Source organism: Geotrypetes seraphini, chromosome 6, assembly GCF_902459505.1.
Source record: "Geotrypetes seraphini chromosome 6, aGeoSer1.1, whole genome shotgun sequence".
NCBI classification, from domain to species: Eukaryota; Metazoa; Chordata; class Amphibia; order Gymnophiona; family Dermophiidae; genus Geotrypetes; species Geotrypetes seraphini.
The window spans coordinates 184,601,721-184,833,109 of record NC_047089.1 but is presented as its reverse complement, the minus strand read 5'-3'; the positions used below and the strand labels follow the sequence as shown (position 1 = coordinate 184,833,109).

The 231,389-nt window shown below is 43.1% G+C and overlaps 4 protein-coding genes and 1 long non-coding RNA gene across 12 annotated transcripts; 1 reads left to right on the top strand and 4 right to left on the bottom strand.

The window, feature by feature from the left end:
• Window positions 1-3,638: 3,638 nt before the first annotated feature.
• Window positions 3,639-61,140, bottom strand: CKAP2L (cytoskeleton associated protein 2 like). Of its 2 annotated transcripts, XM_033948143.1 has the most exons (10): window positions 61,002-61,140; window positions 53,393-53,468; window positions 53,199-53,265; window positions 49,874-51,063; window positions 40,419-40,617; window positions 31,907-32,062; window positions 21,563-21,626; window positions 14,003-14,041; window positions 13,584-13,782; window positions 3,639-5,129 (listed from the first exon to the last, which is right to left on the bottom strand). In XM_033948143.1, the coding sequence occupies exons 1-10, from the start codon at window positions 61,036-61,038 to the stop codon at window positions 4,904-4,906; spliced, it is 2,253 nt and encodes a 750-aa protein (XP_033804034.1). In that variant the 5' UTR covers window positions 61,039-61,140; the 3' UTR covers window positions 3,639-4,903. The 2 variants fall into 2 exon arrangements, with proteins under 2 accessions (XP_033804034.1, XP_033804036.1); XM_033948145.1 differs by lacking the exon at window positions 14,003-14,041.
• A 49-nt stretch (window positions 61,141-61,189) lies between these two features.
• LOC117362185 lies at window positions 61,190-117,922 on the top strand. Of its 6 annotated transcripts, none has more exons than XR_004539821.1 (8): window positions 61,191-61,329; window positions 68,856-69,037; window positions 79,721-79,824; window positions 110,429-110,583; window positions 111,487-111,656; window positions 113,905-114,037; window positions 114,561-114,689; window positions 117,586-117,922. It is a non-coding gene; the product is annotated as an uncharacterized LOC117362185 (long non-coding RNA). The 6 variants fall into 6 exon arrangements; XR_004539820.1 differs by lacking the exon at window positions 111,487-111,656 and adding an exon at window positions 98,155-98,583; XR_004539819.1 differs by lacking the exon at window positions 111,487-111,656 and adding an exon at window positions 98,151-98,583.
• Window positions 68,185-80,130, bottom strand: LOC117362183 (interleukin-1 beta-like). 2 transcript variants are annotated; one of them, XM_033948147.1, is made up of 7 exons: window positions 80,081-80,130; window positions 79,690-79,741; window positions 78,847-78,895; window positions 76,281-76,497; window positions 71,610-71,789; window positions 69,319-69,458; window positions 68,185-69,018 (listed from the first exon to the last, which is right to left on the bottom strand). In XM_033948147.1, exons 2-7 carry the CDS (start codon window positions 79,731-79,733, stop codon window positions 68,785-68,787), a joined length of 864 nt encoding a protein of 287 aa, XP_033804038.1. In that variant the 5' UTR covers window positions 79,734-79,741; window positions 80,081-80,130; the 3' UTR covers window positions 68,185-68,784. The 2 variants fall into 2 exon arrangements, with proteins under 2 accessions (XP_033804038.1, XP_033804037.1); XM_033948146.1 differs by lacking the exon at window positions 80,081-80,130 and having other exon boundaries at window positions 79,690-79,840.
• Window positions 108,768-118,281, bottom strand: LOC117362184 (interleukin-1 beta-like). Its single transcript, XM_033948148.1, has 7 exons — window positions 118,234-118,281; window positions 117,829-117,880; window positions 116,990-117,038; window positions 114,775-114,988; window positions 113,972-114,151; window positions 111,481-111,620; window positions 108,768-110,565 (listed from the first exon to the last, which is right to left on the bottom strand). The coding sequence occupies exons 2-7, from the start codon at window positions 117,870-117,872 to the stop codon at window positions 110,332-110,334; spliced, it is 861 nt and encodes a 286-aa protein (XP_033804039.1). The 5' UTR covers window positions 117,873-117,880; window positions 118,234-118,281; the 3' UTR covers window positions 108,768-110,331.
• A 24,948-nt stretch (window positions 118,282-143,229) lies between these two features.
• On the bottom strand, window positions 143,230-221,312 carry LOC117362929 (interleukin-1 beta-like). Its single transcript, XM_033950020.1, has 8 exons — window positions 221,093-221,312; window positions 216,640-216,765; window positions 156,236-156,284; window positions 152,508-152,553; window positions 151,246-151,462; window positions 147,440-147,619; window positions 146,095-146,234; window positions 143,230-143,939 (listed from the first exon to the last, which is right to left on the bottom strand). Exons 1-8 carry the CDS (start codon window positions 221,310-221,312, stop codon window positions 143,712-143,714), a joined length of 1,206 nt encoding a protein of 401 aa, XP_033805911.1. The 3' UTR covers window positions 143,230-143,711.
• Window positions 221,313-231,389: the final 10,077 nt, after the last annotated feature.

Here is a 231,389-nt window from a genome sequence, read left to right as displayed (position 1 = left end):
AGAGAAAAAGACCCACAGCTACAGTGTTGCCAAGAAACCTCAGTGAAAACACCAAACCCTGGATTATTCCTATACAGCAGGGGTGTCAAAGTCCCTTCTCGAGGGCCGCAATCCAGTTGGGTTTTCAGGATTTCCCCAATGAATATGCATGAGATCTATTTGCATGCACAGCTTTCATTGTATGCTAATAGATCTCATGAAATTTTTCCCCGTCCCCGCAGAAACTCAATTTCCCCCTCCCAGCGAGTTTTGTCACTGTCCCATTACTGTAAGCTCTGTCTTAGTTGCACAAGCCTCAAACAGTAATGATGTTAAAGTGTTTGAGGTTTGTACAAATGAGAACAGAGCTTTCAGGAACCAGACAGGGAAAGAACTCTCCAGGATGGGAAAATTAGTTCCTATGGGACAAGGAAAAATTTGTCCCCATGTCGAGAACTTTGTTCCTCAAATAAGCTGTTTATACCCTTTATCCATACCCTTTTCTTCCACTGCTAATTCCAAATTTCATTCCTTTCATCTAGCTGCCCCATATGCCTGGAATAAACTATCAGAGTTCAGCCAGCACACCCCTTTTCTTACATTGTTTAAAAGCGGACTGAAAACCCATCTTTTTGATAGGTCATCTCCACTGCTCACCAACCTAGCATCCTGTATCCCCCACCCTGGCATCCTGTTTGTCTGCTTAGATCAGTGTTTCTCAACCCAGTCCTGGAGTACCCCCTTGCCAGCAAAAAAATGAGTGGAATTGTCCAATCAGAAAGGTGCACAAATAAAAGTGTCTTTCAACTCATCTGATTGATCTTTATTCATCCAAAGTCACTCGACCCGACATGTACATGTTTCGGCCCTAAGGCCTTCGTCAGGAGTCTGTGGGAGTGAGAGCATGAGAAGTAATTTCCTGAAACATATACACAGGAGACCTAGAATTCAATTTATAAATCCACTTCCTGTGGAACCAGTTGGATCTGTTAGGAGACCGTGAAATAGCAAATCCTCAGCCAGCCAAGTATCAGCAGTCTCACAATGTAAGTTCCTTCAAACAGTCCTTTCCAGACTTCACTTCCCCGGGTTCCCCGTAATCCACGACTAGGGAACTCTCCTGGAAAGTGTTTCTTGAGGCTGATATCAGCCTCTAGATTTAGAAGCCTCCTTTCACCCTAGGACCTCTGTGAATAAACTCCAGACTGAGGAGGCTTCTAAATCTAGAGGCTGATATCAGCCTCAAGAAACACTTTCCAGGAGAGTTCCCTAGTCGTGGATTACGGGGAACCCGGGGAAGTGAAGTCTGGAAAGGACTGTTTGAAGGAACTTACATTGTGAGACTGCTGATACTTGGCTGGCTGAGGATTTGCTATTTCACGGTCTCCTAACAGATCCAACTGGTTCCACAGGAAGTGGATTTATAAATTGAATTCTAGGTCTCCTGTGTATATGTTTCAGGAAATTACTTCTCATGCTCTCACTCCCACAGACTCCTGACGAAGGCCTTAGGGCCGAAACATGTACATGTCGGGTCGAGTGACTTTGGATGAATAAAGATCAATCAGATGAGTTGAAAGACACTTTTATTTGTGCACCTTTCTGATTGGACAATTCCACTCATTTTTTTGCTGCTTTGTTTCTTGTGGATTTGTTTCCCCTGTTATCTGTACCCCCTTGCCAGTCAGGTTTTCAAGATAACCACAATGAATATGCATGAAAGAAATTTGCATATAATGGAGGCAGTACATGCAAATCAAGTTTATGCAAATTCAATGTGGATATCCTGAAACCCTGACTGATAAGGGGGTACCTTCAGGATCGAGTTGAGAAACACTGGTTTAGATTGTAAGCTCAAGCAGGAACTGTCTCCATTGCGACTCTGTACAGTGCTGTGTATGTCTGGTAGCGCTCTAGAAATAGTAGTAGTAGAGTGCAGGGGAACAGTTTAGGGAGGGATAAGCAAATAAGGAAGTAGGGGACATGATTGAGAGTTAGCGAGAGAAAGTGGGTGTAGGTCCAGTAATTCACATACAAAACACCCAGTTCTCCCTAATCTCACCCACTCCACATTTCAATCCACCCACTAGCAACTAAAAGATGTACACACGCGGGTTATTAAGTCATAAAATAAGAATGCCCATCTTGATAAGGAGCATCTGGCTGGAATTGTACTTTTGGAATAATCAGAAAGGCTTGAATTTATAGCTAATGTAGGTGTTTCTGCATCTTCATGGATGGCTGTTATAAGCTATGGATTCAAGACTTACTGTTCAATCCAAGTGCAATATTCAGCCAAAGGCCTCTGCTTCTGATTAGTATGGACACTTACAGGCATATTTACCATTCCAATATATCAGTCAATGTACTTAAAAAAAAAAAAAGGTACTCACCCTCTTTTCCAGCTATTGTACCAGCTATGGTTGTTTGTGTGTGTGGGCAGAGAGGGGATGCCACTTAAAAAGGATCTCCCAGGGCTTATACAGAAGACTTGCGTTTGATTAATTTGTAATGTTGCATCTATGTAAAAATATTTGCCTATACAAATTATTTATAAACTGAAGAAAAAGTTGTCATATTGTTTTCCTTTTGGGGTACTGAATTGACCACTCTAGTTTACTGAAATATTAGATGATTGGTGTTAAATTGATAAAATTCAAAAAGCCGCTTTGCGCTATATCCAGAACCCAACCAAGAGACAGTAAATTATAGTCATAGAACTCAAAGTGTATACTTAAGAGATATTCTCTGCTGAAATCATCCCTGCAATGGTACCTGATAAATGCAGTGCTGATCCTCACCAATAGAATATATACGAGCAGTTACAGATGGACTATTTTTACTCTTCTGAAGCTGCTACACAATTGCTGCTCGGTTTGCCAGTCCTTCATACCACTGACAAGCAAATCCACTTCTTAGGATGCTCAGCATGGAAGATTTAGGCAGTTTTTCAAGCATTGTTCTGCTCCATAAAGATTACTGTTATTTCTTTATACTTGGGGGGAGGGGGGTTCTATTAAATTTATTATGGATTTTACAGATGATTCAGATACAGGTAGTGTACCTATATGCTTATCAGCTGAGCACATTTGAACACTTTTGGGCCTTGGGCTCTGAGTGCATCAGAGGATCAATTTAAAAAATGTACCCCCTTTTTACAAAAGCACGGAAGAGGTTTTTAGCCCTAGCTGGCACACTGAATGCTCTGCACGGCTCCGACACTCATAGGAACTCTATGACCGTTGGAGTAGCGCCGAGTATTCAGCATGTCTGCCCGCACTAAAAACCTCTTTCATGCTTTTGTAAGGGTTGGGGGGGAAGGGGTTGTGATTAGTTTTAAAGTATGTGCATGTTGGGGACCTACCTTACTTAAAATAACTGCTTTTCAGGTACAGTGGATGTTCATCTGGCGTTCTTTTGGATTTGTTGCATCTCTGCAATTAAAATTACAAGTACAGTACTAAACTCAGCATAACAGACCTTCCAATAGCTGGACCCCGTCTGTGGAATTCCAACCCCCCCAGAAAAAAAAAGATTAGATGAAGGCAATAAAGGCCATTTTAATAAATGTTTAATTGAATCTCTTTTTCATCTTTCTGTGTTTATGGATGATGAACTTGAAGAAACGTAGCAGACACATTGACAGCAACAGGCTCCGATGGCTGCAGGAGAAAATTTATTTATTTTTGCGGGACCAGACAGACAGGGGAAGAATACATTTAAGGCTGTACACTGGAATCTGACTCCTCATTATCTTCATATTGTTAAAATGTCTTCCACCATTCATAACCCCATAGAGCAGGGGCTTTTTACCCAGTCTTCAGGACACATCTAGCAGTCAGGTTCTCAGGATACCCAAAATTAGGCTTACAACTTACATGAACATGCACCTCCACTGTATGTAAATCTGCCTCATGCATCTTCATTGTAGATATCCTGAAAACACAATTGGCAAGATATGTCCAGAGGACTGGGTTGAGAAGAATTGGTTAAATATGCAATTTTAATTCAATATAAGCATTCATATTCTGTTTTACCTTAAAGTTCAAGATAGATTCCAAAAGTGGGAAAAAAAACATATATCCAAGAAAACATAGGGGTCCTTTTATCAAGCCGCGCTAGCGGGGTTAGCGCGTCGGACATTTCATCACGGCAAGCAAAAAAAACTAACGCCTGGTCAATGGAGACGTTAGCGACTAGCGCAGCAGGCGGTTTAACGCGCGGTATTCTGCATGTTAAACCCCTACCGCGCCTTGATAAAAGGACCCCATAGCATTCTGTTAAGAGCAAGGAAGGATTTGAATTTTTTTAAAGTTAAGGTAGCGTGGGCAAGGGCAGTTCATCCCTAAACTTCATTGTAACTGTTGGCAGATAGTGGTACCAAGTATTTTAGCTTGTAAAAAGTCAGCCTATGACCCCACTTTTGTAATTGCCATGATCAGAGAGAAAAAAGTTTCTGAACACTTGGTTACATATTCCATACACAACAGTTTAATTATAAACAAGACGCTGTACATATATAACATAATGTATATATAGAATTCTGAAAGAGTACATTTACATTAAAATGTGTTTTTGAAGGATGGACAAGTTCATTCTCTTTACTGTACAAAGATTTATACATCCTTGAGTAAAAATTGATAACATGTTTACAAATCATTTTCTTTTAAAATTTATGCTTCTGAACCCCTATTCAAAGCCCATGGCACAAAGCCATGCAGCTGCTTCACTGTACAATTGACAAATGGGTAATAAGTGGATGATATTTTTCAAACTCGCTGTCTTCTCTAATCTTGTGAGCTTTGCCACTTGTCAGAATACTGTTAAGCATAATGCAATGTTGTATATCTGTTGTGAAACTGAGGTAAGCCTAGTTATGTGGTCACAGAAGCATGTTACTGTTTTCTAAGAAAAAAAAAAAAATCTACAATCCAAGGATCTGAGTGTCTATCTCCTTTGGTAAGGCCTCATTTTGACGGTATACAAATGCACTTGTTTCTTCCATGTCCAGCAGCTCATTCAGGGAGGCCACAACAGTGTCATGTTCCTGAAGGATATCTGGATAGTGTGAAACTGAATGCTCAATTCGTACTGAACGTCGCACTGGGGTCAATAGCTTCAGGTGCTGGAGAGCAGGAGTTCCCTTCATCCTGCATGCATGGGAAAGAAAGGACAATTTTTACAAGCCTGCTATGTGTCAATCCACGAGAGATTCCACAGTTTCAGGAGCAATGTAGAACATAACTAGAAAGGAATCCATTTTCTGCCACATTCCCAGTCTTCCAATATGGTAACTTTCCTGCCAGTTATAGTAGCAGCATTTTGTTTGCTTCGAGCTAAGGATCATGTTTTAATAGCATTTCTCCTCCAAAGCAAGATTCAAACCATAAAAGAACGCCAAACGCTTCTCCTCTGCTGAAATCTATACAATTTTCCAGCAATCCTTCACTTTATAAGAAAAGTTAGCATCAAACCAATTGGCCTTTCAAAACAGTTTAGTCAAAAGTCCATACAGAAATGGCTCGACACAGAGCTGTGTTATGGCAGAAAAACCGCCTGCCTCAGGATTCAGAATCTTAGTGTCTGCAATATGACAAGACAAGTGCTACTTGTTAATGGCAATTGCAGACACTAAAATTCTGACTCCGGTGGCAAGTGCTTTTTCTGCCAAAACACAGCTCCGTGTTGAGCCATTTCTATATGGACTTTTGAATGAACTTATTATGGTTCTGAAAGCCAATTGTCTTGCACAATTTTTTATTGGATTTTATTTATACTTGTGATGTCATCCTATCCCTTGTGGTTTTCTTCTTTTTGATCCTTCACTATACAGCATGAAAAATGACTGTGAAGTTATTACTGCACTTTTTACTCCTGGGGGAATTCTGCAGTTTATTTGCAGTGCTTTTCTACAGAATTTCCCCCATCACAAGGTCTCCTCAGTTCCATCTCTTACTTCAACTGCAATTCTCTCTCCTAACTCCCAGCACTGAAAACTCCCGAATGAGAGTTTTCATTGTAGTGTGTGTGTGTTCCCCCCTTAAACCCCCCCAAAAGGAGCATGATGACTTCTAAGTGTAGTGGGGGTTAGAGCGCAAAAAGGAAGGCCTCAAAACGGCAGCATGCATATGTCCTCCGCGGTTTTGACGCATCACCCTACCTCCAGGGTAGCAACCATAGAGCCCATCACTTGAAGGTAATGCCAGGCTATGGGATTTGGCATCTCTAGGCATCTGCTTCCTGAAATTCTGTTTGTTTAGCTTGGGAAGAAAGATGCAGCCTTTCGCTGGGTTGAACAAACCCCCAAATACTCCAGGAATTGGGTCGGCTCCAGATGACTTATTAAAATTGACAATCCAGCCCACATCCTGTAGATTCACAACTTGATACACTGCCTGCTTACCCTCCAGCCTCGATGGGGCTCTGATCGGCTAATCGTCTAGGTATGGATGCACCTGTATTCCCATCCTAAGGAGGTAAGCTGGGACCACCATCACCTTGGTGAAGGTGTGTGGGACTGTCACCAGACCAAAGGGTAGAACTGCAAACTGAAAATGTAATTGAATGACATATCTCAAGTATTTCCTGTGGTCTGGGAAAATGGAAATATGAAGGTATGCCTCTGTCAGATCTAGGGAGGCTAGGAATTCCCCTGGAGCCATCGCTGCAATGACGGACTGAATCATTTCCATGTACCCTCAGTGCCACATTTACAGACTAGGTCCAGGATCCATCTTCAGTCTTTGGTACCTTTCTTGGGCACTATCTGACAAAGCCCAATTCTTCCTCGGATACTGGTTCTGTGGCTTGAATATCAAATAGCCTTTGCACTGTTGCTTGAACTCTGGCCTCTTTCTAGCAGTCCGACTGGAGAGTTGATGAACAGATCTGAAGGAGAGCGATAGAACTTGATCTTGTGACCCTCTCAAATAAGATATAGGACCCAGCGGTCTGAAGAAATTTGCTCCCACTTCCTCCAAAAGGCCGACAGTCTCTCGCCAATGTTTGGGAGCACAACACTCAACAGCGTCATTGTTATTTCTAGAGGTTATAGTGACAAGAGACCCTGAGAGTTGTTGGCGTCCAGAATTGACAAACTGCTGTCTGGACCCCTGATAAGATCTTTGAGCTGAGGAACTTGCATAGAATTGGTGGGACCATCGTGAAGGATGAAAATTGCCTCTGCTTCTTCCAGTGGGTTGGTGAGGTCTATTATCTGGCAGACATTTAGGGCGGCGATCTACCATGCTGGCCATAAACTCATTGAGACTCTTACCAAAGGTGTGGGATAGGCACGTGGGATCTCAGAGAGAGGAAGAGTTAATGGTTACTGCAGATGGGCAGACTAGATCAGTGGTCTCAAACTCGTGGCCCACAAATCTTCACGGCGTGATGTGGGGGGGGGGGGGGGGGAGGAGAATAAAATGCAGCCAGCTTCCTGAAACCCAAAGAGATTCACAGAGGGGCCCCACAGATTGTGCTCAAGCCTCTAATAAATCAGAAGATGAGCATGCTCCCAGGGGAAAGGACTCCGAGCCTCAAGGTAACAAAGCAGGCTAGCTCATTAGGTATACCTGGGGGTTGCCCTGTGAGCGGCAAACTGCCCTAGTGTAGTCTGCATCCTCTCCCAGGCAAAGTAGCCCCAAATATGGAGTCTTCTGGCACCAAAGCCTCCCAAAACGGACTGAAAAAAAGACTCAAATCATAAGTCATGGAAGGGTGGAAGGGAGGGGTTAAATTTCATTCCAAGTTCAAATGTCATTTTCTGATGCACTTGTAAGTTGTAAAAATGAATAAAGAATTAAAAAAGAAAGAAAAAAAAACTCAAAAATAATAAAAACTGAACATAGCAGAATGCCTCTTCTTGGTTTGCTTGCAGAAGGAAAAACTAAAGAGGGCGCTATACTTCTATACGCCGCTGATGAAGGAAGAGCTGAAAAATGCAATTGACAACCTTCTACCATTAGTTCACGAGCATGAGCTGATAACCTAATGTATGGACATCTTAAGTACAGTACTCTCCCAATACTGAACAATGAACTGCGAACAATCAACGCCTGGATGAGACGATGGTGCGATGAGGAGGGATTCGACTTCGTGCACAACTGGACGGCGTTCTGGGGAAGTAGCAGATACTACAGAAGGGATGGCCTACATCTCACCAAGCAAGGAGCAAGAGTCTTGGCCGAAAATATGAAGAAGACCATTGAGAAGGCTTTAAACTAAAGGTCAGGGGAGAGCCGACAAGTCGACAACCAGTCGATGGCCCGGGCATCGGGAGCCCCCAAAGAAGAAACTACAAGTGCCTGCTCTGACAAAGGGAAAGAGCATGCTGAAATCGAAAGTATCAGTGATAGAGCACAAATGGATACAAAAAGGGATGAGAAGACTAAAAAAGCCAAGAAGGTTCCCCCAAGAGAACTCAATTGTGTGCACAGAAATGTGCAAAGGGAGCTCAAATGTATGTACACGAATGCCAGAAGCTTGGGAAACAAAACGGGGGAACTGGAAGCAATAGCAAGACGAGAAGGACTGGATATCATTGGTATAACAGAAACATGGTGGAACGAAGAAAACGAATGGGACACTGTACTAAAGGGATACAAACTATACAGAAGAGATAGAATAGGGCAAAAAGGGGGAGGTATTGCCCTGTATGTCCATGAAGGAGTAGAGTCTATCAGAGAAGGGAAGACAGAAGGGAAAGAAAAATTGGAATCCCTCTGGATAAAGATTCCTAGACAAAATGAGGCTGAAACGAAAATTGGCCTCTATTATCGACCCCCGGGACAAAAGGAAGAAACAGACGTAGAAATGCTAGAAGAAATCACCAATGGATGTAGAGCAGGAAACGTAACGATCATAGGAGACTTCAACTTTCCCGGGATAAACTGGAACCTAGGCACCTCAAACTGCGGCAGGGAATCCAAGTTCCTGGAAATGATAGGGGACTGCTTCCTAGAACAAATGGTGGGAGAACCGACAAGAGGAACTGCCACCTTGGACTTGGTCCTAAATGGCATAACTGGAAGGACAACAGATGTAGAGGTCACTGTTCCGTTGGGGACAAGCGATCACAGCATGATCAATTTTAAAATTGGCATCGGGAAGGGGAAACGTACCAAGACTAAAACGACAACCTTTAACTTCAGAAAAGGGAAATACGACAGCATGAGAGTCATGGTTAGGAAACGGCTCAAGAAAAAGGCAGCCAAAATCAGAACGGTCGATCAAGCATGGTCCCTACTAAAAAATACCATCACCGAAGCGCAGAATCTCTACATTCCGCAGATACCCAAAGGAAAGAGAAATAAAAACAAAGGAGAACCAGCTTGGCTAACTAAAGAGGTGAAGGATGCAGTAAGGGATAAGAGGAGCTCTTTTAAAAAATGGAAACGTGAGCACACAACGGAGGCCTGGAACAGTCACAAGGTCGACCAAAAGAAGTGTCACAAGGCGGTAAGAGACGCCAAAAAAGCCTATGAGGAAAAGATAGCGCAAGAAGCCAAAAACTTCAAGCCCTTTTTTAGATACATAAAAGGGAAAAAAACCAGCTAAGGAGGCAGTGGGCCCTCTCGACGACCAAGGAAGAAAAGGGTGCATCAAGGAAGACAAACAGATTGCGGATAGGCTAAACTCATTCTTTGCGTCTGCCTTTACCAAGGAGGATACTGCATCAATGCCAGAAACAGGGAGAGTATTCAAGGGAGAAAATGAGGATAGCCTCACCACAGTAAATGTGGATTTGAACATGATATATTATCAGATCGACAGATTGAGAAGTGATAAATCCCCTGGACCAGATGGAATTCACCCGAGAGTGCTAAAGGAGCTTAAGCTTGAAATCGGAGAACTATGACAATCCCTAGCTAACTTATCAATTAAAACCGGGCAAATACCAGACGACTGGAGGATAGCAAATGTCATCCCAATCTTCAAAAAGGGTTCGAGAGGAGAACCGGGCAACTATAGACCTGTGAGTCTTACGTCGGTTCCTGGGAAGATGATTGAAGCACTAATAAAGGATAGCATAGAGCAACACCTGGAAAATCACGACCTGATGAGAGCTAGCCAACACGGCTTCAGGAAGGGGAAGTCATGTTTGACTAATTTACTTCAATTTTTCGAGGAGGTGAACAAACAAATTGATAGCGGTGAACCGGTGGATATAATATACTTGGACTTCCAGAAAGCGTTCGACAAGGTTCCCCACGCAAGGCTTCTGAAGAAACTACAAAGCCATGGAATAGAAGGAGATATACTAAGATGGATAGGCAAATGGTTGGAAAACAGATTGCAGAGGGTGGGCATAAATGGAAAGTTCTCAGACTGGGAAGAGGTAACGAGCGGGGTACCCCAGGGATCGGTTCTTGGGCCCATCCTGTTCAATATCTTCATAAACGACCTAGAAGATGAAACAACAAGTAATTTAATCAAGTTTGCGGATGACACAAAACTATGTCGGGTAGTTGGGACACAAAAGGACAGAGAGGAACTTCAGAGAGATTTGAACCAGCTAGAGAAATGGGCAGAAAATTGGCAGATGAAGTTTAACATAGAAAAATGCAAAGTGATGCACCTGGGTAAGAAAAACAAGGAACATGAATATAAAATGTTAGGTGTGACACTGGTGTGAACAAGAAAGGGACCTGGGGGGTACTGATAGACAGGACCCTGAAGCAGTCGGCTCAATGCGCAGCGGCGGCAAAGAAAGCAAATAGGATGTTGGGCATGATTAAGAAGGGAATCACAAGTAGATCGGCGGACATCATAATGCCGCTTTACAGAGCAATGGTCAGACCACACTTGAGTACTGTGTTCAACACTGGTCTCCCTACCTAAAGAAGGATATAACCCTACTGGAGAGGGTGCAAAGGAGAGCCACGAAGCTAGTTAAAGGTATCGAGAATTTGAGCTACAAAGAACGCCTTGGAAAACTGGGATTGTTCACCCTCGAGAAGAGAAGACTGCGAGGAGACATGATAGAGACTTTTAAAATACTAAAAGGTTTTGATAAAATAGAGCAAGAAACATCGTTATTCACATTGTCAAATGTGACTCGGACAAGAGGTCATGGACTGAAACTAAAGGGCACCAGGCCCAGGACAAATATTAGGAAGTTCTGTTTCGCACAACGAGTGGTGGACGCTTGGAACGCTCTCCCTGAGGAGGTCGTGATGGAGACCAGCATTCTGGGATTCAAGAGCAAGTTGGATGCACACCTTCTTGCAAATCACATTGGGGGATACGAGTAAACAAGGTTTCTCAGCAGGGAACACCTAGCTTGGCCTCCGCGGGTGCGGGTCGCCGGACTGGATGGACCTAGAGTTTGATCTGGTGAAGCCATTTCTTATGTTCTTATAATATTCATGGGGGATTCCATTCCAGGAACCCCCGCGAATCTTGAAAAACCGCGAATACGGTTTTTCATGGGGGAGACTGGAGCAGGAGAGAGCAGCCGGAGCGCCGGCAAGTGCAGGAAATCACTTGCTTTATGCTCTGACCGCCTCTTCCTGCACTAAGTCGGACCTTACCAATCAGGAGTTGTGTGTCAAAGCAGCTCCTGATTGGATAAGGCCCAAATTAGTGCGGGAAGAGGCAGTCAGAGCATACAGTAAGTGATTTCCTGCATTCGCCGGCGCTCTGGCTGCTCTTTCCTGCCTCTTCCGCTGCCCTCTCCTTGTTGGTGGTTCGCGGTAGGAAAATTATCTCGAATGACCGGGACTGCGACCGACCGGGGGAATACTGTATATGTAACAAAATCAATGTTCTCACACTTGGAGAACCAGTATATCTTATTCCTTATATTCCAGCCAGAGATCTCAGATCTACCAACCAAAATCAACTTATCATCCCATCATACTGAGTTACAGTTCATGAACACATTCAGCAATTGATCTGAAATTCCCTCTCCTCACTGCTAAGTCTACAGATATCCTTAGACTGCTTCAAAGCACAGAAAGACATTTCTGTTTATGGACACTTATTTGTAACCCATTATATGATACTAGTCTTTAAGCTCGTTACATTAATGGGTTCTAGAATATGTCTGTGTCTTTCTGTCTCTCTCCCTCCCGCTGTCTGTCTTTCTTTCTGTGTCTCTCCCTGCCCCCTATGCAGCAACATTTCTATCCCCCCCACTTCCCTGTGCAGTAGCCAAGCAAAATTTGATAGAATATGGTTGCCAGTTATGATCCGGCCTGGTCACTCCGGTCCATTGTTGCCCATTATCTCTCTTCCCGTTCATGGGTCCTGTATTTATCTAGCCCCTTCCCTTCAGGCCCGTTATCCTCCTTCCAAATGGCAAAGTCTCCCTTCCCTTCCTTAGCTGCTGTATTACCTCTCTAGCCCCTCCCCCATGGGCCCGTTATCTCGCCAGCTTCCTCTTCCCTCCCTCATCGCTTACATTGTGTCCGTCCACCCGTGCCGGGTGCGAGTCGGTGGTGACCAGCCCGCGCGGAAATAGGACGTTGCGAAGGCGGGCCCTGACGGGACTGAAAGGCGGCCCCCAGGGCCGGCCGGAGGTGTTAATCGTTGCAGCTCCCACAGCAAGTCTGGAGGGCGGGAAAGAGCCGGAGCTGTGGCGGCACCGAGCACATGCGCGAGAGTGCAACGGGGGAGGGGGGTTGCAGCGCGCTATCTTCTTAGCAGCTCTGACGGACAGACCCCTCGTTTTCTTGTACTTCACTTGTGGAGGCGATCAGCAGCTGGCTGTGGTCCCAGCTGGAGTCCTGGTGACATAAGTGCGCATGCACACTCTTGCCGGCACAGCGCGACAGATTAGGGATCAGGGAAGCACGGGCTAAAAGTGCGCATGCGCACTTAGTGTTTTATTATATTAGATTCCTCTCATATTCCTTTTGGAGGGGGATCTCAAGCAGATGCAGAGATGCTCTCATGTCTCCCCACTTTTCTATTTGAAATTGTAGTTCTACTCACTGCCCTCACTCATGTTAACATCATAGTCATGCACACCTTTCCCCTTTTCTAAAATTTAGACTAAACTGCTTAGGCAGTTCATACCATAACGCAGGACACCAAAATTGTAATAAACTTGGATTTTCTCTTCATCTACTCATGTGAAGTATAGGTCTGTAGAGCAGCTTTTATAATTCAAGTAATCAAGTTAGGTTTAAGCTGGCACAGTTCCTTCTAAGATGAGCAGAAGTCCTCCACCTACAGTTCTGACAGTGAGGTGTTTTGTTTCACTATCACATTTTCAATAATGAGAGACAGGCAATCTCTGCAAGACTCCAGGGAACCCGTCCTCTCTCTAACAACTAAAATCACAATATTGAAGCACCAACTCCCAATAGCAGCAATATAGTTGGAGGACTCCCATTCAGTTTAGAGGAACAGTGATCACCACTTGTACAGTTCCTGCAATATAGCTAAATTAGACCCAGGAAGTAGTGGTCAAATTCTGAAAAAACATTAAAGCAGAAAATCAAGGCAGCCCCCCACCAAAAAAAAAAAAAAAATGCAAGCAAAAATTCAAAGTATGGCATGCCAGAAATTGCAACACCCCAATTAATCAATAGCAGAAGCGAGAGGCTGGCGGATAGTCAAGACCTGTCTGTATAAATGAGTTTGGATTTCCTTGCCTGGGAATTTCACCAACTTGGAACTTCAGGTATGAGCCCTGTTCACCAGTCCACCCTTTAGTAACGATGGCCCCAGGTGTTCTTACTTTCTGTGCTCTCTCTGTTAAAGAAGATTGAAACTCTTCAGATGCTCCTTCACTGGCAGCAGTTTTGGGGAGAGCAGATGTGTCCTCACAAGGAAGAGGTACAAACGTAACAGCTGTAGGATAGAAACTCAATTTAAGCAGCTGCAAAGCTAATCTCTTTAGTATGCATATCAAGCAATCAGAGGACACTGTCTTAACAAACAAATCGAGAAAATATGTAGAACACCGAGGCCCGGATGTACTAAACTCACCGTGGGTCTAACAATTGTCGCTAAACCATTTCAATTAGTTTAACATCGACCTTATTTTACTGACATGTACTAAATGGCTTACCGTGGGCTTTTCCACGTACATTCATTGCAGCCTCCGACCCTGCCATGCAAATGACCTCATTAGTATTAAAATGAGCACCAAAATCAATGCCCTAACATTGCTTAGGCATGCACTAAATCTAGCAACCCCTAAAAATGACCCAAAATTACTGACGGCCTGCTATATTGCCACAATGGCCCCACTAAAATAATAAGCAGCACGAGGGATTCCCATGTCCCTCTGCCATGAAATCCAGCCCCTCCACCTCGTGGCCTCCCTGACCCCTACGTTCTTGAACCACCCCACAAAGATCGTCAGCAGGAGATAAGCTCACTTCCTCCTGCTTTGGCCAACTGGGCCCTCCACCTTTAAGTTACAAAGTTACAGAGGGATGCCCACTCCTTCTACCACCAGGTGCCCACCAGCCCTCCTCTCCCCCGTGGAACAGATCCCCCATAAGAACATAAGAATTGCTGCTGCTGGGTCAGACCAGTGATCCATCGTGCCCAACAGTCCACTCCTGCGGCGGCCCTTAGGTCAAAAAGACCATTGCCCTGAGTCTAGCCTTACCTGCGTACGTTCTGATTCAGCAGGAACTTGTCTAACTTTGTCTTGAATCCCTGGAGGGTGTTTTCCCCTATAACAGCCTCCAGAAGAGCGTTCCAGTTTTCTATCACTCTCTTACACCCCCTTACTACCCTCTTACAACACCCCCCCCCCGATACTGTACTTAAAAATAAAATATGGCAGGAGAGATGCCTACTTCCTCCAGCCTCGGCCACCCTGCCCCCCCCTCGCCCTATCCCGAACCTTATAAGAAGAAAAAAGCAGGAAGGATGCCAGTCCCTCCTGCAACAGTTCCACCTCTTCAAAATGACAGGCCTTCCCCTTCCCAGTGCATCTTGGGATGCACAGGGAAGGACCTAAGGCCCTGATTGGTTCAAACATCTAAGGACTTTCCCAGGGGAGGGGGTCCTAGGCGTTTGAGCCAATCAGGGTTTAGGCCTCTCCCAGTGTATCCCAGGATGCACCGGGCAGGGGGCCTAAGGCCCTGATTGGTTCAAACATCTAAGGCCAATCCCAAGGAGCACCTGAGCCAATCAGAGCCTTAAGCCCCTCCCCATGCATACCATGGTGCACCAGTCAGGGGAAGGCCCACCATTTTGGAGAGGCGGACCTGAAGGCAGGAGAGACTGGACATCCCTCCTGCTGTCTTTTGTATAAGAAGGTATGAGGGAGGATCAGGGTGGCCGAGGCAGGAGAGAGTGGCATCTCTTGCCAACTTTTTTTTAAAGTAGGGGGTGGGGAAGGGGATGGTTGGTCCTGGCATGGGAGGCATGGTTCCATGGGGGACCACTCAGCAGGCACTCCTCTGCCACTCTAATTTAAAAGTAGGGGGTCCAGGTGGCTGAGGGAGTGGGCTTTTCTCCTGCCATTTTATTTATTTTTGAAGTTCGGGGCCATTGTCAGGAGGGGGGGTCATCATCAGTGGTGGTGGGGTGTGTGGCATGACTTTTTTTTAAATGGGAATCATAAATCAAATGTTGGCAAATATAGTTCTCTAGTTCAATATAGATGAGGATATTTTATAATACACCCTCAAGCAATTATATCCTCATTTCCTCGTATATCTAGAACATTTTTTCATAAAATGTCTTCTGGTATACATCAAGAGTCTTCTGATATACAACAACTTTCCTTCTTCATGTTACCAGACCTTCAAAATCTTATCCATTTTTTCTTTTGCTTTGCATATACCTACTCTGGGATATGACCTCAGTGGCTACTTCTGTGCAGAATGAATCTGTTAAAATACAGAATTTCCAGTGTAGCTAGCCTCCTCATTGGTCTTATCCCCTTATCCTTTCTCTAGGTATATCTTTTTTTCATTTTAAATACTTTTAAATACCTTAGTGAATAACTTAATGATTAACTTAGCTTAAAGTGCTTGAACGGACTCCGACATGGAACCACGTTTTGCTAGGCTGTTTCAAGGAGATGCCCCATTAATCAGACCCGCTGTCAGTCTTAAATCTCTTCCAACACCTATTTTTTTTTTAATGGGACAGTTATTGTGCATGTGTAAATCTTATTTCTTTGGGAAGGGCATTCTATAAAATGGGCCTAGTACTATGATTATACTATTTCTAGTGCAGCCATAGGTAATCTGCCGGGGTGAAGGGATGACTAGTAGGTTCTACTGGAGTAAACAGAGGGTATGGGTGGGCACATAGGGATAAGAAGGTTAAGTACAGGGGAGAGCAGGATCGTTATATTTTATGAACAAGGAGAATAATTTTTTAGGTCAAACAGTGTCAGACTGTTAGCCAGTGAGCTGCTTTTAAGAGGAGAGTGATGTGATCAAATTTTCTTACTGGTGTAGTTTGATGGATGTATTTTGTATCAATTGTAATCGTTGGAGGTCTGTGTGTCTGATGCTATAGTAGAGGGAATTGCACTAATCAAGATGATTGATCACCAGAGAATGAACCAGAACATTAAGGGCAGGGGGGTGAAGAAGGTTGAATAATGAACGTATCATGAATTATGAAATCAGTGTTGAAGAACTGATGAAATCTGTTAAATGAGGGTCGGAGTATCAAAATTAGAAGAGGGCTTTAGATTTGGAGTTAGTCTAGTTTGGAGTTCACAGCGAGGATAGCCTGGGGGTCAGCGGGGTCTAAAGGATGAAGGAGTTGGATATCTTTCCAACTTAGTGCTATTTTATACACCGAGGCGATTATTGAGGTCATTGAATGATAATAGAGTAGCTATACCTCATATATTGAAGGCTCATCTTGCCTCTACTAGAAATTGTGCATTTTTAAAATTTGGTTCCAATTCTATGGAATAGTTTACCCCTAGAATTGAGAAAGGAAGAATCTTTCCTAAATTTTAAAAGGCATTTAAACGCCCATTACTTTCAACTGGCCTTTTTACATTGATAGAACTTGAATTAAAGTACTTCAACCTGCATTATTTTATGTTTTATTTTATATTTTTTATTGAAGACTGTAAATATTTAGTTTATTTTTTGCTTTGCCTTTCTTATTTATTTAAATTATTTATTTATCATTTTTCAATAACGTATCAAGTATTCACTTGTACAGAAAGGTAAAGTTAGGCAGAAAAATAAAATACAATGCAAAATACAAGACAGATTATTATCTGCTATCTTAACAAAGATTATATATATAGCTTAACTTTAACTCAAGTCCTCAAAAGTTAAGAAACCAAGATGTAGAATCAGCAAGAATTAATATAAAACAAAGAAAAAAAACCTAGAGTATAGATTGTATAGGCTGAGAAAGGAGATCAAACAAGCAAGAAGTGCTCATATTTCCCCTCCTTTTTTCAGGGAAGCCATTGACAAGAAGGTTGTAAGTTGGCTAGGATCAAAGAATACATATTTTTGCATTTCATGCAATATCACACATTTACAGACTCCAACTAATCCAGAATACTGCAGCCAAACTGATCTTCTCAAAACGCAAATCTGACCATGCCTCCCCACTCCTTGCCAAACTTTACTGGCTCCCAATAATCTCCAGAATCCATTTCAAATGTTCCTGCCTGGCTTTTAAGATCATCCACGGCATCTTCCCTCCTCTTATCCCGTTATCCTTCAACTCCTCCAATCCCGACTCCTCCAGAACTGCCCAAAGGTATAAACTAGCCTTCCCCTCTCTACGCGGCATCCATTATGCAGGCAAACTGGGAAAATCCCTTCTCTCCAAAATCACAGGTCTTTGGAACGACCTCACCATCCCGTTGCGGAACCTGGACTCCCTTCAATTATTCCCCAAACAACTGAAAACCTGGCTTTTCATCAAATAGTAACTCTATCCCCCCCCCCTTTTTTCTCCTCCCTTCTTCACATAAGTTCATGTAATCTAAACTAAACTAAACTAAATCTTAGGTTTGTATACCGCGCCATCTCCATGGTCATAGAGCTCGGCACAGTTTACAGGGATTGTGAAGAGAAAGGAACTACAAGGAAAAGGGTTAATCCTTTTTCTTCTTCTCTTCCTACTATTTTAAGTTCTTGTAAACCGTGTCGAGCTCCATACTCATGGAGATGATGCAGTATATAAACTTAAGGTTTAGATTAGATTAGATTACATGGGTAACGAAGAAAGAAGGCCGCCCCAAGAGCAATAACTCCTGGTTTTAACAGCAAAAATTCACGTCGACGTTTTTGTGTATCTCGTGACAGATCAGGGAACATTTGTATCTTATACCCAAGAAATTCTCTCTGTTTATTTTTAAAGAAGAGTCTCAATAACCAATTCTTATCCAGTGCTAAGGCAACTGTAATAAGAAGTGTTGCTGGCGTTGCTACTTCCCGATCCGAAAGATCCAAGCCTTTCCTATTTTTAAATGGCATTCTTTTCATTACTTTGGATTATATTGTTAACTGCTTTGATCCTATTTGGCAAATTGAACAGTATATAAAGATTTTTAATAAACAAACATATCGTCAGCATAAATGAAAGAGGTAAAACCAATAGACTGAATAAGGGTCAGCAGAGGGGCCGTGAAAATATTAAATAGTGTGGGAGTGAGACTAGATCCCGGGTGGATTCCACAGGAAAGATTGCATAAATAAGATGGATTGGTCATGAAAATTAATGGTGTGGTTGACGGTCAGTTAAATAGGAGGTGAACCAGGTAAGAGTTGTGCTGGTAATGGCAATGAGTGAGGTGGGATAGGAGTAGGGGGTGATTGACTGTGTTGAATGCCGCTGTAAGATCAAGAGAGATGATGAGGGTTGTTTATGATAATCTAAGACTAGTTGTAAAGTCGATAAGGGATGTTTCTGTGGAATGATACTGACGAAAGCATGTTTGGTTCGGGCGAAGGACATTGGTTTCTTCTAGATAGTTCTCTAGAAGGCCAAGTACGTGCTTTTCTATGATCTTTGCACAGAATTGAAGGTTGGAGATTGGGTGATTGTTTTTACAGTCAGTTTTGGAGAAAAGGATTTTTTTTAAATTTAGGACGGATGTGGCAGTTTTCTATTTTTGGGGGGCACAATGACTTGTTGGAGGCTGTTAGTGATCATGGAGTGTAAAAAAGAGATTAAGGTAGGGAGATGACGTTTAAGGACAGTGGATGGTATTGGATGATGGGGTGTATGGTGAATTTCATAGATGAAATCAAGTTTATGAGATCAAAAATGGTCGGAATGTTAAAGTCTGATAATAAACTAGAAATTGAGCCATTTCCTGGAAAAGGCAGAAAAATGGAAGAACAAGGTGTGGGAGAGGTAAACTTAGAATGTATGTTGCTTACTTTCTCTTTGAATGCTGATGCTAAATCTTGTGCTGAGGGAAGGGAGGCAGAATCAATATTTAGAGTAGATGGTATATAGTCAGGGTTTTACTGAATATAGTGTGGCTGAATTTTTTTGCATTAGTGATATGTTCTGTATAGTATTTTTTTTTAGGATTGTATTGCAGTTTTGTATTCTTTTTATTTGTCCTTGAAGAGGTTCAGAGAGGTAGGGGTTTTATTGTGACCGACAGCAGTGGTGTTCTGTAGAGCGGAGTTGCAAGCAACCAGCAACGTAGCTGTGGTTCTGAAGTTTTGGTGGGGGTGGAAGTATAGTAGGTTTTTGGTGCAATTGTATCTAGCTGTGAAAAAAGAGCTCTGCTGCCCACTGGGGTGTAGAGTAGAGAAGGAATCAATGTTTAAAGAAAAATATGTGGTAATGGAAGCTGTAGTAAATTTGTTAAGATCTCTGGAATAAGATGAGTGTAATTGATTGCTGGGATGTTTGTCTGTTAAAGGAAGAGACAAGCAAATCAGAGTAGCGGGGGTGGTTATAGAGGAGTAAGAATCATGTCAAGGGTGTGTCCCCCCATATGTGTGAGGGAGGAGAGGAGAGGTAAGTTGGTTAGAAATTTTAGGAAGTCCAAAGTCATTGGGCGAGATTTGTCATCAGAAGGGATATTGAAATTACCTAGATTATTGCTGGAGACGATTAGCGATGGAAGAGTGGAGATGAAGCAGTGAGGGGAGGGGGATGGTAAAGAAGAAAATCTAATGAGGACTGATTAGAAATGTGAAAGGCAGAGTTTCTAGGGGAGGGGCAGAAGTGGAAGGGTGATATGAAGACAGTGGGAGTGAATAAAGCTATGCCTCCCCTGTGACGATCGGCACGAGGAATGTGAAGTGAATGATAAACTGGAGTTCATCTCTCCCTCTGTGCACCCCAATGAAGCACTTATCGCCCTCCTTTTCCTCCTTCCCCTGATGCAGCATCTCTTGCCCTCCATATCCCGCCTGTGTCCAGCGCTTCTTTCCATCCTTGTTTGCCCTCCCCTCGATGCATTACCTCTCTTCCTCCTTGCCCCAAGTCCATTGCTTTTTTCCCCTCTCCTTGCCTCTAATGCACCACCTCTCTCTCTCTCCTTGCCCCCTCAATGCACCCCTCCCCCAGGCAGCAACTCTTTCTGCCCCTTACTGGTATAGTAACTCTCTCCCTCTTTGCTCCTACAAATTACCTGGTCTGCATCGGGATCTGCCTTCTCTGGATCTGAAAGAGGCAGTGGTGTCAGCATCAAAATGTCCATGCTGCTGCTAGTTCTGCATCTGTCTTTTTTCTCTTTACCCGTTCCATCCAGTGTTTGCCTTTGGTATGCCACTGCTCCACCCCATGGTCCTTGGTTGGTAATAAGGTTGTAGATTTATTGACGGTATATTAAACAATGCCTGCATCCTGTACATAGTCTGCAGTTTTTGTTTTGTTTTTTGCTTTGCCACCCCATGGTCTGGCATCCCTTCCATCTCGCACTCCCTTCTTCCTCCCCTACATTCTGGAATCTCTCTCTTTTGCTTTCCTTCCTTCATTAAGCCTCAAGTCTTTAAATATCTGTTCCCTGAAGTAGCCCTTTCAGGTGCAACAAGGTACCCATGCCGGACTCCTGCTAGTGTGCCAGCTATATTACAATGATTGAAAAAAGAAAAAAATAATAACACCCCACAATAACAACAAACAGCAGCTTTGGGGAGTTGGAATGTTCTTCACTTCTTAATTCCTGTGGTGTTGCGAGTATCAATGTTTTGGAAGAATATATACAGATAAGTGCAACTTTGTTATCTTTCAGAATATCAGTTTTAGAACTGGAAATTTTTGAATTGTTGTACTGTCATATATAACCAAGGAGTGTTTTCAAGTGACCATTTTGGATTTAATATTGTACAGTATTCCTATGGAATTTTTAGGACCAATGATGTAAGGAACCCATTTAAGTATTTTATAAAGACACACAGGTACTCTGTAAAATAGACCTCTTGTCTTCATACAGGCAACTTTTATAAAAGATTTTTTATATTTGGGGTCAGTAATTTTCCCTGCAGAGCTAGCTATAGAAGCAATATATTTTTTTGAATTTCCTTGGATTACGCAGATAGCTGTCAAAAGACAGTTGGGCTTCTTTCAGTCTAAGTAACTGTAGCAGTGGGATGCTGTTTATCTTAAACTAGTGAACCACTTGAAGCAAGATTAGCAAATGTCACCCTTCAACCATCTGGACTCACTCTAGCTGAAGGTATAATATGGTGCATAAATTTACCATTGGACTTTTTGCTAGTGTTTTCCATAATATCGAAGACAACCTCTCTCAACTCCTGGATGGGCTGTCGGGGAAAAAAATAAAGACTGAAATATAGAGTACAGTAAACATTCACCAAATTACCATTGTAGGGATTAATATTTCAAAAGCAGGAATGGTATAATCGTACAACATGTACTAGATGTTCAGTATATGTTATGTGATTTTCACTTAACACTCATGCTGGTAGAGGAAAGACTTCAGATATGTACAACGATGTAGGCAAAATTTATTGTGACAACCAAACTATATATTAAAACCTTTTTACCAAACAGGGGACCCAACACGGTCCGTGTTTCGGACAACCTTCATCAGGGGTCCATGGTAGAAAAAGGAAAAAACATGTGTCACAACAAATGTATATAATAAAGCCAAACTGATGTTATGTAACGCCGAGAGTCACTGTGAATAGTAAAAATCGCTCGAGCGTTACATAACATCAGTTTGGCTTTATTATATACATTTGTTGTGACATATGTTTTTTCCTTTTTCTACCATGGACCCCTGATGAAGGTTGTCCGAAACACGGACCGTGTTGGGTCCCCTGTTTGGTAAAAAGGTTTTAATATATAGTTTGGTTGTCACAATAAATTTTGCCTACATCGTTGTACATATCTGCAGTTTTGGCTTGTTTTTTCCTGATTGGTTTTTTCACTGCAGACAAGGTTGGACTCCCCTCTTTTTGTTTCTGTTCTAGAGGAAAGACTTCTGCATTGCTATTTGTGGCATACCACTCCAATACTACCTAACAAGAAATAATTTTGCCTCTTTTGGCAAGGTAATACCAGCATTTGAGTCAGTTCTTCAGTTCATACTGTTTTGTGAACCAGTTTTGTTTCAAAATACACAACAGTTTCATACCACTAGTATTCCAGAAGTGTGTAGAGAAAGGCTTATTTATCTTGGTAAATTTTGAAAATTCCAGTTGAATAATTTCAGAAAAAGCTGTACCATTCCACTTCTTTCCCATGTTTTGTCCATTTCTCTGGCATCCCTCACTAGAAGGAAGGATTAGGTTCTTACCTTGATAATCCTTTTTCCTGTAGAACAGCATATGATTTCTTATGAATGGGTTAAGCACCTTAACTTGTGAATTGCTTGCATAAGACATCGGTCATTTTCTTCTCTCTGCTTCGTCGTCTCTCTGGGCAGAACCCTCTCTCCTCAGTCCGTACCAAAGCAAAAGATAACCCCTAGGAGAGAAAATGAAAACAAGAGGGTGGGACTCGGGAGCTCCCTGATCCAGATTAAGTCCGCAATAGTAGATAAGAGTTAATAAATAACCATCCAACAGAGCAACAAAGAACGGCGGTGAAACAAAAACAATTTACATGTATGCAACCAGCACTAACACTTGTTCAATTTCTTAGCAAGGCAAAATGTGCTGATATTGATTTCTTCAAAGGCTCCGCTTCTCTTCCTTGGCTGCCATGAGCCTAGCCACTGGATGCTCCTCCAAGACTACAAGCCTCCACAGGCATAAGACATCTGAGAGGGCAAGGTGTAAGGATTCATATGCTCTTCTACAGGAAAGAGGATTATCGAGATAAGAACCTAATCCTTTCTTCCTGCACAAACAGCATACAGTTCCTTACGGATGGGATGTATCAGAGCAGACCCTCGAGTCTAGGGCGGGACAGATGAGCCTGTGACCAGCACAGAAGACCCGAAGGCCCCGTCTGTTCATGCCGCCATGTCCACTCTGTAAATTTTGTAAAGGTATGGAGAGTAGACCATGTGGCTGCCCTACAAATTTAGTCGTGCGGACCTGTCCTGGACTCTGCCCAGTAAGGTGCCACACTTCTAGTAGAATGAGCTTTCAAGGCAAATGGCAGCTGCTTTCCACAGCCAATGCATGCCAAGGGAATAGCCATGCGGATCCATCAGGAAATAAGAGGCTTTAGAACTCTCCTGACATCCAGCAACTTCAATACTTTGTCCTGTTTCTTCTCGCCTGTGGGCTGAAAAGCGGGAAACCTCACTTCTTGGTTGACATGAAATACCAAAACCACCTTCGGTAGAATGGAAGCATGGAACACAGACACACCTCTGCTTCCATGAATCCGAGGAAAGGTTCTCTGCAAGATGACACCTGCAATTCTGATACCCTCCTTGCTGACGTGATCGCAACTAAGAAAATTATCTTCCCAGTTAGATCCACGATAGATGCCTCCAACACTTTAGTGAGGGTCCGTAACACAATGTTGATTCAAAGTAGGAACTGGCTACCACACTGCCCGAGAGCTCCTCTCAAGCACCTGGACGAGAGGCCAAAGACCTTCTGTCCACTGAAGCTCTGTATCATGAAAGACCAACTATTTGAACCTTGAGAGATCCTATTGCCAGGACCTTCTTGCAGAAAGGACAGGACATCAGAAATGAGAGCCCATAAGGGATCTAACTGCTTCTCCTTATACCTGTACGGAAAGTTTCCACACTTTTGCATAGGCCACTAGAGTCGCAGACTTCTTTGATTGTAGAAAGTGTGATAACCATAAACGAATATCCTATTTGTGCTAAGGCTGTGTGCTCAGCACCATGCCATAAGCCTAAAGTGTTCTGGACTCTCTAGGACTATGGGTCCCTGGAAAATAAGATCCTGGTGCAGTGATAGTCTGAGCTTCCAAACCCCCATCTAGAGTCTTGGAAGGTCCTTTGGGACAAGGAACCTGCATTCCTATAAAAACGCGGTTTTCTGTAGCCGTGAAAGGAACCACGACAAACTCCCAGTATATCGTGGCTTGCTGTATGGCAAGGACTTGGGACAATGATCCATCATACTAGCCATTAAGTCATCCAGTCCTTTCCCAAAAAACATCTGCCCCTTAAAAGGGAACTTGCTCAAGGAGGCCTTAAACACCGAATCTCCTACCCACTGCCTGATGCAGAGAAATTGTGCAGACGGAAACTGAATATGCTGGCACTTTATTCATGACTCTGAGCATGTCATAAATAGCATCCACTACATAGTCCACCATAGTCAGTACCACAGGGGAGGGCACACTGCCCCTCTGTGGCCAGATTCTGGAGTAGTATCTTATTGTAACCAAGGTTTAATTTATAGATATATTTTTTTATTTACCTGGGTGGATGGATTTTATTTTATTTTGATATTCGGCTGGTTTAATGCTGTTTTTGCATGAGTGATTCCAGACTGCTGATGTCTGCAACAGGTCTGATGACCTCATGTAGAAGTCAGCAGTGCTGGGGAGAATTCTAAAACTGCCAGAGAGAGCAGTTGAGGGCTGTTGAGTTGGTTTGTTGGCAGAGACAAGTGTCTGTTTTGTGTTGTCGCTGTGGAATTGGTTTTTAAGGATAAATTGGATGTTTATTAGATATTGGAAATTGGCTATTGATTGGATATTGGATGTTTATTGATATTTGGATATTTATTGATTAAACCTTGGTTTAATAGAAAGTGGGTGGGATTAGTTTTTAGGGAAATTTCAATTATCCTTTGATTTATTTGGGTAGCTAGTGATTACAGTGTTTATTTTTTTTAGCCATCAAATAGGGATGTGGAGGGGCAAAATAAAAAAAAAAATGTCTTAGTCCCCTTTTGGCCTAAGTCCCTAAACGTTCAACCCAGAAGCAGGGAAAGTGTCCATAACCAAAACATACGTCCATGTTTTGATTATGGCCTTCCTCTGCCTAAACACCCAATCTCCACTACGTCTAAAAGTACCCCCAAAGCACGTCTACACTTTTTAACCATAATGAAAAAAAACCACAAAACGTCCAACAGAAGGGCTTTTAGGCGAAGGAGGAGCCAATCCTTCGCCTAAAAGCTGGATTCTGTAACCAGTGTCTGTCAAAAACAACACCGGTTACAGAATCCTCCCCCCCCCCCCCCAAAACAACGATCCAGGCAGGAGGGTGCCCAATAGAGAATGACACGGTGACAAAATTCATCACCGTCCCCGTGGGAAAGCGTCCTCATGTCATTCTTTAAGGAGAGAGGGAAGAATCAGAGTATGAATGGCCACAACCACTGACCCGCAAGCTTTGCTTTGAAGAATACTGGTGTAGAAGGACAGAGGATGAAATAGACACTAGAAAATGACATGGGATTATTTCCTGCGGTTATCCGCGGGGATGGGAACGGTGATGAATTTTGTCACCGTGTCATTCTCTAGTGCCCAAGCCCCCCTGCCATGTCAAACCGCGACCCCCCCCGACGATATCGGGGGAAGAGGGAGTCCAAGCCCTCTTGCACCGTTGAAGCCGCGACCCCCCCGATAACATCGGGGCAAGAGGGAGCCCAAGCCCTCTTGCCCCAGGCACCCCCGACTCGTTCGGGCCAGGAGGGAGCCCAAGCCCTCCTGGCCCAGGCGACCCCCCCCTAACCCCACCCCCACTACAGTACGGGCAGGAGGGATCCCAGGCCCTCCTGCCCTAGATGCACCCCCCATCCCCCCAACGTCCGCCCCCCCAAGAACCCCCGATCTGCCCCCCCAGCCGACCCGCAACCCCCCCGGCCGACCCCACGACCCCCCCCACCCCACCCCACCCCACTCCCCCTTCCCCGTACCTATTTTAGGTTGGCCGGACAGACGGGTGCCAAACCCGTCCGTCCGGCATGCAGCTCAACGAAGAATGGGGCTGGATTGGCCCAGGGGCACCAAAGCCCCACCTCCTGGTGGGGTCTAAGGCGCTTGGGCCAATCAGAATAGTGGCCTTAGGCACATGGGCCCACCCCACAGGAGGGGCCTAAGGCTCCTGGGCCTATTCTGATTGGCCCAAGCGCCTTAGGCCCCACCAGAAGGCGGGGCTTTGGAGCCCCTGGGCCAATCCAGCCCCATTCTTCGTTGAGCTGCATGCCGGACGAACGGGTTTGGTACCTGTCTGTCCGGCCAACCTAAAATAGGTACGGGGAAGGGGGGGTCGGCCGGTGGGGGGGGGGCGATCGGGGGTTCTTGGGGGGGCAAACGTTGGGGGGGATGGGGGTGCATCAAGGGCAGGAGGTCCTGGGATCCCTCCTGCCTATACTGTAGTGGGGGTGGGGGTAGGGGAGGTCGCCTGGGCCAGGAGGGCTTGGGCTCCCTCCTGGTCTGAACGAGTCAGGGGTGCCGCGGGTGCCTGGGGCAAGAGGGCTTGGGCTCCCTCTTGCCCTGATCGTGACGGGGGGGTCGCGGCTGCCGCAGGGCAAAAGGGCTTGGGCTCCCTCTTGCCCTGATGTTGTGTTGGGGGGGGGTGGAGTGATTCATCGCGGTAGGAGAGATGCCTCATCTCCCCTACCGCGATGCCATCACTCCTCTACCCGAACTGCCGTGGGTCGCGGCAGTTCGGGTAGAAGAGTGATGGCATCGCGGTAGGGGAGATGAGGCATCTCTCCTGCCGCGATGGTTAGGTTGCCGGGCCACTGAACTGATGGCGCCAGCGGCCATCAGCTCAGCGGCCCGTTTTTCGGCACTTAGACCTGGTTTTATTTCGTCTGTGAAAAAGGTCTAAGTGCCGACTAAACTGTATTGGTTATACCTGTTATACGCTTAGGTGTAGGTCGGCCCCCTCCCGCCCTTTCCCCTCCTCTAAACACGCCTCTTTTCTCTCTGTGCGTTTAGAGACAGGGGAAAGGCCTAAGTTGGTTTCAGATACGTCTAAAAACCAGCTTTGGTTATGGGTATTTGGACGATCAGGCTTTTTGATCGTCCAAGTAGCCACTTAGGACACTTTTTAGACATTTTTTTTTTTTTTTTTTAATTATGAACCCCATAGGGTTTTGCTTCCTTTGGGTTTTTTAGTTAGGGAGTAGGTACACCATTTGTTGAAGCTGAATCTCCTGGAAAGAAGAAGCGCTGGTACCCAACGACCCTGCAGAGAAAAAAAAAGGACCACCACCTGGACCCTGTGAGGAAAAAGAAGTTTAAACCTGGACCCTGTGAGAAAAAAATTTATTACAAAGAGCTAAATTCTTTGAGAAAGGTTTTATTTGGAAACTTATTCTAAAGCTATATAGATATATACATTTTATTAGATTTGTATAAATAAACTAACAAAAACTTTTAAAATCAATATTTGTTTAAAAGGTTTCACTTATTGTTCACCTGGTATCTTTTATTTAGGATGAAATATTATATTTTATGCTAACTTTTCCCTCTTTTTAGAAAAATTCTCACTTTGACTTGTATGGTAACCTTGACCACAGAAGGTGAAGTAAGTGAGAATTGATATTCAAAGAGGGAGGGGTTACATTTTGGCAGGCCCACACCACAAAGGAAGCCACAATCACAGCTTTAAGGCCTAAAGCCAATGCCAATACTTTTAAAACCAACACGAGGAAATTTTTTTTTTCACTCGGAGAATAGTTAAGCTCTGGAATGCGTTGCCAGAGGATGTGGTAAGAGTGACTAGGTTAGCTGGTTTTAAGAAAGGTTTGGACATGGGGGAAGCCACTGCTTGCCCTATATGGGTAGCATGGAATATTGCTACACCTTGGGTTTTGAGTCACCAGAGAATCCACCTTAGATGAAATAAATAACTGAAGCAAATCAAGCTATGGGATACTAAACTAAACTAAAATTTAACCTTACATACCGGATCTTCAACCTAAGGAAGCTCAACACAGTTAATAAATTAAAAAAATAAAGTAAACTGAAATACAAGAGAGTCAGTTTTCAAAATGTTTAGCGAATAAAAAAGTTTTTAGAAGTTTACGGAAGAGTTGGAAGGAACTGGGACACCTCAAAATTAGGGGAAGTTCATTCCATAATTGGGGAAATTTAAATGCCAGAGCGCTGCTAAAATTCTTAACTCCTTGAATTCCTTTCCTAGAAGGAAGAGAAAGTTTAAATCGATGAATGCCTCTCGCATACGAAAATCTGTAAACATTCCATAGCAGAGGAACAAGAGGAGCAAAGAAACCATGTAAAATCTTAAAAACAATACATAAACACTTAAACTGAATTCTAAAATAAACCGGGAGCCAATGGAGAGAGAAAGCAACGAAGTCACATGGTCAAATTTGCTCTTTCGATAGATCAACTTTGTGGCGGTATTCTGAATCAATTGTAGTCTTTGAATTTCATCATTGACCTGGCCCCCATCAGAGGACCTTCAGGTATCTTCCAATTCTGTTATCATATTGGTAATCTCTGGATATGAAGGGAAGCATGTGGACTGCAACTTAGAACTGCTTAACAGCAAGAGATGGGCAGTAGAAACCTGTGGGGACTCTAAATCCAACGCCCGCACAGAAACTATAACCTCGGTTAAATCTCTATCAGCTTAAAATAGCCAGTGCAGTGCCAGATCCTCTCCCTGAACTGGGGCTGTCGCTAATCCCTGGTTACCTGCCCCAAACTGAGAACTACAATCCTCCAAGTAGGAGAGCAGTGAGATTTCACTCCAGATTGTCCCAGTCCTTATCAGACTGGGTCTCCGGTTCCTGCAGTTCTACCGGTTGCAGCGAGACCTTGGTTTGTGGAGGTAATCGCCTCCGAGAGCCCACCGGATAACACACAGACAAACCTTTATGCTTCTCGTAAGCTGCACAAATCAAAGTCATAAAATCTGGGTCAAAGACCTGGCTTGGCATCTTCAAGGGCATCTGCTGGTCTACCACACATCTCATCCCAGGGTTAGGGGTGTCTGTACAAAAGCGCTTTGTTGGCGACAAGTTGTGTTTAAGCAGCTCTTACAGGGATTTATGACCCAGACTTCAAGCTTTCAGCATCTCCTCACCCATGAAGTGACCAGAGGGAATTAAGCCTATGGTTCCCATCCCCCCTATCGTGTGCCCCGAGCATACAGTACAAGGGTACTCATCATTTGACATCCAGTGCAAATTTGGCAAAATATGGGGTCTAAACCACCTGAGGAGTCCTTAATAATCAATTTTTACCAAAATCAACACTATTTGAGGCAAAAAGAGGCTTTTGAAATAAAATTGGAAAATCCAAGATGGCCGCAGCGTTTTAGCGCCAAAAAGTGGTCTGTGGGAGCCAGGGCTGTGGAGTCTGTAGATAAATCCTTCGACTCTGATTCCTCAGTTTCTGGTACATACGACTCCGAACTTCACACTAGTAGAAATACAACTATGCACTGGGCTTTATTCTTACACCAGAGAAGTACATAACACATTGTTGGCGGGAAACGAGTAACATGTTTTTCGCCTACTATCACTATAGAGCGGGAGCTGACAAAACTTGGCTTCTACAAATTAGCACTGGGTGCGGCAAAAGTGTAAATATGGCTATTTGGTGAATTAAAAATTACGCATTATCTATCGTTAGACATTAGGCTGTGAAGAGATACCCGACAATTCGTGGAATTAAGGTCAGGAAATCAAAATCATACATATAATAGCGGTAAATTCAGTTATCTTTCCTTAAATTTCTTCAGTATAAAAGAGTAGATTTTTTAAAAAAATTTTGAAATTAACCTCGAATGTTGTAATTGTTTATAACAAAATAATTTAAAAATGTGTTCAAATTATAATAAGGAATTCAATATAAGAAAAGAAACAAAGTTTTATTCAAAAATAAGCAATGCTTCAGAAGTTATAGCTATTTTGCGCGAAATGTAATTTCCCATGCAACATTTAAAAAATTTGCACGCTTTTCAGCGTAGATTGGTGAAAAATGTCCACAAACGTGTTAATTATAATTGTTTGTGAAATGGTACATTTGAACTTGCTATCAGGAGTCAGTACATTTTTATCGACTCCGGCTCAAGGTATCCCAAAATTGTCTCCGACTACTCGACTCCATAGCCCTCGTGGGAGTAAACCCAAAAGTTCAAAATTACTGCAAATAGGATTTTAGAGGTGGAGGACCCTTTGTACACCCTCAGAAACCATTAGTTTTGCTGGATTCAGATCCACCCCGATTTTCCCATAGACTGTAATGAGCTGTAGTCACAGATTTGCCATATGCTGTGCTTACATCAGCTTCTCACTGCAACTGGAAAGAGAAGGGATTTCTGCCTCAGACAAGGGTAGCTCCAGCGGCTTATCTATTCAGGCTGCCTTTTATTCAGGTTCCAAAAACATGAAACCTTCAACCCCTAATGCTCCTACATTATTCTTGGGGGGATGGGGATGCAGTCTACCTTCGCCAAGTCTTCCAGCCAGTCACAGGGTCAAATCAGCCTGCACTCAAGCACCTGACTCCGCAGGGCAAGCATCACTCCCAAGAGACCTAGCCCCAAGCTCCCAAGTGTTGATGCAGACCAGCCAGGCAGGTACTCTTTTTAAAAATGTCTGGCTCTTCTCCCAGACAGAGCTGTACCAGGACTACTGGGAACCTAGCACAGGGAAGCTTTGAAAAAATATCAGATCAAATCCCCAAAATAAAAAAAATCTAGTGCAGAGCAGATGAAGACATCTCAACTCACTTGCAGAAGATTGAGAAGGGGCGCTGCCCAGTGACACAAGGGGGTGAAGAGAAGAAAATGACTGATGTCTTCTGCAAGTAACTTGCGAGATGAGATGCCTTAAGTAAACCATCCATAAGGATTGTATGTTGTTTGCACAAGAATTATCTTTCTAATCTCATTCCTCTACTGCTTCTCACCCGCATGGCAGTGCCCCAGATCCTTTACTTTTCCTTCAATCTGCAGCTCAAGAAAGCTGAACTTAGTATGAGAAGGCAGCAGGAGAAAGAGTCATGATTTCCTTTGATCTTAGCTCTTTAACCCTTTCAGGACCATAAGGATCGTAGGCCAATTTTTGTGGTTTTGACGACATTTTTATGGTAAAAAGGGCTTGCAGATGCCAAAAAATTGATTTTTTTTGTGAAATATCATCATTTTTTTTAAAAAAAAATCACACTTCTGGCTTATGGACATTGTGGCAAGTGAATCTTCTCGTCAATCTGGCAACGACGCTAATGAATGAATGTCGGAACCAGTTTGTTTACATAAAGGCAGTATCCTATGGAATCCGTACATATCAAATTTAGAACTGTAGACTATCCCAATCAAAATTTATAGGATTTTAAAGTTATGGGACAAATATGTCCCTTGGTCCTGAAAGGGTTAAACATCATCTTGTTGATCTAGTACTGTTACAACTCTTTTTACTTACCAGTGATGAGTTGAAGCTGGCAAATTCAAATGCTGGTCTTTGCATACATTAACTGCAAGTGTTAAGTAGCAACTAACATTTTCAGGTTAATCATAGCACATGGTAAAATAGTTAAATTTGTTAGTCCTCATTCCACTAATTCCAAAAGTGGGATCACTTATTCAGTACGCCTTGCATATAACCAGATACCCAGATATCTCACTCCAGATAACAAAGCAAACTGATTCTTACTTGTTAGAGCCAAATACTGATTGCGCCCATTTTGGAAATTGGAGACTCACCCCTGCACCTGCACGAACTGCCAGCTCATACAACCCAAACACATCAAAGGGGCCATCACGCTCTTGAAGCTTTGCCTTACAGATCCAGAACTTGGCAAACTTCTCTCTTTCAGGAATCCTGGACAGGACAGTAGATAGCTGCTCAGATGGGTATCCCTTCAAAGAGAAAAAGAAGGGAAGATTAGGTTCTTTCTTCGATCATCTTTCTAGTAGAAAGGCATACAAGTCTTGAACCAGTGGGTTATTCACCTCTAGTCGAGAGTTTTGTAGAAGGCATCATCTACATTTTTTTCCTCAGTTCTGCTACCTGCCTCAGTGGGCTGTGCTGAAGCTCCTCAGTTCGTATCAAAGCAGTTGACATACACTATAAAGAGGAGAAATAAGCAAGGTAGGGTGCGAGGAGCTCCCCAACCAGGCCAATTCTTTTAGAGGTATGGGCAGGTGGCCGGGACCTTGGGATGTATACCATCTGGTCCAGGTGATTATCACTCTTTAACTTGTTGATTTGGTTCATTTAATTCTTCCGCCTCTTCACCTTTGAAAACCATCTCTTTGCTATGGCCTTATCCTCCCTGAGCGCACCTTTTACTCCTTGATCAACCAACGATCCCACAAATTCCCTCACAGGTTTTCTGCTTTTGATGTACCTAAAAAAATTGTTCTATGATTTTTTGCCTCTTTGGCAAGTTGTTCATATTCTTGTTTAGCTTTCTTTATCAATGTTTTGCATCTAACTTGCCAGTGCTTATGTCTCTTCTTATTTTAATCATTGGGATCCTTTTTCCATTCTTTAAAGGATATTTTCTTGGCTGCAATATTTCACTTCGCCTTTTAACCACACTGGCTCTTGTTTTCTCTTCTTTCCACATTTTTTATAGTCAAATGATTTTTATTATTATTTCAACCAGAACGTACAAATAGAAGTTGCATACAAATCCAGAGAATAACAGTGCTAGTTCACCCCCTCCCCTCCCTCCCCCCCAAAAGTCCAATGCCACTACCATGACTGAGAGTGTAAAATAGTCCTAACAATTCAAGAGTCTACTGCGAGCATATGGTGTGAGGTCCTGCCAGAAGCATTCCCAGGTCTGACAGAATTTGCGGCCCGGTCCACGATCTAAATCCCCCACCAGTCGCCACTCCAGCGTCGCATGAACAATCATCAACGCTCTCCATTGAGCATAGGAAGGGGGATCACGGGACAACCAGTTAGTAAGAATTGCCTTCTTGCTCATCAAAAGCACTCTAGTGACAAAAGCTGACATTCCTTTGGGTTTGGGCGCAGCTATATTATAAAGTCCAAATAAAGCTTTCGGTTGTGGGAGCCAAAGCCTCCCCCAAAGCTGCGTAATATAATGCCCTAAATGTCGCCAGTACTGTTGAATTTTGGGGCAATTCCAAAGCATATGCCCCAATGAAGCATGAGCTTGTGCACATTTCGGGCAAGAGTGAATTGTAGTAATCCCCATCCGGGCTGCTCGTTCCGGCGGGATATAGAGTCTCAAAACAAGTTTTAACTGCATTTCCCAGTGGACAATATTAGGAGACACCTTCAGAATGTTTTTCAGCGTCCTCTGTAGCTGTTGGGCCGTTAGCATGCAGTGCAAGTCCTCAGCCCATGTTGCCGCTAAGATGGCCAAATTAGTGCCAGAGTGTCCATCCCGGATCCCCACTATGTGAAATCGAAGCGGAATCCGCTGTTGTGCAGAAAGGCTAAAGAGTTCTGAAAGAGCCTCCCTCTTATCTTCCTCAAGATGGTGCGCTGGAAGAGATTGAACATAATGTCGGATTTGGTAGTATGCAAAAAAATCATTGGGTGTTAAAGTAAATGTCCGACATAAGTCAGCAAAAGTTGCCAGTCTCCCCTCCTCGGAGAATAAGTGTAATAGGTATTGAAGTCCCTTCACACCCCACCTCTGGAAGGCGGTATTTTGCAGTCCAGGCTGAAAGGCTCCATTGCCTTGGATGGGTAAGTATAATGAAACCTCAGAAGACAATCTAGCAATTTTGCAAACCCACTTCCAGGCTCGTCTAGCCGGTGCAAATATCGGGTACTGGGCCACCAAAGGACGAAGCCGTGGGTCCGCCACATGCAAGAAATAACTCACATGATACGGAGCCAACAAAGACAACTCCAATGATGTCGCAGTAAAGTCAGACGTCCCCCTAAACCAATCATTAATGTGTCTCATCTGACAAGCAATAGCATACCAATGTACATTTAATAAGCCATAACCCCCTCTATCCCTAGGTAAGCACATTCTAAGAAATTGCATGCGGGGTCACTTACCTCCCCAAAGAAAACGTTGTAATCCTTTAATTAACCGGGCTTTATGAGAATAGGATAAGAGCAGGGGCAGGACCTGAAAACGATACAACCATTTGGGAAAGAACACCATATTATAAAGAGCCACCCGTCCTGCTACTGTGAGCGGGAAAGTAGACCAGTTTTGTAAGTCCCGTAAAGTGTCATGGAGTAGTGGGGAAATATTACAGTCATAAAGAGTCTGGAGGTCTCGGGGGATCCAAACCCCCAAGTATCGAATCGAGTGCTCAGCCCATGTGAAAGGGAAAGGGCCCCTCCAGATCCGTTGCAGTGTTACCGGACTAGCTAAAGCAACAGATTTTTGATAATTTAAGGTGAAGCCCGAATAAAATCTAAATTCGTTAAGGGATTGTAGAAGGTGTCGAATAGAGTGAGAAGGGTTAGTTAGCATAAACAAGATGTCATCTGCAAAGGCTAACACCTTTAATGAATGATCCCCGAAATCCACCCCTACTATATCAGGATCCTGAGTTACAGTGCGCAGAAAGGGTTCCAAGTACAATAAAAATAACAGGGGGGACAAAGGACATCCCTGCCGTGTGCCTCTTTCAATTAATATTGGGTCAGTGATAGTGTCATTAACAAGCAATCTCGCCCGCGGCGTCGAGTATAACGTGCGTAACGCTGTGGCGAACCAGCCCAAAATTCCCATAAAGTGCAGTATTTCAAAGAGAAATGTCCAATTAACTTGGTCAAAAGCTTGCGCTGCATCCAAGCTGAGTAAGAGCATCGGGGCATCCTGAGATTGAGTATCTATATTATATCTATAGTAATATAATAGCAAAGGACTCCCCCCCTTTCGATCCCCTCCCCCCTCCCCCTCCCTTCCCTGCCTATCCCTCTGTTGCATGGCTTGGAAATCACAACTAGGGGTCCGCCCTTGGGCGGTCCCAGAGATGTGAAAGATCACAAAGCAATGCCACTCCAGGCCCCGAGTCCCATCAGTGCAACAAGAATTATTATACAGTGTTAGTCCAGTGCTAGGAAAACTTAGCGAAGATAACGTATCCACAACATACTATCCCATGAACAAGCAGAACATAATAGTTGTATAAACATCAACTCAAATCATGTGTACTAGCTAAAGTGAGCATAGAATTTAGCCCTCTCCATCAGGTCAAATCAGACTGGGTAAGCACGTGGGTATTCACGTATAGCGTAGCTTCCGCAGCCACGTCAAAAACATGCCATTGTCCCAGATGGTGAATTCGCAGGACGGCCGGGTACAAGAACAGGAAGCGTACTTTTTTCTCAGCCAAGGAGGCACATATAGGATAAAATTGCTTCCTGCGCTCTGTGAGGGCCGCTGAGTAATCCTGGAAGATGCGGACCTCCGATTCTTCAAATTGTAGGGTCTCCCGGAGTTGTTTATATTTGCGCAAGATTTCCAGTTTGTGGTTGTAATTCTTTTTTTTTTTAAATATCTTTATTCGTTTTTACATTATGCAAACAAGTGTACAATAATTCAAGTCATACTATACATTCTTCACTTGAAACTCTACATTCATTTTATACCATAAACTATCTCCCCTCCCTCCCTTTCCATATATTACCCCTCATAATGTCATAAAACCCACCCATCCCTCCTCCCCCCTACATATATTTAATGGGGATAAATATAATTATTTATTTATTATAATATTCAATTAATGGTCTCCACACCTCTTTAAATTTCTTATAATAACCTCTCTTGATTGCCAATGTTTTTTCCATTTCATACACCTGACAAACCGAACTCCACCAGAAACAATAATTCAATCCTCTATAGTCTTTCCAGTTATGTGTTATATGTTGGATGGCAACTCCTGTTACAATCATTAACAGTTTGTTATTATTCGATGAAATTTGACTTTTGGCCCTCATAGACATTCCAAACAAAACTGTGTCATATGATAGGGCCACAGGATTCTCTAACATACAATTTATTTGACCCCAGATTAATTTCCAAAAATTATTAATAAAAGGACAATAAAATAATAAATGATCTAGAGTTCCAGCCTCAAGATGACAATGCCAACATCTATTAGACTTAGAGCAATCCAATTTTTGTAAGCGAACAGGGGTCCAGAGTGCTCTATGCAACAGGAAAAACCATGTTTGCCTCATAGACGCAGACATTGTACATCTTATCCTCCAAGACCAAATACGTGGCCATTGAGATGCATTAATTTGATGCTTAATCTCAATGCTCCAAATATCTCTAAGTACAGTCCTTGGTTTTTTATTTAAATATCCAGATAATGTTTTATACCACTGTGCGGCCTGGTGACCCATAAAATCTGCCTGGAAGCATAAGAATTCTAGAGTAAAATGAGTATTTAAAGACTTCCATTCAGGGAACCCTGCCTGAATAGCCTGCTTCAATTGCAACCACTTATAACTTTGTTTTTTATTAAGTCCAAATTTATGTTGCAATTGTGAAAACTCCAGCAGCTTACCATCATTAATAACATCATCTAAAGTACGTATTCCTGCTTCAATCCAATCCTTCCAGACAATCATAAAACCGCCTATTTGTATCTTGGAGTTCAGCCATATATTTTGACAAGTAGATTTTTGAATAGTAATAGGAGTTAAGTTGTTTACATACTTTAATGTTGTCCATGTGTCCATTAATATCCTATTGGTTTTCCTTATTCTAGGCATTTTAATGCTAAGCAGATGACGAAGCCTGATAGGAGACATGAGCTGCCACTCCAACCATAACCAATCTGGAAGCTTCTTCATGAGTTCTGGGAGGACCCAATACATACCTTGGCGCAATATATAGGATTGATGAAACCTATAAAAATTTGGAAAATTTACCCCTCCCTCCTCAATTGATTTTTGTAAAGTCACTAGAGCAATTCTTACAGCTTTACCCAGCCAAATAAATTTACTAAGAATATTATTTAACTTTTTGTAAAAAGACCCCTGAAAAAAAACTGGTATCATTCCCATTTGATAACAAACCACAGGCAATATCATCATTTTGACAGTTTGAACTCTTCCCCACCAAGATAAATGTAAAGGATTCCATTGCTCACATAACTGTTACTTTTTGCAATAAACTTTTTTCATTCATTATAATTGTCTCATCAAGCGTGTTTTTTATCCATATACCTAAGTATTTTATTCCTTCTTCTTTCCAAATAAAAGGTAATGAGTCAAATAATCCTTTTGTGCAATGCACATTTAAAGGAAGAACTTCTGATTTAGTCCAATTTATTTTATATCCTGAAAACTTTCCAAATCTTTCAATCAAAACCAATAAATTTGGAATGGTTGTTTCCGGATTCCTCAAATGAAGTAATATATCATCCGCATATGCAGAAACTTTATATTCTTTATCTTTATGCGGTATACCCTGTATCTCCTCCTCTTGTTGAATAGCTAATAATAAGGGTTCAAGCACTATATCAAAAAGTAAAGGAGACAAAGGACATCCCTGTCTAACTCCCCTTTGCAATTTAAAACAATCAGAAAAATTATTATTGATATATAATCTAGGTTGTAATTCAATAGTTTGGCTATGACCATTCTGGGTCGGGCCTCTCGGGCCTGTTCCCTGCCCAGTCGGTGTGCCCTTTCAAGCCGGATAGGTCCCAAGCCCTCAGGTAGAGAAAAGGTGTTTGTGAGCCATACTTCCAAGGTTCGGAGTAGCTTTGGGCCCGCTACCGTTTCCGGGATACCCAGGAAGCGCAAATTGGACCTACGTGAACGATTTTCTAGGTCCTCCAAGCGCTCTGCTTGCTTCTGGGTCAGGGTTTGTAATTCCAGTAGAGTAGCTGCCTGGGTGGTCTGTGTATCTTCTATACCGGATACTCTGGTCTCTAGTACTGTAGTTCTGGCAGTCGTCTCTGTTAGCAGGTGTTCCATATTGAGAAGTTGTGCAGAAAGTTTATCAAGGCTGGGCTGCAGGGCAACTGTGATCGCCTGTGTATGTGCTGTCAGCGCCTCCGGCGCTAGCTGTTGGATCACCGGCGCGTGGGTGCCCAGCGCCATTTTGTCCCCGCTGCACTGCTGGCGTTCGCGGTCCTTCTTGTGCAGGTGGGTCGACATCAGCGGCGCGGGAGAGGATAAAAATTTCTCCATGCAGCGGGGGCTTTCAACGCTGCAAATCGCGGGTCTCTGGCGTTCCGCGGCTCCCTAGCAACAGGGCGAATTTGGACTCGGGGCCCGGGAGCTCAGGCGTCGTGCGTCTGCCGCAGCTCAATGCATCACGTGACCTCTTTCCACATTTTTTAAAACGTGGAATACATCTGGTCTGGTCTTCCACAATGGTATTTTAAAACATCCTCACCTGGTTTACACTTCTGACGTCAGGTGCCATCTCTAGCAGTATTCAAAATACAAGCTAAAAGCCCACTTTTTCGAGGTTGCTTTCAATTCCATAAAATTATCTATGTGCATCCCATCATTCTCTCTACAAGAAACTCCAACCCCTTTATGGCATGTTTGTCCAAATTAGATTGTAAGCTCTTCTGAGCAGGGACCATCTATTGCAGTGGTCTCAAACTCAAACCCTTTGAAGGGCCACATTTGGATTTGTAGGTACTTGGAGGGCCTCAGAATAAAAGTTAATGTCTTATTATAGAAATGACAATTTTGCATGAGGTAAAACTCCTTATAGTTTATACATTTTTGTTTCAACTAAGCCTTAATAATAATATTGTCATTTATAGCTAAAGAGACATATGATCAAGAAACTTTTATTTTACTTTTGTGATTATAATAAACATACCAAGGGCCTCAAACTACTACCTGGTGGGCCGCATGTGGCTCCCGGGCCGCAAATTTGAGACCACTGATCTATGTTAAATATACAGCGACATGTACCTTTTCAGTGTTACAGAATTGATAAATAGTAGTAATAGTCATACCCCTTCATACTTCCAGCTTTCATACAACTCATGTTCTAAACTCCTCAGTGTTTTCAATCCTCAGTTAGCTTGGACCCCACTCCCTGTACTTGACCTGCCTCTCCTGGCAGTTAAATTCCCAATATTCTCTGCTCATTTCTAGGGTGGACCCCTTCCCCCCTTTTTGTCTCCCAGCAAGAACCCCTCCCCACCCCCAGTCCTCTTGCCATCCCTGAAGCTCTAGATCTCCTCTGGCACCCCACATAGCCCTCTCTCAAATCTCCTCTTCTCCAACACATACCTCCTAGCTTTATATCACCAACCCAAATCAACCCTCCACAAAGCTTGCTTTCAACCACTCCCATACAATGTGCATGAGTCAAGTCTCTTTCATTTGAAAGAAAGCTCTGGAATGAGAGGGCATAGGATAAAGTTAAGAGGTGATAGGCTCAGGAGTAATCTAAGGCAATACGATTTTATAGAAAGAGTGGTAGATGCATGGAACAGTCTCCTGGAAGACATGGTGGAGACAGACTGTCTCTGAATCCAAGAAAGCATGGGATAGACATGTGGGATCTCAGGGAAGAGATAATGGTTACTGCGGATGAGCAGACTGGATGGACTATTTGGCCTTTATCTTCCATCATGTTTCTAAATGAATCCCTCCACCTCTTTTTACTTACCACATCTTCTCAGCATCTCCTTTCCCCCATAGCAATTCCATGGAGGACATAGCCCTGCTCTAAACTTTATTCCAAACAAAAGAGGAGTTGTGCATCAAACAGCACCTCTTCTACTGCTATTGCACTGAATGCAAAATTTGAACCATGTGAGACACTATAGAGCCCTGTGGTTCAATGTTGCAGCATAAGAAAAGGATGCAGTCTGAGCCGTGGTCCCTCTCCTTTCTTACTGCTTCTGGTCAGCAGAGCTGGGGTGGGGGGAGCAGGAGCGGGAAAGGTGCTGAAGAGGAGAGCAAGAGTAAGCTACCTATTGTGCTGTTTCTGTTTAAAATTGTCCTTTGTACCTGTGGAGAATGCTGCACATGAAGGAATTCTGCAAATTCTGCAACTTGCAGTAGTGCACTTTTGCCACAATGTTTCTCACAGAATTATATGACAAACAAAAATATTTCTTCAGAAGTGAAAACCTTAATTTTCTCTGCAAATATATTTTGCATTGCTGTGTATGCCTTCCTAGTAAAGAGAAGATTACCATGAGGTACTTCCTTCTTGGAGCCTAAGAACAGAGTCTGTAATCCTCCTTTACTCTCCAGCACATGAGGATGAAGTACAGGAAATCAATGGACTCTTAATACCAGTCAGTCATTTTCACTACCACTAACCTGCTCTATCAGCTTGAGACACTCGTCTAGCATGTGGTGGATTTTATCAGTTAAGCGCTCTTCCTCCTCATCATCCTCAATCCCGTCCCAGAAAGACGCGTCCCATTTTTCTTTTTCTGGCTTTTTTGGGGGGGCTAGTGTCATTGGAGGGCGTTTATATGTCTTGCCCTTAGACCTCAGCCATTCTTCTAGCTTGTTCCTGATGAAATGGAAAACAATGCCATATTATGTTAGAATACCACATAAAGCTGTGCTGTATTTCTTATATTCACCAGCACTTATCTAATATTAACTTGAAACAAGGGGCAGCCATAGGCAGGTTGCACCTTACAGACTAACCAATTTGAGGCATGAGCTTTCAAGTACCAGTGAATACCTGATAAAGTGGGCTCTGATCCTTGAAAGCTCATGCCTCAAACTAAATATTGGAACCATTACATAGGTTTCCTTTTACTAAGGTGTGCTAGTGTTTTTAGTGTGTGCTATAGTGCGCGCAAGCTGAAAAATTACCGCCTGCTTAAAAGGAGGCGGTAGCTGCTAGCGTGCGTTATTCTGCGCGTTAAGGCCCTAACACACCTTTGTAAAAGGATCCCATAGTGGTAAGATGTAGTTCACCTTTATTAAAAATGTCTCATTTCTCAGGCCTGAACTAGCTAGAAACACCCTAGCACAGTGTGTCTCAAACTTTTTTAGCTCCAGCACACTAAACGGAGCAAATGTTTTTTGTGGCACACTATAACTGAAATTATAAAATTGCAAAAACAATAAAAATTTTAATTTGAGAGTTATTTATTTAAAGTTCTTTAAGTTATGTATGGGTAATTGTAACAACGGTGAAATTAAAGTAGATAGAATAGAATTGCTACTCAATGCAATGTATGTGTTCATTTTTGAGTGCAAATTAATTCAAAATGCGGCTCGATAGTCGACAAGCAAATACTCATTTCATCATCCACCACCTGCAGTCATTCTCTTTTTTTCAATTTAATTTCGGTCAAAGCCAAAAATCCAAGTATGCAAAGATAAGAAAATCCAAACAGTAACAAAGCCTTGATTGCTTTGTTCTGAAGTTAGGATAACTGCTGCATAAAAAAAATAATAACATTAACACTCTTGTATACGTGATGTACATGTTGTCATCTATTCTAGTGTATACTTATGAAGATAATTTTTAAAAATAAAGTAAAATTCTAGAATCTCTCATGGCACACCAAGCATCTCTTCAGCGTACAGTTTGAGACACTGCCTTAGTACCAAGCACACAGTACATAAAACTTCTATAATTAAGGTAGCATGAAGCCTGTAGCTCATTACTCAAGTTTAGGAGAGGACTCCTACCATGCTTATGATAATCAAAGCACTAATTAGTCTTATGACAACATTCCAATTTGCAGATGCGCTTTTGAATTTGAAGCACCAGGTCCAATATAACATGTGGACTCAAAGGGATATGGGGTAACATTAATCCAAACATAGGATGTTTATGAAGAACTTGGTTAAAGCTGAACTACTGTACGTTACTATATAGGTAAGGAGGGAAACTAAATAAAATGGCTTCAGACCTAAAAGCTAATGGGTAATTTGCATTACAAGCCTTGAATAGTAAATACTAAATCTTTGTTATCTTACCAGTCAGATGTAGTAAAGGCAATATATAATGGAACACCATTTTAAAAAATGATCAATATAAAAAAACAACACATACCAGATACACCAAATACATAGCAGAGCATGCCTTGCCAAAACCTATGAATCACCTCTCTTGGTTATCAGAGTTCATAGAGGTGCTATATTGTTGAAGAGGTGACAATCACATGGGAAGAGGATAATAATCTAGTTGGTTATTAATACAATAGAGGGTAAGGATGAGAAATTATTTAAAATGATTGGGCATCTTTCCTGCCGGCGATCATTGCAGGAGGGTTCGGGGAATCACAGCGGGAAACATTCGGGGGATCATGGCGACTTCGGACAGGAAGGATTGGGCACCCCTCCTGTCACGATTGTTACGGGGGTGGGGGGGACAGGTTGCCTGGGCCGCTGAGCTGATTGCGATCAGCTCAGTGGCCCAATCTGGAACTTATACCTGTTTTGACTTGGTCTAAGTCAAAACATATAAGTTCCGTTTAGGCAACCGTCAAAGTTTTCAAATTATGGCTGCCAGACGACTAAGTCTAGGTCGGCCCACATCCCACCTTACCCACTCATCCAAAAACTCCCCTTTTCGCTTTGGGTGCACAGAGGCATGGAAAGTCCTAAGCTGGTTTTAGATACGTCTAAAACTCTGTTTGATTATCGTTACTTGGATGACCTGCCTTTTTGATCAATTTAGGTGGGTTTTTAGACTTTTAAAAAATTGTATTATGAGCCCCTGTCTTATAATAATAGGATTTTATTTGAGTCTTCTGAATAGTCTTAAACTATTCATTATTGACAACAACTTACTTCAACTCCTCACTTAAAGCGAGCTAGCGCCCCTTTTTTATATATATATTATATTTTCATATTTTAAATATGGAGTTATAATTATCAGTTATTATAATTAACAGTTGTTACCCTCTTGTTGCTTTATTTCATAGTACTTTTTTGTGTTTTATGTTAACACATTTGTAAATCAGTATAGGTTTTATGGTAATTTATATTATATTGATATATTCATGTTTGTTTGTAAAGGACTATATTAGTTGTGCAATCATATCTGATCTCTGTAAATTTCTATATGATTAATTTTTAAATGTTATTTTAGACCCTTGATGAGGCATTTTGCTGAAACACAGCCTGTGTCAGGTCCAAGAATAAATTTTATCTGATATCTCAAATTTGGATGGTCCTTGGTGTTTTTTTAGTTGTTTCTGTATGTTGTACTTTAACCATCTCCTACACTAAAAACAAGGGAATACTATAAAAATTAACACTTGGGGAGATGTGGAACCACACCTTATAACAAAAATCTCCCCAATTAATTAATTGGGGGGGGGGGTTTATTGTAGTGAAGTGCATCTCCTACACTATGTAGAATGCCATGAAGACATAAAAAAGGAGATTACGTAAGCTCTTTTCCATAGATAAGTGAGACATTCTAGACTAGGGGTGCCCACACTTTTTGGGCTTGCGAGCTACTTTTAAAGTGACCAAGTCAAAATGATCTACCAACAATAAAATTTTAAAAAAACACAACGCACACTGTACGCATAGAAAATGTTAATTATCATTCCTATTCCAGGGTTTTTCAAAGAGGTCAAAGCAGATGACTCTATGCACTATCACCTCAGTAACAACCATACAAAAATAGACAAATATACCCTCTCCCCTTTTACTAAACCACGATAGCAGTTTTTAGAGCGCAGGGAGCTGCGCTGAATGCCCAGCGCTGCTCTCGACGCTCATAGGCTCCCTGCGCTAAAAACCTCTATTGCGGTTTAGTAAAAGGGGACCTTAGTGTAAAATATAGACAGCAGATATAAATTCAGACACATTTTGATCACTAAATTTAAAATAAAATCATTTTTCCTACCTTGTCTGGTGATTTCATAAGTCTCTGGTTGCACTTTCTTCTTCTGACTGTGCATCCAATCTTTCTTCCCTTCTTTTAGCCTGTATGCTTCCTCTCCTCCAGACCTCATTCCCTCCCCCAACTTTTCCTTCCTCTCTCCCTGCCCTTTCTTTCTCTCTGCCTCCCTTTCTTTTTTTCTTCTTTCCTTCTGTCTCCCTGCCTGCCCTTTTTCTTTCTTTCTCCCTGCCCTCCCCCAAGACACTGCCACTGCCATTGGGGACCAGGACCCACACCGCCACCAATAACAGGCCCGAAAGCTGACGCTGCCCCAAGCTCTCCCTGCTTCGGCCGACCAGCATTCCTCTCCCCGACGTCAATTCTGCCATCAGGGAGAGGAAGGCTGATCAGCCCAAGATCGCGATCGACCTACTGGTGGAAATGCTGCCAGGTCCTGCCTTCGCGGAAACAGAAAGTAGGCAGGACCCGGCAGCAAGAAGAGCAAATGCTTCACTAACCTGTCTCCCGCCTTAGCCCATAGCGAACGCTTGCTTCAGGGCTCTCAACATGTGCGTGCCGGCTTCCCTTCTCTCCCCCCCCGGACATAACTTCTGGTTTCGGAGGGAAGAGAAGGGAAGCCGGCACGCACACGTTAGAGCCACGGAGCCTAAGTTCGCTACGGGCTGAAATCTCCAAGCCTGTTTTTTTTTAATGTTCAGCAGCGGCGGCAGCAGCAGATGACAGCTGGGCGGTCCGCCCAGCTAAAAGGCCCTAGAGATCAGGACGGCAACATGAGTCTATCACGGAGCCCGGGTTGGGCTCCGAGATCGACTCGCGTTGCCTTCCTGAGCTACTGGTCGATCGCGATCGACGTGTTGGGCACCCCTGTTCTAGACAGTAGGGTTATTTCCCTTTAGCCGCATGGTGCAGAAGGAATCCACTCTGGATTTTTCACTCTGCCTCTATAGTACTTCACTGGGCTGTTTAGCTCTCTCTACAGTTAGTATTGTTCAATACGCCATTATTCATATCTAGAATGATAACCCCTTATTGTACAACTCGACTTCTTCGATCTTCCCAGCATGACTTATTATTGGTCCCTTCGCTAAAAATTGTTGGAACAAGGAGAAATGATATGTTCTCTGTACTAGCTCCCCAACTCTGGAACACCCTGCCACTTTTTATCAGAAAGGAAAAAGATCTTATTTCTTTTAAAAAATTGTTGAAAACTTTTTTATTTAACGATGCTTTTAACGATTAATTTCCTTTCCTTTCTCCCTCCTTTATATTGTCTTTCCCTTCCATATGTCCTTTCCCTCTATTAAGAGAAATATTGTAACCCTTTCCCTCCCTTCCTCCCTGTTATGTTTTGTTAATTTTTAGGTAAAGAGAAATCTTCTCTACTTTATTTAATTAATTAATAATTACTTGTGTTGATGTTTTGGATGTTTTGTAATACTAATATGATATTATGTTTTTTTATAACCTGTATTTTATTGTACATCGCCTAGAAAGTTTTATATAGGCGATTAATCAAAATAAACTTGAACTTGAACTACCCAAGCACGGAGAGACACCCAATACACATGAAGTAGAGGCTCCTGTAGAAACAGGCTCAAACCAATTGTTCTGCTCAAGAATTCAAACAACATCAAAGTTAAACGTCAACACAGGCTTCAAAGGACCACAGAAACTACTCCCCATAAATTGAAACATATATACAAATTCTTTCCAGCCTTCAAAGGCAGACAGGCATCCAAGAAACAGAAGTGAGAAATTTAACAGACTGAAAACTGTAAGCAGATGCAGGAAGGACAGGGCAGGAGTCTAGAATGCCTCACCTATCTACTGGAAAAGAGCTTACCAAGGTAAGTACATAATCTTCTTTTCCAGTGCAATAGGTGAGACATTCTAGACAATAGGGATGTACAAAAGCAGTCCCCCCAAAAAACTAGGGTGGGCTTGCTGCGCCAACCCGAAAGATCGAGGACCCAAAGGTGGTTTTTTGCCGCTACATCCACTCAGCAGAACTGGGCAAACGTGCAAAGAGAAAACCACATCACCGCGCACATCCTGATTGACATGAAAAACCGAAACCACTTTCAACAAGAAGGAAATATCTGAAGGGAAATCCCCATCTTCGAAATAAGGAGGAAAGGGTCCCTGCTAGACAAAGCCTGAAGTTCAGACATACAACACACCAAAGAAATGGCGACCAGAAAAACCGGTCTTCAGTGACTAGGCCAAGAGAAAAGCATCTTGAAGGGGCTCAAAAGGAGTCTTAGTAAAGCTAGACAATACCAAGGTAAAGGTCTCAGGGTGTTTAACCAGCGGTTGGACACAAAGAGCCCCCTTCACAAATCTAGCGACATCAGGATGCGATGCCAAGAATCTAAAACAGGAGAGCCCGGCTCCTGAGACCCAAAGAGAAGCCACAGTAAGGCCTTAATCTAAACTAGCAAGAAGAATGGTGAGAATTAGCAAGATCGGAGCTAAATAAGGAACCACCTGGTCCTGAGTACACCAATGTTACACCATGCCTTATATTTCAGAAGAGTATCAACACACAGGGCAAAAAATCCCTTATGGTCTATGGCTGTGAGCTCATGCATCAAGCCGTAAGAGCAAAGGGTCCTGGATTCTCCATGGATACTGAACTCTGCGTGAGAAGGTCCAGAGAAGCACTCAGCCAAAAGCTGCAACCTCTGCACAGGCGCATTAGATCTGCGTGTCATAGACTGCAAGGCTAAATCTGGAGCCACCAGAATGATGCGGCCCGGATGAGCTGTGATCCTCCGAAGAACTCTGCTGAGCATTGGCCAAGAAGGAAAAAACATACAGGAGAATCTCCAGAGGCCATGGTTGCACCAGAGCATCAAGTCCCTCGGATCTTCGACTGAAAAAGCGATCCGCTTACTTGTTTCAAGTCGTGGCAATGAGGTCAAAGCGGGATCTTCCCCATTGCCCCACTATTGCTTGGAATGCCTCTGGGGACAGGAACCACTCACCTATTGTCCAACACCCCTGAACAGGACAATGATTGCAGTGAGCTCCCCAGCCCTGAAGGCTGGCAGTCGTCATCACCACGATCCAGGAGTCAATGTGTAGTGGAACTCCCCTATGGAGTGATTGCAGGAGAAGCCAGACTATGCTTGCTCAGGCTTCCAGAGTCCAAGATAGACAGATCTGCAAAACATCCCTGTGCGGAGCCAGGCGAGAGAGTGAAGCATGTTGCAGAGGACACATGCGTGCTCTTGCCCAAGGAATCATATCCAGCGTGGTGACCAGTTAACCCAGAACCTGAAGAGAATCCCATGCTAAAGTTGCCAGCCGCACCAGAAGGGAAGACAGAGTACAGTTTCTGCTTGCGGGCTACTGGTTGAGAGATGATGCTGCCGTGTTGAAAATAGCTCCCAGGTATCTGAGCGAGTGCATGAGCATCAGACTCCTCCCCTCCGAAGTTGACAATCCGCCCAGGTCTTCCAGCACTTGGAGCACCCACTCTAACATGTGGCATCCCTCAGCCAACGAGGGAGCCTTAAGCAGCCAGCCGTCCAAATAAAGATGCACCTGGAGACCCATCTGCCGTAGGCAAGCCACCACAATGCCGGGGTGCTGTAGCCAGCCCAAAGGGCAGGATCGAGAACTGATAATGCTATCCTAGAACATGAAACCTCTAAATCTGCAGTGGACTGGAAAAAAATAGGAATGTGCAATCTTGAGAGCTGCATTCATAAGCTGAAGATCCAGAATAGGTCTCCACTCTTGTGAGTTTCTTTGGCACGAAAAAGTATATGAAGTATCTGCTTGAGCCCAAGAGGTTGGGAGGTATTGTCTCCATGGCTTGAATATCTAGCAAGCGCTGAATGGTGGCTGGAACTCCGAGTGCTTTGTCCGGGCGATCTGAGTCCACGAACCAATCTGTCAGAAGTTGAGCAAAGTCCAGTTTGTAACGTGACCAAATAATTTCCAAAACCACTGGCCGGGCGTAACACGCATCCAGGAATAAATGTTTTGAGACAGCCCCTAATCCGCAGAGGGGCATCCCTCGACCTGATGCCATTGCGCCTGTTGAGCAGGAGGTGTAGAACTGGAGTAGGGAAGCTAAGAACGCCTGTAGCCATTATATTATTAATGGTAGCCATGAGAAATCACCTGCGACGTGGCACTTGCATACAGTCGGAAGTGCTGAGCGCCACAAGATGAGAACGACCAGAACCCCAGGAGGGCCAGGTCTGTTATCAGGCCGAGTAGTAAGGCGACGGTGCAGTCCAGAATCCATGTCATCGTCCAGACCTTTGCCAAACAATCACTGCTCCTGAAAAGGAAGCCAAGCCAAAGGAACCTTAGAAGTGGAAACAGCAGCCCTATAAAGAGTCAGAAAGGTCTGGCAAAGCTGCAAATTCAAATATGCTCAAGCTCGTGAGAGCATTTCCAGGCTCCCAAAACACCAGAGGGATCCACAGATCCAGCACACAGTCCCTGATCGCTGTCCTGGGAAGCGCTGCACCTGTAAAGACAGGGTCAGCAAGCAAATCATCCGCATCCAGATACCCCCAGATAAGGGTCAGGCAGCACAAGCAAAATGGCAGGATGAATCTAAGATGTGTCCAAAAGAGTACCACCACTGAAAGATGCCATGTAGGCGAATTGAGACTGTGCATGGGGAGAACACATTGGTCCACACAAAAATTCAGAAAAGATGCCCAGCTCCTGGGGCATAGAGCACCCTAAGGTGGCTAAACTGAGCTTTTCTGAGACAGTACAGGGTCTGCAGCCCAGAGGACGGAATTATTAGCCATGCCAAGCCCTGAAAACCACAAAGGCTGCCCCGCTGGGCTAGCTAAGCACTTGGTCCTTACTTCAGCAGGGGAGAGGCTAAGCTGGACGCTCCGGCCTCCCCCCCATCTGCGCCACAGAGCACATGGCACAAAAACGCTCTAAAAGCGCATATATTGCTCAATCCTGGCAAGAATCCACATGAGGAGAGCCTAAGGACACCATCCCAGCAGTTTTCTGGGCCAAAATCAAAGTTTTGAGAAAGCAGGGATAAAAGACGACTAAAAATCCAAGATGGCTGCCGGCACAAAATTTGCACCAAAATTGTGGTTTTTTTTTTTATACTTCCCGAACTTCAAAACCAGCGAGTTTAGGATTTTTTTTAGGAGGGGAAACATAGGAGAACAATCAGAAGCCTCCAAAATCCCACTTTTCCAACCTCCCCCAATGCCTCTCACAAACTTTCAGCCTTTACTCACTGTGACCTGTTCAGAGGATCAGTGCTGAAACCTGCTTACAGCACTTTCACAGTAGCTGGATGCTTAAAATCACTGCCACATTGCTGGGAATGCTTCACAAAGCTGATTTTCGGGCTGCCAGTCAAACTCCAATGTCTAACTACACCTCCACCCCGTGGACTACTGGATGCACACCGGGACGGGCAGAGGCGCGAAGACGCAGCCAGCACCCTGCGAGACCCCACCAGGCCTCCTAAGGGCACCTAACCACCTGTGCTCAATCCCTGATTAACAGAAGGCGAGACCACCTCAGGGAGCTCCAGCAAAAAGTATACAGGCTGGTTAACAGGTACCCACTGGGATTGCCCTTCAGCTACAGACTAAAGTCAGTGAATTTACAAGCAGGCAAAGCTTCAAAATTGCTTCAAGCACTGAAATACCCAAAAAGGGGACAAAATTACATCGAATTGAAAAACAATAAAATGGGGAGAACAGAATACACACAACTTCAGCCATGTGTGCAGAAAGAAAGAATTGTAGAGGGAGTAGCCCAGGGAAGTATTATACAGAGAGTGAAAAATCTGAAATGGATTCCTTCTGCACCATGCAGCTACAGGGAAATAACCTTACTGTCTAGAATGTCTCACATATTGCACTGGAATATACATTTCAAAATGAATTGGAACACACACACAAAAAAAGAGCCAGCAACAAGTCTAACTGCATACCTTCGGTCTTGCTCCCTTTTCTTGCTTGTAGTAGTTAGACCAGCTTGGAAATCAGTTGTTGCCTTTCTTGTTGGCAAACATGATACCACAGATTTGGGGGTTGTAAAACTTGCAGTACTTGGCGTTATGCTAGAGTACTGTCTGTGGATAGTTTTACTGGTCCTGAATCCAGCTTCCTGTACTTTGTTCTTTTTAGTGATGCAGTCTGATTGCTGACACTTGACTGCTACCAACGTATTTCTGTTGGCTGTGACCTTGGATTTCAAGTTTGGTTGCCCTGTAGGCTTACTTGAGACAGGAGTGAAGGACTGTTTTTTGGATGGAAGGCCTTTAGACCCATTAGGCCTTTCAGATTTAATTATACTGACAGTTTTGCCTGGCAGAGAAGGACCTACCCTCTTAATCTGTACACTTTGCTTTGCTAAGTTAGCCTTACTCTGCAGATGTACTGGTTTATTTGAAGGCAGAGACCTAGAAATTGTATATGTCTGACCAAGCCGACCAGAAGAAACAGCAGGTCCATTTGTTCTATCTCCTAGTCTTGAAAGATTTTGGGATACATTTTTAGATTTGTCCAGTTTGTCTGAAACCTGAGTCTTACTAGTCACAATTCTATGAATGTCATTTGGTATAGGGTGTTTTTTTGTAACAGGGTTCACAGTCTGCTCATGGACTGAACTAATCTTAGTCCCTGGTTTGTCTGAAACTATCCTGGGTTTTCCAGTCCTGTTGATTTCTAATCTGGGTTTGTTCCGAAAAGCTGTCACTGTCTTCACTGGGAGGTTCTTGTTATCACAGCGATACTTCTTTAATGAAGACTGCTCTGCTGTGGACAGTTCTTGATTCTGGAGTTCTACAGTGTCCCTCAGTTCCCCATCATTAGGAATTATAATAGTCTGCTGCTTTGCTACTGTCCTTACTGCTTTTGTTTCACTTAAAACTGTGGTTTTCTTTAGCCCTTGATCTGTTTCTGATAGCAGTGTATGCACCTGCTGGGAGCACTTTCTGCTTGGTAACTTGCCAATGCTGCTAGGTCTTGACAGAACAGAAGGCACAGCTTTTCCTAGAAGTCTCCGAGATGTTGTAGTATTTGATAAAGATTGAAAAGTAGCGTTTGTAGACTTTGCCTTTACAGCAGGAACTACACCCCATGTCTGTTTTAGGGGAACTTTACCCTTTTGTTTCACAATCTGAAATAAAATTAAGAGAAAGAGAAAAAAACTTAGTCGCTGGCTTTATATTTTTAAAAAAACGAAACAAACCTGACCATTGGTTGATAATAGCTTGCTTCTGAGATAGTTTAAAAACCAACTCATTTAAGTATAGGTAGCTTCACTACTCCCAATTTCTTGGCAGAACAGAAAACTCATCAAACAGTGATCCTAACTGCTGAAGGTTCTACTGGCCATGATATAATTTGCTCAATAGTTTGAACAAGAGGGTTCAATACAAATAAGAGGGAAGAAAGACCATCAATATGAATACAGCTTTTAAGTATTTGCTAAATAAATCAGCTAAATTCACAAGTCACAAAATGTAATGACATCAGATATAATCCAACACTTTCAGCTGCTCTTGGCACAACAGAAATGATAAAAAAAGATTAGGGTCTTACATCGCTTCTGTGTCATTCTGGACAAGTGGGCAATTTCTCCATAGTCGTTAAACTTGCAGAAGGAATCCCATCTGGATTTTTTCTGTATCCCTCCTACTTCACACAGAGGGCTCTGCTGCCTCTTACAGTGGTTCCCAAGCAAGCAAGTACCCTTCCAAAAACCTAGGTGAAGTAGGGGTATGGAGAAACTTCAAAAATACACAAGGTTCCACAGTGAGGTATGAAGAATGTTTAGAAAAGAGAGATTGAAGATCCCAGAAATTTGCTTGGAAATAGGTAAATAAACCTTAAACCAAGACTGATTCCAAATTTCCATCATAGATCCTCTAACTTCCCCCTCCTTATTCTAAAACTCTTCTGCTGTATTCCATATTTTTATATTAAACTTTCTTCATTTAAATTTAAATTATTAATATTTAACTCAGTAGACAGACTTTTTATCACTTATCTTAAAAATGCAGATATCCAAAAATCTGACGGGACCCGTTTTGCCACCGGAAATATCTTTCAAAAGCTACTCACATAAGATGGTGGAATTTATTGTCTCACCTACAGATATGAATGTTACTCTACTAAAAGAAATCATATATCTGTTCTTTACTCATCTCTTCTAGAGAAATGGTCTGCATTGAAAGACTACTTGGCCAGTGCCAATTTTTTAGGTGCCACTAGGCGCCTTGAAACAGAGTTAAAAACGTTGTTTGAACAGAATTTTTAGCAGAGTTTGTGTGCTTACCAGAGCCTTAAAAAAAAAAAAAAATTAAAAAAAATTGGTGCCAGTTAGAGAATCTAGGCCTGTCTATTCTGTTGAAATCCCCACCAGCATACCTCTTCCACAGCATATTACTACAGTGGTGCCTCACACAACGAACTTAATTGGTTCCAGGAGCAAGTTTGTTATGCGAAAAGTTTGTTATGTGAAACGCGTTTTCCCATAACAATACATGTTAAAAAAAATAATTCGTTCTGTAGCATAAAATATGCTAAGATGACATAAAAAAAGATAAATTTTTGGTTATTATTTTTATTTAGATACATCTAAAAACATAATTGTTTTTTAAAACAACACACATTTTTTAAATTTAAAGACAGACTAAGTAGAGTCTAATTTTACAGTGAGAGAGGGCAGAGTCTCAGCGGCAAAAACTGGGACTTAACTGTTCATTTTTTTTTTTTTCCTAGCATCGGGGAAGCGGCGAGAGTAGCTCCGCCCCCCCCCAACGCATCAGCAGTAGGCGCCGGGCCCCTGCGAGCCGACGGTCCGCCACTGCACAGGGAGCCAGGCGGAGAGAGGGCAGTTAAGCGCAGTGCCTGCGCGGAAGGATGCAGCTCGGGCGACTTCGTTGTGTGAAACGAAGTTCGTTGTAGGAAGCAAGACATGAAGTTCGTTGTGCGCAGCGTTCGCTGTGCGAGGCGTTCGTTATGCGAGGCACCACTGTATTTCCAAAGCACATGTGCTTCTGAAACTAAACTTCATACAGACCAGTCCTGCATACAGTGCCTCATGAGGGGTTTTAAGGATTGAGGTTGTTGAGGGCATATGAAAAACAAACTAGAGTCATTAAGCACTCTATCTGTGGCACATATGCTCCTAAAATAAGATAAGTGGATTATGGTTCTGAAGATATGATGTGCTGTTTGGAGGGGAAACTTCTTTCCTTCTAGAAAGGAGGATAACTGAGAATATTCTGATCATTTTTATGTACTTACAGGTGCAGATTTAGAAACCTGTTGGAGTCGTACATTCTGACGATTAGTGCAGTCCTTCAGGTAGGGTCTAGAAAGGTCACAAGGTACAGTTTGAGTTTCTCAATAAACTCATATCACTTACAAATTGTAATATAATCAAAGCAAGCAGAACATTTAATTCTCATCTACAGACAACATTCCCCATTCAGACTCACTTTGTACTTTGGCTGATCTGTGGTTTAAGCTTTCCTTTAGCAGCTAAATACTCAAGAAGCTTCTTCCGACGCTCTTCTATAGAACAGAGAAAACAGAATACCACCAAACTAGTTACTGTTCTGAATACAGTGATTTTATTTAAAAATATGATTGAGGATCTATTGCTTTTTTAAAGCAAAAAAAAAAAAAATAATAATAATAAGTATTATAAATGATAAACTACATGGCAAATTAGAAAACAAACTTGTTTTTCTAATAATGGAGGAAGTAATAAAAGCATCCTCCCAAGACCATTCAGAAACCTGCTCAACATTAGACTAGTTTGTTTGTCATAACTAGACTTAAGTTCTTTTGAGCAGGGGATTGTCTATTCCATTTTTGGTATACATCGCTGCATATACCTAGTAGCATAATAGAAATGATTGGTAATAGTAGACCTTTTGGTTAAAGACCAAGAATTTATATGACAAGAAGTTCCACTCACCCAGTTCCACTGGAAATTGGATAGATAGACCACTGTCTAACAGGATTAAATGTCCTATTAACCCCCCTCCAAATTACCCCAGCTCAATGAACCATACCATCTCTTCTGGTTTAGTTTCAAATTCCAAATGAACAATCGTTTTACATACATTGATATCTTGTTTTTCTAGTCTAGGAATTTGTGTTTTTAATTAAAAGGGAAGTTTAGTAGAAAGGCATACGAGTGTTGAATCAGTTGGTTATGCGCCTCTAATCGTGAGTTGTGTTGAAGGCATCATGTAACTTTTGTTAGCTCCGCCTCCTGTATCGCTGGGCTGTGCTGCAGCTCCTAAGTTCGTATCAAAGCACTATATGAGGAAAAATAAAAAAGGGAAGTGCACGAGGAACTCCCTGACAAAGCCAACTTTGCTCTGCTCTTAAATACAATTAAAGAAACTAATGTCAATACAAACATAAGATAAGTTGGAACCAAACAAGCTACCTACCTAAGTGCAACTAGCACTAATATAGTTCTCAGTGTCTTGTCTTTTTGCAATAGAGTAAACTCGGCACTCTCTAAACCTGTTCAACAGGAAAAGTCAAGCATCAGGAAATACAGTAAACAGACTAATTGTAATCCAACAGGGTAGGCCTTCAAAACTCATATGCCTTTCTACTAGAAAGAAGATCAATGAGGTAAGAACCTAATCTTCCCTTCTAGTGCAAGAGGCATACGAGTCTTGAACCAGTGGGATGTACCAAAGCAGTCCCTCAAGTCTAAGGCAGGGTGACGCCCTTTGTTTTTTATAGGCTTTTCAACCCCTGATGGATCTTTTTCGGGGGATGTAGCATATAAGCTGCCTTTCTTGGATATCTTTGCTGTTGTTTCTATCTTTTCAAACCGTATGTGGACAAACATCTTTATTGCTACCAACAATATAATATAATGTAATTCCAGCTTTTAAGGCGTGTAGCTTAACGGAAAAAATATCCTCTGCATGTCATATTTTGAAGATGAGATATACATTGTTTAGAAATTACACCTTTGGGACCACTGCTGAACTAGAGCTCCATCAACAGAAACCAGCATCCAGTTATGCTGCTACATCCAACCTGTAAAATTTTATAAAAGTATGGAGGGTGGACAACATAGCTGCTCTACAAATCTACTTGGATGGAACTGCCCAGGACTCCAAAACTGAAGCAACCACACTCCTGTAGAGTGTGATCTCAAAGAAATCAGAGGTTGCTTACTACACTAGATATATGCTGAAGAAATCGGCATGCAAATCCATCTTGAAATAGAAAACATAGAAGCTGGCTTCCCTAGGCAGCTAGGACTTGTTAAAACAGAGAGATGATCTGAGACATGAAAATCATTCATCACCACGAGATAACGGAGGACTCTAACATCCAGCAATGCCAAAACTTTGAATTCTTACTTTGAACCCATGGTCTGGAACATGAATTGTTGAATTTTCTGATTTACTTGGCAGGCCAAAACCACCTTTGGCAGGAAAAAAAAAAAAAAGAAGATACTGTGTGCAGCAAGATCCCAACCTCCATAAATCTGAGGAAAGGCTCTCTGCACTAGTACTGCCCAATTCACATCAATTCACTTTCTTAAAAAAATAAAAAATATCAGACTCACTGATTTAGTGAGTCCCGAGTCTCCTGACACACCCGGGTCTCCTAAAGCAGCAGCAGTGAACAGGCTGCTCCTAGCCTGCCCCGCTGGGGCCTTCTCTCTGCTGCATCAATGATGACATGGCAGAGAGAAGCCCTGGCGGACAAGCCACGAGCAGCCTGTTCACCGATGTTGCTGCTTTAGGAGGCCTGAAAGTTGAGGTCTCATGGTGGTGGTATGTGTCGATAAAGAAGTGCTGCACAGGGGGATAGGAGGGATGGAAGGCTGCTGCACATGAGGGGGGAGAGGAGACAGGAAGAATTGTTGGACATGGGGTGGAGAAGATGAAGGGAGAGATGCCAACAAAAAGGTAAAAATCCTGCATATGGTGGAGGGGAGGGAGACAAGCATGGAGAAGAGAAAGAAAAAAATGTTACACATGATAATAGAGGGGAAGTTTGACCCAGGGCACAAGGGAGAGAGAGAGAGAAACAGAAGTGTTTGGATATGGCAGTGGAAGGGAAGGTACAGAAATGAAAGATGAATGGTGAGCATGGAGAAAGAATGTCAAATAGGCAGGAGACCCCGGTGAACAAGTTAACAGAAGACAAACAGAAACCAGAGGCTGGGACCAACATGATTTGAATAATAAAATGACCAGACAACAAAAGGTAGAAAAAATAATTTTCTGTTTTGTGATTATAATATGTCAGATTTGACATGTGTATCCTGCCAGAGCTGGTGTTAGATAGTGAGCTTGAGCTAGGACCTAACAGAGAGGAAAAGCCATTTTTGTTTTGTTTACACCACAGAACTGACATGGGGTTGGAGAGGGCAAAGGGGGGTGAATAGGCTACAAAAATAAACCTGCCAGGCTGTTTGGAAAAAAACAAAGAAAAATGCCCAATCAGGCAGGAAAAATGAATCGAATTGAAAAATCAATTCAATAGGCCAACTCGAAGCAAAATTTTTTTCCCTGAATAAGGCAGTACTACTCTGCATGACAGAGCCTGCAGCTCCGAGACCCTTCTAGCTGAGGCGATAGCTACTAGGAAACCCACCTTAATAATTAGATCCATCAGAGATGCCTCTTATAAGGGCATACCAAACAATGTTAAGATTCCATGTTGGGAAAGGCTGTCGCACAGGATACAGTCACGGTGCTCCCTTCAAAAATCTGGCTACCTCAGGATGAATGGACAAAAAAACCCCCCAAACAACTTTCTCCATTAGACGGGAGGACAAAACCTGTACTTTGAGGGAACCTTAAAGGCCATGACCACCGAAATCAAAGCCTAAAGAGCTCCACATTTTGCTTAGCACACCACCACCAAAACGTTTTCCAAGCTATAGCATAGGCTGCAACAGTCACTGGTTTCTTAGATTTTAGGAGGATAGCTAGGACCACCTCTGAGTAGCCCTTCTGCACCAAGTCTGCGCACAGAAGAGCCATACTGTAAGCCTAAAATGTTCCGGATTTTCCAGGGCAACTGAACCCTGCAATAGGAGAATTGGATGAAGTGGCAGGTTAAGACACGTCCGACGCAGCTATCTGGAGCAAAAAGGATTTCTAACCCTGGCATGCCATTTCATGGACCCCAGGGAAAACATACAACAGCCCTTTCTCTGGACATCCTAGTGCAAATCCTAGACATATAGCTCTCCCTTTGTATTCGCGGGGGGTTAGGTGCAGAGCCGGCAAGCGAATAGGGAAAAGTTTTTGGGCCGGCTCTGACCCACCCCTGCCTCCCTCCTGCATCCCCGGACCTTACATGGTGGTCTAGTGGTGACGCGTGGCAGGAGCGATCTTCCTATGTTCCTGCCCCATGCAGAGCCGTCATCAAAATGGCTGCCCTGAGCTTCCGTTGTACTGTTCAAATATGTTGTTTTTCTGTACATTATTTTGATTTTTGGGGGTACATAATTCCGTAGAGTGTATACAGTGCTCCCCCGCGAATTCGTGGTCGGCAGTTCATGGTCCTGGTCATTCGCGGTATTTTCCGACCGCGAACTGCAGACCAGGAGAAAGCAGCCGGAGTGCTGGCGAATGCAGGAAATCACTCCCTGTATGCTCCGACTGCCTCTTCCTGTACTAAAGTCGGGCCTCACCAATCAGAATTTATTGACTGAAATATGTTAGCTTTGGGAAATGTATATAGCAGATGTCTTTGTATTGTGTTCAAAAGAAAAGGAAATGCATTTCTGGTTTTATTTCTCCAGTGCTGAAATACTTGCTGACCCTTGCTGTAGCTGGTAGGGATCTCCCAAATACTGGAGTTGAGGACCTCCTCCAAAGATGGCCAGAACTCCTTTCCACCAAACACAGCAGTCGTTGGCAGCATCCCTGAGCCACTGAGATGCCAGCATCTGTGACTCAGAGGCGCTACTGCTGCCTGCCAAGCTGGCAAAAGGGACCCCCCCCTTTAGAGGAAGTCCTCAACTGACATAGCTTGGGTGGTCTTCATCAGCTGGAGAATTTTTTTTAAAATATTCTTCCCAATTAATATTTCCCAATTAATAGTGTCTTTGCTTATTTGTAAATAGGTCTCTACCAGAGTCTTTAATTCAGTAGCATAAATAAATGAAATAATTACTTCTGAAGTTTATAGGGATGGCCGGGGATGGATTTGATTCCATTGGGGACGGATTTGAGTTCTGTCCCCGCACAACTCTCTACCAAAGACACCCTATTCCCTGGATATTTTTACAATGCTTGATTATTGCAGAAAAACATCTACATCATAATCCCACCCAAAGCACACCCCCTTGAGATTTAGATGAACCGTGGAGAAAAATGTCTTAAAAATGAGTTTTAAAACAGCAATTTGGACATTATAGCCTGTTTTCAAAAGCTGACAAAAAGTAGAAAAGGAGCAACATGAGGTTTGAATCCACAACCTCAGGGTGCTAAGGCTGTGGCTCTAACCACTGTATTACACACTCCCCTATTCTCTTTTACCAACTGCATTCCCTAAGAAAAACAAGGTTACGAGTCCCTGCATGCAACGAGGTAAACCCAGGATTGTAATTTGTTCTGCAAATTTGGGTCCAGTTCAGGGCCGGCTTAAAAAGTTGTGGCGCCCTGGACCAACTTTTGGTTTTGCGCCCCCCTCACCCTCTACCTTTCAACCATTTCCTTAGTCCCCCATTCCCATCCTCCATACTATTTTAGCTCTCATCTACCATCCACTGCATCTCATCATCCCCATATCCATCTCTGACTTTCCTCCCTTCCCTCACACCTCCAAGGCCATTCTTCTATCTCTTACCCTATACTCCATGCCCAATAGCCTCTCTTTCACCATCTTTTTAACCCCATTTCCATCCTCATTCAACCTCTTCAGAGAACTATCCCCCTCCACAGTATCCCCATCCTTTTTCAACGCCTCTCATCCTTTCTCCACTCTTCTAGGTCACTTGCATTGTCTTAACCTTTCCCCACATCATCCCCTTTTCTTGACCTTCTTCTCATATCCCTCATTTCACATCCTCACTCATTCTCCCAACCCATCAATATACCCTCACTCATACCTAAAACTACCAAGTACTCACTATCCCCTTGAAGTTCTCGCACCATCTCATACCCATAATTCCCTGCTCTGTTCCCCAACACTCTATCATTCAGTCATTAAGCTCCAGTCACCTTCTGCTCTGTACCTATGTCCTTTGTGTACCTATCCCCTCCCCTATCCCCAAGATCTGCCCCCTTCCCTCCAGCTTCTCTTCCTTCTTTCCCTTGCATCACACCAAAACCAATATCTCTCTTTTCTCTCCCCTGTCTACTCCCCAGATCTATCATCTTTGTCAATCTCCCCCCCCACACACACACCTATTCTCCAAAAGCTCTTCCTACCCTCCCAAGTCATGGCTGCTTCTCTCTCTCCCTCCTTCCCTACAGGGTTCAGTATTGTGGGAGCACAGCCTCTATTTCTCTCTCTTCTACTCCTCTTCTTGATAGGGGCTCTGATGAGCCTGTTGTCTAGATAAGGATGAACCAGTCAGTCAGCCCTGCGGAGATGAGCTGCTCCCACCATCACTTTGGTGAACATCCAGAGTGCCATTACCAGCCCAAATAGTAGCACTGAGAACTGATAAAAATTCTCAAACACGTGGAGGAGACAGTGAATTTGGTCATCACTGTAGTGATCCCATGGGCATTTCTTGCATCTCTGGATCCGACAGAGGCTTATCTTCATATCCCTGGAAGTATCTGATATTTCATGTTCTCCAGCAGCATTTCCAGTTTGCAGCCCTCCCCTTTGGGCTGGCAATGGCCCCCCGCATCTTCACCCAAGGTGATGGTGGAGTGGTGGCGCATCGCCACAGAATGGGGGGGGTCATCCCTATCTGGACACCTGGTTAATCAGAGCTCTGCCCATGCTGGAGTGAAAGCAGGCAGTGGAGATGGCGGTGTCTCTTTTATAGCACCTGGGCTGGATTGTCAATTTCAAGAAGAGCCAGCTAACACCAACTCAGATGGAATATCTGGGAGTTCAGTTTGACACGATTCAAGGACATGCTTTTCTTCCCGAGCTGCAGAAATAGAAGTTCCAGAAACAGAATATGGATCTCTTAGCGCTCTCTCCTGTCTGCCTCCTCCGCACTGTAGTTCTTCAATAGCCTCTGCAGTGTCCTGCCTACATGGGAACAGGACTGATAACAAGAGGCTTCTAGGGCAGGGCAAAGGAAGCAGGCTCACTTTGTTGAGGTTGCCCACGGCCCAACTATTAAAGAACTGCAACACGGAGGTCAGAGGGGAGAGAGTGTTACCCAGATTCCATAGGGGGTTGAAGAAAGACACCATGGCAGGTAGTGACAAGATTGCAAGCCCTCTAAACTACACCCATGGTAAGAATTAATGTCACTGCCCCAGGCGTTAGGCGCTCTTTAGTGCCAGAGCCTGATCTGGTCCATAGGTTAAGCTGGCCCTGATCTAGTTGGCAGCCTTACTCTTGCTGTATATGTAGTTTTACAAGTCAATTGCTTTGCTCATTCACTGGTTTTCTTGTATTTCCCCCTTAATTGCCTTCGTTTGCAATTTGCCCATTTTAACAGGGATCATAGGAGTCATGAATGCATAGCTGCTAAATTACTTTCTCCCAGAAGTGAGATTTTAGGCTTGTCCTGGATTTCTGATAACCTCATCCTGGTGCATTATAAAATCCTCCGTGCTGATTTCAACGGGTAGAATTAGAACAAAAATATCACACTGCTTTGGAGTGCAAAAAACTAACACACACACACAAAGTTGGTAGGTCTTCTGTCCATGTTCCCTACCATACGAATCGTGTTAAAAAAAACTCCCCCCAAACTATTTACGATTAAAACCAAAACCCCGCTACTAGCAATAAACGATACCTTTAATAAAATGCCAGGAGTGTTAAGGAAATACCCCTCCAATGAATATACCACAGGCCGTCACTAATACTGGCGGAAGCAGAAAAAGGTACCACCAATCTTCCTTCACTACGTGAGGGCCCTACCACGCTACCATTCTTTCTATCTCGCTAGCGACTCACCCTCCGCGGTCACTTTTACTATAGTACCGCGTTCCATTCCGCATTCAACTCGCCATCGCCTTCTCCAGCTGTGAGCGCAAACGCCCCGCCGCTCCGAAATCCCCGACAACTTTCATTGGCCAACACGTCCGATTCAAAGGGACCAATCAGAACGTACGCGGCGGGACTCGTTAAACGTTAGAGCTGCAGGCTCCACCTGCCGGAAGTTCGGCTGCTCTCTGCCGGAAGTTCTTTGCTGCGCCTGATTCAAGAGGATCTAGCTGTGAGCTAAACCATCGGTGCTTGAAAGTGGGAGTTTCTTCAATTGCGGGGGGAAGTACGCTAGAAAGTAATGCTTGTTCTGTCTCCTACCGTTGGTGGGGAATGTTAGGATTATATTGACTTTCAATTAGTTCAGACCTTTCCTAGTTGGGGCTGTTTTGTAGTTGTAAAACTTCACAGTCCGAGAGTAATCAGGGTATGTGACCATCTCTGGAGAAAGGTGACTAGAATCTCATCAGAAACAAAAAAAAAAAAAAAAAAGGGATCTTAATGAATTCTGTTGGAGCAATTGTAATACGGAAGTCCCGATCTCATCCTTTTATTAAAACGAATAAAGTAATTATAGAAGTTCAAACATGTAAGTTTTGCAGACTGCTTAGGATCGCATGATGTGAAAAAATTGACCTGTGTCAACATTTTGCATCGGCTTTTTTCAGAGAAAAGTAGTTTCAAAGATGGATATAAAGAAACAAATGAAAAGCGGTTCTATTTTCTTCTGTTACAACTAATGATTGCATGTGCTTGTGACTAAAGGAAAGCATAGTAAGCATATGTCCAATTTTGGACGTTTTGAGAATTCGTCTAAAAATCAGATGGAGAAAATAATAATTTTTGAAACCACACAACATCTTATCTTTTTTATTTTCAAAAATAACCTTTGTAGATTTGTTCATCCTTAGGACATCTATCTTTTTTGTCCATTTTGAAAAATATAAAGTCCAAATGAAAAATGCACAAAACAAGCAATTGGGATATAAGAGAGACCAGCATTTTTAGTAGACTGGTCACACAGACATGCCAGCAGAGAAGTGAGGCACTCTAGGGGGCACTGCAGTGAACTTCACAAAAAGGGTCCCAAGTATACATTTTACCATAACTCCCTTACATTGTATGATAAGCCCTCCTAAATGCACCCAAAACCTACTGTACCAAACTATAAGAACATAAGAATTGCCACTGCTGGGTCAGACCAGTGGTCCATCATGCCCAGCAGTCTGCTCACGTGGCGGCCCTTAATAGCCCTTATGTCTGCAGGTGTCACCTAAATGCTTGTTTACTGTAGGGTTTTTGTGGGCTCACACTTTTTACCATAAGTGTACTAATTAGGGTGGGATATGGGCTTGGGTCCCCTTCTCTGTAGTCCACTGCACTGACCACCAGGCTACTCCAGAGACCTGCTTGCTGCTCTGTTAGGACTAGCCATTACATCGGCTGCTGTCATACAGACAGGTATGTAATCTAATCTAGTCTTCAATTTATGTACCGGGTCATCTCCCAATGGAGCTCGACTCGGTTCACATGTAATTAAGACTAGAGTACATAAGAAAGAGAGCATTAAAAAAAAGCTGGATTATAGTCAGTTCTTTGATACTAGAGTTAAGCCATTTAAATGTTGTGTAAACAACAGTTTTCGGGGCTTTACAAAATTGTTGTAGCTGGCCTATCAGTCTAATGGAGTCAGGAAGTTCATTCCACATCTCTACCAGCTTGAAGGCAAAAGATTGACTAAGCTATCTTAAAGATTTAATACCTTTAAAAGAAGGGAAAGATAGTTTATATCTCTGTATTCCTCAAATGACAAGATCTGAAGGGGTTCCAATATAAGGGAACTAAAGGATCAAATATTCCATAGAGAAGCTTAAAGATAATGCATGATAAAGATAATCCTAAAGCAGATTGGAAGCCAGTGAAGCTTTCTCAACAAAGGAGAAACATACTTTCGCTTCCAAAATATAAGCTTAGCTGCTGTATTTTGTATCAGCTGAAGTCGTTTTAGACTGCCCTACCTAATGCCTAAATAGACTGAATCACAATAGTCTAGCTGGGCAAGCACTGTAGATTGTACCAATACTGAAAAATGTTATTGATGGAACAATGATCTAACTTTCCTCAACATACATAGACTGATTCATTCAGATCTTTGGGTGGGGGTAGGAGGGGGGTTAGTGACCATTGGGGGAGTGTGCGTGTGTGTCCTAGCGTTCATACTCTCTACAAAAGTAAAATCGCATTTGAAGATGATAAGTCTAATTTCTAATTTTTGAACCACAAATTGAACCACATACAATATTGCAGGTGAACAAATTGAACTTAAAAAAAATAAGCTTTTAACTCGATATATAAAATGCAAATATAAATTGAGCAATTAGATTTTAATTTATTCAGAAAAAAATAGTAAAAGGTAAAATCAATCCCAGTCGTGAACACAAAAATGTAATGACTTCTTTGCTCCTTTTTCTCATTCATGATTTTGTCAAAACATGGAACTTTTGTGCTGACTGTGATCCGCAAGTCTGCCTGTAGATTCAGGCGATTTCTAGATTTTGCTTGATTGACAAAAGAGAACTGAATTCAGATTCAAACAAGTGACAATCAGTTGTATGTTAATTCTGTTAGCCTCTCCTTTTGATTAAATAAATAACACACTGACAGCTGGATGGTTGATGACTCTTGCTCTTCACTAAGGGCTAAATTCATCAACCTGCCCGATCAAGTTCAATCCGGGCAGGTCCGACAAATTCTGAAAAGAAAAATATGCAGATGGGGGTGATCGGAGGAACGCCTCCATCTACCTGCATAGATCGTTGTTGTGCGATCCGCGCGCATTCGCAGACCATCTGTAGATGGTCTGCGCATGCCCGTCCGAGCTGGGGTTGTTTTTTAGGTTTTTTTTTAATTAACTTTTTTTTCCTAGGGCAGAGGGAAAGAGAATGTGAAACAGGCAGGTTTCAGAGAAAGGACGTTTGGAGCCTGTGGTTTTAACCTGCTTAAGCCCGCGGGTTAAAACCACAGGCTTGCACTACGGGGAATCTAGCCCTAAGATCTTGGCGGTGCTGGAGCAAGATGAGGGGCTTGAGAGAGACTGAGCGACAGGCGTAGGACTCGCCGGGACACTACTGTTCCATCTTCTTAAGAGAGGGGTTTTGTGCACACAAGGGTTTTGTGCACACACAGGGAAGGGTGGGAGAGTCGGGGCGGCAGGAGAGATTGGACTGCAGGAGTTTGGGGCAGGCAGGAGATGAGGGCTGAAGCAAGGCGGAAGAAGGCAAGGCAGCCGGAAAGGGCTTGAGTAACTGGTCCTCAGCAGTCGCTTGGAAGTGGTCGGCCAGCCCAGTCGGTGTTGCAGGGTTTTGGGGCTAGATTCACTAACCCTCCGATCCATGGGCGATTGGAGGCAGGCCGACCAATTTGCCAACCATCTGCATGCAAATGGAGACGATCGGAGGCATGCCCCCAATCGACTGCATGCATCGGATTGAGCCCTGACAGTAGTGACAGGAGAAGCAGCCTCCTGTTACTGCTGTCAGGGCTCTGCCGGCTTTTTTTATTTTTTTTAATAGGCCGCAAAATAACAGGCCTATTAAAAAAAAAAAAAAAGAAAGAAAGCCTCCCCTGTGCTGTTCACCCCCTCTCCTTGCTCGCTTGAACTGACACACACCCCTCCCCAACTGGCATAGCCTACCCGCCAAGCCCACTCCCTCCCTGTACCAATATATTTGGAAGCAGGAAGGGTACTCAGTCCCTCCTGCTCCAGGCCTCCTCCGAGGCCGGCAGGCTGAGCCCACCCCCTCCCCGTACCTTGTAATATCTTCGGGAGCAGGAGGAGTACTTGGCCCTTCCTGCTCCATGCCTCCTTCGCCACAAGTGTGGCCTTAGGCCACGCCCCGATGCATCATCAAATGCACAGGGAGGGGCCTAAGGCCCTGATTGGTTGAGGCACCTCGGGCTCCTCAGCCAATCAGGGACTTCCTTAGGGAGGAGTCTAGGGAAGTCCCTGATTAGATAAAACAATAGCCAATCAGGGACTTCCTTAGACTCCTCCCTAAGGAAGTCCCTGATTGGTTGCGGCACCCCAGGCCCCTCCAAAGGGAGGAGCCCGAGGCGCCTCAGCCAATCAGTATCTTAGGCCCCTCCCTGTGTATCTGATGATGCATCGGGGCGTGGCCTAAGGCCGCACTTGTGGCGGAGGAGGCATGGAGCAGGAGGGAATGAGCAGCCTTCCTGCTCTCAACGATATACTAAGGTACGGGGAGGGGATGGGCCTTGCCTGGTCATCCGGCCAGCCTCCGAAGAGGCCTGGAGCAGGAGGGACTGAGCACTCTCCTGCTCCCAACGATATACTAAGGTATGGGGAGGGGGTGGGCCCGGCCCGGCCAGCCGGCCTAAGTTAAGGTACAGGGAGGGAGATTGGTCAGCCTGGCCTGGCCCGGCCCAGCCAGCGAGGTAGAGGAGTTTCACATGGCAGGAGGGAGTTATTGGCATACATCCTGTCTTTTGTGGGGCATCTGCACGTGGGGCAGGCATCCTGGGAGGGAGCAGTAGGGGTGCAGGCATGCGTGCTTTATAAAATTTTAACTTTTTTACATTTAGGCCAGGGAACCTGTGGTTTTAACTTGCTTTAACCCACGGGTTAAAAACACAGGCTTGCAGTGCAGGGAAGGGCAGGAGAGATTCGGGGCAGCAGAGAGCAGGGCTTTTTAATGGAGCTGGAGAGTCGTAAAGATGTTTTCGACTAGTCCGCAGCAGTCGCTTTTTGGGTTGATCGGCCAGCCCAGTTGGATTGGGAAATTTGTTTAGTGAATTGTGTCCCTACCTACTTTGCATGCAGTTCCCCTCATTTGCATGCACGGATTGGAAGCAGATTGCAGGAGAGGTTAGTGAATTGGGCCAGAGGGAAATCAGGTCGCTAAGGGGTCGCAAACTGATCTGTACACAATCGGTTTGCTTAGTGAATCTAGCCTTTGGATGGTGAATCAGGTCCCTGCCTATTTTGCATGCCGTTGCCCTCATTTGCATGTGCGGATCAGAGGATGGTCGGTAGAGAGGTAAGTGAATCGGGCCGGAGTTGCTAAGGGTCGCAAACCAATCGGTACACGATTGCTTTGCTTTGTGAATCTAGCCCTAAGGAACACAAGTCACTTTTTGTCACACACCCCTGAAATTCCATCATACCTCCTGCACCCCAGGTTGGGAATCCCTGCTCTACTAATAAGAAACTCCTTTCCATAAAGATTCTAAAGTGCATTCTGATTATAGAATAAGCTGGTTCCTGATGTCCTCTGGGTGTCAAATTATAAGAGCATAGTTAGATAATTGCGTCTGTATGAGATAATGTTATAAGGGAGTGGCAACATTAAACTTAATTTCACCAGATGCTACTTAGTACATATGTTTTATTGTCATGTCTATATTGTAATTTATGTAAACTGTCATATATATTGTAATTTATGTAAAATGTCATCTCTGCTCTGTCTGGATTATTATGGATGTACTTTGTAACCCGTTCTGGGCTCTTTTGGGAGGACGGGCTAAAAAAATCTAATAAATAAATGCTAAGAATGTGCATCAGTGATCAAAATACTAGCATATGCCAATATTCCAGCTACATGCTATTGTATAAAATGGCATCTAAATGTGATGCACAAAGTTTGAAGATGGAGCTAGAGCAGGATAAAGTGGTGTAGTAAGGAGGGGGCAGGGGTGCAGACCGTCCTGGGCACAGTGTTGATGAGGGCGCTGGCAGCTCTTTACCTTGTTCCGCCACACCCTGCCCTGCTCACGCGCCCCCCCGTACCGCTTTAGATCCCTGTACCGCTGTAGATCTTTACCGGTGCAAGCAACTTCTGCCTGTAGCTCGTGCCAGTCTTGTTCCCCTCTAAATCACTTCTGGATCATGGGGCCAGGATGTGACATCAGAGGGAAAGCCAATGCTGGTGCAGGGAAGCATGTTGGAGAAAAGCTACTCACACTGGCAAAGATTTAGAGGTAAGGGGGAGGGGAAAGGGAGAGCACGAGTGTGGCAGGGCGAGAAGGAGTGGGGACATGGATGGAGCAGGTACGCAGAGAGGGGGGCACCACTGCCCCAGGTGCCTCCTACCCTTACAGTGCCACTGGCAGGATGCATAGTTATGCATATAAATTATATTTACTACATCGGTAACAAATCAGAAATATACAGAGATGATCTTAAATACATATTTATTAAATTAGTTTACTTTATATAAATATAGCAGAGTTAGAACTACAGTGTACATTTTAATGTGTATTTACATATCATTTTATTACAAATGATCAATAATTATAAATAATCACAGTAAAAATATATAAACATTGATTTCTCTTTTGGTGGTTCAAAACCCCAAGGTCATTACCATGAATTGCAAAGAATACTTTATTAAGAACAGAAGTTCACAATGTCTGATGCAGACTTACTTTGATTACAGCGTGTTTTAGAACTCTTTGGTGGTTGAAATGGAAATATTTGGATTCCATTTGGAATTTTTCTAAATAACATAAGGAAATGGGAGGGCATTTCCTGATAGATTTGTCAAACATAGATCCTTTACAGTCAACTACAAAAATGAAATGTGCTGAAGATTGATGGTGTAGGAGGGAAGAAGTAGTCACTGCTAATCTGAAATAAGGTTAAAGTCAATGACAGCTGACTGTTCTTCATACTGAACCATATGATGGTAACTCTTTTTGAAATCCTTAATTCTCATAGAGAAAATATCAGGTTTTTGTGATGGAAGGCACATTGTGGAAGCATCTTTCAAACAGTGCACCCCTGACTATTAAGCTTCAAAAGGAAAAATTTCCTTCTAAAAACTGAGTCGTGAAAAGTATGGACACAAATTGCTATCTGCCACATAAATTATATATGTACATTTGGTAATCCAAAGTAGGCATTTAAAAGTCTACCTTCCTGCTTGATCACTCGTTCTCAATTTGCAGACAGACTTGGATGCAGCACCCTGAGGTTGTGTGTTCACACCCATGTGACCCAGGGCAAGTCACTTAAACCCCCCCCCCCATTGCCCCAGGTACATTAGATAGATTGTGAGCCCACCACAATCTATCTAATGTACCTGGACAATGTACCAGGACAGAAAGGGAAAAATGCTTGAGTACCTGAATAATTTCATGTAAACCATTCTGAGCTCCCATGGGAGAATGTATAGAAAACTAAATTGATTTATTTATTCTTTCAATTTTGTATACAGTCCTCCCAGAAGAGCTCAGAACGGTTTACATGAATTAATAACTATTTTATATAGGGTCATTAGAATGTACTAAGCCACATGGCCCATAGGTATAAAGTAGCACAGCATTTAACATATTCTAATTCCATTAGCACATGCTAAGCTGTCGTAAAAGGACCCCTGAATGAATTGTGATAAGAGCTAATAGAGAAAAAGGGCCTAGCAGGCATGAAGATGAAGAAAAATTCAGTGTGGATGGTAGAGAATAAGAAACCGGTCCTGGCAAAATAGTGGTACTTTGGGCAGTGGCTGAATACATCTTAGAAGGTTTTCAGTTGCTGCTCTAAAAGTGTCCTAAGCTATTATTAGCCTTTGCTCTTAAAAAAATTATATTTTTACATTTTGATCCCATTGGGACAGTGTTCTGCTCAAATAAACATTTGAAATAAACCCAAGATTGTATGAAAAGGAAACTGTCTGATGCATTACAGTACTTGGGTGCTGTCTCAAACAGGGTATAAATAGTTCCCATAAATTAATTACTGCTCATCTTTAATAAGTTTAAAGTTGATGATAGCTGACTGTTCGTTATACTGTGCCATTCTCACAGGCTCATTCTCTCTTTGGGAGGTACAGATGTACCAGTTGGGACAGGCGGCTGATTCAAAGGTGGAGGTTTTTACGGGTGAGGTGCTGGAACTACGATCAAACTTGAAGAATATGAAGCGCAGTAATGAATCATCTCTGATGTCCCTTATGATGTCATTAACCTCCTAAATAAGAAAAGAAAAGGTATATTTAGAAAGGAAGATTTTACAACATAATTGTTTTATAATTGGTTATCACTTTGCATTGTTTGCAAAATTACCAAAGCCCTACAATAATAATAATAATAGTAAAAAAAATAAATTTGAAGCATATAACGTAAGCAAATACATCTGCAACTTCCACCTACTCATAAAAAAGATAATTTAAACACTAACAGAATAGATATGCAGTATAACTGAGATTGTTCTGTAGAAATGATCATATTTTTAATACAGATTCTAAAACACTAATAATTGCTCACTTACTTCCAGCTGCAGCTCTGCACGACCTCCAGCCATTACACATGACAAATAGAGATTTCTTCCCGTGATACCTAATGTAACTGGAATCTTGCGGCTGCTTGCGTTAGAAGGCTGAGAGCTGTATAAAGCCATGTTCAATTTCACTGTAGGAACAAAACCACAAGAGAAACAGGCAATTAGTAACCATGAACTGCACTCTCTCCTAGCCTCAGATTTCCTATTACATTCACTGATGGGATGCTGTGGACTTATATGCAGTGGTGAATTAGGACATGGTGACCAACTGTTGGACATGAATTTAATTTTGCGCATTTTTAGCAAATGTTCATGGAATGGATAATATTAAAACAATTCATTTACATTGTATATAATATACAGTCACAATAGAGAATAAAAATGTACAAATTTGCATGTTTTGTAGTCCTAACCTGATGCTGCAGAACTAAGCCGGGAAGATTCAAAATAATTAGCTCATTAGCTCTCTAATAAGGAAGTTGGTCACTCTAGACATGCCATGAACTCTGATTTTATTTATTTAATTCGTTTTCTAGCACTAATTTGGGTTTACATATGCCTCAGCCTACAAGCTATTCTATAACTCTGCACACCCAAAATGTCTCATGCGCCACCCAAAAGGGGGTACAGCCGTGGGAGGATCATGGGCTGGTCAGGGGAGCTCCAAATGACATATCAAGTGCAAATAAAACTAAACTAGAACTTTTAGATACAATGATAAAAACTTTGGGCCTGAATCTATACAATACAATGAGCAAAGCCGGGTCAGTGAAGTTGTAGCGAGAAGAGAGCAGTTTGAATGAGAAACGAAAAAAATATACGAGGAGCATCGACCCTGATGAAGAATATTGAAAGATGATCATGTCAAGAGAGGCGATCCAAACAATGCTTTGCAGGGAAAGATTGAATAGCACCGTACAGTGAGAGATTAGAGAAACTGGGCCTCTTTTCCCTTGAAAAGAGAAGACTGAGAAGGGAACATGATAGAAACATTCAAGATACTGAAGGGAATAGACTTAGTAGAAAAAGACAGATTGTTCACCCTTTCCAAGGTAGGGAGAACAAGAGGGCACTCTCTAAAGCTAAAAGGGGACAGATTCCGTACAAACGTAAGGAAGTTCTTCTTCACCCAGAGAGTGGTGGAAAACTGGAAAGCTCTTCCAGAGGCTGTTATGGGGGGAAACACCTTCCAAGGATTCAAACCAAAGCTAGACAAGTTCCTGCTGAACCGGAACGTATGCAGGTAGGGCTGGTCTAAGGGCACTGGGGGCTGCTGCGGGAGCGGACTGCTGGGCACGATGGACCACTGGTCTGACCCAGAAGCAACAACTTCTTATGTTCAAATTTATTGAAAAGAAATTAAGTAGCTAAACAGTGAAAGTCAATTTTGATGAAAAGGTGCAATCAGCATAAGATACAAAGCAGTAGTTGGAAACAAAAACATGGGCCTATGAAGATGTAGGGAGCATAACGTGTTATGGAATTTGAGAACCACGGCAACCATATGAGGATCCGTAATAAATCATAAGAGTTTTGACTGATATTGATGTCATTGGGGATAGATTAGTGGGATATTTTAGTTAGTTATTTAAAGCCGCTGATTGAAATTTGAACTGAAGTCTCATAACTTATAGGCACACCCATTTAGGCCAAGGAAAACCAGGCCTAAATGCCTAAGTTGTGCGCTGATTGGGCGCATTCTACATCATTGCGTTTAACTTTTAGGAATGTCCATGATCTGCTCGTGCTCCTCCATTGGCCACATCCCCTTTTCAAATTTGCACACTAGAACTGACATGCAGCACTTTATAGAATGCGCCTACTAAGCTGTGCATGTAATTTCTAATTGGTGCCAATTAGCGATAATTATGAGGTGTTCATTGCCAATTTCCGATGCTGATTGGCCTGTTAAATATGTAATTAAGTTGTGCCTGCAAATCAGCTATATTCATTGATTTGCTTGCACAATCTATGGCACTATATGCAGAATTGGAGGGGCTATGTGCCCAACTTATGCGCCAGGATTTGCACCAAGCTTCAAAGATGGGCACTGTTCTATAAAGCGTGCTTGGCACAGAACACCTTTTATAAAATACAAATTTAGTGCAAATCATTCCAGCGTATAAATTTACTGAATTCGGCCCACTGTGTGACTTATGCCTTTCCAGTTCTCCCTGCTCTTTGGACCTGGTTGATTTGGTACAGAACAGCAGCTAATTCCTCACCCTTTTGTGGTTGGTAACTGTTAAATTACTGAATAGATTAGGAGGGCTTCTTACCTTCACGTCTGGAATTCAATCCTTGCAACTGTAAAGCTATCAGCTTGGCTGATCCAGGGAACTCTTGTAAGGCAAAACACTTGTTTTTAGTGTCGTAAATCTTATGGGAACTAGATGAAAAGTATTGGTATGCAGAATCAGCCACATAGGTGATGTCGAAATTTTCGAAAGGGATGACTTCTGAAAAATAGCAAAGTTGCAAAAATTTTGATTATCAATTAGTGCCACTTTTCAATTTTATAGTGATCTGCACTTTATTGTCTCTCCAAACCAGGGTTCCAAAGAAATGTGTGAGTAAGGGAATACTTTTGCTACATGGTTCAAAAGAGCATTAAGGAATAGGGATAGGAAATGGGATTTGATATATCGCTGTTCTGTGGTTACAGTCAAAGCAGTTTACATACTGTATTATTTATAAGTACTTAATTTTTGTACCTGTGGCAATGAAGGGTTAAGTAAGTTGCCCAGAGTCATAATTATTTGCAAAATCCCTTTTCCTGTTCTTGTTTTTTTTTTAAAATTTTATTTATTCAATTTTAATTGAACATACAGCATATAAATGCATTAAGAAACAGAAATCACAATGCTATAACAACCTGACAAGAAATATATTTCATAGCAACTTTCTCTATAAGTCCTCAACTAAGAATGGGGAAGAGGATAAGGAAAAAGAGGCACATCTCAAAAGAAAAAGCTTATATAAAATAATGACATCTCGTCAGCTAATTAAACTACAATCTTCCATTTTCCTAATGATCAATTTCTTCCCTCGGACCCGACACCTGAAGCTGTATTTTATGCTTATTCTCAAGAAAAGCCTCCAATTGTTTGGGATCAAAAAAAAGATACCTATTTGACTCATACAATAGTAAACATTTACAAGGAAAGCGTAAAAAGAAATGAGCACCCAGGGCTATCACCTGAGAGCATAGAGCCAAGAATTGCTTCCTTTTCTCCTGTGTATCTACACAGACATCAGGAAAATCCCATACTTTTCCTCCCAAAAACAATTTATCAGAATTACGAAAAAACATTCTCATCACCCAGTCCTTATCAGACTCAAAAACAAATATAACTAAGTGTTGCTCTTATACACTCTTCTTTTCCTGTTCTTGTTTTAAGAATCCTTTTTTTTTATTATAACAATTACCTGTGAAATAATTGGCTTAGTTAACCAGAAGGTAAATGAAAAACATGCCTAGATTCATGCTGCTATATAATCTAATTTAATCTAATATTTGTGAGTTGCACAAACCTAAATAAGCTCTAGGTGACTTGAAAAGGAAGGGAAAAAGGGTAGAAGGGAAAGACATGTCTACTCCTATAGCCAATGGAATGGGGGGATCCATGGGTGCTATGGCACCCCCAAAATCCAGAGAGGGCAGAAGGCCACCAGCATCTCCCACCCAACATGCTGCCACACTGCTGTTTCAGCAGCAGTGGCAAAGACAAAGAAAAGGAGATCACAGAGCTGCACAGTTTTTGCTGCAGACCCTGCTCTGGAACAGGAAATGATGTCAGAGGGGTTGGGGCTGGCAGCCCCAAGCTTGAGTGCAGCCCCATGATATCCTTTTCTTTGTGTTTGATGCCACTGCTGCTGTTGGCCAGGTGCTAGTGACCTGGATTGGCCACCGTGAGAACGGACTATTGGGCTTGATGGACCATTAGTCTGACCCAGTAAGGCTATTCTTATGTTTTTATGAAACAGCAGCAATTGGGGGGGGGGCAGAGAAAGGGTAGGCGCTAAATATTGGGGAGGTGGAGAAAGGGAGAAAGATGCTGGATAAGGGGGAGAGAGGGGATAGATGCCAGAAGGAGTGGAGAAAGGGAGACAGATGCCAGATGGAAGGGGGAGAAGGGACAAACACTGGACAGAAAGGGATAAGATGGTGCAGATGCTGGATGACATGGGGGAGAGAAGGCAGATGCAGATGGATGTAGGGAGAGAAAGAGAGAGGGGCAAGATGCAGAGAGAAAGGGGACAGACTCTGGGAGGAAATGGGGGGGAGAGGGCCACAGAAAGAGAGGACAGATGCTGGATGGAAATGGGAAGAGAGGGGGGCCAGACACTGGATGGAAGGAAGCAGAGAAAGAGAGCAAACACCAGGTGGAAGAGAGCAGAGAAAGAAGGCAGACACTAGATGGAAATGGGGAGATGGGGCCAGACACTGGATGGAAAGGGAGAGACAGGGAGGGGGCAAATTCTGGATAGAAAGAGAGAGTGTCAGTCACTGGAAGGAAAAGGGTGAGAGAGGGGCAGTCACTGGATGTAAAGGGGAAGAGAAGGGCAGTTGCTGGATGGAAAGGGGGAGGGGACAGATGCTGGATGGATGGGAAGCAGAGAAAAAGGGAAGATGCTGGATAGAAGTAAGGAGAGAATGGGGGCAGAGAAAGAGGGCAGATTCTATTTGGATATGAGAGCAAATAAAAAGGGCAGTTACTGGACAGAAGAGGAGAGAAAGAGAGTACATGCTGGAATGAAGTAGGAGAGAGAGGGTACAATTGCTCGATGAGGGCGGAAAGAAAGATGATTGACTTAGTGAGAAACTGGGAAATAAGAGGAAATGAAATAGAGTGAGGGAAAGAGCAAACTGTAAGTAGCCATAGTTTAAAAAAAAAAATGGAACTTGAAGACTATATAGTAGGAAAGAATTAAATCTGGACAAGCAGAAAAATAAACTGAAGAGAGCTGAAAGGAAGAGAAGAAAGGAGAAAAAATGACAAATGAATAAGAAATTTTTAAAGACAATGAGGAAAGCAGAAACCAGAGACAGTCCTGACCTGAGAAAAAAGGTTTTGGCCTCTGAAAGCTAATTGAAAAATATATTTAGTCCAAGAATCTAATTTAATCTAATCAGGATTTCTTAATCGCATTTATTCACTAAAATTGTATCATCATGTTTTCCATTTTTTTGTTTTATTTGCACAGTGCAGGGTACATGCATCACTTTTTCTCTTTATCTAGTGTTGCACTGTGGGTTTTGGGGGGGGGGGGGTTCAGTTTTATATTTGTTTGCATATTTCTATTTTATTTTATACTGCATGAGGGTCTGTCTGTGTTGAGTATATATGAGAGAAACACGGTTTACTGTTAGCATTAACTGTACAGGATAGATCTGTACTAATCTGGCTTCTTTAGTTTTCCAATAGGGTTTATTGATGTTCTAGGATCAAGGTGCTGTGTTTTCCTAAATAGGTTTTTGTTACATGACTCGTGGAAGTTACTGCTATTATGGTTTGGTAGAATTGCTCTTTAGGTCCCCAGGTGACTGCCTGGATTTTGGATTTGGATTTAGATCACACCTTTTTCAGCCATAACTCGAGGCATGTTACATTCAGGTATACTAGGCATTTTCCTGTCCTTGGATAGAGTTACCAGACGTCCGGATTTCCCCGGACAGCTTTTCGAAACCCGGCATTTTGTCCGGATTTTGAAAAGCAAATCGCAGCAAGAGTGGCATCCACGCATGCACAGATACCCTCCCAACCAAGATGAGCAGGCTGAGGGGGGCGGGGCTAGGGACATGGTGTGGATGTAACAGGGCGGGGATGGGTGGAGCTGGTCGGGTCTGGATTACAGTTTAAGGCCCTCTTTTACTAAGCCACAGTAGAGGCTTCTGCAGTAGCCCGGGGTGCTAAAAGCTCCAACGCTCATAGGAATTCTATGATCATCGGAACATTTAGCGCTCTGGGCTGCGATAGAAACCTTTACCACGGCTTAGTAAAAAGGGGGAGGGGTAAGTTTGTACCTGATTCAATGGAGGGTTAAGTGTCGTCCAGGAATTCAGGGATTGGCAGTGGCCTCCCTGGCTCAGATTACACATATTATTTATTATCTTGAATATTAGTGTAACCCTGATCGCATGCAGAGGCATTCCTCAGGGAGTCACATTAGCTATACCAAATCTTTGGTAACTAAAACGCTTACTAAAAGCTAGCTGAGCTGAAACCTGGTGGCTATATAATGGAAAACATTTGCTCAGGTCAACTTCAGTCCTTTTGCTCCATTATCTCCTTCCCCACCGCCCTCTATGAGTTTAGTACCTTACCTCCCTCCTCTGGGGCAGCAATACTCCAACCAGCACAGCACCAAAAGTATTAAGACCAGCATGGGTGAGGTCTTGAGCATCTCTACATGCCCAAGGCCTGCCAGTTTCTGCCCCCTCTGAAATAGGAAGTATGGAGGAGGAGGAGCCGGTTGGCGTTGAGCATGCCACAGATGCTCAAGGCTCCACACCCACCAGACTCTATGCTTTTGGTACTGTAACAGTTGGGGTATCATTGCCCCAGAGAAGCATGATAAGGCACTAGATATATTGTGGGGGTGGGGAGGTGGAAAGAAGTACCGGAGACCACAGTGGAGATTAGGGAAGGAAAGAAGTGCTGAAGACTATGGAGAAGGGTTCAAAGGTAGGGAAGGATGTTGAATGCTAAGGAAAAGAATGACTATGGGAAAAGGAGATCCTGGAGCATATGTGGGGTTTGGAATGGAACTTGTCCTTCCCATACAAAATGCATTCCACTGCCCCTTCCTGCTCCTGGAGGCAGAACCAGCAGCAAGCCAAGGCATTGCAGTACTTGAGGTAATGTGAAACCATTCAAATACAGTGGCTGGGCTACGCCTTTTAATTTGCAGATAGTATGAATACAGTGTGCTGAAAGATACTCTACCTTCCACAAAAATACTGTTCAGGATATCCTGCAGGTCTTCATCCATAAACAGTCTTGCAGAAGGACGGATTGTGTTTTTCATTTTCTCTACGGCCACCACAATCACCACAGCCTTTTTGAAAGTCATTGAGGGTGTCTTCTGGGTAGTGATCTTCAGCTGGATACCCGAATCACACACACAGTAATTCATGGAACAGTCCAGGTTATGGAGGGAGCTCTGCAGGGATAATTATACTGTCAAACATACAGTGCTGGTCTTAGCAGCTATGGTGCCCTGTGTAGTCCAATTCAGTGGGGCCCCCTGCCCGCCATGCTCTTCCTTCTTCCTAGCCCCACCCCTTCCTGCCTCTGTTGACAAGATTTTTTTTAAAGTATTTTTTAATTTATTAAATTTCAAATATAAACAAATGAAGCAAAATTTGTACAAATAAAACTGATTCAAATAAGTATAATGCTATCATAGGAAACCTAGTATTATGAAAATAGTCAGAAATTATTCAGTTTACGTCCTCTAAATTAGAAGTTCCAATTCTTATAACAGAAGATGATAAAGGAAAAATATTGACTAAGAAATGATTCAGTATTTTAAAAATTTCCCTTTACTATAACCCATTAATCTGGGTTGGCACTGTTACAGTCACATGTCAGCGGAAAACAATTACTGGTAATATACTCTATACTAGTCCACAATGAGGCATTTAAAGCTTGTTGTAACATATACTGCACTAGGTGCATATAAAAACAGTGTTTGTAATCAGGTGATTTATCTAATGCAGCTAAAAGAGAATGGAAAGCTTGTGTGCTGGGTATTTTAGGACAAACAGATTGGGGGAAAGGATATATGGTGGGGGGGAGGGGTGAAGAGAATTGCTACAGAAATTGCTTTGGTTTGAAAAAGGGAATCAAATCTTAAATAAAGGTCATAGTAAATTTGCAGTCTTTGTTTCAGTTTTTATTTTAAAATTATACTGGAGGGTCCTGTAGTAACCAATAAAGATATGAAAGTGCATAGGCTCCCAAAAAGACAGATTTCACTAAAGACAAAGGGCCTCTTCTATCAAACTGCGCTAGCAGTTTGTAGCGCGGTGAGCTGCGCTGAATGGCCCGCACTACTTCCGACGCTCATAGAGTTCCTATGAGTGTCGGGAGCCGCGCAGGCCATTCAGCGTGGCTCTCTGCACTAAAAACTGCTAGCGCAGTTTGATAGAAGAGGCCCAAAATCACAGCACATTTACAGATAGCCACATTTTCCCTAAATCAGCTAGAGCAAGCCAAAGAGAATCTAGGTCTCTTGGAGAGTAATATCCCTGAAAAATTGCAGATCGACTCTCTTAAATCTAGTCCTAGTCATTCCTTAGTCAGGAGAACTCAAGGCCCACAGCTGTAAGGGTGGGGGCCTTGGGTCAAGGCTCAATGTTATCTCTGGCCCATGGGACTGTGTCAGTATTTATGAATCGAATGGCAAGTGGACCATAGTTCTCTGGGATATCATAGGAGCCAACTTTGGAAAATGATTGGAGTGCTCATCTCATAACTCTCAGCAAATTTCCCCTCATACTATTAAGAAAAAAAAGGGAAAACAAAATACATCTGGTAGTAAGTGACCAGCCTGTATCTAAATGTCAAGAGCAGGGCAGGTAATATGGACAAATAAAAAGCTAGGGTTTAGTCAGCCTGCACTCTGCAAAATATAAAGAAAGCAGTGCAAATATACTGTAAAACTGACATTTTAACTTAAGAATAATTTTTTTCTATCTTGCTTGTCTGGTTGTTTTGGGTTATCCAATCATGTTTGTTCCCAGTCTCCAGTTTCTGCTTTCCTCTGTCTTTTAACTTTCTTTACAAGATGTCTTGTCCTGTTGTCTTCACTTCCTCTCCTATATCCAAGGTTGGTTTGTTTTTAATTGTATTCACCCCTGCTTTTAGAGCTGTGCTGTCAGTCCGCTCATGCAGCCACAATTTGTGTACAGGACCAGCGTCCTTCCTGTTTAAAAACCATCTATGGGTATCTTTTGTACCTCATTGTCTTTCTCCTTTAAATGTTTGTAAGCCAATATTTTTGTTCCATTTCTCTGGATGATCACAAATGTTATGAGCCTTTTATGTTCAATATTTTTGTTTTAAAATTGAAATACATGAACCCTCACACACACACACACCCCTCCCCCCCAACCGAGATCCCATTGAAAATAAATATCAGAAAGTTGACAAAATGCATCCAGTGGTATGCACATTTCCTTAAACTTTTGAATACTTCATATCATGAGTCCTATTGTCTTAATGTCTCAGCACTCGGATGTGCACAGTTTTCATAGCAGACTACAGTGCAACTATGTGGCTAGGAAAGATGAGACAGCACTGTAACAGATACCTCTTAAAATGTATTTTACTGTCTTGCCATAGGATTTGTTGGCACTCTACAGCATTGTATCTAACCCTTATTTATGACTTGCTACTGTGTAATTGTGCCATATTCATTGTCTCGGGTATATCTTGTTGAAACACAATTTTAAAGATAAAATCATTTTGGTTGAAATATTTTAATGTGTTCAATAAAAATTCTTACCGTGAGGTGGCAGGAACAGTCTGCTTCATAAAGAAATTCATCTATATCACTAGAAACAATAAAATAGATCAATTAATTTTTGTTAATTGATTCATATTCAGTTCTCAGATTTCTTCGCACTGAGAATATTACTGTACTGTTAGTCACATGTCAGTGGAAAACAATTAATATACTGTATATTAGTCCATAATGAGGCAGGTTGTTGAACATATCTTGCAGTCTAGTGCATATAAGGACAGAGTGCTTGTAATCAGGTGAGTTATCTAATGCAGCTAAAAGAGAAAAGATTGTGTGCTGGGTATTTCAGGGCAAACAAATTGGGGGAGAGAACTGCTACAGAAATTGCTTTGGTTTGAAAAAGGGAATTGAATCTTAAATACAGATCATAGTAAATTAGCAGTCTTTGTTTCTATTTCTATTTTAAAGTTATATTCTGCATTTTTTTTTTTTCAGAAAAATTCAGAGTGCCTTGCTTTGGCCTGATAGATCAGTGTATCTTTGACAGCTCTGAAAATGTATTTGGAACATATTCATTTCTTTGGCCCCCTTCTATCAAGCTGTGTTAGGTTTTTTTTTTTTGGTTTTTTTTTTGCAGTCTGCTGTGGTAAAAGCTCCGACGCTCTATGAGCGTCGGAGCTTTTACCACAGTGACTCATGTTAAAAAATCTTAACACATCTTGATAAAAGAGGGCCTTTATTAGTAATTGATATGGTAGAATCTTATGTCTTCTGCATATGTTTATAAAAAATATTTTCATGCAGAAAATTAGGCATACAAGTCTGGAAAATAACTGGAAAGAACGCATTTCTTAAGAATTGGCTGTAGCTTTTTTTAATGGTTACCTGTAGCTGTCAAGTATCTCGTTCATTTCAGGAACTACTGCCATGGCTGGACCTGTGACAGATGATGAAAGAAAGATATTCATGTGAATAATCTCCATTGGTTTTGTCAAACCTCTCGATGTTTTGTCATTGCAGGTCAGTCTGTAGACGAGCAAAGCAGTTTATAACTCACTTTCTTAAGTGCTAATTAATGCTACTAGCAGTGCAAGATAAAATAAGAACTCTATATCATTAAAATAATCTGTTTTGACATTCTTTCCCTGCTCGTGTCCATTTCTGAGAAAAAGCCATAGATGCAGAAAGTAAAGCCATGAAAAGGATTCAAAGGCCATTCATAGCATCTTATAACCTCCTGAACTGTAAAGAGACAGAATCATTCTCGTTCACAAACCTGTTCTTTGCTTCTCTTATGTTGCAGCTACAGTGTTTGTTCTATTCCTTTCGACTTAAACTAAATTGATTCTTACTTTCACTGCCTTTTATATCTGTTCTGTAAATCCTTTTGAGGAATTTCCCAGGGCTTTGTGGTAAGGGCGGAAGTGTTGCCTAACACTGTAAACTTACGAAAATGTATAAATCCACCCGTCATTGCCTATATAGGTTTTCCCTTTAGAGGAAATTTTAATCTGACATTTACAGTACATTAAAGTTGCAAAAATACATGCACTTTTTGAGATGGAAACAAAATCAGTTAAAAGACATAGGCCCGAATTCACCAACCTGCCCGATCCGGGCAGGTCCGACGAATTCTGCACAGCTAAATATGCAGATGGGGCGATTGGAGGAACGCCCCCCTATCTGCCAGCATGGATCGCTTTTCTACGATCCCCACGCATGCGCAGACCATGTGTAGATGGTCTGCGCATACGTGTCCAAGCCGTAAACTTTTTTTTTCCACTAGCACCGGGGAGCGCTATAGGGGGAGAGCCAGGCTGGGGACGCAGAGGCAGTGGGGTCCAAGCCCAGGCTGTGATAGCCTCCGTAAAAGGCAGAAGCGCCGAGGGCCTTCCCTGGAGGGGCAGAAGCAACTTGTGCTGGAGCGCAACTCATTTTGGACCAAAGGCTGATATTATTTGGAATAGAGGGAGTGTTATTTGGACCCTGCTCTCTGCCACCTTCCCTGCAGTGCAAGTGGGGTTTAAAGCGGGGTTGCAGTACAGCGTGCAGCTCCACTTTAAACCCGCGGGCTCGCACTGCAGGGAAGGCGGCAGAGAAAGTCACACTTCCTGCCTTCTCTGGTTAGAAATCGGCTCCAAAGCAGAGCTCAGGGCAGAGAGCAGAGCAGGGACAGGAGCCGCACAATTCCCCTGGTGCTTGAAACCTCTTCCTACACAAGCAGAGAGCAGGGCAATGGAGCAGGAGAATCGTTAGAGACCTGTGCGACTGGTCCCAAGCAGTCGCTTCTATTCTTGATCGGCCAGCCCAATCGGTGTCCCAAATTTGTGTTGTGAATCGTGTCCCTGCCTACTTTGCATGCACGGATTCGAAGCGGATCGCAGGAGAGGTAAGTGAATCAGGCCAGAGGGAAATTTGCTCATAAAGGGGTTGCAAAGCGATCGGCAATCGGTTTGTTTTATGAATCTAGCCCATAAACATTAGGTTATGATTGCTATGGACTCTTACAGCGTATTGTCTTGGCCTCTTAAAGCAGACATCAGTTAATCATCAACCCAGACAAAACTGTGGCATGCTAGTTTGCACAGTGTGCAATCTCTTATTATTAGGAACAAAAGTTACCCCCGTTGACACTTTCCATTATCTTGGCGTTCTATTTGATTCAACTTTCTTTTGGTCTACAAGTCTCAGCGGTAATAAAGCTTGCTTTTTCACCGTAAAGCGTTTACATACAGTCAGAGGATTGTTTGATTCAGTTATTTTTTCCACCCTCATACTTTCTCTGTTTACTACCAAACTTGACTATTGCAATATATTGTACACTGGCATCTCCCATGGCTTGTTGCGTAAATTGCAGACTCTTCAAAATTGTGCCATTCATTTGTTATACTGAGTTAACAGGTTCACACATATCTCTCCCTTATTAAAAGAAAAACATTGGCATCCAGTAGAGGACAGAAACAAATTTAAGATCCTTTTTCTCACATTTAAGGCACTATGATATGGTTTACCAGAGTACCTCCATAGCTTGACCATTCTATATATACCATCCCATAATCTTTGATCCCTGGAAGACCATCATTTAGTCTTGTTCCTGCCACGCAATGCCCACTTGGAATCAACCCGACATTCTGTATTTTTCTTTATTGCCCCAGCATTATGGAATTCTGTCATTACCAATCCATAATGAATCTCTGTTTAAAAATTTAAAAATTGCAATCAAGACTTGGTTATTTACACAGACTTTCTCAGTCTGACAGGATGGTCTGGAGAGTTTGGTCACAACCTGTCCTGCTTTTTTTTTTTTTTTTTTTCAAACTGTCATTATTTGATTATGAATGGACTTGAGTGTGTTTGAATTCTGTTCTATTTCCAATGGTAGTTTTTTTCTAATACTTTTGGAATTAGAGCGTACACCACCTTGCTCTATATACGTGGAGGGATGTTTTCAATAGGACATCTAAATTTGAGTTTGGACGTCTTGGGAAAGACATCTAGAAATCCAGTAGAGAAAAGGCCCATTCTCAAAACAGCAGGACGTCTATCTTTTTCTTTTGAGAATGACCTATCTAGACATTTTGGTTCCTAGTACGTCTGTCTTTTATGCCCATTCTCTAATATAAAGATGTCCACAAGAAAAATGCACAAAAAAACAGCTTTATGGACGTGGTACCCAATTACCTTGTCCGAAAAGCTTCCCACAGCTGATTGCAGCAGGGGAATCCTGATCAGCTGAGCCAGTTTCGTGGAGTCCTGTCGGCTCAGCTGATTGGGAGTTCCCCTGCCAGGATCAGCTGAACCGGCAGGGAAAATAAAAATTCAGGTGATTTATCACTCTTTAACTTGTCAATTTGGTTTAATTAATATATCTTCCAGGTTCACCGAGATTTCATTCAGTTCCTCTGCATCATCACCTGGAAGATGTATTAGGCCAAATTGGCAAACTAAAGAGTGATAAATCACCTGAACTGGATGGTATACATTTCAGGGTACTGAAAGAACTCTCTCTTTTCACTGTGGGCTCCTTTTACAAAGGTGCACTAGTGTTTTTAACGCATGCACCGGATTAGCGTGCACAATAGTGTGCACTAGCCAAAAATCTACCGCCTGCTCAAAAGGAGGCGGTAGCGGCTAGAACACGTGGCAATTTATCACGTGCTATTCTGCGCCTTAAAGCCCTAGCACGCCTTTGTAAAAGGAGCTCTGTGTCTGCCTACTGCTTGCCACCTGTTTCCCCCCACCCCCTCCAATATCTCACTAACTCTATCTTCCCCCATCCAGAATGTGTCCTTGTTCTTTATCCCTTCCTTTCATCCAGCATGTGCCTTCTTTCTCTACCTCTTCCATTCAGTGTCTAAGCTCTCTCCTCCCCACTTTTATCCAGCATCTTTCCTTTTCTCTCCTACTCCCATCCAGAATCTTCCCCTTTATCTCCTACTCACTTCCATCGAGCAACTAATTTAATGGCTCTCAAGGCAAATTTATTTCTGTCAGCTGCTGTCAGAAAGAGAAACAGTGGGGGGGGGGGGGATTGTGAAGGAGGCAAGAGCCACCATTGCTTATAGAGGTCTGTGTATTATCCCTACCCTATGCACTGTCTGCCAATTGGCAGAAAAAATCAGTGAGCAGAAATTCTTACCTGCTGATTCTTCCTCTGCTGATTTTCCTCTCCACTAAAAATCACATGCGACCATTTGTGAAAGTTTTACCTCATATGCCTCATATGCCTAGGGACCACCAAAGAGTTAATCCTTCCCTGTAGTTTATTACCAGATTATTATTAGCTATACCTAATGGTTAGAGCCGCAGATCGAGAACCAGGGAACTCAGTATATGGTAAACTTATACTTGACACTTAAATAATATGAAAACTATCATACAAAATACTCTTCAAATATTAAATCATTAGAAAAAAACAACAACATTGTATACCTTCAATTCCACATGGAATTTTAATTTTAAGATGTTGCTTTTTAAACATTGTCCTGGCTTTCTTTAAAGTGTCGCAAAATGCTGGCCACTGTTGGAAGTACAACATTCACCGATAAGTTTTCACCAGTTTTGCTATTTTGTCACATTAATGAGTTTAATTGCTTGGAAGGTCTTTTGCTTGTTGAATGAAACACTGAAGCACTTTAAGTTTTGCTTTATCATATCCAAGCATTTCTGAGTTTTGTTTATTTTTTCTTGCTATAAAGCAATAACCTCTTTGAATAATGTTTTTTTTTCTACTGACTTGATATTTAAAGAGTATTTTGTATGATAGTTCTTACATTATATACGTGACTATTATATTTTATATATTGAATATGAGTATATATCTAGCCCTTCTCCGTTTAGATTTGGGAACCAAAAAGCCAGGGTTCAAATCCTATTGCTGTTCCTTCAGATTTGAACAAGTCACTTAAGTACAAACTTAGATTATAAGCACTTCATATTCAGAAAAATAACTATAGAACATGAATATTACATGCATTGAGCTAGAATTGAAAAAGGAGTGAGATAAATCCAAGATCCAGTACCAGGTGCATTGTGAAGTAATACAAAATCCTTCCAAAGTAACCCTACCTATAAAGCAATTCAACCATATCATAATAATACTCACTTTTAGGAACATAAAACCAATAAATAACAGAAATTCAAATGTATAATGGTTCAAAACAAATAAATAATAAAATCACTCATCCAACAGCACAGTCAAATGAACAGCAGCAACAACTTCTATAAGGTGACAATTCAAAAGAACAATGGTTCAGAAAACATAAAGAATAAACATCAAAGGAGCAATGCAGTCAGATGACCTATAGAGGGCAGCAGCAACTTGTAACAAGTAGTATGGTAAACAGGAAACTTACATACCTTTCCTCTCTCTAAGATGAGAAACTGCAAACAGTATCTTAAAACTAATAACATTTAAACACATAATCAGCTTAAAAAATAAAACCAAAAGACTACAATTAGAATTAATACAAAAATAGTGTCTTATACCAAAAAATCACCTAACCAAATACAAAACAACAATCATAAAGGGCCAGATTCTATAAACGACACCCTAGTTAAACACTGCTAGGCACCCTAATTGGCAGCGCCTAGTGACGCCTAAATTTGACATTGACACATAATTTTTTTTTAGTTGGCTTTATTGGTGTGGTAATTGACCTGTGCCAGTTTTCAGCCAATTCCCCCCCCCAAAAAAAAAAAAAAAAAAATTTAATTAAACACCAGACTTAGTTTGTCTAAGGACCTTGAATGTCTAACAATGCCTACCTGAGAAGTAGGCATGGTTAGGGGTGGAGAATAGGCATAGTATATAGTAGACTCTATCTAAGTGCACGTTGGTTAAGCACACTCTTCGGTTATCTGTATCTGACCAGTACGGTCCTGGTTGTTTTGGTGTTTTGTTTTTTTTACATTAAAGTCAATGGACATAAACTCTGGATAAATGCAATTCTGATAAGCATACAATCCACTTATACGCACAGATGTTATTAGTCCAACCTCCATTCTCTCACGTTACATTCACTCCAGCTAAATACAATCACGTTCTGACGTGGACGAGCCACGTGTTTCGGAACTGCAGCTTAGGCTTGGCCAGGTGTTCGAACTTTTGGAACTACACCATGGTGTCGCTTGGACAAAAATAATTTTCTTTGGCTGAACATGTCCACCATGCTGGACAAAAATCATTGTCTTTAGCTGCACGTGTCGATGTGTTAAAGAGATTTGACCAAAGGGAGAGTCGGGTCTCTATTGCAAAACATTACAGCGTTCATCCAAGCCAGATTTCTCAGATATACAAAAAAAGCAAGAGATATTGAAAGACTGGCAAAACAACAACAATCCTACCAGAAAATAGAAAAGAATTGGAAAGGCTGGAGACATTGAACAGGCGTTGCTGCGATGGTTTGCTGAAGCTAGAAGTCAACAACTGCCAATCAGTGGGCCTCTGTTGATGGAGAAAGCAGTACAGCTATCTGAAGAACTGGGCATAGAAGACTTCAAAGCAACAAATGGATGGTTAGAGAGATGGAAAGTTCGTAATGGCATAAAATTTAAGAAGCAGCATGGTGAAAAACAAGACGCGGATGAGTTTAGTGTAGAAAGATGGGTCATGGAAGTGTTGCCATAAGTCATTGGTGGATATGAACCATGTGACGTTTTCAATGCCGATGAGACGGGCTTCTACTGGTGTGCCATTCTTGATGGAACATTGGCTTTTAAACACAGCGAAGCGTCAAAGTGCCAAAGGAACGATTGACATTGCTGCTCAGTAGTGAAAAGCTCAAGCCACTGGTGTTTGGGAAGAATCGAAATCTTTGGTGCTTCAAAAACATTAAACGCCTGCCTGTTGAATATGAAAGCAACAAAAACACATGGATGACAGCGACATTGTGGATTGAATGGTTACAGAAGCTTGACAATCTGATGAGAAGGCCCGGGAGGCATATTGTAATACTGTGTGATAACTGTGCAGCACACAGCAATGACTTAAGACTAACCAACATCAAACTCATGTTTCTGCCACCAAACACGACCTCTTTGATCCAGCCGATGGACCAAGGGATAATCGCAAACTTCAAACGTCATTACAGGTCATTCGTCCTACGATATGTGATGGCAGTGATTGATGAAAGCACGGAATCCAGCCCCCGAGCTGCTGAGTTGGCAAGAAAGATGATGGTGCTTGACTCTCTTCATATGGTACGGGAGGAATGGAGTCGAGTCTCAACATCAACGATTTCAAATTGTTTTCAATGGGCGGACTTTGTTCACGCATCTGATGAGACAACTAAAACAGACACTTGCGCATTATCGCAAGGATGTGCTGAGACTGGAGTCGGTTCAGAGAATGGCCACCCGGATGGTCTCAGGACTCAAGGATCTCCCATACAAGGAACGGCTAAACAAATTGCAGCTATACTCACTCGAGGAGTGCAGAGAGAGGGGGGACATGATCGAGACGTTCAAGTATCTCTCGGGCCGCATAGAGACGGAGGAAGATATCTTCCTTTTCAAGGGTCCCACGACAACAAGAGGGCATCCGTGGAAAATTAGGGGAGGGAAACTACGAGCTGACACCAGGAAATTCTTTTTCACAGAAAGGGTGGTTGATCGCTGGAATAGTCTTCCACTGCATGTGATCGAGGCCAGCAGCGTGCCTGATTTTAAGGCCAAATGGGATCGTCACATGGGATCTATTCACAGAACGAAGGTAGAGGAGGGATCTATTCACAGGGCGAAGGTAGGGGAGGGACATTAGGGTGGGCAGACTAGATGGGCCTTGGCCCTTATCTGTCATCTATTTCTATGTTTCGTCCATTGAACTCCCACTTGGATTCTCATCACAAGAGTTTGAGCTGTATATTGCCATTGACAATGATCTGCCCACATCATCTGACAACACTAATTCCAAAATCTGTACAGTCATAACATAAGAACATAAGAATTGCAGCTGCGGGTCAAACCAGTGGTCCATTGTGCCCAGCGGCCTCTAGGTCAAATGCCCTAACTGAGACCAGCCCTACCTGCGTACGTTCTGCTTCAGCAGGAACTTGTCTAACTTTGTCTTGAATCCTTGGAATATGTTTTCCCCTATAACAGTCTCCGGAAGAGCGTTCCAGTTTTCCATCACTCTCTGGATGAAGAAGAACTTCCTTATGTACAGAATCTATCCCTTTCTAACTTTAGAGAATGCCCTCTCATTCTCCCTACCTTGGAGAGGGTGAACAACCTGTCTTTATCTATTAAGTCTATTCCTTTCAGTATCTTGAATGTTTTGATCATGTTCCCTCTCAGTCTCCTCTTTTCAAGGGAGAAGAGGCCCAGTTTCTCTAATCTCTCACTGTATGGCAACTCCTCCAGCCCCTTAACCATTTTAGTTGCTCTTCTCTGGACTAGAGGTCTGCACGGGAACGGGGATCGCGGGGATCCCGCGGGTTCCCCCCCTGGCCCACGGGACTCCCACGGGGACGCCCCCTGGCCCACGGGACTCCCACGGGGATGCCCCCCTGACCCACGGGACTCCCACGGGGACGCCCCCTGGCCCACGGGACTCCCACGGGGATGCCCCCCTGACCCACGGGACTCCCACGGGGACGCCCCCTGGCCCACGGGACTCCCACGGGGATGAAAACAGCCTACCTAAATTCTGGCGATGCAGGCATGCAACTTACAAGTCCGGCGTCGCGGCGGGAAATAGCCATGCTGAGCAGGGAGCTCAGCACGTATACAGATGAAAGCCTTGCTTGCTGATTGGTCCGGGGGCCCCGCCCCGCCGTGCCGCCGGACCAATCAGCAAGCAAGGCTTTCATCTGTGTACATGCTGAGCTCACTGCTTAGCATGGCTATTTCCCGCCGCGACGCCGGACTTGTAAGCTGCATGCCTGCATCGCCAGAATTTAGGTAGGCTGTTTTCATCCCCGTGGGAGTCTCTCTCGTGCGCTATGGCTCTAAGTCAGGGGTGCCCAACACGTCGATCGCGATCAACCGGTAGTTCAGGAAGGCAACGTGAGTCGACCGCAGAGTCCATCCCGGGCTCCGTGATAGACTCGTGTTGCCGTCCCGATCTACCGGGCCTATCAGCCTTCCTCTCCCCGACGTCAAAGACGCCGACGCGGGCATTAGGCTGTTTTTGTCATTTCGGGTGGGGGGTGGCAGCGGCAGCAGCAGCAGCAGCAGAAGCAGCCTGAAAAAGAAATCATCCTTGCCGGGGTCGGTGTCATGCTCCAGAGCTTCTACAGCCTTCCTATCTCCCTCTCCCTTCTACCTGCTTCCGGCCACACCCCCTGCTCCGCGGCTCTCTTCGGCAACTCAGCAGCAGCGATCGACACAAGCTTCTGATGTCGGGGCCTACCCTCTGCGAGTCCCGCTTGTTTCAACTTCCTTTTTCCACAAAGGCGGGACTTGTAGAGGGAAGGCCTCGATGTCGGCAGCTTGTCTTGATCACCACTGCTGACGAGTTGCTGAAGAGAGCCGCGGAGCAGGGGGGTGTTGCCAGGTGCAGGTAGAAGGCAGAGGGCCAGATGCAGGACTCGTGGGTGAGGGAGGAGAAGAGAGAGAGAAAGAGAGAAGGGAGGGAAACAAAAGGAAATATTTCATACTGGACTGGGCCGGAGTGGAGGGAGGGTGGAAAGATTCTGGCTACCGGGTACAGTAACAAAGGAAAATGGAGGAAAGCTGAAAATGGAGATAGTGACACAAAGAAGAGAAAGGGTAAGCAGGACCTACTGAATAAGGATAGAGATACAGAGGGGACATGAAGAGGAGGTGAAATAGAGACATAGAAGTAATGCTGAAAAAGTGTGGGGGGGGGAGATAAAGACATTGAAAGGCCAAATGGTGAACATGGGGTAAAGACAAGGACAGAGACAAATGAAGATTCTGAAAAAGTGGTGAGATAGGGATATAGGTGAGATGGACACAAAGAAGGGTGATGCTGGAAAATAGGTGGAATGGTAATTCTGACAAACACAGAAGGGAAATGCTGGATCAAGGAGAGATGGGGCTCAGGCTGGATGGAATGAGGAGAAATGCCTTGTTGGCCCGGAACTTCCTCTCCTACGTCAGAATTGACGTCAGGGAGCGGAATGCTGGTCAGCGCGACGCTTCTGCAGGGAAAGCTTGGGACAGCCGTGGCTTGGGGGCTATTCCCCGATGGCGGTGGCAGCAAACCGAGTGGCTTGGGGAGGGCACAGAGAAAGAAAGAAAAGGGGCAGACAGGGAGACAGAAAGAAGGGGGAACAGGGAGACAGAAAGAAAAAGTTGGGGGAGAGAATGAGGTCTGGAGGAGAGGAAACATACAGGAGGCTGAAAGAAAGGAAGAAAGATTGGATGCACAGTCAGAAGAAGAAAGTGCAACCAGAGACTCATGAAATCACCAAACAGCAAAGGTAGGAAAAATGATTTTATTTTCAATTTAGTGATCAAAATGTGTCTGTTTTGAGAATTTATATCTGCTGTCTATATTTTGCACTATGGCTCCCTTTTACTAAACCGCAATATCGTTTTTTAGCGCAGGGAGCCTATGAGCATTGAGAGCAGCGCGAGGCATTCAGCGTAACTCCCTGTGCTAAAACCTACTATTGTGGTTTAGTAAAAAGGGAGGGGGTGTATTTGTCTATTTTTGTATTTTGTTACCGAGGTGACATTGCATAGAGTCATCTGCCGTGACCTCTTTGAAAAAACCCGGAATATGAATAATTAACATTTTCTCTGCCTTTCATTGTGCTTTGTGTTTTTTTTTAAAATTTTATTGTTGGTAGATCATTTTGACTTAGTCATTATAAAAGTAGCTCGCAAGCCCATAAAGTGTGGGCACCCCTGCTCTAAGTCTTCTTACTCTGGGGCACCAGACCTCCCTCATACAAAGGCCGGGAATGCAGAGTTGGTTCCATTCTCGGTAGGGGATGCCTTGGTAGGCTCACTGCTCAGCCACTGGGAACCCAGATTCGGTCCTGTTCTGGGTGGAGGACACTTGTGGGGTGGGGTGGGGAGGGGGACTAGTTTGCGCCATCGTGCAGGCTCACCACTCTGCCTCTGCTGGCAAAAGCACAGTCTGTCCCAATCTAGGGGGAGAAAACCTAGCAGGGACCAGGCTGCACCACAATACTGGCTTCTAGAAAGCACAATGGACTGGGGGGAGGGGTCTAGCAGTGTGTGGCACCATTTGGACCCATGTAGACTTGCACGGCCATTCAGATGCTGACCTGAGGTCCCTTTCCATCCAGCATCTGCCCCTCCTCCTCTTTCCATCCAGCATCTGCCCCTCTGTCTGCTGCTTCTGCCCAGCATCTGATCTGTCTCCTCTCTTCCTCCTTTCTGCCCCCTCTGTCATCCCATCCATCATCCACCCTTCTTTCTCCCCCTTCCATCCAGCATCTGCCCATCTTTCCCCCCCTTTCAGCCCAGCATCTGCTTCATTTCTCTTTCTCCCCCTTCTATTCAGTGTCTGCTCCATCTTTCTCTTTCCTCCCTTCCATCCGTATCCTCCCCTTCTCCTCCTTTCCATTCAATGTCTTCCTCCCCTCTCCTTTTCTTTACATCCATCATCTGTCTTTTTCTCTCTCCCCAGGCAATCCAGCTTGTCTTATCTTTCCCCTTTCATCCAGTGTGTCTGATCCCTCCCCATTTCTATCTACAGTCTGTATCCTCTCACCTCCTACATCCAGTATCTACCCCCTCCCACCTGACACCTCAGCCACCGCCAGACTGATACAAAGCCTTCCCTCCGATGTCAGCTCTGACTTCGGGTGAAGACTTCTGGGTCAGCTACATATGGCTTGCTGCAGGCTGCCTCCAACCCCTGCTGTTATCTGGACTCGAATGAAGTGGTGGAAGGGAATGCATTTTTGGACACAGAAGTCATGAACTGGGGAGAGAGGAAGGGAGGGAAAGAGATGCTGAGGTGGGGGAGGGAATAGAAAGAGAGAATTGGGTGTAGGTGTGTCAATGAGCGGGAAAGAGAGATGGTTGTGTACACACAGCAAATGGAAGAAAGAGGAGAATTTTTGGTCGTAGGGAGGAAGGTACAGAATGTGATAGGGAAGAAAAAGATGAGAGTGAGAAATGTGGCAAGGGAACAATGGGACAGATTGAAAGGGATGCAAGAGGGAGGAATATTGGACAGTGGTGAAGGGAATGGAGGGAGAGATGTGGCATAGTGTTGGAGAGGGGTGATAGAAGGAGAAATGTTGGGCATGGGGCTGGTGGGCAGGCACGAAAGATGAGAAAGAGATAAATGCTGGACCATGGTAGGGGGAACCAATGGACAGCAACAGAAGAATTTACAGAAGATGGGAAAGCGGAAAAAAGAAACTGGGACCAACTTTATGGAAAAATAAGTCTCCAGACAACAAAGGTAAAAAACGGAATTTATTGACTAAAATATGTTAGCTTTGGGAAATGTATATGGCAGATGTCTTTGTTTTGTGTTCAAAAGAAAAGGAAATGCATTTCTGGTTTTATTTCTACAGTGTTGAAGTACTTGTTGACCCTTGCTGTGACTGGTGGGGATCACCAAGCACCGCCAGCAGAGGACCTCCTCTAGAGATGGCCAGAACTCCCCTCCACCAAGCGCAGCAGTCGCTGGCAGCATCCATGAGCCACTGAGGTGCCAGCATCTGTGACTCAGGGACGCTACTGCTGCCTGCCAAGCTTGGCAAAAGGGACCCCCGGCCAACTGCAAAGGAAGTCCTCAGCTGACAGTTTGTGGGTTCTCATCAACTGAGTATTTATATTTTATATTTACATTAGAGGTTCTGGTAGAAACCCATTTACAAAGTATGTATTCTTCCCAATTAATATTTCCAAATTAATAAAGTCTCTTTGCTTATTTGTAAATGGGTCTCTACCAGAGCCTTTAATTCAGTAGCATAATTAAATAAAATAACTATTTCTGAAGTTTATAGGGAAAGATGGTGACGGAGGGGATTCCTCGTGGGGACGGAGGGGATTCCTCGCGGGGACGGGTGGGAACAGAGGGGATTTCTCACGGGGACGGGTGGGGACGGAGGGATTCCTCACGGGGACGGGTGGGGACGGAGGGGATTCCTCGCGGGGACGGGTGGGAACGGAGGGGATTCCTCACGGGGACGGGTGGGAACAGAGGGGATTCCTCACGGGGACGGGTGGGGACGGAAGGATTCCTCGCAGGGACGGGTGGGGACGGAGGGGATTCCTCGCGGGGACGGGTGGGAACAGAGGGGATTCCTCACGGGGACGGGTGGGGACGGAGGGATTCCTCACGGGGACGGGTGGGGATGGAGGGATTCCTCACGGGGACGGGTGGGATTTCTGTCCCCGTGCAACTCTCTACTCTGGACCCTTTCGAGTAGTACCACAGTATTGCAGGTGAGGGCGTACCATAGCCCAGTACAGCGGCATGATAACCTTCTCCGATCTGTTCGTGATCCCCTTCTTAATCATTCCTAGCATCCTATTTGCCTTGTTCGCCACCACCGCACCTGTCGACCAGCACTCCCAAGTCTCTTTCCTGGGGGGTCTCTCCAAGTAACACCCCAGTCATTCTGTATTCGTGTATAAGATTTTTGTTACCAACATGCATCACCTTACACTTATCCACGTTGAACCTCATTTGCCATGGTGCGGCCCATTTCTCAAGCGTGTGTATGTCACGTTGCAGATCTTCGCAATCCTCCTGCGTCTTTACTACTCTGAATAACTTAGTATCGTCTGCAAATTTAATCACCTCACTCGTCGTACCAATTTCCAGATCGTTTATAAATATGTTGAAGAGCACAGGTCCAAGAACCGAACCCTGCGGCACTCCACTGGTGACGCTTTTCCAGTTTGAGTACTGTCCTTTTACCCCCACTCTGTTTCCTATCCGCCAGCCAGTTTTTAATCCACGTAAATATTTCACCCTCGATTCCATGGCTCGCAATTTTTCAAAGTAGTCATTCATGCGGAACCTTGTCGAACGCCTTCTGAAAATCCAGATATACAATGTCGACCGGGTCACCCTTGTCTATCTGCCTGTTTACTTCCTTGAAGAAGTGCAGCAAGTTCGTCAAGCAAGATCTTCCTTTGCTGAAGCCGTGCTGGCTGGTCCTTATCAAATCGTGTCCATCAAGGTGCTCAATGATGCGGTCCTTTATCAGCGCCTCTACCATCTTTCCCGGTACTGAGGTCAGACTCACCGGTCTGTAGTTTCCCGGATAACCCCTCAAACCTTTCATGAAGATCGGCGTAACGTTCGCCTCCTTCCAGTCTTCTAGAATCCGGCCATTCCTATGGATGAATCTCCTTCAGCCCAAAGTTTAGCTGATTTCTTTCAGACAAAAATCAATTTAATAAGATCTAACATTGCAAGTAAAGTTTCTATTTCCTCGGGTGTCATTTGTCCCAGCACTAATGTTAAAGAAACAATTACGAATAACTCGTTAACTGCCACATGCTCCAATTTCTTTCTACCCTCTTTAAAAGACATCGAAAATACGTTTCACTCTATTAATATAAAGGGTTCTAAAGCTGAGCCCCTTCCTCCTTCCTTTTTAAACGCTACTTTTCTATATTTGGACCCTATGTTCTCCAAATTATTCATAATAGTCTTTCTACTGCAAGTCTTCCAGGAGATTGGAAACATTCAACTCTTTATCCTTTCATCAAAGACCCAAAAAATAATTTAAAGGACTGTTCTAATTATTGCCCAATTGCTAATCTCTCATTTTTAGCCAAATTAACTGAAAAGATCGTCTTTCATCAGTTGTCAGATTTCATTGACAAAACACAGGCTCTGCATCCCAATCAAGCTGGTTTTCGTAAAAATCACTCCACAGAATACTCCCTTCTAGGACTTACTACAACTATCCATTATTACCTTGACCAACACAAGTCTGTCTTACTTATCTCTTTAAATCTCGCCGCCGCTTTGACACCATAGATCACCATCTCCTTCTCCAAAGACTTGCATCCATCGGTATATCTGATCAAGTCCTTGAATGGTTCAGATCTTATTTTTCTGACAGGTTTTCCACCGTACATTTCAATAACTCAATCTCATTTGGCATTCCACAAGGTTCCATATTATCCCCCTTACTTTTTAATATCTACCTGGCTCCCCTCTTAACTCTTTGTCAATCGATCAGATTTACTGTTTATGCTTACGCAAATGATCTTCAACTTTTGCATACCATCGACCCCACTAGCCAAAATGATATCTAATTCACAATTGGCTGAATGCTAATATGCTTTCTTTAAGCATTTCTAAAACTAGCACTGTGCTTTTCCCATGGAAAGGTTTACAGTTAATTGCTCCAGTTTCCATCGACAATTATCCTCTTAAACTAACTACTACAATCAAAATACTAGGCATTCTTATTGATAACAAATTCTCATTCTGTCCTCAAATTAGTGCGCTAGTCAAAAACTGTTTTTACAAACTCAAGATGATTAGATTTTTGGTCTCCCTCCTTGATGCAAATTCCCTTAACATGTTAACTCATTCTCTTGTAATATCTAAAATAGATTACTGTAATTCATTATTAAAAGGGATATGCTTAAAAGATATAAAACGTCTTCAACTTATACAAAACACAGCTATCAAAATTATTTCAGGTTCAAATAAGTTTGATCACGTCACCCAACTGTTGCAAAAAGCCCACTGGTTGCCTGTTCTACATAGGATTACATATAAAATTGCCCTCTTGACCTTAAAAAACTATGCAAACTAATGCCCCAGCTTTCATAGACAGACTCTTGATCCCCTATGACCCTCCCAGAGCCTTAAGATCATCCTCACAGTATTCCCTTAATATCCCATCCTTGAAGATAATTGGCACTCGTCGTACCCTTATTTTTTCAGTTACTGCCCCTTTGATCTGGAACTCTCTCCCTCTATACCTAAGAGCCAATCGAAACTTGCAAAAATTCAAAAGTAGTCTTTCTCTTTAAAGATGCCTATAACTGATAACTATCAATCACAAAAAAGTCAGAACTTCTCCAACATTTATGCAGCACTTCATTCATCAGCCCTTAACAAGCTGTCTTATTGATCCTCAGCTGGCCACCAGGCACTCAAACTTCTTTCATAGTGCCTGGCTTTATGCTCTCAATCGTCATTGGATCTGATTTTCTTAAATAATTTAAATATTTATGTGTTGATAATTTAATGTTAAATCTTAAATAAATATGTACTAAAAGTACTTAGCTGTGCATAGACGCTTCATGCGGGGGTAGAGTCACCAACATGTTTCGCCCATGAATTTCAAAGGGCTTTTTCAAAGCTACCACTCCCTGGAACATAGAAAGAGAACTAAGTCCCCACAAACTATCGCTAATTTTTAATACATACTTTATATTCACTAACATTAAATACATCTTAAATAAACTAAAGACATCTTAGTCCTCTCATGCTTACCTACCTACTTTTAACTATTCAAACCGACCATAGCGTCTGGTAAAGAATGGCACCACTACTGTTAGTTGAGGAATTTAAATGCTCCACCGTCCCAGCTGTCGACGTACCATACGTCCTTCGGACGCCATCGTCTGACGTCAGAGCGTGCTTCACTTAACTTTATTTACTCTGAATTGTGTTGTAAGATGATTCCATGTAGGACACGCCCCCAAGACAACCCCCCTATAGCAGGGATGCCCATTCAAGTTCATTATTTAACCCAGTAGAGATAACTGTATTCAAGCATTTTGGCAGTTTTCACCCCTACCGTTTGAAATATAGTCACCCCATTAGCCAGTATTTAAGAGCAAGACGGGTTTGTTCCACTCTGAAAGAATATAAAAGGGTAGCTAAGGATTTGGGGGATCGTTTTTCAGAGAGAGGATATCCAAAGAGTTCTATTAGACAAGCGTATCTGCAGGCACGCTATGCCCAGAGAGATCTGCTACTAATAGACAAGCCTAGTACAACAGAAAAGAGTCAATTAATTTGTGTGTTACCTTACTCCAAAACATCGGGGATACTCATCTCCCTGATAAAACAGCATTGGCCTATACTTAATCTCCATGAAGGTTTTCAGGACCTCCCTATGTTTTCTTACCTCAGGGGCAAAACCATTGGGCAGGCACTAAGGAAGCATGATAGGGTAGATGATGGAGATACAGAAGGAAATGTCATGGAAAATGCCATCAGTGCCAGTGGTGTAATACCATCATGGAAGGCCCACAATGGATTGACCCCCAATCGGGCTATACAGTCAGGGCAAAGACTAACACTCCTTGTAAAACATCAAAAGTGATTTATATAACAGCCTGCCCATGTAACTTAGTTTACGTAGCACAGATGAAGTGAGTAATTAATATACGTCTAAATGAACATAAATCACGTATTATGACTAATTCTTTGCAAGCCCCAATAGTCCAACATTGGGTAGATAAGGATCAAAAAATAGAACAAATGAAGTGGAGAATGATTGATAGTATGGATGAGACCAAGCTTGAGGGAGATTGGGAGTGGAGACTTAACCTGTTGGAACAGCATTGGATTTACCGCTTGAATACAGTTACCCTTACTGGGTTAAATAATGAACTTGAATGGGCATCCCTGCTATAGGGGGGTTGTCTTGGGAGCGTATCCTACACAAAATTATCTTACAACACAATGCAGGGTAAATAAAATTAAGTGAAGCACGCTCTGACGTCAGACGCTGACGTCCGAAGGACGTATGGTACGTCGACAGCTGGGATGGTGGAACATTTAAATTCCTCAACTAAGAGTAGTGGCGCCATTCTTTACCAGACACTATGGTCGGTTTGAATGGTTAAAAGTAGGTAGGTAAGCATGGGAGGACTAAGATGTCTTTAGTTTATTTAAGAAGTATTTAAAGTTAGTGAATGTAAAGAATGTATTAAAAATTAGTGATAGTTTGTGGGGACTTAGTTCTCTTTCTATCTTCCAGCAGTGGTAGCCTTGAAAAAGCCCTTTGAAACTCACGGGCGAAACATGTTGGTGACTACCCCCTCATGAAGCGTCTTTGCCAAGCTAAGTACTTTTAGTACATATTTATTTAAGATTTAACATTAAATTGTAAACACATAAATATTTAAATAATTTAAGAAAATCAGATCCAATGACGATTGGGAGCATAAAGCCCGGCACTATGAAAGAAGTTTGAGTGTCTGGTGGCCCGCTGAGAATCAGTAAGGCAGTTTGTTACGTCTAATGAATGAAGTGCTGCATAAATGTTGGAGAAGGTCTGACATTTTTTGTGATTGATAGTTATTTGATGATTCTTCATTTAAGTGTGTGTAAATAATGCCTAAGTTTAACATTGAACTATAACTATACATGTATCTACTCCAGCTATTTTGAACTTTTTCCATTTCTACTCCAGCAATTTTAACTTTTTCCCATCTCATATTGTATTTTCCTTCTATGTATTCTTTCTATAAAAATTGTGGTTCTCCCCCCCTTTTCCCATTGTTCATATATGTCCAATAATTAGTTTATGTATGTCTAATAAGTTGAAATGTTTATCTTCCAGCTATTTTTAAATATTTTATACAATGCTTTGTACTCTTGGATAAGCGTTTAATCAAAAACTTAAAGATAAAGATAAAGAATCCTTCCCAATTTGATCGACAGATTGGCTATTAGTTGAAGCAGTTGAGCTATTGCCCCTTTCAGTTCCTTGATTACCCTTGGATGGATGCCATCCGGTCCTGGGGATTTATCATTTTTAAGCCTATCAATCTGCTTGTATACCTCTTCTAGACTGACCATCAATCCTGTCAGTTTCCCATCTTCGTTTCCCACGTATAGCCTGTCAGCTTCCGGTATGATGTGTATATCCTCTTCAGTAAACACAGATGCAAAAAAAAAAAAAAGTGTTCAGGGCCGCCAGTAGCACTAATTGATTCCAACTTTGCAGGCAGCCCCCGCAGCCATCCAGCGTCCTGCGCCGACGGAGGGGTTCTTGTCGACCTGATAAAAACCAGAGGGAGCCATGGTGAGGGAGCCGCCAGTGCCACCAGCAGCACTAATTGATTCCAACTTAGCAGGCTGCCCCCGCAGCATCCTGCACCAGCATCCTGCGCCGACGGATGGAATCTTTGTTGACCCGATAAAAAACAGAGGGAGACGCAGTACGCGGCCCGTGGTCGCGTGTCCGATGGGGCATGGCCAAAGGGGCAGGACACGCTCCTTTTGAGCCCCTTCGGAGCCCAAGAGGAACTGTGAGAGGACTGAGTCTTAATCCTTCTACCATGGTTAAGAGGAAAGCAAAATTTCATCTTCAAACTTCAGTTCCGGGTCCTATGGATCGCTATCTTCTGGCTTCATCTCCACCAGGGGTAGAAGAGCAGGTAACCTCCCTAGCCGCTAACCCCTGCAGGAAGAGTAGTGACACCCTCCAATGTTGAGGATGTAGCCTCTTCTTTACAAATGTCTTATGTAACTGTACTTAATACGGATGGGCTAATAAGTGATGTGAAGACTAAAGGATTGACCCCTGTCCAGATGGTCAAGGAGCCAACTCTTGATGTTCTTCCTAAGGACAAAGTTATCACTTTAAATGATATATGGCTAACTGTTAATAGAATTTAGTCTTCTCTCCAAAGCACAGTTTTGAAATTCTGTCACTTTTCCTCAGATGTAACAGTTAAAATGAATGAGCATGATAATCAAATAGTGAGTTAGGAGGTAAATTGTAGTAGAGTTAGGAGGTAAATTGGATAAAGTGGATAAATCTGTGACTAACTTACAAAGTACTGCTCTATCTAACATTAAAGAGAGTGTATTGTTTCACGTGAAAATGGAAAAAATGGAGGACTATATTAGAGATAGGAATCTTCGTTTCCTAAATTTCCCGATTACGCATTTCCTTTCTCCTTTGGAGCTAGTAAGAATGTACATGGGGGAGATTTTGCAATATTCTGAGGTGGATAATTTTCAACCTGATAACCTCTATTATGTTCCGAGGGCCTCTAGGCAGGAGGGAGCGGAAGGGGAAATTGATAAATTTGTCTCCCCAGATAGCTTGGATCTTTCCCAGTTTTTAGAATCATCTAAAGACACAATAACAAAACGTGCTACACTTTTGGTAGTTTTCAAGACAGAGTTAGAGACACAAACTATTTGGAAACTTTATTTTACAAAAAAACAGGCTCTGTTATGTGGCCAAAGGATTCTTATATTTCCTGATGCTCTAAGCAGACTCAAATGAAGAGGAAGCAGTTTCTAACGCTCAGGCCTAAGGCCTTGGCAGTGGGCGCAACCTTCTTCTTAAAATTTCCCTGTAAATGCCTTATTTCATACACAAGTGATAAGTATGTTTTCTTAGATCCAGTCCAGTTGGAAGGTTTTCTGAAGTATAAACTGGTTCAAACAATATCCTAGATTTATTTGGTTACCTTTCATCAGGGTAGATAAGTGATGAAATGTATTGAAATGAGGCCACATTCTGCCTACTTAGTTGTTATTCCTTCACTAAATTTATGTTGCTATATTGAAGGCATTGACGGCCAGTTAATGTGGGCTAGATCATTGAATGATTTTATTTTCCTTTTTGTAAATGTTTATGATGATACTTGTAGATTTTCCTGAGTTTGTTATATATATAATTTGTAACAAATGAATAAAAATAATTTTTTTAAAAAAATGTGTTCAGTTTGTCGGCGATGGCTTTGTCCTCCTTTAGCACTCCCTTTATTCCATGGTCATCCAATGGCCCCACCGCTTCCTTCGTGGGTCATTTCTCCTTAATATATCGAAAGAACGGCTTGAAGTTTTTCGGCTCCTTGGCTATTTTTTCCTCGTAGTCTCTTTTGGCCCCTCTTACCACCTTATGGCACCTGCTTTGATGCTGTTTTTGCTTTTTCCAGTTTTCGTCCATTTTTTACCTTTTCCATTCTTTAAATGAAGTCTTCTTGTCTCTGATTGCTTCTTTCACCATTACAGCGAGCTACACCGGTTCTTTGTTCTTTTTCCTCTTAGATCCCTTGCCGATACGCGGTATATATAGATTTTGTGCATCGGTGACTGTGTCCTTAAATAGGGTCCATGCTTGTTCTAGCATCTTTACAGTGCTTATCCTCTTCTTAATCTTTTTCCCCACCATGAGTCTCATCCCTTCATAATTCCCTTTTCGGAAGTTCAGCACCATGCCCGTCGTTCTGGATTGATGTTTCGTCCCTGTGTCCAGGTCGAAGCAGATCATATTGTGATCACTGGTTCCTAGCGTCCTCTCTACTTCTACACCTTGTGCTGGTCCTCATAGTCCATTTAGAATTAAGTCCAGAATTCCATTTCCTCTCATATTCTCATTGACAAGTTGTTCCAGGAAGCAATTGCCTACAGCTTCCAGGAACTTGGTCTCCCTACCACTGCTGGAGGTGTCTAGGTTCCAGTCTATCCCCGGATAATTGAAGTCACCCATGATAACTGCATTGCCTCCCTTGAAGTTGCGTTTAATCTCGTCCGTCATTTCTCCATCAATTTCTTGGGACTGCCCTGGGAGTTGGTAGTAGATGCCGATCTTCATTTCCGTTTCATTTGTTCCCGGAATTTTGACCCATAGAGACTCTTAACTTATTCTTCATGTTCTCTCTGGTAGACTCAATTCCCTCTTTGATGTATAGGGCAATGCCCCCACCTTTTTGGGCCACTCTGTCTATGCGGTATAGCTTGTATACCGGTAGCACAGTGTCCCAGCCATTTTCCTTGTTCCACCATGTTTCCGTGATGCCGATGATGTCAAGGTTATCTTTTTATGCCTTAGCTTCTATTTCACCCATCTTATTCTTTAGGCTCCTTGCGTTCGTGTACATACATTTGAGTTACTCTCTTGCCTGTTACTCTCTTGCATTTCCTTCCCTCTTGTGTCCCTTTCAATTTGTGTCAGGATTTCTGTCTTGTTTATGATCTGGTGAGTCTTCCCCACTATCTTTCTGCACGGTATCCTCTGAGTATACCGGTTCCCAAACCATCGACTCTCTGTTGACTTTCCCCTTCTTTTTAGTTTAAAAACTTCTCAATTTATCTCTTGATGTTGCTTGCAAGTATCCTCGTTCCATCTCCACTGAGGTGGAGTCCATCCTTCCTGAATAGTTTGCTCTTCCCCCAGAACGTCGTCCAGTTGCGCATGAAGTGGAATCCTTCTTCCTCACACCAGCGCCGCATCCACGCGTTGACTGCTTGCAGTTCCGTCTGCCTCTTCTTGTCGGCCCTGGGTACCGACAGGATCTCCAAGAATGCTACCCTCTGCGTTCTGGTCTTTAGCTTCCTTCCTAGCATCCGGAACTGGTCCTTCAGTACTTCCCTGTTGTAGTTCCTGTTGCTCACATTGTTTGTCCCCACATGGATCATCACCACTGTACCTTCCTCTTCCACGGTATCGATTATCCTGTCGATGCGGCTCACTATGTCTTCTTCTTTGGGTCCCAGTAGACAGGTCACCAGCCGATCCTGCCTTCCTCCCGCTATGTGGCTGTCGACTTGTCTGATGATGGATTCCTCTACGACGATCTTCTCTTTCTTCTCTAGCTGCAGGTCCATGTCCCTGGTGTATGTCCATCTCTCCGGCCGTAGGTCCGTGTCCTCTGTTCACTTCCATCTTCCCTCATCCTGGTATTGGCTTGCACCAGACTCATCTTCTTGTGGTTTCCCTCTGCTGTTTCCAGATATCGCTGCTGTGTCTCCCATATCTTCCTTGTGGTCATCCTCCAGATGGTCCTCACTCTTTGTAGTTGTATCTTGGCAGGTCTACTGTTGCTGGTGATTTTCCACGGCCTTCCTGAATGCCTCCTCGATGAACTTCTCTAACTCCCAGACTTCTTCCTCGATGGTTTCCTCTGTCTTGATGTTCTCTGCATCCCTGTCCTCCTCCTCCACAGCTCGAAGTGCTTCCAGTTCCAGTATTCTGCCCTCCAGGAGTCTGACTTGTTTCTTCAAGCTCTCTAGTTCCCTGCATCGAGTGCATACATAAGACCGCCTTCCAGAGTGGAGGTAGTCGTACATATGGCAGATGGTGCAGAAAACTGGGTATCTCAACTTCCTGCTTCTGTCTGCTGCTTCCATTGCTGCCCGCTTGCTGGTCTTCTGTGTCTGTTCTTTGTGACTGCTATGGTTGTTCTCTGTGTCTGCTGTGTTTGCCCTCTGCTCTCCTTGCTTGTTTGTGTGTCCTCTGTGTCTACTGCATTTGCCCTCTGCTCTCCTTGCTTGTTTGTGTGTCCTCTGTGTCTACTGCATTCGCCACGAAGAAGGTTCTTGAAGATAGGAAGTGAGGTAAGTAGAACAACTCACAACAGTACAAAATCCTCACTTAACAGGATAAACCATTCAAAAAAGAAGAACAAACCAACTTGTATCATTCTTCATTTTTCTTTATTCTGGCCCTGGTAGCAAAAGGAAGCTAAATTAAGTGCTCCTTGCTGGAACCCTTGAAAAAGCCAGTTTGGCGAAACGGGTCCCGTCGGGCTTTTGAGCATTGGAGCAAGAAATTAAGAAATTTTGAATAAAGAAAAATGAAGAATGATACAAGTTGGTTTGTTCTTCTTTTTTGAATGGTTTATCCTGTTAAGTGAGGATTTTCTACTGCATTCGCCCTCTGCCCTCCTTGCTTGTTTGTGTGTCCTCTGTGTCTGCTGCATTTTCCCTCTGCTCTCCTTGCTTGTTTGTGTGTCCTCTGTGTCTGCTGCATTTTCCCTCTGCTCTCCTTGCTTGTTTGTGTGTCCTCTGTGTCTATTGCATTTGCCCTCTGCTCTCCTTGCTTGTTTGTGTGTCCTCTGTGTCTGCTGCATTTGACCTTTGCTGTCCTTGCTTGTTTGTGTGTCCTCTGTGTCTGCTGCGGTTGCCCTTTGTTCTCCTTTGCAGTGACTCGTCCCTTCTCAAGGCCCTTCGCATGCCGAATGGCTGAGCCCCGTTGGCCCCTCCCCTTTTGAGGGGGAGCTCCGGTGGATGACGTCGGGGTTAGGTGGAGCTAACTCTCGCCGCTTGCCCCTTGCTCTCTTCTGCCTTCTCTCCCCTGCTGTTTCTCTCCTGCCTTTTCTCTCCTGCTGTTTCTCTCCTGGCTTGTTCTCAAGCTTCTACCTGGTTGCCATTGGCCCCTCCCCTTTTAAGGGGGAGCTTCAGTGGATGATGTCGGGGGTGGGGGGTGGGCAGAGCTAACTCTCGCCGCTTGCCCCTTGCTCTCTCCTGCCTTCTCTCCCCTGCTGTTTCTCTCCTCTCCACTGCAGATAACCAAGAGTCTGATAATGATGGAGATAGTGCTGCTGTCATGACTAATGAACCATCTGCAGAGATTGTTTCCTTCTTGGACACGCTGAAGTCCTTACACACGCTGCATTGTTATCTGGAGATAAATGGCTGTCACGACTATGGACAGTTTTACAGCATCATAAGAATTAAGAACATAAGAATTTGCCTCCGCTGGGTCAGAGCAAGGGTCCATCGAGCCCAGCGGTCTGCTCCCACGGCGGCCCATCAGGTCCATGACCTGTAGAGTGATCTTTTGTCTAACCCGTTGATTCCTACTCCTTTATATCCTGAAAAACCCCTTTTTTCCCTTTTTTGCTCCTGTGTCCTCCTTTATCTGTAGCCTTCAATCCCCTTATCCTTCAGGAATTTAACTACTCCCTCTTTGAAACCCCTTAATGTAGTCTGTCCTATTACATCTTCCGGAAGCGCATTCCAAGGATCCTCCACCCTCTGAGTGAAGAAGAACTTTCTAGCATTGGTTCTAAAACTGTCCCCTTTCAATTTTTCTGAGTGCCCTCTTGTTTTTGTTGTTCTAGTACGCTGAAGAACCTGTCCCTCTCCACCCTCTCTATGCCTTTCTTAATCTTGTAAGTCTCTATCATGTCACCTCTTAGTCTCCGCTTTTCCAGGGGGAAGAGCCCCAGTTTCTCTAACCTTTCAGCATATGAAAGGTTCTCCATACCCTTAATCATTCGTGTCGCTCTCCTCTGGACCCTCTCAAGTATCGCCATATCCTTCTTAAGGTACGGTGACCAATATTGGACACAGTACTCCAGGTGCGGGCGCACCATCACCCGATACAGTGGCAGGATGACTTCCTTCGTTCTTGTTGTAATACCCTTCTTGATAAATAAATTATTTACATTGTCCAACGTGACACGGACAAGAGGACATGGTTTGAAGCTAAGGGGGGACAAGTCCAGGACAAATGTCAGGAAGTTCTGCTTCACGTAGCGAGTGGTAGACGCCTGGAATGCTCTCCCAAAGGAGGTTATTAAGGAATCCACTGTGCTAAGATTCAAAGGCAAATTAGATGCACATCTCCTTACGAGAGGCATAGAGGGATATGGGTGACTAAAACTACATCAGGTGTATACCTGACTGGGCCTCCACGTGTGCGGATCGCCGGACTCGATGGACCATGGTCTGATCCGGAGATGGCAGTTCTTATGTTCTTAATACCCAACATTCTGTTTGCTTTCTTTGAGGCCGCCGCGTATTGCGCTGTTGGTTTTATTGTTGTATCCACCAACACTCCCAAGTCTTTTTCAAGGTTACTTTCCCCCAGTACCAACCCCCCCCATTTTGTAGCTGAACATCGGGTTCTTTTTCCCTATATGCATGACCTTGCATTTCTCTATATTAAAGTTCATCTGCCATTTATTCGCCCACTCCTTCAATGTTGTCAGGTCTCTTTGCAGTTCTTCACATTCCCCTATAGTTTTAACCCTGCTTCAGAGTTTAGTGTCATCTGCAAACTTTATAATTTTGCACTTTGTCCCTGCTTCCAGGTCATTTGCCATTTGCAAGTAAGAAAGCCAATTGCAACGGCCCCTCCACAAAAAGTGCTGAAGTAAATAAATGAATTTGGTCTCATCCAGATGTAACAAATACAGGGGAAGAACCTGGAAAACGTAAAGCCAAGTTGGAATCACAATCATATTAAGTAGCGCAACTCTGCCCAATAGAGAGAGGGGGAAGGCTTGCTACAAGAGCAATGTTGCGGACAAGGTGTAAAACAAAGGATCTACATTGAAAGCATATAAAGTAGAAAGATCTGATGGAATAAGCATCCCACTGCAGAGGAAAGACACCTTTCCAATGACAGCGGATGGAAATGTGGGACGGCAAAGCGACCGATTTGTCAAAATTAATAACAAGACCTGAATAGAACCCATATTTCACTATAAGATCCATAGCTATGGGTAGAGAGCGAGCAGGGTTTTTGAGGATGAGCATTAAATCATCCGCGAAAGCCAAGTTCCTGACCTACCAGTCGCAACCCACCAACCTCCTAAGTAATTTTAATTGTCGCAGGACTAAGTGTCGCGGGATTAACTGTCTGAATATCAGAAATTCAATACCAGTGTCATATCCTGCGACCAACATTGAATTTCTAGTCTATTTTTGGCTGACCGAGGCAAAGCCAATATTTAGTGGCTTGCTAAGTCTCAATGGCCAAAGATAGACCATCCTTTTAGGCAGCTTTATCTGGTTGGTGAACTTAGCCAGTGAGCTGCTGAATATTGATGGTGACTAGGTATGTCACACGACATAGCTGGTCATCAGCCAATCCACTAAGCCAGATATTTAGGTGGAGAGAGCCAGCTTATTCAGAGGAAAATAGATAGCTATGTGTTATTTATCTGGCTATGAACAGTTCCTGGCCAGCTAAATAGTGCTGAATATGGTCTCATTGTTTCTACCTTTGTTATCTGGTCATTTACTTTTTCTAATTGTGTTGGTCCCAGCCTCTGGTTTCTGCTTTCCTTGGCTTCTCTGTAACTCTCTTGCCAAAATTTCCTGTCCATTTGTCATTTTTCTCTCCTTTTTTTCTCCTTTCCCTTTCATCTTTTTTCAATTTATTTTTCTGTCTAAATTTTCTTTGTCTTTTTACAACTTTACATTTCTTTCCCTCACTTTGGTTCTCCTATTTCATTTCCTTTTATTTCCCAGTATCTCACTAATTCTATCCTATTTCTCCCTCCCCCATTCAGCATGTGCCCCCCTCTCTCTCATCTGGTGTATGCCCTATTTCTGTCCTGTCTCTCTACCTTCCATCTAGCATCTGCCTTCTCGCTCTCTCTCCTCCTTTCCATCTAGCATCTGCCTTCTTTCTGTCTCCTTTCTTTCATCCAGCATCTGCCCTTCCTCTCTCTCTCTCTCATCCTTTCCATCCAGTATCTACCCTCCCTCTCTTTCTTCCTCTTATCCCTTCCATCCAGCATCTACCCTCCCTCTCTCATACCTTCCATCCAGCATCTGCCTCTGTATCTTTCTCTTATCCTTTCCATTCAGCATCTTCCTTCCAGCATCTGCCCCTCTCTCTTTCTCTTCCCTTTCATCCAGTGCTTTACCCTTCTCACCCCTTCTACCTGACTCCTCTCTCTCACCCATTCCATTCAGTGCCTGACTCCCTCTCTCTCCTTATTCCATCCAGCACCTGACTCCCTCTTTCTCCCCATTCCTTCCGGCATCTGCTCCCTCTCCTCCCTTCCATTCAATGTCTGCCTCCTCTCCCCCTTTATCTAGTATCTTCCCCCTCTATCTGTTCCTTCCCTTCCATTCAGTGTTTCCCCATTCTCTCTCTTCCTCTTCCATTCAGTGCTTGACCCCCTGTCTCCCCCCCTTCTGTTAGTGTCTGCCTCTTGTCTCCTCTTTACATCTAGCATATATCTTCTCTATCTCTGTGCCATCCAGCATATCTCTCCTCTTCTCTCCTGAGTCTGCCTCTTCTCACCTACTACATCCAGGGTCCACCCCAGTCGCCACAGCCGCTGTTAATCTTGTAAAACAGCAGTAGTGGCAAAACAAAGATAAAGCCATCACAGGGCTGCTTCTTCATGCTCGTGGCTGCCGACCCAACCCCTTCTGATATCACTTCCAGTTTTGAGACAGAGCCAGCAGCCACGAGGATGAATGGAATGGCCCCACAGTGGCTTTTTCTTTGTTTTGCTGCTGAAAGAGCAGAAGTGTTAGGAGGGTGTGGTGAGAGGGGAGAATTTTAGGGGTACCATGGCACCTGATGCTTCTCCTATTCCAATACATATGAATGGCAGGAACACTCTAGGTGCTCTAAAATAAGAGCTCCTTGGCTGTCTGAGGGAAAGACATTGAAAAGGAGACTATTGTTCTTTGGAAGTGGGGAAAGAGAGGGATGAGCAGAGTCCCAGAAAGGAAGGCAGGAACATACAGGCTATAGAATTCCTGGGCTGAGGACCCAAAAGATCCTGCCAAGCTAAGTATAACTGTCCTGTGCTAAGGATTTGTTTTCTTAAGTTTAGAAAGTAAGGGAGAGAAACCTTTTTGTTAGGCAAACCAGTTTATATAACTTGCTTGGAAAGGTTTAAACACAGCAGGCATTTGAAGATAGCTGTGTAGAGCCCCAGGAATAGAGAAGTGTTACTGATTTTGATGTTTTTTTGTTGTATTTGCTAGCACCCTTGAATGAAAGGGGTGGAGTTATGTTCGCTTATGAGATTCTCAACACCTTAATAAAAGATAAATCTTTATGTTAAACACTGCACAGTGGGGGCTTGTTTGAGGAGGCCTTCCTCAGGAATATGTTTGGCAGCATACCTCAAGTAGAATTCTTTCCATCTGGGTAGCCTAGCCAAATTGACTCTCTTGAGGCAAGCCATCTGTATCGGAACGGCCAGTAAGATCAAGGAACAGGCACCACCAGCTATCCACTTCCTTGTGATCAAATAACCCCTTATAAGATTTTAAAATTCAGTTCAGAGTCCCAGGAACAGTGGGCATCTCATTAGAAGAACTTGTGTAATCCTGCCCTCCATTTCTTGCTATAATCATTAAATTACACAGTCTTCCCTTATATAGTACAACAGTGGCAATCAGGAACATAAACAAATTATCTTAAAGTGTATTAAATTAGTTTTCTTTATTTAAATATATCAGTTTATTATTTATAACTTATCAGCAGAATTAGAACTACAGTGTACATTTAATGTAAATTTCCTTATCAATGGAATATATAAATAAATACATAATATTTTATAATAAATCCTCTATAATAAAACCCTAAGCGCGCATGCGCATTTACGATGCCATAATCCCTTCCGCCGTGATGTGTGCTTCCATGTCACATATGCACACTGCCTGCCTTCTGCCCCAATCTCTGATGCTGTCTGACTTCCTGCGCTGCCATTGCTGGGACGCCTCTTCTCACCCTAGGACCAGCAAATGCAGCAGCCGCAGTTTCATCTTGCAGCCACGGGGCATTTGCTAGGCTGGCCCACTTCGATAATGCGAGGTGGGCCGGTCTAGCAAAAGCCCCGAGGCTGCCCGGGCTAGCGTATGCTGGACAGGGGGAGCGGGGAAAGGAGAAGGGGTACTACTGGACAGGGGGAGCAGGGAAGGGGTGCTGATGGACAGGGGGGGAGGTAAAAGGAAGGGAGAAGGCTTGCTGCTGGACAGGGGGAGCAGGGAAGGGCTACTGCTGGACAAGGGGAGCAGGGAAGAGGTGCTACTGGACACGGGGGAGGTAAAAGGAAGGGAGAAGGGCTACTACTGGATGGGGGAGTAGGCAAGGGGTGGTGGTGGACAGCCGAGGCAAGAGAGAGACAGAAAGAAAGAAAGACAGACAGCGGCCAAGGAGAGAGAGAGAAAGAAAGAAAGACACACACACACATCTATTCTAGCACCCGTTAATGTAACGGGCTTAAAGACTAGTAATAAATAATTAACAAATAACCAGAATCAATAATTAACAATCAATAATTAACAAATAACAGAATAAAATTTATATACCTTGAACTGCAAACAATCCCCCTCCTTTACAAAGCTGCACTATTGTTTTTAGCACCAGCCACCGTGGTAACAGGTCCAACGCTCATAAAATTCCTGTGAGTGTCTGAGTTGTTACTGCTGCGGACGGCACCAAAAACACTAGCGCTGCTTTGTAAAGGAGGAGGAATATTTTTTTTAAAACAGTTGTAAACGTCTGATGCAGACTTACTTGGATTTAAAACACATTTCAGAGTATTTTTGCAGTTGAAATGTAAGTATTTGAATTCCAAAAGGTATTTCCCGATAGATTTGTCAAACTTAGGTCCTCTGCAATCAACCACAAAAATGAATTGTGCTGAAGGAGAACTGATGCGTAGAAGGGGAGAAGTAATCACAGCTCATCTAGTCTTCATACTGTGCTATATGATTGCAATATTAAAAAAAGATCTTTACCCTCCTTCTTTTACAAAACTGCGATAGTGTTTTTTTAGCGCAGGTTGGCACGCTGAATGCTCTGCGCTGCTCCTGATGCTCATAGGAACTCTTGAGTGTCGAGAGCAGCTTATTCAACGTGCTGGCCTGCATTAAAAACTGCTATCGCGGTTCGGTAAAAGGGGGGGGTAATTCTTAATTTTTGTGTTGGAAGGCACGTGTGGGAGCAGCTTTAAAATGGTGCACCCACTTTCTTTTATACTCACTGGTACTTTGTTACTGCAGAATATCATGTAAATTTATGCATGTACTTTTGGCAATCCAAAAGCAGGCATCTGTCTACCGTTTTACTGAACTATTCCTTCCCAAGTTTTACATAGACTTAGGTGACCAGCAGAGCTAGATAAAGTAGGCAGTTTTCAAGCACTGAATTTCTGTGCATAAAATCCTGTTTGATGAATGGAAATTGTTTTCAAAATTGCTCCCCCTCCCTCTGTGAATTATGAAAGAATTAGCCAAACAGAAAATAGCTTACGAATTCAGTGTGGAATAAAATTCAGTGTGGACAGCAGAGGGTAAGAAGCCTGCTCTGGAAAAATAGTGGTACATTTTCAAAGTCTGACTTGGCTTCTCCATGTCCATTGGGCAGTGACACTAACAGACTGACACAATCCATCTTAGTAGATTTTCAGTAGCTTGGATGTGTGCACACTTTTAGCACATATATGATTTCAAATCCAAACCTGACTAAATGAACCTGATATAATGCCTATCTTTTTGGCCTCAATATTTTTAACTTGAGACTTTGCTTCAAGTTGACACTTATACATTTTGTTCCCATTGGGACACTTTTCTACTCATACCCAAAACCGTATGGTGCACAGCGAATAGGAAACTATCTGATGCACCATAGTACTTGGTTTTGTCTCAGAGTATAAATGATTTTCATAAATTAATTACTGCTCATCTGGAATAAGTTTAAAGTCAATGAAAGCTGTTTGCTCGTCATACTGGGCCATACTGACAGGCTCGTTCTCTCTTTGGGAGGTGCAGATGTACCAGTTGGGACAGGCGGCTGATTCAAAGGTGGAAGTTTCTACGGGTGAGGTGCTGGAACCATGGACAGACTTGAAGAATATGAAGCGCATTAATGAATCATCTCTGATGTCCCTTATGATGTCATTAACCTCCTAAATAAGAAAAGAAAGGTTTGAGCTATAACTACATCACTTTTATATTATAGCTTTAGAAATGCCTCAGATGAATATAGATAAATAAACTGCCATAATCTTCCCCAACCCAGCATAATATATTTTTTTAACATTATACATTTTATATATCACTGAACTTCGGGATATTTTAGGTCCTCTTTTTCTAAGCTGTGGTAGAGGTTTCTATCATGGCCAGAGCACTAAATGCTCTGATGCTGTTCCGATGCTTATAGAATTCCTATGAGAATTGGAGCAATGTTGGAGCATTTAGCGCTCTGGGCTGTGATAGAAACCTCTACCATGGCTTAGTAAAAGGAGGGGGGTTAGTAATTAACCCCCTTTTACAAAACCGTAGTGCAGTTTTTAGCACCAGCTGTGACAGTGCTAAAAACCATGCTACGATTTTGTAAAAAGGTGTGGGGGGGGGGTGTAAACAATTTATAAAGGAAAAATCCAAGTAAACTGCATTGGTAGAAATCTAAACACAAGATTATGTCCACAAAGGCAGGAAATGGGATCCAAGATGAACAGAAAAAAAGAAAAAGGAATACCAAGCATAATAATTATTTTAAAAAGTAATAAGACGACACATAAGTAAATAACCTCCTCCTTTACTAACACGTAGTGTGGGTTTTAGCGCCGGCAGCGATGGTAACTGCTCTGACACTCATAGGAATTCAATGAGTGTCAGAGCAGTTACCGCTGCTTCTGGTGCTAAAACCTACGCCACGCATTAGTAAAAGAGGGGGTAAATATGCATAATTCCCCCCTCAAAAAGATCTTTTAAAAATTAGCAGAATGAATATGCAGTATAACTGAGATTGTTCTGTAGAAATTTTTCTGTAGATCATATTTTTAATACAGATTCTAAAACACTAATAAGTGCTCACTTACTTCCAGCTGCAGCTCTGCACGACCTCCAGCCATTACACTTGACAAATAGAGATTCTTTCCCACGATACCCAATGCAACTGGAATCTTGTCGCTGCTTGCGTTAGAAGGCTGAGAGCTGTATAAAGCCATGTTCAATTTCACTGGTGGAACAAAATCACAAGAGAAACAGGCAATCAGTAACCATGAATTGCACTCTCTCCTAGCCTCTGATTTCCTATTACATTCACTGATGGCATGCTGTAAAGTTACGTGCAGTGGTGAATTAGGACATGGCATGAACCCTGATTTATCTTTTGTTTATTAACCAAAGCTAACCTGGAAAGTATAATGCACCTCCCCAAGACAGAATTTAAGATCTTACAAACAATTGTCACTTTAGGATCTACAAAAAGCAGGCCTCAGGATAAAGTACCAAGTGGATCTGTGCGAAATGGTCTTACTGGATGGTACTGTTTATTGATAGTATTGAGTTTCATAATTGATTATGGGATGTCTGCTGCTTTCTTCCTCTGCTGCCTGTATACCGTATTTTCACGCAGATAACGCGCACCCGTGTATAACGCGCACCCGGGTATAGCGCGCAGAAACCACAATATTATGTATAAAAACTTTTGTATACCGCGCTCACGGGTATAACGCGCATGCTGCCCGACTGTCCTTTCGCCCGCCCCGACTCTCCTCTGGCCACCCCGACTCTCCTTTCGCCCGCCCCGACTCTCCTCTGGCCACCCCGACTCTCCTTTCGCCCTCCCCGACTCTCCGTGCGCTGTCCCGACTCTCCGTTTACCCGCCCTGCCCTGCCCCCCCCCCCCCGGCAGGACCACTCGCACCCCCACCCCGAAGGACCGCCAACTCCCCGACAATATCGGGCCAGAAGGGAGCCCAAACCCTTCTGGCCACGGCGACCCCCTACCCCCACCCCGCACTACATTACGGGCAGGAGGGATCCCAGGCCCTCCTGCCCTCGACGCAAACCCCCCTCCCTCCCTCCAACGACCGCCCCCCCCAAGAACCTCCGACCGCCCCCCCAGCCGACCCGCGACCCCCCTGGCCGACCCCCACGACACCCCCACCCCCCTTCCCCGTACCTTTGCTAGTTGGCCGGACAGACGGGAGCCAAACCCGCCTGTCCGGCAGGCAGCCAACGACGGACTGAGGCCGGATTGGCCCATCCGTCCCAAAGCTCCGCCTACTGGTGGGGCCTAAGGCGCGTGGGCCAATCAGAATAGGCCCTGGAGCCTTAGGTCCCACCTGGGGGCGCGGCCTGAGGCACATGGTCGGGTTGGGCCCATGTGCCTCAGGCCACGCCCCCAGGTGGGACCTAAGGCTCCAGGGCCTATTCTGATTGGCCCACGCGCCTTAGGCCCCACCAGTAGGCGGAGCTTTGGGACGGATGGGCCAATCCGGCCTCATTCCGTCGTTGGCTGCCTGCCGGACAGGCGGGTTTGGCTCCCGTCTGTCCGGCCAACTAGCAAAGGTACGGGGAAGGGGGGTGGGGGTGTCGTGGGGGTCGGCCAGGGGGGTCGCGGGTCGGCTGGGGAGGCGGTCGGAGGTTCTTGGGGGGGGCGGTCGTTGGAGGGAGGGAGGGGGGTTTGCGTCGAGGGCAGGAGGGCCTGGGATCCCTCCTGCCCGTAATGTAGTGGGGGTAGGGGGTCGCTGTGGCCAGGAGGGTTTGGGCTCCCTCCTGGTCCGATATTGTCGGGGAGTCGGCCGGGCAAGAGGGCTTGGGCTCCCTCTTGCTCCGATCGCGGGTGCGGGTGGGAGCGCGTGCGAGCGGTCGTTCGGGGTGGGGGTGAGAGCGGTCCTGCTGGGGGGGGTGAATCGGGCGTCGGGCGGGGTGGGAACTATGTAGAAAAACTTTTGTATACCGCGCTCACGCGTATAACGCGCGAGGGGTATGCGCGGTAGGTAAAAACGCGTATAACGCGCGTGTTATATGCGTGAAAATACGGTAAATACTGACAAATTGGTGCAGTCAAGAGTGGCTCAAGATGCTATGGCGCCCTGGACCTACTTCTGTTTTGGCACCTCCATCTCCCTGGCCAATTCCCTCCTCAGTCCTGATAGGGTATAGTTTCATAGGCCTGATGCTGTGAGGAGGGAAGGCCAGCAGCAGCATCAGGAGGGAGGATGGAACTGCTTCATTTCCCTTCTCCCTCATCTGACACTGATATTGATTCTGGCCCTCATCCCCTCGAGGCAGTTGACCTATGAAGCTGCATCCTGTCGGGACTGGGCAGAAGGGTTGGAGGCACAGGAGAGTCAAACTACTTCTCACTTATGTGCCGGCCCAGGGCATTTGACGATTTTAGTGCCGGCCTCCTGGGCCAGAACCTCACCTGGTCTATAGGTTAAGCCAGCAATGTCTGCTACCAAAATTATGAAATCAGAGTGATCATCTGCTCTTTTTTTTTTTTTTTAAAGGAAATGATATCTAAACTATAGCAGCCAGAACTGCTAAATTACTGCACAGATTAGGAGGGCTTCTTACCTTCACGCCTGGAATTCAATCCTTGCAACTGCAAAGCTATCAGCTGGGCTGATCCAGGGAACTCTTGTAAGGCAAAACACTTGTTTTCAGTGTCATAAATCTTGTGGGATTTGGATAAAAAGTATTGGTACGCAGAATCAGCCACATAGGTGATGTCGAAATTTTCAAAGGGGATGTTTTCTGAAAAATAGCAAAGTTACAAAAATGTTATCAATTAGTGCCATTTTTCAATTTTATAGTGTGGATTTCATAGTGATCTGCACATTATTGTCTCTCTCCAACTCAGGGTTCTAAAGAAATGTATGGGTAAGAAAATGCTAAATCTCTTTTTCTGTTCTTATTTTCTGTTTAAATCTGTTTATTAAGCAGAACATCAGATTCTCCATACAGCATTTGTTTGTCAAGAAAATATCAGATTTGTACATGAAAAAAAATTTTTTTTTTTACATATAATTGTTTACAATACAAAAATTGTTCCCCTTTTTTTTCCAATGTTCCCATACCACCCTCCCCCTAAAGAACCTCCCTTCCTCTCCCACCTTTAATCCCCCTGTTCTTATTTTAAGAATCTTTTTTTGTTTTTATATAGATGTTACATATGAAATAATTGGCTTAATTAACCAGAGGGTAAACAAAAGCATGCCTCATGCTGATACCTAAGGCATGTCTGCTCCTAGAGTCAGAACCAGCAGCAAGTCAAGTCATTGCTGTGCTTGAGGTAATGTGAAACCACTGAAACAGGGCCTGGCCTGTACTCTAATTTACTGACAGTATAAATACAGTGTGCTGAAAGATCTCCTTACCTTCCTCAAAAATACAGTTCAGATCTTGCAGGTCATCATCCATAAACAGTCTTGCAGAAGGCCGTATTATGTTTTTTATTTTCTCTACGGCCACCACGATCACCACAGCCTTCTTGAAGGTCATTGAAGGTGTCTTCTGGTTAACAAATTGCAACTGGATATCTGAATCGCACACAGAGCAATTCATGGAAAAGTCCGGGTCATGGATGGAGCTCTGCAGGGAGAATTAAATTGTCAAACATGTTCTGACTGCACACTAGATGTAATTCCTGCTCTTTACTAGCTGGATGTACTAAACACAGCCACTCCTCTGCTTCTTTGTTTCCAGAGAACATGAACTTATATTTTTTCAGCATGAATTGAAAATGACCTTTTATCCAAAGGTTTGTTTGTTTTAATTGTATTCACCCCTGCTGATAGAGCTGTACTCTCAGTTCGTTCATGCAGTCACAGTTTGTGTACTGGACCGGCGCCCTTCCCGTTTAAACCATCTGTGGGTATCTTTTGTGTCTCACTGTCTTTCTCCTTTAAATTGTTTTTAAGGCAGTTTTTGTTCCCTTTCTCTGGCTGATCACAAATGTTTTGGGTCTTAATCATAAACCACCCCCAATAATGGGTAAACTCTTTGTCTAAAGAGAGCTAATTTCTACAAGGGTGGTTTGAAAAGTTTGTTATAAAAGCAAGTTAAACAAAGTAGTCTCCATCAAGGGCTATACCCTTAGTCCAGCAAGTTTCCAGTTTTATTCATCAGCTATTTTTCCTATAATACGAAAAAACTTTAAACTCGTTGGACTAAGGCCTCCTTTTATTAAACTGCACTAGCAGTTTTTAGCGTAGGGAGCTGTGCTGAATGGCCACGCTGCTCCCAAGTTCCTATAAGCATCGGGAGCAGCGCGTGTCATTCAGCGCTGCTCCCTGCGCTAAAAACTGCTAGTGCAGTTTAATAAAAGGAGGCCTTAGTCCAATGGGTTTAAAGATTTTTTGGATCATAGGAAAAATAGCTGACGAATAAAACTGGAAACTCGCTGGACTAAGGGTATAGCCCTCGATGGAGACTATGTTTAACTTGCTTTTTTTTTTTTACCAAACTTTTCATACCACTCTGGTATTTGGTTTAGAATTCTCAATCATTTAGAAAAGTTGGCTCCTATTGTCTTAATTTCTCGGCACTCAGATGTGCAGTTTTCAAAGCTGACTACAGCACCACTATGACCCTAGGAAAGATGAGACAGCAGTGTAGCAGATACCTCTTAAAATATATTTAGACTGTGTTTCTGAAGTATTTTTGGCACTTTACAGCTTTTTGTCTGGCCCTCTCTTTATGATTTGCTGCGTTATTATTGTACAATATTCATTGTCTAAGGCAGTGTTCTTCAACCACCGGTCCGTGGACCGGTGCCGGTCCATGGAAATTTCCTATCGGTCTACAGGGCCGACACGTGCATCAGGCCCAAAACAGTGTTCTTCAACCGCCGGTCCACAGTGCGGCGTTATCTTCGAGCCGGCTCCCTCTTCCTCACTGATTCAGTGCACAAAGCCACAGGCAGCGGCTTCTATGTGCGTCCTGTGCCTGATCCGGAAGCCTTCTCTCTGACATCGCAACATCAGAGGGAAGGCTTCCAGATGAGGTGCGGGATGTGCAAGGAGCCTTTGCTCGCACCTTGGTGCACTGCATCAGTGAGGAAGAGGGAGCCGGCCTGAAGTTAACACTGGGGGTGGCATAAAATGACCAGGCGGGAACAAGTCAGTAGGTAAAGCATAGCATAGAGGGAGGGAGACAACAAAGGTAGGGGGGGAATGATTTTATTTTTGAATTTAGTGATTGAATTATGTCAATTTTGAGAATTTACATCTGCTGTCTGTGTGCTTTGTGTAGTTTAATTTTGTGATTAACCATTATGTTTTGTTAATAAGATTATATTGTGTATATCTATGAAAAATGAATGGAACAAATAGTATTACAATTAGTACTATTATGGGGATGGGGTCTGGGGTGGAGATTGGGTAGAGATGGGCGGGGTCTGGCCCACGACTTAACCAAGTGTTTTTCAACCGCCGGTCTGCGGACCAATGCCGGTCCACAAAATAATTCTTTTATTTCTACTGGTCCATAGGTGTAAAAAGGTTGAAGAACACTGGTCTAAGGTGCATCTTGTCACAACAAAGTTTTAAAATAAAATCTGGTTGGTTGAAAATATTTTATAAAAATTCTTACCTTGAGGTGATAGGAATAGTCTGCTTCATAAAAATGTTCCTCTATATCACTGGAAACAATAAAATGGATCAATTAAGTTTTATAAGTTGATTCATATTCAGTTCTGAGATTTCTTCATCCTGAGAATATTACTATACTGTTAAATTCACGTCTCAGTGGAAAACAATTAATGTGCTATATCTTAGTCCACAATGAGGCATTCAAAGTTTGTTGTTAACATATATAAGAACAAAGGGTTCCTTTTACTAAGGCATGCTAAATGCTAAGGCGCCCATATGATATAATGGGTGCCTTAGCATTTAAGGTGTGCTAATCCTTAGCATGCACTAAATCGATTAGCGTGCGTTAAATCGGTGAGCGCCTTAGTAAAAGGACCCCAAAGTTTTTTGTAATCAGGTGATTTATCCAACGCAATTGAAAGAGAATGGAAATTTCAGACAGTTTGGGGGAGAGGCTATGGGGTGGAAGAGCTGCTACAGAAATTACTTTGGTTTGAAAAGGGATTTGAATCTTAAATACGAGTCATAGTAAATTAAGAGTCTTTGTTTCTATTGTTATTGTATGGTTATATTCTGCTTTTATTTTTTTTTCTTCAGAAAAATTCAGAGTGCTTCGCTGAGTTCCCACAGCACAGGGTACCCTTGACAGCTATGAAGATGTATTTGGAACATTTTTATTCTTTATTAGTGACTGATATGGTAGAACCTCATGAGTTCTGCATATGTTCAGTCTGTAACAAAATATTTACATGCAGCTTAAAGTTTAAGCATATAAGTCTGGAAAATAGCCAGAAAGGATCTATTTCTCAAGAACTGACTGTAGCTTTTTCAAATGATTACCTGTAGCAGTTAGGTATCTCGTTCATGTCGGGAACTACTGCCATGGCTGCACCTGTTACAGTTGATTAAAAAAAAGACATTAATTTGAATAATCCCTATCGGCTTTGTCAAACTTCTTAATGTTTTGTCACTGCAGGTCAGTCTATAGACCAGCAAAGCAGTTTATAACCTACTTTCTTAAGTTCTAAATAATGCTACCAGCAGAGCAAGATAAAATAACTCTGCATCTCCAAAATAATCGGTTTTGAAAATCTAAAGCAACTTCCTTTCTTCCATTGCTCATGTCCATTTCTCAGAAAAAGCCATAGAGGCAGAAAGTTAAAGCATGGAAAAGAATCAGACTATTCACGGCATCTTAAAATCTCCTGAAATGTAGAGAGATAAAACCCCTTCTTGTTCACAAACCTGTTCTGGTGTTTCCTCTATTCCTGTAGGCTTAAACTAAATTGTTTCTTACTTTCACTGACTTTTATATCTGCAAATCCTTTGTCTTTTTGAGACTTTCCCAGGGCTTGGTGGTAAAGGCGGAAGTGTTGCCTAATACTGCAAACGTGCAAAAACCTGTAAAGTCATCCATCATTGTCAGAATAGATTTTCCCTTAGAAAAGGAAATTAGGGTGTAGATACTTCCTATATGAAAATGTGTTTTATTGAATTTCAAGATAACAAACAAACAAAATAGTGTCACAGTCACATAAGAAGCTTACAGTACAATACCTCGCCCCCCCATCCCCCACCCCACACAATACAAACTGTACAATGGTCAGAGCATATGAACATTCAAGGATTCAAGAGGTGGCTACGAGCTGCAGGAGTTAAAATTGACCAAAAAGGCTCCCAAATGTGGCAAAACATGCGTCCTTGGAGGGTCTCCATTGAAACCAAGGAGAGGCGCTCCATCGATGCCTGGTGAATCATAAGAGAACGCCAGTGTGACAGTGTTGGCGGATCAGGAGCAGTCCAACAATGCAATATTGTCTTTTTCCCCAATAAAACAGCTCGCTCCAAAAAAACCCCGAAACACCTTGGGAGACGCACGGGAAATGCGCTCTAGAGTGAAAAGCAACTCAGGACTATTAACATAGCTGTGGTGCCACATGGATGTGACATGGCGACGTAACTGAGTCCAAAAGTCCTGCACCAAGGGAAAGGTCCAAAACTGGTGACCCAAAGTTGCCTGGAGTTGAGTACATTTTAAACAAGCATCTGTCTGAAGAAATTTAACTCGGTGAAGATAAACAGGCGAACGATGAAGTCGAAGAAAAAACTTATAATTCATTTCAATGAGAGTAACTTGAGAGGTAATACCAGCCGTTCGCTTTAGACCTTTCTGAATAGTCTCTCCAGTAATCACACAGGACAAGTCTGCAGACCATTTAGTTGCATAGAAATCATAAAGTATATGTCCCAAGCTGTCTCGGAGAAATCTATGATGATACTTCAGGGGAATCTGCATTTGAGCTGAAAGGCATAATGCTTCAAAGAGGGCCTCTTGACTGAGATTGGTAAGTCCGGCCCTCGGAAGGGACTGTAGATAAGATGACATCTGAGAGTATGCCAGCCAATCAGAAGGACGCCAGTGATGTTCCGTTTGTAATGTCGCGAAGGAAAGCAACATGCCCTGAGAATTAACCACCTGAAATAAATATTGCAAGTTAGTCGTTTTCCACACCGACTGAGGCAAATGTGAGGTCCCCGGGAAGAAATCCCCATTATCCCAAAGAGGCAAATAGGCCGTAGCAGAAGGCCCTATCTGCAGTTGGGTACATAATCTCCGCCATACCTGGCGAAGAGGTTTAAACAGAATACCACCCAGGGGAGCAGGGCAACCCGGGAGGCGTTGGGCATGCGATAGGTAACTAAAATGGTATGGGGCACAAAGAGTAAGTTCAAATGGAGTAGCCGAGAAATGGCGGGTTCCCCGGAACCAATCATTCAAGTGCCTCATCTGACAGGCCTGGGAGAATAAACGAATACTATGAAGCCCCAACCCTCCCTGGTCCCTGGGTTTCATTAACACTGATAAAGACAACCGTGCCCGCTTCCCATTCCACAGGTAAGCAGTTAGACATCTACCAAGTTCCTTATCATGTTTGGCCAGCAACAAGAATGGAAGCATCTGAAACACATAAAGCCACTGAGGCACCAAAACCATATTATACAATTCTATTTTGCCCATCAGAGAAAGATGAAACTCCCTCCATAAACCCAAACGCTGTTTAGATAAGGTCAAGAGTGGCATGACATTCAGTTGGTACAGCTGCGTAAGATCCCAGGGGATACGAATACCCAAATAAGTGAGAAAGTCTGGCGCCCATTTTAAAGGGAAGTCACCCCTCCATTGACCCGGAATTTCAGGGGAAAGTGGTAACACCATAGATTTTTGATAATTAAGGACCAAGCCAGAGTACATATTAAACTCATCCACAAGTGCCAGGGCCCAGAACAAAGACGATTGTGGATCCGCCAGAGACAGCATCATATCGTCCGCAAAAGTTAACACACGCAGTTGACTGTCCCCTTCCAGAAGACCACTCAACTCATCGTCCTTCTGAATAGTGTGCAAAAAGGGATCTAAATAAAGCAAAAACAACAATGGAGACAGAGGGCTACCCTGTCTCGTGCCGCACTCAATAGGAAAAGGCAACGTACGTGTACCGTTCACCAGAACACAAGCAGTGGGTTTAACATACAGTAAACGAACCATATCTTGAAACCAACCCGTAATGCCCATATGAGTGAGAACTGTGAATAAGTAGTTCCATTTTACCTGGTCAAAGGCTTTAGCAGCATCTAGGCTAACCAATATACCAGCAGTGCGAGCAACCTGAGCTCTATGCATCGCCATCAGCAACCGACGGACATTCAAAACTGAATGCCTCTGTCGTACAAAACCTACCTGTTCTGGAACAATCAACTGTGGTAGCAAGGAAGCCAAACGATTAGCCAATACCTTATCCAAAATTTTGATATCTACATTAATTAATGAGATGGGACGATACGAATCAATTTCAGTCTCTGACTTACCCGGTTTTGGAATTAAGGTAATATAAGCCTGGTTAGCACCATCCGGGAATACACCCACCTCCAACGCCGAGGTATAATAAGCCTCCAACGGGCCACAAAGTTGCGGAAACAATACTTTATAAAATTCTGGAGCAAAACCATCGGGTCCGGGTGCCGAGCATGACTTAAGCTGTTTAACTGCCAGTTGTAACTCCTTCCCCAAAATAGGGCCATTCAGGGAAGAGCGCATTGAAGAAGACAACCGCGGCATCCCAGCGTCCTCCAAATAATCATCCGCATCCGGACCCGAAATGCCATCCAATGCAGCATAAAATCGTTTGTAATGTCGAAAAAAGCCATCCGCAATCTCCGAAGTTTTGGTCACCTGAGTCCCATCAGATAATGTCAAGCAAGGAATATAGCGGTTCGGTCTCTGAGGCTTAGTTAAAGCAGCCAATAAACGGCCGGACTTATTCCCATATTTATAGTATTGAAACTTAGAATAATAAAGGCGTTTTTTTGTTCGTTCATGAATTAACGTGTTGAGCGCCGCCTGGGCTGAAACCAAAAGCTCCTTAGACTCTGCCGTGGAATGTGCTAAATGACGTTTCTTTAGTATGTGGCACACCCGTTCCAGCCGAATAATACCCCGAGCAATACGCCTCCTATGAGCCACCCACATATGAGATGATGTCCCCCCCCCCCCCCGAGGACCGATTTTGCCGCTTCCCAAAACAACAATGGCGTCTCCCGATGGAGTGCATTAAAAGTAATATAATCTTCCCATTTTGCCTTAAGGAATGTGACAAAGTCTGGATTAGCAACCAAATGAGCAGGAAATCGCCATCCCCCGCCAGAAGCAGGGTAGTCCTCAAGAAGAATATCGACCCACACCGGGCAGTGATCCGAAACCGAAAGGGGACCTATCTCCGAAGCGTCAATCATTGAAAAGAAAAAAGTAGACACCAGAATATAATCAAGTCTCGAAAAAGAGTGATGGGCCCTGGATTGGTGAGTGAAGTCTTTTTCATTAGGATGCAGCAACCTCCAGGGGTCCTGCAAATCCAAGAGCTCACACAAGTACGGAATGCCCTTGGAAATACTTGCCCGAGTCAAGGACCCCGATCCTGTTCTGTCGAGTAGAGGGTCTAACACCTGATTGAAATCACCCAATACTAGCAGAGGATGGTGAGGGTCTCTCTTACCATACTGTACCAAAGATGAGAAAAATTTATGGTCATATTGGTTCGGGGCATAAACCATGAGCAAATTAAATACTTGTCCAGACACTGTCACCCGGCAATAAAGCAATCTCCCCATGGCATCTGTAGATAGCTGTTCCACTTTTCCCGGAAAGCCCTTACGCACCAAGAGCACCACCCCTGCTTTTTTAATTGAAGACGAAGTATAGAAGACTTGGCCCACCCAACCCCTGAGCAATTTAGCATGTTCCTCATTAGTGAGGCTTGTCTCCTGTAAGCAAGCCAAATCCGTCTTGTGATATTTCAATCTTTGAAGGATTTTGATCCGCTTCACAGGCGGAGTTATGCCACAAACATTCCAAGATAAGAGTCTGAATGTCTTACCACTCACCAAGAAAGTAAATAGAAACCCCACCAAAAACACTGATCCAGAAGACCCCCGGGCGCCCAGCCTTCGCCCAGGGGAACCACTAGCACCACCAGAACCCACATTCCCAGAATAGAAACCAATCATACAATACACATACGCTTTGACCCACTGTATAAAACACACACCCCTCCCAACCCCTCTCCCCAACCCCACCACCCCCAACCCCTTCCCTCCCCAAACCCCTACCCACAAAACAGAACCCCCAAAACAAGAAACCATCCGGCAACCAAAAGGAAGCAGGAAGGCAGAGCACATATCTTGTGCCATCAGAACCTGTCCCTCCCCAGTACAAAAGCTGTAACTCTATGCGAGATTCAGTGCCCATGAAACACTGATAAACATGTCACCACTGTATCACTTCAACAGAATGTCAAAATTAGTCGTGGAGATGGAGAAGCACCCAGTCTATTAAGAAACTCTCCAGCCAGGGTGTCAGAGTCAAAGACATGCCATTTGCCCTCCGAGTAAATCTTCAAGATAGCAGAGTAGAGAAACATAAAGCGGTGCTTTTGTTCTACCAACTTTGTACACAATGGATAGAAGGCCTTTCGTTTGTCGGTAAGTGCTGCAGAATAATCCTGCCCAATCCGGATCGGCACCGATTCATAAAGTAAAGAGTCCCTCTTTAAGCAAAACTCCCGAAGTATTTCCATCTTATGTCTGTAGTTGTGCAGCTTACCAATTACCACCCTGGGCCTCTGATCCTTCCCCGGGCGGGAGTCTACCCGATGCACCTGTTCAAAGCGTGCAGGGCCCAAGGCAGCAGACATAGGTAACTCGCTCGCGAGCCAGGACTCCAAAACTGAGAGAAGAACAGCATCAGCAATGGATTCCGGAAAACCAAAGAAACGTAAGTTCCCCCGCCGAGACCTGTTTTCCAGGTCTTCCAGCTTATCCTGCTGCTTGCGAAGCTGTGCCTGCAAGGAGGTGACCATCGTCTCCATCGCATGGGCCTCATTCTCCACCGAGGAAACGCGCTCCTCCAACGCGGTGACTCTGGTGGAATGATCTTCCAGTAAGGCTTCCAACTTTGTAAGTTGCGCTGATAATTGCACCATACACCATACGGGCTTAGAGCTTGGGAGATGAGATTTTTTAGCTCCGATAGAGTCTCCGCGGTGAACTGCGTGAGCACGCCGCTGGAGGACTCCGCCATCTTGTCCTCTCCCGACTTACTTTTCTCTCTGTCCTTTTTTGCCGATTTCGACGACATAGTAGCCTGAGGTTTGGCCAGGTATCTGTCCATATAGTAGCGCTCCTGTAGAGATCAAATTCGCCAAAAATGCAGCACTGTAAATCCTGCTGAAACTCAGATTGAGGGACAGGGTTCCGGAGCTGGCAAGACTAGATGCTCACCGGCTCACAGCATCACGTGACTCCTCTGTAGATACTTTCTAATCTGACATATACATTACTGTACAAAAATAATAATATACATTTTGAGAAACATATTGAGTTATGGTATGACAATAAGTGAGTGTCCTATTAGATTAGTTATTATGAGGTCCTTTTACTAAGCTCTGGTAAGCACGGGTGCTTACCACAGCTTAAAAATGCAATACTATGGGGTGCACTCAGGCATCCCATGGTAACTGGGGTCCTTGTGCTAAAAGATAGATTTTATTTTTTAGCAAAAGGGGTATGTTTTGGAGTGGAGATTAGGCATGCCCAATGCTAATTGGTTAGTGCAGCTACATCACCATACACTTCTTCTATTAAACTGTGCTAGCAGTTTTTAGCGCAGAGAGCCGCGTTGAATGGTCCATGATGTTTCCGACACTCATAGGAACTCTATGAGCATCGGGAGCAGTGCAGGCTATTCAGCACGGCTCCCCACACTAGAAACTGCTAGCACAGTTTAATAGAAGAGGCCCTAAGAGGCTCATAATCGAAACTTAAATATGTCTAAAAACCCACCCAAGTTGGTACTTGGACAATCTAAAAGACAGGTCGTCCAAGTGCCGATAATTAAAATGTTTTTTTGGACGTATCCAGGGACATTTTAGGCCTCTGAAGCCCGCTATGCGCCCAGAGCTGAAAGGGGCATTTTTGGAGGAGTGGTTAGGGTGGGATGTGTGCCGACCTACACTTAGTCATCCTGCAGGGATAATTGAATGTTTGACGAGACTGCCTAGGTGAAACTTATACGTTGTGAGTTAGGCGAAGTAAAGACAAGTATAAATGCCCAAAAGGTATCAAACGTGACCAGATAACCACTGCAGAGACAAAGTAAAGACCCCTACACACTTCCCCCATGTTCACTAACCCCATTGCACCCCTCACAAAGTTCAGAATAAAAATGTACATACCTGGCATAGAAAAGCCTAGTAGAACTGCACAGAGGTGGCTTAAGTAGTCTGGGGGGTGGGCTAGTGAATCATAGAGAGGAGGACCCAGGTTCATAAGCCACTTTAACTACTACATTCATGGTGGAAAATGTGAGCCCACCAAAAAACTCCAAAACCCTACTGTACTGCCATATAGGAGCCACCTGCAGCCATAAGGGCTATTGGGTTGTAGACAGGTGGATATAGTAATAATAATAATTTTATTCTTATATACCGCCAAAGCCATAAAAGTTCAAGGCGGTTTACAACAAGATGTGCTGGACAATCAGCGAAGATTTTACACTATATTGTTATCAAATATAAGCCATGATGATTCAAAGCAGTTTAGAACGGAAGGAGCTGAACAAACAGCGAAGTGGTCACAATACAAAGTCATCAAATGCAACAAGATGTGCTGGACAATCAGTGAAGATTTTACACTATATTGTTATCAAATATATACCATGATGTTTCGAGGCAGTTTACAATGGAAGGAGCTAGACAAACAGCGAAGTGGTCACAATACAAAGTCATTGAATACAAGCTTACAGAAAGGAAGAAAAGGAAATTTTATAAAAATTCTTAGGTTACAAATCGATTAAACAGATTCGTTTATACAGATTTTCTAAAATTGAGGTAGGATGAGGAATGCGTGATAATTTTACCCAGCCAATCGTTCCATTTGCCTGCCTGGAAGGCGAGCGTTCTGTCTAGGATTTTGGGGGGCTCACCATAACCTATAAGGGCATTCTGGTGAGATATTTATGTGGCACCCTTTTTGTGACGTTCACAGCAGTGCCCTGTTAGGTACCCCACTACTCTGTTGCCATGTCTGAGTGGCCAGTCCATCACAATGCTGGCCCCTTTCCACATCCAAAAGGTCTTGTTCTGGGCATTTGGGACTTGAACTAATTTTTGGTCGAGAATGTGGTATAAAAATAGATGTAGTGGCAGTCTGGATGATCAAATGCCTGGACGTACAGGGAGATGGTTTTCAAAAAACGGAATAGTTTAGGCGTACTTTTCGAGAATGGACATTTTATCGACTTTGGGCGGCTAGCGCCCTACATCCAAATTGGACTTAGATGTTTCTTTTGATTATGGCCCTCTAACCGATTAGTACATGGTGAGCATGGGTGCCCTTGCCACCCAGTAAATAGGTCACTACATAAGAAATGTTCATGAATAATATTTTCCACAGTTGTCAATTCTTAACTGATAGAACTCTGCTCAGAGACATGAAGGCAATATTTTCCGCCTCACCACCCAATCATTGCAGTGTTGAAAACATTTTTTTTCAAGTGAAATATTCTCCTTAACTGTTATGTTGCTAGCTACAACAGCTATGCTTAGCTTCTTATGTAAGTTTAAAGTTGAAAAGCAAATCATTCAAACTTAGCTTTAATGTAGTAGCAGGTTCCGACGTGCCACGTTTCGGTCCTTCGTCAGGGAACCGACAAACAAATACAGTTAAACTGGAGGTGAAAGCTCTGAAATGAGAATAAATTTAAGTTTTAAAATTCTAATTTAATTAATTATACAGAGATAAAAACGACTTAATTCTACATTTCAAAAAGCTATGCATGGCTCAAACTACAGGGAAGAGCTCACCATATGAAATACAGTTAGCTAGTATCATCTCAGCGTGGTTTCTTCTTAAAGTACAAACGGAGTCTGCAAGCTGAATACACTATTTAAAGGTAAATTCACGCCAAAACTGAAAACGGCAAACGTCATACGTTGCCACGTAAAACTACGTGTGCGACCTCGGACCCATGCATACTGTCAATTGCGGCTTCAAAGTCCTGCGCTGATAACACACACATACACGCTACTTTGAAAAATACCTTTGACAGGCTGTCACACACACCACTCTAACGAACTGAAAGTAAATAAATAACGGTTCGAGGCCGATCATATCTAAACAAAAGTAACACAGCCCAACTCTGTTACCTAGATTGACTAATACCAGATAGATTGTATGAAAATTACAGGAACGCCCTCCACTCTATTTCACTATTTAATCCTTGAGGGGACAAAGTACCCAGTGTGTAAATCCACTTCTGCTCCAAGGTGTAAAGCCTAGTCTTCAGATCACCACCTCTGGGAAGTATGGGTGCATCTAAAACTGAAAACCACAAGGAGGAAATAGGGTGTTGGGCTGACAGCCAATGATGGGTAAGAGGAGTCTCCAAAACTGCCTTACCTATTCTACTGATGTGTTCACCTATTCTTGTGCGAACACTCCTAATAGTGTGACCAACATAAAGCAGCTGGCATGGGCACTCAATAATGTACACCACCCCCTGAGTGTTACAATTTGTAGGTTTCAAAGATTGACGTTTCTTCACGCATTCAGGAATGCTAATATCTGTTAGCTTTACACTATATTGGCACATGGTGCACGAAGTACATGGTGAATGGATACCTGGTGAACTGAGATAAGATGGCTCACAGTGATATTGAGCTTTAGTGAGATGCTGTTTAAGATTCCACCCCCGTGAATAGGCAAATTTAGGAAAATTTTCAAACACATCATGGTACTGTAAAATGTTCCAATGCTGTTTAATAATTTGCTTGATCTTAAAAGCCTGGTGAGAGTATGGAAGCACACATACTAAATCTGCATCCTTAAGTGTCTTATTTGGTAATAACAGGTTATCTCGGTTTGACCAAAGGGCCCTTTTAAAGGCTCTTTTGATGGTGGAAGCTGGATATCCCCTTTCTCTGAATCTTTCTTTCATGTGTTCAGCTTTGGTCACAAAATCACTTCTAGTGGAACACAGCCTGCGTAACCGCAAAAATTGACCAGTGGGTATATTGTTACGAAGGTGTCTGGGATGATAACTATCATACCTAAGAAGGTTATTGCGATCCGTAGACTTCCTATGGATCGTAGTGGTGAATTTTCCAGCACTCAAAGATATGTTGATATCTAAAAAAGGTAAAGATTGCGTATTGCATTGAGCTGTAAATTGCAAGTTAGGATCTTGTTGGTTGAGCCACACCAAAAAAAATCTCCAATTCTGATTTGGTGCCCAACCAAACCTCAAATACATCATCGATGTATCTCTTCCATAGAAGTAATTTTGAAAAAAATGCAGAGGAATAAAGATGTTTGTCTTCAAAAGCAGCTACATATAGGCATGCTACTGTTGGGGCCATCTTAGCCCCCATAGCAGTGCCATTTCTTATGTAGTGACTTTTTTCGCATATAACTAACTCTTTTAGTCACTCAACAGCAACATTTGTTGATTTGTTACCCCTTCAGTATTTTCTGACTGAGTCTGCAATTTTTTGTGGGGTTGTGGTTTTGGATATGGCATCTACAGGGTGGGACATTACCATGTCTTACAGTGAACAACAGGCTACAGATTTACTAGCTGAATTTCATCTGTTTTCTCCCACTGAACAAAGCTCAGCCTTTTCAGACTGGGATCAAGTAGAATCCACACACAAGAGAATTGTACGGGCTGAATTGCATGCAACAACCTTAGCGGAGTATTGCAGGGTTAAACGCATCCCTAGAGGTTTGCGAATGAGAACTGAACCTCGTTTATTTCTGGATAACAGCAATTTTTTTGCAAAAATGGAATGCAATCTTAAATAAGTGCTCGTACGACCTCATGCTCTTTATAACTGAAACTACTAAAGTTGAAATAGACCAATATAAAGTTGATTTACAATCATACAATGACTATTTGAAGACCACGGTTCAAACAGATATCTATGACACTCAATTACAGGTCTTGACAAAAAAATTGGAAGATTTCAGAGCTGATTTAAAAAGCTCTAAAATCAAAAAATTGATAAGGGATGAGCTTGATTATCAAAGAGGCTTCGTATATAGTTGGATGGATAAAGCACGACATAGACCAGCCAAACGTCAAACTTATGCACAAACATCGAGTGATACGTCAGAGGATGACTCTCAGCAAGTCTCTAAGAATGTTTCTTTGGCCACTGGAACATCTGGTGCAATACAGAAGAAACCTTTTTTATCCATTACAACAAAAGGAGCCAATCAAAGATCGACCAGGCAAAAGAATCCCAGGCAATAATCTTCTATGGAAGAGATACATCGATGATGTATTTGCGGTTTGGTTGGGCACCAAATCAGAATTGGAGATTTTTTTGGTGTGGCTCAACCAACAAGATCCTAACCTGCAATTTACAGCTCAATGCAATACGCAATCTTTACCTTTTTTAGATATCAACATATCTTTGAGTGCTGGGAAATTCACCACTACGATCCATAGGAAGTCTACGGATCGCAATAACCTTCTTAGGTATGATAGTTATCATCCCAGACACCTTCGTAACAATATACCCACTGGTCAATTTTTGCGGTTACGCAGGCTGTATTCCACTAGAAGTGATTTTGTGACCAAAGCTGAACACATGAAAGAAAGATTCAGAGAAAGGGGATATCCAGCTTCCACCATCAAAAGAGCCTTTAAAAGGGCCCTTTGGTCAAACCGAGATAACCTGTTATTACCAAATAAGACACTTAAGGATGCAGATTTAGTATGTGTGCTTCCATACTCTCACCAGGCTTTTAAGATCAAGCAAATTATTAAACAGCATTGGAACATTTTACAGTACCATGATGTGTTTGAAAATTTTCCTAAATTTACCTATTCACGGGGGTGGAATCTTAAACAGCATCTCACTAAAGCTCAATATCACTGTGAGCCATCCTATCTCAGTTCACCAGGTATCCATTCACCATGTACTTCGTGCACCATGTGCCAATATAGTGTAAAGCTAACAGATATTAGCATTCCTGAATGCGTGAAGAAACGTCAATCTTTGAAACCTACAAATTGTAACACTCAGGGGGTGGTGTACATTATTGAGTGCCCATGCCAGCTGCTTTATGTTGGTCACACTATTAGGAGTGTTCGCACAAGAATAGGTGAACACATCAGTAGAATAGGTAAGGCAGTTTTGGAGGCTCCTCTTACCCATCATTGGCTGTCAGCCCAACACCCTATTTCCTCCTTGTGGTTTTCAGTTTTAGATGCACCCATACTTCCCAGAGGTGGTGATCTGAAGACTAGGCTTTACACCTTGGAGCAGAAGTGGATTTACACACTGGGTACTTTGTCCCCTCAAGGATTAAATAGTGAAATAGAGTGGAGGGCGTTCCTGTAATTTTCATACAATCTATCTGGTATTAGTCAATCTAGGTAACAGAGTTGGGCTGTGTTACTTTTGTTTAGATATGATCGGCCTCGAACCGTTATTTATTTACTTTCAGTTCGTTAGAGTGGTGTGTGTGACAGCCTGTCAAAGGTATTTTTCAAAGTAGTGTGTATGTGTGTGTTATCAGCGCCGGACTTTGAAGCCGCAATTGACAGTATGCATGGGTCCGAGGTCGCACACGTAGTTTTACGTGGCAACGTATGACGTTTGCCGTTTTCAGTTTTGGCGCGAATTTACCTTTAAATAGTGTATTCAGCTTGCAGACTCCGTTTGTACTTTAAGAAGAAACCACGCTGAGATGATACTAGCTAACTGTATTTCATATGGTGAGCTCTTCCCTGTAGTTTGAGCCATGCATAGCTTTTTGAAATGTAGAATTAAGTCATTTTTATCTCTGTATAATTAATTAAATTAGAATTTTAAAACTTAAATTTATTCTCATTTCAGAGCTTTCACCTCCAGTTTAACTGTATTTGTTTGTCGGTTCCCTGACGAAGGACCGAAACGTGGCACGTCGGAACCTGCTACTACATTAAAGCTAAGTTTGAATGATTTGCTTTTCAACTTTAAACTTACATAAGAAGCTAAGCATAGCTGTTGTAGCTAGCAACATAATAGTTAAGGAGAATATTTCACTGGAAAAAAAATGTTTTCAACACTGCAATGATTGGGTGGTGAGGCGGAAAATATTGCCTTCATGTCTCTGAGCAGAGTTCTATCAGTTAAGAATTGACAACTGTGGAAAATATTTCTTATGTAGTGACTTTTTTCACAAATAACTAACTCTTTTAGTCACTCAACAGCAACATTTGTTGATTTGTTACCCCTTCAGTATTTTCTGACCTAGTAAATAGGTGGCAGAAATTAGTGCCTGGTCATTATTTCTGAAAATGGAAAATGCAGCCATTTTATAGCCATGTTAAAAGTGGCCTCAGCGTTTGGGAAACCCATGTGCTAATAGTAGCGCAGGCCACTTTTTAGCGTAGCATAGTTGAAGGGCCTCTATTTTATTTATTGCATTTTAGGCTCCCTTGTCTATTTGACCTTTTTCTTCTCCCTTCTTAGTTTTTTATTTTTTAAACCATTTAGCCAGTATATTAAATACAAATGAATTAGAAATTTTAGATTAATGCCCTGGGCACCAGGAAACCTCAGTTCAAATCCTACCTCTGTTACTGGCAGTAATTTTGGGCTTGTCACCTTGTTTCTCACTGCCTTATATTCCTGTTGAGTTGGTTCTCACCTGGCTGCTTTGAGCTGGAAACAGGCCTTAGGGAGGGGAAGGCACTGGCGTGCCCCTGTGTATGGCTCTGTTCCCACATGAAACCAAATCCAGTTAAAGCAGAAGGTAAAAGCAGAAACAAAGCAATTGCCCATCAACTTTTTTGAACTTGAGAAGCTGGTTTTAAGTATCACCAGTGTTGTCTCCCCTTACTGTTATTAGTGAGGTGGTATAGCTTATAAGATGCAGTTGTATATGTGTAGTCTGGCTCATTGACAAAGATATAATTGCCCTGAAACATGTTTGGCTAATGGACAATTGTTAAGAAAAAAGCTAGACATACACAATTGAAGAGCACTTTTTTATACCTTTATTTTTCCAATAAAATCTGTTTGAACCAATTGGCTTTCCTACTGCCTTATATCTGCTCCCAAGCTGACAGAAATTTGTAGTACTGGAACAGGTTACTGAAGCAGTTTGGGGGCCCAGGACAGTTGCCCTGTTCACTCTTCTCTAAGGATGGTTCTTCCTGGAGAAGGCTTGAAGCAGTTGCAAAGCCTTTTTTGCTGAAAATCTATCGGAAAAGAGGATATTCAGCTGCTTTCTGGTATGTTTTGAAACATATGAAAAATCATTTGCAAGGTCTCGTGTAAAAAAAAAAACACCCAGAGGGACATGGTAGTGCAGTGGACTGTAAACCAAAGGACACAGGTTTAGATTCCATTTTAACTCTTTAACAGAGCAGCATTCAGGTCAGAGGAGTAGCCTAATGGTTAGTGCAGTGTGGCATGGGAACCAAGGGACCCAGGCTCAAATTTTACTTTAGCTCTTAACATGGAGGAGTAACTTAGTAGATAGAACAACATTATAAACTAGAACAATTAGGATTTGAATTCCACTGACACACTCTGTGGCTTTGGTCACAGGGACGTAGGTAGACTCCCAATTTTGGGTAGGTCTGGGCTAGGGTTAACCATTTAGCTCCAGAAAAAGGAGGATGGATTGAGAAATCTGGGTTTTACTTCCTTTGAAAGCAATAGAAGTAAGGAGGACAGATTGAGGCATCTTTTACTCCACTGAAAGCAACGGAAGTAAAACCCGGATGCAGTGGCATACCTAGGAGGGGAGGTCTGCCCCGGGTGCACGCATCAAGGGGGTGCACAGGAGAGAGCTGAACGGGGACGACGGGGACCTGTGGGGTTAAATACAACTTGAGCTTGAGGCTCGTCTTCTGTTCCTACCTGCCCTGCCACGCACACATAGCCAGCCGGAAGTCTTCCCCGAAGTCAGCGGTGATGTCGGAGGGAGGGCTTAAGCAAAGCCTTCCCTCCGACGTCAGCGCTGACATCGGGGAAGACTTCCGGTCGGCTATGTGTGCGTGGCAGGGCAGGCAGGAAATGGAAGACAAGTCTCACGGCTCGAGCGCCATTTGGCTGAGAAAGTTGCTAAGATGAGGGCTGGGAGGCAAACGCGGAACACAAAAGGGGGGAGGGAGTGCATTTTTGGACACAAGTCATGAACTTGGGAAAGAGAATGGAGGAAGGGAGGGAAAGAGATACTGAGGTGCGGGAGGGAATGTGTTTTTGGACACAGAAGGCATGAACTTGGGAGAGAGGAAGGGAGGGAAAGAGATGCTGAGGTGGGAGAGGGAATGCGTTTTTGGACACAAAGCATGAACTTGGGAGAGAGGATGGAGGAAGGGAGGGAAAGAGGTGGGGGAGGGAGTGTGTTTTTGGACACAAGGCATGAACTTGGGAGAGAGGATGGAGGAAGGTAGGGAAAGAGTTGGGGGAGGGAGTGCGTTTTTGGACACAAGGCATGAACTTGGGAGAGAGGATGGAGGAAGGGAGGGGAAGAGGTGGGGAAGGGAATGCGTTTTTGGACACAGAAGGCATGAACTTGGGAGAGAGGAAGGGAAGGAAAGAGATGCTGAGGTGGGGGAGGGAATGCGTTTTTGGAAACAGAAGGCATGGACTTGGGAGAGAGGAAGGGAGGGAAAGATGGTTGTGTACACGGGAATGGAAGAAAGGAGAATTTTTGGTTATAGGGAGGGAGTGAGGTACAGATGAGAGGGAGAAATATTGTGGAAAGGGAACAGTGGGACAGACTGAAATGGATGCAAGAGGGAGGAATGTTGGATATAGTGGTGAAGGGAATGGAAGGAGAGATGTGGCATGGTGCTGGAGAGGGGTGATAGAAGGAGAATGTTGGGCATGGGGCTGGTGGGCAGGCACGAAAGATGAGAAAGGGATAAATGCTGGACCATGGTAGGAGGAACCAATGGACAGCAACAGAAGAATTTACAGAAGATGGGAAAGCGGAAAAAAGAAACTGGGACTAACTTTATGGAAAAATAAGTCTCCAGATAACAAAGGTAAAAAACGGAATTTATTGACTAAAATATGTTAGCTTTGGGAAATGTATATAGCAGATGTCTTTGTATTGTGTTCAAAAGAAAAGGAAATGGAATTCTGGTTTTATTTCTACATTGTTGAAGTATTTGCTGATCCTTGCTGTGACTGGTGGGGAACCCCCAAGCACTGCCAGCAGAGGACCTCCTCTAGAGACGGCCAGAACTCCGCTCCACCAAGCACAGCAGTCGCTGGTAACATCCATGAGCCACTGAGGTGCCAGCATCTGTGACTCAGGGACGCTACTGCTGCCTGCCAAGCTTGGCAAAAGGGACCCCCGGCCAACTGCAAAGGAAGTCCTCAGCTGACAGCTTGGGGGTTCTCATCAGCTGAGTATTTATATTTTATATTTACATTAGAGGCTCTGGTAGAAACTCGTTTAAAAAGTATGTATTCTTTCCAATTAATATTTCCAAATTAATAAAGTGTCTTTGCTTATTTGTTAATGGGTCTCTACCAGAGCCTTTAATTCAGTAGCATAGGCTTTTGGTAAGTCCCTAAGTTTTGTTTGTTTATTTGGTAGTTTGTACTTTTATGTTTATTATTTTTATCTTTAGGTTTCTCTGCGTCTTATAGTCTCAGTCAGCGTTTTTATGCTTTAGACCAGGGGTGCCCACACTTTTTGGGCTTGCGAGCTACTTTTTAAATGACCAAGTCAAAATGATCTACCAACAATAAAATTTAAAAAAACCACAAAGCACACTGTACGCATAGAAAATTTTAATTATCATTCCTATTCCAGGGTTTTTCAAAAAGGTCAAAGCAGATGACTCTATGCACTATCACCTCAGTAACAACCATACAAAAATAGACAAATATACCCCCCTCCCTTTTTACTAAACCACGATAGCAGTTTTTAGCGCAGGGAGGTGCGCTGAATGCCCAGCGCTGCTCTCGACACTCATAGGCTCCCTGCGCTAAAAACCTCTATTACGGTTTAGTAAAAGGGGACCTTAGTGTAAAATATAGACAGCAGATATAAATTCAGACACATTTTGATCACTAAATTTAAAATAAAATAATTTTTCCTACCTTGTCTGGTGATTTCATGAGTCTCTGGTTGCACTTTCTTCTTCTGACTGTGCATCCAATCTTTCTTCCCTTCTTTTAGCCTGTATGCTTCCTCTCCTCCAGACCTTATTCCTTCCCCCAACTTTTCCTTCCTCTTCCCTGCCCTTTCTTTCTCTCTGCCTCCCTTTCTTTTTTTTCTGTTTCTCTTCTTTTCTTCTGTCTCCCTGCCTGCCCTTTTTCTTTCTTTCTCCCTGCCCTCCCCCAAGCCACTGCCATTGCCATCGCCATCGGGGACCAGGACCCAAACGCCACCAATAACAGGCCCCAAGCTCTCCCTGCTTCGGCCAACCAGCATTCCTCTCCCCGACGTCAATTCTGTCGTCGGGAAGAGGAAGGCTGATCAGCCCAAGATCGTGATCAACCTATTGGGGGAAATGCTGCCGGGTCCTGCCTTCGCGGAAACAGAAAGTAGGCAGGACCCGGCAGGAAGAAGAACAAATGCTTCACTAACCTGTCTCCCACATTAGCCCGTAGCGAACGCTTGCTTCAGGGCTCTCAACATGTGCGTGCCGGCTTCCCTTCTCCCCCCCCCCCCCCCCGGGACATAACTTCCGGTTTCAGAGAGAAGAGAAGAGAAGCCGGCACGCACATGTTAGAGCCCGGAGCATAAGTTTGCTAGGGGCTGAAATCTCCAAGCCGGTTTTTTGGGGGTTTTTTTAATGTTCAGCAGCGGCAGATGACAGCTGGGCGGACCGCCCAGCTAAAAGGCCCTAGGGAGAACACTGGAGAGGAAGGCTGATCGGCCCGTAGATCAGGACGGCAACACGAGTCTATCACGGAGCCCGGGATGGGCTCCGCGATTGACTCACGTTGCCTTCCTGAGCTACTGGTCGATCGCGATCGACGCATTGGACACCCCTGCTTTAGACACTCTGAATTGTCATTTGTCTTCTGGCCTGTTCTCGCTCTCTAGATATTATAACATTGCAATGTGAAGAATGCTTTTTAGCTTTGTTCCGTTATACACATACAGTACTTGTTATGTGGAAATCTTTTTTCTCTTTCTTTTCACTTGGTGCTTTTAAATGTATATATATACATCACATATATGTATATTATATATCATATATCCCTTATTATGCCCTTTATCTATCTATTTTCATCATGTATTTTATATATTCCTTTGGAATTCACTCATTATAGCCTCAAATGAACTTTTTTTTTCACATATATCTATCCCATCCATTAATGTTTTGGTTTCTCAATGCATTTTTATCCTATTCTTTTCTTCTTCATTATATATAGTCTTATAGCTTAATTTATGTGATCCTATTAACTGTTTAATAAATAAATTGTTTTGAGTTTTTAAAAATATATGTTTATGAATGTTTTAACTTTTATTTTAGTTCATTATCAATTTAAATTGCGGTTTGATTCAAAACCTTATCAACCCCCAGTATCATCTCATTGATTAATTTCTTTGTTTTTTGTGTTCTGTCCTATGTATAGCACTCTACACCTTTTATGTACACCAAATTGTATCTCAGCACATTTGCACTTTCATTGGCTTTTATGTTTTCTGTGTTTTTATACTTTATACCAGTGGTTCCCAACCCTGTCCTGGAGGAACACCAGGCCAATTGGGTTTTCAGGCTAGCCCTAATGAATATGCATGAAGCAAATTTGCATGCCTATCACTTCCATCATATGCAAATCTCTCTCATGCATATTCATTAGGGCTAGCCTGAAAACCCGATTGGCCTGGTGTTCCTCCAGGACAGGGTTGGGAATCACTGCATACATATCCATTTTTATCACACTTTTATCCTATAAGCACTTTGCACTGTTTTCATGCATTCACACCTTTTATGCATTATTTCTTCAGACTATGATTTTTCACCACATTATACAGATTATTACTTTAGCACACCACATGTCCAATAATTGTATGTTAATTGCATATTCTTGGGTTTTTTAATTATTTTTATCTACATTTGTTAGGACCCCTGAGAAAGACGTGTTTACTGAAACATGGACCGTGTCGGGTCCCTTGGTTTGTAAAAAGGTGGTATCTTTGACCGCATTTAATATTTGCTATAATAAACACAGCTTGCATCTTGTACAGATTGTCTGCAGTTTTTTTCTTGTTTTGTGTTTGCTGTTCTTGCACTGCAGTCTTCGTTGGATTTTCCTTTGGTTTTTGCCGTGTGCCTTAGCTGGCCAGCTACTGAATATCAGTGACGACATAGCCGATGAATGTGCTAGCTGGTAATCCAGACATTCAGCAGAGATAGCAGTCTATCTCCTGCTGAATATTGGCAGGTAGCCAGCTACATAGCCAACTAAGAGCCATTCCCAGCCAGCTAAGTACCGGTGGGGGATTGGTCTTTTTCACACACATGGAATACAGATCGCCCCATCACTTAGGTATAAGTAACCACAAGCTAAAAATAGATGTAACATCATGATAATTTTAACATCAGTTTGTGCTGTGTTAAATTCTCTATGCTGTGCACAGTTCATTCAGTCCCTTAAGTTAAAATTAAAGCTTCCATTCTAGCCTATGGCAGCTCTGATAGCCAATAGGAAGAAATTACCTGCATTTTATCCCAGCTCTCATCATTAGGTTTCTATTTACATAGGAGATAGACAGAGAAGAACAATGAAAATGATAAAAGGTTTGGGATGACTTCCCTATGAGGAGAGGTTAAAGCAGTTAGGGTTCTTCAGCTTGGAGAAGAGACAGATCAGGGGTGATATGATAGAGGTCTATGAAATACTGAGTGGCGTTGAAACGGTAGATGTGAATTGCTTGTTAACTCTTTCCAAAAATGCTAGGACTAGTGGGCATGCAATGAAGCTACTAAGTAGTGGATTTAAAACAAACTGGAGAAAATACTTCTTCATACAAAGTGTAATTAAACACTGGAATTTGTTACTGGGGAAAATGTGGTGAAATCAGTTAGCTTAGCAGGGTTTAAAAAAGGCTTGGATAATTTCCTAAAAGAGAAGTCCATAGGCCATTATTGAGATGGTTTGGGGAAATCCGCTGTTTATTCCTAGCATAAGCAGCATAAAATCTGTTTTACTACCTGGGAATCTAGCTAGGTTCTTAGGAACTAGGTTGGCCATTGTTGGAAACAGGATACCTGGCTTGATGGACCTTTGGTCTATCCTAGTATGGCAATTCTTATGTTCTAATAAAGGCCAACCAGCATTGTATCTCTCTTTTACTCTATACTAGAGAGGTGCATGGGAACGGGGATGACGCGAATCCCGCGGAACCCGTGGGGATCCCGCGGGTTCCCCCTTCGAGTCACCGTGATCCTGTGGGGATGCCCCTAGGGTCGCGGGGATCCTGTGAGGTAGTTGCGAGGCTCGTCTTCTTTTTCCTACCTGCACTGCCCCAGCACACATAGCCGACCAGAAGTCTTCCCCGATGTCAGTGCTGACGTCAGAGGGAGGGCTTAAGCAAAGCCCTCCCTCCCTTCGACGTTAGCGCTGACATCGGGGAAGACTTCCGGTCGGCTATATGTGCTGGGGCAGTGCAGGCAAGAAATAGAAGACGAGCCTCGCAGCTCGAGCTCCATTTGGCTGAGAAAGGTGCTGGTAATTTGCTTGCAGATAAGGGCTGGGAGGCAAACTTGGAACCCAAAAGGGGGGAGGGAGTGCGTTTTTGGACACAAGGCATGAACTTGGGAAAGAGGATGGAAGAAGGGAGGGAAAGAGATGCTGAGGTGGGGGAGGGAGTGCGTTTTGGACACAAGGCATGAACTTGGGAAAGAGGATGGAAGAAGGGAGGGAAAGAGATGCTGAGGTGGGGGAGGGAATGTGTTTTGGACACAGAAGGCATGGACTTGGGAGAGAGGAAGGGAGGGAAAGAGATGGTTGTGTACATGGGAATGGAAGAAAGGAGAATTTTTGGTCATAGGGAGGGAGTGAGGTACAGATGAGAGGGAGAAATATTGTGGTGGAAAGGGAACAGTGGGACAGATTGAAATGGATGCAAGAGGGAGGAATGTTGGACATAGTGGTGAAGGGAATGGAAGGAGAGATGTGGCATGGTGCTGGAGAGGGGTGATAGAAGGAGAAATGTTGGGCATGGGGCTGGTGGGCAGGCACAAAAGATGAGAAAGAGATAAATGCTGGACCATGGTAGGAGGAACCAATGGACAGCAACAGAAGAATTTACAGAAGATGGGAAAGCGGAAAAAAGAAACTGGGACCAACTTTATGGAAAAATAAGTCTCCAGACAACAAAGGTAAAAAACGGAATTTATTGACTAAAATATGTTAGCTTTGGGAAATGTATATAGCAGATGTCTTTGTATTGTGTTCAAAAGAAAAGGAAATGCATTTCTACAGTGTTGAAGTACTTGCTGACCCTTGCTGTGACTGATGGGGATCCCCAAGCACCGCCAGCAAAGGACCTCTTCTAGAGACGGCCAGAACTCCGCTCCACCAAGCACAGCAGTCGCTGGCAACATCCATGAGCCATTGAGGTGTCAGCATATGTGACTCAGGGACGCTACTGCTGCCTTCTAAGCTTGGCAAAAGGGAGCCCCCGCCAACTGCAAAGGAAGTCCTCAGCTGACAGCTTGGGGGTTCTCATCAGCTGAGTATTTATATTTTATATTTACATTAGAAGCTCGGGTAGAAACCCATTTACAAAGTATGTATTCTTCCCAATTAATATTTCCAAATTAATAAAGTCTCTTTGCTTATTTGTAAATGGATCTCTATCAGAGCCTTTAATTCAGTAGCATAATTAAATGAAATAACTATTTCTGAAGTTTATAAGGATGGGCGGGTCAGAGGGGATTCCTCACGGGGACGGGTGGGGACGGAGGGGATTCCTCGCGGGGATGGGTGGGGCTGGAGGGATTCCTCACGGGGACGGGTGGGATTCCTCACGGGGACGGGTGGGGAAGCTGGGATTTTGGCGGGGACGGGTAGGGACGGGTGAGGTTTCTGTCCCCGCGCAACTCTCTACTCTATACCAGGGCTGCCCAAGTCTGGTCCTCAAGATCTACTAGCAAAAAACAAAAGGAATTGACCCCAAAATATCCACAAAGAAGAAAATCCAGAGAAAACCAAAAAAACTCTGTGGAGTGACAATGTTCCCAAATGGACTTTATTTGAAAGTATCAAAGTTCCAAAGGTACACTAAAATCATCCACATAAAAGTAAATCATCCACATAAGAGCCTTAAAGGACCTAGTCCGCTAGGGATACAGGACCCAACACAGTCCGCGTTTCGACAAAATCTTCCACATAAAATGCAAGCAGTGTCTCACTTCCGGTTCACCACACAATTATTTCCCACGTATTCACCTTTATAGGACCCCCAGGGACCCTGAAGAAGACTTTTTGTCGAAACGCGGACTGTGTTGGTTCCTGTATCCCTAGCGGACTAGGTCCTTTAAGGCTCTTATGTGGATGATTTACTTTTAGTGGATGGAATTATTTTATGTGGATGATTTTAGTATACCTTTGCAACTTTGATACTTTCAAATAAAGTCCATTTGGGAACATCGTCACTCCACAGAGATTTTTTGGTTTCCTCAAGATCTATTGGCAGGCCAGGTTTTCAGGATATCCACAATGAATATGCATGAGAGAGAGATTTACATACCAAAAAGGCAGTGCAGGCAAATCTCTCTCATGCATATTCATTGTGGATATCCTGAAATCCTGGCCTGCCAGTAGATCTCGAGGACCGGACTTGGGCAGCCCTGCTCTATACTATCCAGCCCCTGCACTCTGTCTTTTTCTGCCCGTGTCTTCCAGCATAAAGATTCTACAGTGCATTTTGGTTGTACAATAGTATCCCACCAGGCACTCTCTAAGTTTCTAATTATAAGCTCATAGTTAATAATGACTTCCATAGGGGTAACATTATAAGGAGGATAGCACAATTTAGATGCTATGAACTTGCATAAATGACTAGAATACCAGCGTATACAGTATGGGGCTCATAATCAAAACTTAAACACGTCTAAAAACCCGCCCAAGTCGGCACTTGGATTATGTAAAAGACAGGTCATCCACATGCCGATAATCAAACTGACTTTCTGGATGTATCCAAGGACTTTTTAGGCCTCTGAATGCCGCTATGCACCCAGAGCTAAAAGGGGTGTATCTGGAGGAGTGGTTAGGGCAGTATTTGGGCAGGATGTGGTTCTGATCTAGACTTATTCTTTCTGCAGGGATAATTGAATGTTTCATGAGACTTCCTAGACGAAACTTATATGTTGTGAGTTAGACGATGTAAAAGCAGGTATAAATGCCAAAAATGTATCCAAAGTGACCAGATAACCACTGCAGAGACAATGTAAAGACACCCCCCCACACACACTGACCCCTCACACTGTCACAAATATAAGAATAAAAACGTACATACCTATCTCTGGAACATTAGCACCTGCTATAGGAAAGCCTAGTAGAGCTGCATACAGGTGTCTTAAGTAGCCAGGGGGGGAGGGTGAGCTAGTGAAACATAGACAGGAGGACCCAGGCCTATTAGCCACACTAACCACTACATTCATGGTAGAAAATGTGAGCCCACCAAAACCCTACTATACTGCCATATAGGTGCCACTTGCAGCCATAAGGACTATTGGGGTTACAGACAGGTGGGTATAGTGGGTTTTGGGAGTATTTTGGGAGGCTCACCATAACCTATAAGGGAGTTCTGGTGAGATATTTATGTGGCACCCTTTTTGTGATGTTCACAGCAGTGCCCTGCAAAGGTGCCCAACTGCTCTGTTGCCGTGTCTGGGTGGCCAGTCCATCACAATGTTGGCCTCTCCCATGTCCAAATGTTCTTGTTCTGGGTGTTTGGGACTTAGACGACTTTTTGGTCAAAAATGTGGTATAAAGATAGACATACTGGCAGTCTGGATGAACAATAGCCTGGATATCCAGATAGACGATTTTTTAAAAAAAAATTTTTTTGAAGTATTTTTCGAGAATGGATATTTTCCCACAGCCAACTTTGGACATCTAGCGCCATACGACCAAATTTGACTTAGACGTTTGTTTTGATTATGACCCTCCATGTACACATCTGCACACCTATGCACCTATGCTAATATTCCAGTGGCCTCTAAAGGTGATGGGGTCTAGTTTGAAGGTGGGCATACACATGGGTAGAGCATGAGCAGGGCACATTGTTATGAATAAAATAAAATATTGTAATTTACACATTTTTCTAAGCAAGCCAGGCGTGAGCGTTTACACTAACTTTATGGCTAGTGTAAGTGGTTGCACCTATAATATTGGCACACATTTGACATATTACACTAATATTCTATATAGAAAAATATGCTTACTTTTTTTTTTTTTTTTTTAAGAAAAGACTAAACAGATGCCTCTCTATAGAATTGCCCTCTTAATGCCACCCCTCCACCAAACTGATGCAACCTATAACTGCAATATAATTTTTAGCATGGTGCCACAGTGTCTCATTGGTTATCCTCTTTCCAGCAGGTTTCTGAGATGCCAATTACATCTTCCTCTTCATTCAGGGCTTTACATTTTCACTTTCCCATCTTCTTGTTAGCAGTGGCGTAGCCAGAGAGCCAATTTTGGGCAGGCCTGAGCTCAAAGAGGGCAGGCATCTCTCTCTCTCTTTCCCTCCTTCACCCCCTCCCCCCCCTCCTCAGCCTTGTAGCAGCCTCTTTCTTTCTCTTCCTCCCCAGCCCATGCAGCATTTCTGCCTCTTCAGGTCGCCGACAGTGGTTCTTACACGCTGCCAGCGGCTGACCCAGAAGCCTTTCTTCTGATGCAAAACACAAACGCATCAGAGGGAGGACTTCCGGGTTACCCGCTAGCATCGTTTAGGAACCGCTGCTGACAGCCTGTGGCTACTGGGTGGCCAAACCAGAGCCCAAACTGGGTTGTCCAGGCCCACCCAAGACTAAACCCCTACTTCTTAGGCCTCTAGCATTAGTATACAGACATTATAAAATGTGTTTTATTTTGTATGTATTTGCTGTCTATATCTTCCACAGCCATCCCCCAGATCATAGTGTTCTCCCGAGCCCCCTGAGCCAAGGGCTCCATAACCAAGACAACTATCAAAGGAGACAGTGGGCAGCCCCGTCTAGTTTCCTGTTTTATTTGGAAATGTTCTGTGTAGCCACCATTTATTTGAAGACAAGCTAATGGGTTATCATAGAGAAGAGACTGCTATCTATTTCTTCATGATCAGATTACTCCTTGTAAGCTTTAAAATTCAGAATCCCAGGAACAGTGGCTATCTCATCAGAACTTATAATATTCTGTCTTCCACTTCCTGCTATATTCATTACGGGGTCCTTTTATTAAGGCGCACTAATGGATTTAGTATATGTTAAATGCCACTCAGCCTACAAGGCTGGAGGGTAGGGGGGTGAAGGGCTACACAGCGTTTAGCATGTGCTAATAATTTGTGTGTGTTAAATCTGTTAGTGCACTTTAGTAAATGGACCCCTAAATTACACAGCCTTTTTTTATTTAGTACATCAGTGTCAAATCAGGAACACAAAGAAATGATCTTAAATATAAGTTTATTAAAAATTTACTTTAAATAAATATATCAATTTAGAATTATAACAAATTAACAATTAGAACTACAGTATAAATTTAATTTCTACTTCCAAATCAAAATGGAGTGGATAAATAAATCAATAAATATATATATATATAAATAAATAAATAATGTTTTATAACAAAATGATCAGTAATTATAAATAACCATAGTGAAAAAAAACCCCCAAAACTTTGATGTGTCTTGATGGTTCAAAACCCCCAGCTCATTACCATGAACTCCAAACATTGTTTTTAAAAATAAACTTTTTAAAAGTCTGATATAGACTTCCATGGATTAAATCATATTTCAGATCTTTTCTGTGGTTGAAATGGAAGTATCTCAATTCCATTTGGAAGTTTTCTACATAGGTGTGGAAATCAGAAAGCGTTTCCTGATAAAGTTGACAAACTTAGGTCCTTTGTAATCAACCACAAAAGTGAAATGTGCTGAAGAAAAGCTGATGGGTAGGAGAGAAGATTCCCATAAATGAATTACTGCTCATCTGGCATAAGTATTAATTCAATGATAGCTGACTGCTCTTCATACTTTGCCATTTTGACAGGCTCATTCGATCTTTTTGAGGTGGAAATGTACCAGTTGGGACAGTTGACTGATTCAAAGGTGAAGGTTGTTAAGGCTGAGGAACCATGGTTAGACATGAAGAATAGGAAGCGCAGTAATGAGTCATTTCTGATTTCTTTTATGATGTCATTAACCTTCTAAGTAAGAAAAGGAAAGGTTTGGTTAGAAAAGAAGATTTTACAACATATTTGAGTTATAATGGCATCACTTTGGGGCCATTTTACTAAGCTGAATTAGGCGCTAATATGCACCTAATACATCTTAGAATAGCATACCGTGGAATATACGGTCTGAGAAAAATGTATAAGAATTGGATCGACTCTGGCACACTCTGAGGTAGCCTTGATGGCGAAACGCTGGCCATTGTTGGTTTTGTCTGTCTTCAGCAGTGAGATTAGTAGTTCATAATATTGAGAAAGTTTTCTAAAACTAAGCTTGAAATTTAAATGCATTGCACAAGGCTTGAAAATGAAATAGCGTGGAGGCTTTTTATGCCAATGAGGTTCCTGGACACCGATGCTATCTATTTTTTAGCCTTTTTGGTTCATAGGAGGGGTATCTGAGGCTTTTTCCTCTCACTTTCAATTTTTACAAGCCATACACAACGCAATTATAATATTGGTTTTCTGAGTAATGAAAAATAGTTCTATGTTTAATCACTCCTTTATTGCATGTTTTAAAAGAATACAAGAATGTGTTGTTAATTGAGTAATTGTTGTTAGAGTAATTGAGTATCTGTTTCTTCTCTCCTGAGTGGGGTTGACTGATACTGCGGTACACATTCAGGCATCCTGCAGTAAGTGCTGTTTTAGCATGCGCTAATCCAAATGCTAAAAAAAAATGTTACTAATGTTTTGGAGGGACTTGTCAGGGAGGATTCCTGTGCTATTCAGTTAGCGCAGCTTCATTATCATATGTTAACTGGCTAGCGCAGGATTACCACGTGAGCCCTTAGGCTCGGATTCTCTAACCAGCACCGTTGCTGGTGGCTGCCTTAAAAGTGGCTGCCGATCGTGTGCCAGTCAGGCGATGGTGCTGTTTAGAGACTCGCGCCTCCGGCAAAGGTAGGGGCCGGAAATGTAGGCCAGGGTTTTCCAGGCCTACATTTCTAGTGCCTACCATTGTAATGTAATTTGTAATGTAATGTAATTTATTTCTTATATACCGCTACATCCGTTAAGTTCTAAGCGGTTTACAGAAAATATACATTAAAATTATAAATAAGAAAGGTACTTAGAAATTCCCTAACTGTCCCGAAGGCTCACAATCTAACTAAAGTACCTAGAGAGTAATAAAGTAAGTGGAGATCAGATCTTCTTCGCCGAGGTTAGGAGCGCAGGAAGCGGTGAAAGGTTTTGCGCTGACCAGGGTGTGTTGCAGCCGGATATTGGGGGTAAGGGTGGAGCTTCCCAGGGTCATTTCCAGTAATAGGTAGATTAATGTAGGAAACGCCTCCACAACTCCTGCCCTCGCCTCCTGGTCGACGACTTCCGGCGTTCCCTGGTCGGTCCCAGCCGTGGTTCGCCGACACTCAACGGCTACAGACAACAACAGCCGCAAAATCACATTGGCTTCCACACCGGAGAGCACGTCCGCCATACATGACAGCACCATTGACGTGAATCACGCCTCCACAGGTTCTTTATGGCGCCTAACGCCACTTCCAGTGTTTGCCAAACCTAGAGTGGCATTAGGCGCTTTTTTTTTAGGTGCTGGTAGGCACCTTGAAAATCAGTTCAAAACTTCATTTAAATGGCATTTTTCACTGAGCTTTGGTGCCTACCGGAGCCTAAAATACCGGCACTGTTTAGAGAAGCCAGGCCTTACTGCCTACAAAATGAGTGGCGGTAAGTGCTGACACAGTAATTTCTTCTAAAAGCCACAAGCAAATGACAACATTAGTATATGACCATTAATATAACTAATGGAAAATCAACCATTTTATAGCCACGGCAAAAATATCCTTAGTGTACGGGAAAAATCAGCACAAGTGCACACTAAAGCCACTTTTTGCTGCAGCTTAGTAAAAGGTCCCTTTTGTATTATGGCAGGAAAAGTGCCTACAGATGAATATAAACACATGAATTTCCTTAATCATCCCTCACCTCCCACAATAATAGTTTAAAGAAATATATTAAGAAGGCACATAAGTAAATACAACTGCAACTCACCCATTCAAAAAAAGATAATTTAAAAACTAACAGAATAGATATGCAGTATAACTGAGATTGTTCTGTAGAAATTATCATATTTTTAATACAGATTCTAAAACACTAATAAGTGCTCACTTACTTCCAGCTGCAGCTCTGCACGACCTCCAGCCATTACACTTGACAAATAGAGATTCTTTCCCACGATACCTAATGCAACTGGAATCCCACGGCTGCTTGAAATAGAAGGCTGAGAGCTGTATAAAGCCATGTTCAATTTCACTGGTAGGAACAAAACCACAAGAGAAACAAGCAATTAGTAACTGTGAATTGCACTCTCTCCTAGCCTCTGATTTCCTATTACATTCACTGATAGGATGCTGTAGAGTTACATGCAGTGGTGAATTGGGACACGGCATAAACCCTGATTTATCTCTTGTTAATTAACCAGAATTAACATGGAAAGTGTAATGCACCTCACCACGACAGAATTTAAGATCTTAAAAACGTTTATCACTTTAGAATCTATAAAAAGCAGGCCTCAGGATAAAGTACTAAGTGAATCCGTGGGAAGTGTTCTTACGAGGGTGTGGAATTCATATTTTGGATGGTACTCTTTATTGTCAGTATTGGGTTTCATAATTGATTATGGGATATCTGCTGCTTTCTTCCTCTGCTCTCTGTAAACTGGTGCAGTCAAGAGTGGCAGTGCTACCCTACCAAAATGATGAAATCCAAACAATTGCAGCCAGAAAGATTTTGTGGATTTGATTTTCAGCTGCAGGTGAAGGTGAAGGTGAGTTAAACTTCAGTTACAGGAAATATTTCCTGTCCCAGAGGGCTTGGAATCTAATCGGTACCTGAGGCACTTGAGGGTTAAAGTGATTTGTGCAGGATCACAGGGAGCATTAGTGAGATTTATACCTTGGTTTTCTTAGATCTCAGTTCACTATTCTAACAATCTTTTCGGTTTTCATTTAGAATGCTTGGAGTCCTCCAAATTTGACATCCAGCCTAAGGGGGGGAGGCACTGAAAAGTTCTCAGCCCAACCAAGAACAGAATGACGTGGAGCCATGAAATCTACATGTTATTCCACACTTTTCTTGACATTTTTCATTGCAATGAAATGAAATGAAAAGTGCCAAGAAAAGTGTGGAATAACTTGTAAGTTTCATGGCTCCACATGGCTCCTTGTTGGTTGGGCTGAGAACTTTTCAGCGGCCTCGCGTATCTATCATAAGGTGTGTTTGCGGCCTGAGCAGATGAGGACAGAACTTGCAGGAACGGGGCATGGACAGGAAAAGAACTCGCTGGGACGGGAAAATGAGTTCCCGTGGGGACGAGGAAAAATTTGTCCCCGTGCCATGCTCTAGGAAGCTGCATAATTCTTCCTGTTCTTTAGACTTGGTACAGGATGTAGCAAATTCTTTACCCTTTTTTTCTAGGTAACTACTAGATGACTGCACAGATTAGGAGGGCTTCTTACCTGCATTTTTGGAATTTGATCCTTGCAAATGTGAAGCCACCAGCTGGGCTGATCCATGGAACTCATGTAGGACAAAACTCTTGTTTGAAGTGTCAAAAATCTTGTGTGAACTGGATGAAAAATATGCATATCCAGAATCAGCCGCATAGGTGGTGTTGAAATTCTCAAAGCGGATGGCTTCTGAAAAACAGCAAAATTGCAAAATCTTTGATTACCAAATACAGTACCGTATTTTCACGCATATAACGCGCGCGTTATACGTGTTTTTACAAACCGTGCATAACCTTGCGCGGTATACGCGTGAGCGTGTTGTACAAAATTTTTTTTACATAGTTCCCCCCCCGATATCCGATTCACCCCCCCCCCCCGCAGGACCGCTCGCACCCCCACCCCGAAGGACCGCTCGCACGCGCTCCCACCCGCACCTGCATCCCCACCCTGAAGGACCGCTCGCACGCACTCCCACCCGCACCCGCACCCCCCCCTGAAGGACCGCTCGCACGCACTCCCGTCCTCTTGCCCCAGCCAACCGCGGCACCCCTGACACGATCGGGGCAAGAGGGAGCTCAAGCCCTCTTGCCCCAGCCAACCGCGGCACCCCCGACACGATCGGGGCAAGAGGGAGCTCAAGCCCTCTTGCCTCCCCCGACACGATCGGGGCAAAAGGGAGCCCAAGCCCTCTTGCCCCGCCGACTCCCCAACTCCCCGACAATATCGGGCCAGGAGGGAGCCCAAACCCTTCTGGCCACGGCGACCCCCTACCCCCACCCCGCACTACATTACGGGCAGGAGGGATCCCAGGCCCTCCTGCCCTCGACGCATACCCCCCTCCCCCCAACGCCCGCCCTCCCCCAAGAACCTCCGACCGCCCCCCCAGCCGACCCTCGACCCCCCTGGCCGACCCCCACGACACCCCCACCCGCCTTCCCCGTACCTTTATGTAGTTGGCCGGACAGACGGGAGCCAAACCCGCCTGTCCGGCAGGCAGCCAACGACGGAATGAGGCCGGATTGGCCCATCCATCCCAAAGCTCCGCCTACTGGTGGGGCCTAAGGCACCTGAGCCAATCAGAATAGGCCCGGGAGCCTTAGGTCCCTCCTGGGGGCGGGGCCTTGGGCACATGGTCGGGTTGGGCCCATGTGCCTCAGGCCCTGCCCCCAGGAGGGACCTAAGGCTCCCGGGCCTATTCTGATTGGCCCAGGCGCCTTAGGCCCCACCAGTAGGCGGAGCTTTGGGACGGATGGGCCAATCCGGCCTCATTCCGTCGTTGGCTGCCTGCCGGACAGGCGGGTTTGGCTCCCGTCTGTCCGGCCAACTACACAAAAGTACGGGGAAGGCGGGTGGGGGTGTCGTGGGGGTTGGCCAGGGGGGTCGCGGGTTGGTTGGGGGGGCGGTCGGAGGTTCTTGGGGGGGGTGGTCGTTGGGGGGAGGGGGGGTTTGCGTCGAGGGCAGGAGGGCCTGGGATCCCTCCTGCCCGTAATGTAGTGCGGGGTGGGGGTAGGGGGTCGCTGTGGCCAGGAGGGTTTGGGCTCCCTCCTGGCCCGATATTGTCGGGGAGTTGAGGAGTCGGCGGGGCAAGAGGGCTTGGGCTCCCTTTTGCCCCGATCGTGTCGGGGGTGCCGCGGTTGGCTGGGGCAAGAGGGCTTGAGCTCCCTCTTGCCCCGATCGTGTCGGGGGTGCCGCGGTTGGCTGGGGCAAGAGGACAGGAGTGCTTGCGAGCGGTCCTTTGGGGTGGGGGTGCGAGCGGTCCTGCGTTGGGGTGAATCGGACGTCGGTGGGGGGGATCAGGTTTTCAGGGTGGGGACAGGACTTCAAGGGGGAGAGGAGAGTCGGGGCGGGCGAAAGGAGAGTCGGGGAGGCCAGAGGAGAGTCGGGGCGGGCAAAAGGAGAGTCGGGCGGCGATGGGAGAGTCGGGCAGCATGTGCGGTATACGGGTGTGCGCGGTATATAAAAATTTCTGTACATAGATTTGTGTTTTCCGCGCGCTATACCCGTGTGCGCGTTATCTACGTGAAAATACGGTAATGCCATTTTTCAACTGTATAAAATGTTCCATAATTTAAAGTGGCATTGTAGAAAGGATATCCAACTTAGAAAATGGATGTTCAAGACTGTATATTACATATGAATGTTCATTTCTTATGTATTTTTAGAACAGTATCTGCCAATATATAGTCTGTTCTAAAATACATGAGAAATGGAAGTCCATGTGCTGGAAATGTTTGGCATGAACATCCATTTTACAAATTGAAACATCCTGTGCCTGAATGTACACCATTCCAAAAGCCTTCAGGCTTGCAGGTTTCTTATATATTCAGGCAGATATTTATCTGTCCTTGGAAGGCTCACAATTGAGTAAAGAAAATGAAGGACCTGAAGCTGATTCCCATGATTCTCATTCCAGTGCTCTAAATATTATATAACTCCTCAGATTTGCATTAAGAAAATTTCTGGTTTCTGAAGCAGCCATAGAGTACCATTTCCCTTGCTAGTTTCACATTTGGGAGAGGGAAGGGGACAACATCCACTGCTTAATCCCTCCAGTGGAGAACTACTCAATCAGAGCACTTTTCTGTAACCTGGATATGCCAAGTAGAAAATGACTTGGGGATAAATTTGTCCCCCATCCCTACGGGATCTGTATCCATCACTGCTCTGTCCCCTTGAATTCTGTCCCTGTCCCTGCAAGCTCTGATTTCATCTACACAAGCCTGCAGGGATGGGGCAGGGACAGAACTCGTGGGGATGGGATGGGGATGGAGATAGATCCTGCAGGGATAGGGACAAATTTGTCCCTGTGTCATTCAAGTACTAGGTCTAAATAACAACATCCATCCTTATAGACATAGACTTCCCTTCTCCTTCTGAGATCAGAGTTGGAAGTCCATATTTTGGCCCTTCCCTACTGCTGAAAACATGTCTACACCATGCACCTTTGCCATATGGATGTACAGCAGTTTTAGAAATCCATATCATGGCTTTATATAATTGGAATCTGGACTTCCATGCAATATGTACATCTAAATGGCAGTCTTCAGATTCCCAAAACAGGAATAGAGCTTCTAAAATAACCACCTTAGTATCGCTATCCATTCAAAGAAAAGTGTGGATAAGGGAATACTTCTGATGTTTGGTTTAAAACATTATGTGCAGAACCTTTTTTCCTGTTACTATTGTAAGAATACTTTTTGTGCTTATATAAATGGCATGTGAAATAATTGGCTTAGTTATCCAGAGGGTAAAATGGAAATATGCTTCACTCAAACTGAGCCCAGATTCATGTTGAAACTTATCTATTACATGTCTACTCTTAAAGAAGAACCAGCAACATAACATAGAAACATAGAAACTGAGGGCAGAAAAGGGCCATGGCCCATCTAGTCTGCCCATACCAATGTCCCACCCCCTAACTCCCTCCGTGAAGAGATCCCACGTGCCAATCCCACTTTTTCTTAAAATCTGACACGCCACTGGCCTCAATTACCTCTAGTGGAAGACTATTCCAGCGTTCAACCACTCTTTCGGTGATCGCTGGAATAGTCTTCCACTAGAGGTAATTGAGGCCAGCAGGTGTGTCAGATTTTAAGAAAAAATGGGATTGGCACGTGGGATCTCTTCACGGAGGGAGTTAGGGGGTGGGACATTGGTATGGGCAGACTAGATGGGCCGTGGCCCTTTTCTGCCCTCAGTTTCTATGTTTCTATGTTTAATCAAGTCATCTGCAGTGTCTGAAATGTGAAGCTGCAGACGCTACATCGGAATAATTTACAAACAGTATAAATACAGCGGGCTGAAAGATCCTCTACCTTCCACAATAATATTGTTCAGGATATCCTGCAGGTCTTCATCCATGAACAGACTTGCAGAAGGTCTTATCGTGTTTTTCATTTTCTCCACAGCCACCACAATCATCACAACCTTCTTGAAAGTCATTGAGGGTGTCTTCTGGTTAGTGATATTCAGCTGAATACCCAACTGGCATACAGAGCAATTCATGGAACAGTCTGGGTCATGGAGGGAACTCTGCAAGGACAAATATACTGTCAAACCCATTTCTGACTAGCAAAGTAGATGTAATTCCTGGTCTTTCTTAGTTGTATGTACTGAACTCTGCCACACCTAACAGCTAATATTATGGCTAAACATTTCTCTGATAAGATTTATGTACTGTACTGAGTATATAGCTTGTCCTCAACAATACTCTAACATAGTAAAATGGAATACTTGTAAGTTTCATAGCGCTGAAAACTTTTCAGAGGCCCCTTGTAGAATTGCCTTTTGTGGTGTCATCACACAGATCTGACTGCAGCGCCATTATGTGGCTAGGGGACATGAGACAGTACTGTAGTCAGCAACGTTTAATTATAACAGCCAAGCAGGACACTGAGGTCAGAGGGAGGAATGAAGCTAACAGCAACTAGGGAATTGGGAGTGCATTACTTGGCGACAAAAACAAAAATGCTCTCGATTGCTGGGGTCAAGCTGTGGAATGCTCTGTCGGGGCATTTAAGACTACGCAAGGACCGTGGCACTTTTAAAAGATTATTAAAAACTCGGTTGTTTGTTGACACCTTCATGTAATCTGTGGCAGGTAGACAATTTCATGCTGGACTGGAGGGTTTATGAAATTCCATAAACATAATGGCTAGGCAACCATGTGGTATGCAATATACAGTATATTGGTGGGAATGAGAAGAAAATGTCTATGTGCTTTATGTTGGCTTGATTTATATTATGTATGTTTGCTTTGTGAACTGCTTAGATTTAGGCGGTATATACATTTTTAAATAAATACATTTACACTGTTTTTCTGTAGGATTTGTTGGCAGTCTACACCTTTTTGTCTGGCTCTGATTTTACAGCTTGCTACTAGAACATAAGAATAGCCTTACTGGGTCAGACCAATGGTCCATCAAGCCCAGTAACCCGTTCTCATGGTGGCCAGTCTAGGTCACTAGTACCTGGTCAAATCCCAAGGAGTAGCAATATTCTATGCTACCGGTACAAGGCAAGCAGTGGCTCCCCTATGTGTTGAAAGTGTTTTAATGCATTCAATGAAAATTCGTACCTTGAAATAGGGACAGTCTTCTTCATAGAAAAGTTCATCCATATCACTAGAAACAATAACAGAAATTGATTATTCTTTGTAAATTGATTCATGCTCATTTCTGACATTTCTTCATACCAAGAATACTGCTACTATGTTACACTATGTGTGAAAATCCAGTGCATGCAGAAAAAAAAAAATCATTTATCGTAGTCCTTGTGTGGTATTTAGAAGTTATTGTAATAAGTACCTAGTGGTCTTTTGCATATAAAAACAGATTGTTTGCTGGGTATTGCAGGACAAATGGATTGGGGGAAAGGATATGGGGTGGGAAAGCTGCTACAGAGAAAAAGCTAATAAAAAATGCATTAAGCTAGTCCAATAAAAAAGATATCACCTTATCTCCTTTATGTTTTGTTTTGTTTTATTTCTATGAGGGATCTTCAAAAGGTTTCCACACTTATTTTTTTAAACACTACTTATTGAATATATCAAAAGCAAATTATATCACTTTTCCACATAATCACCCTGTTGCCTGACTGACTAGTCACATGACATTCTATGACACGCCCTCTTACCATTTCTCCCGCCTCAACCATTTCCCACAAAAATAGGCAAGTGCAAAAACCTTTTGAAGAACCCATTTATATATATATATATGATATATGGAGGGGCATAATCAAAAAAAGCGTCTAAGTATTTTTTTGGCCTAAGGCTTTAAGCACCCAAAGTTGGCAGCAGGGAAATGTCCATTCTCGAAAAGACCATCCAAAATGTGTGGGGGTTTTTTTCAAGAAAGGCCTACCTGTATGTTAAGGTGTTTAATCACCCAAACCACTACTATGTCTACCTTTAAGCCCTATTCCTGGAAAAAAAAAAAAATCGCCCATCTCAAATGCCCAAAACAAGACCTTTTAGGCGTAGGAGAGACAAGTCCTTTGCCTAAAACCACAAATCTCTAACCGGCGTCTGTCATAAGCACTGGTTAGAGAATCGTGGAACCATCCCCCCCCCCCCCCAATGATCACGGCAAGAGAGATGCCCAATCTCTCCTGCTGGAACCTGCCATGACCCCCCCTGAATGATTGCTGGTAGGAGAGATGCTCAATCTCTCCTGCTGATACCCGCCGCACCCCTCAAATGATCATGGCAGGAGAAATGCCCAATCTCTCCTGCCGATACCTGCCGCGACCCCACTGAATGATAGTGGCAGGAGAGATGCCCAATCTCTCCTGCCGACACCCGCGAACCCCCCTCCAAATGATTGTGGCAGGAGAGATGCCCAATGGACTGGGCATCCCTCCTGCCATGATCATTTGGGGGGGGGGGTCACGGCAGGTGTCGTCAGGAGAGATTGGGCATCTCTCCTGCTGCAATAATTTGAGGGGGAGGGGGGAATGGGTTGCCTGGGCCTCTGAACTGATCGCAGCATATTGCGATCAGCTCAGTGGCCTGATCTGGAACTTATACCTGTTTTGACTTGGTCTAAGTCAAAATGTATAAGTTCCGTCCAGGCAACCTGTCAAACTTTTCAATTATGGCTGCCAGACAACTAAGTCTAGGTCGACCCACATCCTGCCCTACCCACTCCTCCAAAAATGCCCCTTTTCGCTCTGGACACATAGAGATGATGAAAAGGCCTAAGCTAGTTTTAGATGCGTCTAAAACCCTGTTCAATTATCAGTACTTGGACAACCTGTCTTTTTGATTGTCCAAGTGCTGATAATTGCTACATTGGGACAGACCAAGGGTCCATCAAGCCTAGTATCCTGTATCCAACAGTGGCTAATCCAAGTTGCAATTACCTGCAAGATCTCAAGGAGTAAAACAGATTCTATGCTGCTTATCTCAGGAACAAGAAGTAGATATCTCCCTTATCGACTTTTGTTATAGGAAATTAGCCAAACCTTTTTTAAACCCTGCTAAGCTAACTGATTTCACAACATTCTCCAGAAACAAATTCCAATACAAATCATAGTAAATTAGCAGTCATTGTTTCTTTTTATATTTTAAAGTTATATTCTGCTTTTTAATGGCAGATTCAGAGTGCTTCCCTTTGTTCTGATAGCACATGGTATCTTTGACAGCTTTATTTCAAATATTCTTATCTCTTTATTTACGACTAGTGTTTAAGCCCGTTACAATAACGGGTGCTAGAGTAGATGTCTGTATGTCTATTTTTTGTTTTTTATTTGTCTCTCCCTGGACGCTGTCTGTCTGTCATTCTTTGTGTCTGTGTCTCTCCCTGGTCCCTTGTCTGTGCGTCTTTCTTTCTGTCTGTCTCCCTGGCCCCCCTGCTTGCCAAAGCAGCCTCATTTCCCTCTCCCCCTGTTGTGCAATGCCTGCCTGCTTCTTGGCCCCCTTCTGTTCCCCCCCCATGATTGCTGTCTGCCCCCAGAACAACCATCCCCCCAAAGCAGCCCCCTTTCCCTCCCCCCTGGCCCCCGGTTGTGCCATGCCTGCCTGCTCTGTGGCCCCCTTATGTCCCCCCCATGATTGTTTTCTGCCCCCAGAACAACCATCCCCCCAAAGCATCCCCCTTTCCCTCTCCCCTGTTGTGCAATGCCTGCTCCGTGGCCCCCTTCTGTTCTCCCCCATAATTGCTGTCTGCCCACAGCACAACTCTCCTCCCAAAGCAGCCCCCTATCCCCCTGTTGTGCAATGCCTGCCTGCTCCATGGCCCCTTCTATTCCTCCCCCCCATGATTGCTTTCTGTCCCCAGAACAACCATCCCCCCAAATCAGCCCCCTTTGCCTCTCCCCCTGTTGTGCAATGCCTGCCTGCTTTGTGGCCCCCCTTCTGTTCCTCCCCCCTCCCTGATTGCTGTCTGCCCCCAGCACACCCCTCCCCCCAAAGCAGCCCCCTTTCGCTCTCTCTCTGGCCCCCTGTTGTGCATGCCTGCCTGCTCCGTGGCCCTTTTCTGTTCCCCCCATGATTGCTGTTGGCCCCCAGCACAACCATCCCCCCAAAGCAGCCCCCTTTGCCTCTCCCCCTGTTGTGCAATGCCTGCCTGCCTGCTTCGTGCACTCAGCACAACCCTCCCACCAAAACAGCTCCCTTTTCTGCCTACTCCATAGCCCTTCTTTTTTGGCTTCCCCTCCCGTTCTTACCTCCCTCCATCCATCCATGGTTCCTGCCGCCGCTCCTGTTCCTGTTCAAAGCGGCCTGCTTAGGTTCATGGGCGGCTGTATTGAACCTCGCAGGCCACTCTCCATATGGTAGCATGTTCCTTCTGACGCAATCGCGTCAGAGGGAACGTGCTTCATATGGAGAGCAGCCTGCGAGGTTCGCTACAGCCGGTCGCGAACCTCATCAGGCCGTTTCAAACAGGAGAGGCAGCGGTTGGTGCGAGAGGGGGGAGTCGTCGACTTGTTCCCTACCAACACTGCTGCGGTGCAAGGGGATCAGGGCCATGCTGCCAGCGGGACAGCCCCAGCCCTCTCCCTCCTCCCCTCGCGGGCTTGGCAGATAAATAATTCCGCGCTGTGGAGGCGATCGTTGTCTGGCTGCGGTCCTGGCTTGACGTACTATGCGCGCATGCGCACTTGTCTTGCCACATCCCGACAGAAAAGGGATCAGGGAACACGCGAGGCAAGTGCGCATGTGCGGCTACCATTTTATTATTTAAGATTGATATAGTAGTTTCATTTATTCCATATATTCAGTTTGCAACAAAATATTTATATGCATAAAGTAAGCATATAAAATTAGTCTGGAAAGAACTGGCTTTAGCTTTTTCAAATGATTACCTGTAGCAGTAAAGTATCTCATTCTTTTCAGGAACTACCATGGCTGGACCTGTTACAGACAATGAAAGAAAGATATTAAGTGAATAATCCCCATTGGCTTTGTCAAATCTCTCGATGTTTTGTCAGTTTGCAGACAAGCAAAGCAATTTATAACCCATTTTTCCAAGTGCTAATTAATGCAATCTGCAGCACAAGATAAAATTAAAACTTCACGCTATAATAATATATTTTGGAAATCTAGATCAGCCTCCTCTCTTTCTTCTGCTCATGTCCCTATGTGAGAAGAAGCAGAAAGTAAAGCCATAAAATGGAATCAAAAGCTGATCACAGAATCCTATAATCTTGATAGGTAGAATCGTTCTTGTTCACAAACCTGTTCTTTTGTGTCAGTGTTCTTTGGGGTTTGTTTGTTTTTTGTCCTTGATACAGTGTTTGCTCTATTCCTTTGGACTTAAACTGAATTCTCTCCAACTTATACTGCCTTTTATATCTGTAAATCCTGTTGTCTTCATTAGGAATTTCCGCAGTGCTTTGTGGTAAAGGCGGAAAGGGGTTACGCAATACTGCAATTCTGCACATGCCTCTTATGCCATTTGTCATTGCCTGACAGGAGTTTCCTTTTGAAGAGGAAATAAGGGTGCAGAGACCTAGAATCTGATATATACAGTAAAATAGAAATAATAATAATAATAAAGTACATTGTGAGAAAGAAATAGCAAGTAAACATTGACCAAGCCTGCACTGTAACTATGGCAAATTGTAACCTGTATACTTAGGGCTCCTTTTACAAAGGCGCACTAGGGCCTTAACGCACGGAATAGCGCACGCTAAATTGCTGCATGCGCTAGCCGCTACCGCCTCCTTTTGAGCAGGCAGTAGATTTTTAGCTGGTGCATGCTATAGCGTACGCTAATCCGGTGCGTGCGTTAAAAACGCTAGCGCACCTTTGTAAAAGCCCTAAGTATATTGGTATTAGATCTCTAGTATGTGTCGAGTTGGATATAAACTACTACTATTAATTATTTATGTAGCACTACCAGTCGCACGCAGAGCTGTACAGAGTCACAAAGAGTAAGAAAACAGTCCCTGCTCAAAAGAGCTTACAATCTAAACAGGTAAAACAGACAAACAAGATGTCATGGATACAGTTAAGGGGAAATGGTTAGTCAACTGGCTGGGTTGGAGGGCAGAGAGGAATACAGGACAGCCATTGTGACATCACCGATGAGATTGGCTCTTATTGGTGGAATGAGGCATTTTGACATCACAATCTCAGCTCTTCTTCCCAAAGACAAACAGGATGTCATGGATACAGTTAAGGGGAAACGGTTAATCAGCTGGCTGGGTTGGAGGGCAGAGGAGTAGGGTTAAGGATTGAAAGCTATATCAAAACAGTGGGTTTTCAGTCTGATTTTAAACAAGGGAAGGGGCTTGACGGACAAACTCGGGTAATTTATTCCAGGCATAGGGGGCAGCTAGATGAAAGGAACGAAGTCTGGAATAAACTTGTATTAAAAAAATTGTACTGTAACTATGGCAAATTGTAACCTGTTAACTGTATCCTTCCCCTCTTTAAAAGGCATATCCCATGTTGGTAAACTAGGGTCTTCCCTCCCCTTCAGAATCACTGAGCTCTGGAATAATCTTACCTCCCCACTTCGTAACTTGAGCTCCCTTCAACTATTCCGTAAGCATCTGAAAACTTGGCTATTCTCTAAATTGTATCTTTTCTTTCCCTCTCTGGTTCACTAAGCCCTCCAATCTCTCTTTATACTTACTTCTATAATTCCATTGGAGTTCCGTTCTATCCCAACTCCTGTAAACCGTGCCGAGCTCTACATTGTGGAGAAGATGCTGTATATAAACCCAAGGTTTAGTTTAGTTTAGTTTATGTATGTTAACCTGTAACCTGTTCTGAGCTCTTTGGGGAGAATGGGATAGACAATTAATTAATTAAATAAATAAATATTAGGTTATGATATAGCAGGTGTTCCCTCATCTCCCCAATTCGTATCTCTTTCATTGTCAGAAGTCTGTTAGAGTCATCAGTGTTCCTTAACTAATAAACTGAGATGTTTTACAGGCACCAAAAATATGAGCAGAAATCCAGATTAAGAAATGAAAACAAAAGAATATAAAATGATACCTTTACCTAATGGGATTAAAGTAGACTCCAGAATGCCGCGGCCAAGCTCATCTTCGCTAAAAGTAAATTTGACCATATCTCCCCGCTCCTGGCCAAGCTCCACTGGCTTCCGATAATCGCCAGGGTCCACTATAAATGCGCTTGTTTAGCTTTCAAAATCCTATATGGTATCCTCCCTCCCTTTATCCCTCTTTCTTGGAATTCCTCAAACCCTAATACCACCAAATCCTCCCACAAATTAAAACTATCCTTCCCCTCGCTAAAAGGCATTTCCCACACAGGAAAGCTAGGGACCTCCCTCCACTTCAAAATCACTGAGCTCTGGAACAACCTTACCTCCCCTCTTCGGAACTTGAGCTCTCTGCAAGTTTTCCGCAAACATCTGAAAACCTGGCTTTTCTCAAAAAATGTAACTCTCCCTCCAACTTAGGAATCAAGGAAACTCTTATATCTTGGCATCCCAAGTCCTCTAAATTTTCTTCACACTTCTACCTCTAACCCTCTGTTGTAGTTCCTTCCTATTTCTCCTAATGTAAACCGCGTCGAGCTCTACAAACGTGGAGATGATGCGGTATACAAACCTAAGGATTAGATTAGATTAGTTTGGGAAGAAGGAGGGTTAGATGCTATTAACTCTCCAGATAATTTAGACATTTCTCAACTTTTGGAGTCTTCAAAGGATGTCATTATTAGCAAGCGATTTTACTTTACAATCGGAAGGGCAAAAAACTAGCAATAGATTTGAGAGTGGAGCTGGAGGACTGGAAAAGGGCAGATGTGGTTCTACCACACAAAAGTGGAAGTAAGAATGAGATAGGGAACTACAGGCTGGAGCTACTTGTCTTGTTTTCTGTTAATTAGACTGTAAGCTCTACTGAAACATCCTCAGTCCCTATTGTCCTGTTATCTGTTAATTATATTGTAAGCTCTACAGAGCAGGTACCATCTTTTAAATGTGTTGATATACACTACAGCCTAAAATACTGCACCTAACTCAGATGCTTACCAATGCCTAACTCATACCATGCATTACACTCTACCCCGAACCACACCTATTTTTTTTTAAATAGGCTTTTAACAGTGTTTTCAATAATCATGCCAATTTTTTATTTAAAAATTTATATACCATATAAATCCTATATGGTTTATATAAAAACAGTCATAAATAGTAGACAGTACATACATGCTCAATGCTCAATACACAAAAAAACTTTGCTATAAGATCTAGAACAGCTATCAAAAAGGCATTTGCAGGTAATTACATCACACAATATCTCATCATAAGAAAGCATTAACAAACACTTGCATTTTCAACATTTACCTGAAACCCAACCTAACTGCACAAAAGTGCAGAACTCCGGGCGATGGTGCGTTCACATCTGGAGTAATGCGTCCAATATTGGTCGCCGTACCTTAAGAAGGATATAGCGTTACTCGAGAGAGTTCAGAGGAGAGCGACACGTCTGAGAAAAGGGATGGAAAACCTTTTATACGCTGAGAGATTGGAGAAACTGTGAATCTTTTCCCTGGAGAAGAGGAGACTTAGAGGGGATATGATAAAGACTTACAAGATCATGAAGGGCATAGAGAGAGAGTAGAGAGGGACAGATTCTTCAAACTTTCAAAAAATAAAAGAACAAGAGGGCATTCGGAAAAGTTGAAAGGGGACAGATTCAAAACAAATGCCAGGAAGTTCTTCTTTACCCAACGTGTGGAGGACACGTGGAATGCTCTCCCAGAGGACGTAATAAGGCAGAGAACGATACTGGGGTTTAAGAAAGGATTGGACAATTTCCTGCTGGAAAAAGGGATAGAGTGGTACAGATAGAGGATTACTGCACAGGTCCTGGACCTGTTGGGCCGCCGTGTGAGCGGACTGCTGGGCATGATGGACCTCAGGTCTGACCCAGCGGAGGCATTGCTTATGTTCTTATGTTCCTGGCAAGGCATTACAAAGCTATCCACGCAGAACTCGACTAGGTGCCATAGGTACCTAGCGGAACCTAACCTAAACACTATTTATAGAATCAGGCCCTAAGTGCCCACTAATGCAAACAAGCTAGATGGATAACACTTCCATGCCCATTCCCCACCATTTGCAAAAGTATTATTTAAAAAAGTGCAAGATAAATAATACACAATTAGTGTGTGCAAACTGGCAAATTAATGCAAAATGTATTTAACATGTCTTGCATAATTCTTCTTTCATAAGAACATAAGAATTGCTGCTGCTAGGTCAGACCAGTGCCCTAACTGAAACAGCCCTACCTGCGTATGTTCTGGTTCAGCAGGAACTTGTCTTGAATCCCTGGAGGGCGTTTTCCCCTCTAACAGCCTCCGGAAGAATGTTCCAGTTTTCCACCACTCTCTGGGTGAAGAAGAACTTCCTTGTTCGTACGGAATCTATCCCCTTTTAACTTTAGAGAGAGCACTCTCGTTCTCCCTACCTTGGAGAGGGTGAACAACCTGTCTTTATCTACTAAGTCTATTCCCTTCAGTATCTTGAATGTTTCTATCATGTCTCCCTCTCAGTCTCCTCTTTTCAAGGGAGAAGAGGCCCAGTTTCTCTAATCTCTCGCTGTACGGCAACTCCTCCAGCCCCTTAAACAATTTAGTCACTCTTCTTTAGACCCTTTCAAGTAGTACCATGTCCTTCATGTACGGCGACCAGTGCTGGACACAGTATTCCAGGTGAGGTCGTACCATGGTCCGGTACAGCAGCATGATAACCTTCTCCGATCTGTTTGTGATCCCCTTCTTAATCATTCCTAGCATTCTGTTCACCCTTTTCGCCGCCGCTATGCATTGCACGGATGGCTTCATCGACTTATCGACCAGTACTCCCAAGTCCCTTTCCTGGGGGGTCTCTCCAAGTGCTGCCCCAAATATCCTGTATTCGTGTATAAGATTTTTGTTACTGACATGCATCACCTTACACTTATCCACATTGAACCTCATTTGCCATGTTGCAGCCCATTTCTTGAGCGTTTTTATGTCACATAGCAGATCTTCGTAATCCTCCTGTTATTCACTACTCTGAATAACTTAGTATCACCTGCAAATTTAATCATCTCACTCGTCATGCCAATTTCCAGATCGTTTATAAATATGTTGAGCACAGGCCCAAGCACAAAACCCTGAGGCACTCCACTCGTGACGCTTTTCCAGTCCAAGTATTGTCCATTTACTCCCACTCTCTGTTTCCTATCCGCCAGCCAGTTTTTAATCCACGTGAGTATTTCACCCTCGATTCCATGGCTTGCAATTTTTCAAAGTAATCGTTCATGCGGAACCTTGTCGAACGCCTTCTTAAAACTCAGATATACAATGCCGACCAGGTCGCCTTTGTCTATCTGCCTGTTTACTTCCTCAAAGAAGTGCAGCAAGTTTGTCAAGTAAGATCTTCCTTTGCTGAAGCCATGCTGGCTGGTCCTCATCGGATTGTGTCCGTCAAGGTGATCAATGATGCAGTCCTTTATCAGCACCTCTACCATCTTTCCCGGTACTGACATCAGACTCACCGGTCTGTAGTTTCCTGGATCACCCCTCAAACCTTTCTTGAAGATTGGCGTAACATTTGCCACCTTCCAGTCTTCCAGAATCCTTCCTGATTTGATCGACAGATCGGCTATTAGTTGAAGCAGTTCAGCTATAGCCCCTTTCAGTTTCTTGATTACTCTCGGATGGATGCCATCCGGTCCTGGGGATTTATCATTTTAAGCCTTTCAATCTGCCTGCATACCTCTTCTACTCCCTCTCCCACTCCATTATCTGACATCTTTTCTCCTTCCTTTCTCTCCTTCCTTCCTTTTACCTGGTCTGGCATCTGTCTCCTCCCCCTCCCCCCATATGCCCTGACATCTCTCCCTCCCCCTCCATGGTCTGGTAGCTCCTTTCCATCCCTCCCATGGTCTTGGCATATCTTTCCTCTCCTCTCCCTTCCCTGGTCTTCCTTCTCCCCTCCCCCCTTCCCAATTGGGTGCAGCAGCAGCACTCTCTAAAATTGAAAGGGGATAGATTCCGTACGAACGTAAGGAAGTTCTTTTTCACCCAGAAAAGTGTTAGAAAACTGGAACGCTCTTCCGGAGTCTGTCATAGGGGAAAACATCCTCCAGGGATTCAAAACAAAGTTAGACAAGTTCCTTCTTAACTGGAACATACTCAGGTAGGTCTAATCTCAGTTAGGGCGCTGGTCTTTGACCTAGGGGTCACCGCGTGAGCGGACTGCTGGGCACGATGGACCACTGGTCTGACCCAGAAGCGGCAATTCTTATGTTCTTATGTTCTTAGACTGACCGTCAACCCTGTCAGTTTCCCGTCTTCGTTTCCCGCGTATAGCCTGTCGGCTTTTAGTATGTTGTGTATATCCTCTTCAGTACACATAAAATATAAGGGAACTTCTTTCTTCAAAGGTGATAACAGTATAGCGTTCAAAAAATAATTACCTTATCCCCATATGAATAAATAAATAAATACATTCATGATCACTACAGTGACTCTAGACTTCTAAGTGAACGCTCAGACCCATAACCGAAACTCTAGCGAAAAATCACGGAGTCAGTTATAATAGAGACCATCACAGCAAGTTCACTGTCTCTGCCACCTGCTAGTGAACACCACTATTTACTTCAAATCTTGATTTAACATACAAGATATAATGGGTGACTTATCTGGATGCAGGATGGCAATGCTGCTGCTCTCTAACTGCTCCGGGTACATATTTAAAATGTTAACACATAGCTGCCATATGCTGTTCGACCACCCAACCCAGGTTTCACAATTGGCTTCTTCAGGAGGGGACACTACAAAAGAGAAACACTCTAACCACCATCCTACTGTGAAAACATGGTCAAAGCAAACTAGAAGCCCCAAACTGATAAATACATTCACATTAAACACTTCCAAACCGTTCAATACTATTAATTCGGCTTACCAGGAACTGGACACTCCTCCACCCGGCTGACAGACAACTCTAGCGATGCAAGAACACGGAGCAGGCCTGGGATTTGAAATTCCAGCCCTCCAGTGTTGACGCGTGACGTCAGACACTGGGGGCGGGACTTCAAAGGCAACGCGGGACACAAAGGATTTAGATCTGGAACCAATCAATTTCATTATTTAAGCCCACTGAGGCTAATGTTTGCCAATTGTATCCTCTTCAGTAAACACAGACACAAAAAATGTGTTCAGTTTGTCGGCGATGGCTTTGTCCTTCTTTAGCACTCCCTTTATTCCATGGTCATCCAACGGCCCCACCGCTTCCTTCGCGGGTCGTTTCCCCTTAATATATCAAAAGAACGGCGTGAAGTTTTTTGCCTCCTTGGCTATTTTTTCCTCGTAGTCTCTTTTAGCCTGTCTTATCGCCTTATGGTACCTGCTTTGATGCTGTTTGTGCTTTTTCCAGTTTTCGTCCATTTTCGACCTTTTCCATTCCTTAAACGAAGTCTTCTTGTCTCTGATCACTTCCTTCATCGCTACAGTGAGCTATGCCGGTTCCTTATTCTATTTCCTCTTGGATCCCTTGTTGATACGCGGTATATATAGATTTTGCGCCTCGGTGACTGTATCCTTAAAAAGGGACCATGCTTGTTCTAGCGTCTTTACAGTGCTTATCCTTTTCATAATTTTCTTCCCCACCATGAGTCTCATCACTTTGTAATTCCCTTTACGGAAATTCAGCGTTGTTCTGGATTGATGTTTCACCCCTGTGTCCAGGTTGAAGCGGATCATATTGTGATCACTAGTTCTTAGCGTTCCCTCTACTTCTACACCTTTAGCCGGTCCTCACAGTCCATTTAGAATTAAGTCCAGAATTGTGTTTCCTCTCGTATTCTCCTTGACAAGTTGTTCCAGGAAGCAATTGCCTACAGCTTCCAGGAACTTGGTCTCCCTACAGCTGCTGGAGGTGTCTAGGTTCCAGTCTATCCCCGGATAATTGAAGTCACCCATGATAAATGCATTGCCTCCCTTGAAGTTGCGTTTAATCTCGTCCGTCATTTCTCCATCAATTTCATGGGACTGCCCTGGGGGTCAATAGTAGATGCCGATCTTCGTTTCCGTTCCATTTGTTCCTGGAATTTTGACCCATAGAGACTCTAACTTATTCTTCATGTTCTCTCCGGTAGACTCAATTCCCTCTTTGATGTAGAGGGCAATGCCCCCACCTTTTTGAGCCACTCTGTCTCCACGGTATAGCTTGTATCCCAGTAGCACAGTGTCCCAGATGTTTTCCTTGTTCCACCATGTTTCTGTGATGCTGATGATGTCTAGGTTATCTTTTTGTGCCTTAGCTTCTAATTCACCCATCTTATTCTTTAGGCTCCTTGTGTTCATTGCATTACACTTGAGTTTGCAGCCTGTTACTTTCTTGCATTTCCTTCCCTCTTGTGTCACTTTCGATCCATCAGGGTTTCTCTCTTGCCTATAATCCGGTGAGTCTTCCCCGCTGTCTTTCTGCACAGTATCCTCTGGGTATACTGGTTCCCGAACCATCGACTCTCGGTCAACTGTCGGCTTTCCCCTTCTTAGTTTAAAAACTTCTCAATTTCTCTCATGTGCTAATCATGCGTTAGGGTTTAAAACCCTGTGGTAAAATGTCCCTAGTATTTTTTTTTTTTTAGCTCAGTCATTGTAATAAAGGGAAACTGTCGGCACTCTCCCTTCCATATGGATAATTGTTCTAGGGGCAGGGCAGGTCTTTACATTTGCAATGCAAAGTTATCACAGTATTATATTATTATTTTGTTTGTTTTTCTTAAACCTTTATTGTTGTGCATTCAAATGGATTAAAATGGCAAATCGCATCACTTTATTCATGAAGATATGAGGCCAATATTATGGAACAAATGTGCATTCTGACAGATGTAAGGACTGATGGAGTTCTCTCTGCATCTATATACTGTAAATAGCAATGGCACTGGACAATCAAGTTGCTTCCATGACTACTCTCTACTCCTAAACTATAAAATAAAAAATAAGATGTATTTTTTAGTGCATGGGTGGCATGTGTGAGCCGGCAGTTAGGACGTGGCTCTTGAGTTCAGCCTGCTAGAGCCATTTTAAAGTGGTAATAAGCATGCTTTAAAGTTTAGCGATGCTTAGTAATAACGCCCATAGTCTACAGCAAACTTTACAGTGTAGCAGAAAAAATTTATTTTATTAGAACATATATAGTATTTTATTAGAACATATATAGCAAACATACATAATAAGGACAATATTAAAAAATTCACTAACATTTTTACAACTAAATCATAGTTTTAATAATGACCTGGCCTAATTAAACTCCTTTTTCATTAACCACTAGCAACCCCTAAGTACAGCCAGAAAACCCACTCAAACCTGTCAGAATCTTTCTCAATCAAACTACTCTTCCAGTCCCCTAATGAATCGAATAAAACATAACAGTCTTCCAGGTTGTACGAGGGACCTTCAAAAGGTTTCTGCACTTTTTTTTTTTTTACACTATTTATTAAATATCTCAAAAGCAAATTACATCACTTTTCCACAAATTCACCCTGCTGCCTGACTGGCTAGTCACATGATATTCGACGACATGGCATCCTACTACTTCTCCTGCCCCAACTATTTTCCATGAAAATATGAAAGTGCAGAAACTTTTTGAACCCTCGTAGTTTATTCCTCTCAGAGGCTTTCTCTCCTCAATGGGCTGGAATCCCTGGAAAAGGTTCTAGCCCCTCCCTCCTCCCTATAGTCTTATCATTCCATCAATCTTATCCATCAAAAGTATAGGAAATCTTTCTCAAAATGAGCTGGGTTAATTTTATGAAGGATAATAAGTGGTGGTAATTCACATGTTCTATAAAATGACACACAAGATCCAAATGCATGTTGCCTTGTGGACACTGAAGCAGACTTCCTTCCACTCTAATTTCATAAGCAAATTTCTTTAGGAGGAGTGTAAGTTGTGGCTTGGGAAATACTAATTCACTTCCACATATATTATTTCATGCAGATGCTGCGGTGGAAAAAACCCTGGCATTTCAAGTTACTGCATGTAAGAAATTCTTGCAGTGATATAATCATGATGCCAGTGAGGAATTTCACTGTGGTAAGAAGTGGCTTAGTCAGAACTAATGTTTTGGTAGGGACTGAAATTAACCTGCACAAGCATTTGGCAGTCTTCAGTTCTCTTCTCATTGGACTTTGCGGGCCTGACTCCAAAATGGAGGGTTTCAAGACTAAGCTGGACAAGTTCCTGCTAAACTGGGATGTACGCAGGTGAGGCTGGACTCATTTAGAGCACTGTTCTTTGACCTGGGAGCTGCCGCGTGAGCGGACTGCTGGGTGGGACAGACCACTAGAATGACCCAGCAGCGGCAATTCTTATGTTCTTACATATCTGTGAGATAGTCCTGTGGTGCTCTGTGGTAAAGTGATATTTCTCTCAACCAGAATAGCAAATGTGCTTGTACAGGAGAAATCTTTTTGCTGCTGATACAGATTTGATGAGCCTAACAGGCAAAGGAGCCAAAGCCAAATGCCAAAACGAAAGCCAAAAGAAGGGAGGAAGTTAAACACTCTGCCAGCAAACCTTCAAGGGACAGCCTTTAGCAGATTTAGATAAAAGAATTTAAAAAAAATTAAACCGGTTTTCCCATGATTTTCTAGAGCACAGGGATTTTTTTTTCTATTTTTATTTTGTATTTCTTTATGTCATTTTTAAGGTTTTGTTTTAGGGGCTCATTTACTAAGTTGTGTTAAGCAGTTAACTCAGAGTTTTCAGTGCAATAGACAGCTACTGTCAACTACGCTAAAACAGGAGCCTTTGTATAAAAAAATCCATTAGCTGCCTAAAATGCAAGTAGGTAGAATCTAGGATTGACATGGGTGGGCAGAGGTGTGACTGGCTGTGGCAACCAATGTTCCCTCTAAGCTGTGCACTTGTGCGCGCACACACAACTTGCCGAACCCATGCACACAAATTAAAATAGCGCGCACAAAAAATAAATTTTTGCCTAAAATGATTTTCACCGCTAAAATGAAATATTGCAGAAGACTAGCTGTTCCGATTTCCCATTTATCACATTTATTGAAGCGCTATAATATAAATTTTAAGTCATTCACGTGATTCCATTATCTTTGGCAGTTGAACTTGACACGCCACATGTCCCATAGGGCCATAGCCTATGGCCCATAGGATATGAAACACTTCCGATTCTTTGACTTCCTGAAGTTCCGCCATATTGTTTATTTCGTGGAATCGTAGTGTGCAGCGTGGTACTGCGGTTGTATAACTGTATTCGTTTATTAAATTGCAACCAGATATAACTCTTAAAATGTCTAAACCGTGAATGGTGAAAAGTGTATAACGCAAGAGAGCTGCAACAGCTTTTAGGTCTGAATGGCTTGAAGAAATTGTTGAAACGGAGACACCGGAATCTCGAAATACAATGCGTGTTCGACTGTGTGAAATATTTACCTATGACTAAGACAATGGAGTTGTGTGTTGTTATTGGAAAAATATGGGATGATGTTTGGAAACTGGACTTTCTGAAACGCCATCTATCAAATAAATCTCATACCGACAGTATTAGGAAACTCAGAAGTAAAAATCCGAATTTAAGAGGGGGACTGGTTAACATGTTGCTTGAAAGCCCAACCAAAAAAGAAAACAGGCAAATTAGTAATGAACGGAAGCATTCCAGTCCTGATGAAATTAAGGTTCTTATCGACAGTGTTGTGCTGGCCAAGAAGATGAATATCTCAATGCTCTCTGTTCAAGATATAAATGAGCACATGGCGAAGTATGTTAGTATACCTGATAGCTGGAGAAGCAAAAACTATGCATTTGAATTTCTGGGAATTATCAATGGCATCGTGCAAGATGATCGTATGGCAGACATTAAATTAGCAACGTATCATACGTTAACTGTTGATGAAAGCACAGACATTTCTGTCAACAAGTACTTAATACTCTACTTTAAGTATCGGCCAGTCAATTCAAATGAGTATAGGACATCATTTGGTGGGATGCTACAGTTGGAAGCATGTTATGCTACATCAATAGTAACAGCAATTAGGGAATTCTATAGGAAACATGAACTTGACCTGAATAAAATGGTTATGCTCACCTCTGATGGTGCCTCTGTTATGTTGGGCAAAATAGATATTGTTGCAGCACAGCTGAGAAAAGGCATTCCACATTTAGTGCAGCAACATTGTGTTGTACATCGGGAAGATTTGGGACTTTCTGATTCATAGAAACATAGAAATAGATGGCAGATAAGGGCCATGGCCCATCTAGTCTGCCCACCCCAATGATCCTCCCCTACCTTTCTCTGTGAATAGATCCCACGTGTCTATCCCATTTGGCCTTAAAATCAGGCACGCTGCTTGCCTCAATAACCTGAAGTGGAAGACTATTCCAGCGATTAACCACCCTTTCAGTGAAAAAGAATTTCCTGGTGTCCCCGTGCAGTTTCCCGCCCCTGATTTTCCACGGATGCCCCCTTGTTGCTGCGGGACCCTTGAAAAAGAAGATATCTTCTTCCACCTCGATGCGGCCCGTGAGATACTTGAATGTCTCGATCATGTCACCCCTCTCTCTGCGTTCCTCAAGTGAGTACAGCTGCAACTTATCCAGCCGTTCCTCGTACGGGAGTTCCTTGAGTCCTGAGACCATCCGGGTGGCCATTCTCTGGACCGACTCCAGTCTCAGCACATCCTTACAGTAATGCGGCCTCCAGAATTGCACACAGTATTCCAGGTGGGGCCTCACCATGGATCTATACAATGGCATAATGACTTCAGGCTTACGGCTGACGAAACTCCTGCGTATGCAATCTATGATTTGCCTTGCCTTGGATGAAGCTTGCTCCACTTGATTGGCAGTCTTCATGTTCTCACTGACGATCACCCCTAAGTCTCGTTCTGCTTCAGTTCTTGTTAGGATCTCGCCATTAAGGGTGTAAGTCTTGCATGGATTTTGGCTGCCCAGGTGCATGACTTTGCATTTTTTGGCATTGAAGCTGAGTTGCCAGGACCTAGACCAGCACTCCAGTAGGAGTAGGTCATGCATCATGTTGTCGGACATTGAATTTATGTCTGTTGTGCTTTTGCCCACTACATTGCTTAGTTTAGCGTCATCGGCGAATAATGTTATTTTACCTCGCAGCCCTTCTGCCAAGTCTCTTATAAAGATGTTGAATAGGATCGGGCCCAGGACTGAGCCCTGCGGCACTCCACTGATTACCTCCGTCATTTCAGAGGGGGTGCCGTTCACCACTACCCTCTGAAGCCTACCTCCAAGCCAGTTCCCAACCCATTTTGTCAATGTGTCGTCCAATCCTATAGAACTCATCTTGCTCAGCAACCTGCGGTGTGGTACGTTATCGAATGCTTTACTGAAGTCCAGGTATATGATGTCCAGGGACTCCCCAACATCCAGCTTCCTCGTCACCCAGTCAAAGAAGCTGATCAGGTTGGATTGGCAGGATCTCCCCTTAGTAAATCCATGTTGATGGGGATCCCGTAGATTCTCCTCGTTCAGGATCGTATCCAATTGGCGTTTGATTAGAGTTTCCATTAGTTTGCACACTATTGATGTGAGACTCACCGGTCTGTAGTTTACTGTCTCCATCTTGGAGCCTTTCTTGTGGAGTGGAATGACGTTAGCCGTCTTCCAGTCCAACGGGATGTTTCCCGTACTAAGGGAGAGATTGAAGAACGCGGATAACGGTTCCGCCAAGACATCACACAACTCCCTGAGCACCCTGGGGTGTAGGTTGTCAGGCCCCATTGCCTTGTTAACCTTAAGCTTTGACAGCTCGCAGTAGACACCGCTGGGTGTAAACTTGAAATTACTAAACAGGTCATCTGCATCAACCCTTGTCTGTAGCTGAGGGCCGAGTCCTGGCGCCTCTCGGATGAAGACTGAGCAGAAGTATTCATTTAACAGTTGGGCTTTTCCGAGTCCGCTTCTACATAGTCTCCGTCTGGTTTCCTAAGACGTACTAACCCGCCTGAGTTCTTATTTCTGTCACTGATATACCTGAAGAAGGATTTATCTCCTTTCTGGATGTTCTTCGCTAGAGACTCCTCCATGCAGAATTTGGCCTCCCTAACTGCTGTTTTGACGGCTTTTGACTTGGAGTCCTGTTTCCCTGATTGTTTGTAAGAGATGAATGTTTTTTTCTTCTCCTTGATGAGGTCCGAAATCTCCGCAGAGAACCACTGTGGCTTATTGTTCCTTCGCCGTTTACTTACGGTTTACTTAGCGGTTTGTTGCTTCTTGTATCGTGGCTTTCAAAGTCGACCACATTTCTTCCACGTTATCGGTTTCTGCTTGGTTTTGTAGCGCCTGGTGAACGAAGTCTCCCATTTCTTTGAAGTTTGTGTCCTTGAATTTGAGGACCTTGGTCAGTGTGGTAGATTTAGTGAAACCTTTTCTGAGATAGAGCCATACCATTTTGTGGTCACTGGAGGCCAATATGTTGCCCACCGATACCTCTGTGACACTTTCTCCATTGGTAAGTATCAGGTCCAGTATTGCCTGATCCCTTGTTGGTTCCAACACCAGTTGCCTGAGTCTTGCTCCCTTCATAGAGTTTAATAGCCTCCTGCTGCTGCCGGAAGCAGAGGAAAGCGTGTCCCAATCCACATCAGACATGTTGAAGTCACCTAACAATACTGTGTCCCCACGCAAAGTGATATTCTCTATATCTCTGATTAATTCCATATCTAGGTCATCCTTTTGTCTTGGGGGTCAGTATATTACGCCAAGATACAGGCATTTGTCCTTCCCTCAAATCCCAAAGGGATTCCCCAGTGTAGTGGACATCTGTGATTCTGGTGACCTTAATGTCATCTTTAGTATATAATGCTACACCTCCTCCCATTTTGCCCTCTCTGTCCCGGCGAAGCAAGTTGTAACCCGATATGACCATGTCCCACCCGTGGGAATCCGTGAGCCAGGTCTCAGATATCGCCACCACATCCAGGTCGGCATTCCTCATTTCTGTTTCTAATTCCAGGATCTTGTTTCCCAGACTGTGGGCGTTTACGTACATAGTCCTCCATGTTGTATGTTTGTTATGTCTCAGTGGGGATGTTCCCGCTTGAGCTACTTGGACACCTTTAGCATTATTCGCATGTTTTGTACTTTCCCTAGACCTAGAGTTACAACGTGCACCTATCCTAGACTCCCCAGACCCAGAACTACAGTGTGTTCCTATCCCAGACTCGGAAATGTGTGCACCCTGTGGGGGTATTCCCGCTTGGGCTACTTGAACTCCTTTAGTACAATTTGCAATGTGTGTTCTCTCGCTGGACCCAGAATTACAATGTGTACTCCTTCTAGACTCAGAATTACAATGTGTACTCCCCCTAGTTCCAGAATTACAATGTGTACTCCCCCTAGATCCAGAATTACAATGTGTACTCCCCTTAGACCCAGAATTACAATGTGTACTCCCCTTATACCCAGAATTACAATGTGACCCAGAATTATAATGTGAGCCAGCCCCAGACTCGAAAGTGTGTATACTCTCCCCTGACCCAGATCGGTGTTTACTTACCTTAGTCTCAAAAAAGTATTGGCAGCTTAGCTCGCCAGGTAGGTTGTTTGTGCACGTACCCTCCCCCAACTTACCTAATTTAAAGCCCTGTGTAGTAGGCGGGCTAGACAGTGTCCAAGGACGTTCTTCCCTCTTCTGGTCAGGTGTAACCCGTCTGGTCCCTGTAGTCCTTGCAATGCCTCTCCATGGTGCAAGAACCCAAAGTTCATCTCCTTGCACCATCCCTCAGCCAGTCGTTTGCCTTCTGGATGCGATCCTCCCTGGCACTGCCCTTGCCCCTTACTGGGAGGATCGAGGAGAAGACCACCTGCACATCCATCTTCCTCAGCTTCTCACCCAAGGCTCTGAATTCTTCAGGTATGCTCTCCAGGGTGCTCTTGGCGGTGTCGTTGGTTCCGACGTGGATGAGAATCATGGGGAAGTGGTCACGGGGCTTGATGAGTCTGTCCAGGCAAGTGGTTACATCCCGGATCCTGGCCCCTGGCAAACAGCAGACTTCTCTTGATTGCAGGTCTTATCTACAAATTGGACCCTCGGTGCCCCTCAGCAGTGAATCCCCGATGACCACCACTCTGCGCTTCTTAGGGGTGGGCCGATCTGTTGACTCTGGAACTGGAACCATCTGCTAAACAACTTCCTGTTCCTCATTGTCAGGACCTTCCTGTAGCAGCTGGTATCTGTTCCTCAGGATGATTTGTGGTGACGATGTAGAGCCGCCCTGTATGTGAGAGAAAGAGACAGAATAAGGTCTTCTGCGATTTCCTGTGGAGGAAGTCACCAGCAGCCAGGAATCAGCGTCCCCAGCCACTTCCTGTATTCCGACGGTTGGTCTCAAGTTTGCAGGTTTGGATGCTTTGGGTGTCTCTAGGATGGTCTTGTCAGGTTCCTGTTCGGCGATCTGAGACAGCTCCTGGATGACTCCGTCGATGAAGGTCTCGTCGTCTCGGATACATCTTAAGCGCTGAACCTCCTCTCTCAGGCTCCTCAGCTCTAGCAAAAGGCTTTCATCTGGCTGATCCATTCCTTCCGTCTGTGTGGAGACTGTAGACATCTTTGAGGGGATGGCCTCGGTCTGTATAGAGACCTCTGCCCTCCGTCCTGGCTTCCCTTCTATCTGTACGAAGTAAAATTGATGAAGGAATTAGAAACTGTGATGAAGTAGAAACTGTCAGTTTTCTACTAAACGATGCAAATTTCAAGAAATAGCAGATGCATCTGAATGTGAATCAATTGCTTTCAGACCTCTGAATGAAGTATGCTGGTTATCTAGACCAGTGTTTTTCAACCTTTTTTGGGCAAAGGCACACTTGTTTCATGAAAAAAATCACGAGGCACACCACCATTAGAAAATGTTAAAAAATTTAACTCTCTGCCTATATTGACTATATATAAAGTAATTCTCTTGAATAGGAATCAAATAAACACAAAGAAAGTATTTTATAATTACTTTATTACGAAATAAAAATTATAAAATACTTTATTCAGTGCGAAACCTGGGCCTGTTTGGCTGAACACAAAGCTGATATTCTGGCTGGAATCGAAGAAAGACACACACGTAGCTCTTCGTCAACAGCTCTCAGTCTCTCCCTGTATTTGGATTTTATAGCATACAAAAATAGACAAATATACCCTCCATCCTTTTTATTAAACCACAATAGCAGTTTTTAGCGCAGGGAGCTGCGCTGAATGCCCAGCGCTGCTCTTGACGCTCATAGGCTCCCTGCGCTAAAAACCACTATTGCGGTTTAGTAAAAGGTGACCATATTGTAAAATATAGACAGCAGATATAAATTCAGAACTGTGCATAGTAAGTGAAGGGAAGTTTTCATCTCTGGGAATTTACCCAGTTAACTATTAAGTTATTTGGGCAAATTCCTTTGAAAACTGTGGTAATACTGCCTCCACTTTGCTAAATTTAAAATAAAATCATTTTTCCTACCTTGTCTGGTGATTTCTGGTTGCACTTTCTTCTTCTGACTGTGCATCCAATCTTTCTTCCCTTCTATCAGCCTGTATGCTTTCTCTCCTCCACACTCATTCCTTCCCCCAACTTTTTCTTCCTCTCTCCCTGACCTTTCTTTCTTTTTTTCTGTTTCTCTTCTTTCCTTCTGTTTCCCTGCCTGCCCCCTTTCTTTCTTTCTCCCTGCCGTTCCCCAAGCCACTGCCGCTGCCATCGGGGAACAGGACCCACCAATGGATAACAGGCCCCAAAGCCGACGCCGACGCATGCTCTCCCTGACGTCAATTCTACAATCGGAAAGGAAGTTCCGCCCAGCCAGGCAGCGATTGGCTGGCCCGAACTTCCTCTCCGACTGCAGAATTGACGTCGGGGAGAAGAAGACTTATCGGCTCGATAGATTAGATCGCCAAGACAAAGTGAGTCCTGGGTGATCGACTCACTTTGCCTTGGCGAGCTACTGGCGCCCCTGCCTCGGGCCCCCTGTCAGCTCCGGGCCCGGCGGCCCTGCGGCACACCAGGCAACATCTCGCGGCACACTAGTGTGCCGCGGAACAGCGGTTGAAAAACACTGATCTAGACACTTTGCACTTAAAGCAATTATTCGAAATTATGATCCCCTGTTAAAATATTTTGAAGAAGACAAAGATAATGATCCTATTGCAAAGTACTGCTTTAAGAAGCTGAACAGTGAACAATTTCATATTACACATGAAGTTTTGAATGATGTCTTATCAGAACTGGCTTCCTTAACCATGGCATTTCAAAAACGTGGTTTGACACCATTGGAAGCTTATCATCTTGCACAGGGTAAATTGAACAAACTTCGAATGCAATACTTAGGCGACAAGGTTAAGTGGAGTGATAAAGTCAACAGTCTTCTTGACAATAGGATGAGGTCTGGAGAAAAAGTTTCAGTGGATACTAATTCCATATTAACCTTCATCAACATCCTATGTTTGCATCTGGGTGAAAGATTTCCTGAAAATGAAGTTGAGGAATGGTCTGCTTTTGACTGTACAGCAATATCACAATGCAACTTTGACTTCGGAAATGGGCATATCAGATCTCTTTGTTTAAAGTATAAACAATTTCTTCCGGAGGAAAGTATTATTATTCAGCAATACAATGACTTTATATTCCTTGTTGCAGAAAAAATTAAAAGCAATCTGATAAACAGCTTTCCAGATATGACGAAATTTGCATTTCAGAATGATCAATTTGCAGATTTAGCAAAATTGATGGACATTGGTGCCACATTCTTAGCATCTAGTTCAGATTGTGAGCGTGGTTTTAGTCTAATGAACAATTTGAAGACTAAACAAAGGAATCGTTTACATTTAGAGCATTTGGAAATGCTGATGCGTGTTAAGAGTCACCTTCAAGATGGAGGCTCAACAGATCTTGACAGAATTTATTCGGACTGGATAAATATGAAAGATCGCAGGGAAAAACTTTGAAAACTAAATTGCTGTTATTTTCTAAATTTTAAGTATAAAGTACCTTATTTATAGGTAGCGCTCAATGAAACATTTCAATGAAACATGATTTATGTTTATTGAAATGAGACTTTATGTTACATAAAGTGTAACTAACATAAAGTGTAACTAAAATTACATTGTATTTTCGTTAATTCAGACTAAACTCAAAAACCTGCCCATAAATGCCCATAACTGAACTCCGGGCCCTCTGGCAATCATTTTTATAGCGCATACAAATTTAGTTTTTCTTTAAAATGCGCACAGATGAAATTTTTTGCGCATACAGCCTATGAAAAATTAGAGAGAACATTGGTGGCAACTAGCACACTGGTGTGCACCACATGCTAGTTGTCACAATTGCCAACAGTTCAGCAGAACTTCCTACAACCATAAGAACTGTCAGTAAGCGCACTTGCGGAGGTATGTCAAGTGCTACAGAATCACAGCCAACCTCCCCAAACTCATCCTTTCCCAATCTAATCCCCTCCTTGGATAATAGATCTACCCTCCCAATGGCTCCAAAGATGAATACTTTCTCCCAGTGCTGCCCAAAACCAGATCTCCTTAAAGTTGATTCCCTCCTCCAGATTCCCTTTTACATTCATTCCCCCCTCATGACCCCTCAAAAGAATGACCCATCCTTTTTGGCAGAGTTGGTCATCCCCCTAACAAAGTAACTCTGCCCCCACAGAGTCCAACCTCCCCCATACCTCTGACGCTCTCCAGGATCTACCTGGGATCTTCATAGCATGTACTGTAACAGGTGGAGGAATTGGTCCCTCTCTGCTGCTTCCTGGGTCAGTGGTGCTTCAAAATTGGCATCTGTCCCTTAGCAGTAGTCTCGTGGTACTACCACTAGGGTCATCCTTCATTGCTACAATTGCTTAGATTAGAACATAATAACATAATAATTGTCTTATTATGTCAGAGTTTTATGGTCTGTTCAGTATTTGATCAAGTTTACTCTGTTTAAATATAAGTAAGAACAGTTTTGATATACAAAATTAGTTCATAAGAGTGTTGATAAGGGTATTTTTCGGGAGCCATGCAGCCTTTGTTGAATAACAACTCAGATGATCTCTTTTTGTTTATTGGAGAAATTTGACCATTAGGAAAACAGATGAAATTGTACCAGTAAAGGAGAAAAGGTGCCAGAAAAATAAGAAATCTCCTTGGTGTACCCTGTAACTAGCCAAATTGAAAAGATCTTGTCGTCAATTGTAGCATAAATGGCAATGCACAAAAAATGTGAATACAAAAACTGAATGGAAAAAATAAATTAATCTTTATAAATCTACAATTTCTAAAGCTAAAAAACAGTATTATGGGAATTAATAGGTATGAAGAAAGCAAATCAGTCAAAATTATGTGGAGGGGCATTTTTGATATGCTGAAATCCGGATGAGAAAAAGATCATTTTCAAATCAGAAAAATGTCTAACTTTTTGTTTTGAAAATGACTATTTTCTAGATGTTTTCTAGATGTCCTATCTTTTAGGACTATTTTTTTTTTTTGGGGGGGGGGAAGTCTGAAAGAAAAATGCACACAAACAAGCCATTGGAATGTAGAAGCAGCCAGCATTCTTAGCAAACTGGCCACACAGACATCTCAGCAGAGGGACACCCTAGTACATCTGGTGCTTGCTCACTGTTCTTGTTCTCAGCAGCACTGCTCTTACTCTTCAGGCCGCCAGTAGCATGAGTGAAGTAAACATGCTGCCTTCACTGGCCCAGATGTTTTCTCTCTGCTACTGCTTCCTGTCCCCATAAAGTAAGAGCAGTGCTGCTGGGAATAAGAACAGATCCCACAAAGTGAACAGTGGAATATTCTCACCCCGCCCTTAGATGCCCATGAATAATGACAATTGTACAAATATTTTCAATCAAATATTGTTTATTAGAATTAACAGACATCTTGTTTCATAGAAACATAGAAACATAGAAATAGACGGCAGATAAGGGCCCACGGCCCATCTAGTATGCCCACCTTAATGTCCCTCCCCTACCTTTGCCCTGTGAATAGATCCCATGTGCCGATCCCATTTGGCCTTAAAATCAGGCACGCTGCTGGCCTCAATCACCTGTAGTGGAAGACTATTCCAGCGATCAACCACTCTTTCAGTGAAAAAGAATTTCCTGGTGTCACCTCGTAGTTTCCCGCCCCTGATTTTCAACGGATGCCCTCTTGTTGTTGTGGGACCCTTGAAAAAGAAGATATCTTCCTCCGCCTCGATGCGGCCCGTAAGATACTTGAACGTCTCGATCATGTCCCCCCACTCTCTGCGCTCCTCGAGCGAGTATAGCTGTAATTTGTCAAGCCGTTTTTCGTATGGTAGATCCTTGAGTCCCGAGACCATCCGGGTGGCCATTCTTTGCACCGACTCCAGTCTCAGCACATCCTTGTGATAATGCGGCCTCCAGAATTGCACACAGTATTCCAGGTGGGGCCTCACCATGGATCTATACAATGGCATAATGACTTCCGCCTTACGACTGACGAAACCCCTTCGTATGCAGCCCATGATTTGTCTTGCCTTGGACGAAGCCTGCTCCACTTGATTGGCAGACTTCATGTCCTCACTGTCCCCCCATGTACATGTACCCCCAAGTCTCGTTCTGCTACCGTTTTTGCTAGGATCTCGCCATTAAGGGTATAAGACTTGCATGGATTCTGGCTGCCTAGGTGCATAACTTTGCATTTTTTGGCATTGAAGTTGAGTTGCCATGTCCTAGACCATCGCTCCAGTAGGAGTAGGTCGTGCATCATGTTGTCGGGCACTGAATCTTCATCTGTTGTGCATTTGCCCACTACATTACTCAGTTTGGCGTCATCGGCGAATAACGTTATTTTACCTCGAAGCCCTTCTGCCAAGTCTCTTATAAAGATGTTGAATAGGATTGGGCCCAAGACTGAGCCCTGTGGTACTCCACTAATCACCTCCGTCATTTCGGAGGGGGTGCCGTTCACCACCACCCTTTGGAGCCTACCTCCAAGCCAGCTCCCAACCCATTTCGTCAATGTGTTACCTAATCCTATAGAACTCATCTTGCTCAGTAACCTGCAGTGTGGTACGCTATCGAATGCTTTGCTAAAGTCCAGGTACACGATGTCCAGGGACTCCCCTATATCCAGCTTCCCCGTTACCCAGTCAAAGAAGCTGATCAGGTTGGATTGGCAGGATCTCCCCTTAGTAAATCCATGTTGTCGGGGATCCCGTAGATTCTCCTCATCCAGGATCTTATCTAATTGGTGTTTGATTAGAGTTTCCATTAGTTTGCTCACTATCGATGTTAGACTCACTGGTCTGTAGTTTGCTGTCTCCATCTTTGAGCCTTTCTTGTGGCATTTTCAAATGCCTTTTCAAAAGGCATTTGTACAATGGAGCCACATACTATGAGGCGTGCTACAAGGCACTTTAACATATGGTCTCAGAGAACCTATTCTGTTGCGTTCATTTATACACTTTCGCAATGACCAAATATGACATCACTCTCATCTACCAATCAGCCAGAAGAGGCCATCTTTATGTATTTGAACAAAGAAATTCCTTTTATCTCTTATGGATGCAGGCTTAAAGAAAAGTTTTATAAATTATATATTTGTTCATAGCAATTTCTGAATATGCATAAAACATTATAATATACCCAAAGAAAACTTTGAATCAAAACAGCTTTTTGACCCTTCAGGAACTCATGCTTTGGAGAAAACTGCAGCCTGGGGTTTCACAGACACTAAAAGAAAAAATCCATATAACCCCCCTTAATGAGAATTCCTATATGGGAGAAAGTAGCCCTCTCTTCATATCTTACAGACTGAAGAGAGCTTAATGGTAGGCTAGCTTAAAGGTCAGATAGGTCAAATTGCAGATGTTACTTCTCAGGATTTCTCATATTTCTCAAGGTTTAAAATATATAAAAATACACAGGATTTCTCATATTTCTCAAGGTTTAAAATATATAAAAATACAGTTTGCAAAACCAACTTTATGTTTAAACATACAATCACACACACATAATCAAACATAGTCTAACACACATGGGATCCCACATTCAGTCATTAACATCCACACATCACATCTTATCACATATATCATAATTACTATCAAAGTACATTTAAGAGATCTGGGCTTCCTTTTTTACCCAGCCATGGAATGTGAGGAACATCTGTTAATACTCAAGTCCTGAGGTTTCTCCTATCCCCCTGGGTATGGCAGTCCACACAAAGAACACTAGAAACCCAGGCTTTTTTAAGCGGGAAACTGCAGTAGTTTTAGACAAAAAAGGACACAAAGAATACTGAACAGAGAGAGAGATAGCAATAGATTAACACCTCTACAGTATATATATCTAATTCCCCTTATGATCTTGCTTAACCCTGCAAAGTACATAAAGAGAATATTATTATGCTTTTTCTTCCTAGTAACCCCTAGTGTTTTTCTGTTAATCTCTAGTTTTTCTGGCCCAGCTGTAATCCATATTCAAATTTTTTATCTCTTTGTACCAAAACTTTTCATAGGCTTCTAATTGGGCATAGGCCTTAACTATTACATGTGCATTACTAACTAGATTTACCCAGAATCATATGAAAAGTAGGTATCTTATATGTAGAAAAAATCTACAGTGTATTCAAATTTTTTCCTGCAGACTATCCATTCCAGTACAGCATGCCACAGTGCCCCCTGGCTTCCAGTGCCACTACTCAAAAGGGGGGGGGGGAATCACATGGGGATGGTAACAGAGAGTTGCTGGACTGCGGGGAAGGAAAGGGAAAGAAAGATTCTAGATCTTCAGGGGAAGAAAGGGAAGGAGTAATAGAGATTCCAGACCATGGGAGGGGGAAAGGAAGGAGAGAGAAATGCCAGACAAGGGGATGAAAGGAAAGAGGGAAGAGAGATACAAGACCACAGAAAGGGGGGAAAGGAAGGAGAGAGATGTCAGAAACTGGATGGGGAGGGGGAGAGAAGGAGAGAGAGAGATTCCAGACAAGGGAAGGGAAGAAGAAAGGATAGATTCCAGAGTAAGGTAGGGGGAGGGGGATGGGGAAGGGGAACACAGAGAGATGCAAGACCACAAAGGGGGAAGGAGGGAAGGAAAGGAGGGGAGAGGGATGCCAAACTAAGGGAAGGAGAGGAGAAAGATCCCAGACCATAGGAGAGGGAAAAGGGGAAGACAGATGTCAGACCAAGGGAGAGGGAAAGAGAGGGAGGCGATGGTACACATGGATGGAGGGGAGGGGAAGAGTAGAAGGACAGGGTTGGAAGATGTGGGAAAGGGAACAGAGATGGAAGAAATTCTGTTTATGGATAGATGGGAATAGGGGAGAAGAATGAGAAACATACTGTAAAAACAAGGCGGCAGATAAAGGCTAAATGGCCCAACCAACCTGCCCATCTGCTGAATTTATGGATGAAGGGGAGGGGGATTGCTTCAGGGCAGGTGGGGGGTGGCATGAGGGATTGGGCCTCCCTCCTGTCAGCTGACTTTGGGGGGGAGGGTTCCCTGCTATGGCTGCTCAGTTGATTGCAGTAGGGAGATTTCCTTGTCATGATCGGTTCAGCGGCCGCATCTATTTGAAATGTAGACCAGCATTTTGATAGCCTACATTTCAGGCATCTTTTGCAGCCCCAGGGAGACATCTAGGGCCTCTTAAGCTCGCCTAAGGCCACTTCTGGGCAAAACCATGCTCATACCCAGCCTTGGGCGAGCTTAAGCATCCTTACGCATCTCCCTCAGTCTTGACAGATGCCTATAGTGCAGGTGGCCTGCATCGAGGTGTTTTTTTTTTTTTTTTTTAACATGCGTCCTAATTGACTGGTTAGATGGCACCTACTGTCGCCTACAATCTGGATACCTTTTATAGAATTTGGCACTAATTTCCACTCTAAGCTCTAATAAAGTAAGAGAACACAAGCTTATATACTAAAATGTTTAAGTAGATAATAACAGAAAACTTATAGTCTACCTCCCAGGAGGCAAAGCACCACAGAAAAACTATTACAACAGACCGTTTTAGCTGTGACCTACCTCAGACAAAGAAAGAAAGAGAGAGAAAAAGAAGAGAGGGGAAGCGGGATTAATTTGTACTGATCATATCAAAATCATCATGTCAAAAGCTGTTACTCGCTTGGATTTCAGGGCTCTGTTATCACATGGTTTTCTTCCTAACTTTCCTATTACACCTTTAGCGTATCGTGGATCCTCTCTGTCTCGGCTCGCAACCAAGAGGTAATTTTGACTCATCTCTCTCCTTTTCTTCACATATCCAACAGACTGCCAAAACCTGTCATTTCTCTATAATATCGCTAAAATCAGACCTTCCTTTCTGAGCACACTGCCAAGATTCTCATCCATACCCTCATCACCTCTCGCCTACACTACTGCAACCTGCTTCTCACTGGCCTTCCGCTAAACGATCTCTCTCCCCTTTAATCTGTTCAGACTTCTGCTGCATGCCTCATATTCCACCAATTATCGCTATGCCCACATTACACCTATTCTCAAGTCACTACATTTGCTCCTTATCTGTTTCTGCATACAGTTCAAACTCTTCTTACTGACCCAGGAACATAAGAACATAAGAATAGCCTTACTGGGTTAGACCAATGGTCCATCTAGTCCAGTATACCATCTTCATGGAGGCCAATCCAAGTCACAACTACCTAGCAAAAATCCAAATAGTAGCAGCATTCCATGCTACCATCTCATGTCTGTCTCAACAGCAGACTATGGACTTTTTCTCTAGGAACTAGTCCATAGACTAGTTCTCTAGGAACTAGAGAGGTTAGGGCTACGATTAAACCAGCTACGTTAACTGCTCTTACCACATCCTCTGGCAATGCGTTCCAGAGCTTAACTATTCTCTGAGTGAAAAAATATTTTCTCCTATTGGTTTTAAAAATAGTACTCTGTAATTTCATTGAGTGTCCCCCAGTTTTTGTAATTTTTAACAAAGTGAAAAATCATTCCACTTGTACCCTTTCTACTCAGGATTTTGTAGACTTCAATCATATCTCCTCTCAGCCATCTTTTTTCCAAGCTGAAGAGCCCTAACCTCTCTAGTCTTTCCTCATAGGAGAGGAGTTCCATCTCCTTTATCTTCTTGGTCGCTCTTTGAACTTTTTCTGGTGCCAGTATATCATTTTTGAGATAAGGAGACCAGAACTGAACACAGTACTCAAGGTGAGGTCACACCACTGAGCGATACAGAGGCATTATAACATTCTTAGCCTTGTTAACCATTCCTTTTCTAATAATTCCTAGCATCCTGTTTGCCTTCATGGCCATCGCTGCACATTGGGTGGAAGGCTTCAGGTATTGTCTATGATGACACCCAGATCCTTTTCTTTAGCACTGACCCCCAAGGTGGTCCCTAGCATCCGATAACTATGATTTGGGTTACTCTTCCCAATGTGCATCCCTTTGCATTTGTCTACATTAAATTTAATCTGCCGTTTGGACGCCCAGTCTTCCTGCAGTTTTTCAAAGTCCACATGCATTTTAACAACTTTGAATAGTTGTTAGAATGATACGTTCTCTTGCCAAGTTGCTTGAACCAGCCTCTTTAAACACACTGATCCATTCTTTAGTATTCTCCTGCATAGACTACTGTAACGCCCTTTATAAGGGCATTACAAAAAAAGAAATCAGGCGGCTTCAAATTGTGCAAAATACTGCTATTAAGATTATTTGCGGAACAAAGAAATACAATCACGTCTCACCTCTTTTGTTCAATGCACATTGGTTACCAGTTGAACATAGAGTTAGTTATAAAATCCTACTTCTATCATTCACAACAAAATCAAACAACCAACCCGATTTCATCAACAGACTTTTAATTCCTTATAATACATCAAAACCTCTTCGTTCGACGTCACAGAATCTCTTCACTATACCTTCCTTAAAAATGATTAATACATTGCGCTCTAATAATTTTGCCATCAAAGCCCCTACTCTTTGGAACTCGATGCCTAATTATTTGCGTAGTGAACTAGACTTAAAACAATTCAAAGCAAAACTGAAAACTTTTTTGTTCCAAGATGCCTTTGGACAATAACTGTCCTTTTAAGGGCATATTTTAATATTTCAATGTTTTAATATTTCAATATTTTAATATTTTAAAATTTCAAAAATCTTAAATTCTTAAAATTTTGAAAATTTAAAATAAACTGCTATCTTACCCTAGCCTACTGTACTTTCCTTTTATGTTTTATCTTTTCTATAAAAATTATAGTTCTTCCCTACTTCCCTATTGTTTGCATAGGTCCATACGTCTGTGTTTTTTTTTTTAATACCAGTACCCCCTATTTTTATCTGTTTTTATAATGATGTACATTTTTTAATGTATTATTACATTGTAAACCGCTTAGATATTTGATTAAACGGTCTAAAAAATATTTTAATAAACTTGAAACTTGGTGTCATCTGCAAATTTAATCAACTCGCTCAAAGTTCTACTTTCTAGATTATTTATAAATAAGTTAAATAGCACCGATCCCAGCAGAGATCCCTGCACCTACAAGCATATTCATTCCGCAGCTCCTCAGTATCTCTCCTCTCTCACCTTTTCCCACACTTCTCCTCTCCGCCCCCCCAGACACTCCGCTTATCAGATAAGTGTCTCTTATCTGTACCCTTCTTCTCTGTGGCCAACTCCAGACTCTGTCCTTTCTACTTTGCTGCATCATATGCCTGAAACAAACTTAATGGCTCAGTATGTCAAGCTCTATCTCTGACAGTATTCAAATCCATACTCAAAGCCCACTTCTTTGAAGTTGCTTTCAATTCCTAACCCCAAACCACCTGCTAAGCACCCATGTCTGTCTTATCATTCCCTCTGTAATTCCCCCACCTGAGCACTGTGTATTGATGAACCTTCGGGTCCAGTTTGTCTGTCTTGACTGTAAGCTCTTTTGAGCAGGGACTGCCTCTTTTTTGTTTTGATGTACAGTCTAGTACATATCTAGTAGTGCTATAAAAATGATTAGTACTAGATATTGCTGCTATAATGGGAACGACCACAGTAGACATCCCTGTGTGTAGGTCTAATTCCTAATGCTGATCTCTGGCGCCATGGAGGTACACTCCCCTCTGAAGAGGGAATGCACAGCTCAATGTGTATCCTACCCTAGTTCCAGCCTCATTATACCCTGATCCTGTCCAAACCACACCCCATTGCCATATGAACGTACTGGCATTGGGTCACTTAATGATACAACTGGGACAAGTTCTTAAAGGAGTCAAAATTTGTTTGCATCTTTGCTCCACTGGGATTCTGATTGAATCCTGCATGCCTTCTTTCCCTTCATCTCTTTGGCTTTGTTAAAAAATAAATAAAAAAAATTGGCTTAGGAGCAGCTGCACTCCCAACTGGATGATCTAGTCAGCTATCAGAGAAGCTGCTCTGGCTCCTGCAGCCCTTCTCTTCTCATGTGAACTCATTTGAAAGAAGAAGAGGAAGACCTTTGACCAGGTCACACTAGAAGTAGGGATTCTAGAATCTTCTTCTTTGTAAAAAATAGGGCAGGATTTGGATGTCCCACTCTATGAATCTGGGCTTTCAGATTGTTTAATGGCTCATCCCTCTGAATGATGACCAGTGTAATTGGATAATAAGCTCCAATTTACCTGAAGTGGATGATTGCCAATAGAACCATTTCCCTTTGACCTACTTGCACTGCTGTAATTAAAGTCCTCCCTGTTCAAGTTTCAAGTTTATTAGGATTTTATATACCGCCTATCAAGGTTATCTAAGCGGTTTTTACAATCAGGTACTCAAGCATTTTCCCTCTCTGTCCCGGTGGGCTCACAATCTATCTAACGTACCTGGGGCTATGGAGGATTAAGTGACTTGCCCAGGGTCACAAGGAGCAGCGCGGGGAGGAAGTGATGGTAGTTTACAGCCATGCAATTACTGAATAGAATGGCTTCTAGTTTGCATCCAAAAATCTCTCCTGCCTTTCCATTCTTTTCCTTCTCCCATTGTGCAATCCCTTTTCTCCCTTTGCAACTTTTATTGTATCTGGAAGGAATTCTTTGGGATTCTCATCACCTGAAATATGCACCTGGAAGCAGGATCACATCTTAGGAGGTTATTTTAGAAGAGTCGTGTGACATTTGCATGTATAAATGGCATACATATGTACTGTAAATGTCAATTTTCCACATATAGCTGCTATAGTGCTTGGTTTGGGTGGTCCAAGAAAACAAAATAAATAAATGGGAGCACACACATATTTTAAAATCTATCCCTGTCGGCATTTATATCAGCTCCATGAAAGATGTAAATGTCAGCTTCCTGCTCATTTGGACATGGGATCTCTACAAGTAATTGAGGGGACAATTTGCCTTTACCTTGGTCTTACGCCACTTCAGAAAGAACTAAAACAGTGGTAAGACCTCTATTAAAAATACTTACTTTGATAGAACAAAAGTTGAGAATTTTCATCCTATTTCAAATGATATTTTTTCCAAGATTCTCGAATCAGAAAATAATGTTGAAGAACTAAGGCTAGTAATGGGCAGACTTGCACTATCTGTGTCCGTATATGGCCATATATGGTCATTTAGTTGAGGATGGTTGGTGTGAGTTTTGATGGAGACTTCAGTAGATGGCCTAAGCACAGTACTGGCCAGAGCTTTGGGTTCTGGCCCAGAAATAGCTAAGAAAAAGGAAAATTTAAATTAAATCAGTAATTTAAAGAGAGGGTAAGGTTGGGCAGACTAGATGGACCATTCGGGTCTTTATCTGCCGTCATTTACTCTGTTATATGTTACTAGTGTTTTTCAATGTGGCTGCCACTTTTGATACTGTCACTGCAGTATTGCTTGATTGTTTGAAATCTTTCGGGGTTGTGGGTATAGTGTTATCTCGGTTTAAATCATTTTTTAATGAATGTCTTTTTCAGGTGTTTATACAGAATACTAAAGGTTGGACTTGGATTCGAGAGTTGCGCATGAGTCTTCCCTCTCTGCTTTACTGTTTATGTTGCCAGTATGTACATTGTTGTCTGATTTAGGTGTTAGTTTTCAGTTGTATGCTGATGATTTGCGATTTCCTTTTCTGATTGCTAATATCAAAGAAGGGTTTAAATTGATGGAATCATATATCAAATCCATCTCTACCTGGATGAACGTTAATTGTTTATATTTAAATTTAGCAAAACCTCAAATGCTCTGGCTGTCTCTATCTGGATATGTTGATGTTCTGCCATTTTTTGGGTTTGGCACCTTCAAAATCCCCATTTTGATTATGGTAAAATGCCTAGGGGTGATTTTAGACTCTTTATCCTTCAGGGAACAAGTGGCTGCTGTTGTAAAGATCAGATTGGTGTTGAGGCTTAGAGATAGTTTTGTTTTATTAATAATAATAATAACAACTTTATTCTGTTATACTGCCATCACCAGCAGTTCTAGGCGGCTTACATAAAAGAGAAACTGGACAATCGGTGAAAATACAATTGCAGAAAAAATACACTATTACAACCTTAAAAGAGCTCTTAATTTAGGCAATTAATTTGTCAAACAGATTGATCTTAACTAGTTTTTGAAAAGAGTAATATGACAAGGCTTGATGGATGCATTCACCTAACCAAGATTTCAGTTTACCTGCTTGAAATGCCAGTGTCCTATCTAGACAAGATTTTAGCTTGGGATAGGTAAATAAATGCAGTCTTCTAGTTTTCCTCATGGGCCTGTACAATTCAAAGTGGGAGGAAAGGTAAGTTGGAGACTGTCCAGATACCAATTTAAAGCAAGTGCAAGCGAATTTAAATAATACTCTTGCTTCAATAGATAACCAACGCAATAGCCGATAGTATGGGCTAGCATGGTCATGCTTTTTTAAGCCAAAGATCAATCGGACAGCTATATTCTGGATTATCCTCAGTCATCTGGATTATCCTTGAACTAACATGGAAAGAAGATAGGAAGCAGACCGCATGAAAAACAATATCTGAACAAGAACTGATTTTCAGTTGCAACGGACCCAGGATCATTTTTTTCAGTACTGGTATAAGTTGCGTGTTTCTCACTAGTTGTTTGCTATGCTCTTGACGCAGTCAACTCTGGCAAAATGTGGCCACATTGGGCATTATGTCCTGGGTGTGTACTGAATAAAGATATTATTCTTGATAAGGTCTGCTTTCTATCTTCTTTCCCCATAATTTTCATCAGGTTATGCCCCAAGGCTCTCCACTATCTCCCACTTTATTTAATATCTACATTCATCTTTAAGTCATCTATTACAAAAGTTAAACCTAAAATACTACATATATGCTGATGATATCTCTATTTTAATTCCGCTGAATAATGTGACCAACGAAACTTTAGATCACATTATCCATATCATGACCGAAATCGAACAGTGGACAATCAATTTTAAATTGAAATTAAACAAAGAAAAGACAAAAATTTTCCTGGCAAGCCCAAAGGATAAAATTACCAGAACATCTTTTCACCTAAATGGTCACAATTACCCAATAACAAAAACCATAAAAATACTAGGAGTCACATTAGACACCCACCTGACCATGATCGAACACACAAACCTGGTGGCAAAAAAGTGCTTTTATGAACTATGGAAAATGAAGACTATTAAAAAATATTTCGACCCTCTATCTTTTAGACTTCTGGTTCAATCATTGGTCCTGTCCACATTGGACTACTGCAACATCATTTATGTGGGTATACCTAAAAATAACTAAAAAAATTAAGAATAGTGCAGAACACGGCCGTCCGCTTAATATTCAGACTAAAGAAAAGCGAGCATGTTAGCCCCTACTACAAATTGCTACACTGGTTACCAATGGAGGCACAAATAATGTTCAGGTTCTCTTGCTTATGCTTTAAACTGGTGTGGGGAATGGCCCCTACCTATCTCTTACCACATTTCGAGCTACACATTCCCAGTAAGACAACCAGAAACTCCAATCTTTTTGCCTACCCAAGGATCACTGATTGCAAATACAGGTCCTTTATGGACAAAACTTTGAAGTCTCAAGCTAGCAAACAGCAGACCTGGCTAGGCAACTACATCAACAGAGCTAGGCTGATCTACCTCGCATTTCGGAAAGAAATTAAGACAGCACTATTCAACAGATTTATCTCCTAATCAGTTACCAGTTCTAAATGATTAACTCCATGCTGAACTTGAGAAATATGTGTACTGTACTAACTGTATTGTATCGTATTGTATTTTACTAATTGTAATCTGTAATTCACTGACTGTACTGTATCATCCTCGCCATTTGTATTTTGTAATTTGCTGACTGTGAACCGCCTAGAAGTTGGTATAGAAGAAATAAAGTTATTATTATTATTATTATTATTATGATTGGAGATTAGTAAAAGGGGGGTTAGATTCACTCAAAAAAGGAGAAAATATTCCAAAAGTTGTGAAGACCACAGGACTTATCTTCCTCAGAGCTCTTTGAGAGAGCTGCAAATTTGAGCTCAAAGTTCATCAGCATGGGTGACAGGAGGATTATCAAGAAGGGAACATATTTTACTACAGTTTATTAAATTGCATTGGCTTCTGATTTACTGGAGGATTAGGTTTAGGATATTTTTGTTGTTTTTTTAAAAGCACTGAAGAATGATACTCCTTATACTCTTATGATCCAGCAAAATCCCGAAAGATTCCAAGGTAAATGTATGCTGGACATTCTGACTCTCCAGCAGGTTCAGCAGTGACTTTCCAAGGAAGTTGCATTGAAGAATCTTCTTTGTTGCTGGTCCAAGTTTATTTATTTATTTCTAAAATGTCTAGGCCGCCTATGACTAAGCAGTTAACATTCACAATAACATAACATAACATAAATGTTTATTTATATACTGCATTAGACTTTCGGTTCAAGGCGGTGTACAGGGTAGTAAAAAATATCAGGAATAGTAAATTTTAACAAATCAGAATAATACAGTTTTACAAACGCATTAAAAACAAACAAAAAATTGAGGTTTGTAATGGGGTTAGATGATGAGTGAAAGTTGTCTAGACTTGGGTCAACAAGGGTTAATTTAAAACTTGGTCATCAGGTTTGGGGAAGAGGTGTTTTCAAGAGCTTCCTAATAGTTCAAAGACAGTATAATTACAAAATACTTTCAAACAATGCAATCACGTAATAGCTTAATCCACTAAAAATAAATGTCAAGCTGGAGGAAATTATATGTTGTCAATCTTCACTAAGTATAGTGCAGTGATCACAGTTTCTTATGCCATGATCTTCCACTTTATCTCAGGCAACTGTTATCCCTCCTTCAATTCAGGAAGCAATTGAAAATGTTGATTTTGTGTCAAGTATTTTGTGTGATTATTTTTGTATTAATTGTATTTTATTGTCTATTTTATTGTTGATTTGTATTTTAATTATAAATATTTTATTGTAACCCGCTTAGATTTTTTGGGGAATAATGCATGATATAAGTTTGACAAATAAATAACATTAATCTATCTATATAAAATCAGATGTGTGTATGTATCTATGTTCCAGCATAACTCTGGAACGCATGGACAGATTTCAACCAAACTTGGTATACATATCACTTACTATGTGGGAAAAAATACTGTTGGGGTGGGAAGGGGGTGACATGTAAAAATTATCGAAAATGACAGATATTAGTGCCTAATCCATAAACGCATGGACACATTTCAACCAAACTTGATATACATATCACTTACTATGTGGGAAAAAATACTTTTGGGGTGGGAAGGGGGTGACATGTAAAAATTATCGAAAACGACAGATATTAGTGCCTAATCCATAAACGCATGGACACATTTCAACCAAACTTGGTATACATATCACTTACTATGTGGGAAAAAATACTGTGGGGGTGGGAAGGGGGGTGACAAGTAAAAATGATCGAAAATGACAGATATTAGTGTCTAACCCATAGTTTTTGGGCTCACTGAGATGAATACTCAGTATAACTCTGAAACGAATGGAGAGATTTCCACCAAACTTGGTACACATATGACTTACTATCTGGGGGAAAATACTGGGGGAGTGGGAAGGGGGTGACAAGTAAAAATGATCGAAAATGACAGATATTAGTGTCTAACCCATAGTTTTCGGGTTCACTGAGATGAACACAGACACCCCCAATGCCGTTTAAGTCCAAGTTCAGCCCCATAGAAAGGGACATTCCTGTGGGATATGTGGGGGGTGGGAGGGACATGTGGGGGGTGGGACATTTTGGGTAAATAAATATCTGGGCAGCGCTGGATAATCTGCTAGTAAATTAAACAGAAATGGATACTGTGAGCGCAGGATTTGCCTTTGAATTTTGAGAGAAGAATCCAGACTATCTTACTGTAACATTTAAAACTGAGTAGACCTGGTTAGCATAGACGAGAACTTTAGCCTTCTTGACTGGACACTGGTGTTTATATTAAAATATATTAATGAATCCCGTTTAGAAAAATGAGCAAAACAAGTGCTCAGATGGTTAGAGATCACATTTATCTCTCCGTTGGTTGTTTAGTTTGATAATAAATTCATAATTTTATTCATGCATTAACCTGTTTGAAGGTGCGTTAGCGTTTTTAGCGCACGCACCGGATTAGCACGCGCTAGCCGAAAAACTACTGCCTGATCAAGAGGAGGCGGTGGCAGCTAGCGCACATGGGATTTTAGCGCACGCTATTTCGCGCGTTAAGGCTCTAACGCGCCTTCATAAAAGGAGCTCTAAATGAAAAACTAAATATGCAAATGCCCAAGATAAGTGAATGGCTCAACCTATCTCCCAAACATTTATTTTAATTGTTTCCGAAAATAGATACCACCATGACTGAGCTGTACCAGGGTCAGCTCAAGGCAATCTGCTGCCTAAGGAGAGAAATGAGATGGCATCCTTACCGAAGCACCCCAATGGGAGTAAGGTAGCCTGGTAAAAAAAAGAATGCAACTTATATTTCAAGGATAAAAAATAGAAAAAAATTTCAAGGATAAAAAAATAGAAAAAAAAAAAAAAAAAGATAAAAAAAAAAAAAAAAAAAGGGAAACTGACTATATTCAGCAAATACTACAGCAGGTAAATTACGTAGACTAGAAATTTAATATTAAAAATACTGACCACCAACTCCTGCACACTGGACCATCACAGTGTTAAATGTAAATATATCCCTCCCCTTCCCCTTTACAAAACTGTGTAAGCGTTTTTTAGCACCGGCTGGCATGCTGAATGCTCTGTGCTTCTCCCGATGCTCATAGGAACTCTATGGGCTCCTTTTACGAAGGTGCGCTAGCATTTTTAGTGCGCGCTAACCCCACGCTACACGGAAAATACTATAATGTGTCGGAGCAGCGCAGAGCATTCAGCGTGCCGGCTGGTGTTAAAAACCACTTGTGCAGTTTTGTAAAAAAAAAAAAGGGGGGGGGGATAGTGTGGTATTTTAGAAAGGATCTACAAATTGGAATTGCGATGCCCACGTTGGAACGTCTCATGTTCTGCTGGTGTTTTAGAAAAGGATCAACCGATGTACAGCCTGTACTACAATTACATTGAGAAATGGACAACAGGGTCAAATTAGGCGCATATATATTTATGTGCCAGAAACTAAGGCACTCTTTTGCTTAGCCACGGTAGAGATTTCTACCATGGTTCAGAGCGGTAAATGCTCCAATGCTCATAGAATTCCTATGAGCGTTTAGCACCCCATCCTCTACCGCGGCTTAATAAAAGAGGGCCTAAATGTTTGCCATGAAATATCAGGATACCCAAACCAAACAACTGGGGAAAAAAACTTTTGTTTCAAACTTCACTATTGTGGTGCTAAAGTAAATACATTAAACCCCAAAAGAAGAAGATACATACATTGTAAGAGTGAGGTCCCTCCAGAGCCACCTGGTAGTGTGTTTGAATTTATCGATACTTTCTTACACCAATCAGTTAACATGGTATATTTTTTGTGGTTTTGTGGTTTACAGATTGGGAGAGGGTGGGGGGTGGGGGTTCTTTTTGAAGGATCGTTCAGGATTTGGATTTTCTAAAGCAGCTTTGGTGAAATTCGTCAAAGCCCAGCAATGGAGCAAAAAAAATGAATGAAAAATTCTTTAGTGCAGCATTTTGAAGAATTCATAATTTTTTCAGACTGGGGCTTTTTCAACACTGTGCCATAGTTGAGAAGTAGTAGACATATAGGAGAAAATTCTAACACTGGTGCCTAAACTTAAGCACCGGTAGGAGCCCTACCGATGTCTAAATTAATTGAAAAACACCATTAGAAATGGCAAGGTTGAGGTGCCTACCGGTGTCTAAATTAAAGGCACCAGAATCGCACCTTCATAGGTGCTTTAGGCCGCCAAACTTCAAAGTAGGCATGGCCAACGCTGGAGTGGTGTCGTAAAGTGCCTACATAGATGCAATTCGTGCAAAGATAGGTGGCTGGAATGGAGGCCCGGAAAACCCTGGCCTACATTTCAGCCGCCTATGTTTGCTGGGGGATTCTGAAACTAGACCGCAGCTTGCCATCAGCTGATTGTGGCAGGGGAGTCCCCGATCAGCTCAGCTGGCAGGACTCGCCAAACCACAGCATCGGGGAGGCCTGCCGGCTCAGCTGATTGGGCGAATTTCCCTCTGCTGTGATCAGCTCAGCTGATAGGAGGGATGCCCACTTCATCCTTCCTGAGGACACCCCCCACCACACACAAACAACAAGACATGCATCTCGCTGCGAGAGACACGTCCTACAAGCAGTCAGCTGGAGCCTCTACACCTTACTGGAGTCTCATTGGGGCACACCTGAAATCTGCTACAGCACATTAGTGTACCGCGGAACAAAGTTTGCGATGCACTGGAATACACTATGGGCTCCTTTTATGAAGATGCGCTAGCATTTTTAGCGCACGCACCGGATTAGCGTGTGCTATAGCGCGCTAGCCGAAAAACTACTGCCTGCTCAAGAGGAGGCAGTAGCGGCTAGCGTGCAGGGCATTTTAGAAAGTGCTATTCCATGCGTTAAGGCCCTAACGCGCCTTCGCAAAAGGCGCCCTATATCTTTGGTTCACCCTAATCGCAGCCAAAATATACTCAGATCATGCTCTCTTGCCAGATATAGTTGCAGGTTTATATGTGTATTTCCTGACTTTCTACAATCAGGATTTAGGCATTTATACAAAATAAACATCTAAATGCCAGGGTACATTTAAAACCCAAATAGTGCTTCTAAAATGAGTGTCATCTTGTAGCACGTAAAATGAATAATTACTGGATTGTTGGTTTAGCATTGCCTCAAAAACGAATGTGACTATTGGGCAGACTGGATGGGCCACAGCTCTTTATCTGCCGTTATTTACTACGTTAATGGGTGGCTTTCATGCAATTATTGGCGTAAATTGGCATTCATTTGGAGTTGTGCCCGCAGCTGCCTAGGCACAACTCTATAAAGGAACCATGACTAAAACCTCTCGCATACACAACCTAAAAGAGGGCATGGCTATGGGGATATGGGCAGGCAAGGGCATGGCATGGCTAAGGGCAGGTCAAGGGCATTACAACATGTTCCATGTACACTTGCAGAATTTTAGGAAAGTATGCCGAACTTGCATGCCAGGATTATACCAGGTTCATCAGGCATAAGTCCTGGTGTGCAAATCAGTGTTACATACTATTCAGTAAAGGATGTTCAGGGGAGAGCTCCTTTTATTGAATAGTGCTGCGTGCCGATTTTTTCCAGTTCTCAAATTAGAGCTTCATTCATTTAATCTGGCCCGTTATGTCTTCTTTTCCTACCCTATAAATTGAACTAGTGAACCGCTTAAATCTATCAATGATTCTACAGTGTATCAAATGAAGCTGATGATCAAACATACAATAGTGTTTGGCATTTTGCTCTGCTGTTATGATGTTCTTCTTGGCTGTTTTTTAAATTGTGCTGCGTAACATTTTACAAAAATTATACATTACATAACCATCGAGTGTGCTAAAGGCAAGTGGTTGACTCTTGAAAAAGGCATTTAGGTGCCAAAACACTGGCCGTGTTGGGTCCAGACCCAATAAAGATTCCATTTGATGACATAGTCCTGGTTGGTGGCTTCTCTTCCTCATGATTTGTGTGCTTGGATAAAACATGCATGTAGAGAAAGGGATTTGGACTTGTTTTACAACCACACTCAAAGTGGTTTACATACAGGTACTTCAAGTATTTTCCCTATCTGTCCTAGTGGGCTCACAATCTCTCTAATGTACCTGGGACAGTGGAGGATTAAGTGACTTGCCCAGGGTCACAAGGAGCAGTGTGTGGTTTGAACCCACAACCTAAGGGTGCCAGGCTGTAGCTCTAACCACTACGCCACACACTATAGGCAGTATTAATTTGTTTATGTATTCTATTGTTTGGTATTCTGTTGTTTATTGGGATTCAGTAACCATCTTTATGAAGAGATTCAGCCAAGATGGTGTACAACAGGTACATCTTAACATGAGACTTATGTTAACGGTGTAACAGTAAATTGACCAAATGTAGACAAGCACAAATCTGCGAGGTAAACATAGAGACAAGTAAATTGAATTGGTACAGTATTATAAATATAAACATTTAATAGCACTGTAAAACAATCATATAATGGAAATATGATAAATATCAGCAGAATGGAATAATATTCGTATAACAGAGCTGATACTCAAGGTGTCAGCACAATACAATTCTGTGCAAAAAAATCCAAAATTATGCGCACAATATTAGCAAATTCTGTAAAATTCTTCAAGTTTGTCATCATTTTTAAACACTATTTTTGCTCATTATCCATATTCAATTTAAAACATTCAAAATAAAATGCTTTTTTTCTTAACTTTGTTGTCTGAGCATTTTATTTTTCCAATCTCTTTGGTCCCAGAGTCTCTTTTCTAATTTTCTCTGTTTTTTTGTAACTGTCTTCCCAGTATTGCTTGTTTAAATTACATTTTTACTCTTTCTATGTAACCATCCTTCTTTCCTTTTGTGTCCCTACCTGTCCTGTCCAGCATGTCTTCTCTGTCCCCTTCTCTATATCCTTAGATCCTTCCCCCTGTGTCCTTCTCCATTCCCCTGCATCCATCATCCATCTGTCAGAATCACCCCTTTTCAAGCATTGTCCCTCTGTCTAGCATTCCTTTTATACCCCTGTCTCAAAGCTCTTTCCCCATCAAGCACTTCTTCTCCATGTCCCTCTTCATGCCCAGCATTGCTTCAGTGCTCTGTCTCTGCACTCAAGTTCCCATTTAGGATCTCTTTTCTATGTTTCTGTTCCTCTGTACAATTTAGCTGTCTCCTAGTATGCCATAATGAATGCATATGTGTAATCCCCTCTGCCTTCCCTTCCATTTTTTCCCCTTCCCTCTTTCCAGTCAAACATTGAGTGAAATGGTGTGATGGCCCTATTAGTCCACTTTCCAAGGTAATATAAAGAAATAAAACAAAAAACAAAGGAAATAAGGTGATACTTTTTTTTTTTTTCATCTAACTCGATGTATTTTATGATGAGCTTTTGAAGGTAATCCTTCTTCTTCAGATCAGAAAAAAACAAATATTGACAAATATCAGTATATATAAGGATAACACGAAAGCATTTCAGGGATAGGAAGAGTTCTGCCCCTCCCTTCCCTCTCTATCTCTTTACCCAACTGTATGCATCACTATTGCAATTTCTCTTTTCTCAATCGCTTGTTATTCCCCGTTTTTATACAATTTATTGTAATTGCATACCGCGTAGACAGTTTGATGTAATAAACTTGAAACTTGAGGATCTCCCCTGAACCAGCAACTCTCTCTCTCCCATACTCCCTCAAGTCTATGGGCTCCTTTTCCGAAGGTGCGCTAGCAGTTTTATCGCATGCACCGGATTAGCGTGTGCTATAGTGTGTGCTAGCCAAAAGTCTACCGCCTGCTCATAAGGAGGCAGTAGCGGCTAGCACATGCAGCAATTTAGCCCGCGCTATTCCGCGTGTTAAGGCCCTAGCGCACCTTCGTAAAAGGATCCCTATATCTTTCACTCACTCACCCCTCTCAATCTCATTTTCTCGTATCTCCTCTCAAGCCAGAATCTTTCTCCCCCCTCCAAGCCAGCATCTCACTATCTCCATCAATCCCATCTTCCCTTAGCCAACATCTTTTTCACCCCTATCCCCCAGCCATCATCTTTCTCCACAGTCAGCATCTCTCATCCTGCCCCCCAAGCCAGCATCTCTCTCCCCGCCCCCAAGCCAGCATCTCGCTCCCCATCCCTCCCAGCCAGCGCTTCACACTTTCTCTCCCCTATCATCCCTGAGCCAGCATTTCGCTCCCCAGCCAACATCTCATACCCTCTCTCCACCCTATCCTTCCTGAGCCAGCATCTCTCTTACCTCTGTCCTGAGTCAGCACCTCTCTTACCGCTGTCCCTTATCCTCCCCAGTCAGCACTTCTCACTCTCTCCCAATCTAGTATTTCTCTTTCCCCTTCCCCCACTCAAGGCAGCATTTCTTATTTTCCCCTAACACTCCCAGCCAGCATCTCTGAGAGACTCTGTCTCCCCTAAAACCCATACACCCCATACATGCAATTTTTCCCCGCTACCCCTTCATCACTACCTCTCTCTTCCCTTCCATCCCCTCTGCCCTAAATGGCATCTGCTCCAACAGAGGCCGTGGCCTGGCATGCATCCTTCTTTCTACAGCAACCCCCATGTACCTCAGCGATGCCAATGATGATGCAGGCTTCCCTCTACTGCATCCCACCTGTAAAGAAAGAAGTGACAACATTGAGGGTGGGAACACGGTAGAGGGAAGCCTGCAGAATTGGCACAGTTTGCCTGAAGATGTCACTGTCAGCAATTCCTATTGAGGGTCTCGGATGGAGGAGAGAGAGAGAGAGAGAGAGAGAGAGAGAGAGAGAGAGGAAGAACTGCTATAATCAAATTCTGCATAGAAAACAAGAGATTCTGCACAAATTCTGTATTGCGCAATCATGTAGAATTCCGCCAGAAGTAACCGTAATAGGAACACATTAGAGCATTCAAATAAAATAGATACTATGCTAACACTGTTGGTACAATACAATGAAAGGTTTTAACACTTAGCTGAGGGGCAAGTGCAGTTGAGATATGTAAATGGACAAGATGGAATATTGTGTTCAGTGTAGGCCATATCTCACTAAAGATACAGGGCTTGTTTAAAGGGTGATAAAATGGTATGGCATGTTGAGCATGGGTATTGGACGCCAGCGCACTCATAAAGCTGCAGTTACCAATTAAGCTGCTAGCTTTCACTCAAGGTGTGAGAAATAATAAACAACATGGACAATGACGCTTACGCAAGGTTTTACTAAAATATAATTATGTATTTATTGTTTTTATTTTTTCTATCATGGACATCAAAAGGCTAGTTGCATTAGCGGGAGGTTGTTACAGTTGCCAAAATGCTGGCCTTCTGATAACGAGCTCAGCTCAATACTTCGCAGCTCCCCATTATATACCTTTGGCTCAGTGTGACATCATTGGATGTGTGGGCCAATCAAAATTAACAGAGGTGGTGTTTAAAGTTAGACAAAGAAAATTCCTCTACGTTTAAAAGTTTCAGAAATTACATTTGTTTTGTTTACATTCATTTCTGAATATACATTAACATTTTATTACATATCCAATATTCAAGAGAATCTATATTTGTTAAAAGGGTGCTGAAATGTTCTCAGCCTGCTTTGAAAAACCAAGTTTCATGTTACACCTACAAACAGTGCTGAAAATTGGTCAGCCTTGGAGAAAAAGGAGAAAGAGAAGGAGGGGCTGTTTTTCCCCTTTCTATGCTAGAGACTGCTAATTATTTCCAGATGTTGTGCTCAGACTTCCTTTAAATTTCTTTGGGTTGCAAATACAGTGGTATCTTGGATTACGAGCATAATCCGTTCCAGGAGCATGCTCGTAATCCAAAATGCTCGTATATCAAAGCAAGTTTCCTCATAGGAAGTAAGGGAAACTTGGTTTGATATGTTCCCACCCCCCCAAACTTTCCCCCCCGAGGCCAGCAACGCTGCTCCCCCCCCACGAGAACCGGCATTGCTCCCCCCGAAGGCTCCCCCCGCGAACCGGCACCCTCCCCCCCGTGATCCGGCACCCCCCCGCCGCCACCGGCACCCACCCCGCCGCGACCTGAGATCCCCCAACCCACCCGAACTCTCTTCTTACTTCCAGTGTAGCCTCTGCATCGGCATCGGCACCGGCACCAGCATGTCCTGTGCTTTGGTGCCGGTGCCCGAAAATCTGCTTCTTGTGCTGGGCCTTGAGCATGCGTGCATGCTCAAGACCCGGCACAGGAAGCAGATTTTCGGGCACCTGCACCAACGCACAGGACATGCTGGTGCCGGTACCGATGCGGAGGCTACACTGGAAATAAGAAGAGGGTTCGGGTGGTTTGGGGGATCTCAGGTTGTGGCGGGGGGTGTCCGATGGCGGCGGGGGGGGGGGGGGTGGTGGTGCCGGATCGCAGGTGGGAAGGTACCGGTTCGCGGGGGGGGGGGGGCGCTCGTACAGCGAGGCAAGCTCGGTTTATGAGGCACCAAGTTTGTGAATGTTTTGCTCGTCTTGCAAAACACTCGCAAACCGGTGCACTCGTAAACCGAGGTACCACTGTATATATATATGTTTTTCAAACCCATTCTTTTGTTCAATACACATCCATACACATAATCACTTATTCAGGTTCAGGGGCCCCTTCCATTCAGACCATGTATTTTCATTCATACTCAAAGCAAGTTATATCTCAGTTTGGGATACGTAATCTAATATGCTCTTCCTAGCCAGCCTAAGGCACATCTGGTATCAATTAAAACCACGATGCTAGGAGCAGAAACCTGAACAAAGACTTGACAGAAAGTCACTGACACAAAATGGAGTCCAAAAAGAGAAGATATAGAAAGACAGAGAACAAAATGGAGTCCATGTATATCCTGATTTCCTTTATGATCTAGCCTAATAGCAAAGTACATAAAAATAATATTATTATGCTTTTCCTTACTATTAATCTGTAGTGTGTTTTTCTGGCCTTGGCTACATCCATATTTAGATTTTTATTCACCAATTTTTCGTACGCTTCTATTGGGCGTGGCCTTAACTAACACATATGCTTGTATCTGACTAGAGTTACCCAGAATCATACGAAAAACAGGCTCTTTTGTAGAAACATTCCACAAAAATACTGCACTATCATGTCCTAACATCCATTCCATTACCGTCCCATAAACATCACCCCCTACTGGCCACGAGCCACTACTGCTCAATGTGTACCAAAAATGTATGAGAATGTGTGCCTGTAATTGCTGATTTAGCATGTAAGTGTACTAGATACTATTCTGTAATATAGCACCCATGAGCCAAGTAACATTTGTAAGCTATATCACTTGGCATACTTAGGTGCAGTGGTGTAGCGAGGGTGAGAGGTGCCCAGGACAGTGGCACCCCCCCCACCCTCTTCTCCTTCCCCGCCATGCACGCGTGCACATCCCTTCCCTCTAACTTCCTCGGCACGAGCAGTATCACCAACTTCCTGCCGGTGTCGGCTCTCCCTATGACATCACTTCCTAGGTGCGGGGCCCAGAAGTGATGTTAGAGGGAGAAACTGATGCTGACATGAGCAGCAGGTTGGAGTTACTGCTTACGCCGATGAAGAGCTAGAAGTATGGTAGGGGGGAAGTGAAGACGCAATTACGGTGGGGAGAGGAATGGGAAGGAGCGGGGGGAAGGGGGGTCAGAAAGGAGGAAGGGTGCTGGCACCCTCACCAAAACAGCACCTGGGGCAGATGGCTCCCCTTACTATACTATTGCTTAGGTGCAACCATTTACACCAGCCATTGGTATGGTATATGTGGCATATGATAAGCAGCGCCAATGACAACCTGCACTAGTGTTCTTTAACGACTTAGGTACGCCCAGTAGAAGGCATTGGGGCACCTACAGTGAGGCACTAAATTACAGAACTGCCTCCAAAATATGTACCTTCTTGGACTTCACATAGGTTTCCTGTTATAAGATCAACCTCTTTGTATGTGTGTAAACTCAGACAATTTTATAAGAGCTTATGCATGCAGACTGCCTGAGTGCATCCTCCTGTCTGTTCTACATGCTCAAGACCCTTAAAAATTTACCACCATTCGTATAACACCTGATAAGTGCCACAGCCATTTGCTGTACCTTTAATTAACATAGTAACATAATAGATGACGGCAGATAAAGACCCGAATGGTCCATCCAGTCTGCCCAACCTGATTCAATTTAATTTTTTTTTTTTTCTTCTTAGCTATTTCTGGGCGAAAATCCAAAGCTTTACCCGGTACTGTGCTTGGGTTCCAACTGCCAAAATCTCTGTTAAGACTTACTCCAGCCCATCTACACCCTCCCAGCCATTGAAGCCCTCCCCTGCCCATCCTCCTCCAAACGGCCATACATAGACGCAGACCGTACAAGTCTGCCCAGTAACTGGCCTAGTTCAATCTTTAATATTATTTTCTGATTCTAAATCTTCTGTGTTCATCCCACGCTTCTTTGAACTCAGTCACAGTTTTACTCTCCACCACCTCTCTCGGGAGCGCATTCCAGGCATCCACCACCCTCTCCATAAAGTAGAATTTCCTAACATTGCCCCTGAATCTACCACCCCTCAACCTCAAATTATGTCCTCTGGTTTTACCATTTTCCTTTCTCTGGAAAAGATTTTGTTCTACGTTAATACCCTTTAAGTATTTGAACGTCTGAATCATATCTCCCCTGTCTCTCCTTTCCTCTAGGGTATACATATTCAGGGCTTCCAGTCTCTCCTCATACGTCTTCTGCCGCAAGCCTCCTATCATTTTCGTCGCCCTCCTCTGGACCGCCTCAAGTCTTCTTACGACTTTCGCCAGATACGGTCTCCAAAACTGAACACAATACTCCAAGTGGGGCCTCACCAATGACCTGTACACATTTGCTTTCTCCTCATCACTCTCCACATATTTGTTCCCAGCATCTTTTAGCCTAGCAATTCCATTTTTTATCTTCCTCCTTTCACTAATATATCTGAAAAAATTTTTAGCTCCCTTTTTTACATTTTTAGCCATTTGTTCTTCCGCCTGTGCCTTCGCCAAACGTATCTCTCTCTTGGCTTCTTTCAGTTTCACCCTGTAGTCCTTTCTGCTCTCCTCTTCTTGGGTTTTTTTATATTTCATGAACGCCAACTCTTTCGCCTTTATTTTCTCAGCCACTAGGTTGGAGAACCATATCGGCTTCCTTTTTCTCTTGTTTTTATTGATTTTCTTCACATAAAGGTCCGTAGCCATTTTTATCGCTCCTTTCAGCTTAGACCACTGTCTTTCCACTTCTCTTATGTCCTCCCATCCTAACAGCTCTTTCTTCAGGTACTTTCCCATTGCATTAAAGTCCGTACGTTTGAAATCTAGGACTTTAAGTATCGTGTGGCCGCTCTCCACTTTAGCCGTTATATCAAACCAAACTGTTTGATGATCGCTACTACCCAGGTGAGCACCCACTCGAACATTAGAGATACTCTCTCCATTTGTGAGGACCAGATCCAATATCGCTTTTTCCCTTGTGGGTTCTGTCACCATTTGTCTGAGCAGAGCCTCTTGAAAGGCATCCACAATCTCCCTACTTCTTTCCGATTCCGCAGACGGAACATTCCAGTCCGCATCCGGCAGGTTGAAATCTCCCAACAGCAGAACCTCCTCTTTCCTTCCAAACTTTTGGATATCCACAATCAGATCCTTATCAATTTGCTGCGATTGAGTCGGAGGTCTGTAGACTACACCCACGTAGATAGAAGTTCCATCTTCTCTTTTCAGAGCAATCCATATCGCTTCTTCCTCTCCCCAGGTCCCTTGCATTTCAGTCGCTTGGATATTGATCTTTACATAGAGAGCTACTCCTTGAACCAGCACTGCTTCCAGCCATCTGCCCAGAAAGGGTTTAGTGCACCTATTCAGTGGATAACAAAGGATGGCAGGGTGTGTGCTAGTATCCTGTCACACCACATTCAACTATGGACAGTGTGAAATACCCTCAATCTGCAAGGACAATATTTAGTATTGGGACACAATACATAGTAGAACTTAAGCTACTCAGACTGAGATAAGACAAAATTCAATCAGATGACATCATGTAACTAGAAACAGAGGGAAACGCTGGAATTGAAATACTGCTCTGAGATTGGATGCGATGCCAGTCTCAGGGAGGAGACATAGCCCCGTGTTCCTGCCTTGGGATTAAACAATTGTTCCTGGGTTTTTGCCTCAATGGATCAAATTTCAATCCATCAAAATCCATAAAACAGAAAGATTCACCCATGTTCCCTCACTTCTCTTTGAACTACCGCTGGAACATGTGTGTGCGTCTCTCTCTCTGCGGGACAATCAACAGGCCATGTGCCCAGCTCAACCAGGCGTTCTCCTCTGCCACTAAAGGACTGATCTTCCAGCAGGGCCTGCATCATTGTGAGTAACTTTTGAACTCAGCTAAATTAATCATTTTGCTTTAGCAATATTTTTTCATGTGGCACATTTCCCTTGTTCAAAGATCCTAATTTGTAACTGCTACTATCCTGATTTTATAATAAATTCTGCGCTGTAAGAAATAAAATTCCAGCTTGGTTTTAAATGTTCTAAGTTTTGGTCCTTTAATATATATATATATTATACAGAGCTAAGCTATAAACAGGCAGGGCTTTCCCTAGACTAAGATCTCTTTATAAAATATACAGTATTACCCTCTGACAGAGAAATATATTTTAAGGGAGAAAATTAGTCTTATAAAACAATTCTACTAACTGTAGTAAAAGAGATGTCAGTTTTCTGTCCTAGCACCTTAGATTTTTTTGTCTGGCTATTGAGTTGTGAGAGGAGATCCAGCAGCAGAGGGTCCCTATATACCTAGGGATATAGGCCCAGTAAGAAAAAAAAAACAGGCCAAGCACACAATGGATTCTGTACAAGCCAAGCCATCTCTGTCAACTTCTAAGTAAATGCTGGGGAAGTGCCCTAACAGAGGTACTGTTCACAGGTAAGGACCAAAAAGCAGAACTACATGCGGTGACTAGAACTCACTGATCTGTCCTGAGTACACAGTGTCCTACACATACTGTTAAACTGCAACACCCAAGAAGAAGGAGTAGGCCACTTGAAGGGTGGGGGTCCATATCCAGAGGGTTTGGTGGTCAGCATCAGGAACAAATTGTAAGGGGAAATAAGGCAGTTGTTTTTCAGACAACACCCAAGTCTTGTAATGACTCCAGGTAATATGAATACTGACCAATTAGAAATCAAACATACATGACAACCAATTAAAATATCAATGTAACCACCAATGAGAATGGCTAAGTAACATTTCATGTAAAGGTATAAAAAAGCTAACAAATGAGGAACCCAGTAGAGTAGACTGAATCAGTATCTGACTGCTAGCCTCTGACTGATTCTTCCGCTTGGCACATTGCTGTATAATCACTTTTGATGCTAATCATGTAAGCTGACTATTGATTTATTACTTATTAAAAATATATCTTTATAATAATAATAATAACTTTATTTTTCTATACCACCATAGTCAGGCGACTTCTAGGCAGTTTGCATTGTAAGAAGGCTGGACATTCAGCGAATAACAAAAGGTCTTAATACAGTACAATAAGTCAACTTACAATACCGTACCATGAGTCTAAATGCAATACAATACATTACAATGAGTCTAAATACAATACAATACAATGAGTCTAAGTACAATACCATACAATGGGTCTAAATACAAACAATAATCTAAGAGGGAAACTTATGTATTAATTGGAGTTCTATGGTTAATGAGTACCTGAATACTTTAGTACTTACATGTTGATTGGGGTTCTATGGGTAGAGAATACCTGAATACATGAGAGGAGCTTCTTGAGAGGAAGAAAAAGGCGTTTACAGGGGGGAAGTCCTAGTGAGTGAGGGGACAGTTTTAGTCAATGAATTTGGCGAACAGGGCGGTTTTAATCGATTTTCGGAATGCACTATATGTCAGATTGGGTTCGTTTATGTAGTTTTTCAGCCAAACTTGCTGTCTGTTCGCTTGGAACTTAAAGGTTCTGTCCAGGAATGATTTGTACCTGCAGCCTGTAATCTTTGGGTATGCAAAGATGTTTTTGTTTCTGGTTGTTCGAGTGGGGTTGTGTAGGGTGAAGTGAGATTGTAGGTAAAAAGGTGCTAGTCCCCAGGCTTGTCTGAAACAGGTGCAGGCAAATTTGAATAATATTCGTGCTTCTATTGGTAGCCAGTGCAGCTTTTTATAGTAGGGGCTGATGTGGTCTTTTTTTCTTAGTCCGAAAATTAGGCGCACGGCGGTGTTTTGTATTAGTCTCAGTTTTTTTAGTGTTTTTCGTGGGATACCCAGGTAGATGATGTTGCAGTAGTCAAGAATGGATAGGATCAGCGCCTGTACCAGCAACCTGAATGATGTTGGGTCGAAGTATTTTTTTGTGGTCCTTAGTTTCCATAGCGTGAAAAAACATTTTTTCACTAGTGAGTTTGTGTGGACACACATAGTTAGGTGTGTGTCTAGGGTGATACCGAGTATTTTTATGTTTTTGGATATTGGGTATTCGTGATTGTTTATTTTTATCGATGTTCTCGTAATTTTGTCGTTAGGACTCGCCAAAAAGACTTTTGTTTTCTCTGCGTTTAGTTTCAGTTTGAAATTGGTGGTCCATTTATCGATTTTGGTCATTATGTCTGAGAGGTTGTCTACTGTTTCTTTTGTGATGTCGTTTAAGGGGATTAATACAACAAATGTGTTGTCGTAGGGTGGTCATTGTTAAGCAGTGAAAGGTGAGCAGCCATATCGCTCTTCATTGCACTCAAGGATAAAATTACGGTTAACCTTTTGATTCCCCTTTTCTACCAGCATGATCCTTCCATCTTGGTTGCCAACATACCAGCCTCGACAAGCAGCTGATTCAAGGTGGTTAGAATGTCCTTCTAAGTATATGTAGAAGTTGTTCTTGAACTTCGAACCCATCGTCTTCTAGGAAATAAAATGAATGCCAATTAGACATGTATGAAACACTTTCTGATTTGTGTAAATTTGCAGTTTTAAAAAATATCGTGTACACTTAATAGTCATCCAGAAGGGGGCAGGATGAGTAAAGAGCAGGCTGCAAGCTCGGTGGCAGATAGCTAGCAAGAAGCACTGGGCCCCTCCACAGGGCAGGATTAATTCTTCGAGGGCCCCTAGGCATACAAGTACACTGGGCTCCCCTGGCCCTGCCACGCCCCCATCCTGCCCATGCCCCGCCCCTACCCCGCCCATGTCTCACCCCATTTATCTGTTTTCTTCTTTACTTCTTTATTTCCACTTGTATTTCTTTTTTTTTAAAATTCAAAACAAAGATTAGTATACCAGTGCACAGTTTTTCTTCTATGCAACCCCCAAACATCTCTGAACAAATTTCCCTTCCTTCCCTTCCCACCTACTTACCCAGGAATTTAACTTTGAACCCTTTCCATGCATATATGAAAGTGTTCAAATATATTGTAAAGCAGTAATAATATCCGAAATATAAATCTATATTAATAACCAAGTTTACAACGCCTCTCAACTGCCTCACTCTACATCAACCAACTGTAACCCATAAATATATAAACAACCAAATCTGTAACTCCTCTAGTACGTTCCACTCCATGTATGTTAACTTGCAATGAAACAACAAGACAAGCAGTTCACCAAAGAATCCAACGTGAAACAAAAGAAGATTGGCAGAAAATAAGGAGATTCAAATCAGGTTAATTCAAGGTGTTCCCAAGAACCATGCCTGATGCATTTCACCAAACAAGGCTAGTTAACACTAACAAAAAACCATGTCTTTCATACAAACAGAACACAGAAAACACTTTCGCCTAGTATGGAATAAGTAATCACAAACTAACCTCTCCCTTCTTTTACAAATCTGTAGTATGGTTTTTAATCATGGCCAGTGCTAAAAAAATGCACTACAGTTTTGTAAAAGGGGGGATAAAATAGAAATACATAGACAAAGGTTAAATAAAACCACCAAGAAGCTGGACTCTGCATACAATGCAAAACCACAGAAACAGCAATGCATGTCCCCTAAAGCAAAAAAAAAAAAAATTAAAATAATTTTTTTTTCTACCTTTGTCTTGTCTGGTTTCAGCTCTCCTCATCTGCTTGTCACTCTCTTCCTTTCATCTTCTGTCTTTCTGTGCCATTTCCAGAAACTGTATGCCTCCCCCTTCCATCTTTCCCTTCACTCCCATTGGTCTGGAATCCATCTTCTTCCATTTCCTCCTCCAATGGTCTGGCATCTCTCTCCTCTCCTCTTCTTCCCTTCCCTCTCCCACACCCCCATGGACTGGAATTTTACTCTCTCCTCTCCCTTCCCCCCACTTCCATCAGCATCAGCCCCCTTTCTTTCCCTCCAACCCAATTCCATCCAGCATTCTTCCCCTTATATCTCTCCCCTTCCCCTGCACATAAATTCCATTAGCATCTGCCCCTTTCTCTCCTTCCACCACCCTTCCATACCACCCTGCCCCCTTTCTCTCCCTCCACCACCCTTCTAGGTCATAGGGGGCCCGCTGAAGGAACAGAGGACTAGGTGTTTTTTTTTCCTTGGCAACGCGGGCCCCCCGGGAAAGATCGGCAGCGCTGCCCCCCCCCCGGGAGATCGACAACACCGCCCTCCCCCGGCATCGCCATCAGCCATCCTGAATAAGTGACATCGTAGGGGGTGGACCGACAGATGCAAAGAGTTGCTGCAAGGTCCCGCGATGACTGCGTCTGCCGGTCCAACCCCTCCGACGTCACTTACTTCTTCCCTGAGCAGATACTACTGGAAACACTACTAAAGTGTTATATGTACACATACATGGCACACCCAAACCTGTGGTGCTCAATTCTTTTTATTCACTCAAGACACGACATGTACGTGTTTCGGCCGTGAGGCCTGCCTCAGGGGTCTTTTCCTTAGGGATCCTTTTACCAAGCTGTGGTAGCGTTTTTAGCGCGTGCTGCAGATTAGCGCACGCTAACCCCCGCACTATGCAGAAAAACTAACTCCAGCTCAATGGAGGCATTAGCGTCTAGCGCATGCAGCATTGTAGCGTGTGCTAAGCACATGCTAAAACCGCTAGCGTAGCTTAGTATAAGGCTCCCTTAATGTAAAATGCTGTTTGTAATTGCCCTCTTATAATATACAAACAATATATGATTTAACGATGAGTGATTCAATAAGATGACTTCAAAAACCAAGCCACTGTGTACAGGGACAGTTTTTTCTCTCCACTCGATCTTGGATCTGCAATTTTTATGGGCTCTGCCTTCTTTTAACAAGATGCCTTTCAGATATAAATTGCTGAAGACAACAATTGAGCCTAAAGAGATGAATAAATTGAGGGGATCTTGGTCAGGACTACACTGAACAGCAGTTTTTAAAATTATTTGCCATCACATTTGAAATGACAAAATTTGTGGACTTGCAAGAGACAGAATACAAATTGTTATGAAGATCATATATCTCTAGCGAGAAACAGACCTCAATTGGTTTGTGGGAAGGAGGAACACTTATTAACTGCAAGCATTTGCAGGAGTCCTTATTACACACTTTTTCAGAATGCCCTAAACTCACCATTTGAAGAAAAGCTTTGCCAGTGGTGGAAAAGATAATTCAGCAGCGAATTGATTGGTACTATGGCTTCCTTCTTTTGGGTGACTAAAGATCATTGATAGCACATGGACTCTCCCTGCCCAAATAAAGATGCTCTTTTGGTAATTAGGAAATTGATATTAACCTACTGCATTTTGGATGAATCAAGGATGAAGAAGCTAGCAAAAATTGAAATAGCAACCGACTAGTATCTGATGCATGAGGACGTAAGAATATATTGTATTACGGAAGGGTTTCAAGACCTGTGAAAATTTTACCACTAGATGGGATTATCAACGTAATGATAGTTTTAGGGGAGAGCTGGGAGGGAGGGGAGGGGGTTTTGGTATGTGTATGTGTGTGTGTTGTATAAATGCAGTGTAGAAATGAAGGGGCAAGGTATATAAATATGTCTTAAAATAGATGTAGTAATTCTAGAAATGGATCCTCATCTTTGGTTTGACTGTTGTTAGTCTGATTAGCTGTTTAGTAAATATTGCTCTTGCATAGTAACTGTGGAGGGTGGCTAATATAGTTCCAGATTCTTTTTGTTATTTCTACTGTACGGGCACTGCCATGACTTATTACTGCTACCTCATAACTGTACAATAATTGCATTGCTTTGTGATTTCTTGCATTGCAAATAAAGTTTTAAAAATATACTATTTTTCGCTCCATAAGACACATTTTTTTCCACCCAAAAGTGGGTGGAAATGTCAGTGCGTCTTATACAGCGAAGATATAAATTTTTTGCCCCCCCCAAGTCGTACCTTTTTAAATGCCTCCCCTCCATCCCCATCGTAGTATCTTTTATCTTTTTTAAAATGTCCCCCCTCCTGTCATACTTTTTTACATGCCGCTTATAGCCTGGTGATCCAGTGGTGTATTGGCCGGCAGAACGAGCTTTCCTTGCTCCTGCCTGGGCCGGTGCTGCTTCCTGAATGGCTGCAGTCAGTTCTCGCGGGACTTGTGAGCTCCGGGCGGCTTTCCCGCAGAGGAGAGAATCCTGCATTCACCGTGGGCCTCATCTGGGGCAGCCTCCTTGGAGCGGCTGGGGCACGGGCAGTGTGTCTGGGAGGGAATGCATGGATGGGAGAACATCGCAGGGGAGGAGACATAGGCATCCTGGGACTGTCTGCCAAGTCTCTTCCCTGAAGAAGCCCTTTCTGGAAACGTCAATCGCTCCTCCTAAACTTACTTGCTCCACTTCATCACTGACGCTGAAACCGTGGATTGAAGACAAAGTTTTATTTTATTTTTCTTTCCAGCTTATGATTTATCTTTAATCTTATCTATTGTTTTGCCTTTTGTCTTTGTTTTGTTCTATTTCTATCATTTAAATTTCTCCAGAATTCTACTGTTCAACGGCTCCCCCTTCTGCTTCTATTCCTTTCTCTCCTCTCTTCTACCTTCCAAAGTATTTAGATCAATGCTGTCTTGTTAAAATGTTTATTTTATTTTTATTTTTCCTCTAACTCTACTTTTCACTTCTCTATTACCCTCCAGGTACTTTAGTTAGATTGTGAGCCTTCGGGACAGTAAGGGAATTTTTCAAGTACCTTTCTTATTTCTAATCTTAATGTATATTTTCTGTAAACCGCTTAGAACCTAACGGATGTAGCGGTATATAAGAAATAAATTACATTACATTACATTACATTCAGGAAGCATGGAAGCAGCACTGGCCCAGGCAGGAGCATGGAAAGCTCGCTCTGCTGGCCGATACACCGTTGGACCATTAGGCTATAAACAGCATGTAAAAAGGTATGACAGGGGGTGGGGGGGGGGAGTTATAGGTGACGTGCTTGATTTTTGCACTCTTTGAGAACTCCAGTACGATGTTAGAGAGGAGCTTCAGGTTATATGCTGCTTATGTTATAGCACTAAAAGCACTTCTGTGTTATATAGGAGCTATAATTGTGACATGCTGTGCTTTTGCTTTGTATGAGAGCTCCTGTTTATGTAAGAAAGGAAGTTCAATTATATCCTGCGTATGTTAGAGCTGCACGAGTATAGCTGGTTGCATATTTTTGGAAGAGATTTAATTTCTTACAGCCTGGGGGAGACAGGCAAGAGGAGCAGTTAAATGAATAGTCAGTAGTTCACAGCTCTGAAATGTGCATGACATCCTGGGTTCCCTGTGACTTATTTCCCAGCCATTCAGCGAGAGCGCTTCCTATACTAGGTAATAGTCTCCTCCAAGGAAATTCACAAAAGCCACTCCCATCCAAGAAGACAAGGCTGCACCTTCCTTCTCATTTTATCCTGTACTTACAATTCTCTCTTTCTCTTCTCCTCTGTCTTTTTTACTTTCATTCTTTCACTGCTGTAGGATTCTTGGATGGTTGTCATGCACAACAAAACTGCTTCCTAACTGGCAGGTGACAGGGGAGTGTTTTAAAAAGGTACGGTACAGAGCCTGGCAGGGAAGGGGGGACAGGGTGCAGAGCCTGGCAGGGAGTGAGGGGGGCTGGGTGCAGAGCCTGGTATATATTAGTACACAATTTGGTTCAGAATGTTTTTTTTTCTTGTTTTCCTCCTCTAAATCTAGGGTGCGTCTTATGGTCAGGTGTATCTTATAGTGCGAAAAATACGGTAAGCTCCCAAAGCTTGAGTAAAGTTTCTTAGGTATCATCACTTCCATTTCATGTCATTTTCTTCTCTGATTTGAAACTAATTGTAGAAAAGAGAAAACCCTGGAAATAAACAGAAATTTTAAATCTTCAAATTCTAATTTGATTTATTTTATTTTTTTTACCTTAAATCTATTTCCTTTTATGCTTGCTCATAAATCAAAGGTACAAAAGGCCAGTGACATTTGAGTATTAGTGAATCACTACTCACCTTCATTACTGATCCTTTAGCACCTGCAATCGGACAAGAGTTGGCCAATGGAATTTCCAGATCAACAAGAAGGGAATTGTCAGGTGTGGGTAAGATATGTTTAATAAACTTTTGCTCTGCTAGAAAAACAAAAGGGTAAAAATCAATTTGTAAATTGTAACATCAAAAATGATGTTTCCAGTGGCAGTTTGGAAAGCTTCAATTAAGGGTGACTTACACCATTATGTTACTGTTTCTAGTTGAACCATTTAAAAAATCCTGTTTAATGTATGAATTAAATATTAAATAATAAAAATATGATTCTAATATTACGTGATGTGTTTTCAGTAGTGCTACCCAATTCAGGGAAAAAAATTTGATTCAATTCGATTCAGCCTATTGAATCGATTTTTCAATTTGGTTCGATTTTCCTGCCCAATTGGGTGTTTTGTTTTGGGTTTTTTTCAAACATCCTGGTGGGTTTATTTTATAGCCTCTTCACCCCTTTTAGAGCCTCTTCACCCCCTTTGCCCTCTCCTACCCACACTGGTCCTGTGATGTAAACAAAATAAACAAACAAAAAATACTTTTCCTCTCTCTGTTAAATCCTAGCTCACGTTCACGGTCTAACACCAGCTCTGGAAGGATACACATTTCAAATCTGACATATTGTAATCACAAAACAGAAAATAAAATTATTTTTCCTACCTTTTGTTGGCTGCTCATTTTTCAAATCATGTTGGTCCCAGGCTCTGGTTGTCTTCTGATCAGGCTCTCCTTCTTTCTCTGTGTTAACCATCCATCTTCCATCTCTGTCCTCCCCTTTTGTTTCTCTTTGCTCCCCGGAGGTCTGGTATCTTTCCTTTTTTTCATCTCCATCCCCCCATAGCTGCAGCAATTGACCCCCCACCATCCCTAGATCCACCATCTCTTATTTTCTCAACTACCTTTTCATCCAGCATCTCTCTTCTGTGTCCCTGTCCCTATTCTCCTCTCCAGTAGTGTCCCACTTGTTTCCCTGTTCCTATGCTCCCTCCATGCCCAGCATCTTATCTCTGTTTCATGTCTCTCCCCATATCCAGCTTCTTCTTTCTCTCTTCCTTACCTCCTGTATCCCCTTCCCCAGGTACAGGCATTTTCCTATTATCTCTCCTGCCATCCTGTTCCTTGCCCACCTACTTTGGAGCAGTATCTGTCCCTCTTGTACCCTTCCCCTTGTGGTCTTACATTTCTCTCTCCCTCTGCCCATTAGTCCAGCACTTCTCCTCTGCTTTCCTCCCCCTCTTTTGGATTTGGTCTCTCTCTTCCCTTCACTTCACACCAGGTCTGGTATCTCCGCTCCCCTCTCTTACTCCTTCCTCCTCCTCCCTCTGCACAGGCCTGCCCCCCCTGCCACGAAGGCCTGCTCCCCCGCCGCAAGCCTGCATGTTCCCCCAGCTTCCCTGCTTTTACCTTAAGCTAATACGGCAGCCTGCAGGATCGCTGGTACTATAGTGATCCCTCCAGCGTCCGTCGTCCTCAGCGGCACGTTTCCTCTGCCACAATCCTGACCCTGATGTCAGAGGAGGGGCGGGACCATAGCAAAGAGAATGTGCCGCTGAGGACTACGGCAGCTGCAGGGATCGCTATAGCACCAGCGATCCTGCAGCCTGCCGTATTAGCTTAAGGTAAGAACAGGGAAGCTGGGGGAACATGCAGGCCTTTCCGACTGGCCCTCCCCCCTCAAGCAGGAGCGGCAGCGGACGGCCAGCAAGAGGCAGCACTGCCGCTCCTGCTTTAGGAAGGGTCGGTCATCGAATTGGGAAGCTGATTGTTTAAAAAAATTGAATCGATTTGAATCGGTGAATCAATTTGTATCGGTGAATCAATTCGAATCGTGAATCGGGCAGCACTCGTGTTCAGTGTTCTAACTGTGAGGTCACAATATAATGAGACCCAGATCGGGATCAAAAATAGCAACACATTGTTCCCAATATTCCAAATTTATTCCTATAAATTAGGCAACATTAAAACATGCACTTATCTTTTGTAAATCCTAATTCCACACACTGATGATACTCAGTGTTCATGATATGTGTTCACATGGTGATATCAACAATGTTCCAACCATGTAAAAAAAACAAAACCAAAATCTACTTGCTATGAAGTTAGTGATAATATCACATGGGTGAAAGTGACACTATTTAAAAATTTTAGACCAGTGAGGCTGATGTCAGTGCTGGTCAAAATGGTAGAGACTATTGTAAAGAACAAGATTATAGAGTATACTAGTGTTTTAGCTTATTACATTCGTTACAGTAACGGGTGCTAGAATAGCCCCACCTATACCCTGACCCTGACTCTGACCCCACCCATGCCCCGCCTCTATCATGCTCGGACCCTGCCTCCCACTGATCCCAGTCCCACCACCTCACCTTTCACCATTTCCTTTGTACCCTTTTGGCCCTCCTGAAAGGGTCTTTACTTAACCGAGGCAGCAACAGCAGTCCTGACGTACCAACCTTTCCTCCCTCAGTGCCCCAAAGCAGCAGTGGTCCTACCATTTCCATCTCTCCCTTTCCCCCTTTCACACCCTCTATCATCTCTCTCTAACCCTGTTTCACCTCTTTTGCCATCTTTCCCTTTCCTGTCCCCTCTGTCAAGTTTCAAGTTTTATTTTAACTTATTGAATCGCCTATTTATTTTACTAAGCGATTTACATAATTAAAAAAGCACATATACCAGTATTCACAGTAAGTTACAAAGATTTGACAAATTGACATAAAAACTAACAGTTACATAAGGAATGAAGGGCAGAACTACAATATTATTTATTAGAAAAGAAGACATGAATGGTAAGAACAATAGGAAGGGGAAATAAATAAAAAAGAAGATAATCATTTGATGTGATTATAGATTGAAAGCGTCTTTAAAAAGAAAGCTCTTCAGAGAGCGTTTAAAATGATTCAAGTCATTTTCTTCTCTTAAATACTGAGGTAAGATATTCCACAACTGTGGAGCTATAACCGAAAAAATTTCATGACGACGAGTTTCAATAACTTTCAATGAAGGAACTACTAAAAGTTTTTGATTAATAGACCTTAAAGAACGTGATGAGCAATGAGGAATAAGTAATTTATCAATAAATTGGGGTTCATTTGAAGATAGGGTTTTAAAAACTAAAAGCAAGATTTTAAAAGTGATACGGTGAATGACAGGTAACCAATGTGATTCAATGAAAAGTGGAGTGACATGATCAAATTTTTTACGATTATGTATCAATTTAATTGCCGTATTTTGAATTATCTGAAGACGTCTCTTTTCTTTTTGGGTAACATTTATTAATAGAGAATTACAGTAATCGATTTTCGAAATAACCAATGAATGAATCAATATGTTAAGTGATTTTGGTTCTAAAAACTTTGCAATTGATCCTGTAAAAACAGGATCTGACAGTGTTACTTATATGTTCATGATAGGAGAGACTATCATCAATAGTAATACCTAGTATTTTTAGAGATTTTACCAACTTTAGATGAACGTTATCTAAAATAAATGAGTACTTAAAGTTATATTATTTTTCCTGCCCCCTCCACACTCCCTGAAGTCTATCTCTCCCTATCCCCTACCATCTCTCCTGGTCCCCCTAGTAGCCCCTCTGTCCTTCTCATCCATCTTTCTCTGTCTCTCTCTCCTCACCTCCTGCCTCTGAGGAGCTCTCGCAGCTCTTCCTCGTCCTCCTCCAGCCAGGCTTCAGCCATCTTCCGCTGCGGCCTGCAGCCACTGACAGCCGCGTGCCGACAGCTGCCAACAGCCGCTGCGGCCGACATCCGCCTTGGGGGATTCTCATGCATGCGCACTCCTACCTGCGGTGCCCTACAGCGCACGGAAAACAGGAGCACGCAGGTGGGAGTGCGCATGCGCGCTTAGGGCTTTATTATATTAGATTCATAAGCATGGATTAGGGGGGGAATTCATTAAGAGGGTTTTCATGGCTTTGTAGGGCTGAATGAAAGCAGTTCCAGGTTTCTTCAGCTGATGAGCAGAGATGGGCAGTAATATATTACTAGTAATATACAGTGGAACGTTGGTGTACGAGCATAATTCGTTCCAGAAGCATACTCGTAAACCAAAATACTCGTATATCAAAGCGAGTTTCCCCATAGGAACTAAGGGAAACTCGCTTGATACATTCCCAACCTCCTGAGGCCACCGGCACTGCTGCATTTTACCCCCCCCCCCCCGCGATCTGGCATCCCACCTGCGATTCGGCATCCCCCCACTCGTGTCGCCCCCCCCTTCACTGCGATCTGGCATCCCCCACGCACCCACCAACCACCCAAACACATTGTCTTACCCCCATCTGGCACCAGCACCGGCACCAACGCACAGGACATGCCGGTGCCGGTGCCCGAAGATCTGCTCTCTTCCTTGTGCTGGGCCTTGATCTCCGAGAATCTCGCAGAGAGCGAGAACTAGAAGGCCTTGAGCATGCGCAGATGCTCAAGGCCCAGCACAAGGAAGAGAGCTGGTGCTGGTGCCGGTGCCAGATGGGGGTAAGACAATGTGTTTGGGTGGGTGGGTGGGTGCATGGGGGATGCCAGATCACGGCAGGGGGGCGACGCGAGCAGGGGGGGATGCCGGATCGCAGGGGAGGATGCCGGATCGCGGGGGGGGGGGGGGGCGCTCGTAAATCGAGTCAAGCTCAGTTTCTGAGGCGCCGATTTTGCGAATGCGTTGCTCGTCTTGCAAAACACTCGCAAACCGGTACACTCATAAACCGAGGTTTGACTGTATTACTTTTACAAGTAATACATTATTTTTCACAGTAACCTACCTAGATTAATAAGTAGAGAATGACGGGGATAAACTTTGTCCCTGTTCCTACCCCATCCCCTCAGGCTCTGCCCCCCAATCCCTCCCTGTCCCTGCAGGCAGGACTGGTTTTAGACAGTGTGGGTCCCAGGGCAGAAATTATGAATGGGACCCCCAGATCCCCTCTCTTCTTTGTCCTCCATCCCCCACCCCCATGCTGCTATTTTTACATTTTCCACCAAAGGAGGACACAAGTCAATGTTTTTCTTTCTGTGGTGTTGCATTGTATGCAGTGTCTGGCAGCTTAAGGATTCCAGTCTCTGGTTTCTGCCTTCTTCTGTCTTCTCTTAACTCTTTCTTGCCAGGGTTTCCTGTATGTTTGCCATTTTTCTCTCTTCTCCTGTCTCCTTCACTTTCTCCATTATATCCATCTCCAGCATTGATCTTTTACTTTCAATTTCTTCCATTTATTTTATTTTTTTAATTCTGTCTAGATTTCATTATTATCACCTAGTCTTCAATTTACTTCTTTTTACTAGCTCTACCTAAAGGTCTCCATCTCTTTCCCTCATCCTGGCCCCACCATTCCCCTTCCTCATACAGCTAATGAATATACCTGAGAAAGATTTCCATGCCCATAGGGATATCCTGAAAACCTGGTCTGCTTGCAGCCCTCAAGGACTGAACTTGGAAAAGTCTGCTCTGAACTAAAGTAGTCTGATTCTGTATTGTAACATCTTTACAGAAGCTCATGTAAACCACTCTGAATTGACTCCCCAGTCATTAATAACAGCATAGAAGCTTTCAATAAACATAAACCATAAACAGCCATTTTTGGTACTCATGCATCAAGAGTTAATAGATATGTAAAGAAAATCTCTCTCTCTGTATATATCTCTGTTCTGATAGCCCCTGACATTGTTGTGGAATGACAGTAAACACCAACATTCTTCATTCTTAGGGACATAGACAGATACACATCAATCTCATAAGTCTTCTTCATTTTGGAAACTAGGTACAAATACTGTACAGATAGATTTTGCTACTTACCTTTTCCATTACAAGGTGACATAAACAGTTGACCAGAAGACAATGTCATACAGTAATGCTGATCATCTTGGATTGTGCAGTAATTTTCAGATGATGCCTGCCCCTGAGATGATTGACTTTGCTGACCTAAAAGTAATCAGAGTGCATGAGCTTAATCTCTAATAAAAATGCAGTTTCAAGGTTTAATTGAAAAGCTTATTTCATGAGAGTACTGCATATGCTTGTAAATTCTTATAATCTATTTAGAGATTTAAAGTTTAATTTAAAATTGTTCATTTGTATTGGGCTTTCACACAATATCCTTGAATTGAAAAGGGTTACTTTTATGTAGGCTTTTCTGTGTGTAAAGCGTGGTTTATAAGTCCTTTTATAAATTGTGGTGGTGATATGTGTGCATATGTGGAGGTGCACCTTTTGGCAAACTTAGAGGAGCTTATAGTTTAGTTTGCATATGTGGAGGGGCATAATCAAAAGATACATGCATACAGATATCTTAAATACTCTGGGGGGTTGGCTAGTGAGAGAAAGATCCAGGCCCATACGTCCAATTCAGACATAGGGTGCTAGATGCTCAAAATCGGCAGGGGGAAATTGTTCATTTTCAAAAAATATGTCTAGATTTTTTTTTCCCCTGAAAATCATCTATCTGGACATCCAGGCTATTGTTCATCCAGACAGCCAGTATGTCTATCTTTATACCACATTTTTAACCAAAAAGTCGTCTAAGTCTCAAACGCCCAGAACAAGAACATTTGGACATGGGAGGGTCCAGCATTGTGATGGACTGGCCACCCAGACATGGCAACAGAGCAATGGGGCACATTACAGGGCACTGCTGTGAACATCACAAAAAGGGTGCCACATAAATATCTCACCAGAACTCCCTTATAGGTTATGGTGAGCCCTCAAAATACCCCCCAAACCCACTATACCCATCTGTCTATAACCCCAATAGCCCTTATGGTTGCAGGTGGCACCTATTTGGCAGTAGAGTAGGGTTTTGGGGGGTTTTGGGGGGTTTTGGTGGGCGCACATTTTCCACCATGAATGTAGTGGTTAGAGTGGCTTATGGGCCTGGGTCTTTCTCTCTATGGTTCACTAGCACCCCCCCCCCAGGGTACTTAAGACACCTATATGCATCTCTAAGTTTATTCAATACTTGATATACCGTCTATCATCTAGTACCTAGACGGTTTACAATGCTAAAAAAATAAAAATTAAAACAAGATAAAAAATATTGACAAGTTCAATGGGTAAGATATAGATAAAGAAAAACAAGCGGATCAAGGGGGAGGTGAGAGCAAAATGCATCGATGTTCCGGAGACAGGTATATACTTTTTATTCTGAAATTTGTGGCAGTGTGAAGGAGTCAGTGATCACTGGGGGAGTGTGTGTGGGTCTTTATATTGTCTCTGCAGTGGTTATCTGGTCACGTTGGATACCTTTTTGCCACTTATACCTGCTTTTACATTGTCTAAGTCATAATGTATAAGTTTCATCCAGGAAGTCTTGTGAAACATTCTATTATCTCTGCAGGACAACTAAGTCTAGGTTAGCCCACATCCTGTCCAAATACCACCCTAACCACTCCTCCAGATGTGCCCCTTTGGGTGCACAGTGTCATTCAGAGGCCTAAAAGATCCCTGGATACGTCCAGAAATTTGGTTTGATTATTGCCAATTGACCTGCCTTTTAGGCTGTCCAAGTGCTGACTTGGGCGGATTTTTAGACGTGTTTAAGTTCTGATTATGAGCCCCGTAGTTTATATGTCATTTAACAAATTGAGCAACTTACATATCTGTCAAGTGTAGTCAATTGTGAGGGTATAGTTTGGGCAGATCAAGGGTAAGTTTGATGGACGTAAGTATTTTACAAAGTATATAAGTACACATAGGGCCAGATTCTATAAATGGCGCTATCATTAGGCACTGTAGATGCCTAGCGACACCTAACAAAAATCCGTGTGAAACCCAAATTGTGTCAATCGAAGTTAATTGAAAATATGATAGAAAATTAACTACAGTATATACTCGCATATGAACCCATCCGAATATAAACTGAGGTAACCTTCCCCCCCCAAAAAAAAATGGGGGAAAAAAGGTTGACTCAAATATAAACCGAACTCACGGCAGTCTCACAAGATTTCTATGGGAACTCACATCAGACGTTATGAGTAGTGAGACTGCACGGGGCAGGAGCATAGGAGGATTGCTCTTGCTCTGGCTCATCATTGGACCAGCGGGGCTTAAAGTAGGCCTGGGAAGAGGCCTGTGATGGGTCCATGTCTGTTTTATCATTCATTCTTTGAGAAATTCCCTAACCACTATTTGTCATGTTTGTTTTTATTAGATTGTAAGCACTATCAGTGGCGTAGCGAGGGTGAGAGTTGCCCGGGGCAGTGGTGACCCTCCCCTGCCCTCTTCTCCACCCCATCCCCATCCACTCCTTCCCCGCCCCCTCCTGCCATGCGCACGCCCCTTCCCTTCCCCTGTACTTCAAGTTTCTTTATTTTTGATATACTGTTTATCAGACAGGTATCTAAATGGTTTACAATGAAATGAAATTTAAAAGAAAAGAATTAAAAATTTAAAATATATCGCATCTAAAGTTATAATAAATGAAAAGAAAAAGAAAGAAAGAAAATGGAAGCATAAACAAACTGACGCACGTGAAACGTGGGTCCAGGAAGTGACATCAGAGGAAGAGCCAACGCTGGTTATGTTAAAGAGGTACAAGGGAAGGAGCACACATGTGCCGTAGTGGGAGGGGGGGGGTGCGGAGAGGACCACAGGTGGTGACGCGCCCACCAAGATGGCACCCGGGGTGAACTCACCCCTCACCTTAGTACACCACTGAGCTCTACAGTACAGCACTGCATACATCTAGCAGCACTATATAAATGATAAGTAATAGTAGTACTAGTAAGACTGAAATATAAACTGAGACCCCCATATTGGGCCATTTTCTGGTCCAAAAATTTAGGTTTATATTTGAGTATATATAGTAATTAAAAGTTGAGTGCAGAATTCCGCATGGCGCCTAGCAGTGTCTAAGTCAAGGCACTCTCTGATGCCTACCAACACATACCACATATGTATGCATAGTTAGGGGTGGAGAATAGGTGTAGTAAATTAGGCATTGCCAAGTGTGCAAGATAGGCACCAGTGTATTAGGCTAGATAAAACCTGATTATGTACTGATGCCTACCTCTAAGGCGCCTAGCTACAGTTGTCTGCTTAGGCGTTGCTAGGCATGATTCTGTAAGCGGTGCCTAGTGGATGATTGACAACCACATGACCGGTGCTTAAAAGTTAGGCAAACTAAAAAAACAACAACAGAGAAACACCTCTACGAAATATCACACTCAATCAACAAAAGTAGAGATGAAAGAGATGCTTCAACTGGGACTTTATTGCACTAAAACAAACATCAGACTCAAAACAGCCTGTGTTTCGGCACCTTAGTGCCTTCCTCAGGAGTCAAACTGTTGATATATTCTGTTGTTCGGAGAATGACACTTCATATACACAAAAAAAGTCCAAACACCGCAATATCAATCCATAGTCACTTAAATAATGAAATGAGTCGAGAGAGTCTTATGTCCAAATAAATCAAACTAACAGGAAGCATAACACTAATTGTGAATGGAAAAAGGTGTGGTTAGGCCATTTATAGAATCTGGCCCATATAGTATACATATTATGGGACTATAAAGAATTTGGCTGCCGGAGCGGAATAACAAACCTATGTGGTTTAACGCTTACACCAGTGTTCCGCAAACTTTTGGGCACCGGGGCACACTAAACCTGGTGCCACAGCCGGAAGGCACCCAGAAGTGCACGGATGTCGATGCATTGATATCACTTGCATGTAAGATACTTTAATGATAGAGGAAGAGAGAAAATTGCCGACCATATAAGACCTGTGACAGCTTGAATACCTGAATAAATTCATGTAAACTGTTCTGAATGGTAAACCTGGGAGAATGGTATAGAAAATTGAATAAATAAATGAATGAAGAAATAGGTAGAAATGGGCAGACTGGGTGGACCAGGTAGCCCGTTTCTTCCGACAGATTCAATCCCATCAATATATGAACATAATGGTCAGCACCAGATTTAAATGTTGGCTACAGTATTTATAGCTATACCTGGATTTTCAGGACTGGCTAATATCTGGGTATCAGTGATGAAAATCTAGATATAGACTGACCAGCAGAAGTATTCAGGTACCACCTGTACTTAGGTAACTACCCAGGTAAAAACAGTAAAAGGAGATGCTCTGTTACTCTAATTTATCAAAATTGACAAAGGTAGGGGGCATCTTATAGACTAAACATTTTATTGAGACATAAGATTTCGAGGACCAGATGGGAGCTGCCCCTGCCCAGATAAATGCCATTGAATACAGACCCCTATGTTTCTCTCATTCAGAATTCACAAATAATCTTACTTTGCTGTTGATATCCTCCTGCCATCATATCCTTGATATGTATTCTGTCTTGTGCAAAATTGAGCCTGAGTGCCATACATGGTGGTATTGGATAAGTGACTTCTCTCTGGAAACTGGCATTCTGGGAATATTTGCTGGAGCAGGGACTCCATCTTAGGTCTTCAGTGTCCTGTGACTGAACAGAGAATGTTGTCATAAGTCTTTGTTGAGACAATGTCATTTCTCCAAACATTTTGGGGACAATTTTTTAACTCTCTGCATTGTTATAATGTGGTTAAATTTCACTTGTGGTCTTTTCAGCAGTTGCAAACAGAAAGTGCTTCAGTCTGAAAATTGCTGTGGGTCAGTGGCATAGTAAGGGGAGAGGGGTCTGCCCCAGGTGCTGTCTTAGTGAGGGCGCAGGCACCCATCCTCCTCTCGGCCCCCCTTCTTCCCCGCTCCCCCCTCCACTGCTGTATGTGCATGCTGCTTCCCTTCCCCCATACCTCTGTAACATTCCTGGTGCGAACAGCAACCCCCAAGCTGCTGTCATGCCAGCGTCGGCTCTTCCTCTGATGTCACTTCCTGGACTCACGCCTAAAAGTGATATCAGAGGAAGAGCCAACGCAGGCACGACAGCAGCTTGGGTTATCCTGCTCGTGCCAGGAAAATTACAGAGGTACGGGGAAGGAAAGCGGCGTGCGCACGCTGCAGGAGGGGGTGAGGAAGAAGCGTGTAGAGATGGGGGAAGGAGAAGAAGGGAGGGAGGGTTGCACCACTGCCCCGGGCACCTCTCACCCTCGCTATACCACTGCTGTGGGTAGAGGAGGTAATTCTATAAAAAGCATTAAAAGTTAGGTGCCAAAATATTGTCTGCCAAGCTCATATTCTATAATGGCAAATCTGCACACCATAGCTGTTATAGAATACTAGTGTTAAGTCTTCATTGACACACCTAAATTTAGATGCAGCCACTTAAGCCTGCGCTATGGCAGGTGCAAACGGGCATGTCTACATAAAGCACTATGTGCACATACAGTTACTACGACACTTCGCCCTCCGTATTCGCGGTTTCGATTATTCACGGTTTTTAGCTTGCTGGCTTCTCCCCCAAATTACATCAGCTTGCATAGAGAAATCGCTGATCCCAAGCGTTTACAGAAAAAAATCGCTGATGCTGATTGTCCAGCTCTTCTTATTGTAAACCGCCTCGAACTACTATGGCTTTGGCGGTATATAAGAATAAAATTATTATTATTATTCCCAGTATTTTGTTCATCGTGTTTTGCCTCTCCTTTAGGAACAGGCCAGGTCTCCCACCAAGTTATTCACAGTTTCACCATATTCATGATGGTTTTTAACAGAAAACAGCAAATAACATATAAAAAAGTTATTTGAGGTTTTTCAGTATTTATGGTTCTGTTAATCCCCTATCACAGCGAATACGGAGGGAGAAGTGTAATCACTTATGTAGCACTGAAAGGCATATGCAGCACTGTACATTTTGACATTTATAGAGGGTCCCTGCTTGGAATAATAATAATAATAACTTTATTCTTTTATACCGCCATAACCAAAAGTTCTAGGCAGTTTACACTAAAAAGAGCTGGACAATCAGTGAAATACAATAATACAGTAAAAAATACAAATATTTGTAAAATAGAATTTCAATAATAAAACTCACTAAGTAATAAACTTATCGAACAAAGTGGTCTTAATTAATTTCCAAAGAGCTTACAACCTAACTTGGACAGACAGACATGACATATAGGGTTGGGGATACAGAACCCAAGGAGAGGCGTTAGGAGTCAAAAGCACTCTCAAAGAAGTGGGCTTTTAAACAGGCCTTGAACATTGCCAGAGACGGAGCCCCCTGTAGGGATTCTGGTAGCTTGTTCCAAGCATACAGTGCAGCAAGGCAGAAGGGACGGAGTCTGGAGTTGGCAGCAGAAGAGAAGGGCACAGAAAGGAGGGACTTATGAGTTGAGTGGAGCACATGGGGGTGGGGGATCATAGGGGGAGATAAATGACATTGTTCTATTTTTTATCTATTTAAAAATTGTATGGTCTGCTCCATCCACAGTTCTAGGCAGACCACAAATGCCCACATACAAAAACTTCAAATTAAACAAACACAATGACAGTAATAACATAAGACATAAAATACAGAAACCTAGAAACATGATGGCAGGTAAAGGCCAAATGGCCCATTCAGTCTGCCCATCTACAGCATCCAATATCTCCTCCTTTCCCTAAGAGATTCCACGTGCCTGTCCCACAACTTCTTGATTTCAGACAGTCTTTGTCTCCACCACCTCTACCAGGAGACTATTCCATGCATCTACCACCGTTTCTTGAAAAAAAGTATTTGCTTAGATTATTCCTGAGCCTATCACCTCAACTTCATCCCATGCCCTCTCACACTGGAGTTTCCTTTCAATTGTAAGACTCGCCTCAAGCACATTTATGTCATGTAGGTATTTAAAAGTCTCTATCATATCCCCTCCCCCTACCTTTCCTCCACAGTATATATACGCATTATGACAAAGACCACTTACCATTTTATTAGCCTTTCTCTGGATCGACTCCATCCTTTTTATATCTTTTTGAAGGTGCAGCCTCCAGAATTGTACACAATATTCTAAATGAGGTGTTATCAGAGTCTTATACAGGGGCATCAATACCTCCTTTTTCCTAATGACCATACCTCTTCCTATATACCCTAGCATCCTTCTAGCTTTCGCTGTCTCATTATCAACCTGTTTGGCCACCTTAAGATCATCGCATACAATCACACCCAAGTCCCACTGTTCTGTTGTGTACAAAAGTTCTTCACTCCCTAAACTGTACCGTTCCTTCTAGTTTTTTCAACACAAATGCATGAGTTTGCATTTCTTAGCATTAAATTTTAGCTGTCAAATTTCAGACCACTCTTCAAGCTTTGATAGGTCTTCCTTCATGTTATTCACATCATCCGGAGTGTCTACTCTATTGCAGATTTTGGTATCATCCACAAAGAGGCAAATCTTACCCAACAGCTCTTCAGCAATATCGTTTATAACAGTGGTCTCAAACTCAAACCCTTTGCAGGGCCACATTTTGGATTTGTAGGTACTTGGAGGGCCTCAGAAAAAAATAGTTAATGTCTTATTAAAGAAATGACAATTTTGCAGGAGGTAAAACTCTTTATAGTTTATAAATCTTTATTTTGGCTAAGTCTTAATAATAATATTGTAATTTATAGCTAAAGATACATATGATCAAGAAACTGTTTTATTTTACTTTTGTGATGATAAACATACTGAGGGCCTCAAAATAGTACCTGGCGGGCCCCCGGGCCATGAGTTTGAGACCACTGGTTTATAACAATGTTAAAAAGAACAGGTCCAAGAAATGAACTTTGAGGTACACCACTGGTAACATCCCTTTCCTCAGTGTAATCTCCATTGACCACTACCCTCTGTTACCTTTCACTTAACCAGTTCCTGACATAGTCATCATTTTGGGGCCCATACTGAGGGCACTCAGTTTATTTTTTAGACGCCTGTGTGGAACACTGTCAAAGGTTTTGCTAAATCTAAATACAGCAAATCTAGCACCCATTCAAAGAAATTAAACAGATGTGTCTGACAAGACCTGCCTTTAGTGAATCCATGTTGCCAGTGGCATAGTAAAGGGGGGGGAGGTGCAAGGGTGCTGTCCGTCCTGAGCGCCATGTTGATGTATTTGTTAAGCAATTCAGCCTTATCTTTATTAGCTTCTACATATTCCTCCCCTTCACCTTTGAGTTTCACAGTGCAACTTTTGCATTTCTTACTATCATTAATATATTTACAAAGTGTCTTGTCCCCTGTTTTATCAAGTCGACTTATTTTTTCTTCCATTTGCATCTTTGCTTTCCTGACTAGTCGACCAGCCTCTTCACTTTTCCAGATATTTTTTTCCGGTCTTCATCTTTCTGCTATCTTCTGTAGTCTATGAAAGCTACACTCTTTTTCCTTATCTTCTTAGCTACAACTTTTGAGACCCAAAGAGGCTTTCTTTTCCTCTTACTTTTTACTTACTTTTCATACAAAATGGTTTGTTGCCATAAGAACATAAGAATAGCCTTACTGGATCAGACCAATGGTCCATCTAGTCCAGTATACCGTCTTTACGGTGGCCAATCCAAGTATCAAGTACCTGGCAAAAACCCAAATAGTAGCAGCATTCCATGCTACCAACCCATGTCTGTCTCAACAGCAGACTGTGGACTTTTCCTCTAGGAACTTGTCCAAACCTTTTTTAAAACCAGCTACATTAACTGCTCTTATCACATCCTCTTGCAACGTGTTCCAGAGCTTAACTATTCTCTTAGTGAAAAAAAATATTTCCTCCTATTAGTTTTAAAAGTATTACTCTGTAACTTCATTGAGTGTCCCCTAGTCTTTGTAAATATTGATGCAGTACAATATTGATCCACTTGTATCCATTCTACACCACTCAGGATTTTGTAGACGTCAATCATATCTCCCCTCAAGCCATCTCTTTTCCAAGCTGAAGAGCCCTAATCTCTCTATTCTTTCCTCATACGAGAGGAGTTCTATCCCCTTTATCATCTTGGTCGCTCTTCTTTGAACTTTTTCTAGTGCCGCTATATCTTTTTTGAGATATGGAGACCAGAACTGAATGCAATACTCAAGGTGAGGTCACACCACTAAGCGATACAGAGGCATTATATCATTCTTAGTCTTGTTAACCATCCCTTTTCTAATAATTCTTAGCATCCTGTTTGCCTTCTTGGCCGCCGCCACACATTGGGCGGAAAGTTTCATTGCATTTTCTACGATGACACCCAGATCCTTTTCTTGAAAGCTGATCTCCAAGGTGATCCCTAGCATCTGATAACTATGATTTGGATTATTCTTCCTAATTTGCATCACTTTGCATTTGTTCACATTAAATTTCATCTGCCACTTGGATGCCCAATCTTTCAATTTCCTAAGGTCTTCCTGCTGTTTTTCACAGTCCGCATGTGTTTTAACAACTTTGAACAGTTTAGTGTCATCTGCAAATTTAATCACCTCGCTAGTAGTTCCAATTTCTACCCATTGTTTTCCTACTTCTTCTAGATCCTCTCATCCAGACAATTCCTTGACATAATCCCCCATCTGAACAAAATTAGTTTTTTTAAAGTCTAGAATCTTCACTTTCTAATGAGTCCTCTCTACACCTGCAATGATCACCCACTATTACATCAGAAACACTTTCCCCATTTGAAAGCACTGAGTCTAATATGACCCCATCCTGTGTGGGTTCTATTACCAGCTGCTGGAACAGTTCTTCTTGTAGAGAATCCAGGATCTCCCTACTTCTAGGAGACCCCACAATAAAAATACACCAATCAACATCTGGCATATTAAAATCATCTGTTAGTGGTACTTCTCCTTTTACAGCTATATTTTGAATGTCTACTATTGAATCTCTGACCACTTCTTCTGTCTGTGAAGGAGGCCTGTATATCACACCAATGTAAATACATTTTCCATTCCATCTTTCCAATTTGATTCACATTGTCTCTTCCTTACCCTGTAAATCCTGCAATTGTGTGGCTTTAACATGATCTTTAACATATAACACCACTCCCTATCCTTTTCATCCTACCCTGCTTACAAGCAGTTTGAATCTGAGACAATGATGTCAAGCAGCAGCAGGATTTGAACCCAGTTTCTCTGGTTCTCAGCCCACTGCTCTAAACATTATGTACAGCTAATACAGAAGGGCCCAATTCTTTATATCATGTCTAAAAAATTGGTGTCAACTAGTATGGCATTAAATGCAATTCTATAAAAGTTATGCGCCACTGATAAAACCATGCTTAGCACTGCTTATGCATGATAACTTTTAGATGTACTGTACCCTGTTTGGCTAGCTAAAACCAGGCCAAAATGCCCTTGCCTAAGTTGTGTTTACATTGTTACACATTCTATAAACTTGCACATAACTTATCTTCACACCCACGATCCATCCCTAACCACACCCACTTTTCAGCATCGTACTCTGCAAGTGGCACATAACTTTTACAGAATCGCGATTACCAAGTTCCATGCATAATTTCCAATTGATTTCAATTAACGGCAATTATAAGGTGTTGCCAATTATCAGCACCAGTTAGGCCTATTATTGAATTAAGTTGTGCGTGTACATCGGCTGTGCACATCGATATACGCACACAACTTTAGATGTCATTTATAGAATTTGGGCCATAATATGTAATCCAAACGTAATTTATTTAACTTTGTTCCATTGTACCCATGGAGTTAGATATATTACATGTTGATATGTACATAATCACAGTACAGCTTTGCTCATGGTCTAACTTGTTAAGAATACTTTTTACTTTATCATTAAGAAGTAGCTTTAAGAGCTGCACTTTTTAAATTTTACTTGAATTTTTCAGGGGGGGGGAGGGATAAGGCTTTCTACTTTTACTTCTCTACTTTTGAAGCCAGTATTTCTACATTTTCTTAAGTACTTTTAAAATGTAACAACCCCATGTCTGTCTTGTATTTAGCCATCCTCACCAAATGTGTAATGAATAAATAACCCCAGAAGGGGAACCGTCAAAACTTCAAAATGTGGTGTAATATTCACAAAACAATCAGTTCATCAATTGTTGTAATTGGGATATCAGAATGACCCCTGGAGGCAACTAGCTCCTTAGGTCAGGCAATTCCTCATATATCCCTTTTTTTTTTAAAAACGTTCATAAATAGTTTTTAAATAGTGTCATAATTTTTATAAATAATATATTAATTAAATAACTTAGCTTTAGGTATGAAGCAGTCTCATTTTTTTGTTACTGAGCCGTCGGCATCTTTCGTTGGATGCCAACGGCTCAGTAAACAGCCAGGAAAATTGATGTAGTGCCCCCAGCCTTGATAAAGTGTGGCGAAACGCGTTGGCCAGGGGAGCATTAAGTGAACGCTGAAGCATCTCTCCAAGCAGTAATGCTGGAGATTAACAAAAAAATAAGACTGCTTCATACCTAAAGCTAAGTTATTTAATTAATATATTATTTATAAAAATTATGACACTATTTAAAAACTATTTATGAACGTTTTAAAAAAAAAAAGGGATGTATGAGGAATTGCCTGACCTAAGGAGCTAGTTGCCTCCAGGGGTCATTCTGATATCCCAATTACAACAATTGATGAACTGATTGTTTTGTGAATATTACACCACATTTTGAAGTTTTGCCTTGTATTTAACCATAATTTAGACTGTATTAGGTATTAGGTATGAGGTGTTTCTACATAATCTTGACAAGCTAGCCCACTGCTGGTCATTTGTAGACCTTTGGATTACACCTTTCTAAGAAAAGCTGGCCTACAAATCTCTGGATGCTAGAAGGTTTAAGGAGCGCAGGTTCAGCAGATCCAGATACAGGGCTAAAGTCCTATTACAAGAAATTACTGTGTTGAACAAAATCATCAGACGGTGTTAATTTATGAAATGAACTGAGTAATTCACCTTCATCTGGTAAATCATTTTCTTCTGCTGGAAGGAATCCATGCTAGATGCTCGCGATTTACTGGAAAGAAAATAAAAGGCAGATTATTAGTTATCTAAAGAATTATCTGCTGTTACATGAATAAGGGGCTCATTTTCAAAACAGAAAGGCCCTGATTCTATAATAAGCGCCTCCTGTTAGATGCCTAGATTGGCATGCCTAGCTGGTCTAGGTGTTTAATTGGTTCAATTGGCGCTGTTATTTGAACAGCGCCATTAAAAAACAAAAATAAATGATTTAAAAAAATTAGGGATCCTTTTACTAAGGCTAGTGCGTCTTAGTGCATGCTAAAAATTAGCGTGCACTAAATGGTACCATATGCCAACACGTCCATTATATCCTATGGATGTGTTAGCATGTGTTCGCATTTAGCGCATGATAATTTTTAGCACACGCTAAGACGCACTAGTGCGCCTTAGTAAAAGGACCCCTTCATTTTCAGGTATGTGCCTAGCTCAGTATGTGCCATGTAGGCATTCACACTGAGGCACCTACCCGAAAATGGATCTGGTTAGGGGCAGAGTTTGGACAAGAAAACCCCGGCCTAATATACCAGTTGCAGATGCCTAGCAGTAGGGTTACCAGACATCTGGGAAAACCTGGATATGTCCTCTTTTCAGAGGACTCACTGGGTGCTCGGATGGGCTTTTCCAAAACCCAGCAGTTTGTTTGGGTTTTGGAAAGCCCTGATGAGCTCTGGCCACATCTGGAGGGCCTCTGAGCATGCATTGATGATATCACACACATCTGCGCATGCTCCAGGCCCTTCAGACATGGCCAGAGCTCATCGGGGAAGAAGAGAGGAGACTTTGGGGGTGGGGGTGGAGATGGGGCGGGACTGGAGGCAGAATTGGGCAGGGCTGGGACAGAATGGAGCGGAACCAGAGGCAGAACTTGCACAGCTGTATTTTGAAAGACTGAAGTTTGAGCAGCCTAAAGGTTTGCGAGGTCTGTAATAAGAACATGAGAGTAGTCCATCCTCACAGTAATTCTAGCATGAAAAGTGGCCATATTTCCTTACAGCTGTAGCTAAAAATGGCTGTATAATTCAACTTCTGGGTGCTTTACTATGCCATGGCTTAATGGTATAGTATATTAAACTACATTACAGATAAAAATGGTTCATCTTATATGAACATAAGAATAGCCTTACTGGATAAGATCAATAGTCCATCTTCACAGAGGCAATCCAAGTCACAACTACCTGGCAAATATCCAAATAGTAGCAGCATTCCATGCCACCGATCCAGGGCAAGCAATGGCTTCTCCCATGTCTGTCTCAACAGCAGTTTATGGACTTTTCCTCCAGGAACTTGTCCAAACCTTTTTTAAAACCAGCTACATTAACCACTCTTACCACATCCTCTGGCAATGCTTTCTAGAGCTTTACTAGTCTTTGAGTGAAAAAATACTTCCTCCTTGTTGGTTTTAAAGTATTACCCTGTAACTTCATCGAGTGTCCCCTATTCTATGTAAATCTTGATGCAGTAAAAAAAAAAAATATAATAATAATCAATCCACCCTCCCTTCCCTGCCCTCCATACCTCTTTAAAAACTTCGCCAGTGCGAAGTACTACTCTAGCCTGCTGCTTGCGCTGACCTGGCTTTCTCTGAAATCACTTCTGGGTTGTAAGGCCAGGAAATGACATCAGAGGGAAAGCCAATGGCAGTGCCAAAAGCAGGCCAGAGATGATGATCGTATTGGCGAAGATTTATAGGAGGTATGGGGTAGGAAGGGAAGGTGTCAGTGTGGCTTGGGGGTGCAGAAGGAGTGGAGGGCATGGGAGGGTTGGTGTGGAAGGAGTGGAGGACATGGGAGGGTTGGTGTGGAAGGAGTGGGGTGCAGAGAGGAGGGCGCGTGGGGGGCGCCACCGCCCCAGGTGTCTCCTGCCCTTGCTACTAGAGAATGACAGTGACAAATTTTTACCCCTTCCTGGTGGAACTCATTTTCCCGTCCCATCCCCGTGAGTTCTTTTCCTGTCCATGCCCCATCCTTGAAAGCTCTGTCCTTATCTGCACAAGCCTCAAACACTTTAAAATCATAAGTGTTCAAGGCTTGTGTGGTTAAGGCAGAACTTACAGGAATGGGGCAGGGACAGTGAGAAAACTCACGGGGATGGGATGGGGAAAAATTTGTCCCCGTGTCATTCTCTACTTGCTATGCCACTGATATTATGGCAAACAAGAACCATGAAGTACATCTGATTTGCATATTTTCACACCTGCTACATGACAACAGGCTTCCTCTATGCTTATCCCAGGCTTTCATTCATTCTAATGCCATTTTAGCATTCACTTTCTCCCCCCCTGGGAAGCTACTCTATTCATTCAGCATCCTTTCCATAAAAATGTATTTTCTGATCTTGCTCCTGCATCCAGTCTTTCAGGGAATAGGCCAACTGTTCCCGTCCGCCTCCGCCTCCGCCTCCGCCTCCGCCTCCGCCTCCGCCTCCGCCTCCCTCTCCCTCTCCCTCTCCCTCTCCTATCATCCAGGAGCTCCTGTTTCCAGAAACTCTAACTATGCTGGGAGTCCATTAATGAACCCCCCCCTGTCAGTTCAGGGTGAGGTCCCTCTTGACCCCCCTCAAAATCCCCCCCAAGGATTGAGGGGTCCAAGCCAGAGCTCCTCTCCATATCCAGTTTAAGGTTGTAGGAGTCTCTTTTCTTTACAAGTCAACACTTTTCTCTGCCACTTGATTCTTATGCAAATTAGGATGCAAATTAGTTATTCAAGTCCAATGGCAAGGTCATTCAGTCTTTACTAAA

Bases quoted from the DNA above. Each gene is read 5' to 3' on its own strand.
- LOC117362184 (XM_033948148.1), bottom strand. From the start codon at position 117,872: ATGGCAGTAGTTCCCGACATGAACGAGATACCTAACTGCTACAG. The intron at 117,039-117,828 runs GTAATCATTTGA...TATTGTTTCCAG, and splicing joins GAGATACCTAACTGCTACAG to TGATATAGAGGAACATTTTT. The intron at 114,152-114,774 runs GTAAGGAGATCT...GCTATTTTTCAG, and splicing joins GAACTGTATTTTTGAGGAAG to AAAACATCCCCTTTGAAAAT.
- CKAP2L (XM_033948143.1), bottom strand. From the start codon at position 61,038: ATGGAACGCGGTACTATAGTAAAAGTGACCGCGGAGG. The intron at 53,469-61,001 runs GTGAGTCGCTAG...TCTGTTCTATAG, and splicing joins AGTAAAAGTGACCGCGGAGG to AAGAGCGTCGGAAGAAGCTT. The intron at 53,266-53,392 runs GTGAGTCTGAAT...TGACCTTTCTAG, and splicing joins CAGATCAGCCAAAGTACAAA to ACCCTACCTGAAGGACTGCA.
- LOC117362183 (XM_033948146.1), bottom strand. From the start codon at position 79,787: ATGGAGATTATTCACATGAATATCTTTCTTTCATCATCTGTCACAGGT. The intron at 78,896-79,689 runs GTAACCATTAAA...TATTGTTTCTAG, and splicing joins GAGATACTTGACAGCTACAG to TGATATAGATGAATTTCTTT. The intron at 76,498-78,846 runs GTAAGAATTTTT...TTATCCCTGCAG, and splicing joins ACTGTTCCTGCCACCTCACG to AGCTCCCTCCATAACCTGGA.
- LOC117362929 (XM_033950020.1), bottom strand. From the start codon at position 221,312: ATGACATTGTCTCAACAAAGACTTATGACAACATTCTCTGTTCAGTCA. The intron at 216,766-221,092 runs GTAAGATTATTT...GATTACTTTTAG, and splicing joins AGGAGGATATCAACAGCAAA to GTCAGCAAAGTCAATCATCT. The intron at 152,554-156,235 runs GTAATCATTTGA...TATTGTTTCTAG, and splicing joins GAGATACTTTACTGCTACAG to TGATATGGATGAACTTTTCT.